This window comes from Engystomops pustulosus, chromosome 11 (assembly GCF_040894005.1).
Source record: "Engystomops pustulosus chromosome 11, aEngPut4.maternal, whole genome shotgun sequence".
Classification (NCBI taxonomy): Eukaryota; Metazoa; Chordata; class Amphibia; order Anura; family Leptodactylidae; genus Engystomops; species Engystomops pustulosus.
In genome coordinates, this window is record NC_092421.1 from 22,312,503 (window position 1) to 22,600,860 (window position 288,358).

The window sequence follows — 288,358 nt, forward strand, 5'->3', positions numbered from 1 at the left end:
GCGGTTATTTAGGAAAAATACTGATATACGGTAAAAATTTGGAAAAATTTCTCGATTTTTAGAAATTCTAAATGTTTTACTTTTTCCCCACATAGTCATGACACCAAAATAACTTGATAACTAACATTAAGCAAATGTCTGGTTTATGTTAACATGGTTTTTATGCATCCTCTCATTTTTGTAAGATGTTATGGGGCTTTGAACTTTAGGTGCGCATGCTCAATGTGTTACAGCCGGGTCGTGCCAGGTCTAAGGAGGCAGTGTTGGCACTGCTGATTTGCAGGGAAACAGGGACTCCTTGCATCATACATCACTATCATGCTCAGAATCCTGGTGGCAACACTGTATCAATACAAACAGAACTTTTACCTTTACAATTTTAATAATAGTATAAACTCCTACACATTGTGAAAAGTTCTAGTAACAAAGTTCACCAAGAATTCAGCAGACGTAGAAAACATTTTGTTCTTTAAAAATGATCATTACTTGTCCTTTCTAATACCCGATGCCAATGCCGGCTTGTTCCATAGATGGGAGATTAAGCCTGTGCATTGTATTCTAAGTATCTGACTATGGATTCAGAGCATTGTGTCGGCATTGGCAAATGTTCTTTATGTGTTTAGTATAGTCATCTTTATCAGCGCATCTGACATCTTATTTAAGCTTTAATGAAAGTGTTGGTAGGTCTTACAGTAAGGAAAACTCTCAATTTACTTAGATTGCTCCTCTACAAAGCAGTTAGTGATGCATGCAGATATAAAGGTGCATGTGTCAGTACCTGTCCAGCAACCGCGCTACCACAACCAGGCTTGGCGCTAGCTGTCAGACTAGGTAAGTGGTGGCGAACTCACCCTGCGACGTCCCTGCGGGCTAAGGCCCTGCCTAAAGCACATAAACAGCCCTGGCAAGGGTGAACCTACTACCAGGAACCTAACTGACGGTCCCTGAGCGACCCTACAAGATGACAAGAAGACTTACTGCGTCTGACAGCTGCTGGATGGTGGAGCGGACAGGTAACTGGAATACAGATATAGGTCAGTGTTCACACTGGTGCACAGAATACTAACACAGGTCTGAGACAGGGAAAGCGGGAGAACACTAGGAGGTAAACAATACTGAGGGACAAACAAAGTTATATACAGGTCTTCAGGCGGGTTAAACACAGGTCAGGTCAAGATCAAGCGCGTTATATACAGGTCAGGTCAAGATCAAGTAACCCTTGCTGGGCAGGGCTGAAATGCAAGGAGCAGGGTGTGGCTCTGTTAATCCAAGCACTAAGCCACAGATCACACAAAAATAAATGCCATCTATTCTGCCAATTGCAGATAGAGCGACGTTTAGGCACGGACGTTACAGCATGTCTATCATTTCCATAAGGTTTGGTTATGCACAAACATGACAAAATATTTCTACCATGGATCTCGCTGCAAGTCCACAGTAAATCAATAACAAAATCAGCAAGTTTTTAGGGGCACAAAGAATCCCTTTAATCTTTGCTGTATAGAGGTTAAAAGCTCCCCCTGCCAGCCTAGAGTTTTTAAAGGAAATGTATCATAAAAATCCATCATGATAAACCAGGGACAATTTCTCAAAGATCCAGGCACCGGGCCTGTGGTATTAATCTTCTTATAATCTTCATGGCCTCCTTCCTTCTAAAATCAAATTTTAAGATTATACTAATGAACTAGAAGGGCTCCTGGGGGATGTTACCAAAACTACTCTGTGCTGCAGATTCTTGGGCTGTTAAAGTGTGCAAGGAGTGTGAACCTCCCACTGTGAGATTACAGCAAACAAAGGAAGGGGGAAGTGCTGAGGGAGCAGGGGGAGACCTTCTAACAGCATGTGAAGCTACAGCACTGAGAGGCTTGGGTAACACCCCCCATTAGTATAATTGTAAAACTCAATTTTAGAAGGAAGGAGGCAGTGTTGGCACTGCTGATTTGCAGGGAAACAGGGACTCCTTGCATCATACATCACTATCATGCTCAGAATCCCCATGGCAGCACTGTATTCAGCCCATGAAATTCAAATGGTGCATGGTCTGGGTTTCAATTGTGTGTCTCTAGGCTCAGTTTTGTAAAATCTCATCCACGTGCCCTAAACTGATATCACCTAAGGGTATCACCTGTGCAAAACCCATTTGCGTTCATCCTATAATAAAATTAACCATTTTAAGATGTTGACTGTTTCCCTGGATGATAAGATAATCACAGGACATTCAGCTATTCATGACTATTTATTACGATGACAGAAGGAAGAAAAATAGAGAATTATGTTACATCCATTAAACATCCATTAAATATCATGCACTCAAGCAATTCACAAAGGAAGAAGCAGATATCAGATGACAGCTGCTCTTTTTCATATCAGGTAAAGGAACAGCTGTCAGATCCATGTTCTATCCTTCCTTCCAGTCCCACATATAGATCAGTACACGACCAGGGGGCATCCTGCCTGTTAAAATTGAGCAAATAAGTTGTCCTATGATTTAGACATTGAGCAGACATCAGGGTCTGAGCATATTAGGTTTTATGTTAAAAATTCAAACATATGACCATACCAACAGGGTGGGGTAAGAAGACTCCTTAAAGCACCCCTGTCACCAGAAATGTCATTTTTAGCTGGTGACAGGCTCCAATAGTCTATGCTATGCTGATTTTAAAAATGCCAGCATTCTGAATCATTTCAGTAGGTTATATAAGTTTAATTCACATTACCTGGCTCCCTGTCAGCAGCATGTGATGAGTTCTGGGGGAGGGGCAGCTGCAGCCTGTGTGTGCCTGTGTCTCATCATGCATTCTCCTTCCACTCCACACCATCCCTCTCCCCCCACTGCCTGCTCAATGCACAAGCCTGGAAGTGGGAAGGGAGCTGCATGAGTGTGGAGCAGAGGAGACTGAGGCACAGGCTGCAGCTGCCCCTCCCCAGGACTCACCACAAGCTCCCGGAAGGGAGCCAGGTAAAGTGAAGTAAACTTATATAAACTTCTGAAATGATTCAGAATGCTTTAAAATCTGCATAGAATAGGCTATTAGAACCTGTTGGAACCTAAGCCTAGCTGGAGACCCCCTTTAAACAAAACTCAGATATATGTATGTTTTTAATGTATACAAGATTTCCCATTGTAGTAAGAAAGAAATAATGAGCGTATTCTGCTGTATGTCACTACCGTACCCGCGATCCTCTGTAAGGATCGCGGATACACCCTTGCCCTTCGGTGTGGCACAGTCACCCCCCTGCCCGGATTTACTCCTCCTGGCTCAGCTCCAGTCCCGACTAGAACGCGATCCTGCTGTCTGTCGGGGTGCAATCCAGCACCTCCCTTCACTCTCTGCCGGATCTTCAAGTCATTCCCACAGAAGTGAAAATCTCCTGTGTTCCTCCTGTGCGTTTCCAGACTCCTCCGTGTTTCCTTTGCATTTCCAGATACTTCCTGTGGCGGTCCTGTATCCCGGTGGTCATCCTGAGGTCCTGCCATCCTGAGGTCCTGCCTTCCCGAGGTCCTGCCTTCCCGAGGTCCTGCCATCCCAAGGTCCTGCCTTCCCGAGGTCCTGCCTTCCCGAGGTCCTGTCTTCCCTGTGTCTGGTTTCCTGCTTCCCTACCTTGGCTGCCACCACGGGCCTAGTCGCACCCGTGGAACGACCTGATGGAACCCCACTGCAGCAAGACCATCTCGCTTTGCGGCAGGTTCTGGCGAAGACCAGAGGCCACTTAGACTCTGGTCCCGGGTTGCGGCTAGTACCATCATCCCCCGCTGTGGTCCAGGGAGTCCAGAGACTCTAGCCCCAAGAGATTCTCCCACAACCCCATGTGTGACACTGCAGCCCCATTTTTTCCAATCCTCACTCATAGACACACATACATTATAGATTGTTATACACATGTTTTCACTAATATACACACATTATGCACAGGTATAAACTCATATACACACATATTATACACAAGTATACCCTCATATACACAATTATAATCTATACAGCTAATATTTTATATAATATAGTTTATAAAATTATACAATATATAATATATACAAAAAGTATATACGTATTATATAATACACAAATAATAATAACAATAATAAGTAACAGATGATTTTATCAAAATGCATAGACGAAGAAGTCCTGCCTATAGAACTTTATACAGCAAAATGAGACACTGGAACATAAGCCCAATGGACTACATTTTAGTCAATAGGACCTTTTGTGCTCTGTTAGTGTTTCTAAACATCAAATAAATTGCAACATATAATTTAATATTTATTGCATTATTGTTTTTTTTGTTTTTTTTTTAAAGCTGTGATAAACAGAGCCGGCCTGTAGGTGTCATCACAACATAGTACGTGCCTGGTGATATAATGTCCGCCGGCTTGTAACATCCAAGGAAAAAAATCCAGATGTGATGAAAATAAAACTACTAAACTGTTAGAGGACGCGGCGCAGTCAGAGCAGAGAATGGTGCACACAAGCTCAGTATGTAGATGAGATGTGTCGGCTTTCTCACTATGAGGGTCTTGTTAATAAGTCGTACACTGCTATGACCTTGATTTTATAGGAACGCACACTAAAGCTTTCTCTGAGTTCTGTATGGAATCCAGAAGAAAGAAACTATAGCATTTTCTTCGAGCTGTACTCCCGAGCTTCAGAAAAAATCCCCTCCTTCATGGAATAAATGCTTTATAATATTATAAAACAATGGATTAAAAGACTGAAACAGAACTTTTCTTGTTGCCATTTTTCAATTCTTATTATTATCAGGTCCTCCTTTGACATTAAAGAAGTTTCCCACAGTATTCCCACAAAAACAAGTTTCTTAAATATACTCAGGACAACAAAATAACACATTGGGGCTCATTTACTAAGGGTCCGCAGAGCGCATTTTCGTCGGGTTTCCCGACGATTTCCGTTTTGCGCTGAATTGCCCCAGGATTTTGGCACACGGGATCGGATTTTTGCGCATCGGCGCCGGCTTGCACGCGACAGAAATCGGGGGGCGTGGCCGTTTGACAACCAAATGGATTTGGACAACGCGCAGGATTTAACATTTAGAATTGTGTCGCAAGACACGCACTTACAAGCACCGGGAAGACAAAGGTGAACTCCGGCGGACCTCGGCGCAGAAGCGACGGATGCAGAAACTCGGGCGCATGATCTTAGTGAATCGCGGCAGACCCAAATCCTCGTCGGACAACGCACAGAACAGGACCTGGTAAGTAGATCTGCACCATTCTCTAATTCACTTTTATTAACAAAACTCCAACATTTCACAGATATAATTCCAATCTGTCTATTAGTCCTGCTGTTCACAATTTCAATTGCCTCTGATTTCTGACCCTGGAGAGGGTCGGCAGACATCTTTTTTTTACTGTCTGACCCTAAGCTGAGCTGCCCCCACCCTTGTATTCCAAGAAGAGTTCACACATACACTGACTTCCTGCCGGCAAAGAACAACACATTGGGAGGTGAGTAAAGCTACAAGATATGGACAGATAAGATCTTTATATCAGGGGAGGGAGGTATATAACAGAACTGTGTGTGTTATAGGTGTGTTAGTAGAGCTGAGAGTGTCATTGTGTGAAATATGCATCTCATAGATCTCATCATTTCTCATTTCTGATCTGTCTCATCTCTCTTTGTATGTGTCAGATACTAGTAGAATGTTTAAAAGCTAAATGAAAGTGTATATAAACCTTGTGAAAGTGTATATAAATCTAAACACATTGTTGACACACAGCTTCATAGCACTAGAGGGAACATGAAGTGTCTGCTTAGAGAATCCCCGCCCACACCCTGGAATTATACACTGACCATCACTGAGTGATAGGAGCTAAAACAGCAATAAAATTGTAAAGTAAGGGATTAAAAATTATCTTTATTGTGTAAACAACACTTGGGAGTTATAATTTGAGATCTTTCTTCCATGAGTAATGCCCTTCAAACAATTCTTGTCAGATAACCTGGCAGTAAGTGTGAAGCACTACTACATGTGAAATTAAAGGGGTATTCTAATAATTAAAAGTTATTTTCCTCCAACGGGATATAATGCCCCCCCCCCACCCCATTTGTGGCCCAGCATCCATGTCTCCCCTATTGTGGCCACTCTCCCCCTCCAATCCCTCTTACTACTAGTAACTGAAGTTACCATGCATGGTGATGCCATCTGTCCTGCCAGCTTTAACAGCTCCCTGCTTCACCATTTTATTCAAGGATAGCACAATGAGGTGGTGGCTCAAGGACAAACCTCCCACTGCCCTGAACAGAACCTAAAATTTTGGACTGTCCCACAGAATCCCAATGGTTTGGTGGTATGATCAGGGCCGCCGATAGGGCAGTACAACTGGTACTGCCCTATGGGGCCCGGACTCTAAGACACTAGGGGGGGGGCCCGGCCGGTGGGCCGCAGACTGTGCGGTCTGTGCTGCACACAATATGTGTGGTGTGGGGTGGAGGCGCCGGGGGCCGCTGGCAGTGGCGTACCGACCGCAGTCCGGGCCCATCGGACGGGGGGGCCCGGGCCGGGGCAATCACTAATGCCTCTGTCTGTCGGACCCCCCGTGAATTTGCTGGCCTGGCAGGCTATAATTTAATGATTCTGGGCCGGTGGGGGCGGTGCTTGTGCCGTCCGCGGCATTCTGTATTGGAGCTGCGCTCATGACAGAGCTGGAAGTGACGCGCACTGACACTTCCTGCTCTGTCACACTGAAGCAGCGCACAGGACGGTAAGCGTCCTAGCGCTGGCAGCATAATGACGTCATTACGCTGCCAGCGCTGGGCGCCTCACTACGTGCCCAGTACAGAAGACGGAGGATGAAGGCCAGAAAAAGGGGAGTGAAGAAATGTGAGTATTAGAGTTTATTTTTTTAAAATTATAAATTGTGTGTGGGGGGCCATTACTATATATCTGTGTGTGTGGGGGGGCCATTACTATATATCTGTGTGTGTGGGGGCCATTACTATATATCTGTGTGTGTGGGGGGTCATTACTATATATCTGTGTGTGTGGGGGGGCCATTACTATATATCTGTGTGTGTGGGGGGCCATTACTATATATCTGTGTGTGTGGGGGGCCATTACTATATATCTGTGTGTGTGGGGGGCCATTACTATATATCTGTGTGTGTGGGGGGGGCCATTACTATATATCTGTGTGTGTGGGGGGGGCCATTACTATATATCTGTGTGTGGGGGGCCATTACTATATATCTGTGTGTGTGGGGGGCCATTACTATATATCTGTGTGTGTGGGGGGCCATTACTATATATCTGTGTGTGTGGGGGCCATTACTATATATCTGTGTGTGTGGGGGGCCATTACTATATATCTGTGTGTGTGGGGGGCCATTACTATATATCTGTGTGTGTGGGGGGGGCCATTACTATATATCTGTGTGTGGGGGGCCATTACTATATATCTGTGTGTGTGGGGGGCCATTACTATATATCTGTGTGTGTGGGGGGCCATTACTATATATCTGTGTGTGTGGGGGGCCATTACTATATATCTGTGTGTGTGGGGGGGGCCATTACTATATATCTGTGTGTGGGGGGCCATTACTATATATCTGTGTGTGTGGGGGGCCATTACTATATATCTGTGTGTGTGGGGGGCCATTACTATATATCTGTGTGTGTGGGGGGCCATTACTATATATCTGTGTGTGTGGGGGGCCATTACTATATATCTGTGTGTGTGGGGGGCCATTACTATATATCTGTGTGTGTGGGGGCCATTACTATATATCTGTGTGTGTGGGGGGCCATTACTATATATCTGTGTGTGTGGGGGGCCATTACTATATATCTGTGTGTGTGGGGGGCCATTACTATATATCTGTGTGTGTGGGGGGCCATTACTATATATCTGTGTGTGTGGGGGGCCATTACTATATATCTGTGTGTGTGGGGGGCCATTACTATATATCTGTGTGTGTGGGGGGCCATTACTATATATCTGTGTGTGTGGGGGGCCATTACTATATATCTGTGTGTGGGGGGCCATTACTATATATCTGTGTGTGTGGGGGGGGCCATTACTATATATCTGTGTGTGTGGGGGGGCCATTACTATATATCTGTGTGTGGGGGGCCATTACTATATATCTGTGTGTGTGGGGGGCCATTACTATATATCTGTGTGTGTGGGGGGCCATTACTATATATCTGTGTGTGTGGGGGGCCATTACTATATATCTGTGTGTGTGGGGGGCCATTACTATATATCTGTGTGTGTGGGGGGCCATTACTATATATCTGTGTGTGTGGGGGGCCATTACTATATATCTGTGTGTGTGGGGGGCCATTACTATATATCTGTGTGTGTGGGGGGCCATTACTATATATCTGTGTGTGTGGGGGGCCATTACTATATATCTGTGTGTGGGGGGCCATTACTATATATCTGTGTGTGTGGGGGGCCATTACTATATATCTGTGTGTGTGGGGGGCCATTACTATATATCTGTGTGTGTGGGGGGCCATTACTATATATCTGTGTGTGTGGGGGGCCATTACTATATATCTGTGTGTGTGGGGGGCCATTACTATATATCTGTGTGTGTGGGGGGCCATTACTATATATCTGTGTGTGTGGGGGGCCATTACTATATATCTGTGTGTGTGGGGGGCCATTACTATATATCTGTGTGTGTGGGGGGCCATTACTATATATCTGTGTGTGTGGGGGGCCATTACTATATATCTGTGTGTGTGGGGGGCCATTACTATATATCTGTGTGTGGGGGGCCATTACTATATATCTGTGTGTGTGGGGGGCCATTACTATATATCTGTGTGTGTGGGGGGCCATTACTATATATCTGTGTGTGGGGGGCCATTACTATATATCTGTGTGTGTGGGGGGGCCATTACTATATATCTGTGTGTGTGGGGGGCCATTACTATATATCTGTGTGTGTGGGGGGCCATTACTATATATCTGTGTGTGTGGGGGGCCATTACTATATATCTGTGTGTGTGGGGGGCCATTACTATATATCTGTGTGTGTGGGGGGCCATTACTATATATCTGTGTGTGTGGGGGGCATTACTATATATCTGTGTGTGTGGGGGCCATTACTATATATCTGTGTGTGTGGGGGGCCATTACTATATATCTGTGTGTGTGGGGGGCCATTACTATATATCTGTGTGTGTGGGGGGCCATTACTATATATCTGTGTGTGTGGGGGGCCATTACTATATATCTGTGTGTGGGGGGCCATTACTATATATCTGTGTGTGTGGGGGGCCATTACTATATATCTGTGTGTGTGGGGGGCCATTACTATATATCTGTGTGTGTGGGGGGCCATTACTATATATCTGTGTGTGTGGGGGGCCATTACTATATATCTGTGTGTGTGGGGGGCCATTACTATATATCTGTGTGTGTGGGGGGCCATTACTATATATCTGTGTGTGGGGGGGCCATTACTATATATCTGTGTGTGTGGGGGGCCATTACTATATATCTGTGTGTGTGGGGGGCCATTACTATATATCTGTGTGTGTGGGGGGCCATTACTATATATCTGTGTGTGGGGGGGCCATTACTATATATCTGTGTGTGTGGGGGGCCATTACTATATATCTGTGTGTGTGGGGGGCCATTACTATATATCTGTGTGTGTGGGGGGCCATTACTATATATCTGTGTGTGTGGGGGGCCATTACTATATATCTGTGTGTGTGGGGGGCCATTACTATATATCTGTGTGTGTGGGGGGGGCCATTACTATATATCTGTGTGTGTGGGGGGCCATTACTATATATCTGTGTGTGTGGGGGGCCATTACTATATATCTGTGTGTGTGGGGGGGCCATTACTATATATCTGTGTGTGTGGGGGGGCCATTACTATATATCTGTGTGTGTGGGGGGGGCCATTACTATATATCTGTGTGTGTGGGGGGCCATTACTATATATCTGTGTGTGTGGGGGGCCATTACTATATATCTGTGTGTGTGGGGGGCCATTACTATATATCTGTGTGTGTGTGGGGGGCCATTACTATATATCTGTGTGTGTGTGGGCCATTACTATACAGGCGGTCCCCTACTTAAGGACACCCGACGACCCACAGTTAAAGACGGACCCCTCTGCCCACTGTGACCTCTGGTGAAGCTCTCTGGATGCTTTAGTTTAGTCCCAGGGTGCAATGATCAGCTGTAAAGTGTCTGTAATGAAGCTTTATTGATAATCCTTGTATGTAACCCGGGGACTGCCTGTATATATATCTGTGTGTGGGGGGGGCCATTACTATATATCTGTGTGTGTGGGGGGGCCATTACTATATATCTGTGTGTGTGGGGGGCCATTACTATATATCTGTGTGTGGGGGGCCATTACTATATATCTGTGTGTGTGGGGGGGGCCATTACTATATATCTGTGTGTGTGGGGGGGGCCATTACTATATATCTGTGTGTGTGGGGGCCATTACTATATATCTGTGTGTGTGGGGGGGCCATTACTATATATCTGTGTGTGTGGGGGGGGCCATTACTATATATCTGTGTGTGTGGGGGGCCATTACTATATATCTGTGTGTGTGGGGGGCCATTACTATATATCTGTGTGTGTGGGGGGCCATTACTATATATCTGTGTGTGTGTGGGGGGCCATTACTATATATCTGTGTGTGTGGGGGGCCATTACTATATATCTGTGTGTGTGGGGGGGCCATTACTATATATCTGTGTGTGTGGGGGGGCCATTACTATATATCTGTGTGTGTGGGGGGGGGCCATTACTATATATCTGTGTGTGTGGGGGCCATTACTATATATCTGTGTGTGTGGGGGGTCATTACTATATATCTGTGTGTGTGGGGGGGCCATTACTATATATCTGTGTGTGTGGGGGGCCATTACTATATATCTGTGTGTGTGGGGGGCCATTACTATATATCTGTGTGTGTGGGGGGCCATTACTATATATCTGTGTGTGTGGGGGGCCATTACTATATATCTGTGTGTGTGGGGGGCCATTACTATATATCTGTGTGTGTGGGGGGCCATTACTATATATCTGTGTGTGTGGGGGGCCATTACTATATATCTGTGTGTGTGGGGGGCCATTACTATATATCTGTGTGTGTGGGGGGCCATTACTATATATCTGTGTGTGTGGGGGGCCATTACTATATATCTGTGTGTGTGGGGGGCCATTACTATATATCTGTGTGTGTGGGGGGCCATTACTATATATCTGTGTGTGGGGGGCCATTACTATATATCTGTGTGTGTGGGGGGGGCCATTACTATATATCTGTGTGTGTGGGGGGGGCCATTACTATATATCTGTGTGTGGGGGGCCATTACTATATATCTGTGTGTGTGGGGGGCCATTACTATATATCTGTGTGTGTGGGGGGCCATTACTATATATCTGTGTGTGTGGGGGGCCATTACTATATATCTGTGTGTGTGGGGGGCCATTACTATATATCTGTGTGTGTGGGGGGCCATTACTATATATCTGTGTGTGTGGGGGGCCATTACTATATATCTGTGTGTGTGGGGGGCCATTACTATATATCTGTGTGTGTGGGGGGCCATTACTATATATCTGTGTGTGTGGGGGGCCATTACTATATATCTGTGTGTGTGGGGGGCCATTACTATATATCTGTGTGTGTGGGGGGCCATTACTATATATCTGTGTGTGGGGGGCCATTACTATATATCTGTGTGTGTGGGGGGCCATTACTATATATCTGTGTGTGTGGGGGGCCATTACTATATATCTGTGTGTGGGGGGCCATTACTATATATCTGTGTGTGTGGGGGGGCCATTACTATATATCTGTGTGTGTGGGGGGCCATTACTATATATCTGTGTGTGTGGGGGGCCATTACTATATATCTGTGTGTGTGGGGGGCCATTACTATATATCTGTGTGTGTGGGGGGCCATTACTATATATCTGTGTGTGTGGGGGGCCATTACTATATATCTGTGTGTGTGGGGGGCCATTACTATATATCTGTGTGTGTGGGGGGCATTACTATATATCTGTGTGTGTGGGGGCCATTACTATATATCTGTGTGTGTGGGGGGCCATTACTATATATCTGTGTGTGTGGGGGGCCATTACTATATATCTGTGTGTGTGGGGGGCCATTACTATATATCTGTGTGTGTGGGGGGCCATTACTATATATCTGTGTGTGGGGGGCCATTACTATATATCTGTGTGTGTGGGGGGCCATTACTATATATCTGTGTGTGTGGGGGGCCATTACTATATATCTGTGTGTGTGGGGGGCCATTACTATATATCTGTGTGTGTGGGGGGCCATTACTATATATCTGTGTGTGTGGGGGGCCATTACTATATATCTGTGTGTGTGGGGGGCCATTACTATATATCTGTGTGTGGGGGGCCATTACTATATATCTGTGTGTGTGGGGGCCATTACTATATATCTGTGTGTGGGGGGCCATTACTATATATCTGTGTGTGTGGGGGGCCATTACTATATATCTGTGTGTGGGGGGGCCATTACTATATATCTGTGTGTGTGGGGGGGGCCATTACTATATATCTGTGTGTGTGGGGGGGCCATTACTATATATCTGTGTGTGGGGGGGCCATTACTATATATCTGTGTGTGTGGGGGGCCATTACTATATATCTGTGTGTGTGGGGGGCCATTACTATATATCTGTGTGTGTGGGGGGCCATTACTATATATCTGTGTGTGGGGGGGCCATTACTATATATCTGTGTGTGTGGGGGGCCATTACTATATATCTGTGTGTGTGGGGGGCCATTACTATATATCTGTGTGTGTGGGGGGCCATTACTATATATCTGTGTGTGTGGGGGGCCATTACTATATATCTGTGTGTGTGGGGGGCCATTACTATATATCTGTGTGTGTGGGGGGGGCCATTACTATATATCTGTGTGTGTGGGGGGCCATTACTATATATCTGTGTGTGTGGGGGGCCATTACTATATATCTGTGTGTGTGGGGGGGCCATTACTATATATCTGTGTGTGTGGGGGGGCCATTACTATATATCTGTGTGTGTGGGGGGGGCCATTACTATATATCTGTGTGTGTGGGGGGCCATTACTATATATCTGTGTGTGTGGGGGGCCATTACTATATATCTGTGTGTGTGGGGGGCCATTACTATATATCTGTGTGTGTGTGGGGGGCCATTACTATATATCTGTGTGTGTGTGGGCCATTACTATACAGGCGGTCCCCTACTTAAGGACACCCGACGACCCACAGTTAAAGACGGACCCCTCTGCCCACTGTGACCTCTGGTGAAGCTCTCTGGATGCTTTAGTTTAGTCCCAGGGTGCAATGATCAGCTGTAAAGTGTCTGTAATGAAGCTTTATTGATAATCCTTGTATGTAACCCGGGGACTGCCTGTATATATATCTGTGTGTGGGGGGGGCCATTACTATATATCTGTGTGTGTGGGGGGGCCATTACTATATATCTGTGTGTGTGGGGGGCCATTACTATATATCTGTGTGTGGGGGGCCATTACTATATATCTGTGTGTGTGGGGGGGGGCATTACTATATATCTGTGTGTGTGGGGGGGGCCATTACTATATATCTGTGTGTGTGGGGGCCATTACTATATATCTGTGTGTGTGGGGGGGCCATTACTATATATCTGTGTGTGTGGGGGGGGCCATTACTATATATCTGTGTGTGTGGGGGGCCATTACTATATATCTGTGTGTGTGGGGGGGCCATTACTATATATCTGTGTGTGTGGGGGGCCATTACTATATATCTGTGTGTGTGGGGGGGGCCATTACTATATATCTGTGTGTGTGGGGGGCCATTACTATATATCTGTGTGTGTGGGGGGGCCATTACTATATATCTGTGTGTGTGGGGGGGCCATTACTATATATCTGTGTGTGTGGGGGGGGCCATTACTATATATCTGTGTGTGTGGGGGGCCATTACTATATATCTGTGTGTGTGGGGGGCCATTACTATATATCTGTGTGTGTGGGGGGGCCATTACTATATATCTGTGTGTGTGGGGGGGCCATTACTATATATCTGTGTGTGTGGGGGGGCCATTACTATATATCTGTGTGTGTGGGGGGGGCCATTACTATATATCTGTGTGTGTGGGGGGCCATTACTATATATCTGTGTGTGTGGGGGGCCATTACTATATATCTGTGTGTGTGGGGGGGCCATTACTATATATCTGTGTGTGTGGGGGGCCATTACTATATATCTGTGTGTGTGGGGGGCCATTACTATATATCTGTGTGTGTGTGGGGGGCCATTACTATATATCTGTGTGTGTGGGGGGCCATTACTATATATCTGTGTGTGTGGGGGGCCATTACTATATATCTGTGTGTGTGGTGGGCCATTACTATACAGGCGGTCCCCTACTTAAGGACACCCGACGACCCACAGTTAAAGACGGACCCCTCTGCCCACTGTGACCTCTGGTGAAGCTCTCTGGATGCTTTAGTTTAGTCCCAGGGTGCAATGATCAGCTGTAAAGTGTCTGTAATGAAGCTTTATTGATAATCCTTGTATGTAACCCGGGGACTGCCTGTATATATATGTGTGTGGGGGGGGGGGCATTACTATATATCTGTGTGTGTGGGGGCCATTACTATATATATATGTGTGTGTGTGGGGGGGGGGGGGGGGCATTACTGTTATTTTTACTATTTTTCAGACCCCCTAGGGTACTTTAACTCCAGGTTGTCTGACTGATCCTACCATATACTGCCATACTACAGTATATGCGGATTTTCTACATCATCTATTACAATGTGCAAATCACACATTGTAATAGAAGGGTTAAAATCAGACAGCCTCCGGTCTTTGTATAAATGTAATTAGGACATAATTTTTATTCCTGTGATATTATACTGTCAGTGACTGTGGTGTTTTTAGAGGCAGCCCTTTAGTGCAGTCATTTTTTTGGCGCTGTATACTAACGTGCAGTTTTTTCGCAGCTGGTATATATTTATGTATATGTGATATATTCATTACTGCAATATTATTAGTATTGTACAGGTACGTGGATATATATATATAATATATTTATGTGCAACTGAATTTCAGTGTTTCATATGGTGTATGTATTTATATGTGTAGTGTGAATATAGCGTGTGTAGAGTATATATGGGGCAGTGTTAATATGTGTTTATGTGTATTATGCATATATAGTGTATGTGCGCTTTTGTCTGTGGAGTGCAAAGTCACCCAGCGGCCAGTCCTGCGGTGATCCGAAATCCCGATACCTGTGCCTGCTCAGCAGCCTCTGTGAATCAGTGTGCAGGTGCAGGGACTTTAGGTTTCCTTGGGGCATGCAATGAACGCTCCTTCTTTTCCTTCCCATTGGTTCTGAGGAAATATGAAGTCCTGACCCTTATGCAGTGATTCACAGAGGTTGCTGAGCAGGCACAGGTACCAGGACTTAAGATTACCTCAGGACTGGTGGCAGGGTGACGTAAAGAGCCCTTAGGTGCACTGGAGCACCCCCACTGGTAATTAACACAATTCTTTATTAAAACATTAAAAGATAGTGGCGGCCCTAGCAATTGCACTTTATAATGTTATATTTGTTATATGTTGTCTGTTAAACACTTTTATATGTTTACTGTTCACCATGCTTTTAGTTTTTGATGCCATATTTGCACTATAATAAATATACTTGACCAAAAGTATGACTCCTATTGGCAATCTACCAGAAGAGTGTGCCTTGTCGTAGCAACAGGCCTCAAACCCTGTTTGTGAAAGGTCACTGCGGGGGGCAGGAGGCTTGTTCGGTTTTGGGGTGTGTTGGGGCCCAGACACTTTTGCTGTATGGGGCCCCGAATTTCCTGATGGCTGCCCTGGGTATGATGTAGGAGATAACTTGTAATTACTGGACTTGATTATTAATATTTTGTTTATTAGCAAATAAAAGCTTGAACTTCCTCTGCTCCAGTCCAGCATTGTGCCCTCTGTCCCTGCTAATCTCTGTACTACAGAAAGGTAAATGCTGCTAGTCCAGAGCGGAGATGAGTATAAACTCTTTTGTCATTTAGACCAGTCCTTGCTTCAAAAAACTAATAGTCACGGACACCCCCTTTAAATCTGTCAACCTGTCAGCAGCAAGGTAATTGTTACATGACGACAGGTTCCAATAGCCTCTGGCATGTTGTTTTGAAAAATGCCTTTGTCGTGCATCTGAATACTTCCAGTGAATTTGAATTGTTTCTTTGACATCATCTTGCTCCCTGCCAGTGGTCTGTGCTGAGTCCCGTGGGGAAGGGTGGAGCAGTTCAAATGAAAATTGCTTGTAGGAGTGAGCTGAAGACAGAGGGGGCAGTAAAGAGGCTGATAAAGAGACAACTTGTGCCCCCCTTTCCCCTCACTTACCATACACTGCTGGCAGAGAGCAGGTAATGTTAAAGAGACAATTAAAAAGCACAGAAATTATTCAGATGTACCACAAAGTCATATTTTATATCAACATGCCAGAGGCTATTGGAACCGGTCATCATGTAAAAAAGGCTTTCCTGAGGGCAGGCTCTCTTTAAGAGTTACAACAATACATCTCTGCTTTGGGGGCTATATTACATCGAAGATATGCTTTAAAGAGAACCCGTCAGGCAAATTAACCCCCTAAACTAAATATATTTTCATAAACTGCCATTAGAGAGCATTCTTTCCCTTCATTGTCCCTCTACATGCCTGTAAACCTAAGCAATGAGGTCCTAAAGCTGTATGCAAATGACCTGTGAAATGTCCAATGAGTCATTATCATATTCAAGCTCTCCAGCTTATTCATGAGTGGGAGGCACAGCCACACCCCCAGTGCTTGACTGACAGCCTGTATAATGGTGTGAGGTATAATGGTGTAATGGTTCCTCCATGTGCTTCCTGGTGCTGGCGCCCCCTGCAGCCTGTGTGTATGAGATACTCCTATACACATGACTGACAGCCTGTATAATGATGTGAGGTATAAGGTGTAATGGCTCCTCCATATGCTTCCTGGTGCAGACGATTTTATAATGATTAATGTATGAATTGACTAGATAAAGGCTGGGATGGATCCTTGTGAGCTGCTCCAACAGTTAGTAGTGACAGAAAAGTGACAGAGACCTGATGACAGCTGTTCTTTAAGCAACTATAGATCATCACTTTAGGATCAGTGAAAGTCCAACTAAACCTTTGAATGAGAATTCAGCCTTGATTTAGTGGTGAATTCCCTAGTGCAGTGATGGCTAACCCATGGCACTGGTGCCAGAGGTGGCACTCAGAGCCCTTTCTGTGGGCACTCAGGCCATCACCAGAGATGACTCCAGGTATCTTCCTGCAGTCCCAGACAGCCCAGGACTTGCTGTGCACAGAGCTATTTTAAAGTGACAGCTGTACCTGGGACTATTTTCTGCTTTATTGGTGTCCTCAGGTGCTGGTATCAATGAAAACTGTGACAGAGAAGGGAGTATAAATCACAAATTAAATTTCTGTGTTGGCACTTTGTGATAAATAAGCGGGTCTTTGTTGTAGTTTGGGCACTCGGTCTCTAAAAGGTTTGCCATCACTGCCCTAGTGCCATGTTTAATTATCAGTGTGACCCTTAGGATATGGACCATCACCAACCATTTTGGTTTTGCCATAACATTATAAGACATGTAAACCTCTTCTATCCCGTGCTCTGAAACCAACTAGTTAAAGGAAATCTACCATCAAAAATCAAGCATGATAAACCAGGGGCACTTACTTATAAAATCACTTCTAAAAGCCACTTTTAAAATTATGCTAAAGTTCATTTTAAGGAAGGAGGCCATGGGTAACAAATATAAGAAGATTACCACAGTCATGATGCCTGGATCTATGAGTAAGTGTCCCTGGTTTATCATGATGGATTTTGATGGTAGATTTCCCTTAAGCTTATGAGATACATGTGCAATCTGGAGGATAACCAACCTTTATGGAAATCAATGAAGCCTGTTATTTTTAATTGGTACCTCGTAATTCCCTTTGCCCTGTGTCTAATTTTTTCCAACTCTGATAATTTTAAGTCTTCTTCTTTTTTACTATTCTTCTAGTCCCTGGAGGAAGCTGTCACTGCAGTGCTGAGTTTTATTTTTAATGTATATGTCAGTGACTACTGTTTACCGATACGTTTTTTTTTTTCCTAAAAACAAAAGTTCACCTTTTTTCTAACACCTCTGTCTACAGCCATGTGCAATCTTGGAGCGAACGCTTAATTAAAAAGCACAGCGACCGAGAGAATGAAAAACCATCCCAAATAGACATTTTAGTGGTGACCATGGAAACAGGCCTGGAGTGGCGAGGAGAAAAAGGCTACATGTGCATGTCAAAACTTTAAAAACAGATTAAAACCAATTGCCAGGCAGATTGACTTTAGCCGGAATTATAATGAGGAGCTCTGGAGGGAACTATAAACAAAGCAAACCTGATGATTATAGAGGCGGATAGAGCAAATGTCGGCAAACATATGTTATCTAATGTGACGCAAAAAAAGCAACAAAGGGTCGGGAGAGAATTTATTTTACTGTCATCAATTTTGAAAGTTTTTATGCTGGCCCTATAGGAAATACAGGTGGATTTGCCAACATTTGTAGTGTAAAAAATGTATGGACTTTAGGGTCAAACACACAAATTTTATACTGAATATAATGCTAGGTCCAGAAATATTTCGACAGCGACACAGTCTTCATGATTTGGGCTCTGCAGCCCCCACTTTCCAGATGACACAGCTCAGATACTAGTGTAGGCTTTCAGGTTAAATGGAAATCTACCATCAAAATCCATCATGATAAATCAGGGACACTTACTCATTGATCCAGGCACCGTAACTATGGTATCATCTTAGGGTGCATTCACATGCGGTATGCCCGCCGTGTGCTGGAGAGTAGGAGGAGGTGACCCCCTCCTCCCTCCATAGAAAACAGCGGCGCACGGACGCACACTCACAGAAAGATACAGCATGCTCTATCTTTTTGTGGTGTGCTGCCCGGATCGGTTCCACACATGTGTGGCACCGTATCGCCGGTGTGCCGTTATTGCCGTCTATGGGGACGTTCATACGGCCCTGATAGTTACAATTATATTTCTGAAATTCTGTATTCTTAATAATAACATTGAATTCAAGAATGTGTTATTCTGCTATTCTAAGTATATTTAAGAATGTTGTCTTCGTGGGAATACTCCGTCCAAAAAGATATTGGAACATTGCCATTTTTGTAGGCTATGTTCATCACTGCCATTGGCTTTTCAATAAATTATTTGATATGAGAAAATCTCCATTGCACGGCTTCCACTTTAATGCTCTACTTTGCTGATATAATATCACTGTAGCATGACCTTTTAACGTTTCCATAAATGTTACACAAAAGCTAAATATCCTTAACCTTTTGTGAGTAGTATATATAGACGTGTCATTCCATAACTGTAACTATTGGAAATATAGCTTCGGCTCACTGTTTGTGAAACACCGGAGTACATAGGACTAAACGACTGTCTGAATAGGACTTTCCTGACACTAAACTGTTATACCAGAAAGACGGTTCCCCTTGTAGAATTCATCGTACCCTGCAGTTTGTAACAGGGCAGGTGTAAAATCATTTTAATACTGTAATGATTTCCTCAAATAAGAGGTCACTTAGTTTACCCGAGGATACTGGGGAGCGGATGTTATCAAAAGCTTTAGAACCTATGAGCGCACAGCACGCCTCTGAACAGTATAAGATACGTTATTACTAGCTTTCAAGAAAAACATGAGTCTTTCAGTATATGAATCCCAGGAGGATGGATTGGCAATATCAAACACCTCCATGTGGCTCAGATTAGCTGTGTTGGAAGGTGCAGGCTGTAGAAATATGAGATTTTTTTCCATTTCATTTACTGGACCCAGGACTACTGGCTGGAGTTATATATTACCACATATGAGAAATATCACAGTCTACAGACGCTGGTACCGGAAGAAAAAAAACTATTCCTATGGAGGTAAATGGAACATGTTGCTGTAAATATACTTTAGGAAATACACAATAATGGCACATTCATACGCCCTCTATGGGGGCCGTGTTCTGCTCGCATGATTTGTAACAGATCACTGCCATCGTAAATTTCGATGGCTCCCGGTGAAAGTAAAGACACTGGCGCACATTTACTAAAAACAGTGCAAACTGCACCATGTGAAGTGTGCAGGGTGCTCAAGATTCAGGAATTGTGGTGCCTGTTCTGCATGTATCTGGCGCCTCCTGCATTGCCAACAGTGTGTGCCAACTTTTTTTGGTGCACCTTTAACATGGGGCGTGCAACACACTTCTGTCGGACTCTGTATGTTAAATGTGGTGCACGCTCTGACTGTGCACCAGAAGGCCCTTTAGGTAAAGAAATTTGTGTCACGTTGGGTATAGTGCAGCTGCGACACATAAGTGGAACTAACACTTCTTAAAAAACTGGGTAAGCAGTTTGCACATAAAAGAATGTGCAAAGTCCAACAGAAAACTGGCGCAAGGTCCTTAGTAAATGTGCCCCACTGTGTGTCACCGCACCGCCACCGAGTTGGGTGGCCAATGCCGCAAGATATAAGACTTGTCCTTTATTTGGACAGATTTGAGGCATGGGCGCTCGTCTGCCTATGGAGGGAGGAAGGGCAAAGAGCGAAGTGCGCTCACCCCTCCCTTACAGTTTCCCATTATATACAGAGATGAGCAGATCCAACATTCTCGTACCCTGTATATACATATGCCCCCCCACAGTATTTAGTAGGTAGACACACACAGTGCTGATCTCTATTGAGGGTCTGGATGGTGCGCATGGGGGGGAGGGTTGTAGGCTCTGTGCTCCTGCGGGCACCCCCCTTCTTTGATTGCAAAACGTGGGGTGGGGGCCCGGGAACATATTACCACTGGACCCCCCATGATGGGGGCTATGAGTGGCGATGTACCCTAAGTGCTGCTGTCATCTCATTGAAATCCCTCATCAGTGATTCACTGGTGAATAAAACCCTTCTAGTCAAAATATATAGAAAAAGATATACACACAGACTGGATGATGAGCGCCCTCCAAAAGATAGCACCCCTCTTCCAAGGCAATAATATATCTATTATGTGCCTGCAGACAACTACACGGGAAACAATTCTCAGCAGTTACTCATTATACTTATAATTATAAAGTAAAATTAACAATGGTTTTAAAAGATCACTTACACCCTCAAGTTGAATTCTCATCCCATGCTCTGAAGATAAAAATGTAAAAATGTGACTCTTCCTATCTGGTTTCCAATTGTTACACTTCTCTACAAACCTAGAAGTCTACATTTAAATCTTTGACATGATCCTGGATTATGGACCTAAATTTGGGACTCTCAGTGTTACCATACCATTCATCCGGCGAGGCTTAGTGTATCCAAGCGTGAATACATTTCCCCTGCTTTTATCCAAGGTGTATGATAAAGGACTGAGAATTACGCCACTTATTTTGAACATTTGAGATGGTACCATAAAAACCTGAAAAAGAGAAATGTTAAGAATATTAAATCTGCCACCTAGAACCCAAATCATCACATAACAGCTGCTTGAAGTCTGATATCTAAAAACTGGAAAATGTTCAACCTTTCCTTGTAAAATGATCTTAAACTCAAGAGGTAAGAGTTTATGCACTGAGAAATGTAATGTCATTCTTTGAGATGTTTGTTGAGATTTTTATAATGAAGTCATAACCCCCCCATAAATGTATTGTAGTGGGGTAAAAACCTCAAAATACATGTTTTGCCCCCCTCCCAAAAAAAAAATGTATAAAGGTCTTGCCCTTGCCCTTGCTAAAGGGCGATTTGGGACACTAAATCACTTGTCCATAAGGACCTGTGGGTGGTTTACTGTCCCAAATCACCCTGATAGGCCCTCCTTAAAGAGGTTTTGCAAAATTCGGCAGGATAGGGGATAGCAAGCTGATTAGTGAGGGTCCAACGAGAGCAGGACGCTCAGTAATACAGAGAACAGGGGTCCTGTTTTCACTAATAGGTGGAAGTACAGGAAAATTTGCAAGAGCACAGCCCTAAGTTATCTCCTTCACTCCTAAATAACTGCAATCACAATTGAGTGCCACCCCCATACCATTGAATGGAGCAGCAAAAGAAGCCTTTACAGGCAGTCCCCGGCTTAAGGACACCCGAACAACGACTCCTAGTTACTGTACAAATGGACCACTCTGACCCCTGTGACCTCTGGATGGTGGGAATTTGCAGGATTTTAGTCCTTGGCATTTGTCCGCTGTAAGGAATTTACAATGAAGTTTTATTGTTAATCCTTGTTCCCTTGTAAACCCAAAATATTGAAAATCCAGTTGTCACTGGGACAAAAAAAATGTCTGGAGTTACACTTACAAAATGTACCTGTTCTAAATTACATGTGAATTCAACTCACAAACAAGCATACAGAGTCCATCCTGTACGTAACCCAGGGACTGCCTATAATCACCTGCGTGGTCCCCATTTCCTGCATGGTGAGTGCCACAAAATTCTGTCCCACAAATATTGCCAGGACGGACATGGCTTCCACACAATAAATTATTATTATTCCTAAAAAGCCTCGGCCCAACACATAGAAAGGATAGTCTAAATCTATAATTATAAAGCACAAATGAACCTGCTCACCCTGTAGGGTGATGACATCATGTGCATGGGTCGGCGTTTCTGTGGGCTTATGCGATTACAGACCCATTAGTGAGTATGTTTTTGTGATCAGCAGTCTGACCCTCACCGATCCGTTATCCCCTAGCCTGTAGGGGTCTGGCTTGAGTTGGGTGGGCCACTTCTTTAATAAGCCACTTGTATTTGGGATGCTTGTGGATTATTGGTCACTCATGTGTTTGGGATGCTCTGCACTAGGCTCAGCTTTTGTAGATTTCTAGAATTATTTTCTAGAGTTTTCTAGAATACCAAGGACCTTATTTTTGTACGGTTTAGATTCTCTGACTAAAATCAATAGTGGCCAGTTGTATCACACTTGTTACCCCAGAGCTGATCCCAGTACAACCGCCGAAGGAGATCAAAGCATTGTGAGACGCTTAAGGGTCTCGCTGGATTATGGGTCTCTTAAAAACAAAGACTGATGTCACTCATAAAGTTACATCACTGGTTAAATTATATCCTCTCACACTCCCTCCAGAATACTATTCTGTACCCAATCTTTCTTCCATTTTTTGTCCATTTAATGATGATGATGATTAATTGATTGGTATATATGTTGTAAAACATCTACCGATGTCCCAATGAGTAATTTTTTTTTGGTTACCTAACTCCATCATAAATCAAAATAATCTGGATATTAAATGTATAATTTAGAAGATGGTTTCTTTCAGCCCAAAATAACAAGTTTTATTCCTTGGTTTAATAGCATTATTTTCAAATGTAATTACACCTCAGTCTACTTTATGAGTGAACACAGTCTCCATTGTTTTATGTCCTAATACAATAAATCTTGAAGATAATACAAGTAGAAATAAAATATTAGGAATGGCAGTACTTTATACTAAACCAAGTTCACAAAGCATACAACACCTAAACAAAATCCAGATAAATAGATAATGTTAAGTTATAAAAAATGGCGCCCAAAATGTTATATAGTGGCAATAACCAATAGGTGGTAAAACAGTGTCATACAATTGAACCAAAAAGTCTCCCCAGGAAAAAGATTTTAGGCATTGCCTACTAGTCGATAGACTATGCGGCATGAGTATCCTCTACATGTATTGTCAGGATTGGGGTCAGTGGATCTTCTGGACCACTGCTGGAGGTGGTGCTAGCCAACACCTGGGACCGGAATCTAAGTGGCACATGGTCTTCACCAGAGCCCGCTGCAAAGCTGGATGGTCTTGCTGCGGCAGTGTATCATAGTATCATAGTATATAAGGCTGGAAAAAGACGCAAGTCCATCAAGTCCAACCTTTAAGAATTAAATAAATGTTTTATCCCCATAACCCGTGATATTTTTCTCTCCAGAAAGGCATCCAGGCCTCTCTTGAACATGTACATAGAGTCCGCCATAACAACCTCCTGCGGCAGAGAGTTCCACAGTTTCACTGCTCTTACAGTAAAGAACCTTTGTCTATGTTGATGGTAAAATCGCCTCTCCTCTAGGCGTAGAGGATGCCCCCTTGTCCTGGTCACAGTCCGAGGTATAAAAAGATCTTTGGAGAGATCCTTGTACTGTCCGTTCAGGTATTTGTACATTGTAATGAGGTCTCCCCTCAGTCATCTTTTTTCTAAACTGAATAATCCACCAGGTCATTCCACAGGTGCAACTAGCCCGCGGTGGAAGCCGAAGGCGAGGTTCCTTAGCAGGAGACAGTCTTGTGGTCAGGCTCAAGCTCAGGGTCAGGGCAGGCGGCAGAGATGCAAGGTCAAATCCAATCTGGGTTCAGCAACGGGAGGTCCAGGCAGATGGAAACGGGAACACAGGAACGGGACACGCAGGAACACACAGGAATGCAGGAATATCGCAGGGGAGCTTTCTCAGAGGCATGAAGCCCAAAGATCCGCCGGGGAATGCAGAAAGTGGTCGGCTTTTATAAAATTCCTGGAAATGGCCAGCACCAATTAGCGGTGTGCTGGCCCTTTAAATCTTTTAGCGGGCCCGGAGCTTGGAGAGGTAAGGCAGTACGGGGAGATGATGGGGGCAGCGGAGGTGCCGAGGACCGGAGCGAGGCACAGGTGTACCCGCAACCTGAGACGTGGGTCGCGGGGACACCCTCGACATGTATTGATTTTATCTGCTTTATGTGATGCCATAGGTCTTCCTTATTTAGTCTTTACATTGCAACCAAGTTCTAAGTTTTGATTTAAAAAAAAAAAAAAAAAAAGATCCATATTGGGCTTATCCTTCCTCGTTTCACATTTATACCATTGGGTTTTGCTTTTATAATTCTATTTCAATGAAATAACTTCCACTATTAAGGTCTAGTCACGTTTTTGAAACATTTTTCTCCAGAAACGAGAGAAAGTCTCTGCTTATGATATTATATTGATTGCATCTCAAGCAAGTTTTCTATTAGGTTACATTTTCTTCTTTCCCTTTCGTATTATTTATATTTCTTTTTTTCCATTCCGGACAGATATTCATATTTATTCTTCCCTCTTATATTTCATGCCTGGATTCCCAGCACACAGTCTTCCAACACCAATCATATTTGCCGCACTGATGACATTTACAGATTGAGTCCAGTTATTCCAGCCACATTACATTTGCTACATTATGGCACAATTCCTTCGAGGTAGATCACATTTAATGTTGCCTCTTTAAACTAGTTTTAATAGGAACTATCATGTTGCTTTGCTAATCAATACTGATTTTGCACTCCTGGCACGTTTCTATAGACATAAATCTCAGTCAGGCTTCTTAACTCTTCTTAGCTGCCAGGACAGGTATTGGAGATGACATGCACAGAATGCTTAGTTATCTGCAGTCCCGGGGCAGCCAGACAGGATAGGCAAGGGGAAAAAATTCTGTGCTTTATGATCCATAACACTTTTTTAAATAAAGAAGTGTCTTTTTTGGTTTGCAGTTTTTGTAATATTAATTTGTACGACTTACTTGGGTTTGTAGTGTTACAACAGACTTATAAACATACTGACAGACTTATATTTCTGTCGGGAAATCCACATATATTAAAAGTTTACTGAAGCCCATACATTTCATATACAACATTGATTGCTTAATGAAACATAGGGGCACATTTACAAAGGGTCTGAACGTCTCATTTTTGTCGGGTTTCACGATTCTTTTCCATTTTGCCCTGAATTGCCCTGGGTTTTTGGTGCACGCGATCGGATTTTGTCACATCGGTGCCGGCTTGCATGCAACACAAATTGGGGGGCGTGGACGTCGGACAACCCGACTGATTCGGACAAACCGCGGAATTTAAAAAGCAAGTTGTGTTGCAAGATCAGCACTCACATGCACCGGGAAGAAGAAGGTGAACTCCGGCGGACCTCAGCGGGGGAAGCGACACATGCAGGAAATTGGATGCACGATCTTAGTGAAGCCCCGGCAGCCCCGAATCCTCATCGGACAACACATGCAGGAAATTGGATGCACGATCTTAGTGAAGCCCCGGCAGCCCCGAATCCTCATTGGACAACACACCATAGGGATCGCAATGGGATGGGTAAGTAAATGTGCCCAATAATTGTGAAACACAGACTCAACAGGGGGTATTTATCAGGGCTTCTGCTCCATGCCAGTAAATAATCTCAAATTCTAGCTTATTGATAGCACTTGTGATTATTTTGCCCTTTCCGCCACCTCCACGTCAGGAGGGCATGGAGATGCATAAAGGGGGGTGTGGCTGGCCAGAGGGTGGCCGTGGCCAGCGGCGAGTGGGCTGGCATGTGGTGTCCCTATTCCTGCGCACTGGCTGCATTAGGGGAATTTTCATATGTGAAAATTTGCCAGCAAATTTTTTTTTCAATGCCAGTGCAATGTTTATGATCGAGGTAGCCCAGTAAGCTGCTTAAACTGCACTGGAAATCACCTGATCCCCCCCCCACAAAAAAAAAAAAAACGCTTTCAAGGGTCATATGAAGAAGTGCTAACACAGTTGAATACGATGCTTCATTAGTCTTTTTAACTGAAACTATAACTGGCACCCAAAATATTTCTACTTTTTCAAATATCCGGAACCACAATGACAATTCCTTCCACAAAGAGGTATTAAAGTTCAGTCTGGAGTACAAGTCAGAGTTCAGACCTTGACACTATTGAATTTTACATATTTCTGCATCACACGTTATATAACCTCTACTGATGATCTTTCAGTGTATTATCCATAGCGGATAATAAGATGATACTGCTATGGAGCTCCTTACATAATAGCGATATATGGTGTAAGGAGTTCCTGCTTTTTTGCCGAGACTGTAATCATGTTTACAATGTTGGCACTGCTGTTTAGTAAAAAATCTGGAACCTCTTACACCATAGATCACTATCATGTGAGGAGCTCCGTCCCCAGCTACAGGACTCAACACGGTCCATGGTTTACAGACCGACAATGGCCGTGTGACATTACTCACAAAAGAAACGCTGCACAAGGAACTGCACAATTTCGTTCCTTTTTTATATCTAACAATATGAAATGATTGTTTTCTTCTATGCTATCTTTGAAGATTTGCTTGTGGTGCTACCTGATTTTGTTGAAATTGTTCTTATCTTGGCTACAGTTTTGTAAAAATATAGAAACCTTGAATGAGAAAAAAAGAATGTGCCGTTTCACTAAAAGAAGGGATCAAAGAATGCAGTTGTCTGTTATATTATCAGTAGGCAGACAGAGACCACCACTCAACAAAGCAGCAGAACCAACCTATCAAACTAAAGGAAGCGCGTCTCACTGAACTGGAGGGGAGGTGAAAAGAAGCCAGGGAGTAAGATTTTGGGAAAATAAATAACAGCCAATCATCATGTACTTTAGACACTGATTGACATATCATCCAGGATTTGGATAATCTATCCTTAGTCACTAACCCCCCCCCCCCCCCCCCCCCCCACCTGAGGGAATAGGGATCTCTCAGGAAATAATGCTAGGACCTTATGTTTCCCCTAGAAATATTGGGGTGTTGCTGAGAATGCATCCAACTGGCTCATATGGCCAGCATTCTGCCTATGCCACCACCTCAACACCACCGGCGGCCGCAGCATCTACAGCTGCTGCAGCCACTACCGCAGCAGGCAGGGTCACAGAGCACAATCCCTGAACAGCTTTATCATGTTTGAATATTTAGTTTTATTTATAGTTTGATATATTTTGTTACATGTTTGTTTTAGAAGTTGTGATTCCTGCATTTCTTTTTTTTTAATATTGCTGTTTTCTTTTTTGTTATTATGATGTTTGGGTAATGATATTGCTTTTCATTTCTGAATAGAGGAACAGATCTTTATTAGGCTGCATTTACACGAATGTATGAAAACAGCCATATATACGGGTAACATGCAGCCCCATTCATTTCAATGGGCAATACGTCTATCCACTTACATGGCCAGATTGCCCACATTACCGTAAGCGAGCCGTATAATAATATAGAGCATGTCCTATTTTCTCATGTTCTGATCTGTATGCTCCATAGAAGTCTATGGGAACATATAAAATACGGGTTGTTATACATGCTGTTGTGCACCGTATGCTTCCGTATATACGTGCAGTATGCACAACCAGTGGGAGGTACATTCTGTCAGCCCTCTAATAGTCAGCCATCCATCATGTCAGCCCACTATATTTTACACAGATACGGTATAGATACAATGACACAGACTGATGAAAACTTTACGTATATAAGGATTCATACAGCACAGAAATACAGGACTGGAGAAATCACACGTTTGTTTGAATGCAGCCTAAAAACAACTGACTGGTCATCATTGTCACAATATGAATTTCAGTGTCAGACTGGGATACCCTGGGCCCACCAGTAAATTGTGGGGCTCAACATAGCTATAGGTTTGTTACATAATCTATTATATTAATATAATCATATAAATACATAGGATATTTAAGATGGTCTATGCTAAATATATGTATAAATTAGGGGCCCACAGGTGGATCCACCTGTACACCTGTGGGCCATTCCGACCCTGGAGTATTTAATTTATGGTGCAAGGGACGCAGATGATAACCCTTGCTTGGGTACTGTATGCGCATTCTTACTAGCTGTCAGAAGTAAAGCTACCAAAGTACCAAGGACCCACAAAAATTATGTAAAAACTGGGCTTTTTTTTTGTTTTTAAATAGCTTTTGCTTGGTTTGTATTTTTGGAATTGCTGCCACAGAACACAATTGACTGTAGCCTTTCCTTGTCTCAAACAAATTGACACATTAGTCTGTTCCAGCTGACACTACACCGCAGTCTATGTGAGTCCCGCTGGTCCAAGTCACAGTTGATGCTGCTCTCTTGTTGGCTTCCCAGAAAGATTGTGTATAAAAACAAGACTCACTACTGACCTCCAGAACTTCACACCTCTCAAAGTATGTGACAATTATAGGTATAAAGTTTATAACTGTGGATGCTAAATTATGGTGGCACCTTTTTTTTTATAACACCTACTTTAGGAAGATGTTTAAAGGGTTTGTCCAAGAATTAAGGAAACTAAACCAGCTGAAAGCTGAAGGGTAATACAATAAAAACTAAAATTACTAGGCTGTACAATCCTCTGTAGCTCCAGTGTCGATGCTCCGGTGGTCCTTGAAGTTTTTGTTTATTTTCCTGTAATAAGTTACAGAGAATTTCTATTTTTTTTAATTCTTTTTGTTTATTTTGCAGAAATTCATATTACTTTATTTCTTCGACACTCCTGTAATGTTGCAATGAACTTTGATAATGTTTGATAATGTTTCGCTGACTCTTCTGGTAAAGGGTTAAAGTGTAATGGTAAAATGTGATGTGTTCATCAAGTGCTTAAGTGAGAATTACCTAAATGTCTCCATCAAGGAGACAAGGCATAAGCAGCTCATCTCCGATGCTGCACATGTGCGACTGCAGTTACACATTCACCTCATCAGCAGCTTGCGCTTGACGTCTGGGATGATGACAACTGACGATGCATTTCCGTCAATCAGAAGAGCAAGAATCACACCCCTCACTCTCCCAGGACTCCTGTTATCAACTTGATGGAATCAATAAAAGCTCTTAAAATCAACACTATTTAACTGTTGATGCTTTGTGATTGTTGTGAAGGGCGAGCATTTGGAACACATGGTGATACATGTTTGTCAACTATGGTTGTGTAGAATGGCTTGTATACATCTACTTATATGGTCTTGGTATTTGGTATTGCTTATTTGGATCATCTGCCAAAATCACCATAAGTCTGTACCAGAAGACTCACATAGACCTGCTTTACATAGATAAATTAACAATTTGAAGATGCAACAGAAGAAAATCTATTTTTTAAGAAGCTTCATTCTAATAAATAAGGATTAAGTATATCAATAATTATGTCATGATATAATATATAGCAGGCAGGTGTAGCTTGAGACATGGTGTAGATTTACTTATCAAAAGGTAGCATTGTTCTGATACAATGTATTAAACAAATTTTCATAACAGTAAAGTCCACCAGCAGAGGCAGCATTCTCCTCCTATGGCATTGCCCCACTTCCCCTGGCATCCTACTAGCACTGCATTGCAAAACTTCCCCTGGCATCCTCCTAGCACTGCATTGCAAAACTTCCCCTGGCATCCTCCTAGCACTGCATTGCAAAACTTCCCCTGGCATCCTCCTAGCACTGCATTGCAAAACTTCCCCTGGCATCCTCCTAACACTGTATTGCCCCACTTCCCCTGGCATCCTCCTAACACTGTATTGCCCCACTTCCCCTGGCATCCTCCTATCACTGTATTGCCCCACTTCCCCTGGCATCCTACTAACACTGCATGGTCCATCTTCCCCTGGCATCCTACTAACACTGCATTGCCCCACTTCCCCTGGCATCCTCCTAACACTGTATTGCCCCACTTCCCCTGGCATCCTACTAACACTGCATGGTCCATCTTCCCCTGGCATCCTACTAACACTGCATTGCCCAACTTCCCAAGGCATTCTCCTAAAACTGCAGCGTAAATGGGAACAGGTCCGGGGTCAAAACGGGGAATCCAATCACAAGCACTAGGCACAGGACAAAATTTCTCGATGGCATATAGCACGGAGATCCAGCAGGGAATGCTGGGAGACCATGACTAAGGACAACATGCCAGTATTTGTCCGAAACGCGTAGGTATGCCGTTTCTACTTATTTTTAACAGGGAGCATTGCAGCTCATTTTTTACCATGGCTTTTTTGTTGTTGTTTTTTGTATCTGCATAATATGGATTAAATAAAGAAAATGCAATTTTAACCTATTTCCCATGAGTGCTGGATCCATCTACTACTTTATCGTATGACACACCTGAGACGGCACAGATCTCTCTCTCCAACTAAAGACCGAGCACCGTTCAAACTGGAACTGTGGATACCGCACAAGAAGAAATGACCCATATGCAAAAAATAGGTGAGCTGGATATCTACATATGAACTATTCTTACTTAATGCGGGGGGACGCCGGGCTTTATCCAAAAGGGCAAGCCCCAATTTGCAGTGCGCTGGGCATTTAAATCTTCTGAAGCTGGAGCACGGCGCACGGGAATGCGCACGGCCGCCGGACGGCAATCAGGAATGGGGAGAGGTAAGACAGAGTGGAAGGGTGCTGGGGCACACCAAGAATCACAGGTGAGCCCACGACTAAGACATGGGTTGCGGGAGCATCCGTGACAAGGAGTGAAGAGGTGGAACCGGAATCCAAGAAAGCAGTGACCTGAATCTGACTGCGGGTGCCGAAGTTTAGGAGCACGGGAATATTCAGGCATGGAGAAGCTTTGCTCTCACCTAGGGACGCTTCTCCCAAGAATCCTAGGTGCTGGCATTTCCCGGACACAGGGGACAAACGGGACAAGCCCCACTGAAGTGTTCTGGACTTGCACAATAAAGGTAGAGGTCTTCCTGACGTCGTCTTGAACGTTCCTGGAGGGAAAGTCGGGTTCTGTTCACCTGCATTGGTTCCTCTGCAGATGTTACGGCCGGAGGCTGTAACGGCCTTTGGAAGGCAGGTGCCAAGCAAGGTTAACTTCAATCCCAGGCTTGCGGATGCTCGAGACATAACTACTCAGTGCGCTCCTTAAACCAAACATCAATCTGAGTGGCCAGAGTGATGAGACCACTCAAAGTAGACGGCAGGTCACGTGCAGCCAATGCGTCTTTGACTTGAGACGAAAGTCCCTTTTTAAAGGCTGCAGTTAGGGCTGCATCATTCCAGGTGAGTTCAGAGGCCAGGATACGGAACTGAACTGCATAGTCTCCCACTGACGAGTCCCCTTCGTGCAGGTTCATCAGCGCAGTCTCAGCTGAGGAGGCTCGTGCAGGTTTCTCATAAATGGACCGGAATTCCACCAGGAATGTGTGAGTAGCCGTGACCGGATCGTCTCTGTCGCAGAGAGGGGTAGCCCAGGTCAGGGGCTTCCTGGAGAGGAGGCTGATGATAAATGCCACCTTGGACCTTTCAGTGACAAACTGAGATGGCATAAGTTCAATATGCAAGGAGCACTGAGTGATAAAGCTCCTGCACAGCTTTGGGTCCCCATCATACTAGGTAGGCATAGAGAGTCTCAGACTTGGTTCAATGGCAGGTAGACAAGCCGGGGTAGCAGGGATCTGTCGCTATTGCTGAGTGGCAATTAGCTGCTGCAGCATGGCGGTAACTTGTCCAAGCTATTCTCCTTCAGAAGCAATCTACTGGGACTGCTGGACCACAACGGTGGTAAGATCAGCCAGCTTAGGTAGCGGAACCTCGGTGGGATCCATGGCCGGATCTTACTGTTAGGCTTCTGGGGTAGTGAACCTCCTGGAGCTCGATAATGACACAAGCCGACACCTGGGACCGAAATCTAAGTGGCACCCGGTTTTCACCAGAGCTCCCCGCAAAGCAGTGTGGACCTGTTGCGGCATGGTACCACCAGATTGTTGCACTGGTGTGACTTGTCCGCGGTGACAGCCAAGGTCGATGTACAAAGTCAGCACGCAATCTAGTGGTCGGGGAGAGGCAGAAGGTCAAGACAGGCGGCAAAGTTTCAGGGTCAGAGATGGAGCAGGAGGTCATGGCTGGCAGCGAAGGAGTGGAATCGGGAACAGGTCCAGGGTCACAACGGGAGATCAATACACGGGAATAAATCACAAGAAACAGCTTTCTCTGGGGCATTGAGCGTAAAGATCCGGCAGGCGATGCTGCCGGCTTTTAAACAATCCCAGAAAGTGCTCATTGCTAATCAGCGGTGCACTGGCCCTATAAATTTGTGCGCTCCGACACGTGCGCTGGGAAGCTGGGACCGGAGCAGCAGCTTGGAGAGGTAAGTGAGCCTGGGGACGGCAGCTGCCAACGGAGAGGGGCACGGGTGCGCCTGTGTCCCAAGATGTGGGTCGCAGGAGCACCCGTGACAATCAGCGTGTGTCTATGTGATCTCATCCTGAAATGTAAGGGTGGGGGATAACGGCAGAGAGTAGCTCAGCTCTACAGCCTCAGGCAATATGTCTGCCGACCTTAAAGTCAGTGGATCCAGGGTTGGAACTAGGGACAACTGAAATTGTGTACACCAGGACTGATGGAGACAGGTTGGACCTATATCTGTGAAATGCTGTATTTTTGTTAATAACAGTGAATTAGAGAATGTGTCATTTTGTTATCCTGAGTGTATTTAAGAAACTTGTCTTTGTGGGAATATCCCTTTAACCCAAAAAAAGTTTAATTCTGCTCTCATCTCAGCTTTCAGAAATGTTTTTATTCCTATCAACCTTTCATAAAGGGTAAACTACTAATAGTTGTCCTGTGGGCAGATTCTAACACTGCAGATGTGGATCTCTGCAACTCCTGCAGAATAACCCAGTTATTAAAAGGCAGGAATTGGATTTTATCCGCAGTTCGCTTCTCCAACTATGTCTTTAACTACCTGTATCCTTAAATTGAAGTAAAATCCTGATGCAATGAAGGTTATTATCTTTCATAAGAGCAAGTCCTATAAAACCATACATAGGAGCATCTGAAGTGACGCTCCAGATGCAGCCTTTAAACTAGACTCATCTTTGGCAAATATTACTCTTCTCTGCTCATTTTGAGTGTGTGTATATAGATAACCATGCAAGATCTCACATAAAAGATAGAGTTCTAGAAAGGACATTTCATACACTACATGAGGATACTGCTAGTTTATTGGGGTAAAATATGGTAACAGGTTCTCTTTAAGTGCCTTAAAGCCCCAAGACACATTATATTATCATTGTATGAACCTGCCAACCATTTAAAGGAAATCTAGAATCATTATATTACTTTTCCCCATCCCCACTACAATCATAATTCATACCTTTACTTGCATGTGCAATGAAGTCATTGGGGCACATTTACTAAGGGTCCGCGGACCGGATTTCCGTCGGGTTTCCCGACTATTTCCGATTTGCGCCAAATTATACAGGGGTTTTTGGCGCATGCGATCGCATTTTGGCGCTATTTCACCGACTTTCATGCAACACAAATTGGGGGCGTGGCCGTCAGACAACCTGACTGATTCGGACTAAGTGCGGGATTTAAAATTCTAATTGTGTCGCAAGATATGCACTGACATGCACAGGAAAGAAGAAGGTGAACTCCGGCGGACCTCAGCGGGGAAGTGACACATGCAGGATATCGGGTGCGCGATCTTGGTGAATCGCGCCGGACTTCATACTCGTCGGACAGTCCGGATTGGGGATCACGACAGGACCAGGTAAGTAAATGTGCTCCATTATTACCATCAAAGAAAGGGGGACTTATCCTTATCCAGACTAGATAAGTGATTCGCTGGAGAGACTTCCTGCATAATTTGTATATCATTTAATAATTGAGCCCACATTTGAGGGGAATAGAAGGTTTGTGTGGGATGTTTACTAACATTTCTATGATCTTTCGGGGGAGATGACAGATATTGGACAAGTGTTAAGGAGCGGTGATCCATATTTCTTTTCTCTAAGGAAGCCCATTCTGTGTATCTACGGGATAAGGGTTTCTGACGATTATTTGACATTAAGAAATCTTGGTAGAGTCTCGGGAATATGCAGGGAGGTGTGATAATGAGGTAGAGTTAAGTGGTGCTTTAAACAGCAGGGTTTGGAAAGAAGGCAGCGTATTTTAATAGCAACATGGAAAACGTCTGTCACTGTGTTTTCTGTAGAGCTGAATTGTATTGCTCTTATTGGGTCCTGTGGCAAAGCAAGAAACTTGTTTGATATATTTACTGTTCAATGTGTTTATATTGTAAGATATTACTAGGAATAAAAAGTTATTCCAGCAAAAATATGGAAAGAACTGAAATATGCCGTCCAGTTATGGGGAACGGTCCATAAAAAGGATGCCCTGGAGCTGGAGAGGGTTCAACATAGAGCCACAAAAATGATAAGGGGTATGGAGGGTCTTAGTTATGAGGAAAGATTAAAACAACTAGATTCATTTATTCTGGAAAAGAGACGACTACAAGGGGACATGATTAATTTATATAAATATATGAATGGTCCATACAAAAATATGGTGGCAAGTTGTTTCAGATTAAATCAAATCAGAAGACGAGGGGGCACTGTCTCCATCTGGAGAAAACAAGGTTTAATCACCAGAGGCGCCAGGGCTTCTTTACTATGAGAAATGTCAATCTGTGGCATAGCCTGCCTCAGGCGCTGGTCACAGCAGGGACAGCAGAGAGCTTCAAGAAGGGTCTAGATGCCTTTTTACACCTAAATAACATTGATGGTTATGCTATATAGAATTGTTTCCCCTAAATCCCTTCCTCATCCAATCCCTTCCCTTTTTTGGTTGAACTTGATGGACAAGTGTCTTTTTTCAACCATTTAAACTATGATACTATGATTATCTTTTTGCATAGCCTACCCCCAAGTATCACCACAGCTGCCTACAGGGCAGCCATAAGGGCTGTATCGGTTGTACTCCCTTGGCACTGACTCCAGTAGTGGCCACTACAAATGCACTCTACTATCCCCAGTGGTGGATTAAGACTATTCTGATCCCTGGGCTGTGTAAAGTTTCTGGTCCCCCACCAGATATACAACATAGATACAGTGGGGGACATTTATAAGGGCTTGTACCCCAGTTTTGTGCTTGCATTTGGTTTCCCCAGCTTTACTCCACCACCCGGCAAAGTGGGTGTGAAAAGGCTCTGTACCTGCGCACTTGCTATAGCCTGCGAATCTTCATCCCTGGTAACTGTACATCTGCGCAGCTGGCTGCTGAATACATCCCGAACCCAGAACCCGGCACGCTGGAGGGACACGCTTTCATCATATGTCAGCATTGTGCTGGCATATGCTAAATGCCCCCCTTTTGTGGTGCAGCCGCTCTGCCTCCATGCGACACAAACTAGGTGGCGGACTGTCCGACTGATTCGGACCAGAGCCATATGTAACTTGCAAATTGTGTTGCACGCCCTATGTTAAAGGTGCACCACAAAAAAAGATGGTGAACTCTGTCGGACCTGAGCGGGGAAGCGACACATTCAGGATATCGGGCGCACAATCTTAGTGAATCAGTCGCACCAAGCATAATGCACGGACAATGCTGTCCAACTTTGTAAGTAAATGTGCCCCAATATGTTAGACCCAATCACAATCATAGGCACAGATTTATTATATATCTGTAGACACCACGTTCCAAATTATTATGCAAATGATATAAGAGTATAAATTGAATTTTATTAAACAAACCACCCATACCTCCCAGACCTGATAACAGTATATTCTCCAAAATGAAAATTTAAAAACATTTTAAAGGTTGTAAAGAACTGAAAATGGTCATTTGTTGAATTTGCAGCATTAGGAGGAGCTATTTCTATCCAAAACATCCCAACAGGATATCACATTCACAATTCTTGAATCCATTGAACTTTTCAGTTTTTTTGGAGTTTATGCTTGAATTCTTTTGATGATGTCAGAATAGAAACCAACAATAATCACATGCGCTATACAGTATGACAATATGGAAGGGGTTTGGGTTTAGTTTTAGGCACACGTCTGCAGCAAGTAAATACTGGGTATCCCTTTCTCAGTGGATGTATAGGGAGAAAAGGATTGTGAGAGAGAAATTATTGCAGATATATGACTGCTGTTTTGGATGTGACTGGAGTATCAGAGATGATTTAATGGCAGGCTGATACATCCAGAGTCACAGACATCTGAGATTATACAACATTAAATAGATAACTGCAGCTCTGGATGTTACTGGGGTATCAGAAACTATATAACAACAGATAGATGATGGAAGCTATGGATGTAACTGGAGAATCAGAGATGATATAACAGCAGATTGATACTCCAGTTACATCCAGAGATGCAGTGATCTGAAATGATATAATGTTCCCCTGAAAATAAGACAACCCCTTAAAATAAAACCTAGTGTAATTTTTTCTAGCTCGGACATATAATGCCTAACCTGAAAATAAGACCTGGCGGCAGTCATTGCTTCAGCTCCCCCCAAGCCATGGTTGTGTAAAAATAATAATTCCTTTATATTTATATAGCGCACACAGTTTATGCAGCGCTGCACAAAACTTGCCAAATCAGTCCCTGTCCCCATGGGGCTCAAACTAATCAACCTACCAGTATGTTTTGGAGTGTGGGAGAAAACCGGAGGACCCAGAGTAAACCCACGCAAACACAGAGGGAACATACAAACTCTTTGCAGATGTTGACCTGGATGGGACTTGAACCCAGGACCACAGTGGTGCAAAGCTGTAGGGCTAACCACTGAGCCACCGTTGGATTCACAAGTAATTCAGCATGAAATTTAGAGTTTGGATAGTTATAAGGAAGTTGTTGACAAGATGGTTTTAAAGTTAAAAATGTGGCTTTTTGTTCATAAATGCCAGGATCGGTAAATGTACCATAGATTGTTGTATATGGAAATAGAATCACAAGACTTTCTTGATGGAATTCAGATGTGTTGAGCTTCTGGGGTAGTGAACCCCCTAGACCACCGTTGGACGATGACGACACCTGGGACTGGAATCTTAGTGGCACCCGATCTTCACCAGAGCCCGCCACAAAGTAGGTTGGATTAACTGCGGCGCGGTACCACAGGCGCGACTTGTCCGGCGTGGCAGCCAAGGTTGAGGTACAAAGTCAGCAGGCACTCTAGTGGTCGGGGACAGGCAGGTGGTCGTGGCGGGCGGCAAAGGTTCAAGGTCTGAGACAGAGTAAGAGGTCAGGGCTGGAAGCGGAGGAGCGGAATCGGGAACAGGTCAGGGGTCACAATGGGAGGTCAATACACGGGAACAAGTCACTGGTAAGAACTTTTTCTGAGACATACGAGCACAAAGTTCCGGCGGGGGAAGCTGGGAGAAGCCGGCTTTTAAACAATCCCTGGGAAGTGGCCAGCGCCAAACAGCAGTGCGCTGGCCCTTTAAATTTTGCACACGTCGCAGTTCCTTATGGCGGGGAAGCCGGTATGGGAGCATGAGCGTCATGGCCGGCGCCAGCACCCGGCTTAGCCGGGCAAGTGCCGGGGCCCCAGAGGTCTCAGAGGGGCCCACAGCACACACTGGTAAGATAAGCATACTCAATTACATCGGCATGCTTGTTGCCGATGTAATTGAGAGAAGCGCCTCACTCACACTGCCGGCGCGGCTGACAGGGGGGCGGCACCGCAAGCAGGCACTCACAGAATATTATTGCATCGTCGTCGCCGATGTATTTCTGGAGCAGAGCGTCTATCAGTGTGCAGGACGCTGGACGTGATGACTTCACGCCGCCAGCGTCCCTGGTGCTGCACAGTAGACGCTGTGCTGAAGATGTAGCAGAAGAGCGGTGAGCCCCAGAAGAGATGAAGAAGAAATCGCATGCAGCCCTTGAGGTAAGTTAGCGTTTATTTTTTTTCTGGCCACTAATAATGTGCATTTAATTAATGGAGGCAGGGAAGGGGGTATATATTAATTAATGGAGCCTGAGGGGGTATATATTAATTAATGGAGCCTGGGGGGGGGTATATATTAATGAATGGAGCCTGGGGGGGTATATATTAATGAATGGAGCCTGGGGGGGGGGGGGTATATATTAATGAATGGAGCCCGGGGGATAGATATTAATGAATGGAGCCTGGGGGGGTATATATTAATTAATGGAGCCTGGGGGGGGGTATATATTAATTAATGGAGCCTGGGGGGGGATATATATTAATGAATGGAGCCTGGGGGGGTACATATTAATTAATGGAGCCTGGGGGTGTATATATTAATTAATGGAGCCCGGGGGGTATATATTAATTAATGGAGCCCGGGGGGGGGATATATTAATTAATGGAGCCCGGGGGATATATATTAATGAATGGAGCCCGGGGAATATATTAATGAATGGAGCCCGGGGGATATCTATTAATGAATGGAGCCTGGGGGGGGTACATATTAATTAATGGAGCCTGGGGGGGGGGGTATAAATTAATTAATGGAGCCTGGGGGGGTATATATTAATGAATGGGGCCTGCGGAATATATTAATGAATGGGGCCTGGGGGGTGTATATTGATTGGAGCCTGGAGGGGTGTATATTCATTAATGGAGCCTGGGGGTGTATATTAATTAATGGAGCCGGGGGGGGGGGGGGGGGGGTTGTATATTAATATTTGTATTCTGCGTTTTTAATGCCACCACATTTCACTGCTAAGGGGCCCACTGAGGCTCTGTCGCCCAGGGGCCCACTGAAACCTGGAGCCGGCCCTGATGAGCGTGGAGAGGTAAGCGAGGCTGGGGAGGGATGCTGCCATGGAGAGGGGCACAGGTGCGCCTGGGACCCGAGATGTGGGTTGCAGGAGCACCCGTGGCAAGATGGTTATGCTGATGTGTGTGATATGCTGAAAATAAGGCCTAGTGCTTCTTTAGGAGCAAAAATTTATATAAGACACTTTCTCATTTTCGGGGAAACAGTGGATAGATGATTGCAGCTCTGGATGTGACTACTGTATCAGAATTTATATAACACTAGAAAAAACTGCTGCTCTGGATGTAACTGGAGTATCAGAGATGATATGATTTCAAGAATAAGAATGCTGCTTTTGATGCGACTGGAGTATTGGAGATGATATAATGGCAAGGATGAGACTGTAGTATCAGAGATGATATGATGGCAAGAATAACCCAAGAGCTATGGATGTGACTGGAGTATATAATAACAAGGATGATTTTTTTAATTATTTTTTTTACGTTGAACACCCCCTTCCGTCGATTCTTATTGGAAGCAGTTGTCTATCTTATACCTATATTGCAGTTTATAATTGCCCCCTTTGTATCTGTCAAAACTAAGGCAAATGGATGCGAGCGTAAACGTGCTTCAAAAACCTCGTGTGAACACAACTTAAAATACAAAAGATTTAATGAACAGCCTGAGCTTATCCACCCTTACAGAAAACAGTTAATAGACTAGAAAAAAAAAAAAATCGCTGGCTATGTTCTCTCCCCACATCCGCCTCACAACTTAGTGACGCCTCACACAGGCGTACACACATTATTTATATACGACAGGACACGCCCCCAGCGGCACGGGCCAATCAGCTGCTAGCGCCGAGCAGAATGCCGCCGCGTGGCTGTGCGATGTAAACGCTGCACTGAGTGAAAGCGAGGCTTGGGCCGCACGGATGACTGCCGGGTGCGTTCCAAGGCTTGCGAAGTAGCCACGTCACCTTACAACACGGTGACGTCAGAGTCCCCGCTGGCTGCAATCATGAGACCTGTCGCTGCTGCTGCATTATTCTGTTAGATGACAGCAGATGGACGTAGATGAGGCTTTTCTGTCAATCGGGGAGTTCGGCAGGTGCCAGAAGCGGCTGACCGTATTCCTAGTGCTCCTGCAGGTCGGTCCTGACATTGCGCAGTAGGGTCATAATCGCATCACATGGCGATTGTGTGACATGCGATTTATGTCACGTGATGTGCGATCTCCCGATCACTATGTATAGTATCCCTATGTATCCCATCACTTTACCTGTAACTGACTGTCATGTCTACAGGTGGTGGCTACTCTGCAGAATGACGTGTCTGATCCAGTCCTTGGACTGTGATGTCACCTGCAGTAGGTAATTTCTTATTTCAGTGCTGTCCATGAGCGAGTTTGCTCTGGGAAATTCGCTCCATGAACTTGTGGGATATCCCGGATCAAGCCTTAAATCACTGAACTGAACAGACATTGTGAGTTCAGTTCAGTGATTTGAGGTTCACTGACCGAACTTGCTCATGAACAACATGTCTGAGCTCTGCTGAATAGTAGGAGCTGTAGTGGGAGAGTTATGACTCATCCTGCTCCCTCCCCTCTTTCTGACACTGTCAATGTCTGCAATTTTTGCAACTCTTTGGGAACTTTTTGAAATGTGCGCTGAAGTCCACCAGACATTTGTTCATCATCAGTAAGACACTTTAGTAAGGAGCTCCTAGTGCCGAAAATTTGGGTGACAGGTCCTCTTTAAGGAAAATTTAGAAGATAGAAAGAAGTGATGTGAGACATTTGTAACAAATGTCACAAAATGAAAAAAAAGTGAGATTGATAAATGACCGAAGTAGTAGATGGGGAAAAAAGACAAAGCCAGGGAAAAACAAACAGAGATAAGAAAAATGACCCCCATTGGGTAAAGACCTGATGACAACTCAGAGCAGTGAGTGAGAGAGGAAGACCAATGGTGAGAACAGGGAAACATTATAACTTGAGGGGGTGCAGAGGTTGCGATGGCACCTGGGCCCAAGAGGTTTGGGGGGCCCTTATGGTGTCACTTTCCCATATGAGAAGACTATTACTATAAACCATACATTATAGTCGGGGCCTGGCACAGACTTTGCACTAGTTACTCCACTGGACTTGTTATTTCCTCTCCTGCTGACCCAGACCACCTTCATGACTTCTCTTACACATGCAGAGTTTGCCTCTGTGGCCTCTCGTTTCTCTAACCTCTACAACAATTCAAATAAATATAAAATATAAATAAAATAAAAAATATAAATAAATTCAGGCCCCAGCTTTTAGAGCAACACAAATAACAACCCCTAAATAAAGTGAAATAACCTTGTAGGTAACCTTGTAGCTTGGCTGTGGGGTAGATTTTTAAAGTTCAGTCACACAAATGTATTCTCTTGGTACATTCGGCTCATTATACTACATCACACTTTGGAATGGATCTATAGGTAGCATATTGCTGCACTGTACACCGTGGATCAATTCACACCCGTATCATCATGTGACAGCAGGACACTGGGGAGTAGGGGAATTTTAGTGGAGTCCCACTATTGCATGGCTCTACTTTCATATGTCAGCCTGTAACGGGGCAGCCATGCTCATAGGCAGTCTCTGGTATTGCAGATCTGATACATAACTTATAATGGAGCTGAGTTGCAATGCCAGACATGGCCTGTAGGTCAAGGTGGCGCTGTTCTTGTAGGATAGCATCTGGGTTTTCCTAGGCCTGTGAAACAGTCTGAAGAAGTACTAACACAATGGGGCACATTTACTTACCTGTCCTGCGCGATCCCCAAAAGTGCATTGTCCGACCGGAATGCACATCTGCCGCGATTCAAGAAGATTGTGCGCCCAATTTCCTGCATGTGTCACTTCCCCGTTCAGGTCCACCGGAGTTCACCTTCTTCTTCCTGGTGTATGTAAGTGCTTGATCTTGCGACACAATTTAATCAGTCCGCATCAGTCAGATCGTCCGACGGCACGCCCCCCGATTTCTTTGAAAGCTGGCGGCGATGTGCCAAAATCCAATCGTGTGCGACACAATCCCCATCTAAATGCCTGTCCAAGGGGCGCGATTCCCGAAAACGTCGGAAATCCCCACGGAAATGCGGCTGCGGGACCCTTAGTAAATAAGCCACATTGGGTTTTTACACAGAACGGGGAGGGGCTTGGCCAAAACGCATATGCGTTTCCACTGAAATGCCTACATTATTGAAATGCAAAATACGTGGTGCTCATTATGGAGACGCATATGCGTTCTGGCCAAGTTCCCTGTTCGGTTGAACTTGCATTTAAAAATGCAACTGAAACACAACGTGTAATCACGGTCTTAGGGCTCTTTCACATTGGCGTTGGTGCTCAGCTTCCATTGCGTCTTTTATCCTTTGTGTCTCTGATTTTCTTCCGTTTTGTCTCCGTGTCCTCAAAAAAACTGAAGGTTTAACACTGCTTTGAAAACATCACACCTGGTTTTCCAGAATCATCAGTGAAAGAAACGGATGTTTCAACAGTATTTTTTGCGGACCCATAGAATTCTATTGCCTTCTGCCATCCACATCCATGAAAAAATAGGAACGTTTTATAATATTTTCCACGGACAACGTATTAGTGAAAATACAAGCCAATGTGAAAACATGCATAGAAAGCAATTGCTTTCAGAGGCATCCGTGGAAATCCCTGAACCACAGATGTGAAAAACAACGCCAATGTTAAAGAGCCCTAATGGCGCATTCACACGAAGTGTTGCGTTGCGGTTTAGACGCATTTCACTATCTTCAGCTTTGATTACATGATAAGGTTACATTGCGTTTTAGCAGATGCAGTGGAAACGCAATGTAACCTTAGCAGCATGTGATCAAGGCTGAAGCCAGAGGAATGCGTCAAAAACGCAACGCAAGATGCAACGCATCGCGTGAATGTGCCCTGAGGGTGAACACACACACGTGGCGTTTTTAGGCCGTTTTTAGTTAGTGCGTTTTCAGATCGTTAAAAACGCATGCGTTAAAAACACATCAGTTTTTTTTAAACGCATGCATTTTTGTCCGGTTTTCCGAATTTGCGCAATTAAAAACGGACAAAAACGCATGCGGTTTTAAAAAACGGATGCGTTTTTAACGATCTGAAAACGCACTAACTAAAAACGGCCCAAAAACGGCCTGAAAACGTCACGTGTGTGTCTTCACCCTAAAGCTTCCTGCGCACAGTGTTGAAACAACAGCACATATGAGGCCTCAGTACGAATAAACGCTGCATTTCGAGGGAGTGATCATTTTCTGTGGTGTCGTTAGGACATAAATTGAAGCCTGACCCAACTCATCAGTGATTCAGAGAGCTGCTAAATTAAAGTTTCTGGCACATGAATCATTCATGGTCTCTCGTCTTCCCTCTATTTATAGACTTGGCTGATAACTCATTATCCCACTCAGCTTTATGACAAGTTGTGAAATAGTGGTGCTGCTGCAGAAGCTCTTGGGACCCATCACATCTCTTATGTTTCCCACTGGGGAAAGAATGAGATAAAATAAATGTGATCCCGGCTGTTTCAACATTACAAAATACAAGATTCTCTATGGAGATGAGGGAAATATCTAGACGTGTTAAAAATGCCGGAGGCTTCGAGGGCTACATTGTCAGTCTGAAAGTGAAAGGTGCAAAACCATTAATGCACAAAGTGTATACAGTGTCAACAGATGGAAAGGAAAATCTAATGGAGGAAAAACTATTTCTGATTTAAAAATAACCCTTAAAAGGAAACCTACCATGAGGGATCTACCATGAGAAGTAGATGTGAAGGTAGATTCCTCCTGCCTGACCCTGCCCTAATCTGTAATTTATTAATCCTGGACTTAACCTAACTTGTTAAAAACTTTATTTCAGTAATATGTAAATTACCTGCAGAGGCTACTGGGGCGTGTACTAGCCTGGCCGGGCACTGGGAGCTAAGGCTAATACAGGCCCCAGTAGCCTCTGCATTTAACCCTATACCCAACGCGCGCCATAATAGTACACTGAGCGTTGGGTGCGGGTATATGGAGAGGGGCAGGACTAGGAGGAGGGGGCAGGACTAGGCTTGATGCGGCAGTCACCTCCTCCTAGTCCTGCCCCCTCCTGAATACGCCGGACCGCTTTGAGTGTGGTCCGGCATTCCTATTGTACAGCGCGGCAGTGTCTGCTAGCGTTATCAGAGGTTTCCGATAACACTAGCAGTGCAACACTGCTGCATCTGTTGTAGCACTAGGAGCTGCTTACTTTAGTGCCTTTTTTTATAGGTGACGGGTCCTCTTTAAAGGAGACCTGTTGCTGATATCCTAAAGGAGTATTCCAAGGAAGACAGTTTCTTAATTATACTCAGGATAACAAAATAACAAATTTGTATATTCGTTGTTATTAACAAAAATACACATATAATTCCAATCTATATCTATCAGTCCTGGTGTACACAATTTTTGGTTGCCCCTGAACCCGACCCTGGATTGCCTGAGTTTAGGGTCGGTAGACATAATGGGGGTCATTTACTAAGGGCCCGAGTCGTGTTTTCCAGACGTGTTACCCGAATCTTTCCGATTTGCGCCGATTTTCCCTGTATTGCGATCGGATTGTGGCGCATTGGTGCCGGCGTGCACGCGACGGAAATCGGGGGCGTGGCCGAACGAAAACCCGACGGATTCAGAAAAACCGCCACATTTTTTAAAAAAAAAAGTGTTGCGGAGCTTGCACTTACCTTCACTAGGAATAGGCCAGTGAACTTGAGTGCGTTCCGATGCTCTTCAGCGCAGCAGCGCCACCTGGTGGACGTCGGAGGAACTGCCTTAATGAATCCCGGCCGGACCCGAATCCACTGCAGAGAATGCGCCGCCGAATAGACCGGGTAAGTAAATCTGCCCCATTGTTCTTCTGTTTGACGCTGCGCTGCTCTCTGCCTATAGCCCCCACCCTTGCATTCCAAGACGAGCTCACACACAGACGCTTCCTGCCAGCAGCCAGAGTAGAGTAAAGCTACAAGCTACAGACAGATGAGGTCTTTATCCAGAGGAGGGGGGGGGGGGGCTTACAGCACTGCTGTGATAGTAGAGCTGAGAATGTCATTGGGTTTTTTATCCATCTCATGGATTTCATCATTTCTCATCCTTCTTTCTATGTGTCAGATACTAGTGAATGTTCAAAGGCTAAATGAAAGTGTATATAAACCTGTACCCTAATAATCTAAACAAATTGTCAGCACACAGCACTAGTGGGATCATAATGTGTGTACTTGGAGAGTCCCCGTCCACACTCTGGAATCTTACAATTGTAAAGTAAGCTGTTTAAAAATGATCATTATTGTGAAAGCATGAAAGGAGATTGGAATTTGCGAATTTTCTTTCGTAAGCAAACCCCTTTAAATGTCAGGTGCTAAAGTAGGCTGCGAAAGTATTCATACCGGTTGAACTTTTCCACTTTTTAAATGTTACAGCCATAAAGTATCAAGTATTTGTGAAGTTTAAAGAAAATGATACATGGTTATGGAAATTTAAAAACTGCACGTTTGCCGTGTATATGTATTTGTATGCATCTAGAACAGTAAAATTGTAACGTTGAAACATCCCAATACTTCCTGCGTTCAGCTTTAAGGAATCATCCGCTTTTGATTCAAAGGATTTATTTTGTATTGGTGATCCACAAATAATAAAGCTTTTCAGAACTTCTCTTATGTGTAGAAGCCCTTGGAGACTTTAGAACTTATGGAAAGCCTTTGATGTTTGAATGCCATGACCTTATAGTAAAGGCTGGTGTGTACTGTGGTTACTGTGACTCCTTATGGAAAGGAGGGTCTCTCTATGAATCCTGGGGGTAAAAGGGCCCCAATGCTGTGGAAGTGGACTTTGACTGGATCATTGCAACATCTTTATTATGATGTCGATTTTTTTTTTTGGTGTACTTGGGATCATTGTCCTTCTATATAAACCAATTTTGGGTTTATGGTTTACTCATTGACTGCAAAGTTGCCTGGTAAAAACACAAATCATTAAGGATCCATCATTGTGCTGGACAGTTGGTATCAACTTTTACAGAGGACCTGTCACCTGTAAAAGCGCCACTAGGAGCTGCCAAAGTAAGTAGCTCCTAGTGCTACAACAGACACAGCAGTGTTACACTACTAGCATTATCGGAAACCTCCAATAACCCTAACAGACACTGCCGCGATGTACACTAGAAACACCAGACCACACTGTAAGCGGTCTGGCGTATTCATGAGGGGGTGGGATTACGGGCGGTGACTGCCGCATGAAGCTCGTCAGTGCTGCTTCTCCCCCTTATGAATATGCCTGTCCCCTTACAGCACGATCTGGAATTTCTGTGTACATCACAGCAGTGTTTGTTAGTGCTATCGGAGGTTTACACTGTAAACACTGCGGCGTCTGTTGTAGCACGAGGAGCTGCTTACTTTAGCAAGCAGCTCCTAGTAGCGTTTTTTACAGGTGACAGGTCCTCTGTTATAGTGTCTTATAGTGAATAGCTTTTTTTTTTGGTCTCTTGTCCATAAGATGTTTTGTCAGAAGTGGTTTGTGGTTTGTTCACATGTAAACTTGGGCTGTGGTGTAATATTGTTTTGTAAAGAAGAGGTTGTCTCCTATCAATCCTTCTAAACACACCATAGTCAGATAAACAACAGATCTTGGTCTGTTTTTTGGGTAAATTTGCTGTGATTTCCACTCCTGGGAATATTATCATCTGTGTTGAACATTTTCCTTTCTTCTGAACGATGAACTATAGATTTTTGTAAACCCTTCCAAGATTCATGGCCGCATCTTTGTATATATCTTCTGTCATTTGCCTTGGGTTATATGTCTCTCAATGCTCCACACAAGCATGTTGTCACAATTTCTGCTTTTATCGCAGGGGTCACACTTGCTGATGATCAGTTAATGAAGGCCATTTTACTTGGCACTTTCCTACGAGGGTATGGTTTCTTTTTCTCATTACATAAGAATGTGAATATGGCAACCAAGGCTCTGCTTTAAATAAGTATGTGAATTGGGTTACTATAATAAACTTTTAGTTATTATATTGACTGCTAAGGTTGGGGGAGAAACCAGTTGCAGGAATCTCGTTTTTAAAGGGAACCTGTCATCAGGAAGATCATTTTAAAAAGATGACTGGTTCCAATAGCCTCTGGCATGATGATTTGAAGAATCCCTTTGTCATGCATGTGAATAATTGTGTATTTGAAGTTCCCTGCAAGCAGTGTATGATGAATCCCAGGGGGGTGCAGTTCAGCACAAGTCGTCTTCTCCACTCTCCTGCTACCTCCCCCTGCTTACATGAGCTCCCCACTGCAAGCAATTCCCGTTTAAACTGCTCCCCCCCTTGTAGGCACCCCCCACTGCTGGCAGGGAGCCAGGCAATGTTAAAGAAACAATTAAAAAGCACTGAATTTATTTAGACACCCCACAAAGACATTTTTTAAATCAACACGCCAGAGGCTATTGGCACGGATTGGGGTTGCATCAGAGACATCGAATTTATTTATGGAGGCAGCTCTTGTCCATGTGGCTTATTAGCTTATGAACATCATAACATCATTTGTGTATGTGTGGGCGGCAGGACAATAGGTAATTTACCAATATACATCTCTTAAAGGGATTGACCGAGATTAAGCAAAAATAGCAAGTTTTGGGGGCACTGCTGCAGAAAAAAAATGTGTATTGACCTCCTTCGAAAACTCAGTGTCCAGCCATGCGGTCCTTAGGGCTTTGCTTTTGTTTGCTTCCAGCCATGCCCACATGTCCCCTGTCCCAGTGCTGGAACATAGAGACGGCTTGGCGTGCCAGACACTGGGACATGGGAATGGGTGGGAGTGCCAGGCAGACGTAAACAATCAGGAGCACGGCACCAAGGGCCTGCGGCGCTGGAGGAGGTAAGCACACATTTATTTTTTTGTGCAGTCCCCATTCTCCCCCGGCCACCTTGCTATTTTTGCTTAACCTTGGACAACACCTTTAATAGAACTGCACCCTTTCATGATATGTAATGTGAAGCCTCCTGTCTTTTACCTCATCAGCCGGACATTCCTGACCACAAAATGGCCGCAGACGGAGGGTCATGTGATCTCTATCTGTCCATTAACAATTGCCCTGCCAGCAGTCCAATACTATCATAAGGTCCTGGCAGGGCGATTGCTCATGGACAGATAGAGATCACATGACCCTCCGTCTACGGCCATTTCATGCTCAGGTAAAAGACAGGAGGCTTCACTACATATCAAGAACTTGTAATACATGTACATTGGTAAATTACCTAATATCCCCCACACACTTACAGTACATTACAAAAAGCATGAGGTAAAGTGGCCAACCCCTTATCTCCAAAATCCATTGGGTACAGTGGTGGGTTGCTGCTTACACAGCTGGTGGAGTTGTACACACTAAGGGTCTGAACACTGCATTTTCGTCGGGTTTCCCAACTTTTTACCATTTTGCCTTGAATTGCCCCGCGATCGGATAGTGGCACATCGGCGCCGGCTTGCATGCGACACAAATCGGGGGGCGTGGACGTCGGACAACCCGACTGATTCGGAATTTAGAAACGAAATTGTGTCGCAAGATCAGCACTCACATCCACCGGGAAGAAGAAGGTGAACTCCGGCGGACCTCAGCGGGGAAGCGACACATGCAGGAAATTGGACGCACGACCTTAGTGAATCGCGGCAGCTCCGAATCCTCGTCGGACATTCCGAATCAGCGGCGTCAATGGCACGGGTAAGTAAATGTGCCCCAATATGTTATCTGTTATTTCGCCGTTACTTATATATTCTTGGAGAACCCCATGAATCCGATTTCACGCCGTTCTCAATCTCTCATTGGTATGAGTTGCTGGAATGCAAACCTCACTAGACTTTATTGAGAATTAATCTTTTTATGAATGGTTTCTGAATTGAAAGAGACTATATTTTTTTTCAATTTGCACCAGAAAGACACATTATCTGCCAGACTCTTCCACCATAAATTGGAAGTACACTCTGCACTGAAAGGCAGGGAAGGAACAAAGGACGCTGCTGTGTCTGCACAGGGCCCCTACATAAAGTGTAATTTAATGCCATTCACAAGGCGTCTATGGCTTCAGATGTGTTGCATTATGTTAAATGACGAATTGGCATTTTACAAGCATATTTTGGGTTCCTGATGGGAAAATGAAATGCATAATGGCTTACATATAATAACTCTATGATGGATGTTCTCTCTGGAAGACGGGAGGGAATATTCTTACAATGTATTAAAAGAATGCACTTTTTAAAAACAGATTTAGTGTAATTTATGAAGACTCCCGGCGCCGCAGCTTGGGTTTTGTAAACTTTTGTGTACGAAGTGTGTTTCCTGGCATTCTGCAGAAATGAATGCTATATCTATATAGAGGACTACAAGAGTAAAGGTTCTGTTCTATCCATTCTCCTTAGCACCTTAGCACTTATCCTCATAGTTTTTGTGTGCCTTAGGTCCTTGTTAAATGCCCAATTTAAGTATTATATGTTACTTATGTGGCTTCCTATTTGAATTCCTGAAGTGCAGCTCTATGCTCATCCACTAGAGTTAGTGAGCAACATTCTTCACTGTTCCCACTGATGGAGATGCCTGATAAGCCAATCACTGGCAGTGACGTGCTGCAGCAAGTCAGTTGGCTGAGCATAGATTTTCTATGTGTAAATGCTGTGATGATGCAACCTAGTAAGCCGTAGGAGTATTGATGAAGTGAGTATTAATTATATTACTACCAGTTTTACAGACTACATAAAGGCTATTTACACTCTTGCCAACATTTTATTGCTTTTCTGTCTGTTGTATTTATGAAGAGACCAAAATCATTTTACCAATAGGCATATATTAAAAATGTCCTACCCTTTTGTGCAAGGAAGTTTGCATGTATGACTACACACAGCACCATTTTTTTTTTTTTTGGGTTTAAAATTTTTTTTTGAGTACCGTATATACTCGAGTATAAGCCGGCCCGAGTATAAGCCGAGGCCCCTAATTTTACCACAAAATACTGGGAAAACCTATTGACTCGAGTATAAGCCGAGGGTGGGAAATGCATTGGTCACAGCCTCCCCAGTATATAGCCAGCCAGGCTCTGCCCCAGTGTATATAGCCAGCCAGCCCCTGCCCCAGTGTATATAGCCTGCCAGACCCTGCCCCAGTGTATATAGCCTGCCAGACCCTGCCCCAGTGTATATAGCCTGCCAGACCCTGCCCCAGTGTATATAGTCTGCCAGACCCAGCCCCAGTGTATATAGCCTGCCAGACCCTGCCCCAGTGTATATAGCCTGCCGCCGCTGACGAACAGATCGCACAGAAGATATACAGGGGTCACCGGAAAGGTGAGTTTAGATATATTTAGTTTTTTGACTCGAGTATAAGCCGAGTTTGGGTTTTTCAGCACATTTTTTGTGCTGAAAAACTAGGCTTATACTCGAGTATATAAGGTAGTTTGTCAAACATATAAACCAGGAATAATATTTTGTTGGACAACAGAAAAAAAAAAAATCATATCTGACATAATACATCATAATATTTCAATCTCAAATTTTTTTTTCAACATTTTATTCACTTCACTTATCTAGTATTCATGCTAGTTTTCCAAAATCGGCACATATATATTTTCATAATATCCACAATACCATCCAATAGTATCATATCATGTCAATGTCTAATCCGTCATTCACCCAAAGAGGGTGCAGATCACACAGCACAAATCTCCTGTAAAATTCATATGGTCAGCCCCCTCTCTTCCCTCATGTAATGGCCACAGTGATAAGCTCCCTCCTCCACTTTCTCCATCTCATGGCAGACAGCTCAGTCTGGTAGAGCTCAGTCCTGCCTCTTTTCTCCCTTAACCACACCTCCTCCCCATCTCACATCAGATAGCTCAGTCTGATACAGCACAATCCTGCTGCTTGCCTTATTCAACTGCCATCTCCTCCCCAACTCACAGCAGGGGGCTCAGTCTGATGCAGCACAGTCTTGTTGCTTCCCTTCCTTACCCGCCATCGACCTCTCCATCTTGCAGCAGGAAGCTCAGTCCAGTACAACACGGCCCTGCATTATCTCTCCCCCAGCCACATCCTCCCCTCTCCCTCTGTGTAACACTTGGCACTACTCAGTCTTTCCTCATCCATGTCAGAGGAGAAAGGATCTTGTGATGATGCAGTCTGTCAGTCTAGTCTCCCCATCTTTGGAGGGGGGGGGGAATAAGGGAAATAAGAAAGGTATTGTATTCTGTACATGGAAATGTCAAGAATGGAAATTTATGAACCACCGAGACTGAGGCCTATTTTACATGAACATATGCTCGCACCATAGGAAGCCATGCGTCCTGGCCGTACATACGGGAAATCACAAAGCATGCTCCATCTTTTTCCCATCCACCCTGCCATACAGGGACTGCTCTTGGCTCCATAGGAGACCGATATAATTTTGGGTAGATATCGGTCGCACGAACATTAGTTTGAAAGGGACCTTAGGGATGTGAACATGTAGATATTGGTCATAAGTAGATATGAGCGGACCTCCTATTGGCGTTCGGCGTTTGGCTTTAGCCGCCCGGACATGCCCCAAGCAACTAGCCATGGCTATGATTGGCCGGGGGGAGTTGTAACATACAGCAATGTGTAATATTTGTTTTGGAAGATTTGCCACAAAGGATCGTTTTGTTCCTTTTTTGTATATGAATTGTTTAAAAAAGAAGGACGGTCTTGGATGTACAGGGAGCAGTATCTTAGCCCCTGTCTGTTGCAATGTCTTTTACATGGTTCTATAATGGTAGCACAGACAGATATCCAGCTCACGCTTATATTGTTCAATAATATGGATAAAAAATGTCTTTCCTTCCCCCGTAGCCATAATTGTGTTATATTTCTGTTTCTCACGTCCCTTCTTCCCATACTTCTAACCCGCTGACTGACAGCCTGGATGGGTTTGGAAGTGTAACGTCCAATATTTGTGTGGATTACATAGGCAGCTCCCATCATGAAGCATTTATCCAGTCCAGACTATGGAATAATGGAGACGATAGATCTGAAGGTAACAGCTAGTTGATATGTGCTCACAACCGCTATTTTTTCTTTCTGCCCAGTGGAAATTTCCAGCCGTGAATCCTGGCAGTTTTATATCTTTTGGGATGTACAGCTGAAACCTCAAGGGAGTGATGTAGCTGAACATGAAGGTCTGCTCTATAATATAGATAAAAAGGGGGAAAAAATACAATCCTGCAGAGGAACAGTAAGCTTAAAGCAAGGATCAAAACGCCTGTTGTGTCTGACAATACGACGCTGTTTGTAGAACCGTTTATGGGAAGTTTTATTTCTGAGTTGCAAAAACAAAGCGTAAGATAAATCTTTATAGCCGCTGTCTGTGCTCTTCAATTTGCGGCCCATTAAATGCCATACCTGCTTTTATGGCGAGTCCTGCTGTACCCAGTGGATACCGTAATTGAATATTCCTGAGGGTATATCTACATAGCATGTACTGTGCATAAGAAAAGGGCTGTGGCAGATCCGCTTTTGAATTTTCACCAAATTCTACGTCGTTTTGCCTATGTTTTTTTGCAGATTTGCCACATACTACCTTTCGTGTGGCATTCAGAATCTGCTGCATAAATTGGCACGGTGCAGATTGTTTGGGTCACACTTTGCAGAGATGATTTTAGATTTAAGTTTATGTAGCAGATGTAGCGTGTGTCGCCACTCAAGCGGAGCTCCGAGGGAGTCTGGACCGTGACCATCAGTGTGAGGAGCGCAACGAAGAAAGCGCAGGTGTTGGGGTAGGATTTAAGACATCCTCTTTTAGTGTGCGTTGGCTGCGTGTTTCTAATCAATAAGCATGTGTGCACATTGTAAGGAATAATTCAGACAACAGCTGATTTAAGCCTCACTCATGCTACCATTGCCTGTGGCAAATCTGCACTGCACAAGCTTTAGTTGGATCCTCGAATCTATATAGAAATTAGGGAAGAAGCAGAAGGGGCAGAGAATTCCCAGCTCATGTAGTATCTTGATTGGAGAACTTCCTTGCTGTCACATATTGACGTCAGGTCAGCATTCCTTAGCGTCAAAACTTTTCTGTCTCGGCGCAATCTTGAGTTCATTGTTTCTATTACAGTACATTTTAGGAAAATAAGAAAAGTAGAAATGACAGGATTTGATCTATCAGCTAGGTTTACCTTAACCCAGGTAAGTGGGATTGCAGAGGCTACTGGGACATGGGGAAACCTTTGCTCCTGCACGCCCCAGTAGCTTCTCCCCAAAATTAGCATATTGCGTAGGTTTATCTTAGAAAGTATCATAGGATTAGGGAAAGATAGATCAGGGTTTAGAAGATTATTAGGAACCTACCATCAGATCTAGCTTAAAGGGGTTATCCGGGTTTAAATTTTTTTTTATGGCCGGGCTGGGGAGGGCTAGTTAAACATAATAAACATGGACTTACCTCCTCCGGTGCTGCCGATGTCCCGCGCCGCGCACAGGGAGCTTCCGGTCCGCGATGTGGACTGCTCCTCCCATCCGTCCCTATCTCTCAGCGTTGTAAGCGCTGGGAGATGGTGCGCATGGGAGCATCCGGCCGTCCGGAAGCTCCCTGTGCGTTGGTGTAATGAAACCGGCGCACGGAGAAGGCGGGCCGCGGCGCGGGACATTGGCAGCACCGGAAGAGGTAAGTCATGTTTATTATGTTTGAATAGCCCTCCCCAGCCCGGCCATAAGACATTTTTTAAAACCGGATAACCCCTTTAATAGGTAGATTTCTGATGGTAGTTTTTCTGTCCCTCGGGTCACTGGGAACCGTCATCAAGTTGCCGTCTGGTAATGCCCGTCATTTCTGCCACGTCACTTGGGGTTATAGCTCATAAAAAGACCTTATCTAGAATTATGCTGAGGAATCTACCACTGCTACCTGGGTACGTAGATTCCAGGTGGTAGATTAGATTAAAAGGATGTTGATAAAATGCTGTAATACATTTATGCTAATGAGACAGTGAGCTAATGTGTATTGATTTTTCTGCTTTGCCTTTTACCCCCTCTACACCCACCTTGTGCTCCCCTGTGCCATGTGAACATCGCTCCTTAGGATCGCTTCTTTTTAGGACACATCTATCGCCAGTAAAACTGATGATAAATGTCCTTTAAGCCTCTGAGTAACTCTAAGCCTCCTGATGGATCCGCCAAGGCATGGAAGACATGGCTTCCATCATACACCCCTTAAACCTGGACAATCCCAATCTTTATGGGGCTACTGAAGATTGGTCACCACAGCTTTTTGGCTAATGTGTATGAATTACTACTATATGGAGCGTAGCGGTCTTGTTCTCCATCACCGCTCTATTGTGAGTGCCTGCTGGTGCGCAGGATCTACTACATGACTTAGCAGTGTAGCTCTTTAACAGTCCATCAGATTTCCCATAATCTATTTGCTCATGTGACCTCTGACATTGTAGAGTGCAGAGGTAACTTCTAATGTAATGCTTTGTTCCAGTGGAAGCTCATTATGTAAATAGGTTCATTGTTAATTGATTATCCTGAGATCAGAGGTGACACTCTCATTTGTGCTGTTTATTCCCCAAGTCTCGTAAATGTCATGTATTAAATTGTTCTGAAAGGGTTATTAATGACCCCGGTAATGGAGGTCAGTCCCTCTCAGTGTACTGTACTGTAGGTTGAGGTGTGTGTTGTACCGTTCCACCGCCATGGTCAGATTAATATTTATGGGAAGCAATGTATATACTTTCAGCCTTGATATTCCTTTGAGTCAGTTTGCTTTTTAAATTGGTTTTTCCATATGATACATTTTAGGACGTTAAGAAGACACACTAGGTAATATCTGGATACGGTTTCAGGACAATATATGTATTTTTTTTTTAACTATATTTGTTAGACAAAATTATACCATAAAGGTATTCAATACTATAAAAGCTTTAATATTAATATACCGTATTAATATACTGTAGAAGGTGGCCAACATCCCCTGCTCATATCTCATTTTTATTTGACTCGAATGGGACTTTTCTCTTTGGGCCACCCCTATTTCATAGATTCATTGAAGCATCAGTGAGTTCCATGAAACGCACCGTGTGACTGTGTCCTAAAAGGGAATTTTCCCCTAATTCACCCCAATCAGTTCATAGAATTTCCAGACGATTCCGTCTGTTTACCAGCGAGACTTGTCCAGCTGTGGTCACATGTGCACCTAGCGTTGTAACCCTATAGCACTAGCGTACGGGAGGGTTGTTTTTTCAGGCCGAAACGCATGCGGTCAGTAACCAGAGTCCGAGTAATCCCGGTGTCTTGTTTTGCTTAAATGTAAGACACTGTGGGCTGGTTAACAACCTCATGCATTTCACTGTAAACTCATATGCGATTTGGCCATGACCTGCCTAACCCCTCCCCTATTATGACACGTGTGACCGGGGCATCAGTTTCGATTTAGTTCCTTATTTGCCATCAAAACACATCTTCTGCGATTCTTGAAGATCGCGCACCCGATATTCTGCAAATGTCGCTTCCCTGTCAGGTCCACCGGAGTTCACCTTCTTCTTCCTGGTGTATGTAAGTGCATGGCTTGCGACACAAATTGAATGTTAAATCCTGCGCGCTGTCCGAATCAGTCGGATCGTCCCCCCTAACCTCCCGGGTTTCTGTCACTTGATAGCCGGCGCCACTGCTCCAAAAACCGATCGCGTGCGACACCATCCCTGTCACAGCGACGCAAATCCCAAAAATGTCAGGAAGTATGACAGAAATGCGATCTGCGGATTCTTAGTAAATAAGCCCCACTGTGTTTGAATTGCATTTTAAACGCTATTCAATGGCCTACAGAAGGGACGCGGCCCGATGCCAGATACGTTTCCACTGAAATGCTCGTGTACTGCATGTAAAACCCTTTGCATGTAAACGCAGGCTTCAAGAGCCCCCCATTAAGTTTCCCTACAGTGAAAAATATGGGAGCATGGGAGGCTGTGTTTGGACTTGTAGCCTTCTCCACTTCCGCTGCTGCTGTATGGGAGATAGTGCTGGATGTTTCATTACTAAGGGGAGGCAGCTGCCTACTGATGCCTCAATTGATGTAATTTTATTGGTATCAATTTCTATTTTTAACATTTTCCCATTTTTTTTGTGATAAAATTAGGTGCCTCAGCTTATATTTGGGTTGGAGTATATACGGTATCCATTCTTTTTTTACTTTACACCTGCCTGTTTGAAAATCAACTCATTTTCAGTAAAGTTTTTATGCAAAGTCCATGAAATTCTCTGTTTTTCAGAGTCCCCAGTCCTTTAACCTTCCTCTGTCCAGTCCAGATCTACTTTGATCATCCTGTTGCCTGAGCTCCTAAGTGCAATTATTATTATTCTTTATGAAGAGGCAGTACATGGACTGATGGGATAATGTGAATGTGACATGAGTTTCGGGAAGTGACAGGCTTGTAGAGATGACATGTTTAAGAGATGAACACTTATTATGGAATATTCCTCCAGAACATGTTCGGCACCATAATATGAATGCCAATCAATTTTTATGAGACGTTCATCAGAGAAATTAATTTACTTTCTGCAAAAAGGAAGGATGAAAATGAGACTGACTGCGGTAAATGGAATATTCGGAGCTTTTGGAAAGGCATCTGCCACGCTAGAAAATACCTTGCATTACAGGAGCACTAATCCTAAAATGCTAATTACTTTTATGAAACAGTTGCTAGCTACATTCCCACGGGTGATATTTTCTATGTTACTGATTTATTGTGTGAAAGGATATAGATATAGCGTAAACTGTGTTTAATCCAGAGCTGAGCGGGATCTGACTAATAAACAGAAATAAGAAGAGTCACCCTGATCCCTGCTGAACTGCACTTCCTGGGAGCCTCCCAAAACCATAGGAAATGCAAATACCGGTCCATCCATTGGGCTCTAGTGCGGCACAATGAGGACTTCCAAAGTCTGTGAATGATCTGGTGCATTGCTGAGAGTGCAGTGCCAGGGATCATAGAGAGAAGAGCTATTTCTGGTATTGTAGGCACAATATCCGACCACTACCTATTATAAAGTGCATTTCATATTCCCCGGCACTCCAAACCTTACACGTAGCATGGTATCCATCGCACCATTACATAGCCAGCATGTAGCAGATGCCAAAGGTAACATTTTATGGAGCCTTACCAGGATGCAGTACCATTTAGAGAGAATTTAAAGTTTGTTTCCTGAATTTTTGGTGAAATGGAGAGCTTATGAGTGTGAAGCCCTACCCTACTCTTTATTTAGGCCAATCTATCTGCAACGCTTGACTTCTGATGTAGCTGATGTATCGTCAAGCAAGTGTTCTAGTGGTGTGAGATCACCAGCAACTGATTGAATCCTTGTAATTGATTTGTCACAAACTATCTACTCCCCCTCATGGTGACAGAAAACAAGGACTCCAAGGAGGTGCAATCACAATCCTCTAGAGCAGTGGTGGCGAACCTATGGCACGGGTGCCAGAGGTGGCACTCAGGGCCCTCTCTGTGGGTACTCAGGTGTTGGAACTGCAGGAAAAGTGAGAAGGTGCGGACAGAACTGCATTGTCTATGGATCTCATCCTGCTGGACCCACCATTCTTCCTGGAGAGAAGCTACATTGATGCTCTGAATTTGTTCACCTTCTTTCATCTGTATTGGTGGCCTCAGTGGGCTAATACAATTGAATGATGTTGAAGAACAGGTAGCAATAAGTTACTGCTTGAAATGCCATGTTGGAACTTCACGGTAAATAAGTGGATTCTGGTTGTAGTTTGGGCACTCGGTCTCTGAAAGGTTCGCCATCACTGGTCTAGAGCATGTGAAAATTGTAGACCTCCACCAGTTGGCATTTCAAAAGTTGTGGGGACTAAATTTTGTATTGGGCAACAGCGGTTTGTGCATGAGAGGGGAGAAAGGGTCAGGGATAGTGGTCAACTCATATTTCTGTCATGTCGCATCCCAGATCATCAACAATCTATAGCTGAAAATGTAGAAAGACTGCCACACACCTTATACAGTTTGTCTTTTGTGACAGACTGATTATAATATGCTCACTGACTTTGAGGGTGGCAGTGTAATAGAATACCACTAGTAAAACAAGATTTGTTGTGGATTTTCCTAATAGATATTCCTTTAGCTGTGAGATATAATTCCAACTCCTCTATATAAGGCTGGGTTTTTACATTTTAGTTGTCCCTGGATACAACCATAAACTCCTGACAATGGTTGGGCAGATTCCTCTAGCTTCTCTTATATTATAGGATGCCAAGAGCATTACAGACAGAGGCACTTTCTGTCCATCAGCACTGCAGAAGAGACATCAGCAGCTCTACAAACAAGATAAGCTCTGGATCTGAGGGGGGCAATATACATTGGGTGAGGTAGCAGAGCTGAGTGTGTCATTGTGTCTTATATCCATCTCATGACTTTGATCTGTCTCATCTCTCTTTTTCTATGTGTCAGATATCAGTAGATTGTTGAGAAGTTAAATTAAAGCTAAACCCTGTACCCTGATGATCTAAGCACATTGTCAGCACACAGCATCTCATTGCACAGAGGAATCATGAACGACCAAAACCAGCAATAAAACTGACTAAAATTATAAAGCAAGGGAATTAAAATATTCTTTGTTTAATCACTTGGGGATTAAATTTTGAGAACTTTTTTTCACGGGAAAACCCCTCTTATATTGGAAGAATTTGCTATGCACAGTGAACCAGCCATGGAGTTGTAGAGCACATGAACGTACCAAGAAAGTGCTGAGGTATATAGTGCATAACGGTCACCAACGCTCAACATCTGCAGACTTCGCCACCTTTGGTGTGAACCTCCAGACAAAACTGTGTGCCAAAAGTTTCATGGCGAAGCAGCTCTGTCCAAACACTATGCCAAGCGGCAGGGTCGGCACCAGCACAGGGCATACCACGGAAAGTGTCACGACCAAGAGCTGGGGGGGGGGGGGGGTAACGAATTCATTGGGTGATGGGGCTGTATCTAATAAATCCATAGGGTGTGAGGGGGCTGCTTTGGTATGATGGGGAACTAGGGAATATTTTAGGGACCAGAAGACTGTTTCAGTTTTTGAATTTTTAATGCTGACTTGTGTGTTCACTGCTGCAAAAGGGCCCACTAGGGCTCTGTCGCCCAGGGGCCTACTGAAACCTGGAGCCGACCCTGAGAAGACGTAGTGGTGTTAAAGCACAATACCACCAAAAGACTATGAAGCATTGTTCTCCAGGGGTTGGTAAATAAAGGATTATAATGGGGTGCTCCAAAAGCTCTGGCAGGGGGAAGGTCTTGGTGTCCATCTAGAGAGTATTTATGTGTATGCGCCTGCTGTAGAACCTCTTTAAATATATCTTAACTAAAGTACGGTTGTTAAGATGGAAAAGTTAACTTGATGTTTTTAACATGAGCTATTTTTCGGGTCAGCAGCCACATTCACTTAAGTTTTAATCGCTGCTAAATTTAACAGGATTTTTTATGCTTAATTAGTTCATTTCAATCCAGATGAAACATATGACGTTTCCAGCAAAACGAAAACTAATTATTATGGGAAAGCCGTATAATTTTTTTTTTGCTCCTTTTTCAATTTTACTATGTTAGCTATCTTAATACACCCAAGTTGTGTAGGCTCAGAGCACTCTGGAAACATCCCTCAGAGCCCTCCTGGCTCATTAGCATAATTGTAAAAGTTAATTTTTGAAGGGAGGAGGCCATGGATAACAAATATAATATAACCACAGTCTCAGTGACTGGATCTATGAGTAATATCCCTGGTTTCCTCTGCATTATTTTGATGGTAGATTTCCTTCAAGGGGTGTCTACAAGGTGTCAAACCCCCCCCCCCCCCCAAAAGGAAATTGAGTTGTCGGCACATATAGCTGTATACAAAGGAGCTACTTTGTACTCTGAGGGCATGGCCTTGCCTGCTGGTAACACTGTTTTCATCCTTCTACGATTCCCAGCTATATGTAGGACTACCCCTTTGCTCAGTCCCAAAGAAATAAGGAATAAGCAGAACTGCACATCGGCAGACATAGCTCCACCCCCAGTGCACAGAGAAACTTCTTTGCTTAAAAATGTACATTTAATTTATTACCATATTTTTCGGACTATAAGGTGCACAAAAAATTCTTTGCTTTTCTCAGAAATCAAAGGTCCGCCCTATAGTCCAGTGCGCCTTATATATGAACCGTACTTAAAGACAACAGCTGCCTTGAACTGTGCACAGGTCTGCCACCTGCTGGTCATTCATCCTTATAATCAGGTGCGCCTTATAATCCGGTGTGCCTTCTATATGAACCTAGACATTTTAGCAGGCATTAATTGATGGTGCGCCTTATAATCCGGTGCGCCTTATAATCCGGTGCGCCTTATAGTCCAAAAAATACAGTACTTGCTTAGAAACCAGTATATCAGGATAACATGTAAAGTTTCTTATATTGTGTTACTTGAGTCGATGATTTTCGAGCTGAAAGAATTCTATAGATTGTTCTAGAATTTTAAAGGGGTTGTCCAGCATCACAAAAACATTGCTGTCTTCTTCAATAAAAAGCACCACACATGTCCACAGCATGGATGTAGGTTTACAGCTCTCTTCTAGTCACCTCAATGGAGCTGAGCTTCAATACCAGTCACAACGCAGGGACAGGAGTGGCATTGCTCCAGTAGGAAGGATATAGCATCTATATGCTTTTCTAATTCTGGACAACCCCTTTAACCATTTTTATCATCTGAATGATTTACGGTAAATGCCAGGGGGTGCATGGTATCACTGCCATACAGCTAGTATTGTGCTGACTATTGTTATTGTTACTTGTAGGTGTACGTGGCCTGTCAGTCTATGCTGATTGTCATAGTGGGAGCCATTCCTGAGTATCATGTGGATATAGCAGATGCCGCCGACAAAGACATCATACAACATGTTCGCTTTGCCGACAATTTCACTTCTATAGTATCAGAGGTAAGTAGAACATCTGATTCATTACATTTGTAATGAATATTTTGTAACCATAAATCCCCACTATCCAAATTTCATGTTCTAAGTTGTTCAAAAGATACCTGGTTGACCTAAGGCTATATTCACACTGCCACAAGGGGAACGTATAAACGGGCAACGTATATACGGACGATATACGTCTCCCATAGACGGCAATGGGCACACGGCATGTCCTATCTTTTCCCGTATTACGGCGCCGTGCGCCATACATCCCTATTAAGAGGGGCGGGGGAGAGCAGCGCTCACCACCTCCTCCTCTCCCCGCGCGCTGCCCTGTGCTCGCTGTGCTACGGTACGGTTGGCAACGGCAGTGTGAATATAGCCTAAGAGTAATAATAAAGTATTTTTATCAACTTCATCTATTCATGATGCATCTAAACAAGACGACATTGTAGAGACCTTCCCTACCTTGGAATTGTGGCTACCAGTCTTGTGGATGTGATAGTCGGAGAAGTGACCATCTTTGAACGTTTCTCTTTATTTTTTAATTATACGTTATAGAGAACCTGTCATCAGGTTTTACCCCACTAAACTACTAGCTGACTCAGGTTGGGCATGAAATGTCCTTTTTAGAATTCCCTCTTTAATGTGAAAAAAAATCTGTGACCAATGCATTTTTCACTCTAGGCTTATACTCGAGTCAATAAGTTTTCCCAGATTTTTGTGTTTAAATAGGCTTATTTTTTGCCATTACTTTATTTAGAGTTTTGAAACTCTAGGTATTCCTCAAGTATGTTGTTGGTAATATCCAGTTAATTTTATTGGTATAACAATGTCGGGGAAAACCACAACTGTACGGAACTGGCCATTTGGGCCCCTTCTATTTATATCATGTTCTCAGGGTAACTTGTAGTCAGGGTTGCTGGTAGAGGGGTTGGAGGGTGGATCATGACATGTGAGGGTGTCATGTAAAGAGGATTTGTAGGAACACAAAATTCATCTGATTGTCTTACTCACCCGGTCCCTGCGTGATCCCCGAGGTGGGCTGTCCGACGAGGATGAAGTCTGCCGCAATTCACTAAGATTGTGCGCCCGATATCCTGCATGTGTCGCTTCCCCGCTCAGGTCCACCGGAGTTCGCCTTCTTCTTCCCGGTGTATGTAATTGCATGTCTTGCGACACAATTTGAATTGTTAAATCCCGCGCGTTGTCCGAATCCGTCGGATAGTCCGACGGCCCGCCCCCCGATTTGTGTCGCATGACAGCCGGCGCCGATGCGCCAAAATACGATTGCGTGCGCCAAAAAACCCATCTAAATGCTGCGCACATCAGAAATCGTCAGATATTCCGGCGATAGTGCGGTCCGCGGACCCTTACTAAATGAGCCCCATAGTGTCCTAGAAAAAAACATGAAAAGACCCACACATAACGCTTAACCTTTTACACGAGTGTTTAGAAAATAACCCCAAGTTTCTAATGGATTATTTCTACATGTTTTTTTTGTTTCATGGCTCTTGGTATTTCGGGGCATACGTTTACTCCTTTAATAGAGGTCCAAAACCTCTGAGGTTATAAGATTATAACGTAATGGAGACAGCAGGGTGAACAGACAAGAGTTTGAGAAGATGATCATATCAGACCCAAGATCCTTTATTAGCACCAAGTAAATGAAATTCCTGCTTGGGATGTATCCAACATGTTTATATTTCCTTTTTATAGTGGCACTTAATACAGCATGAAGCATACAAGGTCAATCTGGCATCTTCATTATTATTTGCCGGTCTCCTTATTGGGAACATTTTGTTTGGACCTTTGTCGGATAAAGTAGGAAGGAGACCAATATATTTAACAGGTAGGTGAACTTGTACAAGGTGTATATATCTTGTTTTATTTTTTTTTACATGTTTATTATTTACATAGGTATTTATACCAAATTCCACCAAAAATAATAAGACAAATCTGGAAAATAAAAACATTTTTGGCACTTATTGAAATCATTAGGCTATCTGTTTAATGCATGGAAAAAAAGGCAGTGTAGATCCTTCCGTTGCCATCCACTATTTGGGTTTTTCAGCAAGATGTATTAGCAGCACCTTTGTCTTGGGCCACGTGTGCCACAAACAGGAAAACGCAATCCTTTGTTTGTGGCCCATTTGATATTAGCATGTGAACCAGTGACTTCCCAGGCCGTGTAAGACCTGCTCTATAATTTGGGTCATGAACAGTGGGCAAGACCCCATAGAAAGTAATGGGGACTTGTGTTGGCTAGCACACAGCTCTGTTACACCACTGTGTGTATGAGGTCTTAGTTGGTTTCATGTCAAGAACATGCATAAGACCACATGTGCACAACCATCTGCTGTTTTTCTCAGGCCGCAGTCCAATGAAACCACATCTGTGGCCCACCATATGACCTGTCATGCCCACTTGGCGTGAGGTGGCGTTGAGGGGGGAAAAGGGAAAATTGCCTTACAAGGCATGGTATATGCCCCCCTAATGTTCGTGTGCTGTGAGCCTAAGGCTACATTCACACTACCGCAAGGGGGACGTATATACGGCCGACGTATATACGGCCGATATACGTCCCCCATAGACGGCAATGGGCGCACCGCGCCCTACGGGAGCACCGTACTGCTCCATGCCCCGTGAAAAAATAGGACATGTCCTATTTTTTCATGGCATACGGCACCGTGTGCCATATATCCCTATGGAGAGTGGCGGGGGTGAGCAGCGCTCTCCCCCTCCTCCTCTCCCCACGCGCTGCCGTGTGCCAGCCGTGCTACGGTACGGCGGGCACCGGTCGTGTGAATCCACCCTAAATCAGAGAAAGTTGGGGATTACAAGAGTGCTGCCATTCTTACTGCATTCTTTGCTTTTGCCCCCACCCCAATTCTGAGGTCTTGCCATAAATATTATCCGGTGTTTTGTTATTTGTTAATTTGTATCCCTCTTTTTTCCCCAGGACTGTTTTTTGATGTTGTTTTTGGGTACCTAACAGCCCTGGCTCCAAGCTATGAAGTTTTTGCAGTTTCCCGTTTTTTTGTTGGTATAATGAATGGCGGTATGTCACTTGTGGCATTTGTATTAACACAAGAATATGTTGGAAAATCCTATTGGGCACTGACAGGTAGGTATAGTAATTGATAACCATTGTTCTTGCAATATGGTACCGACTTGACTCGATAGAGTTAAGGTCGTTTTCCATTGCAGAAAGCACTGCTTATGTATCTGGATTGTAGCCTACAAGTAAATTCAAGGCTGTGTGAGGTCCGATCAGGTATGATGACAGTAGAAGACATGAGCAGGAATAGGACCTGCTGTAAAATTTGTGCCTCGGGCAGTTGGCTTGTACAGAGACCCATGGAAACCACAGCCGTGTGTGAGCCCATTGAAATACTTGGGACCATGTGCTATCCATTGAATCGTGCACATGTAGTATTACCGCGATACTGGAGCAGCAGTGACATTTGGTATTTAGTACTTTTTCACACTGGAAAATGATACAGTCGATACCATGTGTTGGGGAAAAGGTCCTTTACTCTTAGCTGTTTTGTATAAGATGTATAAATAAATAGTTTTTTTTTTTAACAGATTAATATTCTCACATTTCAGTCCCCTAGTGAGGTCAATACAATAAAGACAATTTTAGTCAGTTTTATTGCTGTTTTAGCTCCTATCACTTCCTCGGCTGCTCAGTGCAAAATCCTAGTGTGTGGGCGGCGACTCTCTAAGCAGACACATTATGACCCATCTAGTTCTGTGGGGTGGCAATGTGGTTACATTATCGGGATACACTTTCATCTGACGTTGTACTAATACAATGACACCTAGAAAGAGAGATGAGGTGATTACACAGAGGTTGACAGACACAGGCTGACACTGTTACACAGTGTCGGACTGGGTTTCCTTAGGCCCACCAGAGAAAATCAATTTGGGGGCCCACTATTTATTATTCCTTAGGAAATATACTCTAGCAACCTCCAAATTGTGGTGTTTTCTGATGGACCTCTGGGGTTTAGTCCTGCGTTGAGCCGGGGCCCACCAGAGGATCCTCTGGTACTCTGGTGGGCCAGTCTGACACTGCTGTTACACTGTGAGCTCTGCTACATCTCTGTTCTCACAGACATGTGCCTGCCTCCCCCTTCCACCGGATCACTTCTCTCCTTCTAGTTTGGAGCCTGCAGCCTCACTCTCTTCACAATGTCCAGACAGGAAGTGAATCAGTGAGTATCTGTGTGAGCAGAGAGACACAGAAATCTCAGCAAGCACGGCTGTCACAAAGAAATCCAAAATGGAAACCCGACCATAAAGTCAGAAGTTACAGGGTCGTGTCTAGGGGTCACTGAAATTGTGTAACCAAGGACTGATAGAGACAGGTTGGACCTATATCTGTGAAATGCTGTATTTTTGTTAATAACAGTGAATTAGAGAATGTGTCATTTTGTTATCCTGAGAACATATAAGAAACTTCTCTTTGTGGGAATACCCCTTTAATCATCAAGAGTCTTTGTGTATTGTTGCGGATGATTGTTCGTTCTTTTAGATGTTAGATTGCTGTTTTAAAGGAGATCTACAGTAATTTTTTGTGGCAAAAGTGTAAGATTTAAGCCTTTTAAGTAAATCTACGATCAGAATCTATCATGATAAACCAGTCATGACACTTGCTCATAGATCCAGGCACCGTGACTGTGGTAATCCTCTTTTATATTTTGTCCATGGCTTACTTTCTTCTAAAATCCATTTAATGACAGCAGAGGCTGCTTCAGTACATTGTGCGGTCAGTACATTTAACATGACTTAATCTCCTGCTTACCTCTCGTTTTTAGGTTCATTAACTAACCTAACCTTTGCTGTCGGGATAGCAGTTTATGCTTTGTTGGGCTTTTACATCAGGAACTGGCGGATACTTGCCTTCGTTGCCAACTCGCCGGGAGTTCTCTTCTTTCTTCTGTCATTGTAAGTGTTGCCATTCTAATTGTTGTAGAATCCTTTCGGGAGTGGATTATAATATAGGCGGTTTGGGTAATAGCCCAGGGCCCAAGCCTTCTAGGGGCCCATGGCCACCCAAACCACCCACCAAAATTTATACTGAGAAGGACCTTCACCCATGAAATCCTTGTACATCTATTCCTGCTCTCAATACACTTGTACACAAGAGCCATATCAGGACCTTTGAAGGTCCTCCAAAAGTCCTGAAACCGCAATTTGAAAGCAGGCAGAAGGGACACATCCTCCATTTCCCAAGAAGCTTGATTCTTATACCATATGTAGGACGTGACTTCCATACTCGTAGGGGATATAATATTCATACAGCCCAGGGCCGGTCTTATACCGCCCCTGCATCCTTCATATTACCTGCATGTGTTCTGTATCTGAATTCTGTGTAGCCTGTAGCTACTCTGGCCGATATCATGGAACATTTCTGTGGATCCAGCAACCTACAGTGAAGGGACTCTCAGTATAGCTGGCCGTACACTAGATGTTTTAGAAGGTTGTCTTCTGGATGCCTTGTTAACAGTCTACAAACGTTGTGACCCTGGATGACCGCACCATAATTTAAATGGACAAATTGAAATTCATTTTCTGAATTTTCTGTTTTATTGTTAACCCATATCCAAAGCAATGTGATTGGTTGGAGTCTGACTGCAAGGACCTCCATGATCACGAGAGTGGGGGTCCCGATCTGACTGGAAAATGCAAAACACACGGCGCTCGACTATCTCCAGCACGCTTATACACAGTAATTGGAAATATAGGCGATGGCCTATTGCTTTGCTCTGCAATTTCCATCTTAATTTCCCATCATAGGATTGAATGGATGAATGGAACACGCAACACACGCTCAGATTGCCACACCATCAGTTAGCTTTTGTGATTATTGGGGGGTCCCAGCAGTAGGACCCCCCCCCCCCCCCCCCAATCAGATTGTTGTCCCCTATCCTGGAGTATGGCAGTATATGGTGGGATCAATCAAACAGCCTTGGGTTAATATACCCTAGGACAGTGGTAGCGAACCTATGGCACTGGTGCCAGAGATGGCACTCGGAGGCATCTCTGTGGGCACACAGGCTGTCTCCCAGGTACAGAGTTTGCCAGACATGGCATCTTCCGGCAGTATCGGGTAGTCCAAGTAGTGCCCTGCTATTGTAAAGTGACCCATCCTGTGCTGCTTGGCCCTGTCCAAAGAGTGAAAAGGTGTCGGATTGGAGCTCAAAGATTCTGGTAGCAATAAGTTTGTTACTGCCTAAATTGCCGTGTTTGCACTTTGGGAAAAGCTAGTGGTTTTTGAGTCTCACTTTGGGCACTCGATCTCTAAAAGGTTCACTATCACTGCCCTAGGAGATCTGAAAAGTGGTAAAAAAAAATAAAAAAATCTAAAAGTGCAAATCACCCCCCCCCTCCTTACAACTGACCTAAAAATAAATAAACAAGTAAAATCATAAACATGTTAGGTATCACCGCGTCTCAAAATGTATGATAACGGTTATTCTCAGTGTTAAACCCTGTAAAAATAGTGTCCAAATGTTCGCAACGCCACTTTTTCACCATTTTGCAACATATAATTATAACAATAATTTAACCAAAAGTGAGCAAAAGGTCGTAGAGTCCTCAAAATCGTAGCAATGAAAACGTCAGCTCATCTCACAAAAAATTACACCTCACACAGCTCCGTACACCAAAGTATGAAACAGTTATTAGTGACTCAGTGGTTAGCACCACAGCCTTACAGCGCTGGGGTCCTGGGTTCAAGACCCATCCAGGTCAACATCTGTGAATAGTTTGTATGTTCTCTCCGTGTTTGCATGGGTTTCCTCTGGGTCCTCCAGTTTCCTCCCACACTCCAAAACATACTGGTAGATTAATTTAATTGTGAGCCCCATTGGGGACAAGGACGGATTTGGCAAAAACTCTATGTGCGCTATATAAATAGAGGAATTATTATTATTAAGCACTAAGAAGTACAATTTGTTACACATAAGCCTTTATACAGTACAGCCCTATACACAGATAAATTAAGATTTTTGAAGGTGGGGAGCGAACAATGAATGAAAAAAGGCTGCATCCTTAAGAGGTTAATATTACACTAATGTTTATAGCTGTAATATAAGGTCAGTGTGTGTGTGAGAGCCCAATATCATTTTCATTTTATGAAGAAATACAGTACAGGCAGTCCGCATGTTACGTACAAGATAGGTTTGTTCTTAAGTTGAATTTGTATGTAAGTTGGACTGTATATTTTATAATTGTAATCCCGACCCAATTTTTTTTTGGCCTCTGTGACAATTGCATTTTTTAAATGTTGGGCTGTCGTAAGAATCCGGATTAACAATAAATCTTAACTGCAGACACATTTAATAACTGTTATAGCTGTTTATTGTAGTCTGAGGCTGAAGTACAGTAAATTACCAACATCCAGAGGCCCGTTTGTAACTAGGGGTCGTCTTTATGTCAGGTGTTCTTAAGTAGGGGACCGCCTGTATTGTTTAACCCCTTCCCGACGCGCGCCGTACTAGTACGGCGCGCGCCGGGTCCCGGTACATGGAGAGTGCCCGCGGGCCGAGCCCTCTCCATAGCCGGTAAGTCTTTGCTGCATATTGCAGCAAAGGCTTACCGGTAACACCCGCGATCGGTGCTAGCACAGCGATCTTGCCGCGGATCGCCGCTCCCCGATGACGTCACGGGGAGCGGTGATCCGTTGCCATGACAGCTTCGGGTCTCACGGAGGCCCGAAGCTGTCTCGTTTTAACCCATTCATTACAATGTGCTATCAGCACATTGTAATGAATGAGGAGTAAAATCCCCATATACTGCCATATTGCAGTATGGCAGTATATGGTAGGATCAGACAACCTAGGGTTAAAGTACCCTAGGGAGTCTGAAAAATAGTAAAAGTAAAAAAAAGTTAAAAAAAAAAAATTCTAATAAAAAAACCTATAAATTCAAATCACCCCCCTTTCCCTAGAACTGATATTAATACTAATAAACAGTAAAAATCATAAACACATCAGGTATCGCCGCGTCCAAAATGTCCGATCTATCAAAATATAATTACGGTTTTTCACTGCGTTTAACCTCGTAACGGAAAATCGCGTCCAAAGTCAAAAATGACATTTTTTTGCCATTTTGGAAAATATAAAAAAAATTAATAAGTGATCAAAAGGTCGCACAGTCCTAAAAATGATAGCAATGAAAACGCCATCAAAATTCGCAAAAAATGACACTATCCACAGCTCCGTACACCAAAGTATGAAAAAGTTATTGCCGCCAGAAGATGGCAAAATAAAAAAAAAAAATTTTGTACAGGAGGTTTTAATTTTTTTAAATGTATGAAAACATTATAAAACCTATACAAATTTGGTATCCACGTGATCGTACCGACCCAAATAATAAATTAGACATGTCATTTGTGGCGCTCAGTGAAAGCTGTAAAATCCAAGCCCACAAGAAAGTGTCGCAAATGTGTTTTTTCACCATTTTCACTGCATTTGGAATTTTTTTCCCGCTTCCCAGTACGCGCCATGGAATATTGAATACCGTCACTACGAAGTGCAATTTGTTACGCAGAAAATAAGCCATAACAGAGCTCTTTATGTGGAAAAATAAAAAAGTTATAGATTTTTGAAGGTGGGGAGTGAAAAATGGAAGTGAAAAAACTAAAAAAGGCCAAGTCGTTAAGGGGTTAAACTGCTACTCTTCTATATAATCTGTGAGGATTCTGTCGGTTTGTGATTAGTCCTGTACTTGTGGTGTAATTATGTCATTGTGTGATCCCTGGGTGGTCATGCCGTACAGCGAAACGCGTGTCCTGGCATATTTCCATATACCTGGACTTCATGACTACGGCTGAATAGGATATTGATGCGGAGAAGTTAGACACAGTTCAGATTCCATTCCCATTGCCCTCCCTTTCTAGTGCTCATTTAAATATCATAACCATCCAAAAATAGCGAATTCTAGAAGCGCTCTTGTAGAAAATGAAACATTTGTATCTATAATTGTTCATTGAAAACAATATTAACTGCCAAATAACCAAATGAGCCGACAGCTGTTCCTTGTCTAATTGGGGCAATTGGACTGCAACTTTATTGTGCAAGTGTTTTTTAAGTGGAATATGCGCTCAACATTTTGTAAAAGTAGGGGAGAATTACTTGTAGACGGGTTACAGCAATATAATTACTACAAATACTTGTGTTCAGATTACTCAAGCGCTTACAGTACATTTTGTCATACTTGGGATCAGGGATGTAACTACAGGGGTAGCAGACATGGCAGCAGCAATGGGGCCCAGAGTGTCAGGGGCCCCGGCATCTAGGGTAATGAGTCTGTATGTGCTGTACGTCTGTTTATGCTTCATATGATATGGTTTATATATTTTGTATGTGGTATTATTTGTATGTATTTGCTGTATGTGTGTGTGTGTGTGCATATGTGATGTATATATGCTGTATGTCTGTTTGTATGATGCATAAGTGTATATGGTACTCTATGTATGTATGTGTGTGTATATGCTGTATATATGGTGTGTGTATATAGAGTATGTGATTTTAACTCCAATTTATTAGGGTACATAATTAGATTTGTTTAAGGGGTAAAAGGGCCCCATTGAGAAGTCTGCTATGGGGCCCTGTCTCTACTAGTTACGCACCTTCATGGGATGTAAATTTAATATTATATACAGTACCATATTTTTCGGACTATAATGGCGCACCGGATTATAAGGCGCACCATCAATAAATGCCTGCTAAAACGTTTAGGTTCATATATAAGGTGCAGCAGATTATAAGGCGCACCTGATTATAAGGATGAATGACCAGCAGGTGGCAGACCTGTGCACAGTTCAAGGCAGCTGTTGTCTGTAAGTGCGGTTCATATATAAGGCGCACTGGACTATAAGGCGCACCTGATTATAAGGATGAATGACCAGCAGGGGGCAGACCTGTGCACAGTGCAAGGCAGCTGTTGTCTGGAAGTACGGTTCACATATAAGGTGCACTGGACTATAAGGCGCACCTTTGATTTCTGAGAAAATCAAAGGATTTTTTGTGCACCTTACACTCCGAAAAATACAGTAGATGCAAGCCTTAGCATAGAAGCACCTAGAAAAATCCAGTGGCTCAATCTCGCAAAAAGAATAATGCAACATGAAAGGATGTGGGAGAAGTGGAAATAAAAAGTACAGAAACATAGCCTTCTTAAACTTTACTCAAAAAAAAAAAAAGTAGAAGCAACCGTGCCTGGTCTAAATTAGAATGTTATAAATTTTTTTTAGACTATGAAATTCTGAATGTTCTTTTGTTGCTTAATCTCAGTTTTGGACCTTTTGGCATCCTGTAGAGATGTATAGAATTGGTTTGATGTATAGTTTTATCTAAAGCAGGGGAAGCTGCATAGGAGAAGGTAACAACCATCCAATCCAATCTTCATTACAGGCTTTCCCCTACTTAAGGACACCCGACTTACACACAACCCCTAGTTAAAGACCGACCCCTCTGCCCACTGTGACCTCTGGTGATCTCTCTGAATGCTTTACTATAGTCCCAGGCTGCAATAATCAGCTGTAAGGTGTCTGTAATGAAGCTTTATTGATAATCCTTGGTCCAATTACAGCAAAAAAATTTGAAACTCCAATTATCACTGGGAAAAAAAATGTTTTTTCTGGATCTACAATTATAAAATATATAGTTTCGACTTGCATACAAATTCAACTTAAGAAAAAACCTCCGGACCCTATCTTGTATGTAACCCGGGGACTGCCTGTACTGTATTTGAAGAAAAGTGGTGCCATGGATATTTTGTCATCCGTGTCCACGCTGGGACTCACATCCTTAAAGGAGTTTTTCCAGACTGTAACTATCAATGACCTATCCATAGAATTGGTGGGGGTGCAAAACTTGGACCACTGAAGATCAGCTGAGGTGCCTGTATGACCGATACTTTATAGATGTAGCCTCAAGCTGCCACCTTTCTCTGTATTGTAGATGATGTTAAGGTTTACCACAGGCTGTTACGTGAACCGAGCCCCCCTCGGCTATTGCGTGTTTTAATTTATGTTACCCTGCAGCCTTCAGCCTTCCTTACCACAGGACAACTGTGGGACATGCAGTTATTCCCCACAATTTCATATGCAAAACCAAATTGTTTCTTTCTGAAAAAACTCCAACAGTAATGGTCATATCCAAGGACAGCCATCTTGTTTTTAAAGGACAACATGACTTCAGTTAAAAATTGTGGGAAAAAAATTTCCCATAGCATCCAATTGAAGAAATGTATATATGACAGGTGAATTGTATAAATGTCAATGCCCAGACGAGAATACCCCTTTAATGAAGTGGCAGTGGACGTACTTGACCCGCAGCTGCATTCATATGGACGATGGGGCCAAACTTCGCTACTCCCATAGTATTGAGCACATGGACTGTAGTCTCTACTACATGTATGACTTTGAATCGTGAAGTGATGGACACATTGGGGCACATTTACTAAGGGTCCGTCGGACGCATTTTCGTCGGGTTTCGCATTTTTTTCCCCTTTTTGCGCTGAATTCCACAGGGGTTTTTGGAGCACGCGATCGGATGTTGGCGCATCAGCCCCTGCTTGCATGCGACACAAATCCGGGGGTGTGGACGCCGGACTACCCGACTGATTCGGACAAACTGCAGAATTTAAAAAGCAAATTGTGTCGCAAGATCAGCACTCACATGTACCGGGAAGAAGAAGGTGAACTCCGGCGGACCTGAGCGGGGAAGCGACACATGCAGGAAGCAGGACGTACAATCTTAGTGAATCGCGACAGCTCCGAATCCTCGTCGGACAATGCACAGCGGAGATCACAGCGGGACGGGTAAGTAAATGTGCCCCATTATTGAAGTATTAAGCCGTATAGTGCTCATAAACTTTTCTCGGTTTTAAGATTGTAAAGGTCCGTTTAGTTGAGCTACCAGCCAGGAAAGTTTACTTTCTGCCCTGCTGTTCTTATGTTTTTTTGTCTTTGTGTTCTGCCATTGGTTTATATATAAATTCCCTTGGCACAACTATTTTAGAATTTTTTGCTTTTCCGATTTTGCTTATTTCACCCATTTACGTTGAGCGTTCAGCCACGCATCCGTGAACTATTTTGGCTTCTCTTAAAATGATATGTTGGGATTGCTTGGATTCAACACATAAAAATGATTAGCAATTTCATATTAGCATGCCATGATTCAATGATTACGGCCATCTGCAGAGAAAACACTTCCAACATGGCTGCTCTTTACCAATGAGATTAGGATGGTATGAATAGAAGGAGAGTTTTCTGTGCTAGACAAAGGTTATTGCACATTATTCTGTCTCATTATTAAGACCAAAAAAAGGTGTTGAAAATCGTACAACTTTGCTCAGTGGAAATTGTGCGAGTTTGATCAGAATGGGGCAAATTTGCTTACCCGGTCGTGTCGCGATCCCCGCGGTGTGTTGTCCGGCAAGGATTCGGGTCTTCCAGCGATTCACTAAGGTCGTGCGTCCAATTTCCTTCATGTGTTGCTTTCCCGCTGAGGTCCGCCTTCTTCTTCCTGGTGCATGTAAGTGCTTGATCTTGCGACACAATTTCGTTATTAAATTCTGCGGTTCGTCCAAATCCGTTGGGTTGTCTGACGGCACGCCCCCTGATTTCCGTTGCATGCAAGCCGGCGCCAGTGCGCCACAATCCGCGTGCGCCAAAAACCCGGGGCAATTCAGCGCCAAAAAGGAAATATTCGGGAAACCCGACACAATCGGGTTCCGTGGACCCTTTGTAAATGAGCCCCATTGTGTCCTGATTTTCATCAGATTGTTTTCAGAGGTTTTTTTATTTGGTTGCACAAATCATCTTTCACCTGTGTCACAATCTCTCTGCTCTTACCTAGTGGTGTCACTTTTTTCACGCACCCATAGATTTCAGTGGGTGTTCTTTTTACTGAGACTCGCATCAAAGTAGGACATGCTCTACTTTTGACACGTCACATAGCATCAGAGACGCACAGCGAGAAATAATACGGAAGTGTGAAAAGATAGTGTCAGAGTTTGGTGCGAGTCCAATGCAACAACAGATCACAGAGGCCTCACCAGTTTTTTATCATAGTTGGGTTAAGAATTGATACAACTATTCTGCTTCCTTTGATTCAGTATTGGGCTTTTTATCATCATCCCATTCAGCCTGCTCAAAAAATGACCATCTCCTCTATAGTACATACTGGACCAGTTACTTTTTTTGGTCAAGCCAACGATTTATGGACCAGACCAATGAGGTTTTTGTAGACTGTTACCAAGGAGACTATATCCTACCCTTTTTGCCGATGCAGTGGAGCAGTTAGTATCTGAAAGTCATTTTACATACAGTTCCTGGAGGCAAACAGTGGTTTATGTTATTTCTGGGAAAAATACTGTATATAACTATATGTGCACCTTAAAGGAAATCTGCCATCAAAAACCATCATGATAAACCAGGGACATTACTCATAGATCCAGGCATCATGACTGTGGTAATCTTCTTCTATTTGTTATCCGTGGCCTCCTTCCTTCTAAAATCAACTTTTACAATTATGCTAATGAGCCAGAAGAGCTCTGGGGGGAACTTATAAGAGCCACGCTGTACTGTAGCTTTACAGGCTGTTACACTATCTCTCCCTCCCTCCTGCTCCCTCAGCACCCCCCCCCCCTCCTCTGCCTGTTGGAATCTCACAGCAGCAGAGGAAGTTTCAGTACACAGTGAGAGGGGGGAAGTGCTGAGGGAGCAGGTGAAGGGTGAGACCTGCTCCTGCACTGTGTAACAGCCTGTGACACTCACTTTAGCCAGTTTCTGGATGAACCTAAGTCACTTGAAAGCATTTCTTTACTTTTGCTGTGATCACAGTTTCATATAATATATATAGTTTATTCTTCCTGTTGTATACTTTTACGATAGAAGGTGACACATTTGTTTTTCTTTACCGCTGTTAGTTTGCTTCCCGAATCCCCAAGATGGCTGTACTCCCGCAGATACACAGCTGAAGCGGAGGCAGTCTTACACCGTATAGCTTGCGGCAATGGCAAGGAAATCCCTTCCATAAAATTAAAGGAGTGCAACGCCACGCCGGGAACTGCTGGCTCAGCACGGAGCGTCTTTGATTTGGTGAGATATGGAGTGCTTCTCTGGAGGACCGTCATCTTGATGTATATCTGGTATGTTGAACTTTTTTTTTTGCCTTATTATGTTTGCAGATGTAGAAGCTTTTGTTCTATTTAAAGGGGTTATCCGGGTTTTAAAAATTACTTATGGCCGGGCTGGGGAGGGCAATTTAAACACAATAAACATGTACTTAACTCCTCCGGCGCTGCCGATGTCCCGCGCCGCGGTCCCTTCGATCCGTGCCCCTGTTTGTTTACAGGGGCACAGAAGCCGCGCACAGGGAGCTTCCGGTCCACGATGTGGCCGGCTCCTCCCATCCGTCCCTATCTCTCAGCGTTGTAAGCGCTGGGAGATGGTGTCGGACGGGAGCTTCTGGCCCCCTTGTGCACCCTTGTGATGAAACCGGCGTGCAGAGAGGACCAGCCGCGGCGCGGGACATTGGCGGCGCCGGCCGAGGTAAGTACATGTTTATTATTTTTAAATAGCCCTCCCCAGCCCGGCCCTCAGTAATTTTTAAAACCCGAATAACCCCTTTAATGCACTCCCATAACTTTTTCTCGCATCTTGTAGGATTTACCGTAGAATAGCTTCTTAGCCGGCATGGGCATAAAAGCTTACGTCATACCGTAGCATCAGTTTTTGCTTGAACCAGGCTTTGCCCGCCCCTATAACTGCAGTTTTTCAGAATTTCCTGCCTCCTGACTTGGTATCACAAATTATTTTTCTTTTTCTTCTTCTAAAATGCGTTTAATTGTTCTGGCAAGAAAAAATGAACTGATTTACCATTACAGGAGGCCCAGGCGTACGTCTCCAGCGATGCAGATCATCTCACTTCACTAAAGCCATTTACCGGGACATCAATGTAATTGTTTCTTTTTCTTGTTTAATTTCGAACTAAAAAAAAAAAAAAAAAAGAGGCATTTCTTAATTTGCAAAAATGTATTTTTGCAGTCGGAAAAGAAAAAAAGGAAGCAGATGCCGAAATTTTTCATGATCTCCGTAAAATATGCCATTGGTTTGTCTGTAGATGAGGTATATAGACACAAAGCCAATGATCTATTGAGGCTATTTTACATCTTGTGGTTAATTATTACAATGACAATACTGGATAATTCTGTGTAATAGGGGCAGGTTAATTGGATTTTTAACCCCTTAAGAGCGGCGCAAGCAGGGGCTGCCATACAAGACGCGTTGCTGCGGGGCAATGACAGTGTTTAAGGGTCAATAAAATGAAAGGCAGGTATTTAATTTTGTGGTGTCTATTATCTTTTTGTACTTGTTTTCCTCTGCCTGCATTAAGTAGGGCATTTTATTAATGGCTCTTATCGCTAGTTGTTGACAATATGTAATGAGAGTGCTAGATACTCCCTTTCCTCTCTTTTATATCCTTAGCTAGATTAAAGATGTGAATTATGTTGCATTGTTTAACTGTTACCTAAGCCTTTTGAGATGTTCGCTGGAAGATCATGTTAAGAGAAGGCCCATAAACCTTAAATGATTACAACTCAGGGAAGATATAATACAGTATATAACAGAGTAACAAACGTGTGTCTCAGCAGTTCTGCAGGACGCAATGACCGCCTAGGTTGTATAACTATATCACAATGATCAGGGGAGTTTATGTGACTGGGATACTAAATAACCTGTCGGGGGACGAGAAGAGAAAATTAAATGGTCATTTAAAATAATACCCTGTTATATGGAGACGCTGAAGGCTGAATCTGAAAGATTCTAAACTGTATGGCAAAATAATTGACAAAGGGATTTAATGGGGTTCTTATACTTGGCCCGGCCAACTACTTATATTTTTAAAAAGCTATTACAGAAGGTCCTATAGTTTCAGGTCACAGATGAAGCATTTCTGATGACAGTCACCTAGTATTAAAAAAAAGGGAAAAAATTTAACATTTTTGTCGTTTGGTTTTTTTGGCATCCCGGAGAAGAACTACTTTGCATACCCTTTACCTGCCTATAAGACTTTCTATGCCAACTTTCTATTCTCAAGGAGAAACCGTCTCTTCCCACACCCTTATCAAAAGCCTCTTAACCTGCTGACCAGTGCCCTACTCCTTCGTGATGTGGGGCAAAACCTCCAAACAAGAAGCAGTCTGTAGATGGGTCAATTTTTATTTGATCTTCCTTATTAAAAATATTTGGCTTGGAATTATAACCTAAGTTTTATTGCAGATCCTCTTATAGGGTCATAGATTGACTTACATTTTCGAAGAAATGTAAGAAGAGCAGTTGGGTCGATTTTGGATCCTAAACGAAATCAACCCTTTTGAAGTTTTTATATGTTAAAAATTGGAAAAAAATAAACTTTGATACTTACCTGGATCAGTCACATAGGACTTACAGAAGATCAGATCAGAAGATCCCGCATTGGTGCATTTACTCGCAATGCTGGAAGTGAATTCCCCCCAAATTCCTAAAAATCATACAGGAAGATTTTGGACACTAAACCACTGGCCCATAAGGACCTGTTGGTGGTTTTGTGTCCCAAATCCCCCTGATGGGTTCCCTTTAAACTTTTGATCAGGCTGCACATCTTACCACTACAGCTTTGAATGTGAGACCATCATTTATAGACAATTATCTTGGGTATCCCAAACATAAATTTAAAAATGGAACTATATGCTTAGTTACACGGAGTACTGTCATGTCACTATCTTGTTACTGTTTTTCTCCAGGTGGTAGAAGAATCTTTTTCTTCTTGTATGCCACAAATGACAATCTGTTCTCTCATCACCTCATAGCTCAGCTTGGGACTGTACATATACATGTCCCCCAACGGTCGTGTGAATGCAGTCTAAGTCTGCCCTCTGGGATATTGGCCACAAGCATTAGGTCCTTATTGTTTATGAGTCAAATGTGACTTCCTTACCATTCTAGGCTTTCCCCAAGAATACCACCTCCATGGCACACACCATCACGCCCTTCCCTTATGATTTTGTGATGGGCTGTCCCAGCCGCCTCTCTGAAAGCTCTAAAAAAGGTTAAAATAATGCAGTGTAGCAACATAGGCCCAGCATGTGTAGAATACTGATGTCATATGGGAGGGGGCAGTTGAGCTAAGAATCTTTTTGATCCATGCTGATTGTCTTAGCAGACTTAGGTCCCCATAGACTTCAACTTCTACTGCCAAGTGGATAATAAAAGAGAATACTTAACAATTTTTTAGTTGAAGCAGATATTTTAAAAACTTTTAGGCCTCATTCAATTGGGTTGAACGCTCCTCAACCCTTGGAACTCTGTGGGGGTTGAGCCCCCATTAGGGTTGTGTGCATGAATTCTTACTTACTGGGGCAGATTTACTTACCCGGTCCAATCGCCATCCAGCGGCGCGTTCTCTGCAGTGGATTCGGGTCCGGCCGGGATTCACTAAGGTAGTTCCTCCGACGTCCACCAGGTGGTGCTGCTGCGTTGAAGTTCCCCGGAATGCACTGATCTTCACCAAGCCGGACCGAGTGAAGGTAAGCGCGAGTCCCGCAACACTTTTTTTTTTTTTTTAAATGCGGCGGTTTTTCCGAATCCGTCGGGTTTTTCGTTCAGCCACGCCCCCTGATTTCCGTTGCGTGCATGCCTGCACCAATGCGCCACAATTCGATCGCGTGCGTCAAAATCCCGGGGCAATTCAGGGAAAATCGGCGCAAATCGGAAATATTTGGGTAACACGTCGGGAAACCGCGAATCGGGCCCTTAGTAAATGACCCCCACTGTGTTTCACAATAGAACATGGGGTGTTGGAAATTCAAGGGGAAACCTTGTTTGAGTTTCAATTCAAAGATCAAAAGTGAGGGATCAGTATGTTGGTGTACTAGGGCAGCGGGGACAATGACGAAGAGTTCTGCACAATAGAGGCCTCCACCCGAGCTGTCACCAACACTTTCTTAGAAATGGCTCTTCATCAAAGCGCTCATTATGATGCCAATTACATAGCAAAAGAAAAGTACACAGAGTATGTGCGGCGTCTAGTGAATCGCCAAGTCTTCTAATTTATAACGACAAGATTTATCTCTGAAGAGTTGTCTTTCTACTTAAGATGCATTTTCCGTCTTTGCATTTAGCCTGGAGATGGTAATCCTTTAATCATAATAACTTGCGAGCAATTCTTGCTCTGGATGTAATGGGAGCTCTAGAGGAGTGTGTTCAAATAACAAAAGCAATTTGGATGTATTTTAATAATTTTGTCTGTGTGGAAAATTGCCGTACAGGCTTAGTAATAAGGTATTGTGCGACATGGTGACTAATGTGAAAACCTTCCCCAGACACAGAGACCAATACAAAATAAAAAGCTACGAGTGATTAAATGTGATAAAAAGCCTCTGTGATATCATTACTATGAAAATCTCGGGATCCTGGCACGTCATTTGGGACTGGGGCAAGGGCAGGCAGGAAAAGCGGTGAATGAAATGTTATTTCGCCTGCAGATGTGTCCAACCATGATTTCATGATTAAAAATGTAGTATGGTAATAAAAGCACTAAAAGGCTGCGAATACAGCACCGGGAGGCGGTACATATAGCGTATAACTGTGACACAATATCATTCCACAATATTGAGGATATAGAGTATAACACACATACACCACAGGAATATTTCACTCTAGAGTCCTCCATATATAACACATCTGCTAGAATTTCCAATATGAGGCTGTTCTGTGGCTCTTTTTGATTTTGAAGATCCAAAATGACCAAGGCTTCAGGGTGGGCATATTCCCGTCTTATCACAGATGCTGACGCCATCTTTGGGTGCAGTCTTGGGCACAGACGCCATCTTTGGGTGCAGTCTCGGGCACAGACGCCGTCTTTGGGTGCAGTCTCGGGCACAGACGCCGTCTTTGGGTGCCGTCTTCGGGCACAGACGCCGTCTTTGGGTGCCGTCTTCGGGCACAGACGCCGTCTTTGGGTGCCGTCTTCGGGCACAGACGCCGTCTTTGGGTGCCGTCTTCGGGCACAGACGCCGTCTTTGGGTGCCGTCTTCGGGCACAGACGCCGTCTTTGGGTGCCGTCTTCGGGCACAGACGCCGTCTTTGGGTGCCGTCTTCGGGCACAGACGCCGTCTTTGGGTGCCGTCTTCGGGCACAGACGCCGTCTTTGGGTGCCGTCTTCGGGCACAGACGCCGTCTTTGGGTGCCGTCTTCGGGCACAGACGCCGTCTTTGGGTGCCGTCTTCGGGCACAGACGCCGTCTTTGGGTGCCGTCTTCGGGCACAGACGCCGTCTTTGGGTGCCGTCTTCGGGCACAGACGCCGTCTTTGGGTGCCGTCTTCGGGCACAGACGCCGTCTTTGGGTGCCGTCTTCGGGCACAGACGCCGTCTTTGGGTGCCGTCTTCGGGCACAGACGCCGTCTTTGGGTGCCGTCTTCGGGCACAGACGCCGTCTTTGGGTGCCGTCTTCGGGCACAGACGCCGTCTTTGGGTGCCGTCTTCGGGCACAGGCGCCGTCTTTGGGTGCCGTCTTCGGGCACAGGCGCCGTCTTTGGGTGCCGTCTTCGGGCACAGGCGCCGTCTTTGGGTGCCGTCTTCGGGCACAGGCGCCGTCTTTGGGTGCCGTCTTCGGGCACAGGCGCCGTCTTTGGGTGCAGTCTTCGGGCACAGGCGCCGTCTTTGGGTGCCGTCTTCGGGCACAGACGCCGTCTTTGGGTGCAGTCTTCGGGCACAGACGCCGTCTTTGGGTGCAGTCTTCGGGCACAGACGCCGCCTTTAGAGCAGAGTAATTTCACAGTAGTTGTAGAAAGTTATCTGATGACATGTTGAAAGGTTAATCAATGTATTTTGTGGACTCAATCCCCGATTAAGTATAATCTTGAGATTTCTCCCTCAAGTGATGTGTGTGTGTGTGTGTGTATAGCACATTTTCATACCATATTTTAGTCTATGTGAGAATCAGAAGATGACAGGGTCCTTGTAGATTATTATCCTTATGCTGTAGTATTAAATCAAGGAATAATATCACTAGGATTTGTAGAATGATTGATTATGACCCTGATCTACTGTACTTGTTTCGTGGGTCTGCAACAAAAACTCTATGTAATTGAATAGGGCTGTGTTGCAATTCCCTGCAGAGTGGATGAAATATGCTTTGCAGGGGATGAAGCACATGGCTTGTCAATCCAGGCTACCGACATGGGATTAGATTTGCGATTATAGGTGTCCTTATGTCATTAGTCGTTAGTCTGGTTCTTATATTGTGTTTGTTGCCCGTTTTTCCTTTGTATCAGTAACTTGATTCAATTTAAAACTTCCATGCTATATTATTACAGTATAGAGAGGCTGCAATCTTAATAATGTTGAGCAGCAGTCGCTACTTCCAATACTTCCAGGTGGCAGGTGCATCCTAAGTGTCTGTACCATCTGTTCACAATCCAGCATTCTGATGTATAGGACTTAGTGCACCTGTGCCCTGCAGTGCTGCGTCATGTGCTATTGGGATAAGTGATATTCAAGAACTTGAGATTCCACAATTGGCTTGTCCTTAGTAGGGCATCATGTTAGTAGCCCCCCAAAAGTGATTTAAAATTTTACTGTGATGATAATACCCATTTAGCTTCAATTTGGCTTGAAAGGGGTATTCCCACTGTCTCTATCAGTCCTGGTGTGCACAATTTCGGTTCCACTAGACACGACCCTGTAACTTCTGACTTTAGGGTCGGGTGGCAGCCATCAGCCATCTTGGATTTCTGTGTGAGATGGTGGAGCTGAGTTTCTGTCTCTCTCTGCTGTGTTTACTGTAGCCCCGCCCCCTGCACGGAGCTCAGAGACTGTCACTGATTACTTCCTGCCATGACATCGTGAGCAGAGAGCAGGGGCGGACTGGGAATTTAAAGTGGCCCTGGAAAAAACTGTTAAAGTGGCCCCATTCTGTGGGCGGGGTCAAAACAAGTAGGCATGGCCATGTAATGTGGGTGGAGTTACAAACTGTTTATAGATGGTCTAAATAAACATGTACAGCACAAAGAAAGAAATTCATACTACCTTCCTTATACAGGAATAAAGCTTCTTTTTTTAAGAGAACACAACTTAATACTACACTACCTTTTCCGATAAACAACTACTTTCCGATGTAACTACTATAATACTGCCCCCTATGTACAAGACTATAACTACTATAATACTGCCCCTATGTACAAGAATATAACTACTATAATACTGCCCCCTATGTACAAGAATATAACTACTATAATACTGCCCCCTATGTACAAGAATATAACTACTATAATACTGCCCCTATGTACAAGAATATAACTACTATAATACTGCCCCTATGTACAAGAATATAACTACTATAATACTGCCCCTATGTACAAGAATATAACTACTATAATACTGCCCCCTATGTACAAGAATATAACTACTATAATACTGCCCCCTATGTACAGGAATATAACTACTATAATACTGCCCTCCATGTACAAGAATATAACTACTATAATACTACTCCTATGTACAAGAATATAACTACTATAATACTACTCCTATGTACAAGAATATAACTACTATAATACTGACCCCTATGTACAAGAATATAACTACTATAATACTGACCCCTATGTACAGGAATATAACTACTATAATACTGCCCCTATGTACAGGAATATATCTACTATAATACTGCCCCCTATGTACAAGAATATAACTACTATAATACTGCCCCTATGTACAAGAATATAACTACTATAATACTACTCCTATGTACAAGAATATAACTACTATAATACTGACCCCTATGTACAAGAATATAACTACTATAATACTGACCCCTATGTACAGGAATATAACTACTATAATACTGCCCCTATGTACAGGAATATAACTACTATAATACTGCCCCTATGTACAAGAATATATCTACTATAATACTGCCCTCCATGTACAAGTATATAACTACTGTAATAGTACTCCTATGTACAAGAATATAACTACTATAATACTGCCCCTATGTACAAGAATATATCTACTATAATACTGCCCCCTATGTACAAGAATATAACTACTATAATACTGCCCCTATGTACAAGAATATATCTACTATAATACTGCCCTCCATGTACAAGAATATAACTACTATAATACTACTCCTATGTACAAGAATATAACTACTATAATACTGACCCCTATGTACAAGAATATAACTACTATAATACTGCCCCTATGTACAAGAATATAACTACTATAATACTGCCCCTATGTACAAGAATATAACTACTATAATACTGCCCCTATGTACAAGAATATAACTACTATAATACTGCCCCCTATGTACAAGAATATAACTACTATAATACTGCCCCCTATGTACAAGAATATAACTACTATAATACTGCCCCCTATGTACAAGAATATAACTACTATAATACTGCCCCCTATGTACAAGAATATAACTACTATAATACTGCCCCCTATGTACAAGAATATAACTACTATAATACTGCCCCCTATGTACAGGAATATAACCACTATAATACTGCCCCCTATGTACAGGAATGTAACTACTATAATACTGCCCCCTATGTACAAGAATATAACTACTATAATACTGCCCCTATGTACAAGAATATAACTACTATAATACTGCCCCTATGTACAAGAATATATCTACTATAATACTGCCCACCATGTACAAGAATATAACTACTATAATACTACTCCTATGTACAAGAATATAACTACTATAATACTACTCCTATGTACAAGAATATAACTACTATAATACTGCCCCCTATGTACAGGAATATAACTACTATAATACTGCCCCTATGTACAAGAATATATCTACTATAATACTGCCCTCCATGTACAAGAATATAACTACTATAATACTGCCCCTATGTACAAGAATATAACTACTATAATACTGCCCCCTATGTACAAGAATATAACTACTATAATACTGCCACTATGTACAAGAATATATCTACTATAATACTGCCCTCCATGTACAAGAATATAACTACTATAATACTACTCCTATGTACAAGAATATAACTACTATAATACTGACCCCCTATGTACAAGAATATAACTACTATAATACTGACCCCCTATGTACAAGAATATAACTACTATAATACTGCCCCTATGTACAAGAATATAACTACTATAATACAGCCCTCCATGTACAAGAATATAACTACTATAATACTGCCCCTATGTACAAGAATATAACTACTATAATACTGCCCCCTATGTACAAGAATATAACTACTATAATACTGCCCCTATGTACAAGAATATATCTACTATAATACTGCCCACCATGTACAAGAATATAACTACTATAATACTACTCCTATGTACAAGAATATAACTACTATAATACTGCCCCCTATGTACAAGAATATAACTACTATAATAGTAGCATACACACCAGCCACACGGTCCCACGTAGCATACACACCAGCCATACGGTCCCACGTAGCATACACACCAGCCATACGGTCCCACGTAGCATACACACCAGCCATACGGTCCCACGTAGCATACACACCAGCCATACGGTCCCACGTAGCATACACACCAGCCATACGGTCCCACGTAGCATACACACCAGCCATACGGTCCCACGTAGCATACACACCAGCCATACGGTCCCACGTAGCATACACACCAGCCATACATTCCCACGTAGCATACACACCAGCCATACGGTCCCACGTAGCATACACACCAGCCATACATTCCCACGTAGCATACACACCAGCCATACATTCCCACGTAGCATACACACCAGCCATACATTCCCATGTATACAGAGCCACTTACCCTGTAAGTTCTCTTCTCATTGCCATCTTCATCCTGCATCCTTCTCCTTCTTGCAAACCAGGGAAAGGGGGGGGGGGCGATCACGGGGGGGGGGGGGGGGGATAGCGATCGCGGGAGGGGGGCTGTGTGGTCTCTGTGAGCTGACTGCTCACAGCAGTGCTCAGGCCTCCAAATCTAGCAGGGAGAGATGCCGGCCCGCGCGGGGGACGTCATGAGGCGGGTCACGTGATGACACTGGCATCAGACAGCAGAAGCACAGCAGGGGGAAGTCCCTGCAGCGCTGCGCACGGCCTCCCATTCCTGTGGTCCTCAGCGCGGTGTCCATCCTTACCAAGGTGAGTTAATGTTTTTTTTTTTTTTTTTCTCCAGCCCCACAGATGTCAGACCGGCCCCAAACGAGTTGGCCCACCGGGATTTCTCCCGGTGGGTCTTATGGCCAGTCCGCCCCTGGCAGAGAGTGAGGCTGCAAGCTACAAACTACAAGGAGATAAGTGATCCGGGGGAAGGGGGAGGCAGGCACATGTCTGTGAAACAGTGTAAAAGTCTGTCTGTCAGCCTCTGTGTAATCTCCTGCATCTCTGATCTGTCTCATCTCTTAATATGTGTCCGATAGTACGTAAGCCAGATGAAAGTGTATATACACCTGTACCCTGGTAATCTCACCACATTGTCACCCCACAGAACTAGACGAATTATGTGTCTGCTTAGAGAGGCCCCACTCACAACCGGGGATTTTGGACTGAGCAGCATAGAGAGTGGTAGGAGCTAAAACAGCAATAACACTGAGTAAAATTGTAAAGTAAGAGGTTAAAATGATCTTTATTGTGTTAACATCACTAGGGGATTGAAATGTGAGAATTTTCTTTTGTGGGAAAACCCATTTAAAGGACATCTACCTACAGGATCCAGGATTGTAAACCAAGCACACTGATATTACTTGTGCCCCCTCTGCCAGGATATGTTATTCTTTTAGTTTCTAATGCTCGTGTTTTTATGACAAAAGGTTTTAAGAATAATGCAAATGAGCATAAGGTGCTCCAGGTTTCATTAATCTCTATGGATCCCGGAGCCCCTCAAGCTCAGTTGCAGAATTTTAATGCCTTTTTTCATAAAAACATGGGCATAAGAAGAACATATCTTGCCATAGGGGGTATACACCAGCATGTCAGTGTGTTTGGTTTACAATCCTCAATCCTACTGGTAGATTTCCTTTAAGGAACGGTCTCACAAAAAATAAAAAAAACTTTACAGTTACATTTACAGTGTGAAACTAAATATAGAAAAAAAATACAGGACTCTACCCCCCCTACCTTTCCCGCATCAGCTATTACAGGAGTCTGCAGTCTGTAAAACTTTACCTGACTCATAAACATTGTGTTAGACTATTGTCTCCCTAAGCTTTAGACCAACCATGCACATTGAAATATCCCAGTTCTAGTCAATTGTCTGGGGGGTGTGGAGAATTGGCCATTTCTTGATACAGCAAGAGGTTACTTACCTTATCCCAGTAAAATTGAAATGCATGACTGGCCAAATCTGCATATTAATGTGGCACTTGACGTTGGTTTTGGTAGGTGTGATAATATTACCACTGTACAGTTATTGTTTTTTTTGTGTTGTTTTATTATGAGTCATGAGGCTCCATTTGGCCAGAGCAAATGGCTGAAGGGGTACATTGCTTTACAACCAGCTCGGAAGAGGGGCGGGGCAGTGAGTCGCCAAACCCCAGGGAGTCTCTTTTTAATCAGAGAAATATGCTCTTCACTAAGTGGGTAAATTGACACATTGGGCCAGCTTGTGCTGAAAGACACAGGATGAAAGACTGTGGCATTTTCCCTCCAAAATTCAGACAAAGGAAATATCATAGCTGTCTATAACTGGAGCATAATTCATAATTATGAGTCCCGAGTTACATGGGAGAGATATAGGGTCTAGATAACCTCAAGGCCCAAGTATCAAAAGCCTAGCTGCAGGGGAACCCAGCCAATGGCAGAACACCCCTAATGTTAGGCCTAGACACCCCATGTGAACGGGGGCGAGGTACCCTTTTGATTGAGAGCATTGGCACAGTTGTGCCATCTTCCGATCAAAAGCTATGGGGTTTTGATAAAACCCCAGACCCAGAGAGTTCCCCTCTGATGGGAGGGGGGATAGAAAAACCTCCTGGCTATAAATTAGTGAAGCAGCCACATGACTTTGTTCAGTTGGAGGACTCTATACATTAGAAGACTGGATTGCTCTCCATGCCCTGTCCTCGGGCCAAGGAACTTCTACCTATTTCCATAGCAAGAGTTTTTTGTTTCCGTTTTCCCTAACTGTTTGAAAGTATTGTATTTGTATTGTTTTTAGCTTATTTTTATTTTTATCTGACAATTTTGTTTTTTAGTATACTGTATTTTTTATGTAAAATAAAGACTTACATTTTATAAGCCTCTGCTTGTAGCCTTAACGGATCTAAGTTTCCGAAGGGATTATGTTACCAGGTCATTTTTAATATAGTAAATGTAGAGATTGCATGTTCAGTGTAAATCATCAGGGTGCATTGTCTGTGTGGTTGAGGTGCCTACGGCCTTCTTTGCGTAAGTAACTCGTGGGTGGTGGCAGTGAGTGGGTGCCGAGTGTGTGTAGTAAATTTAGTGTTAGGACGCCATTTTGTGGAAGTGGGCGGAACTTAAGGGCTAAGTTCTGGGACTCCGTAGAGTAGGTGCACCCTGTGTTTGGTCTCCGCTGTGTGGGGTGCGTGATAGTGGGTATTAATCCAACTGAATTTTTATTAGCTTTCTTGCTTCTTGTATGCAGATTAAATATTTTTTGCAGATGTAGAGTTCCGGGTTGTGTGGAAGCTCAATGTTCTCACCTCCTTTCTCTCAATGCTCTAATTTCTAGCAATGTACCGTATATATTCGAGTATAAGACGAGGCCCCTAATTTTACCTCCAAAAACTGGGAAACTTATTGACTCAAGTATAATCTGAGGGTGGGAAATGCATTGGTCACAGCCTCCCAGTATATAGTCAGCCAGCCCCCAGTTGTATATAGCCAGCCAGCCCTCAGTAGTATATAGCCAACCAGCCCCCAGTAGTATATAGTCAGCCAGCCCCCCCAGTTGTATATAGTCAGCAAGCCCCCCCAGTTGTATATAGTCAGCCAGCCCCCCCAGTTGTATATAGTCAGCCAGCCCCCCAGTTGTATATAGTCAGCCAGCCCCCCCAGTTGTATATAGTCAGCCAGCCCCCCCCAGTAGTATATAGTCAGCCAGCCCCCAGTAGTATGTAGTCAGCCAACCCCCAGTTGTATATAGTCAGCCAACCCCCAGTTGTATATAGTCAGCCAACCCCCAGTTGTATATAGTCAGCCAGCCCCCAGTTGTATATAGTCAGCCAGCCCCCTTTAGTATGCAGCCGACCAGCCTCCTTTAGTATGCAGCCGACCAGCCTCCTTTAGTATGCAGCCGGCCAGCCTTCTTTTGTATACAGCCAGTATATATCCACTCAGCCCCCAGTTTGCCCAGCACATAAAAAAATTAACATACATAATTACCTTCCGGCTGTCCCCCCGGCAGCTCCTCTTCTTTCTTCTCTCTGCTGTAACAGCCGATAGAGGCGCGTCCATGCGCTCTGCCGGCCAGAGCACACTATCATCATCAGTCATCAGCGGCGACACCACCGCATCATAGTGTGTGCTGGCCGGCATAGCGCATGGCCTCGGCTCTGCTGGCTAATACAGCAGAGAGAAGACAGAAGAGGAGCCACCCGGACCATCGGAAAGCCGCGCCAAGCATTGGGGGTGCCGGAAGTATGTACGTTTTTTTTAAATTGACTTGTGTATTGGCCGAGGTTAAGTTTTTCAGCAAGTTTTTTGTGCTGAAAAACATGGCTTATACATGAGTATATACGGGAATGTGTTTATGTGTAATATATACATTGCAGATCAGAATATAAAGAAGGAGCAAGGCAGCCAAGTCTTTGGGGAAAGCACACGCTTAGCAGTCTACATGGGGAATCAATCATAAAGGGTACGAGAGTGTAGAAAGCTAAATGAGTACTCCTCACAATTGATTCCCTTTAAATGAAATCTGTCAGCAGTTTTGACCATTATAGCTGTGGATACACCACACACAAGGATATGGTTACACAGATCTCCAGGACTACTTCCTGACACAGGTAGCCATTCCTGACATCTGTGTAACCACATATTTGTTTGTAGCGTTGGTAAGAGAAGGACTGTGACAAATGGATTTATGTTCCAGTATTGTAGCTGAACTTGGAACTCTTGTTTGCTCTTGCCGCATGCATTGCTCTTCGCACCCATTTCTTACAATTGAAACCTCTAAAATGCTAATTGTTTCTTGAATAGACTACTGTAACACCCTGCTAATCAGTTTTCCAACTACTAAACTATCTCCTCTACAATCTCTTCTTAGTGCAGCAGCCAGGCTCATCTTTCAGACCAAAAGCTACATGGATGCCTCCAGTCGCCCGTTTCTTTCCAAATACAATTTAAAATAATAACCCTTATCCACAAAGCTCTGCATTATGCTGCACCTTCCTACCTCTACTGTCTCTTCTCTCAACACCTGCTATGCAATCTCTACAAACCTCTCATGCACGTCTCCAGGACATCTCCCAAGCAGCACCATTTCCCTGGAATGACTTTCCCCGGACTGTCAGACGTATACCCAACCTCCAAAGTTTCAAACATGCTCTATAAACCCTCCTCTTCGGGCAGGACTATTACACTCGCTAACTGCATGAAATGTCTACCCTCTTTATTAATCCATCCGATGTCCTCTTCCCGTCTGTTAACCGGCAATCACCAAATAGATACCAAGCTCCAGGCTTCTCTGCAGTCACATTCACGTTGGACCTTGCATATAAGATGGCAGCTGATGGCTGGTTTAAGCAGCAGCATTTTTATCTATTAAATTATTTAATTCCGTTCCCTTATAAAGAATGTGTCGACCCTTATACAAGCTCTTATACCTCTTGTGCCGCCCCCTCGTAAACTGTAAGCTCTTGTGAGCAGGACCCACACATTTGTATACGTCTCCTATGATTTCTAAAGCGCTATGGAATATGATGGCACAATTATAAAGATTATTATTATAATGCTGAAATCCATTTTTCACAGTCCTGCTGCTACTATCAACATTCACAAAGATATGGTTACACTGCTCTTCTAGGGCCAGTACCTAACATGCTGCTTTGTATGGAACTACTGGTAGACTCCCTTTAATGAAAAGGGGTATTTGTACACTCCTCAGATTCATGGCTTCACTCCTCAGCTTCAAGGTAGAAGATATCACTATTGGGAAGCTGAAGGAAAAGATTAGTCTAGGATTAATGATGTGCTGTTGAATGAAAGCAAGTGAAGACAACAGCATATTTGGTAGCTCAGCTCCTACATACAAATATAAATATATGTTATAGCTGTAGATCTCAGTGTTGCCCGGGATAATAAATAACTACTTTTACCTATAACAAAATATAATTGTTTAACAAAAAAATAATATATATCTATCTATGCATCTACCTCTTCCTGTCTGTCACTCTCTCCCTGCCTGTCTCTCTGTCTTTCACTCACTTACTCTTCCTGTCTGTCTTTCAGTTGCTCTCCCTGTCTGTCTCTTTGTCACTCACTCTCCCTGTCTGTCTCTTTGTCACTCACTCTCCCTGTCTGTCTCTCTATCACTCACTCTCCTTCTCTGTCTCTCTGTCACTCACTCTCCCTGTGTGTCTTTCTGTCTCTGTCCATCTTACCTCACACATAAGCATCTTATACGCATTGCCTATACTATAGTAACCAATCACAGCTCATATTAATGACCTGTGGCAGAATAGCAACCAATGATGGCTCCGCTTCTAACTGCCACAGCAGCAGCAGCAGGCAATGACTCCTGTATATGGTGGTTAATAACTGTATTTTTTTTGGGGGGGGGGATTTTGGCTCAAAACTGAGTCTATGATATTCCCTGAGTCACAGAGCGACTGTACACAATTTGGTGATTGTAAATGCAACAGTGCAGATTCCTTTAGCGGACATACACACACAGCTTTCTATATTAGTTATATGTGCATTTATCAGGTAATTCACCATAAACCGCGTCCTACTTGCAAGTTTATTTCCCGGTGCAGTTTTAGAGAAATTATTGCTAATAGATTGGGGAGTTTGTCGCAAGCAGCGGTGTAAAGTGTTATTTCCCTCCAGCCCATTGTTCTCTGTCACCGCGCTTTCTTGATAAATTGTCGTCCTGCAAACCTTTCAGTAGCAATGATGTTCTGTTTTGTTCCAGGTACGTCTGCAGTCTGGTTTACTACGGCCTGACCTTAAATGCAGGGGAGCTGAAAGGCAATCTCTATGTGAACGTGGCCTTGTATGGGCTGGTAGAAGTCCCCGCTTTCCCTCTCTGCTTGTTTTTCATTGAGAAGTCTTGGTGAGTATAATGGGATTATGCTTTGTGTAATCGTTCTTAATGCACCCATTAGCCTCCGCAGAGTCAAAAATCTGAAGCGCAAACAAAGTCTGTAATAAAGGTATAGTTTAAGGGGTTGTCTACAAGCAAGGTTCCTATTATTTCATCTTACACATGGCCTTACTCACAGCTTTTAACCTCTGCTTAAAGTGGTTGGCCACTTTTATAAACCTTTTAACAGGGTAAATCTAAGACCATAATAGGATCACCCATATTATACTTACCCTGTTTAAATGTGCAGTTTCCCATGATCCTGGGGCAGTAGGGCTTGGCACTACCTGCGACGTCCTGTGTGCTGCTGACTTCCGTTGGATGAAGAGGGGGTGGGGGTTGTAGTCATTAATGTCTGCACTCCTTCTTTGTCATAACCACTCCCATGTTCGTGATTGGAGGAGCATGCTAAGGACATCCCCACACCCTTCCAACCACTTGATATGGGAGTGGTTATGCCAGAGGTTGTACAGCTCCCTCCATCTACCAGCAGGACACAGGATGTCACAGGAGTCCTGCTGCTGATAAATCAAATGACCCATTGTTTCCTGCGGCGAACAACAAACTTAAACAAGGTAAGTATAATGTGGGTGATTCTGGCGGGGTCTTTTAATTACCCTGTTAAAGTTTGGTATAAAAGCCAACAAAAAGTCCTGCTATATAGAAATGTTTAAACTCATAGGTAGACATATTTTATTAGTCATGGAGGCAGAGAGCTCAGCATTAACTATCAACTTTAAAGTGACATGTAATTCGGTTCTAGTCGAGGCAGCAGAGAGCTTGACACTGAAGTCAAGCTCTCCTCACCTCAGAATGAAGGAGATCTGGTTAGTGATGTATCTGGCTGCAGGACCATCAGCTACAGTGAAGGTGGCATTCTGAGGTGAAGAGAGCTTGACTTCAGTGTCAAGCTCTCTGATGCCTCGACTAAAACCAAATTACATGTCACTTTAAAGTTGATACTTTGGATTGGCCTTGAAATAGACTTGATGTAGTCCAGCTGTTTGATGACATACTGCTAGTGGGTTTACTAGGTCTTTTTCTGCTCCCAAAACCATCATATGAAACACACATTGGGGCAGATTTACTTACCTGTCCCGTCGCAATCCCCTCCGCGCGTTGTCCGACGAGGATTCGGGTCTGCTGCAATTCACTAAGATCGTGCGTCCAATTTCCTGCATGTGTCGCTTCCGCGCTGAGGTCCGCCGGAGTTCACCTTCTTCTTCCCGGTGCATGTGAGTGCTGATCTTGTGACACAATTAGCTTTTTAAATTCCGCAATTTGTCCGAATGAGTCGGGTTGTCCGACGGCCACGCCCCCCAATTTGTGTCGCATGCAAGCCGGCGCCGATGCGCCACAATCTGATTCTGATTGTGTGTGCCAAAAACCCGGGGCAATTCGGCGCAAAAAGAAAAAATTCAGGAAACCCGACAGAATCGCGATCCGGGAACCCTGAGTAAATGTGCCTCAATGTGATAAATTTCCTCTGTATTTTCACTCTTTGTACAATATTTCTTAAACATGGCAGTCACCGTGATGATTGGGGGAATGTATTATGACGGGAGCATTGTGCGCCACTCTTAATACTCCCTGCGCCAGTGCACAAAATGGCAGAATTACTAAGAGGTTAGTAGTTGTGAAGCAATTGAAATCTGTCTCAGGCCTGGCATAGATCAGCTGCACCACTAACCAGTGCACTGTTACATCAACTTTTTTACAAAAAGCATGAAGGTGTCAACTAGTGAAAGGGGGAAAATGTTCCTGGTTGTGCTTTTTTTGTGCCTTGTGCACCAGAAACCTGGTGTCGCATAACAAGGCATAAGATACAAGCCCCCCATTGCTCCCTGTGGCTGCTGATTATGTTGGTTGGTCTTTATAGTAGCTATAGATCAACTTTAATGAGCATTTTACTGGCTGTATTGCTCTTTTACAGCTGATATTTATGTGTGCATGTTTATTGGCTCTGGATAAACTTAACGTGATTTTCCACCCTTGAATGCAATTTCTTTGTCTAAATAGGTTCAACAGATCGCAATGATCAGTTTCACAGTATATGTATGTTTTGGTCATACCATATTTTCTGGACTCTATGGCGCACCCCAGATTTAGGCATTCAAAAAAAGGAAAACATATATTTTATACAAATTAAAAAATACCAGTTGGTCACACACCAGCACAGCACACACAGCTCTGCTACATCCATTCACTCGCTCAGTGCTACTTACATACATACATACATACATACATACACTCAAATGAACACACTCACACTGCTATACATACTCATGAACACACTCTTCACTGCTATACATACACATGAACGCACTCGGCACTGCTATACATACACATGAACACACTCATTACTGCTATACATACACATGAACACAATCATCACTGCTATACATACTCATGAACACACTCATCACTGCTATACATACCCTTGAACACACTCATCCACTGCTATACATACCCATGAACACACTCATTACTGCTATATATACACATGAACGCACTCGGCACTGCTATACATACTTATGAACACACTCATTACTGCTATACATACACATGAACGCACTCTGCACTTCTATACATACACATGAACACACTCATTACTGCTATACATACCCTTGAACACACTCATCACTGCTATACATACCCATGAACACACTCATTACTGCTATATATACACATGAACGCACTCGGCACTGCTATACATACTTATGAACACACTCATTACTGCTATACATACACATGAACGCACTCTGCACTGCTATACATACACATGAACACACTCATTACTGCTATACATACACATGAACGCACTCTGCACTGCTATACATACACATGAACACACTCATTACTGCTATACATACACATGAACGCACTCTGCACTGCTATACATACACATGAACACACTCATTACTGCTATACATACCCTTGAACACACTCATCACTGCTATACATACCCATGAACACACTCATTACTGCTATATATACACATGAACGCACTCGGCACTGCTATACATACTTATGAACACACTCATTACTGCTATACATACTTATGAACGCACTCTGCACTGCTATACATACACATGAACACACTCATTACTGCTATACATACACATGAACGCACTCTGCACTGCTATACATACACATGAACACACTCATTACTGCTATACATACACATGAACGCACTCTGCACTGCTATACATACACATGAACACACTCATTACTGCTATACATACACATGAACGCACTCTGCACTTCTATACATACACATGAACACACTCATTACTGCTATACATACCCTTGAACACACTCATCACTGCTATACATACCCATGAACACACTCATTACTGCTATATATACACATGAACGCACTCGGCACTGCTATACATACTTATGAACACACTCATTACTGCTATACATACACATGAACGCACTCTGCACTGCTATACATACACATGAACACACTCATTACTGCTATACATACACATGAACGCACTCTGCACTGCTATACATACACATGAACACACTCATTACTGCTATACATACACATGAACGCACTCTGCACTGCTATACATACACATGAACACACTCATTACTGCTATACATACCCTTGAACACACTCATCACTGCTATACATACCCATGAACACACTCATTACTGCTATATATACACATGAACGCACTCGGCACTGCTATACATACTTATGAACACACTCATTACTGCTATACATACTTATGAACGCACTCTGCACTGCTATACATACACATGAACACACTCATTACTGCTATACATACACATGAACGCACTCTGCACTGCTATACATACACATGAACACACTCATTACTGCTATACATACCCATGAACACACTCATCACTGTCATACATACTCATGAACACACTCATCACTGCTATACATACCCATGAACACACTCATCACTGTCATACATACTCATGAACACACTCATCACTGCTATACATACACATGAACACACTCATCACTGCTATACATACCCATGAACACACTCATTACTGCTATATATACACATGAACGCACTCACACTGCTATACATACTTATGAACACACTCAACACTGCTATACATACTTATGAACACACTCGGCACTGCTATACATACACATGAACGCACTTGGCACTGCTATACATACACATGAACACACACTACACTCTGCTACACATACACACCCAGTACAGCCACATGCACTCTCAGCACTGTACCAGTGTCATTTTACATGTGTCTGACATCACACTATGACAATGACTCGTACAACTGTGTTTTCATAGGAAATCCATGGACTGATTTCTCTCCCACTTATGTTAGACAATGATCCCATTGTCTAATACCAAGCAGATATCTAGAAAGCCATGGGGGATTTAGTATAGTAAACACTGACATGAGACAAATAATTACCATAACCACGCCTCTTATTTTGGGCTATGCCTCTTTTAACCTGAAAATTTTGTGTTAAAAGTGGAGTGGGATATGGGTTTAACAATGATTCCATATGTATACATAGGGAGCCATTCAGGAGCTAGAAGAGCCGGCTCTTTATACTGAGCAGAGTCTAATGATCCAGCTCACTAAAAAAGAGCTGGAACTATTATCACTAGTAGAGGTCAAGCTCAGCTTAATGGGAAGTGAGGGAAGCTGCTCTGGCCTCCGTGCCCTTAGAATTTTATAAATAGGGCTGATGTGTAGAACAATCAAAGATATGAAGATAGATTTTATTAGACAAAATGCTTCTTTTTAGGTTTCTTCTCATCGCTCTATATTAAACTAAAATTAATGTAGAAATCTCTCCTAAATAAGTGTAGGGTGTGCCAGATTAACCCCTTCATGAACGATGGTCATTGGCGCCTGAATGTCCAAGTCAATTTTTGACATTCTGCTTTACACTTCAAGATGATATTTCTGGAAAAGCTTTACATGTAATCACAATTTTTACTTAGTTTTTTTTCTTTCATGACATTTGAGACTTTAACTTAATAGGGCAGTTTTTATTCATTACATATTTTATTCTATACAAAATTTGCCAATAATTGACTACAAATGTGGAAAATAAGCTTTTTGTCATTTTTTTTTAATTAAACTTGTTTTTAAGTAAGTACAGGGGGACCTACTTAAGAACAACTGACTTACAGATGACCCAAGTTACAAACGGACCACTGGATATTGGTAATTTATTGTACTTTAGCCTTGGGCTACAATAAACAGCTGTAACAGTTATCACAGGCGTCTGTAATGAAGATTTATTGTTGATCCTGGTTCTTATGACAACCCAACATTTTTAAAATCCAGTTGTCACAGAGACCAAAAAAAGTTTTGACTGGGATTACAATGATAAAGTATACAGTTCCGACTTACATACAAATTCAACTTAAGAACAATTCTACACAACCGATCTTGTACGTAATCCGGGGACTGCCTGTAGTAACTTTTGCCAAAATATGTTATAAATAAGTACAGCTTGATACCACCGCCCTTTCCCAGGTTCAGCTACAGATGCAGAGGGTGCATGTACTCCTGCAAAGTGAAAGTCTTTCTTCTATATTCTACCTTCAGCTGATAAAGGGAATTTCAAACGCCTTCATCTTCTCAGCACTTGAACCTAGAAACACAATTCTGTAGTATGGATGCTTAACAGAACTGGAGATATCCACTCTTAAAGTTACAATTGGAAATAGGAAGCTAAACATAATACAGGTGATCCCCTACTTAAGGACACCTGACTTACAGATGACCCCAAGTTACAGACGGACCCCTCTGCTCACTGTGACCTCTGGTGAAGTTCTCTGGATGTTACTATAGCCCCAGGCTGCAATGATCAGCTGTAAGGTGTCTGTAATGAAGCTTTAGTGATAATCCTTGGTCCCGTTACAGCAAAACATTTTGAAACTTCAATAGTCACTATGTAAAAAAACAAAAAAATTGTCTGGAACTACAATTATAAAATATACAGTTCTGACTTACATACAAATTTAGCTTAAGAACAAACCTATGGACCCTATCTTGTACATAACCCGGGGACTGCCTGTGCACTAAAAGAAATGTAGATGAACTTTAAGAGTGGATCTATCTGGTTCTGTTTAGCATCCTTACACAACCCAGATATCTTATTAAAGCGTTCAAAGCTTCTACTGTTTAATATGACACCAGAATTTATTTTGAAGGTTCAGGAGATATATCCGGATGTGCATGTGCAGATAGGACTTGTATAGCTGTATGGCAGTCATGAAGGGGTTAATGAAGACCGTGGCGCACCCCACACATAGTACAGATTGCACTACTTTTGATAAATAAGGGGCATTTATCTTTTTTTTTGTTTTTAGTCCGAGTCTTTGCCCCCTTTACTAAAGTTTTTTAAATTTTTTTTTTTGTTTTTTTAATAATGTAAATGTCCCTGATTGTTAATAACTCTTGTGTAGCATAAGAGCTGTAGCGGCATGCGTCGGAGGAGATTGGGAGTCTGTCAGTCAAGGTGCGATTACAAAGTGAAGTGCTTTGCCGGTTCGTTCACAGATTATTAACAAACACAGCATAGCACTATGTTCAATTGCTTGGCTGCTCCACCGCCCCCCCCCCCCCCCCCCTCTACTTCTAAGAGTCTTTCAATGATGCACAGTGGAGCGGAGGTAAAAAAAAAAAAACGTGTCACAATAAGTGTAAAGACTCACGGCGTGAGGGACATATTGTTTGACATTGTAGACTGCATGTTTTCACCGCTTGATGTTTTCCTTGACATAACTATGAGATTGAGATTTTCAAAAGTCCTTCAGACTCCCTGATAAATAATTTGATATGTTCGCCCTAAAATAATAGGACAAAATACAAAATATTTGGGCTGTTGAGGCAACGGAAAAATAGGAGGCAATTATATGTCTCCACATTCATGATTTTTTAATGCATTTTTTTTTTAGTCAATACCCAGAGTGGATGGAGTTGGGGTGAGTTGTAGCCTCTGACCGCTCTCCTCTCTCATCTAGGGTGTTTATTGACCCTCTCATATAGATTGTGAGCCCTCAGGGGCAAGGTCTTCTTCCCAGTTGCGCAAGTTCAATTTAGTGTTGTGTTTAACCCCAACTTAACTTCACATGTTTAAAGATTGAGTCTCCATATGAGTCTCATTGTCCGATGTGAACATGGATAGAATTAGATATTACAGTATTTTTCAGACTATAAGGCGCACAAAAAATCCTTTGATTTTCTCAGAAAGCAAAGGTGCGCCTTTTAGTCCAGTGCGCCTTATATATGAACCGTACTTAGACAACAGCTGCCCTGACCTCTGCACAGGTCTGCCACCTGCTGGTCATTCATCCTTATAATCCGGTGCGCCTTATATATGAACCTAGTTTTAGCAGGCATTTATTGAAGGTGCGCTTTATAATCTTATAATCCGGTGCGCCTTATAGTCCGAAAAATACAGTACTCAAAATCAATAAGGTTCATGTGTAAATACTGTACATTGACATTGTTGGTGTTACTCATAGCTACCAAGCTAATACTGTTCATTGGTAAGTCTGAAAAGAAGACCACTTGTTGGCCCATTAATGCACATTTTATGGGTATGTTTCATATTTGTAAGGCTACAGTCACACGGGCGTATGGGGGACGTATATATGGCTGACATATATACGCCGTATATACATTCCCCATAGATGGCAATGGGCGCACCGCACTGTACGGGAGTGGTATGGTGCAGAACAAGTGCGGCACCGTATGGTTCTGTAGCCGGGGAAAAGATAGGATATGTCCTATCTTTCCCCGTGCGCCATGTTTCTCTATGAAGATGGGCGGTGGTGAGCAGCGCTCACCCCCTCCTCCTCTCCTGGGCGCCGACGTGTGCCCACCGCGCTACGGTACAGCGGGCACACTGTCGTGTGGACGTAGCTTAAGTATTACTTGACAAAGACTCTAGTGCAAAGCTGAAACGTGTTGTAATCAAGATATTACCATATATACTCGAGTTTAAGCCGAGTTTTTCAGCACAAAAATGTGCTGAAAAAACCTCACTTCGGCTTATACTCGAGTCCAGAAAAAACAAACAGTGTACTCACCTTCCGACGAACATGTCCCCCCGACAGGTCCTCTTCTATACAGCAATGCTTCCACATTGGCTCTACGCAGGCTTCGTCACTAGAGGAGCTGGCAGGCTATATACTACAGGGAGCTTGCTGGCTATATACTACAGGGGGCTTGCTGGCTATATACCAAAGGGGTTTTGCTGGCTATATACTGGGGGGGCTGTGACCACTGTAGTTTACACCCTCGGCTTATACTCGAGTCAATAGGTTTTTTCCAGTTTTTAGTGTTAAAATTAGGGGTCTCGGCTTATACTCGGGTCGGCTTATACTCGAGTATATACAGTAAAATAAGTTTTTATGGAGAAATAACTTCGGTTTATGCAGCACCTTCTTGCAGACGAGTTCCTTCCTTGTGTTGTATGGCTACAATATTTGTAAATTATTATTTATTTTTTCCATGAAATAGGAAATAATTCCCACTGACAATTAAAACTTCACGATAAACTGATACTTTATCTTTCTTCTTGATTGCCCTTCCTTTTGACTGGACTTGTCTAAATCATGCGTCATACGGTGGCCAAGGTTGTTACGCAGTTTTGGGTCACGACGCGTTATTCTGTATGTCTGGCCATCACGGGGCTGTAGATCTGTCATTTACAGATTTAAAACTTGTTATAAGTTCTGAAATATGCGGCGGTAGTTGGGGGGGGGGGGGGTTCAGTTCACGAAAATTTAAGCAATTAGTTAGAAGCTTGTTTCTGGCAGCCATTTTGAATTAAAGAATAATTGAACCATCTAAGTTATGTTTGTCTTTTACATCCCCGACTTTCATCTTATCAAGTACGTGCTAAGACCTTCAGGCAAGATTTTTATTTACATGATTACATATTTCTGCTCCTTGAAACTGCTTAACTAATCAAAAACCACATGCGTCTGGAAGGATTGGAGGGGCTATTGACTGTAACTGTACAATTGTACATCAGAGGGATATTATGGTACTTTCCAATGTAGCATTACACCCTGTGCTCTGCTCAGATCTCTCATATCTACCATCCTGGATTTCAATTGCAGTTTTGATGCCATTGCTATAGGTGTGTTTTTATTTGTTATAAAAAATATCTGATGTCTGAGGCAGTACAAAAATGTCAGTGCTTCCTATAAAGTGCAGCGCACAGTGACAGGAGATGCATGGCCATATCTCCACCTTGAATGTGGACACACATCTGTGATTGGTCAGACCCTTGGCTGATGAAACTGTCATTACCGTATTTTTCGGACTATAAGGCGCACAAAAAATCCTTTGATTTTCTCAGAAATCAAAGGTGCGCCTTTTAGTCCAGTGCGCCTTATATATGAACCGTACTTAGGCAACAGCTGCCTTGAACTGTGCACAGGTCTGCCACCTGCTGGTTATTCATCCTTATAATCAGGTGCGCCTTATAATCCGGTGCGCCTTATATATGAATCTAGACGTTTTAGCAGGTATTTATTGATGGTGCGCCTTATAATCCTGTGTGCCTTATAGTCCGAAAAATACGGTACATGTTAAATGGCAATCACTTAATATTACAATCAGATGGTTCAAGTTTTATTAGCCAGTAATACCATGCATGTATATTTTGTGGAGCATATGAAAATGTCCAAGAAAAGTCTCGCCTCCTTCTGTTGCACTAAGTCTCTTGCATGTAAGAGGTAAAAAAAAAAAAAAACATTTTGGAACCTTTTATTTAAATATTTAAATTTTTTTCTAGGTCAGGAAGAGGGAAATCCACAGCCGGATTCCTAGTATTTGCTGGATTGTCTTGTATGTTCACTATGTTTTTACCAGAAAATAACAGTAAGTAAACAAGAAAAAAGAATCGCCACTGAAAAAGTATTTTAATACCTCGCTAAAACTGTATTACCTTATATACTCGAGTATAAGCCTAGTTTTTCAGCACAAAATTTGTGCTCAAAAACCCTAACTCGGCTTATACTCGAGTCAACTAAAAACATAAAGACAAAACTCACCTTTCTGACGTCACCCATAGGTCCTCTTCTGTCTGAGACAGTCTGAGACAGAAGAGGACCTATGGGTGACGTTGGAAAGATGAGTACAGTGTTATTTTTTTTCCTTCTACAGGGGCTGGGCAGGCTGTATGCTACAGGGGCTGGCAGACTATATACTGGGAGGCTGTAACCAATGCATTTCCCACCCTCTGCTTATACTCGAGTCAATAGGTTTTCCCAGTTTTTTGTGTTGAAACTAGGGGTCTCGGCTTATACTCGGGTCGGCTTATACTCGAGTATATACGGTATGTGTTTTAAATTACCAAAATTGTAGTGGGCAGGTATTTTCTGCTGCCCTTGCAGATAAGATATTTAGCCGATGTAAGCAATAAAAGATTTCTGGAAAAATATGAATTCATCATCTTACAAGAGACGAGGAGTGTCATACTAAGCCCGCCCACAGATCGCCATCAGTATCAATTTGGCCATTTTCTGGATCAGTTCCAGGAATAAGCGTAATTCACATTAAAACGGGTCATTAAAATATAAGCTATTATGTAATTAAATGTTATTTAAAATTTTAAAAGATCCCCAAAAAAATATATAGAATTTTAACCCCTTAATGACCTGTCCTTTTTTTTCATTTTTTTTTTCACTCCTCACCTTAAAAAAAATCTATAACTTTTTTATTTTTACACATAAAGAGCTGTGTGATGGCTTATTTTCTGCGTAACAAATTGCTCTTCATAATGACGGTATTTGATATTCCATGCCATGTATTGGGAGGCGGGAAAAAAATTCCAAACACAGTGAAAACGGTGAAAAAACGCATTTGCGATATTTCCTTGTGGGTGTGGATTTTACAGCTTTCACTCTGCGCCACAAAAATGACATGTCTACTTTATTCTTTGGGTCGGTACAATTACGGGGATACCAATTTGTATAGGTTTTTATAGGGTTTTCATACATTTACAAAAATGAAAACCTCCTGTACAAAAATATTTTTTTTTTATTTTGCCATCTTCTTTTTGTGACTTTTGATGACGTTTTCATTGCTATCATTTTTAGGACTGTGTGACCTTTTGATCACTTTTTATAGGTTTTTTTTATATTTTTCAAAATGGCAAAAAAGTGCCATTTTCGACCTTGGGCGCTATTTTCCGTTACGTGGATAAATGCAGTGCAAAAAACCTTATTATATTTTGATAGGACGCGGTGATACCTAATGTGTTTATGATTTTTACCGTTTATTTATATTTATATCAGTACTCGGGAAAGGGGGTGATTAGAATTTTTAGGTTTATATACCAATTTTCAGGATAATTATAGTAACATTGGTTTGGACCGATTCAATTTGGATCTGAATGACATAAGGCAAAGCTTCTACAATGTGAATCTTTAAAATTAACCTGAATGGGCAGGTTAATCAGAACTCTTCTCGGTGACCTGACAGGAGAAAGACAATCTGAAAATTTACATATAATGGTGCTATAACACTGAAAGATCAGTATTGAGGCCTGGTGCACCTGCTCCAAACTCACAGGTGGCTCCTCGATGGCTTTGTGGGCAGGCTGCGTGGATTGCTTTCGGCCTTCTCTCATATTGGGCTGGCACAGGAACACGCGCATGCAGAGGGATTAGCAAAGTGTTGTGGCCACGGTCATTAGTAGTTGCGGTGATGTCTGTGAGGTGTCGTGGTGGGGTGTGCGGGCTTTAGCACATGGGATCGCCTTATCCTGGCTCCACTTGCTATTAGGTGCAGGGCCAGGCTGGCATGCAAGGCTGCTGTAGGCTTCTGCCCGCTTCTTTCCAGGTGTGTTTCCACGGGATGGTGTGTCCCAGCTCCACATGGCACTTGTGGGATTGCTGTGTCCTGGCTCCACGTGCAGGCTTCTGCTTTCTGCCTCCGACCACCAAGTTTCAGCACAGGCCAGGTTCCTAGTTTTCTGCTGGATGGATGGTAGGGTGAGTTGGGCTCGATCATCTATCTAGTTGAGACCCACGGGACCATAATCAGGATGAATTTATGGTCAGTAAAATCGTTTTTACGGGGATTCTAGAAAATAGGAGATAAATGAGGTTCTAACTTCCCAATCAATTGCTAGAATGGGGAATTCCATTCCCCCAAAAGCCCAGGACCACAAAGAGTTCTGCTTCCACCATCCCTACCAGAGTCTAAATGCAGCAGCAGCATGTGTCCTGGAGCCTAGCTTCATTTCACCTCCTCTTTGAATCCCAATCAATGTGTGTCAATCCCAAAAAAACATATGTCTAGTTTTCAAATATGGTAATTGTATGCATTTTTGAGAAAGAAGCATTTCAACAGTTTTCAAATATACAGAATTTTCATTATTGTCATAGTTTTTTCCACAGCTTTGGCAAAAATATAAATTCCACTTCCTCTTTACCATAAATTCAATGAAGAATATATGTTATATACCTTATATACTCGAGTATAAGCCTAGTTTTTCTGCACAAAAAATGTGCTGAAAAACCCAAACTCGGCTTATACTCGAGTCAAAAAAAATAAATAAATCAAAACTCGCCTTTCTGGCGGCACCCGTAGATCTTCTGTGCGATCCATCCGGTATTGTTGTGCTGAACGACGGGGAAGGGGGGGGGGGCTATATACACTGGGGCAGGGGCTGGCAGGCTATATACACTGGGGCAGGGCCTGGCAGGCTATATACACTGGGGCAGGGGCTGGCAGGCTATATACACTGGGGCAGGGGCTGGCAGGCTATATTCACTGGGGCAGGGGCTGGCTGGCTATATACACTGGGGCAGGGGCTGGCTGGCTACATACTGGAGAGGCTGTGACCGATGCATTTCCCACCCTCGGCTTATACTCGAGTCAATAGGTTTTCCCAGTTTTTTTGTGGTAAAATTAGGGGCCTCGGCTTATACTCGGGTCGGCTTATACTCGAGTATATACGGTATTATTGTGAACATAATTTTAGTCAGTCTTCTTTGATGGGTCCTAAAACCAGCAAAATGTTTTTCTTTCTGTATTTCAGAAATAAAACTCTGTGTAAATGGGTTACTTTGAATGAAACATTGATGGTCTATCTCTGTTGTTCACCGTTTGACACCCCTGCTAATCCACTGTATGCATGGGCCATAGAGCTTGAGGTTGTGCATCAGCATCATCTTCAATGTCTATATAAGTCATAGACGAGGGTAAAACTGTAGTACCAAGAACTGTCAGTACTAAGAGAGTGCCGATAGACAGTCTCCTATACAGGGCCTGCGCACTGGCTGCTCTGTTCATCTAGTGTACAATGGACCCCCACTCTCATGATCCGTGGGGTTCCCATCACTGACATCTCCACCGATCAGCAAGTTAACCCCTGTTCTGTGTATAGGGGCTAACTTGTTGTCACTGAAGAACCCCCTAAGTTGGCTTCTGGGTGATGGAGCGTAAGTGGGCACTTTTGTCATTCCTCCAAACTTCTGCAGCAGAGAAAGAGACAGAATTTTTGACCCGACCTTTACCATACCCCTTTGTATTCTGTTGCATACTGTGGCCCCCCATTTAATGATCGCTTTATGAATTATCATTATTTTCAACTATTGGTGTATGACAGATGCCGATAGAGTTAAAAGTCCCAGAACATACTTCCCGTTGCTCCAAGAGGGTCCCAACGCTTGCCTGGGCATACTGGCTGCCGGCATTGGCCCTTTTCATGTAAACCATTGGATGGTTGTAGTGCTTGCTACAAAAAGCCAATCACCCTAGTTCCAAAGAGTTGGACCACTCATCATTCTTTTATCAATAACCGTCAATATTCTGAAACTGAAAATGGCTTCTTAAAAGGTCATTCTCTTGACCAACCATTTAAAACGCAGGATGTACATTAAATATGTCATAGCTATAGGAGTCACCTTTGACACCATTGACCTGTTCCAAATACTAGGGCTCATGTACTAAGGGTCCGCGGAGCGCATTTTCATCGGGCTTCCCGACTATTTCCGTTTTGTGCCGCATCGCGCCAGGGATTGTGTCGCACGCGATTGGATTTTGGTGCATCGGTGCCGGCTTGCACCCAACAGAAACCGGGGGGTGGGGGGGGGGGTCGGTTACGGATTCGGACTTGTTTTGCAAGACACGCACCGGGAAGAAGAAGGTGAACTCCGTCGGACCTCGGTGCGGAATCGACGGATGCAGGAACTCGGGCGCACGATCTTCATGAATTGCGCCGGACCTGAATCCTCGTCAGACCGTCTGAATGGGGGATCGCAACAGTACCAGGTAAGTAAATTTGCCCCACTGTGTTCTTGCAAATCCGAACCCAAGCCGGTGTGCTTGACTGTAGTTTATAGTATGTATAAGTCTAAGGTGTATCCGGTCCTTTCATAGAACTTTCACAGTTTCACTTCAAATACTTTTCAGTTGTGTTACGTTTTGCAGCATAAACCTTTCTTAATATTCATGTGATGACTGATGGCACGGCTGTGATATTGAGATGGATAACCCTGAGCATTTGGTTCAAATCGTTCTTAATATAATTTAGAGTAAATTAAAGAGGAATTTTCGGTAAAGATAAAGTGCGTTCTTGAAAGAGGATCAGACTCCCTTCATATGCATAACCACAAACTGGAAGAGTGCTCAGATGTTATTTACTTCACAGAATTCATCTCATATTCTATTACTGAAATAAAAGGCTGCCCTCATTAAAGATGAATGTTTTTCTCAAAAGTAGGAGAATCAGTTCTGTTTTTTTTTTTTCATAATAAAATTTTTACAACAGTAATTACTATTCTGGCAGAGCTACACACAAGGTCATGTCCATTTTTATTGTTACTGGAGAAATGCACTATGTGGCAGTTGTATTGGAAACCTCCATCTAGTGGCGAGTTGGACCTACTTCTGTCTTCAGAACCACAGTGATTTGTTGTGTAATGCAACGGTATAAGGGGGACATGGTACAGAAATGCTCCACCAAACACCATTACTCTACTCTACCTTCACCACTCTGAACTGTTGACACCCGAAAGAAAGGGTTCATCTAATTTCGCAAATCAATTGGAGACATTAAAGGGAACCTATCACCATGGACCTCATTTTCACTAAAGACAGGTTGCAGAAGACCATTACACCTGCAGTGCAAAAATGCCTCTCTGCCTTTTATAAGCATTTGCATTACAATATAATTGTGTGTTATAACTTACTCTTGCACTCTGACAAAATCCTGGGGTAGTCACACGGGCTTGACTTTCGTTTGGCTGCATTTCAAAAAATAACATGCAGTGTTACTCACTGCTCAGCTCTCAGCCCCCACCTTTGTGACTGATGTTATCTCACCAGGCTTTGAGCTCTGTGAAGGAACAAGGGGGAGGAGCTGTACAGGAGCACAAAGGTGGAGTTAGTAACACAGACAAGTCACATGTTGTTTTTTGAAATGCATCCAAACCAAAGCCCAGCCCCTGTGTCTACCCCAGGATTTTGTCAGGGTGAAAGGTAAGTTATAACACACAATTATATCATAATGCAAATGCTTGTAAAAGGCAGAGAGGAATACTGGCACTGCATGTGTGATGGACTTCTGCAACCTGTCTTTAGTGAAAATGAGGTCCCTGGTGACAGGTTCCCTTTAAAACTGGGTGCTGTGTCTGCTATTGGAATTCCTTTGTGGAGAAATTGTGGGAGCAGAGATATATAGTAAAAATGTATGTACACTGCAATGTTTTAATTCACCTTCTGGGAATAGATTGCCTTGTAAATGCGATCAAATCTGTCCATTCAGTATAGCCTGCTACATCGATTGGATTTCTGTTGCAAGGGTCAAATCTGTCCATCTTCCTGTTCTGTGTATACAGAACCAATGCCTGGAGGATAGACAATTTCTAAGTGTCAGAGAATTGATGCGCTATGAGGGCATCAGGGGTACTAAAGGCATTGTATGTGTACACGTCACTGTTATTTTCCCCAGACCTGCATTTTGAAGGAAGACTTTTCTGAGGAGCTCAGAGAGGAGGTTGTCATGGGGTCTATCAGGTTGACAACATTTTAAACCAGACATGCCTTAAACTTACTGTAGACATGCTGAGGCAAGATCTCGTGTAGGGATAAAATCCAGCAATTTCATCGAAAAGCTACTTTTAAAATTAGGGCAGGCCGCTCGGCACTCTCCGATTAACCTAATTAAGTACGCCTCCAGCGTGCATAAGAAACTCATCCCGCCCTCCGGTTTCCTTTCCCGAAATCTGGTGACGTCACCGAGCTCTCACCGAGCACGCAAACGCAGACAAAGCCGCACCCACCCGTCTGCAATCGGGAACGAGCCGCCGGTGTTTTGCATTAAATTAACGCAAAACACCGGCGACTCATTCCTGATCGCAGGCGTTTCCATAGACACGCCAATGCGATCGGGCCGTGGCCCGCCCCGGTGGGTGCGGCTTTGTCTGCGTTTGCCTTTTCAAACGCAGACAAAGCGGTGCGTGTGGCACCAGCTTCAGGACTCTGGTGCATGTGCACTTGGCATCGGCAGTGGCTTTGCTGACACAAAGCAGCCGGCTGCGCACTACCGGTGCAAAGTACCATCGAGAGAGAAAGGGGAATAGGCAAGTGGGATGCTGGAGGGGTGTGTAATTAGGTTAAAATCAGATCGCCCTCTGTGAGGTGCAGCGCCCTAGTCTCATTGGAATAAAAATTTAAAAGTGGCTTTTTGATAAAATCACTCGGTTTTCTGCCTAGACTTGAGAAGATCCTGCCGCATGTCCACAGCAATCTTGAGGTATGTCTGGTTTATAATGCTGTCTAACAAGTGGTAGATTTCCCCGAAGTACAGTTCATACACTAAGCTCTCCTGTCTGCCTCTCCTAGTCGGTGTAAACGATTGTCCATATTTAAACATTAACATCCATACATGAAATATTCATTGTTGACAGGTACCAGGTAAAAGATTTAATAATGAATAAAGATTTGTTTTGCCTACAAAGAGCGAACATTAGTGGATTTGCTGTTGGACATGAGTCCTTAAGCAAAGTTGCACCCAAGACAGCTGCTACTTGTGCATATTTTATGACTGTAAGACGCAGAGATCTGAAATGTGAAATTGATGTTTTTGTTTCCGTTGTTTTAATGTTTCCACTAAAGTGACGTGATAACTGCAGAGCAATCTTACTACATGGTCCCAATGCAGACCATTTTCTGCACTAGCAGTTATTTTTGGCTACCTTGTTGTTCTCTATGTTCTTATATTTGGAATCAGCAACCATTCATATCCATCTATAACTTCACGGAGAGGCGCCAGAGTAACCAAGGACATTTGGAATATGTCATTACTACTTATATCTACCTACCAAACAAGATCACAGCAAATCTATGATACAGTCTGTAAAACAAAGCAAGGTTCATAGCTCTCGGACTGATCCAATAGAAGATAGAGCAAGTTTCGGTAGGTTCTGCACGTCTGCCGCCCATGTTTGCTGCATTCTTGACGTTCTTGACGTATCCTTACAACGGAGGACTAGGACATGTCCCACTGTATACACTTATAGTTGGATACATCGTCCTATTCCTTCCCTTTGGAGGAATGAACATCGGCAGCAGCTAAGTGACGTAACTATCCTTATATGGACAGTTAAAGGGGTTGGCCACTTTCAGCAAATATTTGATATGGTTTGTTTTAGGAAAAGTTATCCAATTTTCCAATATACTTTCTGTATCAATTCCTCATGGTTTTCTAGATCTCTGCTTGCTGTCCTTCTATAGAAAGCTTATATATTTACTTACAGTTGATAGAAATCTGTCCATGTGATGTGTGACATGCAGGTGCATGAGCCGTTATCATCAGAGAGTTATAGGAGTTGTGTGATAATAACGTCTCGTGCACCTCCATCACATTATATGGACAGATTTCCTTCAACTGGAAGAAAAAAATAGAAGTTTTTATAACAGGACAGCAAGAAGACATCTAGACAACCATGAGGAATTGATACAGAAAGTATATTCGATAAAATGGATAACTTTTCCTTACACAAACCATATCAAATATTTGCTGAAAGTGGCCAACCCCTTTAAAGGAATCTACCATTTGTTTTTATGCATTGTGAACCAAATGCACCTTGAGAATGCTGTAGTTACACTGATGCAGAAACATATCTGGATTAATCCCTGAACTGAGTGGTTTTGCTCAAAAGCAATTAAAAAAATTCAGGACCCTGGAAAAGCTGGGTGCATAAACACATTACTTCCACATACACAGACGCTCCCTGAACTGTCCAGACAGGACTAATCAACTTGAGCTGGATGACTCCTACACAGCAGCTGGGGGATGGTTCGGCGATTGATTACTTCTACCTGTCAGGGACAACACATTGATGTATTCTCGGCTTATGCTGGGTAGGACAAGGCTGGAGCTCTGGGACAGCCACAGGAGCGTCAGAGTCTCATTATCATAATTTTTCTATTATTTTTCAGAAAAACCACTCAGTTCAGGGATTAAATAAGATATGTTTCTGCATCAGTGTAGCTACAGCATTCTCAAAGTATGTTTGGTTCCTAACGCATAAAAGCAAGTGGTAGATTTCTATTAAAAACTGGGGACATCCATGAGTGTATGTTCAGCAGAGGCCAGATAGGGATGCAATACATATCCCTCATAGCCTCCAATGGAGAAAGCAGGATGGAGAGACACAGCTTGCATGTACTGTGCAGACAGAGGCATAAAAGATAACAGTATATGTAATTGTTCAGCATTTACAGTGGGCAGTTTCCTGGTGTATACAAGTATATAAAATACATGATGTGAATGTAGCCTTACTGAATCTAGCGATCTAGCCTAAGGTAGAGCTAACTTAAGATGAATTGGTCTGTAATATCCTTACCATTGACTTTTTCAGAGACGGGCACAGACTTAGGCTACTTGTACACAAGCGAGTTGTTCTGACAAACGTGCGCTGTGTGTCTACAGAATTTACTGGCCTGAACGGGGAAGTTCAGAGCTGAACTGACCTGCTGACTTCATTTTTGCAGTTCTACGTTCAGGTTGAAAAATCCTGCACACTTAAAACTTGTGCCTTAGACTCGCAGGCAGCAGAATTTCCTAAATGCAGGCACGGCATACTGATAAATAGTAATACACAGTACGTTAACGTTGATTCTTACTTACAATAGATTGTGACATTGTATTTTACTTTGCATTTCCATATTACATAAAAATAAACCTGCACCTGTAAGCCATCGAGCTTTGGGCAATGACCCGTCTCGGATTATGTATGGGTAACCTTGCAGTGTCATTTAAAAGCCACGTCTTTCCTCAGCGTGCAGCGTAGTCCACACTTAACATGTCACCCGTGGAACGCCTGAATGAGTACCTGTGCAGACGACGAAATGACACGGTGAACATAAAGTAATTGCTTTTCTCTCAGCAGTAAAAAAAAAAAAAAATGACAAAAGTTGCCAGTTACCAAAGCACCGTACGAAGAACCCATCTTAATTTCATCCAAATTTGTGTGCTGTCAGCGCTGCTGTTCTTCAGTTTGGAACATATGTAATGTACAATATAGGAGGCAGAGACGGCCATCAGGAGAAGCCAGTGATTCATCTACATGTTTTCCACTTATTTCTGCACAATCAGCCGTTTTGTTGCTTCGTAACGGGGAGAACGCTTTACAGAAATGGTGTAGCATTTGAGGAAAAAGCCTACATGAGACGAGGTTCTGGAAAATCAGGCAGGAGAATTATATACCATTTGTTATTAGCATCTGTCTAGGACTGCAAATGTATGGAGTCCGGCATACGTCTGGCACGCAGGATAGGAGGAGGGGTAACCCCTCGCCTCTCCATAGGGATGCACGGCTGTGCACACAGGGAAAGAAAGGACATGTCCTATCTTTTCCCTGTTTACTGAGCAGTACGGTGCCACATGTGTCTAACGCTCCTTGTGCCCATTGCTGTCTATATACATACGTCCCATGCAGCGGGCACGCGTTGGCGCCGGTGAGCGAGGAGAGGAGGAGCGCTGCTCACCCCCGCCCCTCTCCATAGTGATATATGGAGCACGGCGCCCTATTACGGGGAGAGATAGGACATGTCCTATCTTTCTCCCTGCTATGAAACGGTATGGTGCTGCACATGCGCTGTGCGCCCTTTGCTGTCTATGGGGGACGTAAATACGCCCCCCCCCCATTTGGCAGTATGAATGTAGCCTAAGTGCGACAATAAGGTTCATTTATTTTTTATAGTTGTAAATTTATTAGATTTTCTATTTTTAGCAAGTCAGCTACTTACTCTTCAATTTGGTCATCTAAGCTGTGCTATGATAATGTGAGAAGACATCACTCTTAAAGGATGTAAAGCATCGCTAGGTAGAGTAATAGATGGGCAGTATTTCCATTTAAGGTTCCTGGCCTAAGGCCGGCGCCATACAGGGCTCTTTGTCTGCGCTTGCAAATGCAGACAAAGTCGCACCCACCAGGGCGGGCCTCGGCTCGATCGCATCGGCGTTTCTATGGAAACGTCTGCGATCGGGAACGAGCCGCCGGTGTTTCGCGTTACATTAACGCAAAACACCGGCGGCTCGTTCCCGATCGCAGGCGTTTCCATAGAAACGCCGATGCGATTGAGCCGAGGCCCGCCCCGGTGGGCGCGACTTTGTTTGCGTTTGCAAGCGCAGACAAAGCGCCCTGTGTGGCGCCGGCCTCAATGTTATAGGGGCCATAATTTTTTTAACTGGACTTTAGGTCCAGGGTTTAGATGTTGCAGGGTTCCTACCTTGCTGGCTCCTCTCCATACTCCGTTACCTGTGTTATATACCTGAACCTTTAGTTGCAGGTGTTGGTTTTGAGATTGTTAAGGAGTAAATAGACAGAGGTAAGAGTTGATGTTCTAAAGACAAAACCAGCTGCAGTTCCCAACCTGGACTACACAGTGGGAACAGAAGCCTGAAAAGCTGGGTGAGAGCCATTGTTGGACTATTCCTTTTGTACTGCTACCCTGAAACTAAAGACATTATATTTTTGTTTTATGCTGAAGAAAGCTTGTTGAGTTCTTGTAGGACTGTGTTAAATAAATCTCCGGACTGTTATTTGGACAAACCTGCCTTGATGTGAATTTGTGTCAGACAACAAATCTGCCTGAAGGGTCTCATCTCCCACAAGGGGTTGTGCCAGGTTCCCTGTGGATAGGGGACAGCTGTGTACTTAGATTACTTTGTTGTAATGTTCGTTTGTCATTCCTCTATAATATGCATTGACAAATGGGATTCACCTTCTTGCTGTAGTGTCAGCACTTTTTGGTCAATATCAGAGAATAGGAACGCACTTGATTGTCGTTTTATTTATGCACCGCACAGTGCAGAGTGTTTTGGCAATATGCCACAGAAGAGCGATTTTTTTAATAAACCGTCACCAATGTCAGGAGGGATGAACATTTTAGTTAAAGGGAATCTGTCAGCAGTTTTGGCTTACAAAGCTGAAGACACTTTTAGGCATTGGCCCTGTAGATCTGTGTAACCATACCTTTTATGGGTGTTGTCTATACAAGCAGGATTATGAAAATGCATTTATATTTCAGGATTGTAGCTGTACTGTGACCTCCTGACCCCTCTGTTCTGAGTCAGTTCTCTTTTAGGCTTCTTTTTGTACACTACAGCAGTTACTCAGGGGTAGGGATTGTTCTGTGTTTAATGAAGAGTTCTCACGCAGTAGTGACCCAGAGTGCCCTCAAGTTCACCATCTTTTTTTTGTGATGCACCTTTAACACACGGCATGCTACACAATTTCAAAGTTAAATATTGCACCCGGTCCGAATCAGTCAAACTGTCCGGCAGAACGGCCCCTAATCTGTGTCGCGGGGAGGCCCACAAAAGGGTCGCGTGCGCAACAATCCCAGCGCACACACTTCTTAAATTCCTGTGCAAGCCGTTTTAGCCATGAAGAACGTGAACAGTCAGACTAAAGTGCACCGCAAAGCCCTTAGAAATGGATATAAATTCAGCTTATAAGCTTTTAATTGCTGTATGAAACGGGTGGCCTCGTTTTTAGGAAAATATGGGCGCCCAATAGAACTGGCATGGCGAGATTGGTTATCATTATGATAATACAGGCAGTCCCCGACTTACGACGTTTCGGGTTACGGACAACCTGCACATGTGCAGTCCACTTCCGGGTTTCAATAGCGCTGCTTGGAGTGCTGCGCCTCCTCATTGGGCGGGCCATGGAGGTGACGGGGATCGTTGGGCGGAGCAAGAGGCTGGAGGGGGCCATGGAGGTGACGGGGATCGTTGGGCGGAGCGAGAGCCTGGAGGGGGCCATGGAGGTGACGGGGATCGTTGGTCGGAGCGAGAGGCTGTAGGGGGCCATGGAGGTGACGGGGATCGTTGGCCAGAGCGAGAGGCTGGAGCGGGCTGTGGATGTGACGGGGATCGTTGGGCAGAGCGAGAGGCTGGATGGGGCCATGGAGGTGACGGAGATCGTTGGGCGGAGCGAGAGGCTGGAGCGGGCCATGGAGGTGACGGGGAGCACAATCCGTTGCCGATGTATAAAGTAAGTAATTGCCGGCAGTATTGCGGGTTCAGGTAACTAAGGATGCGTTCGCTGGTGCGATCTCACGCTTCCTTAGTTACCAGCCAATGCACTAGAAGCTGGAGATTCCAGGTAACTAAGTAAGCGTGAGATCGCACCAGCTAATGCCTTAGTTACCAGCAACCCGACTTACATACAAATTCAACTTAAGTACAACCCTCCGCTCCCTATCTTGTATGTAACCCGGGGACTGCCTGTATTCAGATTCCGGCTGAACCACAATTTTCCTAGTAAGGATCTGTGCGATTTATTTTCTGTGCAATTCCCACTGATCCATCCCTGCTGCACAGCTCATTTATTTCCAAATTCTTCCTTTGCCCACTCAATATTTTAAGAAGCTGTAGCTGATCTTTCTCTGCATTACCCTTGGATTTTGACAGATTTTGCAGCCTGTCGTGTTTGTTATTTAAAGCCGCTTGTACATTTAGATCACATTAATTAACGAGTTATTTGTGAAAAAAAATACGAATATCAAAGTCTTCATCTACGCAAATATCCTTTGGACCGCGCTATATAGAGGCCGCCTATAAAACAATTTATGTGCGTCGTGTGAACTGAAGAGACACTCGGTAGAATTATTCAATGCAAAATGTTTACTGCTAATCAAGTGCATGTAAATGACTTTATAAATAAAGATTATATGGTATTCCGAGAAATCACATCCACAGCGGGGGGGTTGTGTAGAACAGTTATGTAACACTAAATGATACATGCTCAACGCTGACAGATTCCATGTACCGCAAATTGAGTGCATATTCCCTCCGTGTAGCGTATGATCAGCATATGTTATACACATCTATGGCTCCACCATGTGTGTCTGCTCAATATGAATAAGAACTGATCTGCATACCTTTTTTCCCATGGAGCATTGCCCCTCTCCACAAGCAGAAACTGTACACAAGATTCTCCATCTACAGCAGTGGTAGGGAACCTATGGCTCGGGAGCCAGATGTGGCTCTTTTTTTGGCTACATCTGGCTCTCAGACAGATCTTTAATAAATAGTGATGGCTGCTGTGTGTCTTAGACTGCTCACTGGACACAGGCAGCAATGTTACCGCAGCCTATGTCCTTTGTGTGACCCAGGCGCCATCGCTGCCATCATCTAAGCCTGGGTCAAAGAGAAGAGCATGGGAGCGATGAAGAGCTGGCTGCAGGGAGCGCAGGTATGTGAATTTTTTTTTTTTTTTAAATTGCTTTGACTACCTATTTTCTGGGAAGCATGTGCTGTGGCTACCTATATACTGGGGGGCATGTGCTTTGGCTAGCTATCTACTTGGGGGCACGTTCTGTGGCTAGGGGTATGTGCTGGGGCTAGCTACCTACTGGGTGGCACGTGCTGGGGCTAGCTACCTACTGGGTGGCATGTGCTGGGGCTAGCTACTGGGGGTATGTGCTGGGGCTGGCTATCTACTGGGGGTATGTGCTGGGGCTGGCTATCTACTGGGGGTATGTGCTGGGGCTGGCTATCTACTGGGGGTTATGTGCTGGGGCTGGCTATCTACTGGGGGGTATGTGCTGGGGCTGGCTATCTACTGGGGGGGTTATGGGCTGGGGCTGGCTATCTACTGGGGGTTATGGGCTGGGGCTGGCTATCTACTGGGGGTTATGGGCTGGGGCTTCCTATCTACTGGGGGTTATGGGCCGGGGCCGGCTATCTACTGGGGGTTATGTGCCGGGGCCGGCTATCTACTGGGGGTTATGGGCGGGGGCCGGCTATCTACTGGGGGTTATGGGCGGGGGCCGGCTATCTACTGGGGGTTATGGGCCGGGGCTTCCTATCTACTGGGGGGTATGTGCTGGGGCCGGCTATCTACTGGGGGTTATGGGCTGGGGCTTCCTATCTACTAGGAGGCACATGCATATTGTACGGCTGTTACGGAATAACATTGTAAAATATGTGGCGTTCCTGGCTCTCTCAGCCAAAAAGGTTCCTGACCCCTGCTCTACAGTATCCACCGGAGTATTTTCTCTTTTTACCTCCATAAAGAAGACGCCTCACAGACTTTTATACCTTTCTATTATGGTGGTTTCCAGAATCGAGCCAAAGACCCAAGGTGTATGGTCCCCTTCCATTATTTTCTTTTTCAAGCTGAGAACTTCTAAAAAAGAAATGCCAGCTGTGTTTTTTATGTGCCAGAGATTGGCATCAGAGCCCTCGGATGATCTTCTTCTTTCTCACCCAGTTTTACCGGAAGGTACATTTTCAATTTTGATTGTAATGTTTTCAATAGCAGGAGGCAACGATAGATTGGCAAGAGCACAAGATGAGCTCGGGAGGAGGAATATTACCGTATTTAAAAGTGTTAAAAATGACAAAAAAAAAAATGCAAGAACACTCAGGATTATGTGCTAGCTAGTTGTCTGCAACCCTGATGCTACTACTTCCAGCATGTCCACATGTCACTGACTATTAGAACTACAGGCAGTCCCCGGGTTACATACAAGATAGTTACTGTAGGTTTGTTCTTAAGTTGAGTTTGTATGTAAGTCGGATCTGTATACTTTATTATTGTAACCCCAGTCAAAAGTTTTTTCGTCTCTGTGACAATTGGATTTTAAAAATGTTGGGTTGTCATAAGAACCAGGATTAACACTAAATCTTCATTACAGACACCTGTGATAACTGTTATAGCTGTATATTGTAGCCTAGGACTAAATTACAGTAAATTACCAACATCCAGAGGTCCGTTTTGTAACTAGGGGTCGTCTGTAAGTCGAGTGTTCTTAAGAATGGGACCGTCTGTACTGTAATACCACAGCAAATTGCCACTTTTATAGCTTTATTACTTCAAGGGGGTTGGCCACTTTACCTCATGTTTTGTGTAATGTGTGTGTAAGTGTGTGTGGGGGGGGCAGAATAGGAAATTTAGCAATATACATCTAATAAAAGTTCATCATCACTTCATACACTTTTGTCTTTTACCTCATCAACCAGACATCCCTGACCATAAATTTGCCACAGGGTGAGGGTCATGTGATCTTATCATGTGATCTGTCAAGGGGCAATCCCTGACCTTAGTATTCATGAATATAAGATTGAAGGAAATCTACCATCAGATATGTACCTGATGGTAAGTTGCTACCTACATTCTAAACTCTAATCTATCTTTCGCTAATATTAGACTACTATCGACGCTAAATTACAGCTTATCTTTTTAATATGCTCATTTCTGGAGAGGCTACTCCACGCCCCAGTAGCCTTTGCTGTCCCTGCCTACCTGCTCGACCCTCGACGTGCAGGGTCCCTGATGGCGCGTCCTCAGCACTGCTATGCACATGTGCTCTGCCTAGACTCCTATCTATGCAGAGCGCATGCACGGTAGCTCCGACTTCGGAGCCGACAGGGCACCTCCCACTATACACGTATGCTCTACATAGCTGGAACAGCACTTAATCGGTTAACTGACGTGATCAGTGTCTGTATAATACACCTGATGTGTGTGTGTCATGGTGCAAGTGACAGTTATAGAGAATCTGTCAGCAGTTTTTACCAAGCAAAGCTGTAGATTGTTATATGTATCTGTCCTGGAAAACTGTGTGTGTGTTCTTTGAGCATTGGTGTGTAAGATCTCTGCACTAAATGCAACACAATCCCTCCCCCCTGATATTGTGCTGCAGTCAAATGAGAGAGTCCAAACACCAGTGCCCAAGTGTTCCAAGTCCAGCTACAATCCTGGAATATAAATGCATTTCTCACAGTTCTGTTATCAGTACACCTGTTGATATACAGCTCCATGTATATGTAGCATATAATAGGTGTTGATTCAGATGCCCATATTTAACCATTAACTGCTTTCTTGTGATTAAGGGAAAACTTTACTTACCAGAATAAACAAAATTAGAGAATTAAGTACAAAAACATTTTTTATGGATAAGTAAAGTTCAGTTTTGTGGTTATCACCATAGTTTAGCACTAACAACAGTTGAATCTAATTAATATCTAATTAATATCTACATATCTCTTGCATAATCGTAGACCTAAAGGGGACTGGTCACATTGGGGCAGATTTACTTACCCGGTCCATTCGCGATCCAGCGGCGCGTTCTCTGCGGTGGATTCGGGTCTTCCGGCGATTCACTAAGGCAGTTCCTCCGACGTCCACCAGGTGTCGCTGCTGCGCTGAAGTCTGCCGAGGTCCGCCGGAGTGCACGATCCATTGCCGGGTGAAGGTAAGCGCGTGTCCAGCGACACTTTTTAAAAAAAAAAAAAAATAATGCGGCGGTTTCTCCGAATCCGTTGGGTTTTCGTACGGCCACGCCCCCCGATTGCCGGCACCGCTGCGCCACAATCTGATCGCGTGCGCCGAAATCCCGGGTCAATACAGGGAAAATCGTTGCAAAACAGAAAAATTCGCTTTAACCCGTCGCAAAAACGCGAATCGGGCCCTTAGTAAATGACCCTCATTGTGGCTAATCTTTAAAAATCCTGAAAGTGACCGGACCAGATATTGCCACAAGAAGAAGAAAATTAATTGTTTTACGCTTTTGCACGAAGAATATTGACTGATCGGTAAAACATATAATTGGGTTACCGTAATTCACAGAGAATATCTGACCAATTTCAGCATAAAAACCCCACAAAACTTGATGTTCTAGCAGAACAGTAGGCACGCTGTAGGCAGTATAGTGTTTAAAAAAATTGAAAACATGTGTTTTGGAGATCTGTTCTAGAAGCATAATTGGTTATGCTATGAGGAGTCTCCGGATAGTCTGAAACCTCTGTACTGCAGGCAATCTTAGGAAAATGAGTCGTCCTATGGTTATTGGCTGCAGGGTATGTATCTCTTGCAGTACGTGTGCTGGCGCTGGTTAAGAATCCCCTTTTACTCTAGTCATATAGTGTAAATTGTAATGCGCCAATCTGTAGCTCTTTTATAAATTTGCTATCTGGAATAAAACACCTTTGTGGCTGCTGTGTGTACTCTGTGGTGTTACCCGCTGATAACAGGCACTTTTCTGATGTGCCCATCCTGGCAGACATGACATGTTGGAGGATTTGCATTAGTCACAAGTGCTCAAAAGATTTTGGAGTGTAGAAATGAATAGTGTACTGGTCCGTACACATCGTAACTAATTACTTCATTGAGCAAACCTTATTAAGACTCTCTTGCGCCTCGTGCTTGACGAATACATTTTTTCTTTTTTTTTTCTTTTTTTTTTTTCTTCAATTAAAACTGATTTGGAGAGTTAATGGCTTCCCAGCTACTCCCAAGATTCATTAGTAATAATTTCATTGCTGTAGGTGTGTTTCTGTGTCATGTATTCATTAACCTAATGCCCTGGAACAGCATGTCCACTCCGGTATCACACGGCTGTGCGGAGCGCATATAAGTAAAATTCACATTACACATGCAGCTTCTGTATGATACGTGTCTTACACTTGCTGCAGATGGTTTCAAATGTGGTGCCATGGGTGAAGACTAGTAATAACCCCCCACTAAAGTATCACACAATGGGGCACATTTACTTACCTGTCCCGCAATTGTGCCCTGTGCCGCAATTCACTAAGGTTGTGTGCCCGATTTCCTGCATGTGTCGCTTCCCCGCTCATGTCCGACGGAGTTTACCATCTTCTTCCTGATGCATATAAGTGCTTGATCTTGCGGGACAATTTGAAAGTTAAATCCCGCGCTAAGTCCAAATCAGTTGGATCATCCCCCGACTTCTGTCGCATGAAAGCCAGCGCAGCTGCACCAAATTCCGATCGCAGGCGGCACAATCCCCTGTTGAGTATCTGTCACGGCCGTGCAAAATCCGAAAATGTAGGATAGTCCGACGAAAGTGGGTCCGCGGACCCTTAGTAGATATGCGCCAGTATTCTCCACTTTATAAAAGGGACTTGCAGAAGAATGTATTGAGGAAATTCCCTTATGGAAATACTGCAGGATCTTTACCTTGTGTTGCCTCAACACAAAGGGGTAACCCAGGATCAGAATGTGGTGGGCCTGTCCATAGGATAAGAAACAATCTGGGCACTCTGTTGTGAAGGCTGAATAGCTATAGTGAGAAACCCACAGGAAAAAACTGGGGAATCTTCTCAACTGATAAAATTATAGCTGTAAATTTGGTACAAGCCTTAGGCCAGTTGTACATGCACCAACCTTACCGGCCTTATCGTAAAACTGACATTCTGGGCATTATTTATCAGGACTTCTGTGTCAGGAAAACTGACAATAATCACAAGTGCCTGCGATCCACCATCAATTGAGTTTATTTGGCATGTAGCTGGCATAAAGGGGGGAGGGAGGCCAGTGGTGGAGTGGGCTGGCATGGGGCTGCAGAATACTTCTATGCCAGGTAGGACCTAGTGTAGAGATAAACGTTGCACGGTCGGCTTCTGGATACATCAAGAGGCTGGAACCTTTTGATGTATCGGGCTGAGTTGGAGGGGCCGCGGCATTATCATACGACCTTGCACAATCAATAACCCCATCTGAGTGCAGATCATCAGTTCTACATTTGGATAGGTAAATCTTACCAACACAGAGAGTGAGCAAACTTGCTTTTGTATACAGCTGGTTTTAGTCTTTGATCAGCCACCACACAGCCTGCTGCCTGAATCAGAAGATTATATGTCTGTGATTAAAGGGAACCTGTCACCAGGGACCTCATTTTTCACTAAACACAGATTCTAAAAGCCCATGACACTTGCAGTGCAAACATGCCTTTCTGCCTTTTCTATGTATTTGCATTACAATATAATTGTGTGTTATAACTTACTCTTGCATCCTGACAAAATCCTGAGGTAGTCCCAGGGGCTGGACTTTGGTTTGGATGTATTTCAAAAAACAACATGTGACTGGTCTGAGCTGCAGGCTGCCTCCATGTTTGTGCTCTTGTACAGCTCAGTGCTCCCCTACTGATGTCAGGCAGACCAGGCTGTGACCTCTGAGAAGGAGCAGAAGGGAGGAGCTGTACAGGAGCACAAAGGTGGGGGCCAAGCTCTGAGGAGTAAGTAACAGACAAGTCACAATTTGTTTTTTGAAATGCATCCAAACCAAAGTCCAGCCCCTGGGACTACCTCAGGATTTTGTCAGGGTGAAAGGTAAGTTATAACACACAATTATATTGTAATGCAAATGCTTATAAAAGGCAGGAAGGCAAACTTGCACTGCAGGTGTAATAAGCTTCTGCAACCTGTCTTTAGGGAAAAATGAGGTCCCTGGTGACAGGTTCCCTTTAAGGGGCCAGGAAATCAATATTTATGGGTCACTTCTGGTGCTGATTTAAGTGGACCAAAGAAGTGGATTTCAATCCTCTTACTGATGCCGTAGTGGCGTTCGAGGAGGGCGGTGGTGACACGTGTAAGTCCTATTGGGGCGGTAGAGTCTTATAGATCATTCCGCTCACTGTGCATAGCGTCCTGTTATACCCCAGAACACCATTACATCCTCCGAGCTGAACTCTCAGCTTGTCTATAAGGACACTTCTGCCCCAATAGTAATTACATGTGTCACTTCCGCCCGTCCTGAACTCCATTGTATGCCAGAGCGCTGCATTAGGAGCAGAATCTCTGCTTACTTATGTCCATTCCAACTGTACTTGAAGAAGGGCCGTTTTAGCCTGAAATGCGAATATTCAATTGGAAAATAAAGCATTCTTCTTTTATCCATGTAGTGATATACACTCACAGGTCACTTTATTAGGTACACCTGTCCAACTGCTCGTTAACACGTAATTTCTAATCAGCCAATCACATGGCGGCAACTCAGTGCATTTAGGCATGTAGACATGGTCAAGACAATCTCCTGCAGTTCAAACCGAGCATCAGTATGGGGAAGAAAGGTGATTTGATGCCTTTGAACGTGGCATGGTTGTTGGTGCCAGAAGGGCTGGTCTGAGTATTTCAGAAACTGCTGATCTACTGGGATTTTCACGCACAACCATCTCTAGGGTTTACAGAGAATGGTCCGAAAAAGAAAAAACATCCAGTGAGCGGCAGTTCTGTGGGCGGAAATGTCTTGTTGCTGCCAGAGGTCAGAGGAGAATGGGCAGACTGGTTCGAGCTGATAGAAAAGCAACAGTGACTCAAATCATCACCCGTTACAACCAAGGTAGGCAGAAGAGCATCTCTGAACGCACAGTACGTCGAACTTTGAGGCAGATGGGCTACAGCAGCATAAGACCACACCGGGTGCCACTCCTTTCAGCTAAGAACAGGAAACTGAGGCTACAATTTGCACAAGCTCATCGAAATTGGACAGTAGAAGATTGGAAAAACGTTGCCTGGTCGGATGAGTCTCGATTTCTGCTGCGAAATTCGTATGGTAGGGTCAGAATTTGGCGTCAACAACATGAAAGCATGGATCCATCCTGCCTTGTATCAATGGTTCAGGCTGGTGGTAGTGGTGTCGTGGTGTGGGGAATATTTTCTTGGCACTCTTTGGGCCCCTTGGTACCAATTGAGTATCGTTGCAATGCCACAGCCTACCTGAGTATTGTTGCTGACCATGTCCATCCCTTTATGACCACAATGTACCCAACATCTGATGGCTACTTTCAGCAGGATAATGCGCCATGTCATAAAGCTGGAATCATCTCAGACTGGTTTCTTGAACATGACAATGAGGTCACTGGACACAAATGGCCTCCACAGTCACCAGATCTCAATCCAATAGAGCATCTTTGGGATGTGGTGGAACGGGAGATTCGCATCATGGATGTGCAGCCGACAAATCTGCGGCAACTGTGTGATGCCATCATGTCAATATGGACAAAATCTCTGAGGAGCTTCCAGCACCTTGTTGAATCTATGCCACGAAGAATTGAGGCAGTTCTGAAGGCAAAAGGGGGTCCAACCCGTTACTAGCATGGTGTACCTAATAAAGTGGCCGGTGAGTGTATTAGTAGCACAGTGCCAGCTATTTATGTTTTTTTTTTACCACATCTTTAACTACAGGTGGTCCTTTACTTAAGACACCTGACTTACGTACGACCCCTAGTTACAAACCGACATCTGGAAGTTGGTAATTTCCTGTACTTTATCCCCAGGCTACAATAATCAGCTATAACAGTTATTACAGGTGTCTGTTATGAAGCTTTATTGTTAATCCTGGTTCTTATAACAATCCAACATTTCTAAAATTGTCACAGAGAGCAAAAAAAATTTGGTTGGGGTTACAATTATAAAATATACAGTTCAAACTTACATATAAATTCAACTTAAGAACAAACCTACCGGAGTTCTATTCATTTATGAAGACTTTTTGATCTGCTTCCTGGTAGTACTAGTTTAATTTTCATATTCTTTATGTTGTCATCTTTTCTCTCTTTTGGGCTTCTTTCTGTTATGAACTTCCTTTTGACATACAATTGTCTTTTTCTGCCTCATGAAGGCATCAGTTCAATGCATTAATACAGTAACCACACAAAAATGTAACCTTACCACTTTGGTTCATGTATCTACTTCCATCATAACCAGAGGTGACCTCCAGTCCTTAACCTAGGCTAGAGATATCAGGATGGGTGGGTAAGTTATCGGTTCCTATTCCTATGAACAGTTTGAGGTACTCATCCCAGGCTTATCAATGTTAAAATCCAGTCAACCCTATTCAGTTTTAGTTTCAATGACTGAACATCTATTGAGTGGTATAAACCATTCTGCACTAACCAACTTTCCATCTGGTAGTATAGAGCTCAGATTTGGCTTTGGTGTGTACTTGATGGGTGGTCCCCGAACGAATGGATATTACCATTTGTAATTAGATATACATGGTTTAGTGGTGAAGATGGTTTTTGCTTGGAGTGAAATCAAATGCCCAGTAGACACAAATTTTAAAAAGTAATTGGCAATTCTGCTTCCTGAATGATCCCATTACATCATCAATAGATTTTCTATAAAGACCTTTACAGATGTTCCCTACATTATTCTTTTTTATTATTCAAAGGTTCTTATTAGTTTTCATATAAAAATAGAAAAAACAAGCTCAAAATGGCAGAGGAAGAAAGAACATAAAGGAGAGCAAAAGGTAGGGAGAGCATGGGGGGGGGGGGGGCTACGTCTCCGAAGAAGGGGGTCTAATCTCTGGATGTAAGGCAGGGGATGTATGTGGGAAGGTATCGAGTTTTATCTATTAGCCATAAGCTCTTCCGTGCAGTGGAGACAACTTATACAAACCATTACTCAAGGAGGGGAGGTAGAACTCCACTTTCTAGGATTCACTGATTTATTATCCTGAAGAAGATGACGGATCAAAGACTTCTCATATGTCGATCCTCGGATGTCAAACGTGAAAAGTAGAGTGGCTTCTAGGGAGTTGGGGAACGTGGTGTTATGAATTGCGGACAGGACCATTGTCTAGAAAGGAGGGAGCACCTCAACCATAAATAGGATATTGCACCCTCACAACACCATCAGGAATGTGCATCGTTCTTGTAGTGTTGCCATACTGGCCCTGTGGATACCATCTCAGCATTACTATATTCTTCATACCTCTAAAGAGGTTATCAGTCATGGTGCAATTCCCCTATTCCACTGGGTGCCCAAGTGATAGAATTGATATCTTGACATAGTTGATAAGTTGACGGGTATGCATTGTGGCTGTTTTTGTGCAAAATCTCTAATGATTGACCACGGATAACTTTTGAAGTAGTTTGACGTTATTATTGTGCTGTTGCGGAGCATCAGGAATTGAACATATTGGATCAAATAAGACCCCTTAAGGTTTACCTGATAAGAGACTGAGAAATCATTAAGGCAGACAGGAGTCTTGTACTCCCACAAGAGTAATGAAAGCGTTATCAAAGGAAATGCATTATTCAATATAGCAAAGTTGAAAGAAAAGGAACTTTTTTTTTACTTATTAAACATCATTGAACCTGAGCTATGGCGGTCCTCCTGGATGTAGAAGTTGACACATATTGAAGACTTGTTCGTAGCTGCTGTCTCGTGTTCTTCTTCTTCTTTTTTTTTTCTTTCCGGCAAGACTTTATATTTATGATTCTGCACATTCAAGGTTCAAGTAAAAATTGCTTCAAGCTGTTTTACAATTACATGCACACAAATAATTCCTAGCCGGTGGTGACTATTTGGTTTCTAGTAGTTACTGTTTCTATGGAGAGGACTAAGAAACAAGACAGTATTTTAAAATTTAATTTGGATCCCTTAATTGGTTTTTGTGCCAGTGTCCATTTCTTGACCTTTTCATGCTAACGTAGTTAATGGCCATAAGGACTACAGTGCGATGCGAGTAGGAACACACTGACCAATTTCCATACACTGATCAACCCTTTGTAATGATAGTATGGAGGACAACCTCCATTTAATACCGGAATTGACTTGAATTTATGCTGAAAACTTTTTACCTATAAGAACATCTGAAAAGTTGTAATATTTATGTGAATATATTATGCTTTTTTTTTAATTTCTTTTTGAGATTTCAAAGGTTTATTTCTAGACGTAAAGGCTACAGATGTTTCTGTTTTTAGCAGCTGTAGAGGGAAGGTTTGGAAAAGATTTAATTTATCTTTTCCAAACAATGACGTTACATAAGGATAATAGATTTTTTTTTTTTTAAAGAAAAAAAAAAAACTACATGTATATTAAAACAGTACATAGTCTGTGAAGAGGGGAGGGGCAGAAGTCACGGTAGGTCTTCAACTGCTGCAAGATAATTGCAAAATTACAGAAAAAAATAATACTTTTTTCCAGTACAGGCGGTCCCCTACTTAAGAACACCCGACTTACATACGACCCCTAGTTACAAACGGACCTCTGGTAATTGGTAATTTCCTGTACTTTAGCCATAGGCTACAATAAGCAGTTATAACAGTTATCTGTCTGTAATTAAGCTTTATTGTTAATCCTGGTTCTGAAGACAATTTTAAAATTTAATTGTCACACAGACCGAAAAAAAATTGGCTGAGACTACAATTATAAAATGTACAGTTCCGACTTACATAAAAATTCAACTTAAGAACAAACCTCCAGAACCTATCATGTACGCAACCCGGGGACTGCCTGTACACTTTCTTAAAATGGGGTTCAGGCGAGTTGCATCTGGGACACTTTGACATTTGCCTGGCCCTATCTTTGCCAACTGCATTTCTTTCTAAAATTTTATTTCACATATTCCATCTTTCTAGAAGGATGCCAGAAGCTCTCTGAGGAGTCCAGTTAAATAGATGGTCTATGCAGTGGGGAGACGCAGAAGTCATAGTACAGGCAGTCCCCAACTTAGAACACCTGACTTACAATGACCCCTAGTTACAAATGGATCCCTCTACCCACTTTGACCTCTTTGGATGCAGGTAATTTATTGAACTTTAATCCCCTACTTAAGGACACCCAACTTAGAGACAGCCCCTAGTTACAGGCGGAACTCTCTGCCCACTGTGACCTCTGGTGAAGCTCTCTGGGTGTTACTTTAGTCTCAGGCTGCAATGATCAGCTGTAAGGCGTCTGTAATGAAGCTTTATTGTTAATCCTTGTTCCCATGTCAACCCAAAATTTGTAAAATCCAATTGTCACAGGGACCAAAAATACTTTTCCTGGGGTTGCACTTAAACATTAAGCCTGTTCCGACTTGCATACAAATTCAACTTAAGAACAAACCTATAAAACCTATGCTGTATGTAACCCGGGGACTGCCTGTACAGATAGTCCCCAGGTTACGTACAAGATGGGTTCTATATGTTTATTCTTAAGTTGAATTTGTATGCAAGTCAGAACTGTATATTTAATAATTGTAACAATAGACAAACATTTTTTTGTCCCAGTGACAACTGGATTTTCAATTTTTTTTGCTGTAATGGGACCAAGGATTATCAATAAAGCCTCATTACAGACACCTTACAGCTGATCATTGCAGTCTGGGACTATAGTAACATCCAGAGAGCTTCACCAGAGGTCACAGTGGGCAGAGAGGTCTGTCTGTAATTAGGGGTTGTCTCTAAGTCGGGTGTCCTTGAGTAGGGGACCGTCTGTATTTAGGTCTTCACCAGCTGCAGAATTACAGGCAGAAGCTTCAGGAAAGAGAGGGATAAAACACACAAGCCACATGTCCTCATGTACACACTGAACTGCTCCAAAACATACTGGTTGGTGATTAGATTGTGAGCCCCATTGGGGACAGGGACTGATCTGGAAAGATCTGTGCAGCGCTGCGTTATCTGTGTGCGCTATATAAATAAAGAATTATTATTATTATGCTGAAAGGTTGGATGTGCTTTAAGGCTCTGTTCACATGCGTTTTATAGCTTCTAGTTTTACAGGATCCATTACTCATCTGTTTGATGAATTTATGATGAACTTTGCCAAACTTCTATTACACATTGTTAGGACTTTCTCCAGAACATTCTTCTCCCTGCCAGACTTCCATATCAGCCCACTAATTTACAAGATTATACGGTAGCGTGGATTTACAACAATCATAGCTTCCTACTGTTACAGACCTGCTATATTGAGCAAGACTTGGCGAAAACAAAACGGCCTCAGGTGTAATATCTTAATCTTTAAGTGGTAGAAATTGACAGTCCGTAAAAAAAAAAAAAGTCTTGGATTTAAATAAGTTTTTATTCAATTTAGTAAGTGACCTTACATGAAGCCTCAAGTTCTGAGTACATCTAGCTGTGACTTTTATTTTATACCGTATATACTCGTGTATAAGCCGAGTTTTTCGGCACAAAAAATGTGCTGAAAAACCTCGCTATGGCTTATACAAGAGTCAATTAAAAAAATTAACTTACATACTCACCTTCCGGTGCTCCCGATGCTCAGCGCGGCTCTTCTTCTGTCTTCTCCGTGATGCTTCGGCCCCCACGACTCCTCTTCTGTCTGCTGTAACAGCCGGCAGAGACACGGCCATGTGCTCCGCCAGCCGGCGCATACTAGGACGCGAGCGCTGATGACGTCATAGCAAGCGCAGAGTGCGTGGCGCATGTTATAGAAGACAGAAAAGGAGCCGCGGGCACCGGAGCATCGCGGAGAAGATAGAAGAGCCGCACCGAGCGTCGGGACCACCCGAAGGTGAGTATGTAAGTTTATTTTTTTGAAGTACTGGGCAAACTGGGGGCTGGCTGTATACTACTGGGGGCTGGCTGGCTATATACTCCAGGGGGATGGCTATATACTGGGATGCTGCGACCAATGCATTTCCCACCCCCGGCTTACACTCGAGTCAATAGGTTTTCCCAATTTTTGGTGGTAAAATTAGGGGCCTCGGCTTATACTTGGGACGGCTTATACTTGAGTATATACAGTATTTTATTACTTTATTCTCTGTTATTAGTTGCCACTGTGAGGCTTGATACTTGCAAAACTGAGATGCATAACTACATTTTCTTATTTAGTTTATTAGGTCAGTTTATGTATTATATTTATTTTTTTAGGCTGGGGTGAAATTCACAGCAACCATTATGCTGCCAAAATCCTTTTGCAAAAAATTCTCCAAATCTTCCCTCAAAATATAATATAATCAGCAGCATAAATCGAAGTGCATGCTTACACTTTTATCAGTCGAACTGTGGCTGTGGAATTCTCAGAATATTGCACTGTAAGACAATAAAAACTGATAACCATAGTTTAGTTTTCCTTTAGGTGATAAACTAGAAATTACTTTTTGTGTGCCAATGTTATGTCTTTAGTAAAAGTAAAAACTTTCTTTGTACTGTGTTAGCCAGTGGTTATATAGATAAAAATAGATAGAGTCCTCAGTTGTTGATAACTTTTATCATCCAAGTACCATTGAAATTAAATTGCAAGAGCCACCCGGATTTCAAGAAGTCATCTCCTGCAATACAAGACAAAAGAGAGAACCACAAGGTCCCTCTTGTTGTCACCTACAACCCACATCTTATAGAATGAAACACAAATTACACCATATTTTACCAAAAGATGATAACCTGAAATCAATATTTCCAGACCTCCCCGTTTCTGTGCTATAGACAAGTCTCCAATCTTCATTTTCAGAAGCTTACTGTCCTCTACAGTAATAACAGGGGCAACCCTGCAACCAGACAAGATGTAAAATCTGTCCTGACATAATGACCACTGATGGGATAAAGATTCCAAACCAGGGGCGTAACTACAGGGGTGCAGCCATAGCAGCTGCTATGGGGCCCGCAGTCTCAGAGGGCCCCGCCATCTGACCTTACACACTAAAGAATGGAGGATGTGCACCATTATATACATATTATGCTGCACATTGTACAGAATAATATGTATATGACAGTGCACATCTTCCACATTACACAGCATGAATTGGCAGCACGAATAAGAAATGTCAGGGATGGGTAGGGGGCAGCAGAATGACAGGACTAGGGATCTCTCATTCCTGCTATCTACTTCCCCCATGTGGCCAGCAGCTACTGGGGCAGATCTTTTTTAAGTCTATAAATGTATAAACACTTTTGCAACTGTGACTATAAAATCGAGAATTTGAGAGAACTTGTATGAAAAGACTATTTCAAATCTCAGAGAGAAAGGAGGGAGGACAAGTTTATGATAAGAGTTGAAACACTCAAAACCGGGATGAATTTATCGCATGGATTTTTGTCTCTTAAAGAGGACCTGTCACCCATAATTTCGGCACTAGGAGCTGCTAACTAAAGTAAGTAGCTGCTAGTGCTTAAGCAGCAGTGTTAGAAGGATAGCGTTACCGGAAACCTCCGGGTAACGCTATCTAACACTGCGGCGGAGTACAAGGTAATCATCGGACTGCTCACAAAGCAGTCCGATGTATTCATGCGGGGGCGGGGCGTGGTTAGGGGCGGTGACTTCCGCATGAAGGCCTATGGAGCGAGCAGGGCGGTTCGGGGAAGAGGCAGTGCCTCGGACCACCCCCTCATGAATACATCGGACCGCTTTGCGAGCAGTCCAATGATTACATTGTACTCTGCCGCAGTGCTAGATAGCGCTACTGGAGGTAACGCTATCCTTCTAAAACTGCGGCGTTTCTCAAAGCACTAGGAGCTGCTTACATTAGTAAGCAGCTCCTAGGGCCAAAATTATGGGTGACGGGTCCTCTTTAAGGCCTGGTGGGGTGTCACTGTCATGAACCACATCTCAAGGGACAATGAAACCATCTCACTCCCCAAGTGCTACAATATTTACTCTTAATAGTGTTTACTCTTCTCTCCTTACATTTATTGTCTTGTTTCTTATGACTCATCACCCGTAGTGTTACTGTGTCCATCGGGTTTATACATTGGTGTTCTATTCAGATGTTGTCCTATACCATGCCTGATGAAGAGATCTGAGTAATCTCAATAGCTTGTAATTGTCATCAAGGTATCAGCAGTTAATAAGAGTAATAATTGTATGTTCTTTTTCTCCCTTTCTTTAACCACAGCTTTCTATGTGAGTTCAGCAGTCCTGGCCTTACTTGGGAAGTTGTCCGTCAGCGCTGCCTTCAATGTCGTTTACATTTATACGTCTGAACTTTATCCTACAGTAGTAAGGTAATCTTTCTAATACATTATTTTCTATTCAATTTTCACTTTTGACCATTACTTATTCGCCAAAGCCTCATGAAGGTAAAAACCATTTTCCCAATATAATGTAAGACGGTTTTTGTTTTTTATCCATACATCCCAGTCCTTTTAAAAATTCTATCAATATTGTTTGACATAACTAAAGCTTTGAAACAATCTTTTTTTTAAATCAGAAATAACAATGCCTTTTTTTCTGCTTCACTCTCCTGTAGTGAGCAGTTTATCTGCTTCCCAAAGATTTACTCTTTCCATGCCTAGAGCATATTTCTCTTGATGATTCATCTCTCCAAGGTGATTAGACCATCCAATGTCTGTCTGTAAAAAGGTAGAGTTGTCTCGGTTTAACAATTTTTTTTTTTTTTTTTTTTTTTTTTTTTTACTATGGGCCTCAGGGGTTCTTAATATAACAGTGTTGACTTTCCTTGCTCCGCTTGGATTAGCTGTGATGCAGCTATTGCACCAGTACCAGCAATATAATAGGCTATTACAACATGGGTAGCTTAAACGTATCCCCAATTTTCTTTTTGACTTTTTAACCCCTTCAAGATGCAGCCATTTTGTAGCTAAAGGCTTTTATTTTTTGTATTCTGACTTGCGTCGCTTTATATGGTTATAACTAGAGATGGGCGAATCGATTTGAACGAAGTGGAATTCGGTCCAAATTTCAACGAAAATTTGATTTGTCACAAATCCGAAGTTTACGCTGATTCATGGGAACAAAGGTCCCCCCCCCCTTTTTAGCTAAATGGCCGCGAGCACAGTGTGTTACATGGGGCAGAGAACTCTTGGAAGGAGACATCAGCAGACCTGTAAGCCAATCCGCGACCGGCAGGCTTATGTGATGTAACACAGCCCTATAAAATTCAGCCATTTGCAATCTCAGCACTTCACACTGCATGTGCTTGTGCGTGTGTTACAGGGTGTCTGTTGTGTGGTATCTGTATCTGTGTTGCTAAAATTGAGAGCAAGAAATACATGTCAAATCCACGTTTTTTTTTCTATTTTCCATGATTATGGACTGCTATCTTGCCTGAACTTTAGTATCAACATTTTATAACATGCTTTACAGAAGCCTCATGGCCATAGGCACTAAGTACATTGCTGATTAAGGCGAATTGGCCATACTGCTTAAAGGTTTTGTCACAAGTCATAAGTTATCCCCTAAGCAAACCACAGGATAACGAGGTGATCGTTGAGGGTCTAACTGTTGGGACCCCCATCAATTATGACAACGGATCACGGTCAATGTATACCGCTGCTACTATTCAATTCTATAGGACAGTGATGGCGAACCTTTTAGCGGCCGAGTGCCCAAACTGCAACCCAAAACCTCCCTTATTTATTGCGGGGTGCCAACCAAAAATTAAAGAAGTAACTTATTGCTCCCTGCTCTACAACAACGTTCGATCATATTGGCCTCCTGAGGACAAGATGGAAAGTTTGCATCATTTTAGCTTTTTTCCAGTGTCCCTCTGCACAAAGAAAATTGTGGGGCCAGCAGAAGGTCTTCCAAAGATAATTCGGCCCTCTTCCTACATACCCAAGTAGCGAAGTAAGTATCACTTAAATATATGACTGAAAGCAGCATCTTTTAAGTTGCTTGCAACTGCAGGAAGATTTTTTGAGTCCTGTCTGGTGTGCTGGGGCGATGGCCCGGGTGCCCACAAAAGGGCTCTGAGTGCCGCCTCTGGCACCCGTGCCATAGGTTCGCCACCACTGCTATAGGCTTTAAGGAAATGGCAGGGCAAACTGCGACATACTTTTTAAAGAGGACCTGTCACCCATAATTTCGGCACTAGGAGCTGCTTACTAAATAAGCAGCTCCTAGTGCCGAAATTATGGGTGACAGGTCCTCTTTAAGTGGTTCTCTACAAAAAAAAGAAAAAAAAAGCATCCGTTTTGCAATCTCAAACTTGAAGGTGTGAATCACTGTTAAAATACTGAATAAAAACCCTTTTAGTGTACATATGGGGGGAACGTACACTTACGTACATACCAATCCGGGCAATGACTTTTTGGATGAACACGTTGTACATGGCATGTTGTTATATATGCAGAGCACAGAACTTGTGATGTTGAGTATTGTCAGTACAGTCCTGTGGCACATGAATGCTTTATTTATGAAATTTCCAATGCTTTTCTCATCTTTTTCGATTATATTAAGGTTTTTATGTGAAACGAAAAAAATAGAACTTATCGTCAGAGTTTGCTTTACCAATATCCCTTTGCATGGAGACTTTGGTAAAAACAAGCTTTCTTCTGGCTGTATGATGGGTAATAAATAGAAGTGATGAAATACTCTTATGTTTATTGAGCATGTCTTTGTTGTAAATCTCTTGTTTCTCCCTCTTTAGTGATAGCTCAGTAAATTACTTATCATGGCGTCTTTTCTTTTTTGCTTGCCTGCCTATCGCTGTTTACTATAGAAGCTGCCATCGGTTTAATCCCAGGCTTATTCTTTACTGACTATAAAGCAGAACATAAAAGAATATTGTAAAAGCAAATAAATAATGAAGTGAAGTATTTCTGTTTGTGCCGCTCCATCACGTACATAATGGACTATTGAGTACAGACACAGTGGCAGTCATAATCTCTTTGTAACTCTTTGGATATGGTATAAATTGTTATTGACTCGAATCACAATTAACATTGGAACGGGGCGTTATCTGCGGCAAGAACGATGAGCAAACTCTGGAATGGAGAGTCAGCAATTTTATAATTCATTGCTCCAACGCAACATGTTACTCGGAGAAAACCCTTATGTCTTTGTAATTTATGTCGGAGCAATTAGGAAGTCGTATAAACGCTAATTTGGAACGATCTCTCCCTTTATCAGGCATTCTGCTCAGGCTCTCTGATATCACAGATATTTTCTTGTAGACAAATCGCCCTTTAGTGTTTTGCTTATTCTCTTGTGAAGGCCTGAACGCAATTTTTTAATGGCCAAGAATAAGAGTGATCCATGGCCCTGATTACATCCTCTCTGACCTTTTATTGCTTTCCGACTTTTTTACATCTATTTTAATTGGCAATTAATTTTCTCAACTTTTCTCCTTGTGTAAAAAGTTGGAAAAAGAAAGTATGGGATATCAGTGCATTAGTATTTCCTACATGTCCAAACATTTCTCGAATCCCCAATTCACCTCTAGGCCTTAATCAGTGATGTACTTAGTGCAGATTCTGATGCCATTTTACGTGTCAAAGTTAGTATAGTAGAGTAGGGAAAAAGAAAGTGGAAGTATTTCTTAATATGTTACTTATACTAGTTTGGTGTAGTCACAGCTTTAAGTGTTTGGATATAACCTCAAAAATTACATGTAATGCCAATCTCTACAGGGAATGTGTCCTTCTCATAAATATCCCTTAATATTTTATAGTGATAATTATAATCTTTATTAATATAGCACCTTCATATCTTGAAGGTCTTTACAGTTCATGGGGTGGAAATACAAACAAAATAACACATTACAGAGTAATAAAACATTCAGATGAACCAATAGGAATAGATATTGTCCCCTTTAAAGGGGTTGTCCTAGTTTAAAAAAAAAAAAAAAAACTATATGTGGCCGGGAGCGGGCTGCTTAAAACAATAAAGATGAACTTACCTTCGGTGCATTCAGCTTCCGGCCGGCCGTGGCCGGGTACACCTATCCGTCCCTATACACAGCATTGTGTTTGGGGGCCGGAAGGTTGTCGGGTCCGGTTGGAAGCTGAGTACGGGAGGGCACCGGAAGGTAAGTACATCTTTATTGTTTTAAGCAGCCCGCTCCCGGCCACCTATAGTTTTTTTTTTCAAAACTCGGACAACCCCTTTAATTTTTCCTTTACTTATATAGCGCACACAGCTTATGCAGCGCTGCACAGAGTTACCAAAAAGGTCCCTGTCCCCATGGGGCTCACAATCTAATCAACCTACCAGTATGTTTTGGAGTGTAGGAGGAAACCCACACAAACACGGCCCTTTAAAATGACACCAGAACTGTATTTCTAGGTGCCACCATTGAGAAGATATAGCCATTTTAAAGTTGGCCACTGTCATGAAATCTATACACGCACTTGGGACATGTGGCAACTCATGAATTGGTTAAAGTGTTATTTTTATTTAAAAATATTAAAATTGATTTTGCGAGAGTTTTATAGTCCCCATTTGAATGAAGGCTGTACCATTAAAAGCCTTCAAATGATGTTATAGATATTCCATATTGGAACATATTAGTCCTCGTCAGACCTTCTCAGGCAATTATCGAATTTATTGTAGGAGTTAGATTTGAAGTCACTGTAAGTCACCCTCTTACATCTTCACCTAATTTATTGATGAAGTTTGGATTGCTTTGATGCTGTCTGGTTCCAGAATTAATGAGGGTAAATGGCCTTCTAGCGAAAGGTTTGAAGCTACTAAAGATGAATTTTAATTTATACCGGAGCGATACAAAGGTATAGTTCCTATGAGTTTTCAAGAAAAGTTCTGACTTATGTATATGTATAAGTATTCCTCCCCTTTTACCAAAGACCTGAGAAGATGACCTGCTCACTAGTCATCTCAGCGTGAAGCCCTTCCCTCTGGCAAGCAATTATCTCTAAATACCCCACTTGGGATGAGTTGCACCCGCTTTTTATCTCTGGCAGATTCACTTTTTCATTTTTTGTCTCCGCGCTGTAACCTGTATCTTGTCAGCATTTCTGCTTAGAACATCCAGTGACTTTATATAATTTTGCTTTTAGTTTTCTGAAAGCAGTTGTCAGAAAAATCATGCGTCTTCTTCGCAGAAAATGCAAAGCGTATAATTAGTTGCTCAAATTAAATTGTCCAATATTCCCTGTTTAGAACAATTCCGTGTCTGAACGAGAGCCGTAGAAAACAGCCAGGTTTACATACAGCGTAGATGTTACAATGTTCCACAAGTGTCTTCCATTTATACAATATGCAATTATGTATTACCAGATATACTCAAGTATAAGCCGACCGCAGTATAAGCCGAGGTACCTAATTTTAACACAAAAAAAAGGGCAAAAACCTATTGAGTCACGTATAAGCCTAGGGTTGGTAACGCAATGGTCACAGCCTCCAGCCAGTATAAAGATGACCAGCCCCTCCCCCCAGTATATAGCCTGCCAGCCCCTGCAGTATATAGCTACCCAGGCCCTGTCCCCCAGTATATAGCCTGCCAGCCCCTGCTCCCCCCAGTATATAGCCTGACAGCCCCTGCCCCTGCCCCCCAAGTATATAGCCTGACAGCCCCTGCCCCCCCCCCAAGTATATAGCCTGCCAGCCCCTGCCCCCCCAGTATATAGCCTGCCAGCCCTTGCCCCCCCAGTATATAGCCTGCGAACCCCCGCCCCCCCCAGTATATAGCCTGCCAGCCCCTGCCCCCCAGTATATGGCCTGCCAGCCCCTGTATTATATAGCCTGCGTGCCTGCCAGCCCCCCAATATATAGCCAGTCCCCTGCCCCCCCAGTATATAGCATGCCAGTCCCCGTAGTATATTGCCTGCCAGACCCCCCAGTATATAGCCACCCCCTGCCCCCTAGTATATGGCTTGCCAGTCCCCATAGTATATAACCTGCCAGCCTCCCCAGTATATAGCCTGCCAGCCCCACCTAGCATATAACCAGCCCATCCCCCCAGTATATAGCATGCAAGCCCCACCCAGCATATAGCCAGCACATCCCCTCCAGTATATAGCCAGCCCTTGCCCTCCAAAATATAGGTGACTAGCCCCTGCCCTGAGTATGCCAAGCCTTTAATTTAAAAAATATAACACTGTACTCACCTTTCGGATGCCCCCTGCAGGTCCTCTTCTTGCTTCAGATGCTCCGGTGCCACTTCGGCTCCTTTTCGTGTCTTTGCACTCGTCCAGCACATACAATGACGTCAGGCACTTGCCAACGTCATTGTGTTTGAGTCTCTGGCATCACAAGAGAACCTGAAGAGGAGCGGAAGGACCCGAAGAGGCACCGGAGCATCGGATGCGAGGACCTGCAGGGGGCGTCGGAAAGGTACAGTGTTCATTTTTTTTATTGACTGGAGTATAAGCCGAGTATATACGTTACTTCCTGAGTTATTGGGATTTCCGATGGGTTCCAATCATTTTTATGTTCTGAAAGTAATGCCAAATGATTTGATAAACCTTGAAGAAATAAAGTATGGTTTATATTACAAGGTTCTCGAGTTGTCTAAGAAATTTCAGGAATTTCGAGAAGGTCATAGGAGTTGTAGTGTGGTTTGAGTCTGATAAAGTTAGTGTGTAAAAGTAAGAAGCTCTGGGGTAAAGGTATATTCTAGAGATGAATACAATAAAAGTTCACAGCTGTGTGCATTTTGCAGGCCACAAGAAATGTGCCACTTGCTTCTAGCATTGGTGGGGGAATGTCACTCACCTCGCCGATGTCCATAGTTAGTGACTGCCCCTGCCACGGGAATCGGGTCTGTCCTATCTTTTGAGACGTTGACAGCTTTCATGTCACAGTAATGCACAGTGCATGCGCCACACCGTGAATGGTGTGCCAAATAGAAGGCAATGGATCTGTTAATGTGCACATGAGACCTAAGATGGGGACAATTGATAGGCCAAAACAGGTAACAAATACCCACCGATATTCAGATTTTTTTACGTAAGAGCAGACAAATGTAGCTTAAACCAATGCCTTGGTCAACACAGTGGGGGTCATTTACTAAGGGCCCGATTCGCGGTTTCCCGACGTCTTACCCGAATATTTCCGATTTGCGGCGATTGTACCTAAATTGCCCCGGGATTTTGGCGCACGCGATCGGATTGTGGTGCATCGGCACCGGCATGCACGTGACGGAAATCGGGGGGGGGGGGGTTGGTGGCCGAACGAAAACCCGACGGCTTCGGAAAAACCGCCGCAGTTAAAAAAGGAAATTGTGTCGCGGAGCTTGCACTCACCTTCATCCAGGATAGGATCGTGAACTTCAGTGCATTTCAGGGAACTTCAGCGCAGCAGCGCCACCTGGTGGACGTCGGAGGAACTGCCTTGATGAATCCCGGCTGGACCCGAATCCATCGCAGAGAACGCGCCGCTGGATCGCGAACGGACCGGGTAAGTAAATCTGCCCCTGTGGCTCAGTTTGTAACGCCGTTGCCTTACAACACTCTGATCTTGGATTGTAATCTAACAGAGGGCAACGGCTGAATGGAGTTTGTATTTTCCCTTATTTTTTTTTTTTGGGTACAATGTCTTCAGTTACTCGAGTTTATTCCCCCACTCTAAAGACATACTAATAGGTTGACACGGAATTCAGATTATGTGCTCCAATAAGAGTCTGGGCCTGTCCATTTATAGCACTGCAAAATATGTTGGCGCTCAATAAATGAATAAAAGAAATGGTCAGAACCTGAAGAGTTGGTCTCTGCCTACAGGCCAAGATGTAAATCTAATTCCATCAAAGATGTACAGTATTGATCTTCACGGAAGCCGTCCTTGCAGACAATGACCTTCTTATAAGAGCATATACATCACATACACATCTGATCAAATTTTGTGGGAGATGTGTTTTTCCAGTTCATTGTGTAATTTCAATGTGCACTCTTTTAAATAAAATGATAGGTATCATCCAAATAAGGATTCAATAAAACACTCAAACATAAGTCATAAAAACAACATAATTATTCTGCATCTTTGGTTGTAGAAATATTAATTGTAATTTTACTGCTTATGGATTAATGATGTAAAATGATGTAACATGTTAATGGTGCACAGGGCCCTTCACAAACTCATAGCATCCTTGATATAAGCGCCACATTTCATTCTACAATTCTCACCATTCCCAAGTAGTAAGTATATAATGCAGTGAGCGGACAACTAGGATGGACTGGAAGGAAAACCAATGACTGTGATCCCCTTCCCAGCGGTCCCTACCTAATTGTCCAGTCCAGTCCAAATGGTCAGTGACAACTGACCGAAGAAAGACTGACAAAACTTAGCAATACAATACAAACCTAGAAGTTGTTGACAGATACAGGTCAGAACCCAGAGGACAATGTAGTACAGAATCGTATGCAAAATGTATGTTCAGAAAACCGGGTCAAGAAATAAAGAAGTCAAGATGAACGCCAACTAGCTCCAAATAAGACTTATAGCAAGCACAGGTTAGTTGGCAGGCAAACCAGCTCCCTGACATCCAGACAAAGCAGACCAGCAGAGGAGAAGTGTGAGTGTAGGAAGAATCTCTCCATCTCCGCTAACTTAACCGTTAACAGCCCAGAGCAAAATCGGCAGGAGACAGAGTGGTGTGGTAGAATTCAATTAAGTTGTCCAGCAATGAAATAAAGGAGTGTTCAGACTAGTTAGGACAGAATGTAATCGAAGAACAAATCACACTCCTCAGTACATCATCAACTGTATTTTACAGACAGAGGATGGTGGCTGATGCTAGAACAGGCATAGATGTTAGAGTCCATTTGATTTCAGCACCACATATGCTAATTGGGCTCTCTACTGTCAGATGGGCACTCATGGGAGGAAGCAGATGGCTTGTCACCACTCACCTGACTGTAGATGGCTAATTAAATTGGTTTTCTGGCCCTATACTATTAAGATACCCAATGAAGAGGTTACCCCCCCCCCCCCCAATGATCTGTAGATGGCCTGAAAGTGTCTTTAACAATGCTTATTATTTGGGAATTAAACATTTTTTCATATCTTTTTTGATTGACTGGAAACTTTTGTAACATTACATGCATAATGCATGTGTATTTATGTTCTTTGTAACCAACATCTATTTGAGCTGTATGCCAGCTATAACTAGTACTTTGGTAATACGCAGTCCCATCTATAATGGGTAAAATCCATACTCTGTGCAGTATAGATGTTTAAACTCTGAACTGTCACATTAATGCTCACCCAAGGGAAGAAAATCTGTTCTCACTTATTTCTCTCATCTGTCATCTACACACAAGGGATTTCACTTCTTGCACCTGATTCATCAGGTATTGTACAGGATTGACAGAAAAGAAATCAGTGTATGGCCGGTCATCAATTCACCATTGCATCTGAACTGTTGCAAAATATTGACCCTTTAAACGACTCTTACTTAATTTACAGACCTGTGTTTTGCACACAACGCGCAATAAAAGTTTCATGGGTGATCTGTGCTCCCATATAGAGGATGAGCAGCCAAGAAGGAGGGAGGCCTAGTCATTCCGGACTACTTTCTTTTGACTAGATCATCGTGGTCTGGTAGCAGGAGGGGGCACATGTCAGACTTGGTTGACTTTGACTCAATATTTTTGCCTGCAATAGAAACAATTTAAATATTTTCTGAAAGATGTTCAATATTTCTTGTTTTTGGGCAGTGGAGGAAGACCATTGGTTCTATACATAATGCTACATGCTCTACCTTTTTACACTCATACACTGTACTCTGTACTGTATATAAACCTGATCTTTAAACTGAATAATAAGCCAAGGGTCTGCTGGTCATTGGTCATAGACGATCATCAAGACCAGAAGTGGTCAACCATCTGTCATTAAAGGGGTATTCCAGGAATAAGTATAATTTATATTCAAATAACCACTTACCAACTAGTGACGTATTAGTCCATGACACGGCGGAGGAGGATGTATGGAGAAGGCTCAGAGACTGAGCCCTCTCCATTTAAGATGGGTGTTTGCTGCATATTGCAGCAAACACCCACTGGTAACACCAGCGATTTGCTGCTCTGCTTTGTCGGTGTAAGTAAAAAGCCGGTTGGACATGGGTGCTGCCATATTGGCTTAGATCGTCACTCCCTGTGATGTCATTTGGGAGCGACGATCAATGTACCACTGTAGAATGGCAGTATATGGTAGCATCAATCAGACAAAGTAGGGTTAAATCACCCTTGGGGGTTCTGAAAAATAGTAAAAAATAAATAAATAGAACAAGTAGAAATAAATAAACCCTAAAAATACTAATCACCCCCCTTTCTCTAGAACTGCTATAAAAAGAAACAGTGAAAAATCATAAACATGTTAGGTATCACCACGTCCCAAAATGTCCGATCTTTAAAAATATAATAACCGTTATTTCCGGTGTTTAATTTCGTAACGGAAAATAACGGCCAACAGTCTGAAACTCCACTTTATCGCTATTTTGCTAAATGTTTAGTCTAACCGGTAGTTTCTGTATAAGAACATAAGCAACTGTTGTGTGGCAGTAAGTTAAAATGGGTAAAAACATCCAATTCTAAAACCATTTTTTAATGTATTTTCTTAATTTCAGAATGAATTGGCATGAACGATTTTCGTGATGGAGTGTAGTAAACAGACAGGTCTGCACAACAATTGTTCTGACAGTCGAGTTTTCTGATAATTTTTATTATCATATATACTCGAGTATAAGCCTAGTTTTTCAGCACAAAAAATGTACTGAGAACCCAAGCTCGGCTTATACTCGAGTAAAAAAAATATATCAAAACTTACCTTTCTGGCTTTCCCCGCTGCTGGCTATATACTGGGGCAGGGGGCTGGCTATATACTGGGGAAGGGGGCTGGCTATATACTGGGGCAGGGGGCTGGCTATATACTGGGGAAGGGGGATGGCTATATACTGGGGAAGGGGGCTGGCTATATACTGGGGAAGGGGGCTGGCTATATACTAGGGAATATGGGCTGGCAGGCTATATACTGGGGGCAGGTACAGGCTATATACTATGGGGCAAGGTCCAGAAGGCTATACACTGGGGAGGCTGTGACCAATGCATTTCCCACCCTCGGCTTATACTCAAGTCAATAGGTTTTCTCATGTTTTTGTGGTAAAATTAGGGGCCTCGGCTTATACTTGGGTCGGTTTATAATCGAGTATATACGGTACATGGTTTTAGAGGAAACACTGACTTGTTTGTATGTTGTTTTTTCTCTGGATGATCTTAGGATCTCAGATTTATAACCAAATTAGATGGAAATCTCTTTCCTCGGAGGCTCTTTTCATTAAGTAGAGAGAACTACTTTATTGTGCGCCTGGGATTTTAGGAGCATCTTTTACCACGGTGTTCAGCACAATGATGCATCTGTACAGTATGAGCCACATCATTTTATTCCCTTCTGATTAAATACTTGACTGTACTTCATCATCAACTTAAATGTCTTCATTTTCTCTGCTGCTTTACTCTAGACGTTGTACACTCATTACCCTAATCCAAATGTACTCTTTAAATTGCTCGGGTCTTCTTCTCCTCATCACTCATTCTAAAGTGTTCTACGCTATAGGAACAGAGAAGCATTTTGTGTGCTAGTTTTTGACCCTTATCATTAACTGATCTTCTCGTTGAGGATTAATTTCCTCTTTTCGGCTGCTTGTAACGTGTAAACATAATTGAAATTTTCATTGTGATAATAATTACTATGAAGAGAGGATCCTTTTTAATGAAAGGTCGGAGATATTTTGTAATAGCGCTTCAGGAAAAGTTGAAGTTAGGCAACTTTAGCGTGACTGAGATAAGAAGATGTAAGCCTGGAGTGTAACGAAGGACCTGCATGGCCTTGCTCTGTGTTTTTGTGTTAAATCTATAGTTACAATTATTGTCTTTAGTGAAAATAAAGTCATTGTGGGAAACACGCAATAGGGGGTTTAGTCAGGTTCATGGGAAGAGAGCTAGATCTTTGTAACGTTGGGAAATTATGCTCGTTTTGTAATATACTTAGAATTACTCACAGAAAATTAATCCCTTTTAGTTTTGCGTGCTCAAAAAAAAAAAAGAATCTACATACTGTACATAATAATACAATGAATACATCCCCATGGTAACAGACTACAAATTAGTCATGGTATTCTATTCTCGTTGCCTTATCTTCTCTATTGGCTTTTATGTCGGTTGGCATTGATTTTGTGAGGCCAGCTAACAAATTTTGGCTGATACTCGCCAAGCACATCTAGAAATGTAATATTTCCACTCTTGCAACATTTAAGCAAAATTTATAAAAATGTTGTATGTCTCTTGAAGAATGTGGTGCACATTACAAAGTAACCCACGAAATAGATCAACATTCAAGACTTGACTTGCCTAGTGTGACTTGTTGATGTTGACACAAAATTGATGTCAACCTGTTACACGTGAATGTTTTCAGAAATTGCATTTGCAGCAGTTTGTATTGCGACATTTGATGACCATTTACAAGACAAATTCATTTTCAGTCAAGTATCAGGCAGCGACCTTTCAGAACTCAATTAATGGGTTCTGGCTGCAGGGTTCAGCTGCTGGGGCAGTGTCGAAGAACCCTTCATATAACTGCTCCGCCCCCTTACGCAGTTGCCGGTTGTACTAGTCTTTTGATTCTTATGATTATAATTTCTCTATTCTGCTATAGCTTTATATATGCCATTGCTTTGGTTTTTACAACTCTTACCTAATGATTCGGTACTTCGCCGCTATCTTGGTTTTTTACTCCGTTATCCTGACTTTGCTTGTATCTGTCACTCTCTCTCTATCTCTGTTCGGTTGTCTTCTGTTCTGAGCGCTTACTCCGAGTAGAGACTATATTCCGGTTGTCCTCTCCGGGTTAGCATAGCAAGAGCAAGTAGGCAGGGACAGGGGTTGCGTCTAGTTCAGGGCCTGCAACTCTTTTTCTGCCTTGACACTACTCCTCAGAAAGTTGCACAGAATCCCAAAAAATTAGGAACTACTTCACCTCTATACACTGAATTCTGTAAAATTCGATAAGACAAATATCCTTTTTCCTGTTTATAGTAGGAACTATGATAAATCACAATTAGGACTTTATTAAATATATAATAATAAACCTCAATTTTTTGGAGTTCTCATTTTGAAATGTTATTTACAATCCAATAAAAATCACTGCAAACGTGTAGGTGGAAGAAGAAGTTCTTCATCGATGTTATCTATCCTTCGTTGACTTTCCAGCACTTTCTTCTGTCTCCAGATGTGTAGAAGATGGCTTGTTATCTGTTCCCATGAATGGATTTGTTCCTTCCTAGATAGGGAATGTCAGAATTGTAATGTGAAGAAATGTCTAAAAAAGGGTTCCAAAACAATATGAGCATAATTGTTCCGTGGCTCATTACGTTTCTCTATTTCCAACTTGTCTTCTGCCGTTCAGAGCTATTGCTGGAGATGTATCTTTATTCATTTTGCTGAAAAATCTTGACAGCCCCAAAGTTTAGTTATAATTATCAGCTTTTCCGCTAGGTTCCGTATCCATGGAGCCTTTTACCATCGGAGATTATTGCCACTTATGGTCTGTATGTTACAATTTATAACTTTATATGACCTTTTATTTTAGCAATCATTAGTATAATGAGACAATCTTTTCTTTTTCGCTACACTTAATTTGATATGTTTCTCTAATTTATTGCCATATGTACTGCAGGTGGAGAAAGGCTTTCTGCTAATGTCTTACATTGTTACAAAGTCTCTCAAAGCTCCATGTCCCGCCAGTGAATGATAAATATAATTGTGTCGGGAGAAATATATTCTAGGACAAAAATGGTTGGTCATTACAGGCTAAATAAAATAATTGCTGGGAAATCGTAGATGCGTTATATTCATTGCTAAGCATTTGAGTAAATCATTATACCTACTATTGCTAGTTTATAGAATATTGACCGGTGCCCAAGTGTAAGGATGATGCCTCGTCACTCATCTAGAGAAGATTGGTGACTCTCTGACTCTTTAATCTTTAAGGATTAAGACAAAAAAAACTTTCACATCTACTCAAAACTTTAAAAAGATGTGAGGCCATTTTAAAACATTCATCTTGCTGAAAAAATATGGACTTGAGGGACACTTGTTTTAGTATATATTTATATATGCGGTTATTTGCCAAGAATACATGTCTTTACGGAAAGGTCCGGAGTCATGGGTGTATATCAATAACAAACCATTGTAATGCATTTTTCTCTAAGTTGTGGGTTGTGGGGCAGAGAAGTGACTGCTATATCGGCCAGTAGGCAGAGTGTAATAGAAAGACAATTGGGCACATGCATCAAACTTTTGGCTTGCCTTTTTCTTTAATTTTTGAGACTTTTCATGGTGTATGTGTTTATTTGCGACTTTTTTTGCAACTCTGTTGGCTAGTTTGCCATTGTCTAGTTTTCTGCAGTGTTCCCTGAGGTACCGCCTGAATCCAGATGTGCAAGAGTAGCAGATTTTGGCTGACCAGGCGTAGAAATTGGCTTGGAACTGATGGCGGCCTTTGGAGAATTTTGTTTTAAAAAGTTGATAATTCACAAAAGAACCGATACCAACATGTATCAAAAAATAAAACCACTAAGATGCATCTGACAGCAGAAAAGCAAAGTACCAAAAAACAGACGGACAAAGCCGGACTTATGATAAATGTGCCCCAATGTATCCTTTAGTATACGCTGTTGGTAAGCCGGGATGAACAGACCCAAACTTTAAGTTTTGGAGGCGTCCTGTGCAACCCAGATATATTGCCGAATTGGCTGTTCAGCTGCCAATCCAGCAACATGACGGGGTCCTGCGGTATGCACGCAAACTGGGAGTGAAAGTTTAGGTTTGCTCATCTCTACTGGAAAGCTGAAGGCTTATGTGTAGAACATAAAGTTCTTTGATAAAAAATCCTCTATAGAAGCTTACTTGCCTCTTTACTGTAACTGCTGTGCCCCTACTGTATAACAAAAGATGCAGCATTATATGGCAAACCCGGGCTCTCAGACAAAGAACGTTGTGAGGACTATTGACATTGTTTTAAGAAAAGGAATAGGGATCAAAAATATCAGTGCTCACAAAGCAGAACAGACGTATACATAAACCCAGTGAGGGATTTGGAGCAGAGCTTGTACGATCATTTTTAATACTGTTGATGTCCCTCCCTATATACTATGTGTACTGTATATACTCGAGTATAAGCCGAGGCCCTTAATTTTACCACAAAAACTTGTGAAAACCTATTGACTTGAGTATAAGCCGAGGGTGGGAAATGCATTGGTCACAGCCTCCGCAGTATATATCCTGCCGGACCCTGCTCCATTGTATAAAACCAAGCACCTGCCCCCCAGTATATATACTGCCAGCCCATATCCCCCAGTATATAGAAAGCAGCGGGGGAAGCCGGAAAGGTGAGTTTTGATATATTTTTTTTACTCGAGTATAAGCCGAGTTTGGGTTTTCAGCACATTTTTTTGTGCTGAAAAACTAGGCTTATACACGAGTATATACCTGTTCATAGGCAAGTTTGGTACAAAATGTTCTCTAGTGCCCAACATTAACCTTTATTATGTGTTGTCCTTATGAATAGTGTTCTGCGTTTTGTTACTTTTCAAAGTCGTCTTAATGTAAAAAGAATGACCTTGAGATGACTAGAAAACTTCCCTGACAACGTTCCAAGATGTCTCCCCATTTGCAATCCATTGTTGGCAGCATTCCTTTGTGTTTAGTGACAACTTATCAGTTGAAATGTCAAATATTTTACAAATCTATTTTCTCTGTTCGTTTCAGCCTTAACATTCATTTCGCTATTCTCATGAACCAGTCCAGTCACATTTACACATTCTGCGGGCTATTTTAGTAGTCAAGGTTTTAATGACTAGAGCCAGACCTGAGGTGTACTGGCATCATTATTTCTCTTATTCCATGGTTTCAGTCTTATTAGGTCTCAGCAGTAGGAGGCAGAGATTCTGGATGGATTAGGTAAGTGCTTAGAGAGAAAATCTGACTACAGACTGGTTAATGTCAAGGACTAATCTGCTTCTTCTCTGTATTCCTTATCAATTTTTGCTCTCGCCATTGTACAACATCAAACCTATTAATTAAAGGGGTTTTCCCACCAAACAAGTTAGGCCCTATCCACAGGACCACGCTCAGCAAATTCATCCTCCATCACACAAAAAAATATGGCAAAAAATCTTGGTTTCTTTGTTTAACCCATGCCGGTATAAAGATAAAATCCAATAACGTAAATAAAGTCGGATAACCTACGCGTTTCATGACTAGGAGCCACGTGTAAAGGCCTGAAACGCGTAGGTACCAAGAGTTTTTTGCCATAATTTTTTGGGTGCTGGAGGAGTAAATCTCTTCCCTTGGATCAAATTCACACCATTGGCCAATGCGGTTTTCTCCCCCACTCTCACCTGCACCGGTGTGAAGGACTTCTCAGGTGGTTTTCAATGCATCATAAGGTAAGTGACCATATTTGTATTGTTTTCTGTGGGAATACAATCAATTTTTGTTTGCACTAATGGTGAGTTATCACTCCAAAAAGATCTTCTCTTTTAAACCTCCGTAGGACCCACTCATCTTTTGTTAGCGACAAGTGGTCTGACAGAGGTACCTTTGACCCCTATCGGACCCCCTGTTCTTGTGATCTGTGGGGGTCTCATCATGGAGACCCCCACCGATCAGCAAGTTAGGCCCTATCCACGGCACCACGCTCAGCAATCTTCATAAAGCTCCGCAGGACCCACTCATCTTTTAGTAGCGACAAGTGGTCTGACAGAGGTACCTCTGACCCCATTGGACCCGCTGTTCTTGTGATTTGTGGGGGTCCCATCACGGAGACCACCATCGATCAGCAAGTTAGGCCCTATCCTGTGGCACAGCATGAACACAGTGCTCCAAAAAATGGTGCATTCTGCCGGAGCAGTGCAGGGGGTGCCAGATTCATGAAGACTGTGTGACACATTTCATGAATCTTTTGCACACTGCACCCTCTACACTATTTTTAATAAATATGGGCCTGTGTCCCTCTGTCTACAATGAAAGAGACAGTGAGAGGGAGGGGGAGGAGCAGGATGAGTCTTACTGTGCTTCTTTCTCTAGCTCCTCCTATTTGGCAGAGCTCAGAGATGGAGAGAAAGAAATACTGATGGTCTGCACCCAGTATAAAAGTAAGTAGCAAGCTGCTGAATCACATTAGGGATATACAGGGGTTTTCTACAAGGCAATAAAGGTGCACGGGCTACTTATGTACAGGCACAGATCCTTTAAGGAGCCAACATTACTGACAAACTCTGAAAAGAGAAGATCTTTTTGGAGTGATAAGTAACTCACCATTAGTGCAAACAAAAATTGATTGTATTCCCACAGAAAACAATACAAATATGCTCAGCTCACCTTATGATGCATTGAAAACCACCTGAGAAGTCCTTCACACCGGTGCAGGTGAGAGTGGGGGAGAAAACCGCATTGGCCAATGGTGTGAATATGATCCAAGGGAAGAGATTTACTCCTCCAGCACCCAAAAAATTATGGTAAAAAAACCTCTTGGTACCTACGCGTTTCAGGCCTTTACACGTTGCTCCTAGTCATGAAACGCGTAGGTTATCCGACTTTATTTACGTTATTGGATTTTATCTTTGTACCGGCATGGGTTAAACAAACCAAGATTTTTTGGCATATTTTTTTGTGTGCTGGAGGACGAATTTTTCTGACTTGATTATTAAATGAGGGAAGAAGGGGGATGGAGAATTGTCTGATGCTGAATTAAGTAGCATTTCATAATGAAAACTGAGCTGCTTCTCCGAAGTAGAAACCCCATAGGTATAGATAGTGAAAACCTAGGGTAGTTGTCACCTTTGAAGAGAATGCATATTACCCAAGTCACAGTGGAAGCTTCTACCTTGTCTGCTGTCACTTTCTGGTGGAAATGCTAATGAATTTTCCACATAGATATTGAGCTCTTTCAAGGAGAATGGACTAAACATTGCTTTTCATTTGTAGTATATTAAAAAAGGAGCACATTAAGGGATATTTCTTAGACTAAGCAATGAGGACATATCTCCATTTTGCATTTTGGGATGATAGAATAATGATGTCTACAGTAAACACCCCCTTTCTATTAGCAGTTTTTACAAGCGCAGGGAGTACAATAATGTGATGTATTCCCAGCCCGAGCTGTCATTTCTCAGGTTGGCTACTTGGCTGTACGTGACGGTGTTAGTGTAGATTTACTCCGGTGAATATTGATGCAGCGTCTCGTGAAGACAAGATAAAAGATTTAAAGCTTCTCAAGTTTATGTCTCAGGTGACCGGGGTTTTACTTTAAATGAGATCACGGCAGCCACAAAGGAGAGAAACAACGCATAGGAATATTAATGGTATCTTTTTATGTAGAGCCCACATCTTCCACAGCTCATTAAAATGGTGGTAACCATGACCTTTATCTTGAAGTTTCTTCTATATATGGTTGTATTCTGGATGTTCGATAGCACCCCTTGTGTTTCAGCATCTTGGTCAATTGCCAAAGCCCAACACCACCCTACGAAGTGTAAATGTAGTTAAAAAAAACAAGTAACTGAATTGGGTTTGGGAGCCAAGAGAATTTCGGAACTACAGCATGACTGGTCCCATAATATCATTGCTGCTAGAATAGAGGCTGTACGTCTCTGATATATGTTCCAATACTCTGAAGGATTACTTGTCATCGTCCTCTGTTGTATAATGTCGCTGTCTTTGGAAGCACTTCAGAGGAATCAGATTTGGCAAAAAATAAAGTTTTTCTTCATTTAACCACTTGTTAGTATTCTGTGGGTACAAAAATAATTATTAATTAACAATATAAAAAATATGAATGAAAGAAAGAAATGTTCATTTACTAAGTAGTTCCACTAGAGATGAGCAGACTTGGACATATTGCCGGATTGGCGGCCAAACCAGCAAATTGACGCCCGTGGACAAGTAGCCATATGTCCTGGCTTGCTCTGTTAATGTATCATGTATCACTTTAGGCTCATTAGCATAATTGTAAAAGTTGTGTTATAGAAGGAATTAGTGCCTCACAGTGCCTGGATCTATGAGTAAGTGTACCTGGTTTATCATGCTTAATTTTGATTTCCTTTAAAGGAAACCTACCACTTGGAAATAGTCGTTATGACCCACACTAACCTGCACATAAGTGGAGCTGAGCTGATGCAGGCACATATTTTGGTTAAACATATATTCCATCCATTTTGTTATAACTATAGATTCTTATCTTTGTTAATAACCCACTTGGCGCTTCTTTGTACGTCACAGCACTTGGGCATTAGCATACTAGGGGAGGCACGCAGAGTGCTGTCCCTGCCTCCCCCCACCCTCCCTTCCTCGCTCCTGAGAGCCGGTGACGTCACCGAGCCCTCAGGAGCATTAGGGCATGCGCATACGTATTATGCTGGATTGTAAGCTCCTGCGACATGTCCTATCTTTTCATGGGGTACGGAGCGGTACAGTGCCGCACGTATGCCGTATATACGTACCCCATACGTTCGTCTGAATGTAGCCTTAATGTGCCTCAGGCCGGTAGCTCACAAGTGAGTTTGGTCCTAAAAACTCACTCCATGTGCTGGTGGGATTTCCAGTACCGAACCTGGAATTACTAGACTAAACAAAAATGCTGAGTTAGAACGAGATACTGAAAGTCCAGTGGTACAAGGTTCAATCCGGGAAATCGAGCCAGCACACAGAGCAAGTTTCTCATAATGAAATCACTTGTGGGACACAGGCCTTTGTTTTCTTTACAATGAATGTGTCCTTAATTGATCTATTGTTTGAATATTTTTTACGTTAAGCTTATTGATTGAGAAAATTTGGTGTTATCTTTTATTTGCTGCCTATGTAACCTATATGTCTACACTGCTCAAAAAAATAAAGGGATCACTCAAATGACACATCCTAGATTGTAATATTCACATTTGTTTTGTACAATGTTGAATGTGCTGACAACAAAATCACAAAAAAAATCATCCATGGAAATCAAATTTATAAACCAATGGAGGCCTGGATTTAGAGTCGCCCACAAAATTCAAGTGGAGAAACACACTACAGGCTGATCTATCTTTGATGTAATATCCGTAAAACAAAATGAGGCTCAGTATTGTGTGTGGCCTCCACGTGCCTGCATGACCTCCCTACAACACCTTGGCATGCTCCTGATAAGGTCACAGACGGTCTTTTCATGGATGTCCTCTCAGATCTGGAGTAAAACATCTCCTAACTCTTGGACAGTCTGTTGTACAACATGATGTTGGTGGATGGAGCGAGACATGATGTCCCAGATGTGCTCAATCGGATTCAATTCTGGGTAGTCCATTGCCAATCCTGGTCTCCTTTGGCAAATGCCAAGCAAACTGCACGATGTTGGGCTGTGAGCACAACCCCCATCTTTGGACGCCGGGCTCTCATGCCATCCTCATGGAGTCGGTTTCTAACCGTTTGTGTAGACACATGCACATTTGTGGCTGCTGGAGGTCATTTTTTAGGGCAGTGCTCCTTCTGATCCTCCTTGCACAAAGGTGGAGGTAGCGATCCTGCTGCTGAGTTGATGCCCTCTTATGCCCCCCTCCACATCTCCTGGTAGCGCCCTTAGCCTCTGGACACTACCAAACAGACACCACAAACCTTCATGCCACAAAGCGCATTGATGTGCCGTCCTGTATGAGCTGCACTACCTGAGCCACATGTGTGGGTTGTAGAAGGTCAAAGCACCACCAACATTCAAAATTGACCAAATCATCAGCCAGAAATCATAGGTACTGAAAATCCGTGTCAATCCATTTGGCTTCATAAGTGGACAGTTTGATCTCACAGAAGCTTGATTTACTTGGAGTTATATTGTATTGTTTAAGTGTTCCCTTTTTTATTTTTTGAACAGTGTATGTCCATCCTTTGTAAATCATACAGAAATTAATTGCAAGATCCCTTTACAGATGACAAGGAACTGTAATACACATACCGTATATAGAGAACAAAGGATAAGAAAACTAGACAACAGGTCATGATCATAGTTTACTGCTTCCTCCCATGCAATTACTGTAATCTCCGCACAGGCCACAACGTACTATATGTCACCATATACATGTCATTAAGGTATTCACAGACTACAGGTTCTTGTGCTCCATGTGGGCGGAAAGTAAAAAAATTACCATTAGAAAATAAAAATATGTCGTTTTTAAAACTGGTTGGAGTTTGCGAGAAAACGTTTACCGTAGTTGATAAATTCCCTTTGAATAGATACGATACGTTTCTGATGACAGAATACAAGATGCCGGCAGCACTGTCTTCCAGATTTTTAACATTGATTAATCCAATAATTCACATTCTCTTGCAACTTAGGCTACATTCACAGTGCCATATGGGGGACATGTATACGGCCGATATACGTCCCCCTTAGACGGCAATGGGCACACGGCACCCTATTGGAGGGGTACGGTGCAGCACACATGCGGCACCGCACCGCTCCGTACCCCGTGAAAAGATAGGACATGTGCTTACGGCACCGTGTGCCATATATCCCTACGGAGAGGGGTGGGGGTGAGCAGCGCTCGCCTCCTCCTCCTCTCCCCGTGCACTACCGTGTGCCCGCCGTGCTACGATGCAGCGGGCAACGGCTGTGTGATTGCAGCCTAAAGCTGTATATCAGATTAACCGTCTGCCCGGCTCACAGGGGACACAAAGAATATAACGGTGCATGTAACGACAGGCATAATAGGTAGACTATGGTAAGCTGAATATGTTGTATATAACAAGCAGTCATTGGTTGTAGGTTACATGTTATTTTAACATTTGTTATTCTAGTTAAATAACAAAAACCTAGGACTGCAGGCTACTAAGATAGTGTGAACAGGTCTTTAGACGTCATGTATATGCATCAGAGCCTGACCCCGTTCTTCCTTGATAGTAGTTTCCATGGAAGCATTTTGTGATGTTATGAAAACTGGATTTTCTCCGACGTTACCTGTAGCTCTATGTGTGCATCCACATAGAGGGATAATGATATCTTTGAAACAGCTTTACGGATCATAACAGTTTTTACTTTATTTTTCATGACATATGAGACTTTTTTTCTTTGTAGACTAAAAATGTGAAAAACATATTGTTTTTGTGAAGTTTCCCATTTAAGTTTTTTTTTTAATTAGTAGTAAAGTTGACTAAACTTTTACCAAAATGTTCTAGAAACACAGAAGGCACCACAGAATCTGAGATATCCACTGTTAAAGCTAAACTGAGGAATAAAGAGCTTTATTTAAAAATCACATTTTTTACTGCAACTTTAACTGTGGATATTTCTGGCTTTGTGACAGATAGTAATACCTTGGGGCACATTTACTAAGGGTGCGAACACCGCATTTTCGTCGGGTTTCCTGACTTTTTCCGTTTTTTCCTTGAATTGCCCTTGATTTTTGGTGCACGTGATGGGATTGTGTTGCATTGGTGCCAGCTTGCATGCGACACAAATCGGGGGCGCAGACTTCGGACAAACGGCGGAATTTAATAACCAAATTTTGTCGCAAGATCAGCACTCGCATGCACTGGGAAGAAGAAGCTGAACTCCGGCGGACCTGAGCGGGGAAGGGACACATGCAGGACATTGGACGCATGATCTTAGTGAATCACAGCAGCTCCAAATCCTCGTCGGACATTCCGGATCGGCGGCGTCAACGGGATGGGTAAGTAAATGTGCCCCATTATATATAGCCAGTTGAAGTGGCCACTGTCATGAGGTATATACATGTGGTATGTGCAATTAGGATGTATATAGCTGTACAGCAGTAGTGCAGGGGCTAAAGGGGTGTTCCCATTTCAACATGTAATTGATATTATTTGAATAATGAAAAGTTACAAAAATTTCCAATATACTTTCTGTATCAATTCTTTACAGTTTTCTGGATCTCTGCTTGCTGTCATTCTATAGAAAACTTCATTATTTTCTGCAGTGGACAAAAATCTTGGCCATGGTCACACAGGTGCAGGGCTCATTATATCACGCAGTTCTGATAACTAGCCGTGCACCTGTGTGACCATGGTCAGATTTCTGTCTACTGCAAGTAAAAGTAGAAGCTTTCTATAGAAAGACAGCAAGCAGAGATCTAGAAAACCATGAGCAATTGATACAGAAAGTACCATATATACTCGAGTATAAGACAACCCGAGTACAAGCTGAGGCACCTAATTTTACCACCAAAACACTGGGTGGGAAATGCATTGGTCACAGCCTCCCAGAGTATAGCCAGCCAGCCCCCTGTAGTATATAGCCAGCCAGCCCCCTGTAGTATATAGCCAGCCAGCGCCCTGTAGTATATAGCCAGCCAGCGCCCTGTAGTATATAGCCAGCGCCCTGTAGTATATAGCCAGCCAGCCCCCTTTATTATATAGCCAGCCAGCCCTCTTTATTATATAGCCAGACAGCCCCTGTGTAGTATATAGCCAGCCCCCAGTTTATACCGTATATACTCGAGTATAAGACAACCCAAGTACAAGCTGAGGCACCTAATTTTACCACCAAAAACTGGGTGGGAAATGCATTGGTTACAGCCTCCCAGAATATAGCCAGCCAACCCCCTGTAGTATATAGCCAGCCAGCCCCCTGTAGTATATAGCCAGCCAGCCCCCTGTAGTATATAGCCAGCCAGCCAGCTGCAGTATATATCCAAGCCAGCCCCCTGTAGTATATAGCCAGCCAGCGCCCTGTAGTATATAGCCAGCCAGCCCCCTTTATTATATAGCTGCCAGCCCCCTTTATTATATAGCCGCCAGCCCCCTTTATTATATAGCCAGCCAGCCCCTGTGTAGTATATAGCCAACCCCCAGTTTATACCGTATATACTCGAGTATAAGACAACCCAAGTACAAGCTGAGGCACATAATTTTACCACCAAAAAAATGGGTGGGAAATGCATTGGTTACAGCCTCCCAGAGTATAGCCAGCCAACCCCCTGTAGTATATAGCCAGCCCCCTGTAGTATATAGCCAGCCAGCCCCCTGTAGTATATAGCCAGCCAGCCTCCTTTAGTATATAGCCAGCCAGCCCCCTATAGTATATAGCCAGAGTATAGCCAGCCCCCTGTAGTATATAGCCAGCCCCCTGTTGTATATAGCCAGCCAGCGCCCTGTAGTATATAGCCAGCGTCCTGTAGTATATAGCCCGCCAGCCCCCTTTATTATATAGCCAGCCAGCCCCCGTGTAGTATATAGCCATCCAGCCAGCCCCCGTGTAGTATATAGCCAGCCCCAGTTTGCCCAGCACATTTGTATTATTTTTCATCACAAAATCAATAACACTAATTAAAGGGGAATACCCCTTTAATGCTGCCAGGTCCTTTTTATGATCACCGTACATCAGGCGAGGTTCTTCAGAGCATGTCTCTATATTTATGATTTTATCTCTGTTTTAGGAACGCAGGATTGGGCGTCTGTGCCATGGCATGCAGATTCGGTGGTATACTTGCACCTTTTGTACCGTCAATGGTAAGAGTTGTTTCTCTGCTATTGATTTTTATTTGCTTTTCATGTTTAAAAGTCTATAAGCGTTTTCGATTTGTTTTACATTTCGGGGAATGTGAGTGAAATGCATGAGTGTTATGGAGAGGTTTGTGAGAACTCTATCTGGCATAGTCAGACAAGTGCCGTCTCTTCAGCTTCTGCTGTATTATCTCCAAAGATGCTCAGAAACACCTGGACTTGAGCCCTAAAGTAATGTAAACTGTACTTTCATCTGCTTCTCAGTTATATATAAAATGTTTGGAGAACTTTCAAGTTATATAGAAAATGTGATCCCCTATCTTTTCAAGTGAAGCATATTGCTACATACACGGCACATTATCTTCTTGAAGTTTGACCAATAAAAGTGGCTTTGTAAAATGCAGTATGAGCGCCAAAGTGAATTATATATATATATAATATATATAATACATTTAGAAAACTGAAAAATGAATCATTGAATCATTTTTGTAAAAAAAAAAAAAAACGGACATTTTTTTATTAATGTATCCAAAAATGCCAGGACTAACTCTGCTGATATTTTCCCATCAAATAATTCAGCCAATTTTATAAACCACCATTCACTGAAAGAAAAAAAAAAAGTTGCGCTAAATGTGAAAGCTACAAGCACCTATTACTATGGATTAATTTGTATTCAGATGGTCATTGTAGGCCGGGCATGCTGGAGAGGTCATCTCATTGCTTGGTGGATAGGGCTCGCTGCACCATTCACCGCCAGGGATTTTTGGACAATTTTCCTCTCTGGTAGCAGAGACAAAATTCATACTACCCCCTATACCCGTATAGGCACCTTTTGGTAAGCACATCTATTTTAGGAATAGTATTTCTGGAAAATGAATTTTGGCTAGATATCTTATTTGTCTATTATAGGGATATTTATTCAGATTTTTATATATTTTGCTTACAATATTATCTACAGTATTTTTAAGATTTCTTGTGTTGCAAATTATATTCTTTATTTCTAGCGTTCCTTTTTTTCGATTCTTCACCCACAAATTTTGATCCACATTTTCATCCATGAAATGCGTCAGAACATGGTGATAAAGAGAAATTCTTATTTCCATAAGATTTGCATTTTTTAAAAGGTATTATAACATAACAGACCTTTGAATTTAGTATCTCCATAATCATTGTAAAAAAATAAAGGGTGTAGGGGGTGTTATGCAGACCCCAAAGTGACGCCTCTAAACAGCTTCCCAGTACATTGTCCGGAAAGGTAAAGAGTGGAATTCCCAACCCTCCTACAGCTCTGTGAATAGAAAAATAAAAAAGAAATTTATTTTGGATGGTAGGGATTAAAACCAGAAATGTAAAAAGGAAAAGGGTTACATCCTTAAAAGGTTAAACAGTGCGAAGGAAAGTTAATGGTATATGCAGTTCAGGCAGGTGTGGTTGCATCCAAGCCCAGAAGCCTTAGGCCGGCGGCACACCTGGCGTTTTGAACCCGTTTTTCGGCCGCTTAAAAAAGGCCCAAAACAGACTGCTTAAAAACGGCCCAAAAACGGGTTTAAAACGCCACGTGTGCCGCCGGCCTTAGGTGGCTCAAAGGGTGTCTCTTATAGTGCCGTCACACTGTGTATGTACTTAGTCCATTCTTGGACCATTTTTAATCGGACTGAAAACGCACATGTTTTTTAAAGGCACTAAAAACGCATGAGTTTTCGCATGTTTACCGTGTGTTTGGCTGGTTTTAATCTGTTTTTCTTCATTTATGAAAGTGTAAGCAGCTGTGAAAATACAGGATTCAAACCATCCAAACGAATGGAACACGTGCAAACACGTGTTTAAAAACGCACACCGAACGCACCATATGACAACACCCTTACACATAGGATGAGACTAGTGCTATAAAAACGGTGCAAGCTTGATATGAGTTTAGGTGCATGCAACTAAAACCTTTTACGTCCAATCTTTTCCAAACAGACCATTAACTACTTAACGCATTTTGAGGTACATGTATGTTACGTACATATGCTGTTATACGAAGCGGGCTTATGGGCTGATTCCTCTTCATATATGGTGTATTTGTTGCATTGTGTTGCCCCAAAATCAATGCTGGCACCGACCACGGGGGTTAACCATTTATCTGCTGTCAGCACTGCCATTTTGGGTAGGTCGCAACAATCCATTCCCATGGCAGCCGGGCCAGATCTATTGCAATTCTGTAGTATTTCAGTATATGTTAGGAATAAAAAAAATATTCTAATCCCCCTAGAAATGAAATAAAAATGAAAAAATAAAATAAAAAACATGATTGTTAGGAACGGTTATTCCCAGTGGTGAACCCCACAACCGAAAATAATGCCTAAATGTTAGAAAAGCCACTTTGACTGCTTCTCAAAAGCCCTGATCTATCAAATTATAAAAATGGTTATTCTCGCCGGTGAACCGTGTAACGGAAAAGAGCGAACAAACGTCCAAAACGCCACTTTTTTGACATTCTGCAGCACATAACAAATGGTATAAAAAGCATCAAAAGGTCGTACAGTCCCCAAAATGGTACCAATGAATAAGTCAGCTTGTCCTGCAAAAAATTACACCTTACAATGTGCAGTACAGTGAAGCACTAAAAATGTATTATTGTCTGAATAGGGGCAAAATAAGGAAAATTTTGTTGTTAAATAGGTTTTAATTTTTATAATTCTATTAAAACACAATAAAACTTTTCTAAATGTGATATCCCTGTGATCGTACTGATCCAAAGAATAGAAGAAAGATTTCATTTGGAGCGCACAGTGAAAGCCGTGAAAACCGCATCCACAGAAAGATGGCACCAATACGTTTTTTCATTGTATTTGGAAATTTTTTTCTGGCTTCCCGATACACGGCATGGAATATAAAATACCATCACTCAGAAGTACAGTTTGTTATGCAGAAATCAAGCCTTCTCACATAGCTTTGTAAGTGGGAAAAAAGTTATGGATTTTTAAAGACAAGGAGTAAAAAATGGAAAGTAAAATGGCCTCTACCATCTGACATTTACCTCCAGAATGAAACACTGTCTGCAAATGAGACTGAGGGGCTCCAGGCTCCAATAACCCCTACGGAGCCTGGAGCCCCTGAGGCTCATTTGCATACAGTCCTTCATCCTGGTGGTAGGTGCCCCTTTAAGGTGTTAAACAATTTGATTTGAATTTAACCTAGGCTGGCCTTTAATAACAGCCCAGGATGCTCCCATTAGGCATAAATTACAGTATATCACTTCAGTTAGAGCTAAGTAACACCATAACCTCACTAGGAGAGCAGCCACTTGTAAGCATTATTGTCACTTTGAAAGGTTTTTTTGACACCCATGTCTTTTTCTATGAATATGCTGAGCTTGAACTAGTGCTATACTGCCGGAGACATAGCCATTTAAAGTGATCTGGTGCCATTTTAAAGTTGAGAATTACATCCGGGAGTCAATATATACTCTGGCTGCCAGGAGAATTGGCACCAATTTGAGTGGCCTGGTGCCATGGACAACAGACTTCTGTTTATACAACTAATGATTCCTTTTATCCAGGTCCTTATTATAATCTATGTAGAAAAATATGTGTTGAAATGATGGCTATAGAACATGTATATGGGGAATGCTGTAATGTAGGGAAAAAAGTGTTTAATGAAATAATCAACATAACACTGCGTATGTGCGCTGTCAGCCCAGCGTCAGAGCTTATAATTTACATGAAATTATGAGTATGAATCTTCTGAATCTTGGAACAATAGCATTAAATTTTTAAATTCCCCATCATCCTGTTATTTCGTGCCACCTGCATATTTCATCCTCCCTCACACCCTACGTATTAATCTGCACGCCGGGAAGGAAATTAATAGTTAAATCAATCAAGCTCTTGCCATCCCGTACTTTGTATCACTACATAATTTGAAATATTTCTGCCATTATTGTAGAGAATGGAAGTCAGGAGCAAACATTACCAGATGTGCAAGGCACACGGCTTTTTGGCAAGAGATCACTTCAGAAGTTGATACAGTGATTTCATGACTGCACTGGAGATATAACGGGTTCTTGTCACTATAATTTACCGTCAGTATTTTGTGTAGGAGGTTGTTGGGAAAAACCGTTCCCTTGTGTTTCATCCGTATATTTTAGAGCTCAGAGTTGGCAAGTCGAATATTAACACAGGTGCTGTATTCAGCGTAGAGTGGTCGGGGATCCTAGGGGTGCCGTATTACATTGTGCAGCAACGCCTAATGGATAAACTTTATCAGAAATATGGCTTCAGAACTTCTTGGGCTTACTTGACATTCGACAATTTTTTCTGCTCACCCTACTTTTGGGCATATAGAGTAGACAGCGATGCACATGGGCGACTCTTTTGTCAATTAGCTGCTTAAAGAGAACCCGTCAGGCAAACTAAATATATTTTCATAAACTGCCATCAGAAAGCATTGCCTCTATCCCTTCATTGTCCCTCTACATGCCTGTAAACCTAAGTAATGAGGTCCTAAAGCTGTATGCAAATGACCTGAGAGAGGTCCAATGAGTCATTATCATATTCAAGCTGTCCGGCTTATTCATGAGTGGGAGGCACAGCCACACCCCCAGTGCTTGACTGACAGCCTGTATAATGGTGTGATGTATAATGGTGCAATGGCTCCTCCATGTGCTTCCTAGTGCTGGTGGCCACGTCCCCGGTAGCCTGTGTGTATGAGATACTCCTATACACATGACTGACAGCCTGCATAATGGTGTAATGGCTCCTCCATGTGCTTCCTGGTGCTGGCGCCCCCTGCAGCCTGTGTGTGTATTAGATACTCCTATACACATGACTGACAGCCTGCATAACGGTGTGAGGTATAATGGTGTAATGGCTCCTCCATGTGCTTCCTGGTGCTGGTACCCCCTGTAGTCTGTGTGTATAGGAGAGATACAACAGCTCCAGGCAGCCATATTATATCAGAACATGTCAGGTACTTGTGTAGCTGATGTCTGTGTCTCACATATGTGTATTAGGAGGATGCAGCATGTTAGCAGGTAAAGCACAGACAGTAGCAATGCTTTACTATACATTACACACAGACATGAGCAGGGGGAGGAGAGGGGAGGGGTAACAGGGGTGACATCACTGCCTCTGACCATGTGAAGAAACCTCATTTACATAATAAAGAAAAGATGATTTTACAATGATTAATGTATGAATTGACTAGATAAAGGTTGGGATGGATCCTTGTGAGCTACTCCAACAGGTAGAGGTGACAGGGACCTGATGACAGGTGTCCTTTAAAAGTCATACAATGAGTATACTAGATTACAAAAACATAATTGTCTGTAAATAGTCTATAGAGTAGGGGGTGGATTAAGACTGCTATGGGCCCTGGGCTATATCATTATCATAGCCCCTACAAGTCTGGAAGTCACTTCCTACATATGTTACTAGAATCAGCTTCTTGAAGAATGGAGGATGTGTCCCTTCTGCTGCTTTCAATATGCAGTTTCAGGACCTTTGAAGGACCTTCAAAGGTTCTGAAATGGCTCTTGTGTACATGTGTGTTGTTAGCAGGAACAGGAGTATGAGTGAAGGTCCTTCTCGGTATAAAATTTGGTGGGTGGTTTAGCATTATTAAAGTAATGATCCAGAAGGGCTTTTGGGGGGAGTTACCAGATTTCAGCCGTGTAGAGTCACAGGTTGCTACACTTTACCCCTGCTCCCACTGCAATTTGCATATTCCCTCTCCCTCTGACTGCAGGAATCTCAGAGAGTGGGAGGGGAAGAGCTCCTGCACATTGTAGCAGCCTGTAAATCTGCACTACAGAGGCGCTCTGGTAACGTCCATTAGCATAATTTTTTAAAGCTGATCTTAGAAGGAAGGAGGCCACTGAAAACAGATAAATGATTATAAAAATTACAATAATTAGAAATTTGACTAATTTATGTAAAATATCTGGTAATAACATATGCACTCGTAACTGCCCTCTCAGATTTCAGATAATTATAAAATGACATATTGTGAATATATTATATCAATGTGCATATTAAAATATACAATATATTACTGTATAAAAATACATAAAGTGAATCCTACTAAAATATGGAGCACCAAGGAGATAATATTTATTAACTACACTCACCGGCCACTTTATTAGGTACACCATGCTAGTAACGGGTTGGACCCCCTTTTGCCTTCAGAACTGCCTCAATTCTTAGTGGCATAGATACAACAAGGTGCTGGAAGCTCCTCAGAGATTTTGGTCCATATTGACATGATGGCATCACACAGTTGCCGCAGATTTGTCGGCTGCACATCCATCATGCGAATCTCCCGTTCCACCACATCCCAAAGATGCTCTATTGGATTGAGATCTGGTGACTGTGGAGGCCATTTGAGTACAGTGAACTCATTGTCATGTTCAAGAAACCAGTCTGAGATGATTCCAGCTTTATGACATGGCGCATTATCCTGCTGAAAGTAGCCATCAGATGTTGGGTACATTGTGGTCATAAAGGGATGGACATGGTCAGCAACAATACTCAGGTAGGCTGTGGCATTGCTCAATTGGTACCAAGGGGCCCAAAGAGTGCAAAGAAAATATTCCCCACACCATGACACCACCACCACCAGCCTGAACCGTTGATACAAGGCAGGATGCTTTCATGTTGTTGACGCCAAATTCTGACCCTACCATCCGAATGTCGCAGCAGAAATCGAGACTCATCAGACCAGGCAACGTTTTTCCAATCTTCTACTGTCCAATTTCGATGAGCTTGTGCAAATTGTAGCCTCAGTTTCCTGTTCTTAGCTGAAAGGAGTGGCACCCGGTGTGGTCTTCTGCTGCTGTAGCCCATCTGCCTCAAAGTTCGACGTACTGTGCATTCAGAGATGCTCTTCTGCCTACCTTGGTTGTAACGGGTGGCGTTTTTAGTCACTGTTGCCTTTCTATCAGCTCGAACCAGTCTCCCCATTCTCCTCTGGCATCAACAAGGCATTTCCGCCCACAGAACTGCCGCTCACTGGATGTTTTTTCTTTTTCGGACCATTCTCTGTAAACCCTAGAGATGGTTGTGCGTGAAAATCCCAGTAGATCAGCAGTTTCTGAAATACTCAGACCAGCCCTTCTGGCACCAACAACCATGCCACGTTCAAAGGCACTCAAATCACCTTTCTTCCCCATACTGATGCTCGGTTTGAACTGCAGGAGATTGTCTTGACCATGTCTACATGCCTAAATGCACTGAGTTGCCGCCATGTGATTGGCTGATTAGAAATTAAGTGTTAACGAGCAGTTGGACAGGTGTACCTAATAAAGTGGCCGGTGAGTGTATATTAATTATTATTTATTATTAAGTTCTTACATTTAGACAGCTAAACTTTACACATTGAAACATGCTCCAATATCACACATTTTAAAATAAAATTGGCACATCTTGTTAGAAATTTTAGATCCTTACTTGATATCAGTATTACATACCAGAATAATGTTCTCTTATCAACACACTTAACACAAATAAATCGGGGATGGATATGGATGGCGGATTTATTTGGGAAGACTTTAAGCTTGGCGAGTTGCGGCTGTATTTTTTTCATTTAAACATTGTTTGCCTTACTATATCTTGTAGCAGATTTCTTCCTGCCTTGAAGTTAAATAAATAACCTTAACATTATGAGATTGCACTGCTGGCATTTGGGCTGTGTGCGTGGGTGAAGAAGGATAAAGTGTTAAAGTTCTCATTTGAGGATTGCTGTTCATGCAAATACTGAAAAATGCACCTAAAATTAGTCACAAATTTTATCTGTTATTTTAAAACTGGCTGTTACATTTTCATACATTAGGTTAAAAAAAATGTCTTTATGTCCTTACTATAGAATGCATTGTATTGGATACTGATAATATACCGTACAATACCATTAACCATTAAATCACTGGCTTAATGATATTTTTTTATAGCACTTTGTAGCCCCAGCACTATAGAGTACATAACTAGATAATGTTATGCTCCCATCACCAACTGCTGCATTATGTACATGTGGGCAAAACTTTCCTAAGCTGGGATAAAAGATACATTTTGCATATTTCTGTGTAAGTGTAATATATGTAGTCTGAACACTGCCTTACTTCACTCCTGTCTGTCTTAATTGATTTCCACACACCTGTCTGTTTCCTGTTGACTTTGTTCTGTGCTGTAGATGGTTAAGCTGTGATGGATAGATGCCTCCTTTACTTACATATCTCCCTTGCTAGTCTGTCTTGTCTGGATGTCCTATCACCTTTTGTACCAGGACTCTGATATCTTGTAAGAGGATTGTCCCATTGCTTGCTAAAAGTCTTTGGAGCATTCTGGACCTCCTATATGTTTTATCTTCTTGCATGTCTTCTAAGCATCCATTTATCTCTTGATTCTGTACTGCAATGCCCTCTTGGTTAAAAACCATGTGTGTACGACCATTCATCTGTGTTTGTTTTGATGCAGGAAGGGAACATCAACCAGTTGTCATGTACCATTTAGGGTAGGATAGGCAAGGAGGTAGGGACAGTCAGGTGCGTCTATCTTACTGTCTGGCTGTCCATCCTTTTCCATCTTTTTGTCCATTCCCCAACAGCAGCATTAAATTTTTTAGTAATTGAATAATTAGATTAAATAGTATATAACTCTGATGTGTCTCATGTCTCTTTTTCTATGTCAGATACTACAGTATTTTGCGGACTATAAGGCGCACCGGAGTATAAGACGCACCATCAATAAAAGCCTGCTAAAACGGCTAGGTTCATATATAAGGCGCACCGAATTATAAGGCGCACCTGATTATAAGGATGAATGACAAGCAGGTGGCAGACCTGGCAGCTGTTGTCTGCAAGTACGGTTCATATATAAGGCGCACTGGACTATAAGGTGCACCTTTGATTTCTGAGAAAATCAAAGGATTTTTAGGGCGCCTTATAGTCCGAAAAATACGGTAGAATCTTTAGAAGCTAAATGAAAGTGTAGATAAACCCTCTACCCTGATAATCTAAGCACATTGTCAGCACATAGCACAGATGAATCATGTAGTATCCGCTTAGAGAATCTCCGCCCACACTCCTGAATTTTACTGACCATCACTGAGTCATCAGAGCAAATTTAGCAATAAAACAGAATAAAATAGCCAAGTAAGAGGTTAAAAATTATCTTTAATGTGTAAACATTACTAAGGTTAAAATTTGAGAACTTTCTTTCATGGTCAAACCCCTTAAATTTCCACCCATCACCATATGTAGTGCTGGCCCACTTCATCCAGTTCTCTGAGCCTTGTTTCTTACAGTTCAAGTGGGGCCAGGAATTAAAGAATAGGAAGCATAATAACATTAGTGGCAGAGGAACCTGTGATTGGGTGCTTTTTATTGCTTTTCAGACCATTATAATTAACAATTTTTAGCTTTTTTCCATACATTTTTTAATTATCTTAGAAGCACCATAGTGATTAGTCTTTGTACTACTAGCTATTTTCTTATTCATTGATGGAAAGAGGAAATAACTTTGGTTGGGCGTACCACGCTGATCTCACTATGTCACGAAATGAACTAGATTACATTTTAATTAATATGAGCTAATTAAACAACCTCAAATGTTTAGAAAACCATATAAAAATAGGCATTTACTGGTGATTGTATAAGCCATGTCATTAAGAGGCAACGGCTCTCACAGTCAATTTGCTTGTTGACAATTAGAAAATATATGTGGGCTCCGCTACTACATGGCGTTCAGCTTTCCCGAACTCTTCAGGCCAATTCGAGAGTGGTTGGTAGAGTCATGCGGGCGATATGAACTTACTGAATGCATTTGTGGAATATCTTATTTTGCCATTAGCAATTGTCCCTCCCATCTTAAATATAAGTTCCTCCTTCCTCATATTTAAAACCCTCTTGACCAGGGGTAGGGAACCTATGGCTCGGGACAGATCTTTAATAAATAGTGATGGCTGCTGTGTGTGTCTTAGACTGATCACTGGACACAGGCAGCCATGTTACCGCAGCCTATGTCCTTTGTGCGCTCCAGTCACCATCGCCGCCATCATCTAAGCCTGGGTCAAGGAGAAGAGCATGGGAGCGATGGAGAGCTGGCTGCAGGGAGCGCAAGTAGGTGAATATCCTTTTTTTTTTTTTTGCTTTGACTACCAATCTTCTGGGAAGCATGTGCTTTGGCTACCTATATACAGCGGGGTATGTGCTGGGGCTACCTATATACAGGGGGCCATGTGCTGTGGCTACCTATATACAGGGGGCATGTGCCATGGCTACCTATCTACTGGGGGTATGTGCTGGGGCTACCTATCTACTGGGTGGCAGGTGCTGTGGCTACCTATCTACTGGGGTAGTAGACAATTGAGAAGCAGCACTCCGGTATTTCCAGTGAATAAAAAGGTTTTATTCCACCAACATAGTGCGACGTTTCGCCAATTCAATCAAGGCATTATCAAGCCTTGATTGAATTGGCGAAACGTCGCAACTATGTTGGTGGAATAAAACCTTTTTATTCACTGGAAATACCGGAGTGCTGCTTCTCAATTGTTTACTACCATTTATTGGGGTCATTGTCGGACCTCTTAAGAAGACCTGCACCCGAATATCTATATATACACGGTGCCGCTCAAAATACCCTATTTTGGACTATCTACTGGGGTATGTGCTGGGGCTAGCTATCTACTAGGAGGCACATGCATATTGTACGGCTCTTACGGAATAACATTTTAGAATATGTAGCTTTCATGGCTCTCTCATCCAAAAAGGTTCCCGACTCCTGCTCTAGACGTTTAATGTAACAGCGTTTACCTCCATCACTATACCTAATATGCAACCCAGGCCAATATAAAAAAAAAGTTAATGACATAATCATACTCTTTGAGGCATGACTAGTCTGAAATGACAACCCTCCGATTTCATGAATGAACATGGAGGATTATGGTTGCCGCCCATACTTTTCGTTCTTTTCACTGTGAATTACCGTTAATGGATACCCTGCAACTCTCATCTTTGCTTTGTATGCGGCTCCCTTGGCTCTAATAGAAGGCTTTAACTTCAGAGTAATTTGTAATAATACTCATAATCAGAATATAATCTGTTTAGGAGTTATGAAGTGTTAACAAGTGTAAAATTGGCTTATCTGACACAAAATGTCACAGCTTACAATGTGAGGGAAAACATTCAATGGGGTCACCGGGGAAGTAGGTCATGTTCCGGAGGTGCTGAGCTCAGTCTTCCAGTAAAAAAGGTTTGAAAAGTCCTTTTCTCAGTTCTAATGTGAAGTCCAAAACCAAATAACAGAAGCGACATCTGGGTCTGACTCTCCTTCATAGGTTTTCAGATTCCCTTCTATAAATTATTATAAGTTATTACATGGATATAATTCGATCAATAAGAACCGGAATAAATCGGTAAACATGCAATTTTTGTATTCCTATAAAAAATGTTTTTATACTTCCCTGAATTGGGAACCCTTCCCATCTATACTGCTACATTTGTAGTATATACATAAAGTTGGTGTTAAAGGGGTTTGCCCATGAAAGAAAGTTATCAAGTTATATTCCCCTAGTGATGTTTACACAAAGATAATTTTTAACCCCCCTATTTTACAATTTTACTCAGTTTTAATGCAGTTTTAGCTCTTATAACTTGGTGATGGTCAGGGTAGTATTCCAGAGTGTGGGCGGAGACTCTCTAAGCAGACACTTCATGATTCTTCTGTGAGCTGCTGTGTGCTGACAATGTGCTTAGATTACCAGAGTACAGGTTTATCTACTTTTATTTCGGTTCTGAACATTGACTAGTATCTGACACACAGAAAAAGAGAAATGAGACAAATGAGATGATGAGATCTCACTCTCAGCTCTGTTAACTCACTAAGAACACAGTCAGCTTTGTTATATGCCTCCCTCCTGAATAAAGACCTTATCTGTCTGTAGCTAGTAGAGTAAGACTCTGCACACTGCTGCTTGCCAGCAAGAAGTATCTCTGTGTGAGCTTGTCTTATAATTGAGGGGAGAAGGGCAGGAGGCGAAGCGCACTGCAGTGTGTAGACAGGAGAAGCTATTTATGAGAATCTGCCCTGCCCGACCATAGTAGGAAGATTTACGGTCGAATCCCAGGACAACCGAAAATGTATTCACTGGGACTGATAGAAATAATTCCAACCTGTCTCTGTGTTTTTATTAATATCAGTGAATTAGAGAATGTGTTATTTTGTTATCCTGAATATATTTAAGATTCTTGTCTTCATGGGAAGACCCCTTTAACACTTGTTGATAACCCTTAGGCCACATGCACATAGGCATATTTTGATAGGTGTAAGCTATAAGCCATAAAATAGAGGTCCTGTATTAGGGGTAATTTACATTAAATGTTCATGCTATTATAGAAGAACATTGTTCCAAATTAGACACTCTGCTCTATGATCATATATTACATACAGGGTAAATGGATATATTATATACTGATGTATTCAGTGATAATCTTCCAGTCAGATAGGACATTTGGCGAGTCTATGCCACCATGAGCATAACAAATGTCTCCAACTCAGGAAGAAGCAGGTGTAGGATTATCTGTCTGCACATATTAGGGCTATCCTGAGGGCTCTTAAGGGGGAGTTGAGTTGAGTGGGCAGGCACATATATCTTTTATATAAATGCAAAGGCCATGGCTGAAATATGGGAGGGACCTTTCCCATCCAGACTCCCAACCATCCATGGTGACGCATACCTGCCAGTGATAATTTTACCACTTGACCTTGTAAAACCTATATAAGTTGTATATAGGTTTGTCTAGTATTATCTTATAACAGATTGTACATTTCAGATGCAGTTGGCACTTGTAAATTAGAAATCATAAATGATTATAGTTCCTAACAATATGGGGCAGATTTACTTACCCGGTACATTCGCTATCCAGCGGCGGGTTCTCCGACGCTGATTCGGGTCTTCCGGCGATTCACTAAGGTAGTGCGCCCGATGTCCACCAGGTGTCGCTGCTGCGCTGAAGTCCGTCAGAGTTCACTGGAGTTCACCAAGCTATCCTGGGTGCAGGTAAGTGCGTGTCAAGCGACACATTTTTAAAAAAAAATATGGCGGTTTTTCCAAATCCGTCGGGTTTTCCGACGGCCACGCCCCCCAATTTCCGTTGCGTGCATGCGCATCGGCGCCACAATCCGATCAAGTGCGCCAAAAAAACGGGGCAATTCAGCGCAAAACTATCATTTTCGGGAAACGCGACCACAAATAGCGATTCGGGCCCTTAGTAAATGACCGCCAATATCTAGTAATCTGTGCACAAATGCAATTTCTTTTCCTATGCCCATTTTCCAACATGGAATAAAGAGACCATTCTTAAGGGGTTGTGTTGAAATTGAAAGCCATTGTTAAAACGCAGGGAAGTCTGTAAAACAGAAACCCTATAATCACCTGTACAATCCCTTGCTGCTCCAACTCTGTCTCTGTGAATGTTTCTGCAGTCGTACTATACACACTCTAAAAGGGAACCTGTCACAACCTGAAACCCACTAATTACCTTATTTGGCAGCCTTAAAGTGTTGTGAAGATGTTTTTAAAATGGGCCAGTGTTGCCTGTACAAAGAAGTTATATTCCGTTCTCTCATGCAATCACGCAAGCAGTCAAGGTGGGCCTCCTCCTGACGAGCATTTGATCTGAGCAGCCCCTTCCATCTCTTAACCACACCATGCTCTGCATCCTTTATTACTACGTGATTCTGTTGCTTGTGCATGCGCAGTGCACCTGTGCTCTCTTCTGCAGCCCTGCGCGTACCAGAGTCACGGTTGCACAGCGCATGCACCGCTTTACAGCAACTCGGAGGAGCGTGGGAGTACTGCCAGCTAGCTGAGACTCCAGCTGGAGCAGAAAACACAGGCACACTGCGCATGTGAACTCTGGCGAGCTGGTGTATTAAGTAGAAGAAAGGAGGCAGGGCATGGCGGGATGGAAGGGGGCCGGGTGCTCAGTCCAAGCGACCATCAGGAGGTGGGCCAGCTTAACTACTTGTGGTTTCACAGGGTTTCGGGAGGTGACCGGTTCCCTTTAACCTATGTTGCCAATCACTGACTTCTATGACTCTAGTAGGTACATCATGTGACCACTGGTGTTTGACATCATAAAAACATTCAAACACCAATGTATACCATCGCTATAACCCCTAGTCCTGGCAACACAAAACTATTGTATCAACTATTGTGAAACTACTGCGACTTAAAGGGAACCTGTCAGCAGAAATTGACAGTTATTAGGTCCGATGCATGATACCATGATGCCTCACCTTAACTTCAGTGTGAACCCCTTCCCTTCCTAGAACTAATATAAATAAACACTAAAAATCATGAACACATTAGGTATTGCCGCGTCCTAAAATGCCAGATCAAAATATAATAAAGTTTTTTCACTGTGTTTAACCCCGTAACGGTAAATAGCGCTCAAAGCCAAAAATGGCACTTTTGAAAAATAAAAAAATTCAATAATAAGTGATCAAAAGGCCATACAATCCTAAAAAGGGCAGCATTGAAAACGTCATCAAAAGTCGTAAAAAAAATAACACCACCCAAAGCTCTGTACAACGAAGTATGAAAAAGTTATGAGCACCAGAAGATAAAAAAAATATTGTACAGGAGGTTTTTAATTCTTGTAAATCCATGAAAACATTATAAAACCTATGGTATATAATTTTGCTATCCCCGCGATTGTACCGACCCAAAGAATAAAGCAGACATGTCATTTAGGGCGCACAGTGAAGCCGTAAAACCAAACCCACAAGAAAATGGCACAAACGTGTTTTTTCACCAATTTCACTGCATATGGATTTTTTTCCTGCTTCCCAGTACACGGCATGGAATATTGGAACACTGACAATATTCTGGTAGTGGTTTATTAGGCCAATTGCTGATAAAAGGTTCCCTTTAACATTTTACATAGTATTCTTGTGACACTTTGTTTAAAAAAATGTTTTTCCCGGATGAAATGAAATAATAAAGCTCTATATATTACTTAAAGTAGCAAAAATGGTATGAAAAAAATATTACGATTTGAACTGGAAGTACTAAAAAAAAAAATCTGAAAAATGTGTCTGGTCATGAACCAGGGATAATGACCCAATCTTGAACTGGTTAAGCTATTATTGAGAACATGAGTTTGCAAGTCATGAATGTGTTATTGCTACAGCCCTTACTGGCACTGGGTGGTAATCACTGGGATTTTAGAGAAATTACTGTTGGCAGGTTCTGTCAGAGCTGCCCAGAATTTCTATTTCTAGCTAATACAGATACAGGAACTCCAGGATATGCACGTCACTCTGGTAAATGTTAGGTCACACATTGAAAACAGAAAATGAATTAATTTTATTGAATTGAATGTATTGAATTGTGTTGTGTCTTGATACTAGTATCAATGTTATATCAGTTTACATGCATGTGCTAATAGGGCTTGTCCAGAGGTTGAAAAACATGGCTCAAAACAGCGCCACCCCTGAGCATGGTTCGTGCTAGTATTGCAGCTCAGCTGTGCAGATATGAAAAACCTAACTGCAGTACCACACACTGCCCATGGTGAGGTGTGGAGCTGTTTTTGGAAGAAAGCCTCCATGTTTTTCAACCTCTGGACAACCCCTTTAACCAGCGTGCAAATGCATTCTGGTTTAAATATGCCCCCTTATGTTTGCATGGGTACAACATCAATGGTGCTCATTTACTAAGGGTCTGAACGCCGCACTATTGTCGGGTTTCCCGAATATTTCCGTTTTGCGCCGAATTGCCCCGGAATTTTGTGTGTCTATACAATTGACTCCAAAGTCATAAACAAATGAGCTGAGATGAGTCAGGCTCGGAGGCTGGAAGGGGAGCATCACTTTAGATACCCCTATAATGGGCTCTATCATTGGCTTGAGCCATGGTGTCATTGTAAAGCTGAGAATTGGGCTTGTGGCTCTGTGATCTGCAGAAGCAGAGATTTTAAGCAGTTAAAGATATAGGCAGAGATTTATCAGAAGTGTCTGAGAGCAAAACTGTTCTATTTGCTTATGGCAACCAATCACAGCTCAGTTTTCATTTTATAAACTGCTGTAGGAAAATTCAAGCTGAGCTCTGATTGGTTGCAAGCTATACTCTACCCCTCCAGCCTCTAAGTGTGACTCGTCTCAGACAAAAAGTACCACTTTTTGTAGGTTAACGGTTACAAAAAGGGGGATACTAGAAAGGATATTTCTTACCAGACCCTGGTGTAAAAGCTTGAGTCCTGTCTTACAGCTGTTGTATGATTTCTGGAAAGTGAGCCTGTCCTTTGAAAGACTCTTGGGGCTCATGTAGGCAGGGGTGAACCTAATCTTTCTGTTGCCTGAGATGAGTAGTAGAACAGTGCCCCCTCCACCCCAAGTTCTGCTTTTGTAGCAAGTGACTGCACCTCTGATGCTGCCCCCCCCCCCCACTCTTCCATCTTGATGCAGGTGCTGCCTGAGGCAAGAGGCTCAACTCAACTCATGTCTGGTACATAAAATGGATACATAAAAATATAGCATTTTGTACGGCATGTAATGTAATGTCTAAGTTACAATTATTGGTATCCATCTATGTTGAATCACAAAGTAAATGATAGTGATGATAGAACGTTAAGCGCACAGCCGGAATCCACAGCCATGGGTGACGGAAAGAGAAGGGCCTACTGTTTATTAAATCGGTCGAGGTTTAGTTGTTAAGATTACTGTAACAAATCATTTCATTCTCTTATGTATACAGAAATCTTGTCGTATCTTAAAAAATCTCTTCCAAAAAACTTTTCTCGTTTCTTGGAACCGAGTTCTGTAGTGCAGCACAAAGCTTTTTCATCTACAAAGAGACATCTTTTCTTTGCATTTACGGTTTTATTATTTGTCGGATCTGTAGATGTAGCCCTTAGGCACCCCGCTAGGCTTGATCTTCTTGCTGTAATAGGAGAACATATTTTTGAGTAAAATTGTAGCAAGAACGTTCATTTTAAGCAGAGCAGAGCTCCTGGGTGCGTTATCATGAATGGCCGTCAGGGCCATATAATAAGGGATTAGGTTTATCTTCTTGCAAGGAAGTAACCATTAGGACAGGTTTATAATTAGGTAGGTATCTTACTCCTGAGTTACTCCTTTAGGTGTATTTTCAATAGTGACTGATAAATGGTGTTAATGTCTAAAGTAGTTTTACTTCACCTTCAATTTGGAGTTGTATCTCCACCACTATTGAAATGCCCAGCTGCTTCCACTCACTAATGAAATGCTCAGCAGCCTCCCCAGTAATGAAATACCCAGCAGCCTCCCCCAGTAATAAAATGCCCAGCAGCTTCCCCTCACTATTGAAATGCCCCGCAGCCTCCCCTCACTAATGAAATGCCCAGCTGCTTCCCCGAAGTAATGAAATGCTCAGCAGCCTCCCCTCACTAATGACATGCTCAGCAGCCTCCCCTCACTAATGAAATGCTCAGCAGCCTTCCGTCACTAATGAAATGCACAGCAACCTCCCCCTCACTAATGAAATGCCCAGCAACCTCCCTTCACTAATGAAATGCCTAGCAGCTTCCCCTCACTATTGAAATGCCCTGCAGCTTCCCCTCACTATTGAAATGCCCCACAGCTCCCCCTCACTATTGAAATGCCCCGCAGCTCCCCCTCACTAATGAAATGCACAGCAGCTTTACATCACTAATAAAATGGCCAGAAGCTTCCCCTGACTAATGAAATGTCTAGCAGCCTCCTCCACTATTGAAATGTCCATCATCCTTCGACACTCATGCCCAGCAGCCTCCCCAACTACTGAAATGCCTAGTAGCAGCTTCTTGATTTATTAAATAAAAAAACAACTTGGACTTACCTCCAGAAGTCCCTGCAGATGATCTTCCCTCTTCCTGTGTAACAGCGCGAGTAGAGACGGGTCTATGCACTCTACCCGACACCACCGCTTTATAGTGTGTTCTTTAGGAACCCTAAAGAGTAACTAAACATTTAATAAATTTTTTTGGAGCATGTGGCTGTATAATACATATATAACTTAATTCATTTACAGACTCCACCTTTTTGTTTTATAATGGGGTAAAGATTTCCGATTTGCACTGAATTGTCCAGGGATTTTGGAGCATGCGATCGGATTTTGTCGCATCAGTCGGCTTTCACGCGACAGAAAACGGGGGGCGTGGCCGTCGGACAACCAGACGGATTCGGAAAAACCACTGAATTAAAAAAAGAATTTGTGTCGCAAGATCAGCACTCACATGCACCAGGAAGAAGCAGGTGAACTCCGGCGGACCTCGGCGCAGCAGCGACACCTGCTGGATATCGGACGCACAGACCTTGGTGAATCCTGGCAGACCCGAATCCTTGTCGGAGAACGCGCCGCTGGATCCCGACTGGACCGGGTAAGTAAATGTGCCCCAATATGTATACTTTTTGGTAAACAGCGCAACTATGTTAATGATTTTCATTGTGTAGTGGGGAATTTTTTTACGAAGATATTAATAAGGTTTTCTATATATATATTTATTTATATATTATGTGTGTGTGTGTTTTTAACGTTATATGTCCCCCATGAAGTCATAAAAGACCCTGGGGAACGTTTACATTTTTAAATTATGAATATGTTTATTAATTATCATTAATATGACATCTGTGCGTTTCTGTGTCTATAAAACGGAAGAAGGGAGCATCTGAAGTGACACTCTAACTAAAGCCTGTAAAAGTGACTCGTCTCGGCATGAGCGCTTGGGAGGACTGTGATTTTTTCACAGTACAGGATTAGGGAGACTATGTGATAGCCTGATCCTGGTGATGGCTCTGTCTGCAGGAGTGTGTGGTGCAATCATATATATACACCATATACATAAGCGACTGGAGACACAGGGGCCACTTCCCACAGGAGAGGGTGTTTGCTGCCCATGACTGCGATTGAAGGTTATGTCTGCAAGCTGCAGCAGTGAAAGAATATCCCGCCGAGGGACAAGACAAGCAGTGCAATGTAACATACTGTACATCTCTAGACAGGAAAATTCACGTCACTCCCAAATTCGCTTGGGTACATTGAATAGGGTACCCCGCGCCATCACCCGTTGGTGACATGCTTCTGTGTGTTAATAGACCGGCAGGCATACTTCCACCTGTTTGGCACGCTCACCCATCCACTGCTGCTGCACCTAATATGCATTAAAACTAGTCCAGCTATATAACACCCGGACAACCCCTTTAAGAAAATTGTTTCTATTTCATCGAATCTTTTCCAGGGAGGCTACTGGGGCAATAAGTAGCATTATCCAGACAGCAGGAGCAAAGTCTACTCCACGCCCTAGTAGCCTATGTGATCCATTCTACCGGCGCATTTATGCCACGCTCTTCACACTGCTCAAGCTGTTCTCAGCTCCATCTGAGCTCTGCGCATGCGCAGTAGCTCCGACTCCAGTGCCGACTCGCTCATTGAAATATGTGCTCATTCAAACATGGACCATGTTTTGGACACCTCTCCCAGACTAAGCATTGCCCCAGAACCTCTTGCTCTATAACTTGTAGTTTGACTTGCACGTATAATGTGACTTTAAATACAGGCTTTCCCCTACTTAAGGACACCCGACTTACAGACAACCCATAGTTACAGACAGACCCCTCTGACCTGTGGTGAAGCTTTCTGAATGCCTTACTATAGTTCCAGACTGCAATGATCAGCTGTAAGGTGTCTGTAATGAAGCTTTATTGATAATCCTTGGTCCCATTACAGCAAAAAATGTTTAAACTCCAATTGTCACTGGGGCAAAAAATTTTTTTGTCTGGATCTACAATTCTAAAATATACAGTTTCGACTTACATACAAATTCAACTTAAGAACAAACCTCTGGACCCTATCTTGTACGTAACTCGGGGACTGCCTGTACAATAAAGTGTTTTTCATACATTTGTTGGGACATTGCTAAATAGTTAATTAGGAAAGCACCCCACAAGGTCTTCCTCTACGTAGGAAACACATTAGAAGCTTAATAACCAAAATCTAATTGCACTGGTTCAATGGACCTGCAGATTAAAAAAAATATATATGTATTTTTTTTTAAATTTTACCAATTAGCCCCCCGAGGACTTTAATAAAACCTTTGCAGGGAGCATTGCATAATCTGGAGCTAAATTACCTTTTTACATTCTGACACATTCTTTTTATGGTTGTCTACCAGACGCTAGAATCTTATAACTCAGTGTAACAAATGTTTTAATTATGCTCCATGAAGGCAGCGTCTTGTGCGCCCTCACTTCAGACTCATTCTTAATATTTTTTTTCTTTACGTTGTACTTTTGAGCTAGTAAAGTTTTCCTGCATCATCAGTATCGGCTTGTCATTACAGATATTATTCTGTGTGAGAACATTTAGGGCAATTGAACATTATCTGTGAAAATGGAAGAAGAAATCGCTTTAAAGGGAACCTACCACCACGAATCTACCTATAAAGGTAGATCGGGTGGTAGGTGGATGTATGGGACGTGAGGATAGCCCTTTTTAGAGCTAATCCTCACGTCCCCGCTAGCATACCATAAACTTTATTGCCCTAATATGTTAATTTAATTAAGCGGCTACCGGGGCGTGGAGTAGCCGGACACGAGGCTACACGGCGCGGCTACTCCACGCCCCAGTAGCTGCTTTCCCCCGCCTACCCTGTGATCTTCGGCGCGCAGCTCCTGGCAGCTGCGCGCCCTCGTCCGAGAAGCCGGAGTTCTGCGCATGCGCAGTAACTCCGGCCAAGATGCGCGATCTCGGGAACGAAGATCACAGGGTAGGCGGGGGAAAGCAGCTACTGGGGCGTGGAGTAGCCGCGCCGTGTAGCCTCGTGTCCGGCTACTCCACGCCCCGGTAGCCGCTTAATTAAATTAACATATTAGGGCAATAAAGTTTATGGTATGCTAGCGGGGACGTGAGGATTAGCTCTAAAAAGGGCTATCCTCACGTCCCATACATCCACCTACCACCCGATCTACCTTTATAGGTAGTGTAGGAGATTAGCTCCGGGGATCGTCGTCTCCTAAGCAGACGACCAGCACACACAGGGAATTCACACAATGTGAGTAAGGTTAAGACTGGCCTCAGCCAGCTTTATTTGGCAGTACACAAACTGAAAACATAAAAATAATACCTAAGCCTCTCCGGCACTAACTAAACATCGAGGTTCCCTACCTCACCAGGTGCTGGCCTACTGCCAGCCACCCCAAAAACACAGTACAGTTCACTGCCACCGCTCCACAGGCCTTTGCCGTCGCCTGTCTCTTCCCCAGGGTGGAGCCTAGTGTGAAGTCTGCCGCATCTATTAGTGCAGCCCCTCCAGCTGAAAACTAATCAACTTAATTAGACAGACCCAACTTTTCCAGGTCTGTCTTCTACTCAGCTTTTCATAAGGCAAAATGCACATTTTATGCCCAAAAGCTTCTCTAGTGGCAGCCACCCTGCCACATATCCTCCCCCTGTGATCAAGGCCGTAGGCCTGATCAATAAGCTTAATTCTCCCTCCGGGGTCAAAGCTCCTATATTGGGGTCTAATCCCTACGGTTCCTAGAAGCACTGTAGAGACCCTACTATCTACTACATCTTCTATACCTGGAAAATGACAGCTTTTTTCCTTAACTGCAGGAGACACAGACAGCTCAAAATTAGTCCCAGCATCTCTTCCTTCACACAACTGATCATCTTCAATCATGTCTCTATTAACAATGATAGATTTTCTTCTCCTCTTTCTCTTGCATTTTACTGGAGACTCCACATACCTCTCAGGGCTTGGCATGGTTAGGCCCCATCTCTTCATCACCTTGCGGTTACCATCCACTGAGGCATATGCACTGTGCTTTTTCCCCTTAGCATTGCACACGACATTGCCCGTTTTCCAGTCTTCAGCTTCGGCACCTTCTTTGTCATTGAAGGGGGCATTACCGTTCAGAACCAGGGCACGATTCACATTGGTGAGCTTCTGGTCACATGTCTGCAAAGCTGTGCGCTTGCTACCTCTGAGGTCACAACCTCCGCTCTCGGTGTAGGTGAAACTCATCTCAACATCAGCATCATCCTCATCACCTCCAGTTAACACTTCGGACTTCGGACCCAAGTCCTGGCATGGACTTTCCACAATGGCAGCCTTAAGCTCTTCATGGCTTGCACTAGGTTCCTGGCTGACCTTTTCCTCGGTCAGTCCGTCATACGCCTTGCTGGCCAACACCACAGTCTTCACCGAGTCTTTCCTGTGTAGGAATTTCGAGGGCTCTGTTGACATTATATCAGACACCTTCTCCTCACATCCACTGCAGTCATCACCCGGTATATCTTCAAGGCACTTCTCACCATCCAGACCATCTTCACTTTCGCTCTTCAGATGATCAGGCAGATCTACCGTTGGGTGCAGCTGTGCTGGAGTCTCTGTAGGGCCCATCTGGGTATTCCTCCACTTGCCCAGAGAATGCTGGCATGCACTATGACAGAGACGAGACGACAGAGCTTCCACACATACACAGCAACTCGGCTGGTCCCTTTGTTGTAGACTTGGCGCCACTTCAACCTTCTCCACAGGTTCAGCAGGCTGAGACCGCTCTTCATCTGTCTTCAGGGGGTAACCATTAACCCATTCTTCGGATTTTCCCAAGACTGTATTCAGACTACCGGTTATAAGCGATCCCACTTGGGTGGCCATCACGGTTGAGACTACAGACTTAGTCACACCCACACCGCCTTGTACTGCACCAGCTTCCCAGCCCAATATATCGGACGTCGCACCTGTAACAGTGTCTCGGGCACCAGTCACTGTATTTGTCTTCAATACGGCTTTTCCAGTTGGCTGCTGAAGAAAAGCCAGGTTGGACTCCTGTTTCCCCAAACCTTTGCGAGCAAAGTCATTACTTGTGGCAACCGGTGGCTCCAGAATGCCTATGAGAGGCCTTGATCCAGTCACTGTAACGTCAGTCAAGGGCTTCTCCTCCTTCTCAGCAACATCACGATCACTGCGGATGCATGGGCGACCTTCCCTCACAGAGTTGTAGACTGCACTCACCACACTGCAGGCAGAACTACCAAAGGGCTGGTGCATCACATGTTCCACCACCTTCTGTGGATCTGGGGCCCCCTCATCCGTAGGTGTATGATTAAGAGTGGCGCTTCCACCCTGTTCACACACAATTTCAGTCAGCACGCCATCATGCGTATTCTGCGGTTCATCAGCAGGTGTACAGGGGTCTGGTTTACGCCTGGTCTCCTTCCTAGGACACTTCTGGTGCCACATCACGACAGAACACACCTGGAGGTCGGCATCACCATTTTGGCACTTTCTTTTGCTCCCCGAACACGTACATATGTGAACCTCCCATTCACTTTTCTTTGCAAACACTGTATCACAGAAAGGACAGTACGAGATATCAATCTTCAACTCATGTTTCTGTAATATATGTCTCTTTCGGTCATCTTTTCTTCTATAAGACACGTGACAATTGTAGCATTTATACCAGTTATTCCGCAAACCAGTATTCACATGACGCTTCAGTTTATTGATGCTTCTTCTGGCCTTGTTCACACACGAACTCAGTACATCAATCTCCTCAGAAGCCTCAGGTGTATCAGATGTCTGGTCTCCCCCTGACATTTCCTGAACACTGATGTGAGACTCCTCCACAGGTGACTGACACAGGCTATCCTCACCTCCTGCAGGTTCTGAGCGAGTAGCTGCTTCTCTAGGGCTCTGTTCACACTCACCGTTTGTGTAACTCTGGGCTGAAGGGAAACCACTAACAATCAGGATCTCATTATCTTCACCTGCCCTTGCTATGGCGGTATCCCTATCTGAACTGCCATTAGCTACATTACACATCTCAGGCTCGCTACCTGTGTCATTACAACTCACAACCTCTAGGGGCACCTCTGAGCTAACTCTCTCAGTACCTAGGGCTGCACCTAGTTCACATTCTGCATAATTCTGAACAGACATTGTAACGCTATCAGATGTTATCGGCATTGCAGAATTGTCACATGTTACAGGTAATGTCATATAATCACAGTTAGCACTATAATCACAGGTTAGAGGCAGATTATGCACAACATTACACTTTTCTGGTTTAACTTCAGAAATTAAGGCATCACAAATATTATCATCATCACATAGTCCATCAGACTTTATCAGTCTCAGTGGCAGAGTCTCCTTCTGTGGGATCAAGACCCCTTGGTCACAGTTCAGACTGCAACCTGTTGAGACTCCACCCACCATCACCTCAGGTCGCCGAGACTTCTCCAGATCGTCCTTTGGGGAGATTGGGACTGTACCCGATGTCAGAGGGGTCTCCCAGGAAAAGCAGCTATTCCCACTACTTGGAATACTTTCCCACAAGTCCCAGAAAAAAGGGAGGTTTTTCCCCAGGATGAACTCCACCTCCAGATCTGCACAAATCTCCAGCTTATGTGTCACAATCGCAATATCACTTTCAAAGTCAATCCAGACAGTCTTACCCTTCCCTGGCTGGTACTTCAGGAACAATAAGATGTCCGGATTAACTCTGGAGACATCCTGAGAACAGTCCAGTTCCACCATCAGCGGGATTCCACCCACTATCATCTCACAGGTCTTGACTGGCAACTTCTCTGGTCTCCTGACCAGAGGACAATGAGGTGCACTGACCTCACATGGCACAGCCGCATGCTGTCGCCGTTGGTTGCCCCTAGCAACCACATCTTTGCGCTGCTGCATACACGCTGCAACACGTGGCCACTTGGCCGCAGGACATTCCGCCACACACCGGTTCATCCGTAGACATCTGCAAAGCTGCTCCCGTCGGTTGCCCCCGGCAACGGCACATAGCAACCTCTCCTCAGGAACTGCAGACCGATCACAGACATCTCGAACCATCGGCTGGGATCCGCTCGCCTTGGCAGTTGGGGTCTCCATAACCCGAATGGCTTCTGGCATTCCAAGGTCCTCCCACATCATCTGCCGGCAGCGTCTCTGGAACTCATCCATCGGACCCATGGTGATTACTCCCACAGCAAACAAGCAGTCTCTGTATATCTCTCACACCAAGACAAATCTTCCCGTGACCACAGCGCCTCCAGCAGCAGGAACAACAGTCTCTCACATGAGGGTTACTGGCCCTTTAAATCTCGCTGTGTGTGCTGATTTCCATGCCATAGCATACCGCCACCATATGTAGGAGATTAGCTCCGGGGATCGTCGTCTCCTAAGCAGACGACCAGCACACACAGGGAATTCACACAATGTGAGTAAGGTTAAGACTGGCCTCAGCCAGCTTTATTTGGCAGTACACAAACTGAAAACATAAAAATAATACCTAAGCCTCTCCGGCACTAACTAAACATCGAGGTTCCCTACCTCACCAGGTGCTGGCCTACTGCCAGCCACCCCAAAAACACAGTACAGTTCACTGCCACCGCTCCACAGGCCTTTGCCGTCGCCTGTCTCTTCCCCAGGGTGGAGCCTAGTGTGAAGTCTGCCGCATCTATTAGTGCAGCCCCTCCAGCTGAAAACTAATCAACTTAATTAGACAGACCCAACTTTTCCAGGTCTGTCTTCTACTCAGCTTTTCATAAGGCAAAATGCACATTTTATGCCCAAAAGCTTCTCTAGTGGCAGCCACCCTGCCACAGTAGATTCGTGGGGGTAGGTGCCCTTTAAGGCTATGTATTATAGAGCATTATGACATTATATATCTAGTCATTTTAAGCCCATTTTTTCGCTATTGGATGAAATGATTTAAGGGTTATTGTTTTTTTCCGCTGTGAGGATTATAACATGATTTGTAAAAGAAAAAGGGTATTCAAATTGCTATAAAAAAAATGAAAGCCTCTCAATCACATTTTCATCTAATGGAAGTAAACCCAAGATGATTTTTTTCGAAAGCATGCAGAGATCTTGAAATCCTTCGGTAAGATTGTCGATGTTGTGGAGGGACGAACACCCCCTTCCATAGTATAAGCCTAAGGTGGGAAATGCAACAGCTACTGGTAAATATCAGAAATAAAAATAGATACCAATAAAATGACATTAATTTAGGCATCAGTAGGCAGCAACTTCCCCTCATTAATAAAATGGCCATCAGCAGTCTCCCCTCACTGATAAAATGTCTGGCAGCCGTTTCCCCTCACTGATAAAATGTCTGGCAGCCGTTTCCCCTCACTGATAAAATGTCTGGCAGCAGCCTCCCCTCACTAATAAAATGTCTGGCAGCAGTCTCCCCTCACTGATAAAATGTCTAGCAGCCTCTCCTCACTAATAAAATGTCCAGCAGCCTCCACTCACTAATAAAATGTCCATCAGCAGTCTCCCCTCACTGATAAAATGTCTGGCAGCCGTTTCCCCTCACTGATAAAATGTCTGGCAGCCGTTTCCCCTCACTGATAAAATGTCTGGCAGCAGCCTCCCCTCACTAATAAAATGTCCATCAGCAGTCTCCCCTCACTGATAAAATGTCCAGCAGCAGCCTCCCCTCATTAATAAAATGCAGCAGACACAGGGCCCTTCGTCATTAAAAAAAAAAAGAATTTAGTACTCCCCTCCAGCAATCCCGCAGCTTCCTTTTCTCCCTCGTTTTCCAGTGCTACAGCATGTGCATAGACAGGTCTGTGTGTTTTGCACTCAGATCTGTCTTTTCCTCAATGCTGTAGTAATCTAACTGTATTCCTGTCTTACTTCCCTTTAATGGAACCGCAGTCTGCCGGTTTACATCTAGAGGGCCCCTCCCTTCACCTGGCCCTGCTCACTCAGGTTGAAGTCGAGATGGGCCTTTTCTGAATAAAAAATGTGCTGAAAAAGCCGTCTTATACAGTAATTCAGGAAAGGTATGACTTTGAGAACCAGCTGTATATCCCTGCAATTGCCACTGTAGTGAAAGTTTAGTATTACAAGATGTCATTGAAGTAAGGGGATTGTCAAGATTTAAGAACAGTCTTAAAATTCCGGCTATACAGTAATCTTTTCCCACAAACAACAAAATTGACAAATCATGAGTATTTGGCCCCATGTGTTAATTCAGCATAGGTATTTACTAATCCACAGGGAAAGGGATAACTTCCTAATCCATCAGAGTTCAATAGCTGGGTTCCCACGGAACATGAAAATAGGACCCCCACAGAAATTAGGACAATGGGGACCCTGTTATCACAAATGGGTGAAGTGATAGGCCGAGCTTGTGTAATGACGCTTTTTCAAATTCTGTCATAGTGGCCAAAGATTTCCAAGTATCGCACTTGGCTTTCTCCGGCAGTCCCATAGAATGGAGCAGCAGGACACATGTTCAGGCTGCCACTTGCTGCCACCTAATTGCTGTGGGGTCCTATTCTCCTGTTCAGTGGTGGTTCTAGTTGGTGTAGCCTCGCCGATTAGGAAGTTATCTTGTCTTGTGGATTAGGGATAACTTCCTAAGTGGGGCCAAACCATTTAAAATGTTGTCCATGGACTTGTTTGGCCATGCGGTGCATTTCTGGGATTATTTGGGCTCCCATCATAGGACCCTCTGTAATTGGATACTCATTCCATGGGTAATAAATACCTGTTGCTTGTGGAACAGCTGTATCTATGCCACAATAAGAGGTGGCAGCTGTGAAAAGCCACCCAAGTGTAGCCGTGGCTGACAGCACTTGTGACATAAGATTTCTTTCTCTTGTTATCTTTCGCATTGTTTGCTTTCAATTCTGCATAAACAAGTCTAAATGATTCTCTCTAGTGTTTGCTGAGTATTCCGCAAAACTTCATTACAAAAGAAAGCGCTTATCCTGCGCCTAGTAAACTCCTCACAGCGTGCAAATAATTGTGGGCAATTGCCGTTTATTCCCATCAGTGTTTGTTATACATGATTTGGTTCTTCTAAAGGGCAGCGATAATGAGCAGAGGACATGCATAATGTGAACCCTCCGCAGACTTTCCCGCCCACACGCCGTTACGGATGCAGCATGCTTATGGACAGCATCAAAGTGACGGCCAGCGAGGAGATCGCGTTGCTTAATAAGCCATCTTTTGATATCCAGCGTGGAATGTGGGAGACTCCGTTTACTCCTATTGTTTTGTAACCTTGACAACAAAGAAGGAACAAAAATGAAATGTCATTCTTGTCAAGTTTGTCAAGGTTTGAGATAGCGATGGCCAAAATGGAAGGTATTCAAAAGTAAGAAAATTGGCAATATCGGAACAGTTCATACTGTGCAGAAACCGAGCAGGAACGTCAAACTTGAAAGAAGATGCTTGGTGCATGAGCTGGATTTGCAAGTTAAGTGCTTCCCAATTATGTGTATGTATCAAAAGTGCTATTGTACGTACATTGTACCACTTCTCACAGAACACTGGGTCTCAGTTTCTAGCTTTTTTTTGGGTTTGTGAAAACGCTGTGGGTGTCCTGCTTGGTTAATGAAAGCCACGCTCTGTACTGGTATGCATGATATCATTTGAGTTCCATTTCTTTTCTGTAATTTCCATTCCAGAAATCTCTTAATCCATCAATGCCATTCTTGGCATTTGGAATCAGCGGCATATCAGCAGGAATCCTGAGTCTGTTACTGCCAGAAACACTTAATAAGCCAATTGCAGAGTGCATAGAAGACTTACAGTCTCCTGCATACCAATTGTTAAACAAGGTAAGACATCAGCGCATGGAAAGAAAAGTACATTATCTTGAAGACGGCTTGATGTGTACCCTATGTCAATTTAGTAGTTCTCCAATACAACCTGCTGTGTCTACATTTCTAGCAAACCTGCTCTTAGCCTGAGCTTAAATTCAACTATAAACCAAATTGGGGCTTTATTGTGTATAATACACTTTGCACATTCTTTATTTGTAAGGCTTATACCATTATACCATTTATGGTTTTTACATTGCCCTGATTGTTAGGTATGTGGTGTGTGATTCCCGGGTACATAATAGTTGCACACTTCACTTTCTGGAGGTATAGGGAATAGTGTTATATGCCATTTGTGGCCTATAGTTGATGTATAGTAATTGGGTATAATTATTTTTAGTTTTTAACCTTGTTTCTTGGTCAAAATAATAAAAGAGAACATGCACTGGACCCTAAAGGGGTTTTCTGGGCTGAAAATATTGCATAAAATATCTAACTGATCTTTGAATTAGGTCATCCGTATCAGATAGGCTGACATCTGAACCCTGACCTCCCAAATGATTGGCTGTTCTCAGCAGTCAATTCGCCAAAAATAAAACTGGAGGTGTATATATATATATCTGTTTTTGGTGTAGTGACTGAGCCAAGTAGTTGCAGCTAGGCTGCCATTCAAGTCACCTGTTCGAGTAACCAAACAATAACCAAAAGACAAGCTGTTTTTGTAGATGAATGTCAGACCCTTGACAATCCGATTACAAAGATTTATGAAATCCAATGCAAGAGCTGGCACTACAAACACAAACCCCCTTCAAACTAAACCACAGCAACTACCAAGACTGTGTGTGATAAATCCAGAGAGCTCTCAAGTTATAAGGAAATTCATATTGTCCTTCTATAAAGCAACAATTTCATGTTTCATATATCCCACAAACAGTGAATAAAACCAATAAATACTCTTCACAGAGAGATTCAAAGATCATACAATGGGGCCCCAAACCCACGACCCCACACAATACAGTAATATCTTGTAGAAGCCGCTCTGTATGCGGCAAACAAAAAACACAGACAAGAAAAACACAGTAAATACCATATCAAAGATCAAATGCAAAAAAAGTCATAAGTTAAATGTCAACAAATACAGAACTCACTATTCCCCCGGGGTCAACCAAGCTGTTTAGTTATTTCTTATATAGTGGGGGAGATGTATCAATCTGCATATGTCAGAAAACAGTTTAAAAAATAAAGACAATTTTTAGACCATTTTTAGGCAGTTTTCTGACTTGTCCTATAAAGAGGTGAGTCCTCAGTAACTAGGAGGCTTGACCGCACAGAAAACAGGCATGTCTTAGGGCTCATTCACATGGCTGTACTGGGGGCATAATTTGTGACCAGAATGCAGCTCTATTGCTCCCGGGTATGGCGCGGTGCTGCATGGCAAAGTATAGGACAATGGTGGCGAACCTATGGCACGGGTGCCAGAGGTGGCACTCAGAGCCCTTTCTGTGGGCACCCAGGCCATCACCCCAGGACAGAGTTCACCAAACAGGACAAAATCTATCAAATCTTCCTGCTGTCCCAGGTAACTTGGAGAGAAGCTATAATGAAAGTCTGAATTTGCCCTCCTTCTTTCAACTGTATTGGTGGCCTTAGACAGCCGATACCATTGAAAGAAGTGGAAGAACAGGTAGCAATAAGTTACTGCTTAAAATGCCACATTGGCACTTAACGGTAAATAAGTGGATTTTGGTTGTAGTTTGGGCACTCTGTCTCTAAAAGGTTCGCCATCACTGGTATGGGACATGTCCTATACTTTGGCAGATTTGATGTACGGCTGTCAGTTTGCCTATGGAGGGAGGAGGGGTGAAGAGTGCTCACTAGAGATGAGCGAACATGCTTGTCCGAGCTGGATGCTCGGTCGAGCATTAGCGTACTCGAAACTGCTCGTTGCTCGGACGAATACTTCGCCCGCTCGAGAAAATGGCAGCTCCCGCCGTTTTGCTTTTTGGCGGCCAGAAACAGAGCCAATCACAAGCCAGGAGACTCTGCACTCCACCCAGCATGACGTGGTACCCTTACACGTCGATAGCAGTGGTTGGCTGGCCAGATCAGGTGACCCTGGGATAGACTAGCCGCTGGCCGCGCTGCTCGGATCATTCTGTGTCTGGATGCCGCTAGGGAGAGAGCTGCTGCTGGTCAGGGAAAGCGTTAGGGTGTTCTATTAGCTTACTGTTAGGCAGGAGTGATTCTCCAAGAACCCAACAGCCCTTCTTAGGGCTACAATAACGTTCTACTTTTTTTTTTTTTTATTTGCATCTAGTACCATTTTGTGAGGAATTAGCAGGGGGACTTGCTACCGTTGTGTTTAGCTCTTAGTGGCACACATATCCACCTCAAAGACCGAAGTGGGAAAATTTAGTAGGGGTTGGATTTCAATTAGGCACTAACTCAGTGTCATCTCATCTGGCATAGTAGTGTGCTTTGATACTTGGCTAGAAAATAGCCATAGGAGAATCCAAACAGCTTACTTACGCCTACAGTAGCGTTCTATATATTTGATTTCTGGTTGATCTGCTGGTGGCTGTACTTGCTGCAGTGCATGTACTAGCCAATTCTGAGCAATTTGTAGTGAGACTTGCGACCGCTGTGTTTTGCGCTTAGTGACGCACATATCCATAGCAAAGACCGAAGTGGGAAAATTTAGTAGGGGTTGGATTTCAATTAGGCACTAACTCAGTGTCATCTCATCTGGCATAGTAGTGTGCTTTGATACTTGGCTAGAAAATAGCCATAGGAGAATCCAAACAGCTTACTTACACCTACAGTAGCGTTCTATATATTTGATTTCTGGTTGATCTGCTGGTGGCTGTACTTGCTGCAGTGCATGTACTAGCCAATTCTGAGCAATTTGTAGTGAGACTTGCGACCGCTGTGTTTTGCGCTTAGTGACGCACATATCCATAGCAAAGACCGAAGTGGGAAAATTTAGTAGGGGTTGGATTTCAATTAGGCACTAACTCAGTGTCATCTCATCTGGCATAGTAGTGTGCTTTGATACTTGGCTAGAAAATAGCCATAGGAGAATCCAAACAGCTTACTTACGCCTACAGTAGCGTTCTATATATTTGATTTCTGGTTGATCTGCTGGTGGCTGTACTTGCTGCAGTGCATGTACTAGCCAATTCTGAGCAATTTGTAGTGAGACTTGCGACCGCTGTGTTTTGCGCTTAGTGACGCACATATCCATAGCAAAGACCGAAGTGGGAAAATTTAGTAGGGGTTGGATTTCAATTAGGCACTAACTCAGTGTCATCTCATCTGGCATAGTAGTGTGCTTTGATACTTGGCTAGAAAATAGCCATAGGAGAATCCAAACAGCTTACTTACGCCTACAGTAGCGTTCTATATATTTGATTTCTGGTTGATCTGCTGGTGGCTGTACTTGCTGCAGTGCATGTACTAGCCAATTCTGAGCAATTTGTAGTGAGACTTGCGACCGCTGTGTTTTGCGCTTAGTGACGCACATATCCATAGCAAAGACCGAAGTGGGAAAATTTAGTAGGGGTTGGATTTCAATTAGGCACTAACTCAGTGTCATCTCATCTGGCATAGTAGTGTGCTTTGATACTTGGCTGGAAAATAGCCATAGGAGAATCCAAACAGCTTACTTACACCTACAGTAGCGTTCTATATATTTGATTTCTGGTTGATCTGCTGGTGGCTGTACTTGCTGCAGTGCATGTACTAGCCAATTCTGAGCAATTTGTAGTGAGACTTGCGACCGCTGTGTTTTGCGCTTAGTGACGCACATATCCATAGCAAAGACCGAAGTGGGAAAATTTTGTAGGGGTTGGATTTCAATTAGGCACAGTCTGCCATTTGTCCTTTTTTATTTTACGTTTATTTTGTTTAATAACTCAGTGTCATCTCATCTGGCATAGTAGTGTGCTTTCATACTTGGCTAGAAAATAGCCATAGCAATAGGATAGCATCGTTTGGTTTTAAAAACTCAAAAACACAAAAAAAAACAAACACAAAAAAAAGTTAAAAAAAAATTAAAGTTATAACTCTCATTTTAAAAATGTTTAACCCGAGGGCTAGGGGTAGAGGACGAATGCGGGGACGTGGGCGTCCAACTACTGCAGGGGTCAGAGGCCGTGGTCCTGGGCGGGGTGAGACACCACCTGCTTATGAGGGAGCAGGGGAACGCCGCAGAGCTACACTCCCTAGGTTCATGTCTGAAGTTACTGGGACTCGTGGTAGAGCACTGTTGAGGCCAGAACAGTGCGAACAGGTGATGTCGTGGATTGCTGACAATGCTTCGAGCAATTTGTCCACCAGTCAGTCTTCCACGCAGTCCACCCATGTCACCGAAATCGCCACTCCTCCAGCTCCTGCACCTCAGCCTCCTCCCCCCCAGTCTGCCCCCTCCCAGGAAAATTTGGCATTTGAACCGCCATACTCTGAGGAACTGTTTTCTGGACCCTTCCCACAGTCACAAACCACTTGTCCGGTTGCTGCTGAGCAATTTTCCGATGCCCAGGTTTTCCACCAGTCACAGTCTGTGGGTGATGATGACCTTCTTGACGTAGTGGAAGTGTGTAAAGAGGTGTCCGACGATGAGGAGACACGGTTGTCAGACAGTGGGGAAGTTGTTGTCAGGGCAGGAAGTCCTAGGGGGGAGCAGACTGAGGGATCGGAGGATGATGAGGTGACAGACCCAAGCTGGGTTGAGAGGCCGGGTGAACACAGTGCTTCTGAGACGGAGGAGAGTCCTCGACCAGAACAGGTTGGAAGAGGCAGTGGTGGGGCCAGACGGAGAGGCAGGGCCAGAGCTGGTGCATCAGCGCCAAATGTGTCAACTAGTGAAGCTCCCGTGGTGAGGGCTCTTGCGGTGAGGGCTAGATCTTCAGAAGTCTGGAGGTTCTTTAAGGAAACACCGGATGACCGACGGACTGTGGTGTGCAACATTTGCCAAACCAGGCTCAGCAGGGGTTCCACCACTACTAGCTTAACTACCACCAGTATGCGCAGGCATATGAATGCTAAACACCCCACTCAGTGGCAACAAGCCCGTTCACCTCCGGCCGTGCACACCACTGCTCCTTCCCCTGTGTCAGCTGATAGTCAGCCCCCTGCCCAGGACCCTGCCACAAAAACCCCATCGTCGCCTCCACGATCCTCCACAGCATCCACCAGCGTTCAGCTCTCCATACCCCAGACGCTGGAGCGGAAACGCAAATATAGTGCAACCCACCCGCACGCCCAAGCCCTTAATGTGCACATCTCCAGATTGCTTAGCCTGGAGATGCTGCCCTATAGGCTAGTAGAGACCGAGGCCTTTCGCAACCTCATGGCGACGGCCGCCCCTCGGTATTCGGTCCCCAGCCGCCACTACTTTTCCCGATGTGCCGTCCCAGCCCTGCACCAGCATGTGTCAGACAACATCACCCGTGCCCTGACCAACGCCGTTTCTGACAAGGTCCACCTGACCACGGACACGTGGACGAGTGCTGCCGGGCAGGGCCACTATATATCGCTGACGGCACATTGGGTTAACTTGGTGGAGGCTGGGACCGAGTCTGACCCTGGGGCTGGTCATATACTGCCGACGCCGAGGATTGCGAGGCCTACCTCGGTCCAGGTGTTTCAGGCCTACTATGCCTCCTCCTCCTCCCACCCCTCCTCCACCTCCTCCTCCGAACTACCATCCGTGGGCACGGCACCATCAGTCGGTAGCTCTAGGCACAGCAGCAGTGCCGTCGCTAAGCGACAGCAGGCGGTGCTCAAACTGCTGAGCCTAGGCGACAAAAGGCACACCGCCCAAGAGCTATTACAGGGCATCACGGCGCAGACTGATCTGTGGCTGGCACCGCTGAACCTGAAGCCAGGCATGGTTGTGTGTGACAACGGCCGTAACCTGGTGGCGGCTCTGCAACTCGGCAGACTGACACATGTGCCATGCCTGGCCCATGTGTTAAATCTGATAGTTCAGCGTTTCCTCAAGACATACCCCAATCTGTCTGATTTGCTCACAAAGGTGCGCCGCATCTGTGCGCATTTCAGGAAGTCCAGCCCAGATGCTGCCACTCTCAGGGCAGCGCAGCGCCGCCTCCAACTGCCCGCTCACCGACTGTTGTGCGACGTGCCCACGAGGTGGAATTCAACACTGACCATGTTATCCAGAGTTTACCAGCAGCGCAGAGCGATTGTAGACTGCCAGATGTCAACTTCCACCAGAAGTGGTAGTCAGGTCAGTCAGCTTCCTCAAGTCTACAATGAGGAGTGGACGTGGATGTCTGATATCTGTCAGGTGCTGAGTAACTTTGAGGAGTCAACACAGATGGTCAGTGGCGATGCCGCCATCATCAGCCTCACCATCCCGCTGCTTGGCCTGTTGAAAAACTCTCTGATCAGCATGAAGTCGGAAGCTTTGCGCTCGTCACAAGAGACGGGGGAAGAAGATTCCCTTGTTGATAGCCAAAGCACCCTCAGGTCTGTTTCTCAGCGCATATCGGAGGAGGTGGAGGTGGAGGAGGATGAGGAGGAGGAGAATGTTGGCGAGACACAAGAGGGGACCATTGTTGAGTCCTTCACTGTTCAGCGTGTATGGGCAGAAGAAGAGGAGTTGGAGGAGGAGGAAATGGGCAGTCAGGCCAGTGAGGGGAGTGAATTCTTACGCGTTGGTACTCTGGCGCATATGGCAGATTTCATGCTAGGCTGCCTATCCCGTGACCCTCGCGTTCAAAGAATTTATTCCAGCACCGATTACTGGGTGTTCACTCTCCTGGACCCACGGTACAAGCAAAATCTTTCCACTCTCATCCCTGCAGAGGAAAGGAGTGTGAGAATGCATGAATACCAGCAGGCCCTGGTGCACAAGCTGAAACAGTATTTCCCTTCTGACAGCGCTAGCGGCAGAGTGCGTAGTTCTGCGGGACAAGTAGCGAGGGAGAGTAGGCGAGCAGGCAGCTTGTCCAGCACTGGCAAGGGTACGCTTTACAAGGCTTTTGCCAGCTTTATGTCACCCCAGCAAGACACTGTCACCTGTCCCCAGTCTCGGCAGAGTAGGGCTGATCTTTACAGAAAGATGGTGAGGGAGTACGTAGCTGACCATACCATCGTCCTAAATGATCACACAGCTCCCTACAACTACTGGGTTTCAAAGCTGGACATGTGGCACGAACTGGCGCTGTACGCCTTGGAGGTTCTTGCCTGCCCTGCCCCTAGCGTCTTGTCCGAGCGGGTTTTCAGTGCAGCTGGTGGCATCATCACCGATAAGCGTACACGCCTGTCGACTGACAGCGCTGACAGGCTGACACTTATTAAAATGAATAAAGGCTGGATTTCTCAGAATTTCCAATCTCCACCAGGTGAAGGAAGCTCAACCTGAATAATTGATCCACTCCTCCTCCTCCTCATTTTCCTCCTTCTCCTCCTCTTTGTACAGTAAAGCAGAGGAAACTGGCTATTTTTTGACAGGGCCCACTGGCTCTTGCTATAGTACTTTATGCATTTAATTTTTCTGGAGGGCCACCTACCCGGTCCTCTGTTTTAAACAGTTTTTGGGAGTGCCACATACAGGCACTCAATGTATTCCATTTTTCTGGAGGGCCACCTACCCGGTCCTCTGTTTTAAACAATTTTTGGGAGTGCCACATACAGGCACTCAATCTATTCCATTTTACTGGAGGGCCACCTACCTGCTCCTCTGGTTTGAAAAATTTTTGGGACTGCCACATACAGGCACTCAATCTATTCCATTTTACTGGAGGGCCACCTACCTGCTCCTCTGGTTTGAAAACTTTTTGGGACTGCCACATACAGGCACTCAATCTATTCCATTTTTCTGGAGGGCCACCTACCTGCTCCTCTGGTTTGAAAACTTTTTGGGACTGCCACATACAGGCACTCAATCTATTCCATTTTTCTGGAGGGCCACCTACCTGCTCCTCTGGTTTGAAAATTTTTTGGGACTGCCACATACAGGCACTATCCAAATTAAATTGTCTCCATAGCAGCCTCCACACGTTGTCTCCATTGCTACCTCCAAAAGTCGTCCATATAGCTGCCTCCATACATCGTCCCTTTATCAAACGAGGTGTGTCAGGCAGAAATTTGGGTTGTTTTCATGGATTCCACATCAAAGTTGTTAACTTTGTCGCCACCCTGCTGTGTAATCCACAAAATATACTGGCAAACTTTTATCATGTACCGATATTATTTGAGCGCTTCTTGCTCACCTCCTTTGGTTCCTCTCTGCCACCCATTGGTTTGAAGCCTGAGTCCATTTAGGGTATGTCGCCATGCCACTCTCTAGCCTGCTGCCGCTGCCTCTGCATGCCGTCCCCTATAGTGTCAGGGTCAATTATTGCATGTTTTAGATGCTATCTAGCTTCATTCTGTCACTCTGTCATGGCCATGCTGTTGCCCATAATTTTGGCATAATGGTGCAATTATGCAGCCTCAGAGGCATCCATGCATGCTGCCCCTGCTGTTTCCTGTCCATTTCCGTGGTGTTTCCATCCTTTTCTGAGGTTTCCAGGTGTTTGGCCAAGCTTCCCTGTGCAGAGCCTTGGTCCCCTTGAAAAATGCTCGAGTCTCCCATTGACTTCAATGGGGTTCGTTATTCGAGACGAGCACTCGAGCATCGGGAAAAGTTCGTCTTGAATAACGAGTACCCGAGCATTTTAGTGTTCGCTCATCTCTAGTGCTCACCCCTCCTCCCAGCCCTGGGCTCACCAAGGATCTGGTCCTGACCATAGGAATGAGGCCTAAGCTTTAAAGATCACTGGGGCCAGGTGTTGCCCAAATGACCAGGCCCCTAGAGCAATATCCACAAGACGCATCCCTAGGAGTATTTCCATGCAAGGTGTGTAAGTGTACAGACATTATTTGTAGGTATGTAATTTTATTGTTATTTTCAATGCAATCTTTTTGTTCATTTCAACAATAAAACTAATTGATCATTTGAAATTTTCTGATATTTTCAAGTTCTTCACATCATCTGTTTTTCTTTTTGGTATTGGTTATCAAATATTTTCAGCCTGGAAAGACCCCTTGAACTTCCCATATAATTTTTCATGATAAGAATCATGATTTATTTTGATATTAAAACATGCTAGAAAAACTACCTGGTGGCCATACGTAGACAGTGGGGCTCATTTACTAAGGGGCCGAATCGCCGGGTTTCCAAAATAATTCAGTTTTGTACCATTTTACCCGGAATTGCCCCGGGTTTGTGTCAAATCGGATTGTGTCACATCGGTGCCGGCTTGCATGCGATGGAAATGGGGGGCAGTGGCCATCGGAAAACCCGACGGATTCGGAATAACCGCGGTATTTAAAAAAGAATTTGTGTCGCTTGACACGCATTCACATGCACCGGGAAGAAGTTGAACTCAGGCGGACCTCGGCGCAGCAACAACACCTGCTGGATATAGGGCGCACGACCTTAGTGGATCCCGGCAGACGCAAATCTGTTCCTTACAATCTGTCATCAGTGATTGTTATGTACATGAAATTGGGGCACATTTCCTTACCCGGTCTCTGCGCAATGCCCGATCCGGAATGTCCGGCGAGGGTGAACTCTGCCGCGATTCACATAGATTGTGCGCCCAATATCCTGCATGTGTCGCTTCCCCGCTCAGGTCCACTGGAGTTCACCATCTTCTTCCCGATGCATGTAAGTGCTTGGCTTGAGACACAACTTCAAAGTTAAATCTCGCGCTTAGTCCGAATTAGTTGGATCGTCCGACGCCCCGCACTCCTGATTTGTGTCTCATGAAAGCTGATGCCTATATGGCAAAATCCAATCACGTGCACCAAAATCCTCTGCTAAATGCATCATGGATCGGAAATCGTTGGACTATTTGACCAAAGTGCGGTCACAGGACCCTTAGTAAATGAGCCCCACTGTCTCATCTTTGAGAGAAATACACTAAACCAGTGCATTTTACCCAAGTTTATTCCATACACATGTAAAGTATATTTTCTTTTGAGCTATAATAAAGCAATACTGACAGATGTCTTATAAGAAAATCTATAAATAGAGTCTTGTACAGAATTTGGGTTGTGTAATGACTTTTAATCATGTCCCATTGAGCAGGAACTGCTGACATAAGATCTGTCTTTGGGAAAAACCCTGCGCTCCTACAAGTTTTGCATTGCAGCAGACTGAATTAGACAGATACTGCACCAAGACTGATAAAATATAGTACAGCAACAGAAGCGAGTAGCATTTTATGTTGTTTACTTCTATTAAGACGTCTTCTCAGAATCCAAGTGACAAACTTAGAAAACTCTAATTCCAGCCCGGCCGCACAGAAAGTGCATCATTTTAGAGGGCTGGAAATCGCCTTAAAAAGAAAAATAATTGTGCTCATTTATTTCATTTCCGCATCATTTTTTTTTTTGTTGTAATTGGAAGATACAGAAAGGAGTGCTTACCCCATTTACTTTCCCAGTTAATTACTTTCATTTTTTTTTTGTGTGCTAGAAACAATTGCTTAGGATTTTTCTTCTGGCATAGAAAATCTATTCAGTCAGTCGCAACGGTTACGTAACTATAGCTATATTTAATCTGTCAGAGGCAATACATGAAATGATTTAGTAATTGCAACCAGGGCCAATTATAGTCGTTGATTTTAATGTGTTATTCATTTATGCTGCAAGTCTATATGTATATAACATGATTAACTCCTCGGAGAGAGGCCAGCGACTCCTCACTCATCAGCATAGTCTAGGACAGTACAGCTCATGTCAGGATCGCTACTTGTTGCTCTGTTTAGTTGAGGCATCGAGAAGCGATAATTACTGTCATAAGCTTTTATATAGCGGAACCTCCCAGATGCATATTCTTCTAAAGCACTTCTGGTCTTTTAGAATCCCTGCAGTTATAAATCATTGTGTTCCCGTAGGTGACTTCAATTGTTTTATTTCTATGTCCATGACTTAAATAAATCTAAGAAATTACATCTTTTCTTATGGTAAAAATTATATTATAAGAAGTGTGTGTGGTTTTCTCAAATATATATATATATATATATATATATATATATATATATATATATATATATACCCTGTATTTTTCGGACTATAAGGCGCACTCAAAATCCTTTGATTTTCTCAGAAATCAAAGGTGCGCCTTATAGTCCAGTGCGCCTTATAAATAAACCGTACTTACAGACACCAGCTGCCTTGAACTGTGCACAGGTCTGACACCTGCTGGTCATTCATCCTTATAATCAGGTGCGCCTTATAATCCGGTGCGCCTTATATATGAACCTTGACGTTTTAGCAGGCATTTATTGATGGTGCGCCTTATACTCCGGTGCGCCTTATAGTCTGAAAAATACGGTGTGTGTATGTATATATATATATATATATATATATATAATGCTAGTGGCATTTTTAGCTTAGAGGCAAAAATTAAAACCACCGTAGAAATTATTGCATGTATTTTAGTTACTATTTTATTAACTTCCCAACAAGCTTCCCCCTACTATTAGTAATTTGACATTACGAGTAGCTCTGCCTGTAGAGCTTGGCTTATCATTTGAACAATATATATATTTTTTGGAATTGCTGCCATAGCTCTTATATACAGATATGTAATTAGTAATATATGCAAAAGGAAATAATTATAAAAAGAATTTGGAACCGTTTAGATAAAACTTAGATTTACATCAAATGGGTTGTACGCATTATATAAAGTGGAGTACCATATTTTTCGGACTAGAAGGCGCACCGGATTATAAGGCGCACCATCAATAAATGCCTGCTCAAACGTCTAGGTTCATATATAAGGAGCACCGGATTATAGGGCGCACCTGATTATAAGGATGACTGACCAGCAGGTGGCAGACCTGTGCACAGTTCAAGGCAGCTGTTGTCTGTAAGTATGGTTCATATATAAGGCGCACTGGACTATAAGGCGCGCCTGATTATAAGGTTGAATGACCAACAGGTGGCAGACCAGTGCACTGTTCAAGGCAGCTGTTGTCTGTAAGTACGGTTCATATATAAGGCGCACTTATAGTCTGAAAAATACGGTACAAGTAAGCACAAAAAGCAAGTGCTGAGGGAGCAGGGGGAAACGGTGTAACAACCTGTAAAGCTAAGGGGCTAGGGTAGCCCCTCAGGCTCATTAGCACAATTTTAGAAGCTGATTTTAGAAGGAAGGAGGCCGTGCATAATAAATATAAGATTGCCATAGCCACAGTGCCTGAATCTATGAGTAAGTGCCCCTGGTTTATCATGCTTGATTTTGATGGTAGATTGCATTAAATACCTTCCAGACCATGTTTCTTTCATGACCAAATTTTGTGGCATCATTCAGAAAATCAACTTTGAAGTGAGCTGTAAGTTGGATCAATAAAGACATACACTCACCGGCCACTTTATTAGATACACCATGCTAGTAACGGGTTGGACCCCCTTTTGCCTTCAGAACTGCCTCAATTCTTCGTGGCATAGATACAACAAGGTGCTGGAAGCTCCTCAGAGATTTTGGTCCATATTGACATGATGGCATCACACAGTTGCCGCAGATTTGTCGGCTGCACATCCATGATGCGAATCTCCCGTTCCACCACATCCCAAAGATGCTCTATTGGATTGAGATCTGGTGACTGTGGAGGCCATTTGAGTCCAGTGACCTCATTGTCATGTTCAAGAAACCAGTCTGAGATGATTCCAGCTTTATGACATGGCGCATTATCCTGCTGAAAGTAGCCATCAGATGTTGGGTACATTGTGGTCATAAAGGGATGGACTTGGTCAGCAACAATACTCAGGTAGGCTGTGGCGTTGCAACGATGCTCAATTGGTACCAAGGGGCCCAAAGAGTGCCAAGAAAATATTCCCCACACCATGACACCACCACCACCAGCCTGAACCGTTGATACAAGGCAGGATGGATCCATGCTTTCATGTTGTTGACGCCAAATTCTGACCCTACCATCCGAATGTCGCAGCAGAAATCGAGACTCATCAGACCAGGCAACGTTTTTCCAATCTTCTACTGTCCAATTTCGATGAGCTTGTGCAAATTGTAGCCTCAGTTTCCTGTTCTTAGCTGAAAGGAGTGGCACCCGGTGTGGTCTTCTGCTGCTGTAGCCCATCTGCCTCAAAGTTCGACGTACTGTGCGTTCAGAGATGCTCTTCTGCCTACCTTGGTTGTAACGGGTGGCGATTTGAGTCACTGTTGCCTTTCTATCAGCTCGAACCAGTCTCCCCATTCTCCTCTGACCTCTGGCATCAACAAGGCATTTCCGCCCACAGAACTGCCGCTCACTGGATGTTTTTTCTTTTTCGGACCATTCTCTGTAAACCCTAGAGATGGTTGTGCGTGAAAATCCCAGTAGATCAGCAGTTTCTGAAATACTCAGACCAGCCCTTCTGGCACCAACAACCATGCCACGTTCAAAGGCACTCAAATCACCTTTCTTCCCCATACTGATGCTCGGTTTGAGCTGCAGGAGATTGTCTTGACCATGTCTACATGCCTAAATGCACTGAGTTGCCGCCATGTGATTGGTTGATTAGAAATTAAGTGTTAACGAGCAGTTGGACAGGTGTACCTAATAAAGTGGCCGGTGAGTGTAGAAGCAGATTTTTCAGCACTGAACTCAAACTCTCCCATCTTAGAAAATTTCTCTGCGATCCAGATGTCAGGAGAGTCATTACTGATATTTATGGATGGAGGGGCGACATTTACAGAAAAGGGGCATTCTGAAGCAAGGAGAGCTTGACTTCAGTGCATAATTTTGTACCTTCTTGACTTTATACAGTCAATTACATTGCACTTCAAGGTTCATTCTGGATGATGCCACAACGCAGGTCCATATAAGGAACATGGAAGATAAGTACCATATATACTCGAGTATAAGCCGACCCAAGTATAAGCTGAAGCCCCTAATTTTACCACAAAAACCTGGTAAAACCTATATTTTTTATACTCGAGTATAAGCAGAGTTTGGGTTTTCAGCACTTATTTTTGTGCTGAAAAACTAGGCTTATACTCGAGTATATATGATAAGTTTGTTTTGAATCGGCTTGTTATGTCAAATGCTGCTGACAGGTTCCCTTTAAAATTTGCCTCTGCTTCAGTGCCATTGGTCTAGTACCCAGCCAAATTATCAGTTACTGTACAGCGGAGACTGGACTAATGGCACAGAAATCACACGTGACTGCCATCTACATCTTACTTGTTTCAGTATCCTTCATGCGTCATATTTTTAATAAAGATTTGTGTTTACATTCTTCAGGCAAAACGAAAAGAAGATGGTACCTGATTTTGGACACGTTCCATCATCCCATCCCAGGAGAGTGATGTTACTTTATAATAAGCCAATGAGCATTCTACAATCAAAACTGCTTTAAAAAGATTAAGTTACAATCAGGTTTCCATGTACAACGTGTTGCTGCTCTCCCTCAGACTATCCATTAGATGCAATACAGGCGGTCCCCTACTTAAGGACACCCGACTTGCAGACAACCCATAGTTACAGACAGACCCCTCTGACCTCTGATGAAGCTCTCTGCATGCTATTACTATAATCCCAGATTGCAATGATCAGCTGTAAGGTGTCTGTAATGAAGCTTTATTGATAATCCTTGGTCCCATTACAGCAAAAAATGTTTAAACTCCAATTGTCACTGGGGCCAAAATTTTTTTTTTGTCTGGATCTACAATTATAAAATATACAGTTACGACTTACATACAAATTCAACTTAAGAACAAACCTCCGGACCCTATCTTGTACGTAACCCGGGGACTGCCTGTATTTGATTTTCCCTTTTATTATTGCTGGAAAGAAATTTTTTAAGACAAAGCTTCAGAGGAAAACCTGTCCCCTGTTATAATTTGTAATAAACAGTGTTATGCATCTGATGTTAATTTTTGAGATTCTGCTCTACCCGCACCAAAAAATGTACTAAAATGTAAGTATCTGAGGTCATATATAAAGTTTTGTGTCAGATTATTTTATATCTCTGTTTTGGTGCAGTAAAAGCGCACTGTCTTCTGGTTTATGATCACCATGAAATCTCACAGTACAGTGAAAAAATACTTTGCAAAGGAGAAATAACGCTGCATTTCTATTGTGAATGATGTGGCCATTTTTTTACGGACCAAATGTACTTTTGTGTTGAGACTTGAGACATTTCTGGTAAAATATGGTGAGTGTCTTTTTTTTATAAATCAAGATTTGAAATTTTCTATTTGTTCTTTGTGGTTTCAGGTTATGGCGATGTAACTGGTTTATTGCGTCTTTTATAAAACATCATAAAATTTCTTGTGCTGTTTTTTTTTTTTTTTTCGAAGCTTCACGTACACACTCACAATTTAAATAGTCTTGTATTGAAATTATTATCCACAGTGGATCCAAGAAAATAGATTAACCTGCAATAAATTCTTTCGTATTGTAGGTGGAATTGTTTTTTTATAAAGTAACCCATCATGTTTCCTTACTATGATTCCTGTTATACTATAAAAATAATGCTTTTATGTATGTCATTATTTGGATAGTCTTTACGGCTTAATTCTTTCTGGGGAGCACTAAGTAGTGTCCTTGCTGTGTTCATTTTCCTTTTTACCATTACAGAATGCAGAAAAAATGAAGTAGGTATAGAAACACTAAACACAGGTTATCCCAACACTTCATCTCCTCCTTTTCCATTTCCTATTTTGTCTCAAATTAGTTTTAAAGCCGAGATCCATATGATAAAGTCTTAAGGGATCTACAATGTCTCCTTCCAGTCCTGTCTACAGCAGATATACCGTATTTTTCGGACTATAAGGCGCACAAAAAATCCTTAGATTTTTTCAGAGTCCAGTGCGCCTTATATATGAATTGTACTTACAACACCTGCTGGTCATTCATCCTTATAATCAGGTGTGCCTTATATATGAACTGTGCCTTGAACTGTGCACAGGTCTGCCACCTGCTGGTCATTTATCCTTATAATCCGGTGCACCTCATATATGAACCTAGATGTTTTAGCAGGCATTTATTGATGGTGTACCTTATAATCCGGTGCGCCTTATAGTCCGGAAAATACTGTAATAGATATCCACTCCTCTAGGTCCTACGACCATCTGGCCAGTGGATGGAGAGCCAAACCTATCAACCATCTAGTGTGTATGATGTGCCCCTGTCTGACAATCTCAAATTCCTAATCTCCCCTACTAGAGGAGTCAATCAGGGACCTGACACCCTTCTCCGATGCACTACATATCTACCACTCATGTACTAAGTTATCAGCCATCTCATGTGTATGGACATCTGAATGGCTGCAGTCAGTGAGTAGTACATAGATTTTTTAGTCCAGCCCCCTCATTGTCCCACCCTGTCTAGTTGTCCCCCAGTAAAAGATTGAGCAGATCAACTACATTCACCCCTATATCCCATGTGTTCTACTGTTGTAGAACAAATGGACAGCACTTTATATTTTTACAGTTTATATAAAGTATTTTAACGCATAATGATAAAGTCTTATCACCCAAAAATCTTAAATGTAACAAAAAAATTGGGGGGATTTATTGTTATAAAGGCCACACCCACCAGCAGATAGGCCTCTTGAGGTATCCATTAGGTGATCGCACCACTGGCCAAAACTACACCAGGTCCAACCTGACGTTGTTTTTTGGTAAGTGCGCAGCAGGAAGGCCTTGTGCCAGCCCACTCCTCCGGCATGGAGGTGGCACTGAGTGACCTATGCAAGGTCCAAAATGGCTTAGTTCTGCATAAATTGCAGGTTCTTGTAAAGTGCGCTGGCACAAGGCAAGAACGCCCCATGCCGGACCAGCATGCCCCCTCCATGTCCACATAGCATGGAGGTGCCATAGGTGCAAAAATAATTTTTGTCATTGACCTGTGCTGTAGGACTAAATTGATGCACTTTGCTAGATGTTTCCTACGCCACTATCTACTTGGATTATCTGTGCACCACAAAATGTCCCATTTAGAAGCAATTTATGTCATGTCACTTTTTTGCCTTGTGTTGTACAAATAAATTACCTTCTATTGTAGCAGACGTGCCTTGAAGTACCAAATCTTTCCGAGACCCCATCTGGTACAGTGTAAAATTGAAAGTAAAGTGAACTAGCTAACAGAGTTTAATTCTATAAGTACATCATATTCTATAACTGAGTTTCACAGTCCATAGGAAATCATGACTTGAAGATGTCCCATAGAGAAATTGATCAAATTATCAATATGATGTGCTAATAAAGCTAATACTCTGTATGGGTCAGGACTGGGTTAAGGTGAATCTTTTTATAGCTTCACCTCGGGTTATTAAGAGGAAAGCCATTATTTTATTAGGTCATTATTTATTTATTAAGCCATTATTTTACTAGGTCGATAACAAGTTTTTGTCATAGTCACCAGTTCATATCAAATAATATCCCAAGACCATGACACAGAGAATCTATATTACATTAACACGCACATGCTTTGTGAGACATCCGCGGAAATCACTAAAAACAATGTGAAAGAGACAAGATAAAGGAATAAAATGTTTTTCATTAAGGTAATTGGGCATGAGTAAACCAATGGGTTGATAATCGGTGAACCCTTTAGGTCAGTGTTCCCCCACCAACGGTCCCCGGCCCAAGACCGGGCCTTGGAACACCTGGTACTGGGCCGCGCCTGACCTCTGTAAAAAAAAAAAAAACACCAAATAATGCACTGCTCTATTGACGACAAGCGTCATGATGTCATAAAATCATGCTATTAGTGAAGGGAAGGAAGAGAAGACTGTTGCAGGGGAATGAGGAAGGTAAGTATTTTTGTTTTTGACAGAGTTCGGCTGGGAAAGGGGACATTGGAAGCATATGGTGAGGGAAGCAAAGGAAAGGAGACATGGAGGGAAGACATAATGCAGTAAAGGGGACATGGGAGGGGAGCATGCTACAGGAAAAAGGACAATACAAGTTGGGGTGCTTCTTCAGGAAATGGAACGATGTAAGCTAAGCACACAGGGAATTATGGTGGCGCATTCAAATATACATTTTTAGCTATGAAACTATGACACCAGACCGCAACCCCCCACCGAACTGGTCCCTGAAGAAAATGTATGTTTTACAGCTGGTCCCTGGGCAGAAAAAGGTTGGGGATCACTGCTTTAGGTGGCCACTTGGTAACGATTGCAAATGATGTATAACAATTGCATAAAACCATCTAAAGTGACCTGTTTGAGGAGTAGCACAGAGTTACATAAAAGTGGAAAATTGCCCATTACCTTTCGTTAAGTTGTTGAAAGTCTTTTTTGAAATTCAATTAAAGCCGTTTTCTGTGCTACATGCAGTCAGCTTCAGTCTGGAGGTATTGATAATAGCTGAAGTTGCTCTTTATTTAAGCATATTTGGATTTTCAAGACCCTCTTGCGTGTGCCTCTTCTCTGTCTACCCAGGGGGCATGTAGAATAAAAAAAAAAATTTGCATTTTGATAAATGCTACTTGTATGTTATGTAATAATTAAAACCCCATATTAGCAATGCATTCTTCAAGCGCTGCTTTCAAGGGTACCAGATGTTGGTGGGAATAGAGAAACACATAAATATTCGTGTTTGATGTAAGAGAAAGAGACCATATGTTTAAGGGATTTTGTTTTGACTTTTTTTAAACCAATAAATTAGCATCAGACTGATTTATGCCATGATTGCTCCTTATCCCATTAACAAGTTTCATCACAAAGTCATGAATGTGGAGCTCAAACGCTTCTTCGTGGCAACAAGAAAGGGAATGAGACTTGAATTCATTTTATCCATTCAATGAAGCCATGCTGTACTATCCTAATATTGTTATGTTATGTCTTCGGATCACTGGATGTGTTGGATGTGGTATAATGGTTTTTAGCCACACATAGATTAATACATCTAGCAACTGAGCAGCATGTAAGATGGATTTCAACAGATCCCATCTACCCGCTGAATAAAATATCCACATTGCGTCAATTCGAGCTGCAGAACTTTCAATGCAAAGGTTGAATTCATATTTGGGGGTGGGGGGGCGGTGTTACATTTACAGAATCTAAACAATTTGCTAAACATTTTTTATATTCTACATAAAGGTGTTTGACTTGCAGATACATTGTCATATGAAAAAATATACATTTTTTAAGATAAGTTACTGAAAACTTAAAGGAAATCTACCATAAAATCCATCATGATAAACAAGGGACACTAACACATAGATCCAGGTACAGTGACTGTGGTATCTTCTTATATTTGTTAACCATGGCCGCCTTCCTTCTAAAATCAACTGTCAGGATTCAGGGTCAGTGGACACCCTGGACCACCGCGGGAGATAGTACTAGTTAACACCTGGGACCGGAGTCTAAGTGGCACTTGGTCTTCACCAGAGCCCACCACAAAGTGGGATGGTCTTGCACTAGCAGGGTGCAACCAGGACGTTCTGCAGGTACGACTAGCCTGCGTTGGCAGCCAAGGTAGCAATACAGGAGACAGTCTGTACCCGCGGTGGCAGCCAAGGTCGCGGAACAGAAGCGGAGTCCAGGCTCGTGGTCAGGCACAGGCAGAAAGTCAGGGCAGGCGCAGAGATCAAAGGTCAGGTCCGAGGTCACAACTGGAGATCAATGTAGAAGCGGAAACAAGGATGCTTTCTCAATGGCAATGAGCACAAAGATCTGGCAGGGAATCCTGGGAACAGCCGGCCTTTAAGGAAACCCGGAATCGCCAGCGCCAATCAGTGGTGCACTGGCCCTTTAAATGTTCAAGTATTGGCGCGCACGTGCCCTAGGGAGTGGAGACGCGTGTGTGAGCCAGTCCGGACAGGAGCAGGAACGTGGAGAGGTGAGTTTGGTATGGGGACCCGGTTGGCGCCACAGAGAGGGGCACGAGAAGTGGCCGCAATCTGTAACGTGGATCGCGGGGGCAGCCGTGACATCGACTTTAAGGTAAGAGACTCAACTCGCCTCATGGCTGGTGTACTCTTACTGATATGAAATTTTAAATGTAAATTGTTAATAACTGGTGTACCCAAAAAAGACAAAAAATAGACAATATGCTGAAATAGTCCTTCCTTTCACCACTCTTTGCCCCTCTCTGCATAATAGACCTGACAGGTCTCCTTTTAAATCTGTTTCTCATTTCAGTGTAAAATCCTGAGGCAGAAATTGCCTCATACAAACTCAGCCTTATTATGGATCAACTTGTACATATTTTTTTCAATGTCACCCATCAATGAATTGATTTGTGCCAACAGTTATGTTCAGAATGTATTTTCCTGTACAGCTCAGTTTTTTTTTTAACGGTTTTATGTAGTTTTCTATGCAAAGAATTATTTTCCATGTATAGAAAAGGCATTTGTGTTCCGCTAGATAGAAGGATATATGGATGTTTTCCAAGTAATAAAACTGTTGTGCTAATCCAATGTACTGTCATCAGATGTGTTGTGTTGTAGGAAGGACACAGGATATTTTCATATTTATGAGAAACTGCCTGTTTATCTCTCCTTTGTTCCCCCGTTATGTGACACATCTATCTGAGACCCTTCTACTACCTATTGTCATCTTATTCCCGGCTCAGTATTGTTGTTTTTGTATCTGCAATAAAACAAACCTTTTATAGTCAAGGAAACCTAAGAAACTATCAAAAAATTTGATCTTGAGAGATTGTAAATGGTTCTTTCTGGAGGAGATGTAGGTCAACTGATTCAGGTGAAGTCGCTCTGCAAAAAAAGTGATCTACAAGAAAATGACAAGGAAACATCCCACTTCTCTAATGCATGAATAATAATAATAATAATAATCTTTATTTATATAGCGCCATCAAATTCCGTAGGGCTTTATAAATCATAGGGGTCATATATATTTCATTACAAAGAACAAATAGTCATATAGAACAATAGGAGTGAGGGCCCTGCTCACAAGAGCTTACAGTCTATGAGGATGAGGGGGTGACACAAGAGGTTGTATAAGGGTCCAGCCATTCTTTATAAGGGAGCAATATAAAATTATTTAATAAATTATTTAATAAATAAAAATTGTGCTGCTTGAACCAGCCCTCAGCCGCCATGTTATTTACAGGGTCCTAGGTGAAAAATAATGCAGAGAAGCCTGGAGCTTGGTAAATATCTGGTGTTTGCCAAATAACAGATGGGAGGAGGACATAGGATGGATTAGTTGACATTTCATGCAGAGAGTTGACATTTCATGCAGTTAGCGAGTGTGATAGGTTTGCCTAAAGAGATGGGTTTTAAGAGCACGTTTGAAGCTTTGGAGAGTGGGTATTAGTCTGAGAGTCCGGGGAAGGGCATTCCAGAGAATTGGAGCAACTCGGGAGAAGTCCTGGAGACCTGCATGAGAGGTTCGAATTAAGGTAGAGATTAATCTAATGTCACTGGCAGATCGAAGAGCACGGGAAGGGCGATAGACTGAGATGGGAGAAGAGAGATAGGGAGGTGCAGCATTATTCAGAGCTTTGTGGATGAGGGTTAATATTTTAAAGTGAACACGGAAGGAGACTGAAAGCCAGTGCAGTGATTGGCACTAACTGGAGGCATCCGTGTAGCGTTTGGCCTGAAAGACGAGCCTGACTGCTGCATTAAGAATAGATTGAAGAGGAGAGAGTTTAGCGAGTGGAAGACCGATTAGTGAGGAGTTACAGTAGTCTAGTCGAGAGTGAATAAGTGCAACAATTAGCATTTTAGAAGTTTAGAAATGTCAGAAACAGTCGGATTCTGGAGATGTTTCTGAGATGCATCCGGCAAGAGCGAGCAAGAGATTGAATATATGGTGAAAAGGAGAGGTCAGAGTCCAGCACAACCCCAAGACAGCGGGCCTGCTGCCTCAGTGCTATAGTGATCCCACAGACCGAGATGGAGAGGTCAGGGTTGGGTTGGTTAGTAGGTGGTGGAAAGACAAGAAGTTCAGTCTTAGAAAGATTAAGTTTGAAGAAGAGAGAGGACATGATGTTAGAGACAGCAGAGATACATTCGCTAGTGTTCTGGATTAAGGCAGGGGTGATGTTACGTGCAGAAGTATATAGCTGGGTATCATCAGCATAAAGATGATACTGATAACCAAATCTGCTGATGGTTTGTCCAATGGGGGCAGTATAGAGAGAGAAGAGAAGAGGACCAAGGACTGAGCCCTGAGGAACCCTGACACTGAGAGGAAGATGAGCAGAGAAAGATCCAGAAAAGGAGACACTGAAAGTGCGATCAGAGAGATGGAAAGAAACCCAAGAGAGTGCAGTGTCCTTTAGGCCAATGGAGTGAAGCATCCTAAGTAGGAGCTGGTGGTCCACAGTATTGAACGCTGCCGATAGATCCAGGAGAATGAGGAGAAAATAGTCACCTTTGGATTTTGCATTGAGGAGATCATTGGAGACTTTAGAAAGAGCCGTTTCAGTGGAATACATAGAGCGGAAACCAGATTGTAGGGGGTCAAGGAGGGAGTTAGCTGAGAGATAGCGGGTTATAGAGAATAGACCAGACGTTCCAGGAGTTTGGAGATGAAAGGGAGGTTAGAAACTGGTCGGTAGTTAGTAGCATTGGATGGGTCCAATGAAGTTTTCTTTAGTAAAGGGGTAACAATAGCATGCTTGAAAGAAGAGGGAACGACACCAGAAGAGAGAGAGGTTGAAAATTTTAGTGAGGTGAGAAGTGACTGCTGGGGAGAGAGACTGTACCAGATGTGAGGGGATGGGGTCACTGATGCAGGTAGTGGGGCGAGCAGAGGAGAGGAGCCTGGACACTTCTTCCTCTGTGACTGGCTCAAAGGAAGAGAGTGAACAAGATGAGGTACCGGAGGGAAGGGGATTAGTGGGGTGAGAGGATTGAGCGATTATTTCCTGGCGAATGCAATCAATTTTATCCTTAAAGTAGGTGGCCAGATTTTCAGCCCCAAGGTCTGTGACAGGTGGCTGCACCTTTGGTGTTAGTAAGGAGTGAAGAGTATCAAAGAGCCTTTTGGGGTTCGTGATGTATGAAGTGCTTAATATTACTGGATATGTGTTCTCTGGAGGATTGGGCTACATGACAACAAAAAACCTTCAATAAGTAATTTCACACAAATGAATTTGATCCATTTATGCTTTTACTTCACTGCTGAGAATTCTTGAAGATAACAGAACATACATCACGAATGGTGCCAAAGGTTCTTACAATCTGAAAACTTGTCCCTAGTAATGGTTTTATTCAATCATGTTCTTAATACAGGACACAGTACTGCATCCATAACCAAGACCACAATGATCTCTAGTCTTGTACAAGCATGGCCAACTCTCACGTTCTTCTTCTTCCCCTTCACAGACCAGTTCTGCCAGGACCTCAGATAGTCTCAATGCTGGTCCCCTACGTATCAGACATTTAGGACATATTCTAGACAAAGCATCACTCATATGATGTATGAGTGGTGGGGGCCACTCTTACCACTTGGAGTATATTAAACAAATGGAGAGTATTCAAATATTTTACACCATAGCCCAAAACGATAGATATTTCCCTAAAATGGAGGATCCAGGAATAAAAATGTACCACAGTCTTTTATTATAATTCTTCCTTTTTGTGTTGGATGGAGCATGGATATGTGAGCGGTAGTTTTCCAGGGGTGTGACCTTAAAAGGTCTGGAATTTCATGAAAGATTAAAGAAAAGCTTACAAAAAGTTTCCGATTCCCCTAACATTTGGTACTTAAATAAATGCAGTTATCAAAAAAAAAATTAAAGATCAGAAACTCTCCTTGTGTAATACAGTTAAGTCCATAAATATTTGGACACTGACAGCTATACTGACACTGACAATATTTTGGACACTGACAGCTTGGTGTCTCTTAAAATCACTGCTCTGACTTCTTGCTCTTAGGGATCGTCTGCCAATATTCAACCACATATACAGCTGTATTTACGTATAGGAAATATTAGCCCAGGTTTATCAAAAATTGTGCAAACTGCACTATGTGTAGTGCCTGTGTAGTGTCATGAAATCTGTCACACATTCTTCATGAATCTGGCACCCCCTGCACTGCTATGATAAAGTGCACTAACTTTTTTTGTTGCACCTTTAACATAGGGCGTGTAACACATTTCTGTTGGGCTGTGCACAGGAACGCCCCTTTTTGTGCAGAATTTTGTGTTGTATCTGGCACAGTGCTGACGCAACACTAATGTGTCATGCCATGTGACCGGAGAGATGTCATCTAAGGTCCTATACCCTTTCTAAGTGCAAAATGTTCCTCCATGTATGTATCTGATCAAATGAAATCACAGCATGTCTCTTTTGAGGCATGCAGAGAAGTAGAAGTCGTGTGATTTTATGTGATCAGATACATACATGGTGCACAATTTGCAAATGTAAAGGGTATAGGACCTGAAATGACATTGATTCGGTCTCATGATATGAACTGCTAAGTAGTAAGGAGACATAAGGCATGGGGAGGAGTAGATGGGGGGGATCTAGCCAAGCAAGAAACACCCCCTCCATGGCCAGGTAATACAGCGCCTTGCGAAAGTATTTCAGCCCCTTCTTTTACTTTTCTACCTTTTACCACATTTCAGGCATCAAACATAAAGATATAAAATTGTAATTTTGGGGTTAAAAATAAACAAAAAGTGGGATACAATTGTGAAGTGGACCACAATTTATTGGATATTTTAAACATTTCTAAAAAAAATTATGAACTGAAAAGTGGGGCTTTCAATATTATTCTGCCCCCTTAAGTGAATACTTTGTAGCCCCACTTTTGCTGCTATTCCAGCTGCAAGTCGCTTGGGGTATCGGGTCTCTATCAGTTTTGTACCCTTTAACATGTACCCCCCCCCCCTGTTTTTTTTAATGCGTTTTATTTTTTTATTTTTTTTTATATAAGAAAACATACAAACAATTGACTGCCACGCAGGCCATTTAACATATAAACATGGGTGTGCATCAGTGAGTTGGAAGACAATACGCCCCTAGCTGTAAAGTTCCACAGTATATTCACAAGCATTATTACATATGAATGACTATGCCCTCAAAAAATTAAAGTTAAAAAAAAAGAAAAGATTTGAAGAAGAAAAGATTTGGTGTTAGGCAAGCAAATCCACCTTTCATTATATTCAGGTTAAACCCCATCTGGTCATGGTACCCCTGAGCTCCTTTGTAAGATAGCATTGGTGTGAAGGGTGTGAAGGGTTTCATTAAATCCACCCTTTCTTGTACAGTAAAGTATTTTACAATGAACAACCTACATTTTTTAAAAAGTTTACTTGCCAACTTGGATTTATGGCGCTCTGCTTCCAGTCTCTCTATATAGAAAGTTTCTTCATCTGCTCTACCACCTTGTTTCTTGTTGGGACATTAGATCAAAGCCACTGTTGAAGCAATGACCTCAGGCACAGCACATGGAACAGTTTTGGCAGCCAACAAAAGTTCTGAAGGCTCTTGTCATCTTGTTGAGTGTCGTAATGAAACAAATAAGTCATTGGATCCATAGGTATTATTCGTTTCTTCACCTATCTCCCTAATTTGCTCCCAGAATGCCTGTGACTTCTCACATAGCCATAAACCTTGATGTAAATCCGTGCCTGACGTCTGACATTTCGGGCAGACCGTCAACCTTTGAGGGTTGGTTGGTGATGGTGAAAGGCTAAAAGCGAATATTGCCCTGTGTATAATTCTGAAGTGTGTGTCTCTCCACACTTGGTTCACCACTGCTGAACATAGGACCCGCCAACCTTTAAGGATTTTTTCTGCCGTTTCCTCACCCCCCAATTGTGCCACCCAACCCGAGAATGATAGGTCCTCCTTTTCCATCTTCCTCTGCAGCACCTTATACAAAATTGAGATGCCTGCTGTGTTTATCGGCATCAGTAGGATGTTGTCAAACTGGTTCTGGCCCGCCTTCCGTTCCATATCCCTAACAGTATCCATACAAAAATGTTTAATTTGCGCAAATTGGAAGAATTGGGACCCCCCCAAGTCATATTTCCCTATCTTCCCTGGTCAACCACCGGTGTTCCTGTTGGTGTAAGAGTTCCTTGACTGTATGTATCCCCTGGTCTCTCCATTCCACGAATAACCAACTCTGACGACCTTGAGGGAAGCAAGGGTGGTTCCACAAGGGAAGGTGTTTGGATATTAGCCATGGCAGATGCAAGCCCCTTCGTATGACCTTCCAGGCTGCAATTGTGTCTCTTAATGTCGCAGATTGTTTGATTGGGGCAGGCTGTTTCCCTATTGGTACGTGAAGAAGTGCTTTTAAATCCCATGGGGAACAATATTCCGTCTCAAGGGCTACATCTGAGTAGTGGTTAGTATTCCTTATCCAATCTATAATGTGTCTAAGGAGGCATGCTAAATTGTAACGGTGAATATCTGGTAGACCCATACCACCTTTGTCTTTGGGGACCATCAGTTTACGTATGCCTATTCGCATGCGTTTCCCCCGCCACAGAAAATGCGTAATTGCCTTATGTAAGGAAATGACATCTTTATGTTTAATCAGCAGGGGGATTGTTTGCATGGGATACAATAGTTTGGAAAGACTCATCATTTTAACTTACTGATTTCTCCCTAATAGCGACAGAGGTAGATTGTGCCAATGTTTTAGTATCTTAGCAAAGAGCGGTGGATAGTCCAACGCATTAAGAAAATCCGGTGTCCGGCTATTTTAAGCCCCAAATAGCGTATCCAAGATGAGGCTACTGGTATATTACATGGGCAGCAGGGGGGTCGTTGTTGCACTAAAAATAAAATTTCGCTCTTAGCCAGATTAACCTTGAATCCTTAGAAACTACTGAATTCTTTGAACAGTCACATCACAACACTATGTCATCCACGAAGAGGGCGACACGGAGGGATGAACTCCCTATTATGATACCTTCAAACTCTGGAGATTCAAACAAGAGTCTTGCCAGTGGCTCCACTGCAATATTGAATAACAAGGACAAGAGCGGACACCCCTGGCGCGTGCCCTTTAATAAAGCAAATGGTCTGGAAATAAATCCAGGGGTGTTCACCCGCACCCATGCACCACTATACAATACAGACAGGTAATTTCGGAATGAGCCTGTGAACCCCATATGGTCAAGCACCTGCCCTAACCACCAGGGCAGGTGCCTTCTCCCCTGCGGGGAGGTGGGATGTGGCATCCAACGCCAGCCACTGCTTACAGTTTGGACATTATTTTTAAATCTAAATTAATCATTGAAATTGGACGATATGACGCCGGGTCCTCCTGATCCTTCCCCTCCTTGGGTATCAATTTCACATACCCAGTGTTCATATGATTGGATAATGGGATGCCCTTTGTGAATTTGGTAAATAGGGGTGCCAGCTGGGTACGCATCACCTTATAAAATTCCCCAGAGTAGCCATCCGGCCATTTGGAAGGCACCTATTTTGTATCTTGTCCGGTGTGATTGGGGTGTTTCCATTTGGAAGGATAATATTTTGTATCTTGTCCGCTGTGATTGGGGTGTTCAGTGCCTGTAGTTGGGCTGATGTTAATTTGGGGAGTGATATCTTGTCTAAGAAAGTTTTGCCCGCTCTCTGCTGTTTATGGGACCCGAGTACAAGGATTCATAGAACTCTCCCAGTATTGCGTTAATCTCAGCCGGGCCAGTTTTAACTACCCCTGTCTTATCCTTCATTCTAAGGATATATGTTGGTGCCCTCCTTCCTCTCGCCAAATTGGCCAGGAGTTTACCCGACTTATCTCCATACTTGTGGAAATCTTCCTCAAATTGGGATCGTACAAAACTTTCTTTCTTCTCCACCAGGTCTGAGTATTCTCTCTGCGCTTGCATCCACCGCTCTTTGCTGTCTGGCGTTGGTCGGGATAGAAACTCAGTATATGCCTTCCCCACTTGCCTGTTGATACTGCCTATGCGTTGCCTATATGGCCTCTCATTACCACCTTTCCTGTAACCCACAATAATGCTGAGTCAGTGGCGTGTCCTCCATTTTCCCCTAGGTACTCCTGCCACCAACCCTGCAGTAAATTCAGGAAGTTTCGTCCTTTGTTAAAAAGGAGGGAAATCTCCATAAGATGTCAGTGCCCTTAGGGCTTACATCTGCCTGGTCTAGCTGTAGTGGTGAATGATCTGATATGACCATGTCCCAGATACCAGACATGAGTCACAAAAGCTAATTTGCATATCAGAAAAATGTCTGTAATTAAGGTACAGGGCCCCACTGGCAGCTAATTTAAGGCGATATGGGAAAGACTTGTAACCCTTTATCAGCAAGCATTGCTACTCAGGGGGGTCAAAATCGGGTAACAAAATCTCTTTAAGAATAAAATGTTAGAAAAGCCGGCACAGTTCTGGAAGAACATTCTTTGGGCAAATGAAACCAAGATCAACCTTTACCAGGATGATGGACAAAAAAAGGTCAGGTAAAGGTGTGGTACAGCTCATGATCCAAAGCATAGCACATCATCAATAGATCAGATTTATCAAGTGTCACAAAGTAAGATAGTGAAATGTTAGACAGACATTGGTATGCAGCACCAGATTTATCACTGTTCTGAAGGTGGATCATAAAAGTCATACTTTGCACCTCCTATTAGTTTGGTGTAGTTTATGCCAGAAACTGCACCAAAATTCTTGCTCATTAGCATATGGAGAATTCCTTTTCCCATAAAAATCCTGTAACCTTTTCGGAGACCATACACTTTTGTCGCATAAGTCGTAAAATTGTCTAAAAAGTCACTTAAACTCTTAAATCTGCCTTAATATGTTTATTTTAATACTGCTGTGTAATTGATGATCTCGGATCTTTAATTAAAGAATATTAGTCTTCATGTTAATTTTAAACCCCTTTGTATGAAAGGTATTCTGTAGGGATTATTCATGTAATAGCCTGGTCAATGCCATATAAGGAAGTTCACTCTTCCTCCATGGGGCGAGGGGGAAGAACAGGACGACGTATCCATCCTAGCCCTCCAGTGTAAGGAGATGTTGTGAATAAGAAAACGGAAGAAAACTCCAGCGCAGGCTCCTTGGTCTTTATAAAATCAACTTTTCTTTATTCAGCATACAGCATAGACGTACATCAGGTAAAACACAATAGGTTCTGATCTACGCGTTTCGGCTAAAAAGCCTTAGTTTTGATTTGAAATGTTGTGAATCTGCCCATTGTATCCCTACAACAGAGGCCATAAACGTGGTGTGAACCCAGCTTATATGCCAAGAAAGCTTGCAGCGTATGTGGTGAGTGTATACATAGACATATACTGCCAAGTGGAGGCAACTTTTTGGCCTCCATCCGCACAATTTATGTTCACAGGATGGAAAGACACAGTAAGCTACATGTTTCCATCCTGCTCCCTACTGCTGGGTGACGTATATGTTTAGCAAGGCCACTGGATTCTTATGGGGTATGGATGCAACGTATTGCATCTAGCCCCCGGCCTCCACTGGTTTTACACTCATTGATGTAACTGTACATTCAAGGATGCTCGCTCCTAGGGAAGGAGAGGAGCAGGACGACTTATCCCACTCTATGGGCTTACAGTGCCCTCCGTTGTAAGGAAATGTCAGGAATCTGCCCAATGTATCCATACAACAGAGGCCATAACCGGGGTGTGAACACAGCCCCATAAGTATGTTAAAGCTAGCAGTTCTCCACTGTATTATTAGTAACCTGGCAGACAATTTAACAACAGCTTTTTAGTGAATGAGGAAGGAGAGGTCTCTGGCACAAAGAGTTACATGTTGAAAAGAAAGACTTCACAAGAGTCATATGTGGAAATCTAAAAGAACTATATGAACTAGCAATACGCTTTATTCTGTAATAGGGAGAATGCAGAATGCATCTTTCAAGGAGAACAAGGCGGCACTTTATAAGAAAAGGCCAGAATAAAGAGTGCACTCCTCTAACAAGGTTAAAGTCTGATTTCTATCAAAAGGTGAAACAAGCTAAAATAAAAGGCAGGCAACACTCAGTGTCAAACTTCAAGGTATAACTTTATGTGATGAATGTTTCAACCCTTTCAGCCTTTTTCAAGCTTGTAAGTATAGGCAGCATTAAGCACTGATGGGTTTCTTTGTTACACACGGCTTGATGTGAGCCAGGCACAGGGAACATAGAATGAACGGGGGGCTCCCAATATCTTCTCTCCGCCCACCTTGGCTAGATTGACAGGCTTCTATCTAATGCTGAATAGGGAGGGACCTGTCATTCTGGCTGATCTCCCAGAACCTGACTCATTATTTATACTTTTCTCTAAAATTCTTCAGCATTTCATAATGAGCCTGCCTATGGCTCCAATGTCATGTGCCTTTCGAAAGTTTAAGGATCTAAAATGTCACATCACCATATTAAAGTTATACTTTAAAGCCTGACTGCCTTTCTGTCTGTAGTATTGCTGGCTTTAAAAGAGAGCATCACATTGTGCTGAAGAGCACCAGGCCAGGCCTGAAAGGTGCTCCAACCATAGTGACTTGTATTAGTCTAATGGAACTACATTATATATATATATATAAACTCACCGGCCACTTTAGTAGGTACACCATGCTAGTAACGGGTTGGACCCCCTTTTGCCTTCAGAACTGCCTCAATTCTTCGTGGCATAGATTCAACAAGGTGCTGGAAGCTCCTCAGAGATTTTGGTCCATATTGACATGATGGCATCACACAGTTGCCGCAGATTTGTCGGCTGCACATCCATGATGCGAATCTCCCGTTCCACCACATCCCAAAGATGCTCTATTGGATTGAGATCTGGTGACTGTGGAGGCCATTTGAGTACAGTGAACTCATTGTCATGTTCAAGAAACCAGTCTGAGATGCTTCCAGCTTTATGACATGGCGCATTATCCTGCTGAAAGTAGCCATCAGATGTTACAGGGTACATTGTGGTCATAAAGGGATGGACATGGTCAGCAACAATACTCAGGTAGGCTGTGGCGTTGCAACGATGCTCAATTGGTACCAAGGGGCCCAAAGAGTGCCAAGAAAATATTCCCCACACCATGACACCACCACCACCAGCCTGAACCGTTGATACAAGGCAGGATGGATCCATGCTTTCATGTTGTTGACGCCAAATTCTGACCCTACCATCCGAATGTCGCAGTAGAAATCGAGATTCATCAGACCAGGCAACGTTTTTCCAATCTTCTACTGTCCAATTTCGATGAGCTTGTGCAAATTGTAGCCTCAGTTTCCTGTTCTTAGCTGAAAGGAGTGGCACCCGGTGTGGTCTTCTGCTGCTGTAGCCCATCTGCCTCAAAGTTCGACGTACTGTGCGTTCAGAGATGCTCTTCTGCCTACCTTGGTTGTAACTGGTGGCAATTTGAGTCACTTTTGCCTTTCTATCAGCTCGAACCAGTCTGCCCATTCTCCTCTGACCTCTGGCATCAACAAGGCATTTCCGCCCACAGAACTGCCGCTCACTGGATGTTTTTTCTTTTTCGGACCATTCTCTGTAAACCCTAGAGATGGTTGTGTGTGAAAATACCAGTAGATCAGCAGTTTCTGAAATACTCAGACCAGCCCTTCTGGCACCAACAACCATGCCACGTTCAAAGGCCTCAAATCACCTTTCTTCCCCATACTGATGCTCGGTTTGAACTGCAGGAGATTGTCTTGACCATGTCTACATGCCTAAATGCACTGAGTTGCCGCCATGTGATTGGCTGATTAGAAATTAAGTGTTAACGAGCAGTTGGACAGGTGTACCTAATAAAGTGGCCGGTGAGTATATATATATATATATATATATATATATATATATATATAATCTCCAAGAATAGGGGGCACTCCAAAATAAGGTCAAAAGTGGAGGGTGAAGTTGTATACCATTGCAACCCTCGACTTTTGACCTTATTTTGGAGTGCTGCCTATTCTCGGATATATTTACTGCGGTCTGACGCCACGGAACCTACAGCACCATCTTTACACTTGCTATGCTGCTCTGGATTTTTTCACCATATATATGACTTGTATTAGTCTAATGGAACTACATTTACATTTATTTTTCCGACTATAAGGCGCACATAAAATCCTTTGACTTTCTCAGAAATCAAAGGTGCGCCTTATATATGAACCGTACTTACAGACAACAGCTGCCTTGAGCTGTGCACAGGTCTGCCACCTGCTGGTCATTCATCCTTATAATAAGGTGCACCTTATAATCCAGTGCGCCTTATATATGAACCTAGACATTTTAGCAGGCATTTATTGATGATGCGCCTTATAATCCAGTGCACCTTATAGTCCAAAAAATATGGTAATTAATATATATATACAGGCGGTCCCCTACTTAAGAACACCCGACTAACAGACGACCCATAGTTTCAAACGGACCTCTGGATATTGGTAATTTACTGTACTTTAGTCCTAGGCTACAATGAACAGCTATAACAGTTATCAGAGGTGTCTGTAATGAAGCTTTATTGTTAATCCTGGTTCTTGTGACAATCCAACATTTTTAAAATCCAATTGTCACAGAGACCAAAAAAATTTTGTCTGGGGTTACAATGAGTATACAGTTCTGACTTACATACAAATTCTACTTAAGAACAAACCTCCAGAACCTATCTTGCCTGTATATGTGTGTATTACTACTGCTGTTGTTGGTAAATGGGCAATTATTTCTACATTAACTTGTGTGAGGAATTTACTTTTTTCCCAAAATGATGATAATGTTGGCTTTCAACTTCAACTTTAGTAATTAGATTAGTAGAATACAGAGAAAAGTTGACTTTTTGAGATGAGAAATGAGTCAGAGACAACAGCCTGCAACTTTTTTTTATAGTGTGTAGTATTTTTTTGTAATAGCAAACATGATGAAAGTGTATTACTGTAAACTCGGAATCAAATTTTGTGAAGCCGTAAACAGCAGAAAACTTCCAACAAATGATTACAAATGGCACAAAGATGGCATCTCTGGCAGCTCGACTCTAACAGGTACAAATCACTGCACTATTCTCAGTATCTCTCTGTGATAAAACAATCTGTTCCGATGGAGATCAACATTTCTACATGGTGAAGAATGGTGGTATATTCCTGCGTGAGAAGTACCGTATTTTTTGGACTACAAGGCGCAGCGGATTATAAGGCGCACCTTCAATAAATGCCTGCTAAAACGTCTAGGTTTATATATAAGGCGCACCGGATTATAAGGCACACCTGATTATAAGGATGAATGACCAGCAGGTGGCAGACCTGTGCACAGTTCAAGGCAGCTGTTATCTGTAAGTATGGTTCATATATAAGGCGCACTGGACTATAAGGCGCACCTGATTATAAGGATGAATGACCAGCAGGTGGCAGACCTGTGCACAGCTCATGGCAGCTGTTGTCTGTAAGTACGGTTCATATATAAGGCGCACTGGACTATAAGGCGCACCTTTGATTTCTGAGAAAATCAAAGGATTTTTTTGTGCGCCTTATAGTCTGAAAAATATGGTACTTATTTCTGTTGCTCATATTTTAAATACCTCTAAATAGAGTTTGCTTCTAACTCTAGAACATGATTCTCTTGGGCTTTTTAGTGTATGGCCAGCTCAGGTCGACGCAAAATTTACAACTCAATGCTCATTAACATGCATGTAGCTCCTCTAAAAAACCCTGGGTGGGGAAAAACCCATAAGGTTGAAAGTACATGTGCCATAATGGGTCAATTCCCCATCCAAAAACTCTGGCTCCTATAGGACGTAATATTGTTGCTTTCAAGAAAAGGAATCCAGGCTTTTCTTCAAAAGTCTATCTACCATTACAAGATCTTAATGTTACTGCTGTTACAGTAAAAAATTCCATGATATGACAATGGTGAAGCCATATTTCCTCAAGATGTAAAGGATGCCCTCCTGACATCATTACAGGCATAGGTTTTAAAAGATTATAGCAAGATCTGATATGTGCCCATTAAGCCCACACCTGTGGTCTGATTAAGGGTACAGCCACACAAACGTGTGCCGCCCCGGCCATAGTCCCCCATCACCCCTCTCCTCTCCATAGAACAGAGCAGGGCCGGCACGCTGTAACATGGTGAAATATAGGACAAGAACCTTGAGCAGGCGACAAAGACGTCAATGGGTAACAATATGCGGCCGCAAATGGTGCCGCCACATATCGGTTTCTATTACGTTTGTGTGAATGAGCCCTAAAGCTGTACCAGGTTTTTGATCAGTTACTAAGGGGGAGGAATTCTGGAGAAGTATACCCCACAGCTGCCCAAGACCAACTACAATCCTGGAATATATATATCCATTTTTCACGGTCCTGCTGCTGCAAGCAACATACACAATGGGGCAGATTAATCAAGCTGTCTGAAAGTCAGAATATTTCTAGTTGCCCATGGCAACCAATCACAGCTCAGCTTTCATTTTACCAGTGCTCATGAATATTTTAAAGGGGAGCTGCGATTGGTTGCCATCGGCAAATAGGAATATTCTGACTTTCAGACCGCTAGATAAATCTGATCCCAATATGTGGTTACACAGCTCTCCAGAGCTGCTACGTAACAACGTTTGTACCTTTTTTTTTTAGGTCAAATCGGCTTGTGAGCTCCCTTTAATTAAAAAAAAGGGCATAGTGAGCATTTTGTGGGGCCTTGTTAAAGAAACTTCCCTATAAGGCTACATTCACACGAACGTATGGGGGACGTATATATGGCCGACGTATATACGGCCGATATACGTCCCCCATACACTTCTATGGGCGCACGGCACCCTACGGGAGCGGTACGGTGCCGCACACGTGCGGCACAGTACCGTTCCGTACCCGGGAAAAAGATAGGACCTGTCCTATCTTTTCCCGTAATACGGCGCCGTGCGCCATAGGTTGCTATGGAGAGGGGCGGGGGTGAGCTGCGCTCACCTCCTCCTCCTCTCCCCGTACACTGCCGTTGCCCGCTACGGTACGGTACGGGCGGGCAACGGCAGTGTGAATATAGCCTTAGACTTAAAACTTTGATCAAGAGACATAGGGAAACAGATGAAATGATTATGGCCATTGTGGTAAAAGTATGAGATATAGCCACTAGTACTTATTTCCAGTTCTTTTCTCTCTGATAATTGCATTTACATTCATAATCAAAGCCAGCAATAAACTCACCCTGAGTACAAAGCCTTATTTGTAAATGTTAATTACACTTTAGAGCTCAGACAGAATCTGCCATAAAAAGACACTGGTGTGGTGCCCAGCGACCCTAAGGGTTGTCATATATATGTGATGAACTCCCACTCTCGAGTGACATCATGGGGTGCACCTATGCTATAGAGCCACAAATTTTGCACATAAATCCCTACACACCTACGGAAGATGGTTCCTTTACTCTAAACCTTACTTTCCTATGCCTGGCGCATCATCTCATTAGATACTTCTTTAAGGTTACAAGAGACTTATTAAGTTCTAAAAATGTAATACCATTGTCAGAACTTGCAAATTGTTCTGATGGGATCTGGTTTCAGGTTTCTTGCTAGAAAACCACACCCAGATCTGCCTGTGATTGACAGCTGCATTTCTGAAATTGGGAAAGCTGGGTGTGCCTCTGAACTCGTTTTGCGTGCAGCTATGGTTTGTGCTGGAGGTAATGTCCACCACTCCCTTATATTCTGCCCAGCCCTTCATTGGGTGCTGGTTATTACAGTCTATTCTGTGTATCTGGTGCTCTTGCCATTGCGTTTCTTGCTATTCTGTGTAGTGACTTCTGCTTTGCCTACTGACCATTCTATTTGCTGTACAATGCTGTACATTTGCCACCATCTTGGTTTTGACCCAGATGTTTGACTCTGCTTGTCTGTCTCTATCTGTTTGTCCCTCAGTATCATTTATCTCCTGTTGAGACCCCACTTCCCTGTCTCAGCCCTGTGTTAGTATTCTGTGCACCAGTGTGAACACTGACCTATATCAGTATCCCGGTTACCTGTCCGCTCAACCATCCAGCAGCTGCCAGACAAAGTAGGCTTCCCTGTCATCTTGTAGGGTCTCTCAGGGACCCTCAGTTAGGTTCCTGATAGTGGGTTTGTCCTTGCCAGGGCTGTTTATGTGCTTTAGGCAGGGCCTTAGCCTGCAGGGACGTCGCAGGGTGAGTTCGCCATCACCTACCTAGTCTGACAGCTAGCGCCAAGCCTGGTTGTGGTTGTGCGGTTGCTGGACAGGTACTGACAACCGTAAAGCAGTGTCTACATGAGAACATACAATTGTCAGATTAAAATGTTACAAAACAATATACATAAAATACACACACAAACAGTTCTAAAAATAAAAGGGAATAAAAATTACTAACATTACTACGAAAATAGAACACTTATCTGGCCGGGAGGTTTTGGCGGACAAACTCTTGACCAGCCTGTCCAATGAATGGATCCTCCAGACTGACCCTGGGCATTAGCATAGCCCTATAATTTATAGATGGTGGGTCTTCCTTCCAACCAGGCCCGGCGCCAGCACCCGGCCAACCCGGGCAAGTGCCGGGGCCCCGGGGTACTGGAGGGGCCCACTCGGGCCCCCGGATCAATTGTACCAGTGTCTCTATGAGACACTGGTACAATTGATCACCATCCGGATCCATCATTTTTCTGCCTCTATGCTGCGCTGGTCGGGAGCGCAGCATAGAGGCAGAATCTAAAACTCACCTGTCCCGGTTCCCACGATGCGGCGCTCCGCAGGGTATGCGACGGCTTTGAAGCCGGCGCACATGATGACGTCATCGGGTCATGTGTGCCGGCTTCAGAGCCGGCGCGTACGGGAGGCCCAGGCCGAAGACAGCTGCAGGTGCTGCGCCGGGGGAACCAGGACAGGTAAAATACTTCTTTCCCGGAGGGGGGGTTTCAGTGTGTCCGCAGGGGGAGGGGGGAGGGATGGGGTCAGTGTGTATACAGGGGGAGAGGGGGGGGTCAGTGTGTTCGCGGGAGGGGGTCAGTGTGTATAGAGGGGGAGGGGGGGTCAGTGTGTCCGCGGGGGTTGGGATGGGGTCAGTGTGTATACAGGGGGGAGGGGGGGTCAGTGTCTCCGCGGGGGGAGGGATGGGGTCACTGTGTATACAGGGGGAGAAGGGGGTCAGTGTGTCAGCGGGGGGGTCATTGTGTCAGCAGGGGGGGGGGGGGTTCAGTGTGTCTGCAGGGGGGAGGGGGGGGTTCAGTGTGTCCGCAGGGGGGGGTGAGGGGGTCAGTTTGTCCGCAGGGGGAGGTTGGGGGGGTCAGTGTGTCCGCAGGGGAGGGGGGGTGGTCGGTGTGTCCGCAGGGGAGGGGGGGTGGTCAGTGTGTGGGGAGGGGGGGGGAGTGTGGCCACTGGAGGGCGGCCCACGGAGGGGCCCACTAAGGCTCTGTCGCCCAGGGGCCCGCTAAAACCTGGAGCCGGCCCTGCTTCCAACTCCCAGCTTGTGACATCACTGAGAGGGGGATGTTCATATGCGAATGGAAAATACACCACCTCATCAGTGAGACACATTTTTAATTGAGTTGTTATTAAAGGACACCTGTCATCAGGTCTGTGTCACTTGTCCTGTCACCTCTACCTGTTGGAGCAGCTCACAAGGATCCCATCCCAGCCTTTATCTAGTTATTTCATACATTAATCATTGTAAAATCATCTATTTTTTATCATATAAATGAGGCTGGTCACATGGTCAGAGGCAGTGATGTCACCCCTGTTACCCCTCCCCTCTCCTCCCCCTGCTCATGTCTGTGTGTAATGTATAGTAAATGCTGAATCCTCCTAATATACAGGTGAGAGACACAGACATCAGCTACACATGAATCTGACATGTTCTGCTGTTGTATCTCTCCTAAACACACTCACATGCACACACAGGCTGCAGGGGGCGTGGCCACCAGCACCAGGAAGCACATCATTATACAGCCTCACATCATTACACAGGCTGTCAGTCAAGCACTGAGGGTGTGGCTATGCCTCCCACTCATGAATAGAGTGGACAGCTTGAATATGCTAATGCTTCATTGGACATTTCACAGGTCATTTGCATACAGCTTTAGGACCTCATTGCTTAGGATTACAGGCATGTAGAAGGACAATAAAGGGATAGAGGCAATGCTCTCTAATGGCAGTTTATGAAAATATATTTAGTTTAGGGGGGTTATTTTGCATGACGGGTTCTCTTTAAACATCATAACTCTGAACAGGAGGGTGGAACAATTGTACCGTTGCCTCCAATTCACCTGGAACTTTGTGACATTTGACATCATGCCAGACAACTGGGGTCTATGTCCAGAAATAGGGGTGTTAGGTGATCTAGTGGGGTTCCTGTAGTCCCACCTACTCAAGATTTACAAAGATGATAGAAATAGCACCCTGAGCCTATTCTGTTAGTAGGACCTCATAACTAAAGATTGTGTCCAAGTTATTTGCTAAATATGAGTTTCCATTGTCTCTGGTTTTAATCCTGGAGGGAAAGAAACACACCAAACTTCCCCACCCTTTGATCCTATGAAACATACTTTCTTTAAACACAGGCTTTCCTTGAGTCCTTTAAAGAACAAGATCCTGGGGTCGCTGGGTACCACACCAGTGTCCCTTTATGGCAGATCCTGTCTGAGCTCTAGAGTGTAACTAACATTTGCAAATTAGGCTTTTTATTCAGGATGACTTTATTGCTGGCTTTGATTATGAATCTAAATATAGAGTAATGAAAAAATAGAAAAAGCAAGCGGCACTCACCCAAAAATATCTTCTTTTATTTACATACCATAGGACAGGGAGGTGTAGCAGAGCATAATTTACGGCAACGGCTAGACAAAGCGCAGGACTGCGCGAAACAGCCCATCGCCATAAATTATGCTCTGCTGCACCTCCCTGTCCTATGCTTTGTAAGTAAAAGATATTTTTGGGTGAGTGCCGCTTGCTTTTTCTATTTTTTCATTACTCTATGATGTTTGCTGCAGTCAGCTGAGCACCACCCGTCGAATGTAAACATACCCAATTGATGTCATAAGTGTCTTTGCCATATTACCAAATACAGGCCTGGTAGTACCAGTATTTCTTGGATGGTGTGAACACCGTCCTAAAAAATACTTTGCTGTGGACTTCATTGAATCTATATATATTTATCAGAGAGAAGAGGACTGAAAATAATAAGTTGTGCCTATATACTTTTACCACAGGCATTAAACCCTTTTTCCTCCAAAGAAGGAGATATTTCAATCCAGGAAGTATAATATATTGTTGTCTACTAACAGCCCTATCTTCAGCTCTATAAAATCAAGAACAATTCAACTAACTAATGCGAAACAAGCTTTTCAGTCAATACTTCCATATTTAAGATATTCAGATTCTTACAACAGGGACCGGTAACTGAATCATTTATCCTGCCCACCTTTATATCGTAATTTAGACCATGAGTAAAAATTGACGGAAGGTATGTGCGATCATGTTGTACACCCATGTTTTACCGATGAAGAAATAAAGACAATTTTAAAAGTTATGGAAATTTGTGCCAGATTAAATCCTTCCGTTATTCAGCATTTTCAATTGCCGACAGTCTCAAGCAATCTGATGCTCCACTAAGTATCTCATAAAAAAATTCCATGTCAAGACTATGAATGATGAATTGTTACAGGACAACAGGGACTGTACCTATATTAAGGAGTGTCCTAGATGTGTTTCTAATGAAAACCTGACCATGAAAGGAGGCCTGATCCTCGTAGAAATCAGTGGTGGATACAGAAATGATGATAATACTAGGGTAGTGATGGCGAACCTTTTGAAGACAGAGTGCCCAAGCTACAACCAAAACCCACTTATATGTTGCAAAGTGCCAACATGATAATTTAAGCAGGAACTTATTGATTCCTGCTGTATCAGGTTTTAATCGTAGTGGCGTTCTGAGGACACCAATACAATAGAAAGAAGATGGAGAAATTTGGATTGTAGCTTCCCTCAAGGGTCCCCTGAAGAAGAAAGATCAGGGGACCCAGAACAGGATGTCCAATGACACTCTATCTCTTTCCTCCTGTAGTCCTGGCAACCAAATAGCGCTGAGCTTGGCACGTCCTGTATTGGATCACAGGAGAAAGCCTTAAGTCCTATCTGGCAAACTCTGTGTTGGGGTGCAGGCCTGAGTGCCCACAGAAAGGACTCCGAGTGCCACCTATGGCACCCATGCCATAGGTTCGCCATCACTGTACTAGGGGGTACGACAACTACACAGTAAAAAAAAGTTAGACCAAATTCAAGAGAGCAATAATTTGGAAATGTAAGATCTTGTTTTTTGCTTCCAGCTGCTTGTTATTATTTCTCGCTTTGACATCTTCAGTTTGATATTATTACTCTTGTATTTTCACATTTCATTTTGCGGTTTGTATCTGCACTTCTGTTGAATTTCAGAACAGCCGTATTTCTGCTCCAGAAACGTTAACAAGGCTTTGGGACTTAAGCTTCAATTTTTCATTTTCTGTCTTTGAGTGTAAAACATATTTTCAATGAAGTATAATTTGGATGGATGGAAAGAGAGAGATGCATTGATTGACTGATTTTAACAAAGCCTGCAAGCTAGGATGTATGTTCAATAGGACCCTCTAGCGTTTTTTACTTTAATTGCTCATGTGTTTGACTTGAGAAGTGGTGGAGTCATATTATTATGTCTTCGATATCCACAAGCGATATTTTTTCTGCTTATACTAGTAACACAACAGGGGTAATTTACTAAGGGCCCGATTCGCGTTTTTCCCAACGTGCTACCCGAATATTTCCGATTTGCGTGGATTTTCCCTGTATTGCCCCGGGGTTTTTGGCGCACGCGATCGGATCGTGGCGCATCAGCGCCGGCATGCAAGCGACGGAAATGGGGGGGACGTGGCCGAACGAAAACCCGACGGATTCTGAGAAACCGCTGCATTTAAAATAAAAAGTCGCTTGGCACGCGCTTACCTTCACTCAGCCCGACTCCAGTGCGTTCCGATGCTCTTCAGCGGCAGCGACATCTGGTGGACGTGGAGGAACTACCTCAGTGAATCGCCGGAAGACCCGAATACATCGCAGAGAACGCGCCGCTGGATCGCGAATGGGCCGGGTAAGTAAATCTACCCCAACGACTTTGCAAATTATTACTAATTAGTAAAATGTATTAAACAAGATTCATTTGAAGCTTTTATTATTTTCCTGATTATATAATTGTTAGAACTATTATCGGGTTGTCGTTGAGCATTATCAACCATAGGAGAAACCTAAGGCGGAGGGTTTTCTGGTGTGTATTTATGTTATATGTAAATACCATTTTTTGTATTTCTGACATTATAATACACAGATGTTCCATACTGATTTACTTCTACCTTACAAATATTTAATGAATATGATATTTTATAACAAAGTTCTACAATGTGGAAGAAGTAGATCAGAAATGGTTTCATATGTCTAATGCAAGGATGCACAACCTTTATAGGCCTGGCTCCAGGTTTCAGTAGGCCCCTGGGCGACAGCGCCACAGTGGGCCCCTTTGCAGAGAACTCACATGCCAGCATTAAAAATTCAAAAACTAAAAAACTGTCTCTTGTTCCCTGAAATATTCCCCAGTTTATCATCCCAAACAGCCGTGTCACGGTCAGGGCAGTTTGGAGGTCATTTAACCAACAGGGCGAACCTAAAAATGTATACCCCTCCTCTCTGCCAAGTAATAAAACTGAAACTTCAACTCAGCTGCTGCGGAACCTCATAATACACACCAGAGCTGCTGCGGAACCTCATAATACACACCTGAGCTGCTGTGGAACCTCATAATACACACCTGAGCTGCTGCGGAACCTCATAATACACACCTGAGCTGCTGCGGAACCTCATAATACACACCTGAGCTGCTGCGGAACCTCATAATACACACCTGAGCTGCTGCGGAACCTCATAATACACACCTGAGCTGCTGCGGAACCTCATGATACACACCTGAGCTGCTGCGGAACCTCATAATACACACCTGAGCTCCTGCGGAACCTCATAATACACATCACTGCTTACACTGAACCCTCTCTGCTTCTCATGTACATTTGAGATGATTAATATCATTCACACATCCACACATGCAGCAAGACATATATACAGGCAGACAGCTACAGAGACATGCATAAAGATAGACAAGCATGGAGGCACACACACACTGACAGACAGATACATGCAAACAGACACACATGCAAGCAAACACATCATCACACATACCATACACTCACTATATGTATCAGTCATACACATCCATACATGTCACATACCATCACACACCCTGTGGTGTTTGCAGCAGCCCTGGTGTCACACAGAGGAGTCTTCAGGCTTCTCCTTCTCCTCCTCCTCTTCGTCCCGATCTCTGAGCTGCCGGATTTCAGCTGTATTGCAGCTCCGTGTGAAGAGGTGATAGGGGGGAGGTTAACCCATAATGTGCTGCAACACACAGGCAGCTCTGTGGCCTTGGAATGCTGGAATAACACTATGGACAAAAAAATAATGGATGAAATAAAAGTCTAAAAAAGATCACTCTTGCTGGCTGGACCATCAACTTTATTTTTCTAAGCTCTGTGGCCTCTACCTGTGCTGTGTCTGTCCGAGTGGGGGAGGAACAGTGCAGGACACAGCTCCTCATCACAGGAAGTGAAGACAGCACAGCGTGTGTGTGGGCTCCCGGCAGCTCTCTGGGCCCCGGCACTTGCCCAGGTATGCCGGGTGCTGGAGCCGGGCCTGTTTATTGGTCTGAGGACGGCATTGTCACAACACTCAACTTCAAGGGGCTGCACTAGTACCTAGCCCCCTAGATGCATCAACAACCACAATACAACACAAAAAGCCACCCCAGAAGTGATATATTACAGAGTACAGCACTAAATACTGGAGACCCCTAGACCGGACACATACTAGAGATCATCCCCTAGACCGGACACAAACTGGAGATCATCCCCTAAACCGGACACAAACTGGAGATCATCCCCTAGACCGGACACATACTGGAGATCATCCCCTAGATCGGACACATACTGGAGATCATCTCCTAGATCGGACACAAACTGGAGACCCTTAGATCAGACATATACCGGAGCCACCGCAGATCAGACACATATTGATTGGAGACCACCAGAGAAGACACATACTGGAGATCATCACCCAGATCGGACTCATACTGGAAACCCCCCAGATCAGACACATATTGGAGACCGCCAGAGAAGACACATACTGGAGATCATCCCCCAGATCAGACACATATTGGAGACCGCCAGAGAAGACACATACTGGAGACTCCCCAGATCACACACATACTGGAGACCTCTGAATCACACAAATGCTGGAGGCCCCCAAAGAAGACATATACTGGACCCCCATATCAGACAAAAAAATAAATACTCATCTCTCGTGGCTCTTCTTCTCCCACCCTGCAGCATACTAGACATTCTTCTGAGTTTCTGTGATGCCGGCGCATATTACCAGCATCAGGACATAGAGAAAAAAAGCAAGAGATAACCGTGAGCTGTGAGTACTTGTCAGATGTACTCACCGCCACCCTGGGTCTGATGAGTGCTTACATCAGTGACGGAAGTGCACATTAGTTTTCCGAGCAGAAGACTCGGGCCGCAACTCAAGGCTCTGGGGCCATGTGCTGTCCATTGTGTCATAAGAAGAGTTAGGATAGGTTTACGCCCCCTTACGTTGTTGCAATGTATGATGCAAGGAGTCCCTGTTTCTTTACTAAACATCAATACTGTGTATAAACTTTATTTATTAGGTTAGTGTGAAACTGCCCTAATTCTTCTCAGTGTGAACCTACTCTTAATGTAAAAAAAAAAACAAAAACTTAAATCACTAACAGTACAAAATAACACCACCAAATAGCTTTGCAATTTCAATACAATCAGTCGTTGATCCTACCAAACTGCTCGTGGTTCCTTTTTATTGGCTGCACATGGGATTTAAGTCATATTTTATGATCTTTTAAATCTAATGGAAATAAAATGTTTTGCTTCTACGAAAAAAAACAGCAAACATCCCGATCAATGCTTTTCTGTTTAAAATTTCACTAGAAAAATTGAGAATCTAATCGAATGGCACAAGAGCTGGAGCAAGGATATACCCTGGAGAGCCTGGAAGCCAAGTTGGGCAACTGAGCGATAGTCTTGGCCATTCTCCGCAGAGGATAAATATTACGGATTTTGCCTATTTAGATTGAAATGTCTAGAAAATAAGCAACGTGTAGTTCGTCTTAATCATAAGAAGATTTTCTTAAATGTCAGGTTCTTTAACATTTCAGGCAGCCTCCGGTGAAAGTGTACACATAGTGCAGGTCCTATGTGTGTATATTGATGTATGCTATCATTTCCATATGTATGTAGAGAGCAGGCAGCTATTTCACATAAATGAAAGCACTGAAAGTGACAGATCCTCAAATTATACAAAGTTGGAAACCAATTCCCTTTCATAGAAGCAGCAGGGATAATCTCTATCTGAAGAGCCAGGGAAAAAAAGAAATATTGCATACAGAAACTAGAGATCTTCCCTGTACTGTTGTGTGTAATTGAATGTGTATATTACGACTAAACTGGGAGGTGGAGTGCTGGCGACAATCTAAACTGAGCAGCAAATTCTCACTCCAGACATGAAAATTGATCTGTTTCTGCTACCAAATGACCTTGTTTAAGATACAAACCATCTTTTTTCTGCCCTTCCTTGATCAAAGTTTATGTTCATGTCCTACCAGTTAGTCATTGGGTTATTTATGTATTGGTTACCGGACCAGCCTTTTGAAATAAAAACACTATTTGGGCTGTTTTTTTTAAGTAGTTCATACTTTAATACTTTTTTTATTATTATTTTGTCCAATATTTTAGTTTGGAAACCTCCATATTTTATATACCATATATACTCGAGTATAAGCCTAGTTTTTCGGCACAAAAAAATGTGCTGAAACCCCAAACTCTGCTTGTACTCGAGTAAAAACAATATAGGTTTTACCAGGTTTTTGTGGTAAAATTAGGGGCCTCGGCTTATACTTGGGTTGGCTTATACTGGAGTATATACAGTATATAAAACCTATACTGGATACATACAGATGCACAACTGATAGGCCTTTGTTCTAATACCAGCTTCAGAAAAAAACTGATGTACTTCATTCACCCATAGTGTGATGTTTTAGCTTAGTTTATGTATGCAATATTTCTTTTTTTTCCCTGGCTCTTCAGATTATACTTTCTGCTGCTATGAATGGAATTGGTTTCCAACTTTGTGTAGTAAAAAAATATATTGAGAAATTAAACTTAAAAAATATAAAAATATAAAAACATAAATTGAGCTGTTGTCAAGATAGGGAAGAAGTGTGCACCCCAATTTTCCCACAACCTCTGTCCCTGCCTACTTGCCAGCCCTGGGTGTTAGTACCTATCCTGGATACCAGTGGCGTAACTAGGAGAGACAGGGCCCCCTAGCAGGCTACTGCATGGGGCCCCCTTCCCGCTTAAAAGATATACATATAAGTATACTCACATATAAGTTACATATTAGTTACAATCACATATAAATACACTCATGTGCATATACACACACATACAGTGCCATATGCAACATACTCACATACAGTGTATACAGACACAATATACACATCACAGATACTGCATATATACATCACAGTGTATGTTATATACATATTATGCTGGACATGTGCAGTACAATATAGATATAATGGTGCACATCCTCCATTCTTTATTGTGTCAGGTCGGATGACGGGGCCCCCTGACACTGCGGACCCCATAGCAGCTGCTATGGCTGCTACCACTGTAGTTACGCCCCTGCTGGATACATGCACAGTACAGAAAGACACAAACCAGACAACATGGCAAAATCTAACAAACCAAGTCCCTAGATGGTGTTGAGGCACAAAATTGTAACGCAGAAGAGTAGTTAAGGTACAGGCAAAAGGTCAAAATCACATCAGAATATTGCAAAATATCTCAGAAGCCAGAAAGACAAGGTCAATAACAGACTCGTGTGTATTAACACCTTAGCGCTCTGTGCCGTAGCTGTACTGCGCTGAGTCCCGCGATTAGTGCTCAGCGCAGTACAGCTACGGCGCAGAGACGATGCCGATTCAGCGCTGTATAGCAGCCGAACCGGCATCGTTAGCCGCGGGATTTCAGCGGTAATCTACCGCTGACATCCCCGGCTAACACCCGCGGTCGGAGTGGGCTCCGATCGCGGGTGTTTAACCCGTTAAATGCCGCGGTCAATGCGACCGCGGCATTTAACATGCCTTCTGGGGGTCTTTACCCCACCATCGGCCCCCCCGCACCGTTTTCGGGGGGGGGGGGGGGGGATCGCTGTTTTACCGGAGGGTTTACCTTTAAGATGGCCTCTGTGACGTCATCTTAAAGGCAAAGTGTCAGCCTATGCATCTGCATAGGCTGGCACTGATAATACCCTGCAATACATTAGTATTGCAGAGTATTATCAAGAACAAGCAATCAGATGATTGCTTGTTCATATCCCATGGTGGATCATGTAAAAAATGTACAAAATAATGTTTTTCAATAAAAAATTACTTTATAAATCACTAAAAATGCCCATAAGTCCCAAAACATATAAAGAGACATATAACGCTCAAAAAAGTCTAAATCATAACACAAACCCCACATATATAGTATCACCGCGTCCGTAACAATCCATAGAATAAAATTAAATAACTATTGAACCCATATGATGAACGCCGTAAAAAAAAACGTCAAAAACCCGCCAAAAATTATGATTTTTACCTATTATATCCCACTAAAAATGCAATAAAAAGTGATCAACAAAACATATGTACTCCAGAATGATACTGTTGCAAAGAACAACATGTCCCGCAAAAAACAAGCCATCAACCAGCTCTGTAGCCAAAAACGTAACAATGTTATGCCACTTGGAAGACGGCGATGCAAAAATGATAGATTTTTCCCCACATTAGGGTTTTATTTGGCAAATTTAGTAAAACATAAGAAAAAATATTCATGTCTGGTATCCCCGTAATCGTATCGACCCATAGAATAAAGATAACAGGATTATTAGGATATACGGTGAACACGAAAACAAAAAAAAGGAAAAAATCCAGTACAGAATTGATGCTTTTCTACTCATGACCTCAAAAAAAGTTCCAAAATTTTCAACAATAGGTGATACAACCCCAAAATGGTAACACTGGAAAAAGCATCTCGTCCCGCAAAAAAAATGCTGTCACATGGCCCAAATAACGGAAAAGCGAAAGTTTTATAGCCTTCAAAAGGGGGCAACCAGAAAACTAAAATCCTGGCAGCTGCAGGGTGCTCCTTCCCTTCTGTGCCTCGCTGTGCCCCCATAACACAAGTAACGCCCACGTGTGGGGGGTCGCTGCACTCAGGAGAAATTGTAGAACAAATTTTATGGTGAGTTTTCTCTTTTTATCTTTTGGAAATGTGTAAATTTTAGGGCTAAATGAACGTATAACCGACAAAATTTGACCATTCTAAATTTCACCGCCATTTTGATTCAATTACTATGAAGATCTCAAGGGGTTAACAATCTTTGTAAATGCTGTTTCTGATAGTTTGAGGGGTGCAGATTTGAAAATGGGCTGGTTATATAGGGGGTTTTGTTGCTAAATATGTAAAATTTGATTTCAAACAGTATTTATCCCCAAAATAGTCAATTCCGAAAATACGGAAAATCGCTATTCGATTTGTAGGCCGCGTGACGTCAAAATAAATTATCCAAACATTTCAAAAATTATGAAAATGTAAAGTAGACAAATGGGAAATGTTATTCTGCAAGTTATTTAGGTGGTAAATCTATCTGCCTGAAAACGCGGTGATTTAGAATTTCGAAAATGGCAAATTTTTCTAAAAATTCATCAATTTTTCTTTTTTTTGTAAATAAACGCAAAACTTATCAGCCAAAATTTACCACTAAAATGAAGTACAACATGTGGGGAAAAAACAATCTCAGAATCGCTTTGATAAGTAACAGTGTTCAAAAGTTATTACCACAGGAAGAGACACTGGTCAAATTTCAAAAAAAAGTTGCGAGCCTTAACCTGCAAACAGGCTGCGTCCTTAAGGGGTTAAACTAGTAGGTGTAAATGGAGTGACCACCTCAGGGCGCAATTAATTTGTGTAATCCTTTTCACCTACATTGACATGCGTATCCATTTAGGAAAGATAAATATGCAGTATATAGTCTTTCTGAGATTAGCTTCTTGATTATACATCTTCTTAGCATTTGCTGATTTTAATTTTAATAACATTTCAATTAACATAATACAATTGCAGATAAAAGCAGCAGCCACAACTCCTATCAAAGTACTGGAAAAGATAGGTTGGTAGATATGAATATGCCTCTCGGACATTCACAAATGCATAATATAATTTAGTGCAGTGCGTGGAAATTTCATATTTAACTGTAAGGTGTTTTAGATTCAGAAAATGTCCTCAAAAGCTCTACAAAGGAAAAAAAATCATCCTTTTTAATTAGGTAGAATATCGGTATTGAATAAAATTGCTTAATTCTCCAGACTTCAAATAAATTCCTGTGTGTAATGGAGAATTGTACAATGTATATAGAAGGAAAGCCGGTTAACACATAGGGACATCATCCTGTTATATATACATTTCATTTCATTGCAAGTTATTCCATATAAATCAAACAACGTTTGTAATATACTGTATCCCCCATTTCTAGTTTCCTAAAAAAGTTAATTAAGGACTGTTCTAATAAAACACCTTAAAGGGAACCTGTCACCAGGGACCTCATTTTCACTTTTCAGGTTGTAGAAGCTTATTACACCTGCATTGCAAAAATGCCCCTCTGCCTTTTATAAGCATTTGCATTACAATATAATTGTGTGTTATAACTTACCTTGCTCCCTGACAAAATCCTCTATGTATATCACAGGGGTTGGGCTTTGTTTTGGATGCATTTCAAAAAACAACATGTGACTTGTCTGTACTGCAGGCTGCCTCCAACTTTGTGCTCCTGTACAGCTTGTCCCTCCCCCACTGATGTCAGCTCACCAGGCTGTGACCTCTGTGAAGGAGCATGTGGAGGAGTTGTACAGGAGCACAAAGATGGGGGCCAAAAACTGAGGAGTGAGTAACACAGACAAGTCACGTGTTGTTTTTTTTAAATGCATCCAAACCAAAGCCCAACCCCTGTGACTACACAGAGGATCTTGTCAGGATGCAAGGTAAGATAAAACACACAATTATTTTGCAATGCATATGGTTACTATGCTCATTAGTATGATGTCTGACATTTTTTAATACAGCAACATTATGTCCTTCAGTCTACACACATATAAATCCAGTATATGAGCATCATGTTTGGCAGTCTGTGTATACAGCAGAATCAATCATGTCTGTCAGTCTGTACAGTACAGCGTCATGTCTGCCATTTTATCAACGACAGCATTATGTCAGGCTGTACATAGCAGCATCATGTCTGTCAGTCTTTATACAATATCATATTTTCTTTCTATATAGAGTAGTATTAGATATGTCAGTTTATATACAATCACATTGGGTGGCACACAGATGCTTCAATATGTTCATTTAAAAGAAACCTTAGTCTGTCATGTCCGTCAGTCTAAATATACATGTCAGCATCATGTCTGGCAGTCTATATACAGAAGCATCATCTCTAGCAGTCTATATACCAGCATCATGCCTGTCAGTTTCTATACAACAGCATTATGGCCGTCATTCTGTACAATGCAGCATCATGTCTGTCAGGCTATACGCAGCAGTATCAGGTCTTTCAGTGTGTACACAAAAGCATCATCTCTGTCAGTCTAAATATATATAAATCAGCATTAGGTCTGTCATATACACGCACATAACCCGGGGACTGTCTGTATTGCAGCACTGGGGCAAATGAATCACTTTGCATACAACAGAATCCTATCATAATGTGCATCAAAAATCTTAAAAGTTGTGGAGCATATTTATCAAGGGTTTAAGAGAATTTTTAGACACTTTTACAACTACTATGACAAAAGGGAAAATTGGTGTTGAATTAAAGCGACCAAAAATTATGCAAACGCAACAGACTTTTAGCACTTTTTGGACTTTTTTCTGCAGTGCCCCTAAATATATATAAAGAACGCTCCTCTCTCCTATCATGACATCATTAAAGGTCCTGTACCAAATTTTCTATACAGGCAGTCCCCGGGTTACATACAAGATAGGGTCTGTAGGTTTGTTCTTAAGTTGAGTTTGTATGTAAGTCGGAACTGTATATTTTATCATTGTAATCCCCAGCCAGAACTTTTTTGGTCTCTGCGACAATTGGATTTTAAAAATGTTGGGTTGTCATAAGAACCAGCATTAACACTAAAGCTTCATTACAGACACCTGTGATAACTGTTACAGCTGATCATTGTAGCCTAGGACTAAAGTACATTAAATTACCAATATCCAGAGGTCCGTTTGTAACTATGGGTCGTATGTAAGTCGAGTGTTCTTAAGTAGGGGACCGCCTGTATTCTGTACCTTGCTTTGATACAGTATGCATGTGATGCTACCTCTAATGGCTTACAGTAGTATAAATAAAATATTCTATAATGTTTCATATTTCAAAAAATAAGAAAAAAATAATTGAAAGTTATTTACATTTTAGCTTTTTTTTTATTTATTTCCTGTTTGGGGTACATTTTTGTTATCAAACTCAATTTTTATGCATTTTTTATAAACTTTTACACTTTGAATCACTATTGAATGAATGCCTATAAACTGTCTATAAACTCTATATATGTCTATAAACTCATTAAAGCCTTTAACTCTGGCCAATAACGCAAAAAATTTTTGTGAACAGAAAATTATGTAATGTGAGTCTGCTTGTTTGCTACAGTATCTACAAAAGTGACTGCAACCCTCACATTTATGGAAATATTTTATTAAATATTTTCATCTTTTCAATTGAAAATGGAAAAATGTGGCCAATTAGCAATTTTACCTGCCAGATGTCATGTGACTTGTTAGTGTTACCCTTGAGATGTGTGGAAAAAATGGTGTTACATTTACTGTAATCGCTCCCACACTCTCATAATGGCCACTGGAAGTTCAACATGGCAACTCATGGCACACAACTCTTCAAAGATATGAAAGAAATGTTGCTCTACATAAAGAAGACTATAAGAAGATTCCCTGCATCCTGACATTTTTTTTCTTTTTTTTTTGTGTGCTTAGTGTAGTTGTTATGCCATTCATGTTCCCCCTTTTTTAACATATAAAGGTTAAAACATTTTTTTTTTCCTTATTACAAAAATCACACACATCTAACAATAGATATATCTACTGCAACACCACCCCCCCCTACCCCTACCCCTACCCTTCCCCCCCTCCAGTCAGGGTCACAAAAAGACATAGCAACAAAAAAAAACAAACAAACAAAAAAAAAATAATATATCCGTAGGAACCAGGAACAAGGGGGTCTATTTTCCCTTCTATGAGATTAGCCATCTTTTTTTCCATATCTGTTCTTTACCTAGATCACAATATTTGATCTCTTCAAATTTTTTAATCCGATCTAGTTGCCTTTCCTACTCCTTTAATTTTGGTGGTTCTTGTGACATCCATCTCCTGACTATTAGATACCTTGCTATAAATAATGCTCTTAATATCCATTTGATTTTACATGAGTTGCCTTCTAATTTTGTCAAACTACCTAAAATCACTACGTCCGGGGTATCTGGTATGTCGATCTGCGTAAACTTTTTTATCCTTTTGTGGACTTCTTCCCAAAAGTCCATAATTGGTTTGCAGTTCCAGAACATGTGTAGTATATCCACATTTTTCTCCTTGCATTTACGGCATTCTATCTCTTTCCCTTTTTTATATTTACTGATCATCCTTGGGCTACAGTACAGTCTATAGATTACCGTATATACTCGAGTATAAGCCGACCCGAGTATAAGCCGAGACCCCTAATTTCAACACAAAAAACTGGGAAAACCTATTGACTCGAGTATAAGCCGAGGGTGGGAAATGCATTGGTTACAGCCTCCGAGTATATAGTCTGCCAGCCCCTGTAGCATACAGCCTGCCCAACCCCTGTAGCATACAGCCTGCCCAGCCCCTGTAGTAGGAGAAAAATAACACTGTACTCATCTTTCCAACGTCCCCTATAGGTCCTCTTCTGTCTCAGACTGTCTCAGACAGAAGAGGATCTACGGGTGACGTCAGAAAGGTGACTTTTGTCTTTATTTTTTTAGTTGACTCGAGTATAAGCCGAGTTAGGGTTTTTGAGCACAAATTTTGTGCTGAAAAACTAGGCTTATACTCGAGTATATAAGGTATCTTGATTTGTATCAGCTTAAAAGATTCTGGTAGTCCATCCAATTCTATATTATTGTAGATGCTGTCCCATTGTGCTTCACCTAGTGCACCTATCTCCCTCACCCACTTACGCTTACTGACATGTTCATTTACAGCGTTCAACCTTCTCAGCAAATATTTATATATCTTAGATAATGTCTTCTTTTTGTCTTCCTTTTGGCTTACAGTAGTATAAATAAAATATTCTATAATGTTTTATATTTCAAAAAATAATTGAAAGTTATTTACCGTACATTTACATTTATTTACAAACCCTAACCTACAACATTAATACTTTTCCTATTATATAAAAAAAATTGACAGAAACAAAGACTTTATTTAATTCCCTATTTTTAAAAAAAATATATATATATTCCTTTTAAGACTCTATTTTTTAACTCATGCAGAATAATTTTGCTAGCAAATGAGATATGCGACACCATGAAACAATGACAGTAGAAACTCTGCGGGACAGGTAATTAATGTCCATCAATTTGAGAAGAACAGGGAGTGATTGAGTGAATAATAGCTATCAATCTGAATGTGTGCACACTCACCTAAACTATCAGAACCATCATCAGCAACAGATTTGAAGAAAAGCTACATTAAATATAGGAGATAGAGAGAACATCTGGATTCTTAAAGATTAATGATCCTAGGCAAAGTTATTTAGATGATAAATAACGGCCCCAAAAGTACAGTAACACATGCTTGGCTATACGGGAGAACCAGGGATACAGGAAGCTAAAGACATGGTTGGAAATGCAAGATGCAGATAAAGTTCCAGTTTCCACCCATTTTTAAAGGAAACCCACCATGGAAATCTACTATGAGAAGTAGAACTGATGGTAGATTCCAGCCTCTGCCCTAATTTGTAATTTAATTATCCTAGAACCTAACCTAATTTGTGAAAAAACTTTATTTTAGTAATATGTAGATTAAATGCAGAGATGACTGTGGCGTGTACTAGCCTGGCCAGGCACTGGGAGCTAAAGCTAACTCAATGGAGGGTTGATATTGACCCACTCTCGCATGATCCCTAATGAATCATATGAAACCCTTACTAACCTTCTCTATTGATACAAGTCCTCTGTCCCGCTTCCTTCGTGCACGGTTGCCATATGTTGGCACAGGGCTCAACTATTGGTTGGCATATGTAGTCCTCCCTTCATGTCTCCTTGAACCCCCTTCTGACTTAACACTTGGCCATGAACCATGTGGGATGCTGCAGGGGTTAAGTTCCTCAGCCAGCTTCTGTCCTCAAACTCTGAGTTACTTACCCTCAACCATTTGTGTGAAAGATTATCTTTCACACTAAAGATAATAGTGGCTCCACTATACTGACTTAACTTTGTTGGGCACTCTGGACCTCCCTAAGCCGCCCACCTTAGTCTATGCTCTTTTACATCTACATGGCTGTAGACCTTTTGATAGGGCTCTCCTGCACTGTAAAGATGATATTCCTGATTTCTCTGATGATGACTGGAGGGAAGTTGAGCGCTCTTTATTTGACTTGGCGGTACAATCCAAATTTTTGCACCACTTCTATTATACCTTCGTGAAATTCTATCATATTTGCATGATGCTCAATGACTCTTATTTCCGCTATCAGGTTGCTACTGGATACTTTTTGCATTGCATATGGGCCTGCCCTCGGATAAGACACTAATTTCCCTCACCCCATGTGCCCGAAGGTCTGCCTTCTTGACATAATAAATGAATTGTTTCATGGTCATTAGGACAAGATTGTCCCTAAGGTGGTGATAACATCCTGAAAGGATCATGAGCCCCCTCCCCTGAAGCATTGGATTCTTCTCATTAAAAGTGCTATCCCTCACTACCACTCGCTGTGTACTAATAGGAGATGTCCTCAAAAGTTTGAGTTCATCTGGTCAAAATGGTGTGCAATTTGAACACCAGTCTTAAAGTTCTCCCCACTAGTGCACCAGCACCTGTATCAACTAAGAGGTTCCAACTTCTTAGTAAATAGACCAGACAGAGTTTTTTCCTATAGTCTCTACTCGAGACTATAGTAATTGTGGCGGCTCCGCCTGCTCTTTAACCTCCCTTTGCCCGGTTCCCAGCCAACTCGCCACCCCAACATGCCCAAAGTGGCATATGGGTCAGAGCAGCAAGATAACTGGCAGGGAGAGGAGCATATGGTCTTATTCCCCTCTGGAGTGGGCAGAGATGAACAGCCACATCCCCTTTATCAGCTACGTAACCTTCCTGCTGCTCTAGCATAGTCTACAGATTCACAGAGAGGGAGGAGATAAGAACTCACATAATGTTGCTCTATGGAGCTACACATAGGAGGAAAGTAAATGAATGACAGCTTATTGGTACTAAAAGTTATAGTCAAAGTTGACCATCATGAAATGAGCTATTGATTTGTGTTTGTGTGTTTTACCAGTGTAATGCAGATTAGGCAGGATTGAACCAAGCTCATAACACATTCAGTGTGTAAGACAATTACCTGGACAACATCATCTTGAATATAACTGCTTGTCCTGAATTTAATAACTACTCAAGTTGGCAATAATTTGATCCAAGCACTTCCTTTAATTTATTATCACTCTTTTACAAGCATGTGGAATGATATTATAGTGGGCACTTCAGGGTGGTAGGGTAAGAAAAGAATTGTTCAGATAAATCAGTTTTTAACAGGTTTACACATCAAGTGTGTGAAGCTACTGACCATCTGGTCAACGGTGCTCTCTTTACTAATGGCATTTGATGTCTATCTATCTATACAGGGCTGGTGTTAGGGGGCGGCAACCTGGGCATTTGCAAAGGGCCCCCTGTGCTAAAGGGGCCCCCTGCATGTGGAATGCCTGGATGAAAATGCTTGTCTATCTCCTGTCTATATCTATATATCTATCATCTGTCTAGTTATCCATCTCCTATAATTTGCCTATTTCCGATCTATGTATCTGTCTTACCATTATCCATCTCCTATCTATTATCTATCATATCTATCTCCTACTTAGCGATCTATCCATCTATCAATTGATCTTCTATTTCTCTTTTACTGTATCATCTATCTACCTATCTATATATAATCTACTCTATACTTATCCATCTATAAATCTATCATTTATCTACAGAGGCGGACTGGGAATTTAAAGTGGCTCTGGAAAAAACTGTATAAGTGGCCCCATTCTGTGGGTGGGGACAAAACAGGTAGGCGTGGCCTTGTGATGTGGGTGGGGTTACGAAACTCCACACAAACTGTTGATAGATGGTCTAAATCAATGTACAGCACAGAGAAAGAGCCTTGTACTGCCTCCATTCACAGGAAAAAAGCTTCTTTTTTAAAAGAACACAACTTAATACTGCCTTATATATACACAAAAAAAGTAGCGGACTTGCGGGGGGCGAATGGTCGGAAAGGTGAGTACATGTTTTTTAATTTTTCCACTGGCCCCACCGATCTCAGACTGGCCCTGACTAGTCAGCCCACTGGATGGGTCATATGGTGGGTCATATGGTCAGTCAACCCCTGTCTATGAATAAATCTATACCATCTTTATCTTCTATCATCTGTTTATCTCCTATAAAATCCACCTACAGTTCCATATAACGGATACTTACCTACTACTGTGTGTAACTATTATTGTACAGGGCTAAAAGGAGCCTCTTGCTGAATGTGACTGTTCATAAAATAGTTTTATTTTGGGGCCCCACTTTTAGTTTTGCCCAGGGCCCCACTTTGTCTAAAATCGCCCCTGGATTTATCCATCCATCTATCACAACTGTATACATTTATCAGCTGAGTGGCAAATAAATAGTTTTATGCTAAAATGTTCCCACAGGTCTTGCCTTACCTTGAGCATACAATTAGTATCTCTATTAAGATCTCTTTTTAATTAATCACCATAAATGTATTTTGCATCCACTTAAGAGTTTTTCTTTTATCTATCTCTTTTGCCATGTTTGGATCAAAGAAGCCTTTTAATTTAGTGCATTATTGGGATAATGTAATTAGTCAGCACAGTAAGCTCTCACAGTCTCCTCTGAATTCTCCACAGAGATGCTTCCGGAAGGCAGAGTTTACAGGTTGCTAAACAACCACATATATGCCGGGGCAAGAATAATTGCACTGAAAAGAACACTACACGGCAATGGATTTTTTCTCCTTAACTATCACATCTATGGCTTAAAATGGAAAACACTGTGCGAGAACATAATGTTTATGTTGACAATAACATAAAGCAGATGAATGAGATAATCCGGCAAGACTGTACATTATAGACATTTTACGAGTCACAGGGGAGTTTGGTGACAATGCCTCGTACAGAACATGATGGCTGTTTCATCAGCAGCTTGTGCCGGGCTATTCTTTACAAGAACAGAGTCTAGTCTGTCACAGTTCGTAAGGGGCGAACTGTCAGAGTCTCTTTGGGAAGAGTCTGTGGAGCTGGAGCGTTCGGTGGCGAACTGGGATGGCATTAGTTCAATGTTTAGTGAGCCCTGAGCAATTTGGGGTTGCCATCAGATTTGTCAGGCATAGAAAGTCTGAGTCTTGGCTCTGCTGCCGGAGGAGATGCCGGGGTGGGTGGAGGAGGATCAGGAGCAGGTGTAGAAGCCTGTTGTTGTGAGTCAATCAGCTGTTGAAGTGCGGCGGCAACTTTGCCTAGAAGTTCCTCTTGAGAGGCAATCTGTTGAGACTGCCGGGAGACAACACCGGAAAGTTCGGCCAGTAACTGACATGGCTCCTTGGCGGGGTCCATGGCCGGATCTTACAGTCACAGTTCATAATGGGCGAACTGTCACTTTGGGAAGAGTCTGTGGACCCTCTGGACCACCACAGGGGTTGGTATGAGACCCGCAGTGGCAACCAAGGTAATAAATGCAGAGCAGGAGCAGAGCCAGGAGAGGTAAGTCCGGATCCGGGGATGGTGCAGACACGCCGCCACAGAGGGGACACTCGTGATATAGTCCTGTATCCAAATCACAGTGGCTATGTTTATTCTATATAATTATACATGATTTCATGCCAACAATAATGTACAACAAGGGGTGTTGTTTCTAGAAAACGGAAAGTCAAGGATGGAAGGGTGTAGTACAAGTTTTGTACTGGTACATTGAATGGTGCGTTGAAGAATGTCGGTCGGTAGTATAAGTCAAGTTCACCCAGTCATTGGTCTCAAAAAACTATGACCTAACCGACTAAGGCCCAATGCATTATGGGACCATGTGCTAACCATTATTTCAACAGCTAGCACACACACCCATTTACTTCTATGGACTCACGCCCCAAGCTATGGATTCCACAGCCCTGTGTATGATCCAAGTGTTCGGCCTGCAAATTATAGAGCAGATCCTATTTGTCCCAGTATTTGCGGATTGAGCAGCCCTTTTCTATTGGCTTTAAGCCCATTGTTTGCTGTCTAGAAACAGTTGACGTGCGTGTGGCCTAATCTTGTCTTGTGCTAATTCAATGGGGCACATTTACTAAGGGTCCGTCGGACGCATTTCCGTCGGGTTTCCCAAATTTTTCTGTTTTGCGCTGAATTGCCCCAGGTTTTTGGCACACACGATCGGCTTTCAGGCGACACAAAACGGGGGGTGGGGGCGGGGTGGGGGAGCCTTGCAGTCAGACAACCCGACTGATTTGGACAAACCACGGAATTTCAAAATCAAATTGTGTCGCAAGATCAGCACTCACATGCACCGGGAAGAAGAAGGTGAACTCCGGCGGACCTCAGCGGGGAAGCGGCACATTCAGGAAATTGGACGCACGATCTTAGTGAATCGCAGCACCTCCAAATCCTCATCGGACATTCCGGATTGGCGGCGTCAATGAAGGGGTAAGTAAATGTGCCCCAATATCTTCTGTTATGGACAAAGAGTAGATTTCATAGTTCTCTTTTAAACATTATTTATAAAACGAATGTGAACACAGCCTAAGGGACTTGCACATAAGATAATATTGAATTGTTCCAATGAAGTTATTTAGGTTACTTCCAACAGCAAAGGTACACAAGATTCTGCCTTGCATACCCCAAAAAGCAGACTTGGGCAGAGGCAGATATCCCTGCTGAATTTGGAAGGCTCTGTCACATTTGCTTTTATTCGAAAGGCTCTTTTGCCACCAAGAAAACATTTATGCGTCTACGAAGGTAGAGAACACAGGTAATCAAATTTCCCATCTCCTATTATGTGAGTCACTTTTGTTAGTAAAAGTTTCCATTAGAGAACTGCTGTAAATACATTTCCCTGGTATACAAATAAAAGCTCAACTTCATCATGTTCAGTCACATCAGTGCAGATTGCTACAAATAACTAAAGAATAAGTCAGGTTACATCAGGGCAGGTTTACGCTTCAGATTGTGGTATATCATGTTATAGCAATGTATGCAGCACAAAGGTTAAATAACACTACTATTAATGACAATTTATGGACAATCATGTTAGAAGATAATTAGAGATGAGCGAGCACTAAAATGCTCGGGTACTCGTTATTCGAGACAAACTTTTCCTGATGCTCGAGTGCTCGTCTCGAATAACGAGCCCCATTGAAGTCAATGGGAGACTCGAGCATTTTTCATGGGGACCAAGGATCTGCACAGGGAAGCTTGGCCAAGCACCTGGGAACCTCAGAAAAGGATGGAAACACCACGGAAATGGACAGGAAACAGCAGGGGCAGCATGCATGGATGCCTCTGAGGCTGCTTAATCGCACCATTATGCCAAAAGTATGGGCAACAGCATGGCAATGACAGAGTGACCGAATGAGGCTAGATAGCATCTAAAACATCCAATAATTGACCCTGACACTATAGGGGACGGCATGCAGAGGCAGCAGCAGCAGCGGCAGGCTAGAGAGTGTCTTGGCAACATACCCCAAATGGACTCAGGCTTAAAACCAATGGGTGGCAGAGAGGAACCAAAGGAGGTGAGCAAGAAGCGCTCAAATAATATCGGTAAATGATAAAAGTTTGCCAGTATATTTTGTGGATTACACAGCAGGGTGGCGACAAAGTTAACAAGTTTGATGAGGAAGCCATTTAAACAACCCAAAATTCTGCCTGACACAGCTCGTTTGATAAGGGGACCATGTATGGAGGCAGTGAACTAGTAGTAGATTAAAGGTGCTGCAGTTAAAACTATGTTAGCTGGATCTTGGGATGGAGCTGGCGCTCCGCTGCCAGGCGAGCTTTCGCCAATCCAAGCCCCTGTCTCTAGGCTACTCCCCAAACAGCACTTCTAAGAACCTTTTGTATAAGATCAAGTGTAGTAGCATTCTTATAAGTTTGGGTTCTGGCGGGTGAGGGGAATGTAAACAGATGCGCAAGAAGCGCTGAAATAATATTGGTAAATGATAAAAGTTTGCCAGTATATTTTGTGGATTACATAGCAGGGTGGCGACAAAGTTAACATGGAAGCCATGAAAACAATCCAAAATTCTGCCTGACACAGCTCGTTTGATAAGGGGAGCATGTATGGAGGCAGCTATATGGACTACTTTTGGAGGCAGCTATGGCGATGACGTGTGGAGGTAGCAATGGAGACAACGTGTGAAGGCAGCTAAAAAGACGACGTGTGGAGGCTGCTATGGAGACAATTTAATTTGGATAGTGCCTGTATGTGGCAGTCCAAAAAAGTTTTCAAACCAGAGGAGCAGGTAGCTGGTCCTCCAAAAAGATTAAATAAATTGAGTGCCTGTATGTGGCAGTCCAAAAAAGTTTTCAAACCAGAGGAGCAGGTAGCTGGTCCTCCAGAAAAATTACATAGATTGAGTGCCTGTATGTGGCAGTCCAAAAAAGTTTTCAAACCAGAGGAGCAGGTAGCTGGTCCTCCAGAAAAATTACATAGATTGAGTGCCTGTATGTGGCAGTCCAAAAAAGTTTTCAAACCAGAGGAGCAGGTAGTTGGTCCTCCAAAAAGATTAAATAAATTGAGTGCCTGTATGTGGCAGTCCAAAAAAGTTTTCAAACCAGAGGAGCAGGTAGCTGGTCCTCCAGAAAAATTACATAGATTGAGTGCCTGTATGTGGCAGTCCAAAAAAGTTTTCAAACCAGAGGAGCAGGTAGCTGGTCCTCCAAAAAGATTAAATAAATTGAGTGCCTGTATGTGGCAGTCCAAAAAAGTTTTCAAACCAGAGGAGCAGGTAGCTGGTCCTCCAGAAAAATTACATAGATTGAGTGCCTGTATGTGGCACTCCCAAAAATTGTTTAAAACAGAGGACAGGGCAGTTGGCCCTCCAGAAAAATGAAATACATAGAGTACTATAGCCAGAGCCAGTTGGCCCTGGCAAAAAAATAGCCAGTTTCCTCTGCTTTAGTGTACAAAGAGGAGGAGAAGGAGGACAATGAGGAGGAGGAGTGCATACATTATTCAGGCTTTATTCATCTTGATAAGCGTCAGCCTGTCAGCGCTGTCAGTCGACAGGCGTGTACGCTTATCGGTGATGATGCCACCAGCTGCATTGAAAACCCGCTCGGACAACACGCTAGCGGCAGGGCAGGCAAGAACCTCCAAGGCGTACAGCGCCAGTTCGTGCCACATGTCCAGCTTTGAAACCCAGTAGTTGTAGGGAGCTGTGTGATCATTTAGGACGATGGTATGGTCAGCTACGTACTCCCTCACCATTGTCAGGGTCCGTGAGGTTGTGGATCCTCTGAACCACTGCGGACGATGGCACAAGCCACTACCTGGGACCGGAGTCTAAGTGGTACCCGGTTTTCACCAGAGCCCGCCGCAAAGCGGGTTAGAGAAGCTGCGGCGTGCTACCACCAGGTCGTTCCACAGGCGTGACTTGTCCGCAGTGGCAGCCAAGGTTGAGGTACAGAAACGGCAGGCAATCTCGTAGTCGGGGACAGGCAGGAGGTCAAGACAGGCAGCACAGGTTCGGAGTCAGGGACGTAGCAACAGGTCAGGGCAGGCGGCAAAGGAGCGATGTCAGAAACGGAACCAGGGTCACAACGGGAATTCACAAGAAGAGCACAAGGCATCAGAAAAGCTTTCTCTAGGGCGCAAGGCACGAAGATCCGGCAGGGGCTTGCAGGATGAGGCAGGCTTAAATAGATTCTGCCAAAATGGCCAGCGCCAATTAATGGCGCACTGGCCCTTTAAATTTAGAGAAGTGACCGCGCGCGCGCCCTAGCATTCAGGACCGCGCGCGCACGGCGGCAGGGAGCGAGCCGGGGAAGGTAAGCAGCGCTGGCGGCACGCTGGCGGGGGCAGGGAAGCACGGGTGAGCCTGCGACCCGCGATATGGGTCGCGGGACCACCCGTGACAACCATCTTTCTGTAAAGATCAGCCCTACTCTGCCGAGACTGGGGACAGGTGACAGTGTCTTGCTGGGGTGACATAAAACTGGCAAAGGCCTTGTAAAGCGTACCCCTGCCAGTGCTGGACAAGCTGCCTGGTCGCCTACTCTCCCTCGCTACTTGTCCCGCAGAAGTACGCCCTCTGCCGCTAGCGCTGTCAGAAGGGAAATACTGTTTCAGCTTGTGCACCAGGGCCTGCTGGTATTCATGCATTCTCACACTCCTTTCCTCTCCAGGGATGAGAGTGGAAAGATTTTGCTTGTACCGTGGGTCCAGGAGAGTGAATACCCAGTAATCGGTGCTGGAATAAATTCTTTGAACGCGAGGGTCACGGGATAGGCAGCTTAGCATGAAATCTGCCATATGCGCCAGAGTCCCAACGCGCAAGAATTCACTCCCCTCATTGGCCTGACTGTCCATTTCCTCCTCCTCCAACTCCTCTTCTTCTGCCCATACACGCTGAACAGTGAAGGACTGAACAATGGTCCCCTCTTCTGTCTCGCCAACATTCTCCTCCTCTTCCTCCTCATCCTCCTCCACCTCCTCCGATATGCGCTGAGAAACAGACCTAAGGATGCTTTGGCTATCAACAAGGGAATCTTCTTCCCCCGTCTCTTGTGACGAGCGCAAAGCTTCCGACTTCATGCTGACCAGAGAGTTTTTCAACAGGCCAAGCAGCGGGATGGTGAGGCTGATGATGGCGGCATCACCACTGACCATCTGTGTTGACTCCTCAAAGTTACTCAGCACCTGACAGATATCAGACATCCACGTCCACTCCTCATTGTAGACTTGAGGAAGCTGACTGACCTGACTACCAGTTCTGGTGGAAGTTGACATCTGGCAGTCTACAATCGCTCTTCGCTGCTGGTAAACTCTGGATAACATGGTTAGTGTTAAATTCCACCTCGTGGGCACGTCGCACAACAGTCGGTGAGCGGGCAGTTGGAGGCGGCGCTGCGCTGCCCTGAGAGTGGCAGCATCTGTGCTGGACTTCCTGAAATGCGCACAGATGCGGCGCACCTTCGTGAGCAAATCAGACAGATTGGGGTATGTCTTGAGGAAACGCTGAACTATCAGATTTAACACATGGGCCAGGCATGGCACATGTGTCAGTCTGCCGAGTTGCAGAGCTGCCACCAGGTTACGGCCGTTGTCACACACAACCATGCCTGGCTTCAGGTTCAGCGGTGCCAGCCACAGATCAGTCTGCGCCGTGATGCCCTGAAATAAGTCTTGGGCGGTGTGCCTTTTATCGCCTAGGCTCAGCAGTTTGAGCACCGCCTGCTGTCGCTTAGCGATGGCACTGCTGCTGTGCCTAGAGCTACCGACTGATGGCGCCATGCCCACGGATGGTAATACAGAGGAGGAGGTGGAGGAGGGGTGGGAGGAGGAGGAGGCATAGTAGGCCTTTGAGACCTGGACCGAGGTAGGCCCCGCAATCCTCGGCGTCGGCAGTATATGACCAGCCCCAGGGTCAGACTCGGTCCCAGCCTCCACCAAGTTAACCCAATGTGCCGTCAGCGATATATAGTGGCCCTGCCCGGCAGCACTCGTCCACGTGTCCGTGGTCAGGTGGACCTTGTCAGAAACGGCGTTGGTCAGGGCACAGAGGATGTTCTCTGACACGTGCTTGTGCAGGGCTGGGACGGCACATTGGGAAAAGTAGTGGCGGCTGGGGACCGAATACCGAGGGGCGGCCGCCGCCATGAGGTTTCGAAAGGCCTCGGTCTCTACCAGCCTATAGGGCAGCATCTCCAGGCTAAGCAACTTGGAGATGTGGACGTTGAGGGCTTGGGCGTGTGGGTGGGTTGCGCTATACCTCCTTTTGCGCTCCAGCGTCTGGGGTATGGAGAGCTGAACGCTGGTGGATGCTGTGGAGGATCGTGGAGGCGAAGATGGGGTTTTCGCACGGGAGGTGTTTGGGCCGGGGTCCTGGGCAGGGGGCTGACTAGCAGATGACACAGGGGAAGGAGCAGTGGTGTGCCTGGCCGGAGGTGAACGGGCTTGGTGCCATTGAGTGGGGTGTTTAGCATTCAGATGCCTGCGCATACTGGTAGTAGTTAAGCTAGTAGTGGTGGAACCCCTGCTGATCCTGGTTTGGCAAAGGTTGCACACCACAGTCCGTCGGTCATCCGGTGTTTCTTTAAAGAACCTCCAGACTTCTGAAAATCGAGCCCTCGCCACGGGAGCTTGACTACGGGCAACATTTGGCGCTGATGCACCAGCTCTGGCCCTGCCTCTCCGTCTGGCCCCACCACTGCCTCTTCAAACCTGTTCTGCTATAGGACTCTCCTCTGTCTCAGAAGCACTGTGTTCACCCGGCCTATCAACCCAGCTTGGGTCTGTCACCTCATCATCCTCCGATCCCTCAGTCTGCTCCCCCCTCGGACTTCCTGCCCTGACAACAACTTCACCACTGTCTGACAACTGTGTCTCCTCATCGTCCGACACCTCTTTACACACTTCTTCCACTACGTGAATAATGTCATCATCACCCACAGACTGTGACTGGTGTAAAACCTGGGCATCGGAAAATAGCTCAGCAGCAGCAGGACAAGTGGTTTGTGACTGTGGGAAGGGTCCAGAAAACAGTTCCTCAGAGTATGCCGGTTCAAATGCCAAATTTTGGTGGGAGGGGGCAGACTGGGGGGAAGGAGGCTGAGGTGGAGGAGCTGGAGGAGTGCCGATTTCGGTGACATGGGTGGACTGCGTGGAAGACTGACTGGTGGACAAATGGCTAGAAGCATTGTCCGCAATCCACGACATCACCTCTTCGCACTGTTCTGGCCTCAACAGTGCTCTACCACGAGTCCCAGTAACTTGAGACATGATGAACCTAGGGAGTGTACCTCGGCGGCGTTCCCCTGCTCCCCCATCAGCAGGTGGTGTCTCACCCCGCCCAGGACCACGGCCTCTGACCCCTGCAGTAGTTGGACGCCCACGTCCACGCCCTCGTCCTCTACCCCTAGCCCTCGGGTTAAACATTTTCCAAATTAAAGTGTAAACTTGAAAAAAAAAACATTTATTGTTTATTTTTTTTTAGTTTTTTATTTTTTTTAACAAAACGATGCTATCCTATTGCTATGGCTAGTTTCTAACCTACACTGACAGCACACAACTGGATTTTGTGCTTTGCAAGATGAGTTTGAGCTATAAAATGAAATAAAGGTAAAAAAAAAAAATAAATCAGCAGACTCTGCCTAATTCTACTCAAACCCCTAATGAGGTGGATATGCGTGTCACTAAGAGCTAAACACAACGGTCGCAGGTCTCCCAGCAAATTCCTCACAGTATGGTACTAGCTGCACTACTAGTGCCAGCAAGCCCAGCCACAAGCAAACAAAAAAAAGGAAAATATAACGCTATTGTAGGCCTAAGTAAGCCGTTGGGGTTCTCCTATGGCTATTTTGTAGCCTACAATGAGAGCACACTGCTTTGCAAGATGAGTTTGAGCTATAAAATGAAATACAGCTAAAAAAAAAAAAATCAGCAGACTCTGCTTAATTCTACTCAAACCCCTAATAAATTGTCCCACTTCGGTGTTTGAGGTGGATATGTGTGTCACTAAGAGCTAAACACAACGGTAGCAAGTCCCCCTGCAAATTCCTCACAATATGGTACTAGCTGCACTACTAATGCCAGCAAGCCCAGCCACAAGCAAATAAAAAAAAAAAAAGTATAACGTTATTGTAGCCTTAAGAAGGGTTCTTGTAGACTCACTCCTACCTAACAGTAAGCTAATATAACACCCTAACGCTATCCCTGCAGCAGCAGCAGCTCTCTCCCTAGCGGCATCCAGACAGAGAATGATGCGAGCAGCGCGGGCAGGGGCTAGTCTATCCCAGGGTCACCTGATCTGGCCAGCCAACCACTGCTATCGACGTGTAAGGGTACCACGTCATGCTGGGTGGAGTGCAGAGTCTCTTGGCTTGTGATTGGCTCTGTTTCTGGCCGCCAAAAAGCAAAACGGCGGGAGATGCCATTTTCTCGAGCGGGCGAAGTATTCGTCCGAGCAACGAGCAGTTTCGAGTACGCTAATGCTCGAACGAGCATCAAGCTCGGACGAGTATGTTTGCTCATCTCTAAAGATAATCTAATATGTTAAAAAAATTACGAACAGAAGGAAACTGTAGCTGTTACATATAGTCATGTTTTTATTTATTAAGTGACCCCTTGTTTGACTCCGGTCTCTTTGGGGATCTTTGTTAAATGTAACTGTTAATTTGCTGAAAGCTAAAGATACACTTTTTTTTAACCAGATAAAGTTATTCAGGATAATAAAAAGGATATTTTCCAGGAAAGTATCTGGTTGTTTTTTTTTTTCAAAAAACAGCGCTGTCTGTAGGGTTTGTCTGGTGTTGCAGCCCATTCCCACTGCAGTTAATAGTTATCATGCGATGAGTCCTCTCAATATAGGGTAGGTGTCACCTGTATTAAACAAGAAACAGTTACACAGCAGACACCCGCTGCATACACTTGCAATTGGGGCGATCTGCTTCTATGACACCGGAGAGCCTCTTCAAATCATTGAACAATGGCATGAAGGAATATAGGGGCTCATTTACTAAGAGTCCGAACGCCGCACTTTTGTCGGGTTTCCCAAATATTTTTGTTTTGCGCCGAATTGCCCCGGGATTTTGGCGCACGCAATCGGATTGCGGACTTTCATGCAACAGAAATCGGGGGTGTGGCCATCGGACAACCTGACTGATATGGTGAATTTAAAAAACGATTTGTGTCGCGAGATCAAGCACTCACATGCACCAGGAAGAAGAAGGTGAACTCCGGTGGACCTCGGTGCAGAAGCGACACATGCAGGAACTCCGGCGCATAATCTTAGTGAATCGCGGCAGACCCGAATCCTCGTCGGACAACGCACCGCGGGATTGCGACAGGTCTGGGTAAGTAAATCTGCCCCAGTGTGTATAAGCAATCAGGCAACCTAAGGTTCAAAATGTTTAAAAAAAATTTAACAATATAGTTGAAATCAACCCAATTTCCCGAGAAGAGATACACATCAATAAACTTAATCATAGAGATGTTAGGTATTCCTTCATCCAAAAGTGCCCAATATACCTAAACTGTTACTCTATGCAAAGAACACCCTAACCAGAAAAAAAAACACCCAAATGTCCGAACTGCTAATTTCTACCATTTTGCCACACATAAAAAAATGTGACCTAAAATGAATTGTTATTGTAAAAAATAACATTGGTGGCTGGGAGGAGCCTGCTTAAAAAAATAACCATGTACTTACCTCAATGGTCCCTCGAGGCACCCTGCGCAGCCATCTCTCCAGTCCATGCACCTGTTTGTTTATGCGTTGCGTTTAGCTTCTGGCCTGCCACGCCCACCCGTCCCGCATTATACAACTCTGGGAATAGGGACGTGTGGGCATGGCTGACCACTTCGGCTGGCTGGAAGCTGAACGCAGTGCAGCTTACGAGAGATGGCAACGCGGGATGCCAGGAGGGACCGCAAAGTTAAGTACATGTTAATTTTTTTAAGCAGCCCCCTCTCTGCCACCAATGGGTTTTTTTACGATCTCGGCAACCCCTTGAAAGTAGTAGAATTTTTTAGTTAATGAATTTCTTTTAAATTTTCTAGTATTTTAAGTAAAATAAGACATTAGATCTAGCAACCCTTATCTACCCTTTAATGAAACGTAAGTGGATGGTTATATCATGAATAATTTGTGGTCATTAGTTTGTTACATAATAATCATTGCTTTTCAAGTATCTGCACAGTACCCATAATTATACTAGGACCATCGCTGGTTGTATAACTATAGAGGAAAGACTCTCAAGCCCTTAGAATTATACTGTGAAGATGTGGCAATCACCTCCGTGGACAATGTAGTGGGAGGTAATGTTATTTCAGGCTGCTTTGTTTCATTCAGCCTCTTGATCCTCTTTGAACAAATCCATCTAGAATATTGTACATACAAAATGATGGTTTGTAAAGAGCCCTGTTTCCTGAGATATTGGGGCACATTTACTTACCCGGCCCATTCGCGATCCAGCGGCGCGTTCTCTGCACAGGATTCGGGTCCGGCTGGGATTTAAGATGGTAGTTCCTCCGCCGTCCACCAGGTGGCGCTGCAGCGCCGAAAATAATCTTAACGCCCCGGAATGCACCATCCCATAGAAGGTGAAGGTGAGCGCTCCCCAAGCGACACATTTTCGGTTTTTAAATGCGGCGGTTTTTCCGAATACGTCGGGTTTTCGTTCGGCCACGCCCCCCCGATTTCTGTCGCGCGCATGCCGGCCCCGATGTGCCACAATCCGATCGCGTGCGCCAAAAACCCGGGGCAATTCATGTACAAGCGGCGCAAATCGGAAATATTCGGGTAACACGTCGGGAAAACGCGAATCGGGCCCTTAGTAAATGACCCCCATTATGTCCATTCAATAAAAAAATAGACCAAGATAAAGAAAATTTGGGTGTTTCAGGGAAAGGTTTTCCCACACAACCTAATTGGTATATGGACAAGTAATTTGATTAAAACATTTAGAAAAAGGCTACACCCTCAACTTCATATTCTAAGCAAAGTGTTTTAAGCAATGCACTTTTTCACTAACCCATTGCCATAGAAAACTTAGGATACATTCATCAGGTTTGGTCATACATGTTAAAAATTGATCAAAAACATGCATTAAAAACTGAGACACTGAACAAACTGGGTTTTGTTTCACTGCAACAATCTTGTGTCAAACAATATTCTACTTAGTTGCTCCAAATAAATTTTAACTTGTGGTTTGTTGAAAATACCTGCTTTTACCTTAGAGCTTCCTCCATGGAAAAAGTCTTCAAGATACATAAAAGCTGTCAACTATTTCTCTTACACTGTGAATATAGTTGATATAATGCAGTGGTGACGTTAGAGCTGCCAGTTATCACAGAGCATATGGTCATTTAAGGGTATTCGGTGGCAGACCGGTGGTGGCATTAGGGGTCCACCATTGCTCCCATTTAACATTGTTAGTCATCACAGGGAATTTTCTCATCTAAGGCCCCAAGCACATGACTTTATTGCGACCCCTGATATGGTTGCACACTTTGCACTTAGTGTCTCGCCGCACCACACGCTCGGCTGGCAATGGAGAAAGGAGGGGGGAAGAGCGCTTATTCCCTGTCTTATTTCCACAAGGTTTTTCCACCTGGTTGTCTGCTATGCCCAGGTATGGGCCGAGTGATCATACATCTGTTTGTAAGGGGCCCAAGGTCAATGAGCCTTTTAGTGGTAGAGCAGTGGTGGCATTAGCAAATTTTAAGGGGTCCACCATGGCTCCCACTTCATGTTGTTAGTCAAGACAGAGAATTTGATCATCCAAGGTCAGGCATTTTACTGGTAGAACAGTGGTTGCATTAGTACTTTCTAATGGTCCACCAAGGATTCCACACAGAAAATGTGGTCATCTAAGGTCAGGCCTTTGGGTGGGAGAGCAACCGTGGCAAGAGCACTTTCTAGGGGTCCACCATGGCTTCCACTTGATGATGCTAGTCATCTAACATCTGGACTTCTGCTGGTATAACCTCGGTGTGTATATGCCTTGGTGTGTATCACTCCCATCAATCAGTCCCATGGATTGAGAATGAAGGGGAGACAGAAGGCAAGTTGTAGTGATCAACAAGTCCAGTCAATCTTTAAGCGATAAAATTACCAAATAGAAAAAGAAATAGATAAGTAATGCTGAATGAATCAGTCATGAATCACTAGGTAACTGTTTTAAGGGTTTTCTAATTATAATAAGGGTGTGATGAATGTCCCAAATCATGGACAATGGACAGATGTAGTAAGTGTTAAATAATGCTTGTTGCATGTGGCAAATGTTTGGAATCATTTTTCTGTATTCTCGATGGGCTTTGCAGCCAATCCTATACAGTGTAAATGAAAGGCACATAACGGACATTGCTCTGCATATCCCATTAATTCTAATTAGGACATGTAGAGTATTTTATTCCGACATGCACAATGGAGGCCATGTGCACAGAGCTGCACAGTGGTGCACACAGCACATCAAAGAAACTCAATCACCTCCAGAATGCCTCCAAAAATGCAGTAATTAGCAGATAGCTTTAAAGATGTAGATTCACAATCTGTCCTTTTCATTTTTCGGCTCACTTACATTCCCCCGTGAATATCTGTGAGGATAATGTGATGGGGGCTAGGAATGAAAGTGTGCACACATCGTATAAATGGCCAGCATGAGTCATAAAAATTTTCTTTATTCCATACAGGCGACCCCCGATTTAAGGAAGCTAGAACAAGCAAAATCTGGGTCGGGCAGTGTGCCATAGCCCCATAGAATTTTAAAGATGACATATATTATATTTTATTACATAATTCAAATGGTTTTTAGTGGAGACTAGATTAAAAATAGTTGCTCCTCAGAAAAAAAAAAATTCTCTATCTTAAAGAAATTTCCCAACAGGATCAAGGATTGTAAACACTTACATGCAAGTGTGTGCCCGCTCTGGCAGGATCCGCTCTTCGTTTAGCTTCTTAATCCCTTGTTTTAAGAAAAAAAGGCTTTAAAATTATGCAAACGAGGGGCTTCAGGCTCCATAGCTGTTAATTGAGCACACATTTGCATAATTTTTAAGGCCTTTTTGGTAAGGACATGGGCATAAGAAGCTAAAATAAGAGCAGATCCAGTCCAAAAGGGCACACACCAATGTAAATGTGTCTGGTTTACAATCTTTGATCCTGGTGGTAGATTTCCTTTTAAGGACACTCCCCTTTATGTAAATCCCTGCATGCAAAGACTGAATGCAAATCGGCCATGAATACGGTTGTTAATTTTTCCTTTTTCATCATTGGTTTCATATTCAGGCAGCTTTAGAATGGAGCTAGTCTCATGTGGTGTCCAAATGCATAACCCCAATATTTGAGGGCCTCCTTTTTAAGCATCTCAGCACCACCCCTTTATACAAACATTTAAACCACCCCCGCCCCCCATAAAATATGGTGTAGAAAGCAGAAATGGTTGCATCAGAAGTGTAAGGATAATATGGGTTCAGTTTTGTCCAACAGAAGTTTACATCTAAAACAATCGACTGATGAAAAGAAATATCACGTTCACATCTATAAAATAAATCATATAGTGTTAGATATGTAGATGTAGGGAAAGCCCTCATCATACACAGGACAATTTTTACCTTCCATATTACAGGTCCTGGTTTCGTAAAGCCTTATCCTTGAGTAAACCTGCTCTGTCCTTGCGACACTGATCCTATTTTCTAGTTGTTGCTCTGGGTCATGGAAGCATTTTCATTAATTTAAAATGAAAGTGTGATGAATATGTTCAAGGGGATCGGACCACCACTCAAGTGTGAAGTGGGTTTTCCGTTTAAATTGCCTTTTACTTACCGCGTACACTAGAATTTCATCAAGAGCTTCGAGAAGGAACACGGAGAGTTTTTTGTGAAACAAGGAGTGAGGATTAGGAGCAATCTCAATCTCAATTTGCCTGCAAGTCCCTGAATGTTACTATTCTGGATATTGGAATACTTTGTCAGTGGCATACAACGATTCTCCGAGGTGCCGTAAGAACTGTAAATTTATGGCTATGAAAGATGAATCCCAGCATTCACATTTCTTTTAGCACTGTGCTGTTTTTGTGCCCTTGTTAATGAAGCATTGCTACTTGAAGTTGTACTAGTGTAATAAGTTAATATTATGTATTACCATTCTGCTGCTACACATAATTTATACCTAGTGCCCTCTGATCATCTACATTTCTCCATTATGTATTAAGCCCTACAATTAGATGTAGATTTCAGTGATGGCCAACAATATCTAGTGAGAACACAATTTCAGTCATCTTGTATTAGTGTATGTAAGAATTTTCCTTTGTGAATAACACTGCTCACACTGCTGTAGGCTATCATCACATCTGTGAGGGTGTGCAGCATGTAATGCTATGCTTTCTGTATAACCACCCAACGTGAAGAAACCCGAGCGACCTGATGAAATAACTCATTCTGTGTATTATGTATATCCTGGCTTGTATCTGCAACACGAGGGAGCTTTTTTTGTCTATAAAAGAATGGTGTTTTGGAGGCTTTAATAGACATACATTGCTCATAAGGTAACAATTCTGCATCACCCATCATATTTTCTGGTCATGTGCTAGCCATACCGCAACATTTTTTTTATGGCTAGAACACAGCCCCATTGTTTGCAACAGAGAATATGAGAATATATCATGGACTGTATTTCCAATTATACCATAATTTGGCCAGACGGTAAAATAGAGAGAGGAGGGGGTGAGGAGCGCTCACTCCCCCCTCCCTTTTCCACTAGGCTGAATGATACACATGGGTTCCGACTTGTCCTTTCCTACAACTTTTCTTTCTTTATTATTGAAGTCAATGGGGCACATTTATTAAGGGTCCGCAGAGGGCATTTTCATCGGGTTTTCCGACTATTTCCGATTTGTGCCGCATTTAAGTGTGGTTTTCGGCGCACGCGATTGGATTTTGCCGCATTTGCGCCAACTTGCATGTGTCACAAATTGGGGGGCGTTGCCGACGGACAACCCGACTGAGTCGGACTAAGCACGGTTTTATAATTCAAATTGTGCCACAAGACATGCACTCACATACACCGGGAAGAAGAAGGTGAACTCCGGCGGACCTCAGCGGGGAAGCGACACATGTAGGGAAACGGACACACGGTCTTGAAGAATCGTGCCGTGATCGGGTAAGTAAATCTGCCCCAATGTGGGGAAATTTATCAGAGTGTCTACAAATTTATTTTGGCATTGGTTGCAAAATTGTCACATGGGGGTTTTTGAAACTTCTTTGTAATACACTTTCCTAGGACACATTTACTTATTTGTTGGAGCAAAGGTAAATTGGTGTTGGTTTAGTAAACTTGTTGCGCAAAGATATGTGACTTTTATGCCACTATCCAGAAGAAAATCAGTAAACAACTAAAATCATATAAACCGATATGCAAGTAAAATTGAACCTGTCATCAGTAATTGGCTTAATAAACCACTACCAGTATGTTGTCAAACAGTGTAATACCTTCTAATTTTTGTTTCTTTTATGATCCAGGGTGATGGCATCAACCTGAAAATCAACTTTGTAGTGAAATTTATTGCATAAAGTCAAGGAGGTGGAAACTTCAGGAGATCTGGTTAGTGATGTTTCTGGATGCAGTACCATCAATTACAGTGAAGGCGGTTAACTGGGGCAGGGAGAACTTGACTTCAGTGTTAAAATCTCCACCTCCTTGACTTCATATAACCAATTTACATGTCACTTCAAAGTTGATTTTCTGGATGATGTCACCACACCAGGCCATGAAAGAAACATCATCCAGAAGCTGCTCAGCTGCTTGGCAACATACTGTTAGTGGTTTGTTAGGTCAATTTCAGCTGACAGGTTCTCTTTAAGCTACTTAGATATGTGACAGCCTAGAAAATGATTCAAGACTCTAGTGATAAATGTCCCCAATTAGATCCTTGTTAACCACATAACAAAGAACACCATTACAGTAGAGTGCAGAGTGGTGTATAGAGGTCACAGGATGATACCTTTATACAGGGCTTATGAATGCTGTATTATACAGCAGACACCAGTTGCTTGCACCCAGAATTGATGCTGGCATGATCTCAGGTGTTAAGCCTTATGGTGGCACAGATGAACACAACCGGGGCATTGTCAGAACTACATGCTCGGTTCTAATACCAGTGCAGTACATTGTATGAGCGGTCAGCTTCCTAGAGTTCACACAAAGCATATTATGGGGACTCAATGTAAGTCTATGGGAAAACACTTTTTTTTTTGTCATTGTGTTTGTGCTGAAATATAAGAGAATAATGAGAATAGTCCTAGTCTTTAGTGTCTGCAGTGAGGAAACAGAGCTTAGAGGAGAAGACTGCAACCAGAAGAAGAAGCTGAGACAGGGAAACTCTGCCATAGACCCTGGGCTCCAAGCCTGTGACCACGGTACCAGCCTTCTGAAAAAGCGAGGGACAGCTAGCCCAGATCTTTCTTCAGCATGGAACCATTCTTCTGCCAGGGAGGAGATTGGAGAAGTCAACCCTATGATTTACTTGTATTGTTTTGCACCTAAATTTCTCCAGTGAACAGCAACACCTCGACGGTACCTGGCAGACCCAGTCCAACTTTGGGGCCACCCCTTACCCGGGTACTGCACATTTCCTCAGCTCACACCCCTGCTTTAATATAAGCGAATAAGACTAACATTATAGAATGTTTTAGCATAATCTTAGAATGTAATATCTAAATCAAGACCCATCTGGGTTCTTCATATTTTAGAAAAAAGAAAGTGCATCCGTTTAACAAGACTGTTTGCTAAAAGTGTGGAATCCATTAATGCAGCCATAACTACACGCAAGAAGTGCTGAAATGCTGACAGCAGACTTTCTAATACAGTTGTACACCCAAGGGAGTTAATGTCACCAACCAGGTGCAATTCATTATTACAACAAAGTAGCGACAAGCGAGATGGTTCAGTTATCACGCCGTTAATTAAGGACAATGTAATTGTTTTGTATTATCAATGTGCAAACAATTACACTTAATTGGACACTGGGAGGTTTACAGCGCTCACCACATAGGAACAACATTGCAAGCATAAAATCTCATCAAATCCTCTAAATGGCTATCACTCTCGGAATTGTTTTCGATGACTTGGTGAAATGTTATCTTTTCTGAAACTGAATATGTTCTATGTTATCCTGATATTTTCATTAAATAGTGACTCTGTTAGAGGACAAGCCACTTAGCCACTTAAGAAAAAAAAGCGATGAAACCACTTGAGCAATAGTTTCTTGAAGAAGCTTTCAAATAGTATGAAGGAAATCGGAGCCAGAGCTAAAGTTTAAAAGGCTGCGATAATACAAATCACAGCCTCCGGGTGACCTGAGCAGGGTGCGATCCAATAAAACTAAAGAGCGTGACACATAGAGATAAATTGATCTCACAGTATCTTTTCCATCTTAAAGGGTTAGAGAAATGCCTGGATTATCTGTCGTTCGTCAGTCTAAAACTTTGTTTTCTTCAAGTGGAGGACAGCAGCATCTCTAGAGCAGACTCTCCATTCTTCATTCAGCTAATTGCTTTGTAATGACGTCCAAGACCTTCCATTCACTGTAATCCACAATCTCTTCATCAGTATTCTTCCCATAGATACTTCTTTTTGCTATGTTAAATTTCACAATAAAACAAACCATATGTTTGGGTCTTTCCTAGAAGGATATTTCTCACACAGGCACAATAAAGGAACACTGCATATTATGATAGTGAGACACATATCCCTCCTATGTTTCCTGCACGTATAATGATGGGTACAAGTAATAGGTCTCCTGGCATCTGAATGTCAAGAAGATCTCTCTGTGGCTGGTTTGTAATGACAGCGGTTCTGCTTGTCTTCCCCGTGCACTTGGTGTTGTCAGTAGTATGCCCGCATGATGGTATATCACTGTCGACACATCCGAAGATATTCAGTTAAGTGTGGTTAGACAGTGACGGATGTTCTTGTGTGTATACTACTGACATTGCCGGACCACAGAGGAAGATAAGTACAACCACTATCAACTAACTACAGTGAGCATCCTGACATGCAAATACTAGGAGACCTATAAATTATAGTGCCATTATGGTAATGTATCTCCGTCTTAGGACAGTTTCAGACAACACATTTTCATACACAAATGGAAACAGTAACAGATTGGGGCTCATTTACTAAGGGTCCAAATTGCGCACTTCCGTCGGGTTTCGCAACAATTTCAGATTTGCGCCGAATTGCCCACGGATTTTGGCGCATGTGATTGGATTTTGGCGCATCGGCGCCGGCTTTCACGCGACAGAAAACAGGGGGCTTGGCCGTCGCACAACCTGACGGATTCGGAAAAAATGCGGAATTTAAAAACCGATTTATGTCAGCACTCACATACACTAGGAATAAGAAGGTGAACTCCAGCGGACCTCAGCGCAGCAGCGGGACCTGCTGGATATCAGGCGCATGGACCGTAGTGAATGCGGGCAGAATCAGCGTCGGACAACACGCCGCGGGATCGCGACTGGACCGGGTAAGTAAATGTGCCCCTATGGTTGATCAGTCAAGTGCTAAAAAACAGAACAACCAGGGTTGGACTTGGACTTGTGCTGTTCCTCGGATACAGACAGAGTTGAATATCATGATAATGCAGAGAGTATTCTCCATCATCATTGTTCCCCTGTAGCTGTGATGTGTGCCTGCATCACAGCACAGAAGAAGATTAGAAGAAGAGAGCTGCTGGGGAATGGGGAAAGGTAAGTTTGTAGGGTTATTATTTTTTAAATAAATTTAAAACAAGGAATGGAGGAGGTATGGGGGACACCAAATGAGGGGGATGAGTGGCCAAAAATTTAGGGGAAAATGATGGGGCAACAATATCAGTGGGAGACAATGGGGCCACAATATGTGGGGTAGACAATAGGGCCACAATATGTGGGGTAGATAATGGGGCTAAAAAAATAAGGGGGAGATGATGGGGCCACAAAATAAGTTTGTATCAGCCTGTAGTGTGTATTTCCCCTAGTTTTGTGGGTGACTCCAAATCCAGGCCTCCATTGGTTAATAAATTTGATTTCCATTGATGATTCATTTGTGATTTAGTTGTCAGCAAATTCAACTTTGTACAAAGAACAAAGAATTCAATGATAATATTTCATTCATTCAGATTTAGGATGTGTCATTTGAGCAGTATATACTATATATATATTGTTCCAGGTGGTGACTTCTAAAGTCACCCCCTGATCCCTACCCCGATCAATCTCCCCACCCCACTCCCCACCAAAAAGCCACAGCCACAATGACATCTGGTCTCCGCTACCTGACATCAGTAAAGACAGTTGTATAATTACACAGCTCCAAACACATACTGCAAGCCAAAACCTCTGCATAACCATCTTTCCTGCCTTAAAGCTCAACCACAACCTCCAGTTGCCCCCCCACCACCAGCCAACTCCTATATTTTATTTTATAATTTATATGTATAGAGTTTGTACATATTGTAAATACTGTGCATATATATGTATATATATATATATATATATATATATATATATATATATATATATATATATATATATATATTTATGTGCCAAAACACTAGAGTGGGTTGTGTTTTCATTTCCTTTTAGTTATTATTTGCCCCTGGAGAAGCTGATCCAGAAACAATATACAATATAAAGCTGCAATAAGTATATCCACCAATATGAAAGGACACACAAGACAAAAGGTCACACACAAGCTGCAACAACATGAAATAAGAAAATATTTTTACGCTACAGTCCCCAGGTTATGTACAAGATAGTTTCTGTAGGTAGCTCCAGTGGTTTGATGTACAGTTATAAAAAGACTTCCCATTGTGGTTTGGGGTACACAGATGGTATTAATACCTGCTGGTGTAGGGTATGAAAGGGGTGAATATTCCCTGGTGGGAATTTAAGCACTGAATCTCTTTACCAATTTTCCTGTAAAGCATCAGGAGGGGGGTTGTAGGACTTCAGTTACAGGCCCTGGAAGAAAGGGGAGAGTACCAGTATTCACCCTTCTGATTAAAGATATTGACAAGACTTTCAACTTTTATCTATAAGTAGGGGGCTAATCCACCAATAATTGTGAGTGGCTGGTAGCCTACATAGTCCATGAGATGTAATCTATAACATGGGTAATACTGCCCTCTTGCTTGCAGCTACACAAGCTGTAAATGTGTGACTGCACCCTTGGGTTCTTTGGGGGAGATGATGATGGAAGCCCCATCTCTATGGGAGCACCGGATACATCAAGATGTTTAGGCCTTCTGATGTATCCGGCGCGTGGCTGTGCCACTGGCCAAAACAACGCCAGCTGCTAGCTGGTGTCATTTTGCCCCAAAACATTCATGGTTAATGTCCATATGATCTGGATAGTGGGCAGGTGTGGAGTAGAAATGCAACCAGTAGCACCCCCCTTTACACCCCTCCACACTCCCGTGATGTGGAACTGGGGTAAAGGTATTAATAATCGCAGTGTCTGACGGTTCACAATGCATTGCAATTATTTCAGTTTTGTGGCGTAGAAGCCCCAATAAATGCCCCCCCCCCATGTGTACATTATTAACTACTGTCTCCATATCTAGTTAAGTGTACTTTACAAGTCTAACCGTAGAGAAGCAGAGTCCATCGATAACAAAATGCAAATTGGATTGTAATGAGGCATTAGTATGCTTCCTCACTCTTAACCTGTCTATACTAAAACTCGTCTTAACCTTAATTACCGGCTAATATGTTATGTTCAATAAGTCACTCTTATGCTTGCTATGAGATCTGACCTACAGTTACACTGTAATGGGGAAACTTTGAAAAGTTTCAATTTACTTACTTTAGAGAATGTCAAGAAAGGCAGAAATATGTAAAATAGTACATCAAGTTTAAAATTATGCCTGCTTGGACTCTGAATGTTAATAATTAGTTGTGGTCAAATGCTGTCAGAATATAGTAACCTGTAATGACCCATCATGTTAGGCCTTGACAGCAAATATCTTATTAACTGCATGTCGCACCGTATCAAACAAAGTGGGTAGGACACAGCAGGTGTGGCCAAAAAATGTGCTGACGTTTGGGCATATCTTCTGTTGTAGGATAAACCAACTAATAAATATGTGGTATATGTTAGGCTAGACAGAATTTCTAGGTACGGCATTTTTCGGACTGTAAGGCGCACCGGAGTATAAGACGCACCCTCAATAAATACCTGCTGAAATATCTAGGTTCATATATAAGGCGCACCAAATTATAAGGCGCACCTGATTATAAGGATGAATGACCAGCAGGTGGCAGACCTGTGTACAGTTCAAGGCAGCTGTTGTCTATAAGTACGGTTCATATATAAGGCGCACTGGACTATAAGGCACACCTTTGATTTCTGAGAAAATCAAAGGATTTTTAGTTTGCCTTATAGTCTGAAAAATACGGTTCCATAATTCTAATTCAGCTCAATGAAGAATAACATCATCCCCCCGTACAACAACTTCTTTCAATATGAATAATAAGGAATCTTCGATGTTGCGTTTCCGTACTTGGTTGACATGTTGTAAATTGTAGTGCTGGTCTCATACAGTCACCCTACTATCCTATTGTTATATACAGTATGGATGGCATTGAAGTTGTTTACAGCCCTTATGAGTCAAGTAGACCAAGTTTTGGTAGATATAGTTGATCTACGCATTTCATGGGCAGACATTTGCTTTTATTGGCTGCTATGTATAACTAAATTTCCCTTGTATGTACAGTGGGTACAGAAAGACCCCTTTGTTTAATTGCAGCCAATAGTTAAGATCAAAAAGGCTCTTTTTTTGCTCAATAATGTACACTCTGCCCCCATCTTGAAAGAAAAATGCCAGAAGTTTAGATATTTTTGCTAATTTTTTGAACAAGAAAAACACGGTCATAAGTATTCAGACCCTTTGCTTAGTATTTAGTAGAAGCAGCTTTTGGTTCAGTAGAAGCCGCTCCATTTCCCTCAGATGGTTAACAATGATGGACAGACATTTTCAAGTCTTTCTAACTGAATTAAGTTAAGGTCAGGGCTCTGGCTGGGCCAGTCAGGAATGGTCACAGAGATGTTCTGAAGCCTCTTCTTTATAATTTTAACTGTGTGCTTAGGGTCATTGTCTAGTTTTAAGGTGAACTTTCAGCATAGGTGGGGGGCCAGAACACTCTGGAAGAGTATTTCATCCAGGATATCTCTGTACTGTACTTGGCCACATTCATCTTTCCTTTCAGTTGCAATCCGTCATGCTGTCCCTGCCCCCATAGCATGATGCTACCACCACCATGTGTCACTGTTGGGATTGTATTTGGTGAGCAATACCTGATTTTCTCCACGTATATCACTTAGAATTAACACCTAAAAATTCAATCTCATCTCATCAGACCATAGAATCTTATTTCTCGTAGTCTGAGAGTCCTTCATGTGTTTTTTTGAAAACTCTATGCAGCTTTCATATTCAGTGAGGAGAGGCTTCCATCAGCAGACTCTGCCATAGAGCCCTACTGGTGGAGAGCTTCAGGAACTGTTGACTTTGTGGAACTTTCTCCCATGCATCTCTGGAGCTCAGCCAAAGTTATCTTGGGGTCCGTCTTTATCACTCTCACCAAGGTTCTTCTCCCATGGTGAGAGACTTTGGCTGGACAGAGAGATTGAGGAAGAAATTATTTTGTAGCCTTGGGCAGATCTGTGCCCTGCCACAATTCTGTCTGTGAGCTCCTTGGGCAGTTCCTTAGACCTCATGATTCTCATGTGCTCTGACATGCACTGTGGGAGTTCTTATATAGACAGGTGTGTGCCTTTCCTAGTAAAGTCCAATCAGTTTAATTAAACACAGCTGGACTCCAAAGGAGTAGAGCCATTTCAAGGAGGATCACAAGAAAATGGACAGCATGTGAGTTAAATATGAGTGTCACAGCATAGGGTCTGAATACTTATGACCATGTGATATTTCAGCAAATAAAATTAGCAAATAAAATTTCTACATTTCATGGGGTGCAGAGTGTACATGAGCAAAAAAAAGAACTTTATTGATCTTACCAGTTGGCTGCAATTAAACAAAGAGTGAAAAAGGGGTCGAATACTTTCTGTACCCACTGTAAAAATAAAACTGGGTATAAAAACTTATCACAGTTGTTTTGTTTTAAAAATGAGCAGTCAATCCCTTTAAGCTCTTATATACAACTTTCTTAGTGTTTATAATTAGAGATGAGCGAGCACTAAAATGCTCGGGTACTCGTTATTCGAGACGAACTTTTCCCGATGCTCAAGTGCTCGTCTCGAATAACGAACCCCATTGAAGTCAATGGGAGACTCGAGCATTTTTCAAGGGGACCAAGGGTCTGCACAGGGAAGCTTGGCCAAACACCTGGAAACCTCAGAAAAGGATGGAAACACCACGGAAATGGACAGGAAACAGCAGGGGCAGCATGCATGGATGCCTCTGAGGCTGCTTAATCGCACCATTATGCCAAAATTATGGGCAACAGCATGGCCATGACAGAGTGACCGAATGAGGCTAGATAGCATCTAAAACATCCAATAATTGACCCTGACACTATAGGGGACGGCACGCAGAGGCAGCGGCAGCAGGCTAGAGAGTGTCATGGCGACATACCCTAAATGGACTCAGGTTTCACCAAAGGAGGTGAGCAAGAAGCGCTGAAATGATTTCCTATGTGAACAAAAGGTTGACGGTATATTTAGTCGATAACACAGCATGGTGGCGACATAGTGACCAAGTTCCATAACGTATCTGGTGAAACACCGAAAAATGAGCCTGACACAGCTCTTTTGATAAAGGGACGACATGGGGAGGCAGCCATGGAGACGACTTCCATGATTAAGAGTGACTACTGGGGCATCCATATTGCTTCTATGATTGAAACTTCAGGTCTCCAGCAAGGTGACAGATGGGCCGAGTTCCACTATGTATCTGGTGAAACACCTGAAAATTCTGCCTGACACAGCTCGTTTGATAAGGGGATGATGTGCTGCATATCCTCTCGTGCTCCAGCGTCTGGGGTATAGACAGTTGAAAGTTGCACATGGAGACATTGGTGGACGCTGTGGAGGATCGTGGAGGCGAAATGGACAGGAAACAGCAGGGGCAGCATGCATGGATGTCTCTGAGGCTGCCTAATCTTGGGATGGAGCTGTCGGTCCGCTGCCAGGCGAGCTTTCGCCTGTCCAAGCCCCTGTCTCTCGGCTCCTCCCCACCCAAAATGGGCCTGGGGGCCAGAAGTGTTTACTTTGAAAAAATTATAATTTTCAAAGCAGGCCGGGTCGTTTGAATATTTCACCTAGGAATAATGGAATAGCATAGTGGTTCTATTTTTAATTGTTTTTACGGAAATGGTTCCATGATTAAGAGCGACAGTATGGGGCATCCATATTGCGCTGCTATGATTGCAACTTCAGGTCTCCAGCATTGCGGCGACAGATGGGCTGAGTTCCACTATGTATCTGGTGAAACACCTTAAAATTCTGCCTGACACAGCTCGTTTGCCAGTATATTTTGTGGATTACACAGCAGGGTGGCGACAAAGTTAACAAGTTTGATGTGGAATCCATGAAAACAACCCAAAATTCTGCCTGACACAGCTCGTTTGATAAGGGGACCATGTATGGAGGCAGTGAACTAGTAGTAGATTAAAGGTGCTGCAGTTAAAACTATGTTAGTTGGATCTTGGGATGGAGCTGGCGCTCCGCTGCCAGGCGAGCTTTCGCCAATCCAAGCCCCCAAACAGCGCTTCTAAGAACCTTTTGTATAAGATCAAGTGTAGTAGCATTCTTATAAGTTTGGGATATGGCGGGTGAGGTGAATGTAAACAGATGCGCAAGAAGCGCTGAAATAATATTGGTAAATGATAAAAGTTTGCCAGTATATTTTGTGGATTACACAGCAGTTAACAAAGTTAACAAGTTTGATGTGGAATCCATGAAAACAACCCAAAATTCTGCCTGACACAGCTCGTTTGATAAGGGGACCATGTATGGAGGCAGCTATATGGACGACTTTTGGAGGCAGCTATGGCGATGACGTGTGGAGGTAGCAATGGAGACAACGTGTGGAGCCAGCTAAAAAGACGACATGTGGAGGCTGCTATGGAGACAATTTAATTTGGATAATGCCTGTATGTGGCAGTCCAAAAAAGTTTTCAAACCAGAGGAGCAGGTAGCTGGTCCTCCAGAAAAATTAAATAGATTGAGTGCCTGTATGTGGCACTCCCAAAAATTGCTTAAAACAGAGGACCGGGTAGGTGGCCCTCCAGAAAAATTAAATACATAGAGTACTATAGCTAGAGCCAGTTGGCCCTGGCAAAAAAATAGCCAGTTTCCTCTGCTTTAGTGTACAAAGAGGAGGAGAAGGAGGACAATGAGGAGGAGGAGTGCATACATTATTCAGGTTGAGCTTCTTTCACCTGGTGGAGAATGAAAATCCGGAGAAATCCAGGCTTTATTCATCTTGATAAGCGTCAGCCTGTCAGCGCTGTCAGTCGACAGGCGTGTACGCTTATCGGTGATGATGCCACCAGCTGCACTGAAAACCCGCTCGGACAACACGCTAGCGGCAGGGCAGGCAAGAACCTCCGAGGCGTACAACGCCAGTTCGTGCCACATGTCCAGCTTTGAAACCCAGTAGTTGTAGGGAGCTGTGTGATCATTCAGGACGATGATATGGTCAGCTACGTACTCCCTCACCATCTTTCTGTAAAGATCAGCCCTACTCTGCCGAGACTGGGGACAGGTGACAGTGTCTTGCTGGGGTGACATAAAACTGGCAAAGGCCTTGTAAAGCGTACCCCTGCCAGTGCTGGAAAAGCTGCCTGCTCGCCTACTGTCCCTCGCTACTTGTCCCGCAGAAGTACGCCCTCTGCCGCTAGCGCTGTCAGAAGGGAAATACTGTTTCAGCTTGTGCACCAGGGCCTGCTGGTATTCATGCATTCTCACACTCCTTTCCTCTCCAGGGATGAGAGTGTAAAGATTTTGCTTGTACCGTGGGTCCAGGAGAGTGAATACCCAGTAATCGGTGCTGGAATAAATTCTTTGAACGTGAGGGTCACGGGATAGGCAGCCTAGCATGAAATCTGCCATATGCGCCAGAGTCCCAACGCGCAAGAATTCACTCCCCTCACTGGCCTGACTGCCCATTTCCTCCTCCTCCAACTCCTCCAACTCCTCTTCTTCTGCCCATACACGCTGAACAGTGAAGGACTGAACAATGGTCCCCTCTTCTGTCTCGCCAACATTCTCCTCCTCTTCCTCCTCATCCTCCTCCACCTCCTCCGATATGCACTGAGAAACAGACCTAAGGGTGCTTTGGCTATCAACAAGGGAATCTTCTTCCCCCGTCTCTTGTGACGAGCGCAAAGCTTCCGACTTCATGCTGACCAGAGAGTTTTTCAACAGGCCAAGCAGCGGGATGGTGAGGCTGATGATGGCGGCATCGCCACTGACCATCTGTGTTGACTCCTCAAAGTTACTCAGCACCTGACAGATATCAGACATCCACGTCCACTCCTCATTGTAGACTTGAGGAAGCTGACTGACCTGACTACCAGTTCTGGTGGAAGTTGACATCTGGCAGTCTACAATCGCTCTGCGCTGCTGGTAAACTCTGGATAACACGGTTAATGTTGAATTCCACCTCGTGGGCACATCGCACAACAGTCGGTGAGCGGGCAGTTGGAGGCGGCGCTGCGCTGCCCTGAGAGTGGCAGCATCTGTGCTGGACTTCCTGAAATGCGCACAGATGCGGCACACCTTCGTGAGCAAATCAGACAGATTGGGGTATGTCTTGAGGAAACGCTGAACTATCAGATTTAACACATGGGCCAGGCATGGCACATGTGTCAGTCTGCCGAGTTGCAGAGCCGCCACCAGGTTACGGCCGTTGTCACACACAACCATGCCTGGCTTCAGGTTCAGCGGTGCCAGCCACAGATCTGTCTGCGCCGTGATGCCCTGTAATAGCTCTTGGGCGGTGTGCCTTTTATCGCCTAGCCTCAGCAGTTTGAGCACCGCCTGCTGTCGCTTAGCGACGGCACTGCTGCGGTGCCTAGAGCTACCGACGGATGGTAATTCGGAGGAGGAGGAGGTGGAGGAGGAGTGGGAGGAGGAGGAGGCATAGTAGGCCTTTGAGACCTGGACCGAGGTAGGCCCCGCAATCCTCGGCGTCGGCAGTATATGACCAGCCCCAGGGTCAGACTCGGACCCAGCCTCCACCAAGTTAACCCAATGTGCCGTCAGCGACATATAGTGGCCCTGCCCGGCAGCACTCCTCCACGTGTCCGTGGTCAGGTGGACCTTGTCAGAAACGGCGTTGGTCAGGGCACGGATGATGTTCTCTGACACGTGCTTGTGCAGGGCTGGGACGGCACATCGGGAAAAGTAGTGGCGGCTGGGGACCGAATACCGAGGGGCGGCCGCCGCCATGAGGTTTCGAAAGGCCTCGGTCTCTACCAGCCTATAGGGCAGCATCTCCAGGCTAAGCAACTTGGAGATGTGGACGTTGAGGGCTTGGGCATGTGGGTGGGTTGCGTTATACTTCCTTTTGCGCTCCAGCGTCTGGGGTATGGAGAGCTGAACGCTGGTGGATGCTGTGGAGGATCGCGGAGGCGAAGATGGGGTTTTCGCATGGGAGGTGTTTGGGCCGTGGTCCTGGGCAGGGGGCTGACTAGCAGATGACACAGGGGAAGGAGCAGTGGTGTGCCCAGCCGGAGGTGAACGGGCTTGGCCCCATTGAGTGGGGTGTTTAGCATTCATATGCCTGCGCATACTGGTGGTAGTTAAGCTAGTAGTGGTGGAACCCCTGCTGATCCTGGTTTGGCAAAGGTTGCACACCACAGTCCGTCGGTCATCCGGTGTTTCTTTAAAGAACCTCCAGACTTCTGAAAATCTAGCCCTCGCCACGGGAGCTTGACTACGGGCAACATTTGGCGCTGATGCACCAGCTCTGGCCCTGCCTCTCCCTCTGGCCCCACCACTGCCTCTTCCAACCTGTTCTGCTATAGGACTCCCCTCCGTCTCAGAAGCACTGTGTTCACCCGGCCTATCAACCCAGCTTGGGTCTGTCACCTCATCATCCTCCGATCCCTCAGTCTGCTCCCCCCTCGGACTTCCTGCCCTGACAACAACTTCACCACTGTCTGACAACCGTGTCTCCTCATCGTCGGACACCTCTTTACACACTTCTTCCACTACGTCAAGAAGGTCATCATGACCCACAGACTGCGACCGGTGTAAAACCTGGGCATCGGAAAAGAGCTCAGCAGCAACCGGACAAGTGGTTTGTGACTCTGGGAAGGGTCCAGAAAACAGTTCCTCAGAGTATGGCGGTTCAAATGCCAAATTTTCCTGGGAGGGGGCAGACTGGGGGGAAGGAGGCTGAGGTGCAGGAGCTGGAGGAGTGCCGATTTCGGTGACATGGGTGGACTGCGTGGAAGACTGACTGGTGGACAAATTGCTAGAAGCATTGTCGGCAATCCACGACATCACCTGTTCGCACTGTTCTGGCCTCAACAGTGCTCTACCACGAGTCCCAGTAACTTCAGACGTGAACCTAGGGAGTGTAGCTCTGCGGCGTTCCCCTGCTCCCTCACAGCAGGTGGTGTCTCACCCCGCCCAGGACCACGGCCTATGACCCCTGCAGTAGTTGGACGCCCACGTCCCCGCCCTCGTCCTCTACCCCTAGGGTTAAACATTTTGAAAATGAAAGTTATAACTGTAAATTTTTTTTAATTTTTTTTGTGTGTTTTTTTTTTTTTTTAAACCAAACGATGCTATCCTATTGCTATGGCTATTTTCTAGCCAACTATGAAAGCACACTGCTATGCCAGATGAGATGACGCTGAGTTAACAAAAAATAAACGTAAAATAAAAAGAAAATGGCAGACTGTGCCTAATTGAAATCAAACCCCTAATAAATTGTCCCACTTCGGTGTTTGAGATGGATATGTGCGTCACTAAGCGCTAAACACAACGGTCGCAAGTCTCCCTGCAAATTCCTCACAATTGGCTAGTAGATGCACTACAGCAAGGCCAGCCACCAGCAAATCAACCAAAAATCAACTATATAACGCTATTGTAGGCCTAAGTAAGCCGTTTGGATTCTCCTATGGCTATTTTCTAGCCAACTATGAAAGCACACTGCTATGCCAGATGAGATGACGCTGAGTTATCAAAAAATAAACGTAAAATAAAAAGAAAATGGCAGACTGTGCCTAATTGAAATCAAACCCCTAATAAATTGTCCCACTTCGGTGTTTGAGGTGGATATGTGTGTCACTAAGTGCTAAACACAACGGTCGCAAGTCTCCCTGCAAATTCCTCACAATATGGTACTAGCTGCACTACTAGTGCCAGCAAGCCCAGCCACAAGCAAACAAAAAAAATAAAATATATAACGCTATTGTAGCCCTAACAAGGGCTGTTGGGTTCTTGTTGAATCACTCCTGCCTAACAGTAAGCTAATAGAACACCCTAACGCTATCCCTGCAGCAGCAGCTCTCTCCCTAACGGCATCCAGACACAGAATGATCCGAGCAGCGCGGGCAGGGGCTAGTATATTCCAGGGTCACCTGATCAGGCCAGCCAACCACTGCTATCGACGTGTAAGGGTACCACGTCATGCTGGGTGGAGTGCAGAGTCTCCTGGCTTGTGATTGGCTCTGTTTCTGGCCGCTAAAAACCTAAACGGCGGGAGATGCCATTTTCTCGAGCTGGCGAAATACTCGTCCGAGCAACGAGCAGTTTCGAGTACGCTAATGCTCGACCGAGCATCAAGCTCGGACGAGTGTGTTCGCTCATCTCTATTTATAATCCATGCTGGTCCTGCTTACACCATGATTTGTGTTTGTTACTTTGATTTATTACTATTCCTCCATAGTTATATTTATCTCAGGTAAGAATATTTTAATGTTCTAATAAATGTTTTTTTGACATCTGTACTTAATTATATTTGCACAAACTTGTTAGGGAAGATTGCTGCGCTGAATTCCAATTACTGATAAAACTTGTTTTTCCAATGCAAATTAGTGTTTTAACCACATTTTTCATATTTGTACCTATGATTTAAACAATTATTTTTTTACAAGGACAATTGTGTTGCCTGAAGGTCTTCTGATAGTTTCTATATTTCATGCTAGGCTCATAGTTTTATTGCTTAACTTTTGAAAGTCCCAGAATCTGTCAATGACCTCAGTTTCCTTCAGATCTCTGTGCTTATGTTTTGTTTCCACAACTATGGTTTTCAGGCGCGTTCCTCCCAACTGTAATAAACTAAAGTCAAGTTGTGTAGGTAGATTCTAAAAATGATTTTTTATAATGATTTTTTATTTATAGAGCACCATTATTTCCATTGTGCTGAGGGAGTAGCAGAAGAGTGTGGTTATTTTGTGTTGTAGGAGATCCTAAATAGATGGGTTTTAAGGTTAGACTTGAAAGTTTGGGATATGAATGACAGTCTGACACATTGGGGCACATTTACTTACCCGGTCCTGTCACGATCCCCGATCCGGACTGTCCGACGAAGATGAAGTCCGGCGCGATTCACCAAGATTGTGCACCCGAGATCCTGCATCTGTCGCTTCCACTGGAGTTCACCATCTTCTTCCTGGTGTATGTAAGTGCATTGTATGCAACACAATTTGAATCTTAAATCCTGCGCTCAGTCTGAATCAGTCAGATTGGCCACACCCCTGATTTCTATCGCATTTCTGAAGCACAATTCGATCGCATGTGACACAATTCTAGCGCAAACCCCTGTTAAATACCTGTCTTAGCTGCGCAAATCCCGAAAACCGTCAACAGTCCGACTAAAGTGCGATCCGCGACCCTTTGTACATAAGCCCCATTGGGGGTCATTTACTAAGGGCCCGATTCGCGTTTTCCCGACGTGTTACCCGAACATTTCCGATTTGCGCCGATTGTACCTGAATTGCCCCGGGATTGTGGCGCACGCGATCGGATTGTGGTGCATCGGCGCCGGCATGCGCGCGACGGAAATCGGGGGGCGTGGCCGAATGAAAACCCGACGTATTCGGAAAAACCGCCGCATTTAAAAACCGAAAAAGTGTCGCTTGGGGAGCGCTTACCTTCACCTGGTCCGAGGTGGTGCATTCCGGCGCGATGAGATGACTTTCAGCGCAGCAGCGCCACCTGGTGGACGGCGTAGGAACTACCTTCTTAAATCCCGGCCGGACCCGAATCCAGAGCAGAGAACGCGCCGCTGGATCGCGAACGGGCCGGGTAAGTAAATTTGCCCCATTGTGTTCAAGGGGCACATTTACTAAGAACAGTGCAGTCTGTACTATGTGCAGTTTGCCTGTGTATAGTGCAGAGTGCACAAGATTCAGGATTTCTTGCGCACATTCTTCATGAATCTGGCTCTCCCTGCACCGCCCTGGTGCACATTTAATATAGGACGTGCAACACATTTCTGTCTGACTTTGCATGATAAATGTGGTGCACGGTCTGACTGTGCAACAGAACACCCCTTTCATTGCAGAAATTTGTGTCGCATGATGCCTAGTGCAGCTGTACCACAAAATGGTCTCGTGGACACAAATGTGACACCGACATTTCTTAAATACTGTGCAAGCAGTTTGCACCTAAAAGAATGTGCAAAGTCCGACAGAAAACTGACACAAAGCCCTTAGTAAATGTGCCCCAATATATCCAGTATTCAATAGCTTCTCATTCAGCCAAACCAGTTCCCTACACTGTACTGAAGAGACACAACCACGTTGAAACAGCGCTGTCTACATTTGGGAATCTGTTTCTTCTAGATATAAGCGGTCCCCGGATTACGTACAAAATAGGTTCTGCAGGTTTGTTCTTAAGTTGAATTTGTATGTAAGTCGGAACTGCATACTTTATAATTGACGCTCCACGAGAAATTTTTGGGGTCTCTATGACTATTGGATTTTAAAAATGGATTGTCATAAGAACCCGGATTAACACTAAAGCTTCATTACAGACACCTGTGATAACTGTTACAGCTGATCATTGTAGCTTAGGACTAAAGTACAGTAAGTTACCAACATCCAGAGGTCTGTTTGTAACTAGGGGTCGTCTGTAATTTGGGTCTTCTTAAGTAGGGGACCTCCTGTATACTGATTTGGCTTTAATGTCATTTGGGTACTTGAAAGCTGGATGGTAAGGGGTCTGCCTTTCAAGATAGCAAAAAGAGGAATTGTTTTCCGTGTTCCATCCTGAGAAACTAACTTGCATATTTCCCAGAATGTATTTTTGTATTCCTGAAAGGGACAAAGCTGATGGGATCTGGAGATAGAACACTGCAAATTCTATGTGAGTATGATGGGTAAAAAAATGGGATTATTCCCTTGTGCAATCATACAAGTTACTTTTTTTTATTTGATGTAAATAATTTAGTTTTTGAGCAAGATACAAGTTCAGCTGATATGGGTATGGGATATCACCATCCTCCTAACATGAATTCTGTGATGTACTAGATCAAGTGTGACATGCAAACCCGTATAATAAGCCCACTCTAGAAAAATCCAACATCACATGCATAGAGAAGCTGTGCTGAAAAAAAATATTTCTTTGTTTATGTGTGAATATTTATTATTTCGAATCCTTTGATCCTTCATCGTATAAGACCTTCTTTTGTTATATCCAACGCCTTCTGCTATTTATGTCTTTCCAGTATGTTTTTCTTAATGTCATAACCTTATTATACTGTATCAACTATATCATAACTGTATTACCATATATACTCGAGTATAAGCCTAGTTTTTCAGCTTAAAAAAATGTACCCCGCTGCTGGCTATATACTGGGGCAGGGGGCTGGCTATATACTGGGGCAGGGGGCTGGCTATATACTGGGGCAGGGGGCTGGCTATATACTGGGAGATATGGGCTGGCAGGCTATATACTGGGGGGCAGGTGCAGGCAGGCTATATAATGGGGAGGCTGTAACCAATGCATTTGCCACCCTCGGCTTATACTCGAGTCAATAGGTTTTCCCAGGTTTTTGTGGTAAAATTAGGGGCCTCGGCTTATACTTGGGTCGGCTTATACTCGAGTATATACAGTATATTCTGCAGAATGCACTATACATTTAGTTGGTTTCTTTAGACATTCGTCTTGTTTTTGTGTTGCAAACCCCACTTTTTCTTTCTGTGCCTTTTAGCGAATATGTGCTGAGTTTTGTAACATATCATCATCACCAACATTTCCTAGGTTTTGGAAGAAGGTTCTGTTTGCTTTTATCTAAGATTGCTCGGCCGCGGATCCGACATATCAGTGTGAAATACAGCAAATAGATCCTTTATTTAATTTGGCTATGTTTCAGAGGTTCTGTGTGCCACTAACAATAACTAGACTGTACTTTCCCGAGCCTGAGAAAATTCAAGCTTGCATAGAGGTCATTTTATCTTTTTTTAAAAAGTCATTTGGACTGCGCATATATCTAAAGCCAAAGAATAAATATGAAATCAGACACAATGCTAGTCTCTTCTCAACGCAGGGCAAATATTTGATTTGTTGGCAGAGTCCAGTATCTAGATACACAGGCTGGTACAAAGTGGTTTTTTTGGCACCTTTATACCCTACCAGCCACCAGCAATGCCCCTCACCCAAACCTAAAAAGATCATTGCATAATAATCTACAGTAGACTATACCAAATTAGTTAAAGGGTGCATTGCTTTGCTGCTCTACTCCACACAGTTCTACAATGTCCTTTTTATTCATTGGTGCCCAAAATTCGACACAATGGGGGTCATTTACTAACGGCCCGATTCGCGTTTTCCCGACGTGTTACCCGAATATTTCCGATTTGCGCCAATTTTCCCTGTTTTGCCCCGAGATTTTGGCGCACGCGATCGGATTGTGGCGCATCGGTGCCGGCATGCACGCGACGAAAATCGGGGGGCGTGGCAGAGCGAAAACCCGACGGATTCGGAAAAATCGCCGCATTTAAAACAAAAAAAGTGTCGCTTGGGACGCGCTTACCTTCACTTGGTCCGGCTCGGTGAATTCCACTGCGTTCAGATGCTTTTCAGCGCTGCAGCGCCACCTGGTGGACGTCGGAGGAACTACCTTAGTGAATCCCGGCCGGACCCGAATCCACCGCAGAGAACGCGGCGCTGGATCGCGAACGGCACCAGCACTGGGCATACCTGGGATAGTCCTGGGGCTCAGAGCTGCTGGGGGACCCACATGAGGGGGCTGTTTGGTATGATAAACTAGCGAATATTTTATGAATGGAGTTTTGAATTTTGAATGCTGCCACATGAGTTCACTACAAAGGGGCCCACTGAGGCTCTGTCACCCAGAGGCCTACTGAAACCTGGACCCGACCCTGGTCTGACCAGTGATTTGTTTATTAGTAAAACTATGTCCTGATCATGAGAATTTATGCCTTTCTTAATACATCCATAATTTTATTTGCCTGAAAAGCCAAGTACAGGCGGTCCCCTACTTAAGGACACCCGACTTACAGACAACCCATAGTTACAGACAGACCCCTCTGACCTCTGGTGAAGCTCTCTGCATGCTATTACTATAGCCCCAGGCTGCAATGATCAGCTGTAAGGTGTCTGCAATGAAGCTATATTCATAATCCTTGGTCCAATTACAGCAAAAAATGTTTAAACTCCAATTGTCACTGGGGCGAAAAATTTTTTTGTCTGGATCCACAATTATAAAATATACAGTTCCGACTTACATACAAACTCAACTTAAGAACAAACCTCCGGACCCTATCTTGTACATAACCTGGGGACTGCCTGTACACTGTCCATCACTACCCCTTATTCTGCTGCCCTTTTTCCAGATTACCACGGTGCAAATTGGGTGTACTACTCCGGCTTTATTGCGCCCATGTAGAAACCTTATAGAGGGCGATTTGGTGGTGGTGAGTTTAGTGCCCTGAATCGTCCCGATAGGTTCTCTTTAAGCAATAAAAGCCAAGACGCTGTGAATGAAAGGAAATTACCATAAAAATCTTCCACAAACCAAAGGCACTTACTCATAGATCCAGTCACTGTGGTAATCATCTTATATTTGTTATCCATGGTCTCCTTCCTTCTAAAATCAACTTTTAAAACTACGCTAATGAGCCTAGGGGCTACCCAAACCCCTCTGTGATCTGGCTTTACAGATGATTACTGTCTGCTGTATTCTCAGAACTGAGGGTGCAGGACTCAATTGGGGTCATTTACTAAGGGCCCGATTCGCGTTTTCCAGATGTGTTACCCGCATATTTCCGATTTGCGCCGATTTCCCCTGAATTTCCCCGCAATTTTTGCGCACACGATCGGATTGTGTCGCATCGGCGCTGGCATGCACGCAACGGAAATCGGGGGGCGTGGCCGAACGAAAACCCCACGGATTCAGAAAAACCGGCGCATTTAAAAAAAGAAAAGTGTTGCGGAGCTTGCACTTACCTTCACTAGGAATAGGCCGGTGAACTTGAGTGCGTTCCGATGCTCTTCAGCGCAGCAGCGCCACCTGGTGGACGTCGGAGGAACTGCCTTAATGAATCCCGGCCGAACCCGAATCCACCACATTGAACGCGCCACTGGATCCCGAATGGACCGGGTAAGTAAATCTGCCCCATTAGCATAATTGTTTCTTTTAGATGGAAGGAGGCCATGCATTACAAATATAAGAAGATACCACAGTCACTGCCTGGATCTATGAGTAAGTGTCCCTGGTTTATCATGATGGATTTTTATGGTAGATTTCTTTTAAGGCTGGGACATATATATCCATATATCGGTGACAGTGGATGGATGCCAACAATTTGATTGCCAACCTATTGCTACTAGCCCCTTCTTGCATTTATAACATCAATAGAGACATTCCCATTCAGCAACTTTCCTGTTATATCGATTATTTTGCTATGTGTGTAAACTTGTGATTTGAATCCATAATAATTATATTTATATGTTTACATATAATATCCAAGGTTATTTTAATATTTTTAATTTAAGAGTATTTGTGCAAAATAAAAGAATAGTCTACCGACCAGCAAGTCATATTTATATATTCAGATGGTCAGAAGTGGGCAACAGTGTTGAGTGTCAGTACAGTATTACCATTTTTTACCATATACAGGCGGTCTTCTACCTAAGAACACCCGACTTACATACGACCCCTGGTTACAAACGGACCTCTGGATGTTGGTAATTTACTGTACTTTAGCCCTAGGCTACAATAAACAGCTGTAACAGTTATCAGAGGTGTCTGATATTAAGCTTTATTGTTATATACTCGAGTATAAGCTGACCCAAGTATAAGCCGAGGCACCTAATTTTACCACAAAACCTGGTAAAACCTATATTTTTTTTACTCCAGTATAAGCCGAGTTTGGGTTTTCAGCACATTTTTTTTTGTGCTGAAAAACTAGGCTTATACTCGAGTATATGGTAATCCCGGTTCTTATAACAATCCAACATTTTTCAAATCCAATTGTCACAGAGACCAAAAATAAATTGTCTGGAGCTGCAATTATAAATTATACAGTTCTGACTTTCATACAAATTCAACTTAAGAACAAACCTACAAAACCTATCTTTTATGTAACCCCGGACTGCTTGTATAGCATTAATTTTCTCTCAGAGAGTATTCTGTGATCACCTTTACAATTTCCTTACATTAACACTGTAGTTTGAGTAGTGGCCCCTTCTCTTGTTAAAAGCTCTTATGATGCTGACTTTCTTCTGTATTGTAGTTTAATTCAAGATGGACACTATATGAAGCAAGAAAATTAAAATAATACTATGAAATGTGCTGGCATGGTAAGCTATGATTTACTATATCTTGTTTTTGTGGTTCAGAATTGATATTCTTCCTGCTGCACTATATACAGCTGTGATTATTGTGCTCCCTATAAAGAACATGGTTTCATAGAATCTTATATTGAAGGAAAAAGCAATAACATATGTGGTGTGTACAATGCAGCAATGTGTTATACCGCAAAAGATTAAATCTAGTCTCATAGTCGGGTCCAGTCTATCTCATATTTATTCTCCCAATCACCATAAATACAAACCACCATAGGCTTAGTGTGAGACACTTTTTGAGACAATGGGGCACATTTACTTACCCGTCCCGTCGCGATCCCCGCCATGAGTTGTCCGACTAGGATTCGGAGCTGCCGCGATTTACTAAGATCGTGCGTCCAGTTTCCTGCATGTGTCGCTTCCCCGCTGAGGTCCGCCAGAGTTCACCTTCTTCTTCCCGGTGCATGTGAGTGCTGATCTTGCGACACAATTTGCTTTTTAAATTCTGCGGTTTGTCTGGTTCAGTCGGGTTGTCTGATGGCCACGCCCCCCGATTTGTGTCGCATGCAAGCCGGCAGTTCTGCTAGAAAATGTCTCATGTGTCACAGTTTTCACTTGATCCCTACTGTATGTGCAGCGCCTTGGATCAGAGGAACATTAAACTTTGGACATTTGAATATTTTCCCGATACAAAGTCAGCACTTTGTTCTTTATTTTACATCAAGGGCCGACTTAAATTAATCTAAAATGTTTTGTCATATACATTCAGTTTATTAGTAATGTATCTGTATAGAGCTGCAGAAAGGGTTAATCATCACAGAGCTTTTTTGATTGTATATTTTCAATTGAAGAGAAGCTAGTAATGTTCCACAGCTATAGAGGAAATTGTTTTGCAGGAAAAATATGACTTGTTTACCAGAAAAGCAGACAGCCTGACCTTTAAAATGACAGGTGCTGCCTGGAAAGTTGTTTACCACTATAGAACCTTTCTGCCATAGAATATTATGGGGACTCAATGGCAGTCTATAGCAGAATGCTTTGTCATTTTTTGTACTGAAATAGAAGGTATATAAAGAGAACAGTCCCAGTCAATAGCGTCTTGCAGTTAGGGAACAGCGCTTGGAGGAGAAGAACTGCAAGTGTCCCTGAACAACCAGTAGAAGAAGCTGAGACAGGATACTCTGCTGTTGACCCTGTGATCAGGGTACTAGGCTTCTGGGAAAGAGACGGGCAGCTAGCCCAGGCACTTCTTAGGGAGGAGATTGTAGAAGTCAGCCCTTTGGAATGCTTGCATTGCTTTGAACATGGATTTATCCAGTAAAGAAGATAACTATTCACTGCAAACCCTGACTTTCTAGACTTATTTCCCAATGGGGTGCACCATGCCTTACCAATCCCTTCTGGAGTGCAGCAAAATGTGGTGACACCTTGACGCCGCCTGGCGGACCGAGCATAGCGCTGAAGCCACCCCTAACGAGGGCACTGCATATGTTTGTAAATTTTGATAACTGACCATCACAGGTCCCAGATATGTTTGAGTTAGTTATCCTCTTTTCCTTCATTTGTATACTTTATTTTTATTGCCCTGTCCCCTTTCAACAACCTTTGCCCTCAGATTGAATAATAACCTGTGCACTGTACTTTTTGGTGAGTCTTTGGTGAGCGTTTATGATCTTTGGGGCCTCTTAGACACTGTGCCCAGGTGAATAATAATAAGAATTCGTTTATTTATATAGCACACACAGATTACGCAGAGGAAACCGGAGGACCCGGAGGAAACCTGCCTTTGCACCTAAATTTTTGGTGTTGCCTTGGGTAGACAATACATTATAGTAAACCTCTAATTTTGGTTGTTTCCATACGGACCACTATGCCCCTTTTTGAGTTGAAGCATGGGTCCCCTGGTTTATCCTTTAGTACTCTGGTGGGCCAGGTAAACCTGTTTACATTTCTATAGCTATAGAATATTAATCCACAAAATGGGCACTATAACTATAACAAATTCCCAGTACAAACATTTTCATATGTTCATTTATCAGATTCTTTGTTATGCTAAAGCCACACAAAAAAAATAATTCATCTGCCAATTTTTGTTTGGATGGCCGTAGCGGATCTGCACTCAGAGGTACTGAGGTACTATACTTTCATGTAAATTTACAAAGCAATGAGTATTTGTTGAGCCAACTCCATCAGAGGTTATAGGGAACTAATCATTGCAAAATGCATTTATTATACTGCTGGAAGAGATCTTCGATTTCCAGTTTGATGGAACAGCAAAACCCAATTTGTCCTTTGAAATTTGTTTAGACTGGAAAACTAAAAGTATTTAGAACAAAATATTGTAAAAAGTGAATGTTCGTCTAGACAAAGGCTAAACATTTTCTGGAGATGTAGGGGTTAAAGTAAAAACTGAAGCCATACAAGGAACTCACAATCATTGTGACTCTTCCATTGTCAGGTCCCGGTCTTTCACCAGTGCTGGTTCATGCCATTATGGGGCTCATTTACTAAGGGGCCGAATCGCCGGGTTTCTCGAATATCACCGTTTTGCGCCGTTTGTCCCTGAATTGCCCCGGGTTTTTGGCGCACGTGATCGGATTGTGTCACATTGGCGCTGACTTGCATGCAACGGAAATAGGGGGCGTGGCTGTCGGAAAAACCCAACGGATTCAGAAAAATCATGGTCTTTAAAAAAAAAAATTATGCCGCAAGATCAGCGCTTACATGCCCCAAGGAGAAGAAGGTGAACTCCGGCAGATCTCGGTGCAGCAGCGAAACCTGGTGGACATCGGGCGCATGACCTTAGTGAATCCCGGCAGAACACGAATCCTCGTCGGAGAACGTGCCGCTGGATCACGACTGGACCGGGTAAGTAAATAAGCTGCTATGTCTTTTTATGTCCTTTCACGCTCTTCTAGTAATGTGTACTGATCTGGCTCATTTATTTTTTATTCTTTTGTGCCTCACCATACCAACTTCGCAGTTTTAACGACTTTTCCGATTGTTTGAAATTGAATTATAAGCTTGATGCTTTATTAGCACAGGCGGCTTATTGATGTAGGGATCTATTTTTTATGCACACTTATACTTATACATAATCCTCCCTCGGCTGCGTTAGCTGACATCATTTGTGGCAGTTCCATCTCACAGATATCTTCATATCAGTTCTTGGTTTTGTCCCCTGGACATGCTTAGACAAACATTAAAAAGAAAAATGTACTGTAATTGCACAAAACCGCCGGAGGTCAATGCTTATGCGTCTTTGACACTTTAACTTCTCTAATGAGGTTAGTCGTTGTCTGGTATCACCACTACTTCTGCTTTTATTGGATTCTTGTCCTTCCGTTATTGCAAAGGTTATGTACTGAACTTTTTACTGGTATTCACTGGAAAGCTGTGGGCGATAAATCATTTATTTGTACATGAATTATAAATGCCCTTGTTCTGTAGAGCTTACATTCAGATAGCGTTTTGCGGCCCTAAATTACTTTTGATTTTACAGAAGATGGTGTTTCCCATTATGTTGTTTCAGAATCTCACCTACAAAAATTGTTACTTCTTATGATATCACCAAGCAGTGAAAATAGAAGCTCTATTGAGGTGGCCGAACCCCAATGTTATGCTTTACCAGAGACATTCCCTTTTGATTTCCTGAAGTCTTCATTGGTGACTTTAATCCTCCTCTCTCGGAGCTCAGGATGCATGGGTATATCTTGAGAGGGTTCATATGTTGCGGTTATACCCTCTCCAAGGATCTCAGGAGCTTCAAGTAACCCCTGTTCAAGGAGGTGCAAAAATTGATACAGGTTTCCCTAAAATCACCTACAATAATTGATTCCATAACCAAATTATCATGGGGGGAATACTTTATCAATTTTTCTACCTCCTGGCCAGTGGCGTAACTACAGAGGTAGCCGCCATAGCAGTTGCTTTGGGGCCCATAGTGTTAGGGGGCCCCGGAATCTGGGTTATTGGGTTTGCATTTGCTGGATGTGTGTATGTATGTGTGTGGTGTGTATATACTGTGTGTGTGTATGCTGTATGTCTAGATATGGTGATGTGTATATGCTGCATGGGTGTATATGGTACTGTATGAATGTGCTGCATATATGTTGTGTATATACTGTATGTGTATGTATATAAGTATATAAATGTGTGTATATGTGAATGTATAAATGTGTGTGATTGTAACTCACTTATATGCATTTTTAGGTGGAAGGGGGGCCCATTCAGAAGTCTACTATGGGGCCCTGCCTCACCTCGTTTTACCACTGCTCCTGGCAGTGGGTTAACTTGAAGCATCTGAGCTCCCTCACACCTCTGAGCCCAAGTGCAACCTTTGCAGCCTCTTTACTTGCATACCTCCTGGGGAGCCCATCTAGCGCCATTTGTCATTTATTTATATGCGTCGATCACTGACTGTGTTGTAAATTCTTGAACATAATGGCGCATATTTACTATTTTCCTACGTTTTCCTGGCTGAGTTACCTTATAAATCTTCTCGTCCCCGCCACTTTTCATGTTTGTATGACCTAAACCCCACTATGGGTAATAATATGGGTTGGGAGCAAGGTGGGAGTAGTGCGGCACACAACTATAGTCTCTGTCTGAGTTTTGGCGGAGACTAGGGCAAAAAGCTCTGCTAGTTCCCATCTAGGCTACAGGTCAGTACTGGTAAAGTTTGATCCCATATGTGAATAGCGACACAGGACCGCCAGCGGGGGGAATAAATCCCCCCCCTCACTGTAGTCAGACCATTTTGGTGGAAGCATTAGGAAGGTCATATAATTAGTTTCCTGCCCTTAGCTAACATGCACTTATTATTACAGGAAATCCTAATGGTAGCTTCATCATTATCATCATCATCGTGCATCATCAACAGACATTTTCTCCAGCTAAATTAGATTAGCCAAGGAAGAAATTAGTATTCGTTCCCCACTGACATGCAGCTAACATTTATTAACTGCTGATGTTACTAGAAGTATTATTTTGTATGGCTTCCATTTTTAATTAAAGCCAATTAGTTCGAGTTTGTATTGATTTTGACAGATGTGAACATGTACAGATGCTATTAATAAATGAAAGTCTTACTATATGACCTCCCCGTGGTGGAAACCAGTTATAGTCTTTAAAAGGTAGGAAAAACTTTTTCATTATTTCTAAAATTGCATTTTTTTGACTAATGTACAACACCTTAAAGGGTTTTTGTTATACATTTTTTTATTGCTACCCCCATAATAGGGGGAAATAATATGTTCTGTGGGGGGTCTGACTGCTGTGAACCCCACAATTCACAAAAATTGGTGTCCATTTCTAAATGAATGAAGTGGAAGGTGGAACATGCAAATGCTGCTCCATTCATTGCTATGGGAGCGTAGGAAATTGCTGAGCATATCGCTTGACTATCTCTGGTTCTCCCATTCACTATCACAGTTATAGAATGGAGCGATACCTCCAGGATGCATGCTCGACCTGCTGCTCCATCACTTAGTGAGAACAGGACTCTGTTGCGTAATCTGTGGCCGCCGGACAACCCGGCTGATTCGGACTGAGCGCGGGATTTAAAATTCAAATTGTGTTGCAAGATAATGCACTTACATACACTGGGAAGAAGAAGGTGAACTCCGGCGGACCTCAGCAGGGAAGATTCTCCTACAGCATCCGCTCATCTTCCATCCTGCTGTATGTTTATTGGTCTGATGAAGGGTCACCCCGAAACGCGTAACCAATGTTTGAAATCAAATTTTAACCATTCAAAATAAATACTAATTAGCTTTTATACCAAACTGTGTGTTGGTAAAAAAATTTTTTTGGGTTACAAGCGCACCCATCTGTAGCGTCACATTTTCTCTTCTGTGGATACTCCTTTGCTTACGGTTCCTTTGGATACCGGTTCTTGTGAGCGCATGGGAAGCTGCTGAGGTAACCCCTACGAAGGACTCATCACCAAGGGCAACTAAGACCCTCACATTTATATCTGCAATTGGCCAAGTGGCAACCAGGTGAGCACCTCCTATTACTTACCTGTAAACAAACCTCCCAAACGTTATCACACGAGGCGCCGTCCTCTTTGGTTGTCTTTTTTGTTTTCTCTCTCTCACTCAGCAGGGAAGCGACACATGCAGGATTTCGGGCGCACGATCTTGGTGTATCACGCCGGACTTCATCCTCGTCGGACCTATGTCTATAACACAATGGGGCACATTTACTTACCTGGTCCTGTCGATTCGCCAAGATCATGCGCCGATATCCTGCATGTGTCGCTTCCCCGCTGAGTTCCGCCGGAATTCACCATCTTCATCCCGGTGTATGTGAGTGCATGGCTTGCGACACAATTTGAATTTTAAATCCTGCGTTCAGTCCGAATCAGTCGGGTTGTTCGACGGCCACGCCCCCCATTTGTGTTGCATGAAAGTCGGCACGATTGCAGCAAAATCAGATTGCATGCACCTAAAATCACTGTTAAATGCGGCGGAAATAGTTGGGAAACCCAGGGGAAATGCGGTCTGCGGACCCTTAGTAAATGTGCCCCAATGTTCAGGGTCAGCGACACTCAGAGATGTAATCTGCAGCTGTACATAGTGGACAGGGTTGAAGAGAAACAGAGATCAAAATAGGATCTGACTATACAAATTCAGGGAGTGTGAAAAGTTCGTATAGCGATAGGAGTTGGATGACATGTGATTAGCCATCTGTCCTGTATTTTTTGATGAATCAAAAGAAAGCTGGTATTTCCCCTTTCGATGTGTTAAAATTATGTATTTTTATAATTGTATTTCTAAGAGTTGCATTAACCCAATATCGAAATATTCCAGATATAGAATTGTACATCCAACTATGATTTAATGTAGGACATAAAAAGTATTCCAAAATGTGACAATGTGTGACATCACCACTTCTTTTTTTCAGTGCCCCAATGTAATGCAGTGAGGGAACGACCAGGATGATCACAAAGACCCCCAAGGACAGAGCCCCAAGGTCAAATCATGTCCTATGTGGTAGGTGACAACTGGTTGATTTTCCAATCTTGGTCCACATACAAATATGGAGACAAAGATTATGCAATATAAACATAGAAGACTAGTCCATTAGATGTGGTTAGAACTAAGAGGAAAATGCAGTACAGAATCAATAGGAAAAATGGATGGTCAAAAAACTGGCAAAGGGTCAAGATAACAAAATAAACGGTAGTGAGCTTTAAATAAGGGTATTTGGTGCTGTGCTTTCGTTGCGTTTGTGTCTCTGTGTCTCTGTTTTTTTTTATCTCCACATCCACAAAAAAAAGCCAAAAGGTTTAATATTGCTTTGAAAACATAACACCTAGTTTCTCAGCCTCATGAGTGAAAAAACCCTGACATTTCATCAGTTTTTTTTGCGGACCCATAGACTTCTATTTTCTTCCAGGATCCGCGTCACTGAAAAAGAATGGACTGGTTTCATCATCTTTTCCATGGACAACGGATCAGTGAAAAAATAAGCCAATGTCAAAACACCCAATGGCTTTGTGAGGCATCATTGGAAATCACTGAACCACGGATGTGAAAAACAACACCAGTGTGAAAGAACCCTAAAGATTATAGTAAGCACAGGTGAAATGGGAGGCAAACCTAACAGGAGATATCAGAGTATCGGTCCAGAAGTTGATTGGACCAGTTCCCTGACATGCAGACGGAGCAGACCAGAAATTTGAGAAGTGGGAGCAGAGTAAGAATTTGTTTATTTCAACTAATTTAACTGTTAGCAACAAAGAGTAAAATCAACAGGAGACAGATAAGTGTGGTAGAATTCAATTAAGTCAGCCAGGAATTAAATAAAGGAGTGTTCAGACTAGCAAGGGCAGTACGTAACCTGAGAACAAAATCACAAAATCAGCGCATTTTTAGCCGTACTTTATGGACAAGGGATGGTGCTCAAGCCCGAACAGGCACATATTTTACACCCAAACTTTCCTTTTATTGCTTCCCTTCTGTAGCGACCAGATTTTCCAAACCCCAACCAAGTCCATCCAGATCTTGGTCTCTAATCCTATTGCTATCTAGTGTGCCACATCCAGGACTTTCATTCATATTCCCAATTATATACGCCATACATTTAACAGCCCACATCATAGATAAAACACAAAGTGTTGGCGAAGGTCAGAGATGAATTGAATATGTGAACACAATGACTATTCCTTGTATAATCACCATAAACCATGGATCATTAGCATTGCCTTTTAAATGTAGCAGTGAACTGTATGCAGCAGAGTTTAGTAGTCGGAAATATTCTTAAATTTTACACGCGTTTGATCATTATTATTATTTTTTTTGTGTGTCCCAGCGAGCGTAGAAACATAATAATCTTCTCCGAAAGTTTCCTTGTTATTTACAGTTAATTGCAGTGGAAAAAAATTATAAACATGATTTCAATTTTTCGGCGATTGTAGGATGCAGGTTAACAACAAAAACCAGAATCAATCAGAAGATTTAATGAGAAATATTTGGACAGAGCTAGTTTGTAAATTGTGAAAGTAATTTACAAATACCCCATTAAAAATCCAATCTCTCTTTCAGGCAGCAAACAGGCTATAGATTTTATTTTCTTATACTTCATTAATAAAAACATACAGAACAAAATGAAAAGCTAAAACTTATGAAGCCTCCTTTATTATCTTTTCCGAGATGTCACCGCGGTATTAAAAATGAAAATAAAGATTTAGCGAAGGCAGGGAGAGAGGCAGTTACCACGTCATTGTAACCATTTTCCGGCCGTGTACGTTATGAATTATTTTGCGAATAGAAGGATGCGGAATTAACGCAGGACGGTTAAAATGAAAAGCCCCTTTGCAATAAAACTGATGAATTGTGATTACCAATGATGATAAATAATGCCAAGGTCAGAGAAGAGCAGTGGTAATGGTTTCCTCAGAATAGTACCAGGTCCATAATAACTATAAATCATTCATAATATATGGAGTCTGTGTGACCGGCTCATTAAGTACCTTTATATTTAAGAGAACATGAGATCAGTCAATGATGACACAGGACCGAAAATCTGTACTTAAGAATATTACATTGCTCCAGCTCTATTCCTGTAGCTTTCAGCATCAAGGATGTCATTTTGTAGAGGATGTGCTAAATTAAAAAATTGCTGCAGCAGGTTGGCTAATGGGCTTGACGAGCCTCTTCACAAATGTTCCATAGTCTATGTGCACTTTCTGGGTGTATCTGAAGGACCAAGATATCATTATCTAAGTTGAGTGCAACACTGCAGGACAAAGGATCTAATACTAGGAGTTTAAAAATAACTTTTAAAAACTTTGGCTAATTTTCGAGAGAGAACATGAAAAATGAAATCTACACAAAGTAAGGAACCTATCCCTCCAGCAATCTTCAGAAGCTTTAAATGAATAACCCAATGAACTTCTCCAATGAAGCCATTGTACTGGTGTTCTCCAGTTTAAAGAGGTTGTCCGAGGGTATGAAAAAATCCCCATTGGTGGCCAGAATGGGGCGGGTTAAAAAAGGAAACATGTACTTACCTCACAGCGCTGTGATCTCTGCAGTCCATGTCCCATTTAGATAAACAGGGGCATGGAAGCCACGCTGCCTTCAGCTTCTGGCCAGACCCACCCGTCCCGTATGATACAACACCCGGAATAGGTATGGGTGGGCATGGCCGGCCACCTGGGTCAGCCAGAAGGTGAACGCAGTGTGGCTTCCATGCCCCTGTTTGTTTACATGGGGCACGGGCCATAGAGATCACAGCGCTAGAGGCCGGGAGGGCATCGGGAGCTAAGTATGTTTATTTTTTTAACCCACCCTATCCCAGCCACCAATGGGTTTTTTTATACCCTCGGATAAACCCTTTAATCTCATACAGAGAATTAACTGTAGTATAGTTTGGGAAAAAAACACATTTCATTTTACACTGGAAAATGGCCACTAGCTAAAGAAATCAGCATCTGCCCCCCCAATGGATTGAATCACAGTCAGATTCTGGTGGATTTTTCCCACATCCAAAAGCCTCTATGTGAACTAAGGAATTTGACAATAAGATGGAAAGCCAAACATGGACACCTAGTCTTGAAGCTAGACCCCCACCAGCTGTTCCTACCTACTTGTCAATACTACTGTTAGGCCACAACTGGTTGATGTCCCCTTCCTGTGCCAAAATGAAGACAAAAAAAACAGGAAAAACACAGAAGAATGATCATACAAATTTGGTTTAAAACTAAAAGTACAGAATGGTCAAAAAACAAGCAATGGTCAAAAACTCTGAGATGCGGAAGACCAGAAAATGCTAGCAAGCTCCATAGCTAGACCTATTGCAAGAATTGGGAAGTGACAATCCTCATATGGACCTGTCGCCTGACATGCAGACATATGGAACTGTCGCCTGACATGCAGACATATGGAACTGTCGCCTGACATGCAGACAAATCAGGATAGCAAAGGAGGAATGTGAGTTAAGGGGGGAAACTGTCTATCACAGCTAATTTAACCATCTGCAGCCCAGAAGTGAGTCAGCAGGAGACAGCAGGAAATCAAGGCAAAATCATAGCAGTATTTTACAGCTGTGGATGGGGCTAAAGCCCAAAAAGGCACAGATGTTAATCATGAAGATGAAAGTCTGTAGTTCTTTTAGAGTCTTCACAAAGTGGTACCCAGGCCAGCAAGTCCAACAAGTGACTGGCCGGTATACATTTACAAGTGGCAAGACGATGCAGTACAGGGAAAAACAGTATAGACCGGAACTCAGTTTTTTGCAAAACCAGTTTTTTGCAAAACCATGGAGTCTTTTCTAAGTAATATAGGATTGTACTAGCCCTTTAAGCTACCATGTACGTAGGTACAGCAATCCTTTTTTTTGCACTATGTGAATGACGGGAGTTAAGTACCGCTATAAAAAATAGAAGTCTATAAGACAGCTGTCTGACATTTTTCATCTGCATTATGATGACATTGTCATAAAATATGATAATATTCAGCTGTCTGTCAAAAGAGTTGCAGGGAGATACCGGAAGGATGCTGTGTTACTTATTACCATAACGCTATGACTGGTATCTGAAAATTTTATTTTTAGGGTTTTAAAGTCTTTAGGTTTCTGCATGAGTTCTGCTATACTACATAGTTTTATCAAATTTATTTTAACATTTTTATCTTCAAATGTAGAAAAAAAATCTCTGGTAATTACACATTCTACATAATTTATAGAGAATTCTAGAACAGAAGCTCCCTCACAGAAAGCTAGGTGGACTTTTTCTAATGTCAGCTGAGTAATA

At 43.2% G+C, this 288,358-nt stretch overlaps 1 protein-coding gene across 2 annotated transcripts; it reads left to right on the top strand.

Moving 5' to 3' along the window:
* Positions 1-40,166: 40,166 nt before the first annotated feature.
* LOC140106742 (solute carrier family 22 member 15-like) lies at positions 40,167-198,729 on the top strand. Of its 2 annotated transcripts, XM_072131359.1 has the most exons (12): positions 40,169-40,428; positions 61,132-61,272; positions 62,968-63,100; positions 64,211-64,375; positions 66,075-66,204; positions 75,202-75,423; positions 91,424-91,564; positions 101,394-101,479; positions 130,453-130,561; positions 154,666-154,738; positions 183,167-183,319; positions 197,569-198,729. In XM_072131359.1, exons 1-12 carry the CDS (start codon positions 40,345-40,347, stop codon positions 197,593-197,595), a joined length of 1,464 nt encoding a protein of 487 aa, XP_071987460.1. In that variant the 5' UTR covers positions 40,169-40,344; the 3' UTR covers positions 197,596-198,729. The 2 variants fall into 2 exon arrangements, with proteins under 2 accessions (XP_071987461.1, XP_071987460.1); XM_072131360.1 differs by lacking the exon at positions 75,202-75,423 and having other exon boundaries at positions 40,167-40,428.
* Positions 198,730-288,358: the final 89,629 nt, after the last annotated feature.

Bases quoted from the DNA above. Each gene is read 5' to 3' on its own strand.
- LOC140106742 (XM_072131359.1), top strand. From the start codon at position 40,345: ATGGACGTAGATGAGGCTTTTCTGTCAATCGGGGAGTTCGGCAGGTGC. The intron at 91,565-101,393 runs GTGAGTATAATG...ATTTTTTTCTAG, and splicing joins TTTTTCATTGAGAAGTCTTG to GTCAGGAAGAGGGAAATCCA. The intron at 154,739-183,166 runs GTAAGAGTTGTT...TTTCCATTCCAG, and splicing joins CACCTTTTGTACCGTCAATG to AAATCTCTTAATCCATCAAT.